The sequence below is a fragment of the Melanostigma gelatinosum genome (assembly GCF_949748355.1).
Source record: "Melanostigma gelatinosum genome assembly, chromosome: 21".
NCBI lineage: Eukaryota > Metazoa > Chordata > Actinopteri > Perciformes > Zoarcidae > Melanostigma > Melanostigma gelatinosum.
In genome coordinates this window covers 11,482,708-11,746,389 of record NC_136654.1, presented here as the reverse complement: position 1 = coordinate 11,746,389, position 263,682 = coordinate 11,482,708, and the positions used below count along the sequence as shown (strand labels likewise).

The 263,682-nt window shown below is 43.1% G+C and overlaps 1 protein-coding gene across 1 annotated transcript; it reads right to left on the bottom strand.

The window, feature by feature from the left end:
• Positions 1 to 39,422: 39,422 nt before the first annotated feature.
• Positions 39,423 to 222,685, bottom strand: dnah9 (dynein, axonemal, heavy chain 9; the record flags this gene model as incomplete). The annotated part of the gene is made up of 77 exons (XM_079292632.1): positions 39,423 to 39,650; positions 42,840 to 42,975; positions 43,058 to 43,311; positions 49,809 to 49,991; positions 64,950 to 65,120; positions 67,794 to 67,985; positions 68,109 to 68,300; positions 70,636 to 70,863; positions 78,830 to 78,957; positions 80,998 to 81,146; positions 82,112 to 82,305; positions 91,055 to 91,177; positions 91,348 to 91,518; positions 92,577 to 92,717; positions 94,261 to 94,425; positions 106,845 to 107,049; positions 109,518 to 109,640; positions 109,724 to 109,959; positions 111,060 to 111,248; positions 112,747 to 112,866; positions 113,857 to 114,051; positions 114,417 to 114,647; positions 123,392 to 123,571; positions 123,957 to 124,037; positions 139,312 to 139,545; positions 139,729 to 139,890; positions 141,623 to 141,765; positions 143,247 to 143,370; positions 143,667 to 143,829; positions 144,924 to 145,120; positions 145,997 to 146,158; positions 157,008 to 157,247; positions 159,579 to 159,681; positions 160,284 to 160,449; positions 163,768 to 163,975; positions 164,481 to 164,654; positions 165,471 to 165,645; positions 166,087 to 166,234; positions 166,542 to 166,650; positions 167,631 to 167,758; positions 167,837 to 168,047; positions 171,157 to 171,444; positions 172,930 to 173,068; positions 173,300 to 173,457; positions 178,477 to 178,581; positions 179,488 to 179,644; positions 184,923 to 185,083; positions 185,302 to 185,541; positions 187,910 to 188,035; positions 188,505 to 188,657; positions 190,341 to 190,467; positions 190,581 to 190,711; positions 191,045 to 191,322; positions 191,430 to 191,562; positions 194,573 to 194,728; positions 195,383 to 195,542; positions 195,708 to 195,851; positions 196,985 to 197,151; positions 197,389 to 197,611; positions 199,550 to 199,711; positions 199,931 to 200,187; positions 200,298 to 200,494; positions 201,075 to 201,210; positions 201,314 to 201,555; positions 206,711 to 206,819; positions 209,904 to 210,050; positions 210,245 to 210,371; positions 211,978 to 212,046; positions 212,250 to 212,364; positions 213,065 to 213,215; positions 213,308 to 213,424; positions 213,854 to 214,021; positions 214,196 to 214,429; positions 216,239 to 216,450; positions 216,618 to 216,748; positions 220,647 to 221,092; positions 222,338 to 222,685. The coding sequence occupies 77 exons, from the start codon at positions 222,683 to 222,685 to the stop codon at positions 39,423 to 39,425; spliced, it is 13,476 nt and encodes a 4,491-aa protein (XP_079148758.1).
• Between the last annotated feature and the right edge of the window lie 40,997 nt (positions 222,686 to 263,682).

Sequence of the window (263,682 nt, the reverse complement as noted above, 5' to 3'; positions counted from 1 at the left end):
TGGTAGAACATTGCACCCAGGGGTCCTTGGGGGATGTCCTGGGAACAGCAAAGGGTCCTTTTTTGGATCACTGCTACATAACACAATAAAGGACCCTTTCTCTGGTCCCCAGCCTGGTCTGCTGCTGTTTTAAAACTGAAGAACACAGAAAAGGGCCACTCATCCGAAATACCGCCCAGCTCATCAAAACAGCCCTGAGACAACTTGATGTTGAAACCTTTCTTACCAGAATAGAAAATGTGCATATGGCCGCCTCAGCATTCTTACAGGCCCTGCTCAGGGATCAATGTCATTGGTATGTATGGTCTGCCGTACTCACCCCCCGTTCTGTAAGCCCCCAGGCATCATCTTCAGCACTTTTCTATGTGGAATCATCAGAAAGAAAAGTAAAATCACCATGTATTTTATTCATTGTGCATGGGAGATGAGGATGAAGACATATTCCAGTCCATCAGTTTTATCTTACCTCTGTCACAGCTCTGCCCATACTATCTCGTTTTTTCCACCTCTCACTCATCTAAATCAGTTCATTCAGTGCACCTGCCAGTCACACTCACCTCATCAGCTGATTACTCTCACCTGCTCACTCTGCCTCCTCCACTATTTAAACCCCTGCCTCACACACACTCACTGCCAGATCGTTCTCCGCTTCCATGCAAGACTTTCCCGCATACAGTATCTATTGCGGTCTCAGAGCCCCGGGTGGGGGAGCCCGAACGTTACGCTGGGGATCCTGAGGGTTGCAACACATTCCTGACGAACTGCTCCATCCTGTTTGCATTGCAGTCCTGCACCTTCGCGTCAGAAGACGCATTTACCATCAACCACCTGACGGGGAGAGCTCGCCTGTGGGGAACGGCGGAATGGGCAGCCGCTTCCTCAGGAGAGTGAACCCATGCAAGTGGGACGTGCTGGGCTATCCACGGAGGAATGTGAGCAGCACAGACGAGGAAACCTGCATGTACTGTGGTCAGGCGGGTCATTATGCTCACAATTGCCCGTTAAAAGGCCGGGCTCGCCAGTAAGGAGGGAGGTACGGGTGAGACGAGTAGATTCCCGATCCTCCGACTGTCAACGACCACTTTTCCACGCCCAACTACTATTAACCGGGGGCTCCCATACTATTGCCACCTTCCTGGATTCTGGAACAGACGCGTCCATTATGGACGAGGACCTTGTTACCCAGTTGGGAATCGACCGGATACCTCTTCCCCAGGCTGTTTCAGCCAGCGCCCTGGACGGTCATCTTCTGGGAACGGTGATGCACCAAACCGTTCCGGTACACATGCTGTTATCCGGCAACCACCACAAGACCATCAGCTTCCCCATCCTGCAAACCCCTCGCATCCCCCTCATTCTGGGATACCCCTGGCTGCGTTGCCATAATCCGCATGTCGACTGGACTACGGGAGGTTTTCGGGGTTGGAGCCAGGCCTGTCACCTAGTCTGCCTGAAGCAAGCTGCCGTTCCACAAGGTGCCGCGCTCACCAAATCCACGCCTGAACTTACGGGGGTTCCTGCAGAATACTTGGACTTTAGGGAGGTTTTCAACAAGTCCAAGGCCATGTCTCTGCCTCCCCACCATCTGTATGATTGTGCCATCGACCTCTTTTCTGGTACGTTCCCACCGAAGGGGCGCCTTTATTCCCTGTCTGCTCCGGAAAGAGAAGCGATGGACAATTATATTAATGACTCCCTGGCTTCCGGTATCATACGCCCCTCGTCCTCTCCCGCAGGGGCTGGATTTTTCTTTGTGGCGAAGAAGGATAAGACTCTCAGACCCTGTATCGACTACCGGGGCTTAAATTAAATCACGATTAAGAACTGGTACCCTTTGCTATTGGAGGTTCATCAGGAATTACAGTGCGGTCGCTTCCCCACTCACCACCCTCACCTCCTCCAAGACCCCTTTCCGGTGGACTTCTGCAGCTGAAGAGGTCTTCCAGAACCTGAAGTCCAGGTTCACTTCCGATCCCATCCTCTGAGTCCCGGATCCGGACAGACAATTTGTGGTGAAGGTGGATTCCTCCAACATAGGAGTTGGGGGTGTCCTGTCCCAGTGCTCGGCCACTGAGCAAAAGCTCCATCCCTGCACCTTTTTCTCGCGACGGCTTTCCCCCGCCGAGAGAAACTATGACATTGGGAACCGAGAACTACTAGCAGTGAAGCTGGCCCTGGAGGAGTGCTGGTTTGGACCGACCATAAGAACCTTGAGTACATCTGCACCGCCAAGAGACTCAATTCCCGACAGGCCAGGTGGTCGTTCCACTTCACGCTCTCCTATCGCCCCGGTTCCCGCAATGTCAAGCCTAATGCCCTTTCCTGTCAGTTCCAGTGGGAGGAGGAATCCACCTCTGGCTCCTCGTCCATCCTCCCTACCTCCTGTCAAGTAGCCGTTCTCACCTGGGAGATTGAGGAATCGGTGAGGGTCTAGGGGTCAAGCCGGTCCCAGCGCGTGCCCTCCTAATCGCCTGTTCGTCCGTCAGGCCCTTCGGTCTGACGTCCTCCAGTGGGCACACTCCTCTCAACTTACTTGCCACCCGGGCATCCAGAGGACCCAGGACGTCCTGCGGCGGCGCTTCTGGTGGGTCTCACTCAACGAGGACACCAGGGAATTTGTTAACGCCCGCCCAGTGTGCAACCAACATAAACCTTCCCACCAGGCTCCGGCCGGCCTCCTGCAGCCTCTCCCAGTGCCTCATCGTCTGTGGTCTCACATCTCCCTGGACTTTGTCACCGGACTACCATCATCTGAGGGCCACACCGTCATTCTGACAGTGGTCGACAGATTCAGCAAGCTGGCCCATTTTATTCCTCTCCCCAAACTCCCATCTGCTAAGGAGATGGCAGAACTCATCTCCCTGCATATCTTCCGCCTGCATGGGATTCCGCCTCCTCAACTCATCGAGGGAGGTCCGGTTTACTCGGTTCATCGCCTGCTGCGCTCCCGCCGCTGGGGACGAGGGCTTCAATACCTAGTCGACTGGGAGGGATACGGTCCGGAGGAGAGGCAATGGGTTCCGGTTCGGAACATCTGCGACCCCCGACTCATCCCCAGATTTCATCGGCAGCACCCAGAACAACCTTCTAGGACCAAGACAACTGCAGGAACACCCAGCAGGTCCCCGGTGCGGACTATGAGGGACCTCCCTCCGGGCCCAAGAAACCCTACCACCTGAACCCCTCCACCCACCGGGCTGGGGATTCTGACTCTGTGGCCTCTGAGGAGTTTTACAGCGCAGATTAACTGCATCTTCCTTCCCAAATGATCCTGCTAAAAGCTCTGACGCAGGACTTGAAGGGGGATGCTTTTTTGTGGAGTTGAAATTGCCTTGGGTCTCTTGGCTACACACAAGCAGACTGAAGGAACTAAATTGGAAAACAAACTCACTGCAGAAAAGGGATTTGTTTCTCTCTATCTTCTGTGGCAGATACATTTCCATTCTCACATTTACAGGGTGAAAGATCTTGAGGGTTTGATGTCATTAAATGTAGATGTAAAGCTTGTGGGTTTGGGTTCAAGGGAACAGATATCAAATAGTATTTTGTTCTCATACGTTTAAAACAGTGAGCCACATTAAACACTAATGATGCAATCAGCTTAATCGTCGGTGGGTTTCTTGTTCAGGATTCTTGGATGATCATATGTCTTACAATGTTTCTATTGAGTCAGGGACTGCAAGTATCACACATTACATTACAGTCATTTAGCAGACGCTTTTATCCAAAGCGACTTACAATAAGTGTATTCAACATAGGTGTTCAAGATAACTACTGGTCACCAGAAGTGATAAGTGCATCTCCTTTTTTAAACAAGCATCTAAGAGCATAAACTGGAGCATAAACCAGAGTAAAAGTACAGTGCAGAAACAAACTAATACAAACAATAAGTGCAACAAACTAGTATGAATACAATAAGTGCAACAAATGAATATGAATACAATAAGTGAAACAAACTAGTATGAATACAATAAGTGCATGGTGGAAGGCTCAGGGTAGTACTTCTTGAAGAGGTGAGTTTTCAGCCTGATGAAAGATGGGCAGCAACTCTGCCGTGCTGATGTCAGTGGGGAGTTTATTCCACCACTGTGGGGCCAGGACAGAAAAAAGCCGTGACCGGGTCGATCGGCCGCAGGAACCTCTGAGCGACGGGGCCACCAGTCGCCCCGAGGCAGCAGAGCGAAGTGGTCGGGCGGGGGTGTAGGGCTTGACCATGGCCTGGAGATAGGAAGGAGCTGTTCCTTTCACTGACCTGTAGGCTAGCACCTCTGGTCTTAAACTGTATGCGAGCTCTTACAGGGAGCCAGTTTAGAGAGCGACGAATGGGAAGTTGTGTGGGAGAACTTGGGGCGATTGAACACCAGACGAGCTGCAGCTTTCTGGACAAGCTTTTAACAGTACTAAAGTTGTCTTCTTCTCTGAACATCATAACATATCGCTAGCTTCTAAGCTAATTTTAACATTACGGCCATTGGGGAAATGCTAACCGCGATTAGCATTAGCGAATATAATATATATTCGTACATCTTTTCATGCAGACATACTTACAGACTAAGGTCTCTCAAGGCTACCAAACGGAAGAAGTAAAACGAAGCAGCGTGTCTTCTCATTAGAATCTAAAAGCAACGAGGCAATAACTGTTGTTGCTCGTAGCTCGTAGCTTCTGAATACCGTAGCTGTTGTGCTAGCAGCTAGCAGAGCTACGAGCTACGAGCAACAACAGGACTCAGGACAGCAGAGTTATATTGCAAACCAAGATGATTTATTTCTCTCACTCAAAAACACGCACACAAAAACACGCAATAACTGTTGTTGCTCGTAGCTCGTAGCTCTGCTAGCTGCTCTGCACCCTCAGTGTCACTTTGCTCCCGAGGCAAATCCGCCCTTGAGCTTGCGTTGTCCTCCTCATTGCGCTGTCCTCTTCATCTCGTAGTAGTCCAGCCTTTCGGAACCCGTTGGTGGTGGTGGATTCTTTCACACTGCTCCGCGCTGTTAGGATCCACTGGCAGACTTGAGAAAAAGCTGCTCTTCTCATGCAGCATGTCTACGTTGCTCTTAGCTCTGAATATCATTTACGGCTAACTGGCTTGGCCAGTTGCTGCTAGCACAACAGCTATTCAGAGCTATGAGCAACAACAGTTATTGCCTCATTGCTTTTCGTTTGGTAGCCGTGAGAGACCTTAGTCTGTAATGCAAGTATGTCTGCATGAAAAGATGTACAAAGATATATTATATATTCGCTAATGCTAATCGCGGTTAGCATTTCCCCATTGGCGGTAATGTTAAAATTAGCTTAGAAGCTAGCGAGTCGGACATGTACTGTTAGAAGCATCTTGCCGTTCAACCTTTTTTGTTAACAGTCCTAGTGAGAGGTAGGTCAAAGGTACTTCATCCATATTGTAGTGACCCTGTCAGCTGGTAGCAACTGTTCTGTGTCGGGAGCTAGTAAATGTTGTGTTAGACCGGAACCGGAAGCTGCGGTTGTTGTTGTGGCGGAGAAAAGCTACGGAAAAATCCGTATATAAATTGCACCGGACTATAAGCCGACGCCTCAAAGCGTGGGGTAAAAAGTAGCGGCTTATAGTCCGAAAAGTACGGTATACAGAAAATATCAAATGCAACTCGAAAGAGGGCCTACTGTCAGCTGTGGGATTTTATTTTCTAAAAGAGGGTAAAGTACAGCAGTTACACACAATTGCAATCGCACATCCCAGTAAGCAGAATAAAAAGTCTATACTGAAAGCTATCACATTTTTTTTGAATGTTTAAAGTATAACAGAGTAAGCCTGTACATATGGACACTGCTAAACTGCAGCATTTCATCAGTAATCCTCTTCCCAGTTTAATTGAATCTATAGTTACAGTTGTAGAGCCCAAATACAGCTCACACACATGGAGGTGGTGGACAGCCGATTGCAGGGTGATGGTGTGGTGATGGTGTAGTCCTCCTCTTTGAATGCCACCCTATCACTGAGCAGAGATTGGCTGCAGTGGCTTGATAACAGGATGAATCCATTTCATATTTTTTCATGATCCTCTAATTGGTGTTTCCATTGCTGTCATTCTTAAATTATATTGTTGCTGTACAAGGGTGAAGGAAACAAAATGTATATATTCCCTTTTCTACTTTCTAAACTTTGTAAGATAAAGACAAGTGTGCCTGCAAAAAGAGAATAGTTGCCTGTGCTTCTGACAGAACGTGAATGCAGTGTTTTAGCCTCACTAATACCTTCATCTCTTCAGCTCACTACATATATATTGTCTGTTTAATCAGATGACAAACAGAAATATAAAAAAATATGTGGTAGTATTCATATTTTTTCTTGGCAAACAAAATGTGTTAATTAGTTAATTAGTGAGTTTTAGAGGTGTTAGTAGTATTTGAAAGCTGTTAACTGTTTGTCCTTGTATCAATGCTACGCTAGGCTAAGCACGTCCTGACTTCAGCACCATAAGGCAGAGGCATGAGAGTGGTATCAATCATTCCATCTCATGTCTCAAAAAGAAAGCAAGTAAATTCCCTAAAATGTGGACATAAGCTTTAAGTTTCATTTGGTACCTCCTATGCACAGAGATTTCACAGCGACAAGAATATTAAAACTGAAACTTCCCCACAGTTACCATTTTAGCAAGTACAAATCATACCATTATCTAAACATTATCATGATAATTTGTTAAATTCCATGATTGTCATCAAAATTCAATAGCTGTTAACATTATGCCTAGGTTACATTTACATGATACAAAACATATTACTAACATTAGCATGCTAATGCTAATTTCATTCACCACTTGTCATTCAGTAGCTCTTTATTTATTTCTACTGTAAATATTGAAAGGATTCTGTTTCTGTTCTCTTTCTATTTTCAGCGATAGTGTTTGTACAAAAAACATACTTCCACCAAAATGTAAGATCAACAGACCACGTTGCCATCCATAAAGTTACAGCGCTAGTGTAGCCAAAGCTGGGCCACAAAAGCTGCTGTATCTCATCTACTTACAGTGTAGACCTTTATCATGTGAGGGTGAGTGGCATATTGACACTGACGAGAGACCCACTCAGAAACATCACATGGACAAGGTGAGCTTAGACAGCAGCCAACTGCTTCCCCCAAGCATCAAAAAACATTTTGCACATATCCTCCTGTGCCAGCTGAGGAACGACTTTGTTGCAACAGCGAGACAGTGATAAATAGAAGTGCCCAGGTGACTGATAGGGAAGCCTCTAACAGCTTAGAGCAGGGTGGAAGTGCAGCACAACCACTTTAAAGAGCCTTTCTTTTTGCCGGTCTGAGTTTGTACTGTCTCTGGGGCCTTTGTGGTTGTTTCCGAGTCATTCCAATGTGGAACAAAGCTAACAGATAAGTGCATGAGTTAACGTACTGGTCTCCAAGAAATATATTTTTGTTGTGTCTTGTGAAGTCAAAATTTGGCAATGTTCAGCAGTAATCATTTTCACCAAGTTCTTAGTTGACTGGTTATCATCTTATATATTATTTAGTAATGCTAACTTATATTTGTTCAAACTGTCACTATATGATAGTAGTATATGACACAGATAATGTGTGGAGAGTATCGGGTTCCTCTGCCTCCTTTTAGGCATCAAGTTTCCACTGCGCCCGAAGTAGAACAACTAATCAGAGGCGAGGAGTCTCTCACGCTGCTCCTGAAGCTTGTGAACTCTTGTTAAGGCTAGACACCTGTCAGATGCAATGAAGCACATGGACAGTAGGAGCATTTGGTCGGGATGTAAAGTGGGGTCAGCAGCAGACTCAAACGCAAGACAAAAACCACACTGGCAGAAGCTCATGGATAAAACCCTGACTTAGAATCTACACTGGCACAGCTGGTGCTTTTACTGCTACAATCTCAACATCAACAGTATAGTGGCACCATGTGTAGTTTACTTTGGGTGCTATAGGAAAGAAATTACATGTTGCCATTTACTCCTATTCTGAGCAACCTTGTCTCCTAGAAATTACAGTTTAAATGCAACTCATTTGTAAAAACAGCTGCTTGTAGTGACTGCCACATTTGTATGGTTATGTTTAATCACGTGGTTAAGGATTGGTAAAGATCATGGTCTAACTGAACTAGTCAACCTTGACTAGAAACACAATATGTTTATTAACATTTAACCAGAACCATGATCTTTCCCGCAGCCTAAACCTGAATACAGATGGAGTCTGTATGTCAAAGAACCCCAGTCTCCGGTGTACTTTGTAGTCCAGAGATACAGATAAATGTAGCGCTTCTTTCACCCCAAAAAACATCGTCCCTGAAGATAATCGATTACATATTAAATTCAATTCATTTTTGTATAGCCCAAAATCACAAATTTGCCTCAGAGGGCTTAACAATCTGTACACATGCAACATCCTCTTGTCCCGGAACCCTCACATCAGTACAGGAAAAACTCTCCCAAAAAACCCGATAACGGGGAGAAAAGAGGGAGAGACCTGTGGGAGAGCAACAGAGGGATCCCTCTCCCAGGATGGACAGAACTGCAATAGATGTCATGTGTACAGACTGAACAGCATAAAAGAGTTACAACACATTCAATGTATATGACAGAACCACGGCAGGAGGCAAAACCAGGGTCCACGTATCACCAGGATCCACGGGAACCTGTGAGGTGAGAAAGCACAGAGACTCTGGTGAAGAAGCAAAGTCAGTAATTTGCATTAATGGTATCGGTAATATAAAATAGTAATGTGAGTAATAATAAAAGTGATATTAGCAGTGGGAGTCAGCAGGGCCATGGCGGGAGGAAGGACCAGGGTCCAGATAAAACCACGATCATGGAACCTGTGAGGCGAGAAAGCACAAAGACTCCGGGGAAGAAGCAAAGTTAGTAATGTACATTAATGGGACATGAAGTCATGCAGAAAGAGATGAAGAAGAGGAGAGAGGGGCTCAGTGTATCCTTGGAAGTCCCCCGGTAGTCTAAACCTTTCAGCTAGGTCCTAGGGGCTGGTCCAAGGCAAACCTGAGCCAGCCCTAACTATAAGCACTATCAAAAAGGAAAGTCTTAAGCCTACTCTTAAATGTGGTGAGTGTGTCTGCCCCCCGGACTGAATCGGGAAGTTTGTTCCAAAAAAGAGGTGCTTGATAACTGAAGGCTCTGGCTCCCATCCTACTTTTGAAGACTCTAGGAACCACAAGTAACTCTAAATTTAGGGAGCGCAGCTCTCTAGCAGGGTAATATGGTACTATAAGCTCTTTAAGATATGATGGTGCCTGACCAATTTGGGCTTTGTAGGTAAGTAAAAGGATTTTTAATTGTATTCTAGATTGTACAGGGAGCCAGTGCAGAGAAGCTAATACAGGAGTAATATGATCTCTTCTCTTAGTTCTTGTTAGTACACGAGCTGCAGCATTCTGAATCAACTGGAGCGATTTAAGAGACTTATTAGAGCAGCCTGAAAATAAGGAATTGCAGTAATCTAGTCTAGAGGTAATAAATGCATGAAATAAATTCTCTGCCTCGCTTTGAGACAGGGTGTGCCTGATTTTTGAAATGTTACATCGGTGAATAAAGGCAGTCCTAGAAATTTCTTTTAATTGAGAGTTAAAGACAAATTCTGATCAAAGGTAACACCGAGAGTCTTTACGGTGCTGCTGGATGCCAGCGCAATACCATCTAGAGAAACTATATCATTAGATAATTGATTTCGGGGGTGTTCTGTGTATAATAGACTAACTTCAGTTTTGTCTGAACATCAGGAAGTTGCAGGTCATCCAGGTTTTCATGTCCTTAAGACATGTTTGCAGTTTAGCGAGCTGGTTGGTTTCATCTGGTTTGATCGATAGATATAATTGAGTATCATCTGGATGACAATGAAAGTTTATATTGTGTTTTCTGATAATATTGCCTAAAGGAAGCATATATAAGGTGAACAAGACTGGTCCAAGCACAGAACCTTGTGGAACTCCCTGACTTACGTTGGTCTTCATCGAGGCTTCATCGTTTACATATACAAACTGAGATCGATCTGATAAATGGATTTATACCAGTTTAGTGCGGTTCCTTTGATGCCAATATAATGTTCTAGTCTCTGCAGCAGGATGTAATGGTGTCGAACGCAGCACTAAGGTCTAACAGGATAAGAACAGACTAGTCCTTTGTCTGATGCAATTATAAGGGCATTAGTTATTTTTACCAGAGCTGTAGATTATATAAATTAAATTAAATTATCTGTGCTATGATGCTTTCTAAATCCTGACTGGAAATCCTCAAATAAACTATTGTTTTGTAGAAAGTCACACAACTGATTCACAACTGCTTTCTCAAGGATCTTAGAGAGCAAGGGAAGGTTAGAGGTCGGTCTTCGACTCTTGTCTTCACATGACGTACGACAGACGCTCTCTAACTCAGCAGACGCTCCATCCCTACACCCCTCTACCCCCACATCCAGATGAGCAACGCTCTCTGACTCAGCTTTCATACAACTCAAGACAGATGAGCAACGCTCCCTGACTCAGCTTTCATACAACTCAAGACAGATGAGCAACGCTCTCTGACTCAGCTTTCATATGACTCAAGACAGACGAGCAACGCTCTCTGAATCAGCTTTCATACGTCTCAAGACAGACGAGCAACGCTCTCTGACTCAGCTTTCATACGTCTCAAGACAGACGAGCAACGCTCTCTGACTCAGCTTTCATACGACTCAAGACAGCTCCCTCTTTTTCTCACCACGCTCGTCGCTAGCAACTTCGGCTGCGTTTAGCCATCCACATTCCCCGCAGCCCTCAATAACCATCCTCCATCAACTCCGAAGCCGTCCGCCCCGCCATCCAACGCAACAGTCCTTTTTCATCAGTCCGTTGTAAAGCGCAACTTTCTAAACTTTTCAAGCACCTGTAGCCCAACACCCCTCTCGCTCTCCGAGCCTCCAGAGCACTTCCAGGTTCCCGGCACCACATCAGGTGCGCGCCGATGACGTCATGACGCAGCACACGCCGGAAGAAGCCCATCCATCTACATCAGTCCCTCCAGAGGGCCAAGTTGTATACTCTGATTGTGAATCTTTAATCTGATTTTAATACCGCCAATAAGTACCCTATTAGGGTAATGAGACCGGTACCAAGGCTATGAATCGATCCTCTTCAAGACGAGCCACGTTTAAATATCTGTCAAACCGCATACGGGAGTCAGATATACGGCGTTCAGGAGAGGTGTTTTAGTGTAGCTGCTGCTTCCAGTCTGCTGTTGGCCTCAACTTAGATGTGTTTAGAGAAGGGCAGTCGACTGCGTCCTGCCTTAAGTCGTCCCATGCCATACTGACTCTGGCCGTCAAGCTCCCCCCGCGCCAGAGACATCTCGCAATGTTTTTCCCCTTAACTTCCCGATTAACCCAGGCACATCCCTCCCCCCCCATCCTGGCATCCTTTCATGTTCTGTTACTTCTACCTTCCAGGTTCCACCCATCTCGGTCAACTTCGGCTAACTCCTCCCACCTCTAGCGGCTACCCCAGCTGCACAGACCGCTCCAACAACAGAACAGGTAGGTATATGGCACAGCTAAGGGTGCAGCTCGGGGTTGGTTTTCCTGACAGGAATGCAACAGTTTTTTCTTTTTGGCTATGCCACCCCCCCCCCCCCCCCCGTTTTCCTCCAACCCTACCCCCACTAGCGTTGCCATCCTATCTTAAACGCGCCTCATTTCCACAGCTCCGCCAGCAGACAATTCCAGCGTTCTCTGACTTATTACCCCCCCACCAGTTTCACTTTTACCCACAGCTAAGCCTATCCTCGGACAATTCTGAAGTTGTCGGTTCTTTGCCTTCCAACAACCCCAAGAGGAGATCCCCGAGGGATATCGTCCCTCCACAACGCCGCGCTTCCACCCCCTCGAGATCCAGCCGCTCGAGCAACGGCCAAAACCACAGCGACCCTTCTCCCCCACGCCAACTCTCCGATGGCCCCATACATCCCGCATTTCAGAGTGGACAGTCTCTCGACTGAAGTATGCACTCACCCAGCTCAACATCCATTTCCACCAGTCCGACAGAAAAGCAAACTCTTCAAACTGCTCACGACCGCTCACCACTACACCTCCCTCGATTGCCGAGCCACCAGCGCCAGGCGCTACATCGACGCCCAGACAAGCCCGGTCACTCATACCAGCCCCACTAGAGGGCCAGTTCGTATCGTACCCCGTCCTTACTCTCTCTGCATCAGGGATATCGCACCCTGCAGCCTCTTTTCCCCAATCTGCATTTCCAGCCCACGCACATGCATCCTTTCATCCCAGCATCTTTTCCTCTTCCCTCGCTCCTGCCTTTTCCATTCAACACAACAGGCTATCGACCACCGGTAACCACATGAACCTCGCCCAATTATCACACCTCTGGATCGAGAGTGGGCTTCTTAAGATCGTTCTCTAAAATCTTCCTCTATAAAATCTTCCTCTATAAACTCAAACAGACAGTTTTAGAAGTTTTATTTTTCAGACTTAGTTACAATGCTGCGGGTCTTGCTCTGTCACATCAAATTTACTTTAATATTAACACTTGCACATTATGGTTTACTAAATTAAGGGTCCATAAATGTGGTCCACACACGTCTCTCACTTGTTTTGTGTCCGTCGTCCTCCTCAAAGCCGCAAACCGGGACTTATCACCGCTCCGTAGGGCTGATAACGCCACTGGGCACGCCGCTCACTAATCGCTCCATACAGCTGCTTCCTCCACAGAAATGCAGAATTTAACTGAACAGCTGCTTGTAAAGACAACAAGGTCAGCGCCACCTGTAATTAGTTGTCCATGTTGAATTAACCTGGTAGTTGATCCGTAATCAAGGCTGTTATTGTTGGTTTTCTTCTGGAAAAGGGTCACGCGATAGGGTTGTGACAAATCAGGGAAGGACTCGTCGTGACTGCTAAGAACCAATCAAGTCGCTAATTCGGGTGTCTACGTCATCGTTTCTAAACTTATGCGTTTACAATCGTCCAAATAAAGAGGTAACCCCGGAGTTTTCAAACGTATCCGTCCTCGGGAGCGTTTTTAAACGTATCCGTTTTCGGTGCTCTGAAACTCCAGCGTAGTGTGGACGCTCAGTGTAAACGTAGCAAAACATGTGTTTTCTAATGGATACGGAATAGTGCGGACTTGGCCTCAGTGATGGCAGGGCTGCAGCACAGGGAGCCCCCTGTGGGCCCTGTGGCCGTCGTCCAATGAGACCACAGTATTGAGTTTGGACCAAAAATCACACGTAGTTGAGATTTAACGTCTCACAGGTTTGGTGTGTTTTAACCCAAATCAGGCTGTTGATGCAGGCTCATGTAGGCCCAACTCCCTTTTTTCCAACCACATGTTGAAGTCCCAACAGTTATGAGCTATCCGTCTCAGTGATTTCTGGCTTCACCCCAACACAAGAGAGGTGAATGAAACTTAGTTAAGAGATTTGAATGGAACTACTTTCTATAAAATAAATAGTTTCTATTTGAAAATCTGTCCAAATGAAACAAGTATCTGCATGAAGATACCACCAGAGGTAAGCAAGGCAACATGTTTTATTTGGTCATTTGAGTTGAGGGTGTTCAAACCCTTTAAGGAAAAAGAAGCTCATAGATTAAAAAGGCATGACAGCAGAAACACTGTCAGTCTGAATAAAGTCATGCAGTGTTCAATGTGCATTACTTGTAACCCTCACTGGATGACCTGTCCCATATTTCACCAGTTAGCAGGTGGCCTCACCAAGATAGGAATAACGGCTGCAGTCTGCTGACACTGTGTGGGCTGCACAGCATTTGATTTTGTGCAACACATCTGATCATTCAGTGTTGCTTGTGTTGATCTGATAAGCCGACGACACATTCTGTTAAAATGTCTTCCGATGGGGAAATCTATTTTCTGACAGTGATGCCCTCCTCTACGCTGTGCTTTTAGGGAAGCAGGGTCTGACCGGCTACCATAGTAACTAACACCGACTCGCATCGAGCCTGACCTCCAACCTCTTTCCCCCCACTGAGTGTGCCTGTGTGCTGTGGGGGATGGGATGGGCATGGTGGTGAATGTATGCCTACGTCTGTGCATGCATGTGGGTTGTATGCATCACGGCAGGGGTTTCTGAGGGGTTTTCACTGTAGAAGCTGCAGGGTACAAAACGTGCTAATGGATCCTAACAAAACCCTTTTTTAGAGCAGACTGTCAAACAATAACGTCTGAGGCTGGAAAAGCACTTGGTGGCCTTTTTGCAGCACAAAAATGGGCTGCAAACTTTTCACTCCCAAGCATCATGCTGGCATACCCACAGTATAAATATATAAGGAGCACTGAAAATACAGAAAATGGATGAATTATTGATGCAACCTACGCTGGACAGGAGGGCAGTTTCAAAGAAACAAACCCATATGTATTATGATGATGTATAAAGTGCTCCATAGCACATATCTGTACTGTATGCCCCACTGATTGTTCCCTGCATTGTGTGTGTGTTCCTAATGGCATTCTTAAGATGCTTGTGACTGCACTGTATATGAGGATGTGAAGAACGGCCGCACATTTTAGCACAGATAATGTCTCATCAAAGAGAGGTTTCTCTAGCAGCTCTTATACATAACATACGGTGAAATGCAGCAATGAAAGAGCAAAGATTACAGCTTTTCTGCTTTGATTTCTGTTTAAAGGAGCTCCTGAGGTGGCAGGCATATATTGATTTTATTGGTATCAGTGACGGCTGATTCATATTTTAGTCTGCTTTTCCACCTGGCGTCCAGGGTCATGCTGAAGGTCCACTTCCCAAAAACTTCGCATTTTCTCCAGCTGACTGCTTTAGCACTGCTATGTGGCACCCCACGCTGAGAGCCTCCTGACCTGGTTGATGAAGGAGTTCTGGGGAGAAGGAGGTGACATCATCAGACAAGGACAGACTCCAGGCTTGTTTCAACAGCTTTAAAGTTAAACTGAAATGAAAATATAATTTTGCTAACAAATGTGTACACACTATATATCCTTGGTGTATGTTATGACTTGTGTTCTTATTGTATAACAATTTACCAGAAGAAGAAATGAAAATGTTATTATGTTTCTGCAGTGATAGAGCACCCTTCATCAGTTTGTTCCAGGAGGATCGAACCAGAATGTATTCTGGGAAAAAGATCACAAAAGCAGTTAACCAGCAAGCTAGAAAGATAGTTTTCACTTTTAATAACCTAACAGCAGAGTCCTCCGATAGGACATACAATTTTACAATGCTGGCTTAGAGCTGTTGATTTCCCCAATTACTGTCACACAATTGTGTCCTAAAATGGTTCAGTTCAGTTTGGAAAACATATACAAATTATGTACAATAGCTGTTGAATCAATAGAGTTCACCAAAGTTCATCTTTAAATTTAAAGAGTTTTGTGCGGAAAAACAGAAATCCTTCAAACAGTTTCCTCTGATATCACTGTGGAACAAGATTGTTGAACAGCATCAAATTTGAATCATAAAATCAACAGCTGTGTTTCAGTTACATTCAGCAGTTATTTTTACACTGAAAACCGAAAATCCATTTGTACAAGCTCCTGCTTTTTTGGCAACCGGTTTGTTTTGTGAACTCAACTTTGCTTTCTGTCTCCTATGTGGCCATTAGTGTAGCTGTTTGCTACTCACCATACAGCATGTCACTGTGTGTGTGTTTGTGTATGCTAATAGACTGCTCTGTAGTTCTACAGGTGGGATTGGGGTTTGCTATGATTCTACGGTTTATTCTACAGTGCTCTACATTCGACAGTCACATTATGAACAGCAGGGGCACAGTGAACCGATCTACACAGAGCTTCACCGAGTAAACTACGGAAAAACTACGATCGTTAATGTGCCTGATTGCATTTTCACAAATACATCATCGCTCGACATGGAAAAAAATTTCCCCCTGGGGATGAATAAAGTATACATCTATTGTCAAGAAGAGTTGAGCCCACAGAGCTGCCTTGGTAACATGCTTGCACATTCAAGGGAGAGTCAGGATATAAAAGCACAAAGTATATACTCAGAATAAAGTGTAATCAAGAGATAAAGTGTATGATCATTATATAACAAAATGTTTAATGCATAGAGTGATTTAACAAATGTAAAAAGTGATTAACAAATGTTCTGTGTGACCGGAGCTGCGATGTAAGAAAAGTGTTTTGTCAGGATGAGTTGGCAAAAAGAGTAAGGATAGGAACAGATGTTATTGGGTGGGGTTAGGAAAAGACTGTCGCAAGAGATGAGTCATAGAGGCATAATATAGGATAAAGCCTGGACTTGTCCGGACATGTTCAGGACCCAACGCCCACTCAAGTGGGTGGGGAGATGAGATCATGTATTGAACAGGAGGGGGCCGACAGAGCCCAAATGATGTTTAAAAGGAGACGTTTGCAGGCAACACACTGGGATTTCGACACGGGCGCCGTCCAAGTGCGCCGATGAGGAGATACTGACCATCGTAACTGATGTATTGAGGACTTCGTCTCTGTTCACGGAAAGAAGACCGCTGTTCGTGGACAATAAGATTTAAAAGACGGTGGTTTTCCTCTCCCCACTGCTCGATTCTTAACAACTGGACAACGGAGAAGACGCAGCAGCCCTAGAAAGACTTTGTACTGAGTTTTGAGGACTGTTGAACGGACTTCGCTGCGAGAGCAGGAGGACTGAGGGTCCGGCCGGACCTTCGCTCCTAACAACTCCAAAAGAACCTTTTCATCTCACCATTGAACATCCAGCTCCAACCGAGCCGTCTCGGCATCTAAATCTAATGAGGATAATCGAAGAAGAAAATTAAAGTAAGGAATCAAGTGTAGTAACTTTTTATGTGAGCTGTAGCTTAACCCTTGCAAACTAACTAAATATAACCTGCAATAAATATCCAATCTGCATTTAAAGTAAATTTCTCAAGTGCATTCATTTGCTCAGGTAGTAAAAAGTTCCTCGTGGCAGTAAAAAGTTAAAGCCATTGTATGTCTAACAACTGAGTTCTGAAAGGTTATCCTAGAGACCGAATCCACTTAACAACCCCTTACGGTTTTAGAAAGAAGTAATCCTAGCCGTTAAAACCTAACCTGGCATTTACCAAGAGCACGGATCCAGAAGAGGGAAGCTGCCATAACCGACGCGACTGGTGGGAGCGCCCGGGGCCAGGACTGGTCTCTCGGCCGAGTGCACTCAGACCGGAGGAAGCAGGGTAGATGTTGGGAGTAACGGCAGTTAGCGGAGCCAGGCGAGTTCCCTCGCCAGAACACCAGCTCGACAATCTTTTAATAGAGAGCTGAGTCAGTAAGTAGCCCCGTATCGGGCCAGAAGTATCCCAGGATCTAACACTATCCATCCATCCATAACAAGGTAAGACTGTGGTATTTGTTATAAATGTATGTTGATACATAGATGGTTATAAGGAGCTGTACGTGTAGGGACTTAGGACCCAGGGGAATGTAAGTAAAGCATGGCAAGCTAGGAGCTGTACAATGACAGGAAGGTGCATGTGGAGTTAGACAAATTGTCAGGATCCCTGTCTGACCCACTGTGTGGTTACCTCTGTTTCCCCTCCAATCTCCTCTCCTCATGTGTCTGTCATTCCCCTGTGTGTGTTTTGTTATGCCATGTGCTTGGTGTTTTCTCGGACCTGCCTCCAGACTCCTCCCACTGCTACCGCTCTGATGGATGCCAGCTGCGGACAATCTGGCTCGTTACCCGGCAGCATATAAGCCCTGGTCCTGCAGGCTTGGGGCGTCAGTCTGTATTGTCTTCTGCCTCGGTAGCGTCCGCCGTGTCGTGAGTAAACCCCATGGTATCTTCCTGTGCTAATCTCTCTCCTCTCTGCTACGGGTGGAAAGTACTGGGCGATCTACGAACTCTCCGGTGTCGAGCCACGGGACATCACACCGTCGATCTGTCAACTCTTCAGTGTCGAGCCACGGGACATCACACCGTCGAGCTACCAGCCCCCGGTGTCGAGCCACGGGACTCACACCAGCCACCCACCTGTCTACCAAATAAACCTGTTTCATTGGACTTTGTCTCCTGTGGTCTGCATTTGGGTCCTACCCGTGAACTCCCGTGACAGAACAGACTGACCATAAAATGGACGCAGCGACCACAGGAGCAGCTACGCTGGCCGGACATAGCACGCAGCTGGAGGCACACCAGCAGATGCTCATGGAGATGCGTCAAGCCCTGCAATCCATGGCAGGTGAGGTCTCTGAGGTTGGCCGCATCTTGCAGGGACTGGTTCGGACAGGCCAGCTTCAGCCGGCTCCAGCCCCGGACCCATCACCTGCACTCCCCTCTCCAGTCCTCGCCCCGCCGGTTCGGGAGTCCCCCGTGCCACCTCCGGAGCCCTATGACGGAACGCTGGGGAGATGCCGGGGCTTCCTGTTTCAATGCGGGCAGGTGTTTGACCGACAGCCCCAGATTTTCGCCTCAGACAGGTCCAGGGTTTCTTACGTGGTCGGCTTACTGCGGGGAAGGGCTTTGGACTGGGCCACGAACACACTGAGCATCGACCAGCCTAATCTTGTGGATTATGTCGACTTTGTGGAGGATCTGAGGAGGGTTTTCGACCACCCAGTGGACTCCGAGGATGCAGCTCAACGCCTCCTCCGCTTGCGACAGGGTCAAGCGAGTGTAGCGGAACACTCAGTGGACTTCCGCATTCTCGCCGCCGAGTCCGGGTGGGGAGAGACGGCGCTCAGGGGAGTGTTCCTTCACGGACTATCCGAAGCCATGAAGGATGAACTGGCAACCTGTAATAAGGCCGGTTCGTTGGAGGAGCTGATTAAGCTCTCGATCGGGCTGGATAATCGGATGCGGCAGAGGCGACGTGAGAGGAACTACAGGTCCCTAGGGGCATCACCCGTGACATCGCCCTCTTCCAGCTTCCGCCTGCGTGCTCCGGCGTCAGCCTATCCGGAGGAGCGGAGAGGGCCTCAGGCTTGGGATTCGGTCACCTTTCCCACGCCGGAGGAGGAGCCTATGCAGCTCGGGCGTGCCCACCTTTCGCCACGGGAGAAAGATAGGCGGATCAGAGCAGGCGAGTGCCTGTACTGTGGCCGCCTGGGACATTCCCTTTCCTCCTGTCCGGTTCGGTCAAACGGGGGCGCTCGCCAGTAAGGGTTGGGATACTGGTGAGCGGACCCGAGCCTTCTCGAGACTCCCTACCAAGACTGTTGTTGCCGGCATCTCTCTCGCTGCACTCTCGCTCGGCTCTGGTGGACTCTGGAGCAGAACAGAATTTCATGGACACGGAGTTTATCGCCAGAGTCCAGATTCCCTTGGAGAGACTAGAGCGTCCGCTAGTGGTCAATGCCCTAGACGGCAGCTTCCTAGCCCGAGTCACTCACCGGACCCGGCCGCTGCAGCTCATCCTGTCCGGTAATCACAGAGAGAGACTTCAGTTTTACGTTTTTCCTTCTCCGCAGAACCCCCTAGTTCTGGGCCACCCTTGGCTCACCACCCATAACCCTCGGATTGACTGGGCGGCAGGGAGGATTGCCGCATGGAGCCCCGACTGTCATGCTAACTGCCTAAGATCGGCGCAACCCCCTGGAGGACCTCCCCAGGACTATCACGAGCCTTTGCCAGATCTCGCCTCCGTGCCCACCGCCTACCATGACATCGGGGAAGTGTTTAGCAAGAGTCGGGCCCTCTCCTTACCACCTCACCGTCCCTACGACTGCGCTATTGACCTCCACCCGGGCGCTCCGCTCCCTTCCAGTCGGTTATATAACCTGTCTAGGCCGGAGAAGGCATCCATGGAGGAATACATCTCACAGTCGTTGAGGGCTGGAATCATCCGCCCGTCCTCATCACCACTCGGAGCTGGATTCTTCTTTGTCTCTAAGAAGGATAAGAGCCTCCGGCCCTGCATCGACTATCGGGGTCTGAACAGCATCACTACCCGGAACAAGTACCCTCTGCCACTGATTAATTCTGCGTTTGAACCCTTGTCTGGAGCCACAATCTTCACCAAGCTCGACCTTCGCAATGCATACCACCTGGTGCGGATCCGAGCAGGAGATGAGTGGAAGACGGGGTTCAACACCCCCCTCGGTCACTTCGAGTACTTGGTCATGCCGTTTGGACTATCCAATGCCCCAGCAGTTTTCCAGGCGTTGGTAAACGACGTACTCCGGGACTTCCTGAACCGTTTTGTGTTCGTGTACATCGATGATATCCTCATCTACTCTGCGGACCTTCTGGAGCATCAGCGCCACGTTCGGTTGGTCCTCCAGCGCCTACTGGAGAACAAACTGTTTGTGAAGGCGGAGAAATGTGAGTTCCATGTGACCTCAGTTCAGTTCCTGGGATTCATCATTGAGAGGGGTCAAGTAAGAACGGATCCAGAGAAGGTCAAGGCGGTAACTGAATGGCCGACTCCCTCCTCCCGGAAACAGCTCCAACAGTTTCTGGGGTTTGCCAACTTCTACCGCCGATTCATCAGGAACTACAGTAACCTCGCAGCCCCGCTCACTGGGCTCACCTCTTCCAAGACCATATTTGTATGGACACCGGAGGCCGGTCGGGCATTCAAGCTCCTCAAGGAACGGTTCTCCTCCGCCCCCATCCTGATTCAGCCCGACGACACCCGTCAGTTCGTTGTTGAGGTGGACGCCTCGGACACAGGGGTGGGGGCCATCCTGTCTCAACATTCGGACTCGGACTCGAAGTTGCGCCCTTGCGCCTACTATTCCCGCCGGTTGAACCCAGCAGAGAGGAACTACGATGTGGGAAACCGGGAACTGCTGGCAATTAAGCTGGCTCTCGAGGAGTGGAGACACTGGCTAGAGGGGGCTGTTCATCCGTTCGTGGTCTGGACAGACCATAGGAACCTAGAGTACATTCGGACGGCCAAGCGGTTAAACTCTCGCCAGGCTCGGTGGTCATTATTCTTCGGACGGTTTGACTTCACCATCTCCTACCGCCCAGGCCACAAGAATACCAAGCCTGATGCTCTCTCTCGCCAGTTCTCTCCCGAGGGTCGCTCCTCCAGTCCTGGGCCCATCCTCCCTACAACCTGTGTGGCAGCCGCTCTCACCTGGGAGATCGAATCAGTGGTGCAGGACGCTCTCCGAACCCAGCCAGATCCCGGAGGCGGGCCTCCCGGCCGCCTCTTTGTTCCCCTGTCCGCACGCTCCCAAGTGCTCCAGTGGGCGCACACCTCTCGGTTCTCCTGTCACCCTGGCGTCAGACGCACCATTGATCTGCTTCGGAGAACCTTTTGGTGGACATCGCTGGAGGCCGATACTAGAGCCTTTGTCCTCGCCTGCTCAACCTGTGCCCGCAATAAGGCGTCACACCGACCTCCCGCCGGCTTGCTGCAACCCCTCCCAGCGCCTCATCGTCCCTGGTCCCATATCGCCCTGGACTTCGTCACAGGCCTGCCACCCTCTCATGGAAACACGGTCATCGTTACGGTGGTTGACCGCTTCTCCAAGGCGGCTCACTTCCTCGCTCTGCCCAAGCTTCCCTCAGCTCAGGAGGCGGCGGATATCATGGTCAGCCAGGTGTTCCGTCTGCATGGGATCCCGGTGGACATTGTGTCGGACCGAGGCCCGCAGTTCATATCCCAGGTCTGGAGAGCCTTCGGCCGGGCCCTCGGCGCAACCATCAGTCTGTCCTCGGGGTTCCACCCCCAGTCCAACGGGCAGACGGAGAGGCTTAATCAGGAGCTCGAGGCCTCCCTCCGCTGCGTGGCAGCATCGAATCCCTCCAGCTGGAGTACTCACCTGCCTTGGGTGGAATATGCCCACAACTCCCATACATCATCGGCTACGGGCCACACTCCATTCGAGGCCTCCCTGGGTTACCAGCCACCTCTGTTCCCCGCCCAGGAGGTGGAGATAGCTGTTCCCTCAGTGCAGCGCCACCTTCGTCGCTGTAGGAAGGTGTGGAGGGAGACCCGGGCCGCCCTTCTCCGCACGGCGGAACAGAATAAGCGTTTTGCGGATCGCCGCCGCATCCCTGCTCCACATTACCAAGTCGGTCAAATGGTGTGGCTCTCCGCCAGGGACATCCCATTACGGACCGAATCCCGGAAGTTGTCTCCCCGGTTCATCGGTCCGTTTGAGGTCCAGGCAATTATCAACCCGTCCGCAGTTCGTCTGAAGCTTCCCTCATCCATGAGGATCCACCCGACGTTCCACGTGTCGCTGATCAAACCGGTGTCCACCTGTGCCCTGTGCCCTCCGGCCAGACCCCCACCACCCGCCCGACTCATCGACGGAGGTCCAGCGCATACGGTCAACAGACTGTTGGATGTTCGCCCTCGGGGTCGGGGTTTCCAATACCTCGTGGACTGGGAGGGTTACGGTCCTGAGGAACGCTCATGGGTGCCCCGGTCTAGGATCCTCGACCCCACTCTAGTTCGGGAGTTTCATCGACGGCACCCGGACAAGACTGGCAGACCGCCTGGAGGCTCCCGTTGAGGGGGGGGTACTGTCAGGATCCCTGTCTGACCCACTGTGTGGTTACCTCTGTTTCCCCTCCAATCTCCTCTCCTCATGTGTCTGTCATTCCCCTGTGTGTGTTTTGTTATGCCATGTGCTTGGTGTTTTCTCGGACCTGCCTCCAGACTCCTCCCACTGCTACCGCTCTGATGGATGCCAGCTGCGGACAATCTGGCTCGTTACCCGGCAGCATATAAGCCCTGGTCCTGCAGGCTTGGGGCGTCAGTCTGTATTGTCTTCTGCCTCGGTAGCGTCCGCCGTGTCGTGAGTAAACCCCATGGTATCTTCCTGTGCTAATCTCTCTCCTCTCTGCTACGGGTGGAAAGTACTGGGCGATCTACGAACTCTCCGGTGTCGAGCCACGGGACATCACACCGTCGATCTGTCAACTCTTCAGTGTCGAGCCACGGGACATCACACCGTCGAGCTACCAGCCCCCGGTGTCGAGCCACGGGACTCACACCAGCCACCCACCTGTCTACCAAATAAACCTGTTTCATTGGACTTTGTCTCCTGTGGTCTGCATTTGGGTCCTACCCGTGAACTCCCGTGACACAAATAAAGAGTTCCAATTAAGAGCAGTTTGTTCTCACCTGCTTATATGTTTATTTAAAAAAACACGACAAAGACAATGAAATTCCCAACAGTTATTGGTCATTATATCTTAAAGGTAACATTGTTCAACAGTTGTATTTGGACCATAAGCTCTTGAAATACAAAACTGTATAGTGCATCTGAATGCATATAGTTTATAGATTTAATTAAAAGATGATCTGCAAACTGTAAAGTGTCCGATTTTAAACATGTAGTTTTTGAAGTGTTGATGTGTAAAAGACGCCTTGTTAGGGCCCGAGCGCCGACATAGTCTGAGTGGAGGACCTATTGTTCTTCAAATGTTTATTATTAGGGCCCGAGCACCGACATAGTTGGAGTGGAGGACCTATTGTTCTTCTAATTAGACCCCGAGCACCGACGTAGTCGGAGCAGAGGACCTATTGTTATTTTAATGCTTATTATTATTATTCCTCCATGTGTTTCATTGCAAAAAGAAGGTGCTTGGGATACTGGGAATTTTTGGAAATTTGGCACGCAAGCCAGAATTTGCGAAAATTGCAGTCTGATTGGGGTGTCCAGCTTCGACTGTAGCTTTCATGTTTTGCAGGACCCACATTAGTGCGGTTTCCATTGGAACAGAACCTTTAAGGCTTTCGTAATATGGAAGCGGCCGTGGTCACATCCAAACTCGGGTGGAGCGGTACAGACATTTGCAGAAGTGTAACAAAAATGATGTGTAAGACAATGGAGAGGGGTCACTGAGTTGTTTCTAGCTCTTCAACAAAATACTTTGAACCATTAATATCTATGCATACGCATTTACAGATTTGTCTACATATTACAGTTCTATGTGCATTTACTGATTCTTCGAAACATTTCCACATCTATGTACGAATTTAGAGATTTATGTATGCATTTACAGATCTATTTATGCATTTTATACATTTACAAATCTCATGCACTTGCAAATCTAAAGACAGATTTGGAGATTTTTTAAACATTTACAAATCGGATTACACACCGATTCGGAATACACAGTTGGCAATTCATGTACACATTCAAAAATCAGTTTTACAAATCTGATTTTACACACCTGGATTGATACAGTCATAACTCTTAACACTCAGTTCTTTTTAGATAATACCGCCGACAGTTTTCACTTCTGGCCTGCAAACTCAAGAAGGTTGAAAAGGGTTTCAGGTCCAAAACCCAATTCTTGTCAAATGAACTCTGAGATGAAAAACGAGGGGATTGATTAGTATTGAGCAGACATACAAACAACCACATTATGTGAATCTGCATAATTTCTCCAGTCTCTTGAACCAGGATTTCAAGTGCTTGGTACCTGCTACACTTCAGCATGGCTGGCAGAAAAACTGCTTCTTTTTAGTGCACATGCTGACCCCGGGCCTTAGTTTTCACTGGTCTTGAACTAATTCTTTAAACACATCTAAAATCTAAACAGTTTTTTTGATTACTGGCTTTAAACCTCCTAAAATGAACAGCTTAACAGATTGAAAGTTCAAAATGATGAATGAAATATGATGATAACTGCAACTCTACTCGTCACAAAAGATGTCAGTGTGTTGAGTAGCAGCTTGAATGTGGATGGAGATAATCATTGGCATTATGAGTCATAGTAAGCTCCTGCCATGCACACAGTAGGTGCTGTTGCTGTGACTAGTTCCTGCCTGACAGCTGTCCTCTCTCCGACCCGCTTATCTCCCTGCATGCAGGACCCAACCCCACTTATTTGTGATAATCCACAGATTGTAGGCAGCTAACAGGCATTTGTTTTACGACAGATGCCATATTCAGATAAACATTTAATTAGCAACTCATCAGCTCTGTCAAAAGCTAATTACCCCAGTCTCCAGCCCTAGCCAAAAACTCCTGCTCTCACAGTTGGTCTGCACAGCAGCCGACTCTGCTGGCTGCAGCGCTACACGAGGAGCCGGCTGCACAGAGCAGAGGCCCTACTGTCCCAGAATAGAGAGTAGCTAATCCAGCCATTTTGCCAAAATTGACTCTTGTGGGTCAGAGCAGTGAATGTGTTAGATATAATTACAAGCTGAGACAACATTGTGCTATTTATCAGCATTTCACATCTGTTGTGAAAATTACTGCGAGGTGTCTCTGCAGCACTTTTGGTTGTCACAACAGCACATTTCTCAGTGCTTAGAGGGAGTGTCATGTGGATTTTAGGAGGCTTGGAGGACAGATTGTTTGGCTGACAAGTGATCTCTGGGAAGTGGAGTGAAAAAACAGCAAAGAAATGACTGCCTAGTAGGAAAGATTCAGCTGGGAGGAAGAAAAAAGTGACAGCAAGTGGTTATAGCAGTCTTCCACCTCATGAAGGCAGCCATATTGAGACTCCCTTCAGGTACATGATCACTGTGTAGGTTGATGAGTTTGTAGAACATGTGAATAATGATGTGGTGGATCGCATATGTAGTCAGAAAACGAAGGTGGGATTTCCAGGCATTATCTCCATGGTTATTAGTTATTGTTGAGCTCTGCAATCACATTATTGCATCTCGCTGAAATTAGATCTCTGCATGCTTAAATATTATACACATCAAGGCATCTCTACAGCATTCACATGAGAAGCTTCTCTGCACTGACCTGTAACCTAGCAACCGCCTGACGTCTCACCAAAGTAGATGATTAAAAGTACCTTCTTTTCCATTCCGAGCATGAACCCTTTGATAGATTTCACCCACCCCTTCGACTCCAGTATTCTCTGCTCAGTTGCATGCCAAGAACACTTGTATTATCTACAAATATGAGCTAGGAATCGCCACACTGGTTTTTACCTTTTGAGACCAGGCTCCGTCTCTGCAGCAATCTGCAATGCCCCGTCATTAAGTGCTCTGAAGAGCTCTTATGGATCTGGCTTTTCATGTTACACCAGGACAGTGGTTGGTCTGCAGGGGCGGTTGGAGGAGTCTTTGGTCCAAAAGAGGCTCATATTCTGGTCCTGCAGCTCTCCATGACTTTTCATTTACCTCCACAATCAGGTCAAAGTTTTAAGTTTTCTAAGATTGAGAGTACATTCCTGCAAAACTAATGACAATCCCATCAGCCCTAGCTGTACTTTGTGTTTAGGCCTGTTAGCAAAAGTAGCATGCTAACACACTAAACTAAGATGATGAACATGGTAAACGTTTTACCTGCTAAACATCCACATGTTGACATGCTGTGATTACGTATGTTAGCATTCATCTCAAACCACCTACAGTCTAGGGTTCTGAATGATGAAATAACAAATCTTCCAGCGATCTCTTGCATCCTGGAGCCCATAGACCAGCCCTTGGTCTAGCCTCATTCTCATTCACATGAAATGAGGAAGGAAAATAACTCTAGAATTAGCTATTAATGTATTTTACAGTTTTTAAGACCTAATGATTTAAATAAGGGCTCCTCAGGAGTTCCTACTGGGGAGTTGATTTACCTAAACTAATGTATCCGCTCAATAACAGACGTCTCTTGCCCAATATAGCTATCTGTAGGGGAAAAAAGTTTTGGGCCCAATGGCATCTCCTGATGACCCAGACAGTTGTAATTCCCTGCTTAGTGTTGCCCTACAGTAAGCATCCAAACAGAGCTAGGTTATAACAAACAGCATTACATGTATAACACAGGGCTAACCAGTGGCGGGCCGTGCATTTTATACCTGGGCCTTCACTGCTGTCCTGCAGCTGAAACACAGCTACGGTTATTATTTGTTTTGTGTAAAAATGAAGCCAACACCTATAGAGTGGTCTCGCCGACGTCACGATCTCCTTAGATATGAGGTCTGTCCGCCATGTTGGAGTACATACAGATCCTACATGGCGGCGAGTAAACAAGGAAGTGCGGCGAAAATACCATACTTTGAATCACTGGATAGTGCATCAAAGGTTCGCTACCTGGCCAAATTGAAGGTTATTGGTAACTTGGATCCCTATACGATGGGTGCAGATCGTTTCAGTGCCGATCCTACTTATCTTCCATCGGTAAACTACGCCAACATCTACACGTATCTCGTGAACACCCCCAGTCCTTACACAAAAGACGAGTTGGAGTGCTACAAAGGGCTCAACGCTTATAATCAGTTTGTCAGTGGATGGGTCTGAGACGTCAAAGCAACGGTCGTCGAGAATTCTCATCTCGTCATTGGAAGGGTAAATATATACAGATCTGGTCAGATATTTAGCAATATTCAATGTTTACTCAGTGCAAACAGACACGTGTGTTTGTGTACATTGTACATGCATGTCATTGTGTGCGTGTGTGTAGGAATTAACTTTAAACTAACTCCTAACTTCATCCCCCCCCCCCCCACACACACACACATATATCTCACCTTTTCATCATTATTTTCGAAAAATTCTGAATCAAACATGGATCGTTCATCGGAAACTTCCTTTTTCAAATTCAGATTTTCCGAGAGTGGGCGCTGCATCTCAGTTTGCATTGCTGCAATCGTGGCCCCACCGAGGTCTGTCTGGTTGGCTTGGTTATTCTTATCCTCGTCCTCATCCTCTGCTGCTGGTGGGCTGTCATATGCATGATCCGACGTTAAACTCATATCAAGCAATGCTGAGGCTGCATCTATGTGTTTCGCCTGTTGTACGCGCTCGACACGTCTCTGGTACCGACTGCTGTCACGGGCCGATGAAGCTTCGGTAACCTTCTCATGTACAAGTTTTAGAGACGGAGACCAGTCTGGATTATCGGCATCTTGGAGAGTAGAGGGTTTACCTGAAACAGTTTGTAATAAACATTGAAATACAAGTTTACCGAAGTAGTCTTATCGGATTAATTTATATTTCCTTTATTAAATACTGTTCACAACCGAATTTGTAAATAAAATCACTTACCACTTATAAAGTGATCCGCACATACTCTAGTGTACGCCAAATTCCATTCCTTTATATCTCGAGAGATGCGTGACAGCCATTTCTCGCGACGTCGCTTGGATAGCGCCTTCGTGTCATTTCCTTGATGTGTAATGACCGCTGGCAAACGAAATAATGATTTCTTGTCTCTATCAGCTCTGCTGCCACAACCAAAGACAGCACAAAAGTTCACCATGATCGATAGGTTATGCGACTCAGTCGTGCATGCCAGTGGCTTTGTGTGTACTCCAACATGGCCGACAGCTAAAACTGTGACGTCACACGAGACCACTCTATTGATACACTATCTGCCGAGAGTGCATCTCCTCTCTGCTCTGACTGCAGCGGGAGGCTTTTGTGGGCCGCGGGGGAGGGGCTCACGGCAGCTCCCGCTGCTCGTTCACGACAGTGCAGAACGTACGTGCTTTAACGTCAAAACACCACACAATTCTCCAATAACACCAGAACAAGTCGCTAGACTTGTCACGAGTAGCTTTTGACAAAAAAAAGTCTCCATGAGGGTTTGGAAAGTCGCCAGATTTAGTGAGAAAGTCGCCAAGTTGCCAGCACTGCCACCTGCTAAATATGTCCCCAGTGAAACACTGGATGTAACAATGGTTCCTATCACATATAAAACCAAAAACAAAAATCTTCATAAAAACAAGTTGTACAAATAATAATATATAAACAAGCCTATTAAAGCTACTGCAGATGTAAAAACAAACGCATTTAACTTACTTAGAGCTGCTGTTCACGTTTTAAAGACAAAGTGCATCCTCCTTTCTTTGTTAACAAAGAGTTTAATCTCACGGTTGTTCAGTAATCCGTGCGTTTTAGCTCCAGTAAGAAGTCCTTCTCGATTCATGGATGCCAGTGAAGACAGTCGAGCCTCCCTAGTTGTATTTCTTGAATATGTTTTAATGTGTTTGAGGGCTAAAAATGTCCGCTCCACAGAGGCAGCAGATTTTGGGATTGTCACCACCCAACATGTCAGGCTAGCCCACTGACCAATCACGTACTTGTAGGCCAGCAAGCAGGTTCTGACATGTCAAAGAATACGCCCAACATGTTAAACTAAAGATCTGATTGGTTGAAGAATATGACAATCAACAATATTGTCCCCATTCACTTAAACTGCAAAGGAATTCACTTGTGAGTCTGCAGGCCTGGGGCCTCTGTTCTTACCTAGAGACACAGACAGGGGCGGACTGGGGGAAAAAAGTGGCCCGGGAGTTACTGTCAGACCGGCCCACTCAATACACGGCGCGCTGCCCACTCAATAGTCTATATCTATTAGATATAGTTTATATCTCAAAGACCTCAGAGTTTCTTTTAATACTGGAGTAAAGGAAGCTATAACTGCTTATTTTGCCAACCTAATCTCTTCTTCAAAGAGAAATCCCAAGATTCTGTTTGACACAATTAAGAGAATTGTTTCACCGTCTGTCTCCACTTTACCATGCTATTCTGTTGACGATTGCAACAAATTCCTTATCTATTTTATTGATAAGGTAACAGGTATTAGGTCTGGCATTCAGCCTGGGATCTGTTCATCTACTTGTAGCTCCTCGCAATCCCCTGCTGTTCTGGACTCTTTCCAGCCTATCAGCCTTCAAGACCTGATGGACTTAATTACCAAAACAAAGCCATCATCTTGCCATCTGGATATAATTCCATCCTCTCTATTTAAGAACGTTCTGCTAACTATTGACCCTGCAGTAACATCTATTGTCAATTCCTCATTGTCTACAGGAATTGTCCCTTCCTATTTCAAACATGCCACTATCCAGCCCTTATTAAAGAAAACTTAGATCCAGCTTTTCCCATGAACTACAGGCCCATATCAAAACTGCCTTTCTTGTCCAAAATTTTAGAGAAAGTGGTGGCCAAACAACTTACTGCTGCACTGGAGAGGCACAACATGTATGACAAGTTCCAGTCTGGGTTTCGTAAGCAACACTCTACTGAAACCGCTCTCCTGAGGGTTTTGTGTAAAAGTAAACCCATGTCCTAGACCTGCTCTTAAAATATGTTTTACGTTTTTATTTTAGTTTTTATTATTTTTTATTTTCTCTTTTAATTTTTTTATTTTCTCTGTGTAGATAATTTATTGATCCTTGGGTCACATTGTGTTTTTTATGCTTTTAAATGTCTGCTCTGTTAAGCACTTTGTGATACTACTGTCTGTGAAAAGCGCTATAGAAATTCATTCTTTCATTCAATACATGGCATGTATTTCGCCGGTCTACGGCGGCCATTCGCACCTCCGCCGGCCCCGCCCCGACCGGTGCCCGGCACGACCGCACGGCGCAGACCGCGGTTATGGAGAAAAGTTTTTAAAAGCACCGTAGTGTCCAGCCGTGCTATGGCGTCCTCGGATCGCGAGGAGTAGTATAATGTCAGTTTATACTGTTGAAACAGTTTTCACTGATTATTGACTTTCGGTATCAGAGTAAATTGAACGTGTTCTGTGAAGCATATAATATAGTCGGGGCCGGCGATGTCAGAGACCGGCCCAAACCCCGTCGGCCTACCGGGGATTCCCCCGGTATCCCCGATGGCCAGTCCGCCCCTGGACACAGAGGTGAAATCTGATTGGATAAAAGCTCTACTTAAAACAAGCTGCACTGGAAGCAGAGCAACTGAGGAAGACAGTAGCTGTGCAATGAGAAAATAAGATAATGGGAAAATATTTTTATAAATTATAATACATGTAGTGTATTTAAGAAAAAATATTAAATTATAAAATATATATAGCTTTGTGATTCTGTTTAGGCCAGCAGAGAAGGCCTTGCAGGCCCTGACGGCCCGCCACTGGGGCTAACTGACTGTATTCTGCAACACAAGAGCAAGGCTGCTGCTTTATTTCCATGCCCTAATATGGTTCATTAACTGGTGATGGTGCTGACTTTTTTCCTGCTGGGACATGCAGCTTCACACTTTTGACATGATGTTTGCAGCTGTGCATATATGTGCTTTAGATCTTGAAACCTGGAAACAATAAAAACAATTGTTGCAGAAGGTGTGAGACAAATAGCTAACGCGCGATGGCCTTCGGCTGCATTTTAAAAGCTGCTTTTGTTAACTTCTGTGGGAAATCTCAGACTCATTGTTTGAGAGGTAAATCTGCCACCATTATCATTGTAAACTACAGGTGCCGTGCTATAACGGGAAGCTTGACAGGCATAGCAACAGTGACTCAGGGAGTCAGAGCTTAGCAAGGGTCAATTGGATGAGTTTGTAATACTTTAACACATTTGAACATTTTGCAGCACCTCTGCTGCACTGCAGGCAAGAATACATTACATTTCCTGTCCAAAGCTACACTACGGTTGCATGGTTGATGCATATGTGTACACAAGCAGAATCTATTTCTACATAAATGCCTCACTCTGAATTATTCATTTCCTCCTTCTACTTCCCATCACCATGCATTCTTAAGGCTCTCTAATAAGCAGATAAAGGAGACGCTGGGGAACCTGGGCTGAGACAGAGAGAGAACAAGGAAGAAAGAAAGAGCTAGCTTAGTGTGGGTGTTTGCATCTACTGTACAACTGATGGGGATAAATCTGAGGCTCCCCACTTTGGAGAGGGTGTTTAATCTTAAATGGTAAGGAGGGAAGAACAAAGGAGTGAAGGAGAAGGAGAAGGAGAGAGTTGCAGTTTTAGAGGAGAGGAGGCAGGACTGGGAGACTGGAAACGGGAGATAGGAGACTGACTGCATGTTGGCGCTAAAATGGGATGTATTATAGAGTATGTGAAAATAAAACCAAATGCACAATCTGCAAAGACAAGATAAAGCCTCTTTACTCTCCAGGTTTTTGGAAAAAATGTGGAAATGAATGTTAAATACGTTGTTTATAAAAATACTGCATTTCATCAATTGAGAAATTGTTATATTATTGTTGGAATGCTTAACAGCATTCCAACAGTAATATAACAATCAAATCTTTATTGTTGGAATGCTGTTAAATGTAAATCACATCACGTGATGCAGCTCAGCCAATCAAATATGAGTATTCTGACAAGTTTCCTGACTCGAGTGAGATGTACACACACAGGGGAGAGACGAGGATATAGATAGCAGAGCAGGACAATTATAATGTTAGGTGTGGAAGTCAAAATGACAGAACTTCCTCCAGAAGAGAAAAATGGCCAGAGAGGTCTATGTCCAAGACTGGACAGACTAGTATCAGTGAATTCATTCCACGGGCGGCTTAAATTATGTCTCATATGGAGCATATGTACCCATTCACATCTGAAATAAAGACACAGAAAATAAACTCAAGAGCCCAGTATAATCTAAATCTTAACATATTAATTCACTGTTCCATAATGCTGTTAACAGAGAGAATATAGCTGAAACAAGTGGTTTAATAACCACAGTTAAAGTCCATGCTCACTAATTCCTCTTTTTAGAAGATGAGAAAACTATAGTATCATGGCTTTTTTTATTGACATCATTTCACACCTGAATGAACTGAAGTTAAAGCTGCAGGGCACATTTTTCAAAAGCTTTCTTTATGTAATTTATTCTATGATCCAGCCATTATTTTACTTGAAATGAGAAGAACATATATTTATGTATTTCTATGTATTATTTATAATCCATCCAGTTAAATTTGAAAACTAATAATAATTGTTGAAATATAATTGATGTGTACTTTCTTTATTGTTGGAATGCTGTTAAGCATTCCAACAATAAAGATTCTACTGTTCTTCGAATCTTTATTCAACTTCTATTTCTTCCGTCCCACGTCTTCTTCTCCTTCATATTTTAAGCTACAGAAACCGTTCAACTATTAAAATGCACCAGATGGGTGCTATAACTTTTCATATTTCTAACCTTTAAACTTTTTGAATGATTAAGCTTTTTATTTTCAATGGAATCTCTATGGAGAATATTTTCAAATCCTCTTAAACTTCTTCAACTTTCAAATCCTTCAACTTCCTCATACTTTCAGCGACAGACCCCATTTCAACTTTACAATGTTGAGAAAACCCTTAACTATTGCCACATGATTCAGCTTTTTGATATATTTTAAACTTTTTGAACTGCAGCAATTTAACTTTCATGATTTTTCAGCCCTTTTCTGACTTTATAATGGGTGTGTATTGCGCAGCTTATGCTGCGTTCACACCGGTCGCGTTGATTTTTTGACGCACTGCAAAAAAGCGTCCAACGCACTGCAAAAAAGCGTCCAACGCGCCGCCGGTCGTGTTCACACCAGACGCCGCAAAATCTCGTAGCGCCGGAGAGGGGGCGTGGTTTATCATCCTGGAAGCCTCGATCTGGCCGCCATTGTTTTCCGCCGTCAACAATGACAGGAATAAGGACAATTGCTGCTTTGTACGTGTTGTGGAAGTCCCTCAAACATCGGAATGCCAAACGCCGTCATGTCTGGTTCATAATATTGTTCAGAGGAGCTCCGTGGATTGTATCGAGCTGTATTCACTGTGTCTAGCAAGCCACCGGTCGCTGTTTACTACAGCTGTAGGAACACAAAATAAACTGATTTGGCTGTGATTCAACGGCAATAAACCGACAAAAAGGGACTCCGAAATAACTACGTAATGATGCCGATTTGTACTTGTCTTCTCCGACAAAAAGGGACTCCGAAATAACTACGTAATGATACCGATTTGTAGGTTACTGGTCTTCTCAATGGAGCTCTGATGGATCGGTGCTAGGCTATGCTAACATCGTAGCAGCTCCACCAGCACTCAATAACGTCACGTAGACGTAAATACGGCAGCGTCTATTTATTGTTTGTACCGTATGGTTTACACACACACATGCATACACATAGTTTGGTCCGGTCTCTATTGATATGAGGTATCGTAGCGCTCTGGGTGAACACAGACGGCGACAGGATTTATTTCCTGATTCAACAACGGCAGGAAGCCAGTGACGACAGGGGGAGCAACTCAACGCTGATAGGCTATCGCGCCACAGCGTCACGCGATTATGTCGCTGAAGTTGAAAAATTTCAACTCGCGCGTTGGCGATTTTGCGGCATCCAACGCGTCCACCGCGTCCACCGCACTGCAATAACGCGTCCAACGCGCCGCGGGATCGCAAAATCGAGGCGCGCCAGTCTCATCGCGTCTGTGCATAGACTTTGTATGTAATCTCGACGCGCGTCAAAAAATCAACGCGACCGGTGTGAACGCAGCATTAGAGTGCGTGATGTCACCGCTCGAGTGAAGAGCAGCTTGAAATTCTTGTGAAAAAAACATTTGTATTTTGCCACTGTGTCCACAATCTTCACTCTTCATGCATAATTTCTGGATGTAGAAGTAGCTAATCTAGAAAAATTACTGTGGAATCCCACAGATTTCCACATTTGACACAGAAGCCGTTAATTGAGAGGGAAACCAACTTTCTGCTCCATAGAGACCAATGTTAAATTTTGCTTCAAAAACATATTCCACAGAACACGGTACCCCATTTCTAGATCGCCAGTTAAGCCACATTTTTTACACTACAGACACAATTTTTACAAGATCTGTTTCTCAAGTTATCACTTATCAATATCGGAGCAATAGGAGCTACGGTTATGGGAGTTTTGATGATTTGTTTGAGAGGCGTTTCCCTGTTTTATCTCCATGAAATGGCTTCAGGCACACAGGTGTTCGCAATTGAGCCAATTAGTGATGTTGATAAACACACAGACTCTCATACAGTCATTCAGGTCTTGGCGACTGGGGGGACCCCCCCCCCCACACACACCCCATTTTAAAATAAAAGCCGCACACACATGATTTGTTGCAGCTGTTACGTGTTGCAGCTCGGCCAATCAAATATGGGTATTCTGATAAGTTTCCTGATTCGAGTGACATTTACACACACAAGAGGGAGAGGCGAGGAAAGACATGGCAGAGCAGGACAATAGTCATGTAAGCTGCAAAAGATAAAACAGTACAATCTCCAAATGAGAAAGTTTGCTAGCGATATTAGTCTCTCTCTCTCTCACAAATTCTTTCTTCTCTCTCTCTCTCTCTCCCTGTCTGTGTCTCTCTCTCATACAGTCTTTCAGGTCTTCAAGACTTTTAGAGGACCCCCCCCCCCCCCACACACACACCCCATTTCAAAATAAAAGCCCCAAAGAGTGAATTCTAATTGAAATGCTTGTGATGAAGCCAGGCATTTAATAATCTCTGTTTGTGTGTCAGACATTATGATTATGTCTCCTCTCCCGCCCTCCCCCCACCCAGCACCACCCTTTCAAAATAAAAGCCCCATGGATTAACTGTATTTAAACGCGCTCAAAATTAGGCTTTTTTGTTAAAAAATGAATGCTCTTACTTATACTGCGACAACTACTACTGCTGCTGCTAATGTAGTATTACTACTACTGCTACTACTACTTCTACTACAACTTTTGCTGTTGCTACTATTACTACTACTGCTACTGCTATTACTGCTACCATCAATATTATTACTACCACTACTACTATTACTTATACGACAACTGCTACTACTACTACTGCTATTCATGCTACTAAAAGTAGTAATACTACTACAGCTATTAGTAAGACTGCTACGAGTACTACTACTACTGCTACATCTTCTAATCTTCTACTGCCATTACTACTACTACTACTACTACTCCTGTGATATTAAATACTACGACCAATACCACAGCTATTACTATGACTACTGATACTACGTCTTCTACTACTTCTTCTAATTACTAATACTTATACTACAACTAATACTACTACTACAAATATCACTACTACTACTACTCGTAGTTATTCTAATGCTACTAATACTTCTACTACAACTTCTACTACTACAAATATCACTACTGATGAATTTTTTTAAGCCACAGAAACTGTTCAAATATCAAAATGTTCAGCTCTTTCAGGAGAGGTGTGATATGACTTTTCATATTTGTAATCTTTAAACATTTTGAATTATTAAGATTTTTGCAATTTGTTTTTGAATTGGATATCTATTTTCAGCAATGTTTTTGCGATTCATTTCAGTTTTCAGCATTCCAAAGCATTTTCAGCAGGAAATGCTTTTTCTAGTTAGATAAGGTGTTCATAGTGGAGGTGGTTTTAGTGGTTTGGATAAAATGTGTGAAATAGTTACATTTATTCTGTGATATTCCCCAACCTGCTGTAGCTTTACACACCTCCTCATAAAGTGAAACATTTCTGCTTAAACACAGATAATCATCATTTTAAAAACATAGTAGCTCAAAGTCTACAAACGTGCAGACAGTTTCACTTCATGACAACTTTACATTAGAATCGCTGTATGGCAACACCAGAAAGCAAGTACCTCATGAGGGAGGCACAATATCTTATGCTGGTACTTTCTCTTTCTGAGACTCCTTGGAAATGGTGACACATCTCACAGGTAAAAAACCTGTGAGATGTGTCACCATTTCCTGAGGTTTCGATGGAGAGAGATTCCCTGCCATGACACGATAAAGATACAGATAAATAGGTTTTTATTGTCATTGTAGTGATATGACATTCCGTTTGGTAGCCCTCAGCCAACAGTAGCAGACAACAACAACGATAACAAAAGAATAAAAACGTTACTAAAGTAATAATAAAATAACGTTTGTGCAAACAGTGCAGTGTAAACATTTGTTTTGACAGTGTAAACGGAGTATACGGGGGGGGGGGGTTGCTAGCTGTTTAGTACTGAGTTGCAGCTACAGTGGTGTGTGTGTGTGTGTGTGTGCGTGTGTGTGTGGGGGGGTGATGGAGGCTACAGCTCTGGGGAAGAAGCTGTTCCTCAGTCTGTTTGTGCGTGTCTGTATTGTTCTGTACCTTCTCCCCGATGGCAGGGGGACAACGGACTGTGACCTGGGTGGGTTGGGTCCTTGCTGATGTTGCTAACCTTCTTGTGTAGTCGGCTAGCAAACACCATGTCCAGAGTCGGGTGCTTGGTTCCTACGATCCTCTGCGCTGTTTTACCCGGGCCAGGTCGCTCCGGTTCTCTGCTGGGCAGCTGGTGTACCACACAGTGGCGCAGTGGCAGAGAATTGTATATGGTGCTCCTGTAGAAGTTGGTGTAGGAGCTGAGAGGGGAGTTTGGCTTTTTTGAGTTTTCTCAAGAAGAAGAGCATCTGTTGGGCTTTTTTCACCAGGTGGGAGGTGTTAAGGGCCCATGTCAGATCCTTTGTGATGTGGATTCCCAGGAATTTGATGTCACTTACACTCTCCACCTCCTCACTGTTTATGTGGAGAGGGGGAGGTGTGGTCTTCCTGGTTCTTGCGTAAATCCACGATGATCTCTTTGGTTTTCATAGTGTTCAGGACCAGGTTATTGTCAGTACACCACTCAACCAGATGTTGTACCTTCTCTCTGTAATGCGCCTCCTCATTGTTTGATATCAGTCCTACTATAGTGGTGTCATCAGCGAACTTCACTATAGTGTTAGAGTGGATGGGTGTGCAGTCATGGGTGTAAAGGGTGAAAATATCTGATGAATATCTGATGAATATCATCAGTTAATATGGGCAAACAATCTACAAGATCGTAAACTACAAGTGAGGCGTATAGTTTCAACAGAATTTTGCTCAGTGTGGCTTTAAGTGATATTGTGCAACTTTATTTTGGGGGGGGGGGGGGCGTAATTACAGGAAATGGCACGTTCAATTTCCAATTATCTCTGCCAGGTGTGTGTGTGTGTGTGTGTGTGTAGGGGGGTCATGTGTTTTTCTGTGTGCGAATCTTGCATGCTACTTTTTTTGTTGCTCATTTGGGACAATATGCAGACTCTTCTGGTTGTGGTGATTCACTATTTCTTTGAAAAAACAATTCTGTACGATATGCAGTCTATGGCTATAACTTATCTATGAAATAATTTCTACAAATGATAAATTGATTAAAGTCAAGGTTGCTTGGATTGTTAATTGCTGCTGTGAGTTAAACATTTCATGTAATGGTTTATTTTACCCAACAATGCAGCAGTGTGTTTGACGAAATGCTAGAATGCTATAAGTCCACAAGTACCGTTAGCTAGTATTTAACCAATGTTTTGGCTCCCGTTAATTGTTTTAACCCCTACTTCACTTTCATTATTATCCAAATCTCTCAACAATGCCCAACACACTTTTGAAACCAGTGTTACCAGATTGGGCTTCTATTGATGATGTTGGGAGGGATAGCCTTTGGCTGCTTTTCTCAACATTTGGCAGGTTTTTGAAGATATTAAGAAAACAATATTACCAAACAAGCTATCATTTTATGGTCAAAAATAAAAATACAAAATTGAGTTAACTTCATTGTGTCTACTCACTCATATTGTTGTCATAGTATTGAGAAATACTAGATTGCCACGAGTTGTATTCAATCATTTTATGGAAAAGGGAGGCCCTACTTACCTTGACATCATCATCGACATTGAAATTGGTTCTATTTACATGTTGCACCCTTCGCTGTTGGTTAATCCCCTTCGAGGCTCTGCGCAAATCATCAAATGCTTCAGTTTGGAATCTTGTATCCACCAGGGATTAGGAATTGTTTCTGTCCGGATTTACATGGTATGACAATTGTGTTTTTTATTAATTCAATTAAACATTACAGCAGTGGTCCTTTAAAACATGGCTCGAGACTAATGGTGTCTCGTTGTCCCGGGATAAGAGAAAATGTGTTTGGTAGAAATCGTCAGTGTCAGCATTTTGCCGAATTTCTCTGAGATTAAAGTCGCAGTTAACTCAGATATATTATTATTAACATATATTAGTATTAACATTTGAATGGTGTTTTTATTCAGTCACTAATAGATGATAACAACAAAGTAAACACTGATTTTGGGACAGTTCCCATTCTTTGAGAGGGATAAAATTGTTGTATTTTTCAAACACAACAAGCTAAGCAGCAATACTGTCTGCTTTCTGAGGTTTGCCTCCAGATTGCCTGTCTACTCTGGTTACACCTTGATGTTGTCACCTGCACATTGTCTCCTCTTCATTCCACTACAGGACACACATCCTGCCATGCTCTCCCTGTTGCACCCACATGTGGATCTGCACTCTACTGAGCGCACTTTTCTAGTTTCCAAAGGTTTTCTGGAGTCAGGTGGTTTAAAGATAATAACCAGGTGAATGGAGAGACTCTCCAGGGACCACCACAGTGTGGCACTGAGCGGTGCCCTCTTCACTATATCCTTTTCTTCTGTCTGATTATTTCGATGCTAGGATTGCATGAAAGGTATAATGTCATATTGTGGAGAAAGAAATGTAGTCTTTATATTTGAAAACGTTTTGCACAGAAACATGTCTCCTTGATATACAAAGTTACAGAGATTACGTCTTGTTAGATTTTGTTGACATGCTAAAACTTAGAGTAACAATTGCACAAGTAAACACGAGTGTTTAAAGTCAGTAAACTGACTTAGTAATCCATTACTAAATAAGACTGTAGTTGACTATTGAATTGAGTAAGGATGCATCTCTATTTCTTATGAACTCAACTTTTCATTTGCAGAGGAAGACTGCACTATTTCATCTTTCAAAAGTTACCTAAAAAATTAGATCCAAAGTCAATTGAACCCTCGACCCTGTTGGCACCATAACCAGCACAATCAACTCCTGCTAGATCTGCAGAAGCAAAGCCACTCCAGCTAAAGCCCACTTGGAGGGATTTTCTTTGGACTTCAGGTTGAAGGTCCATACGTAGGTGGGTCCCCTCTGGCGGGTCTTATAGACAGGACACTGGTAAACATTCCTGCTGTCCTGTTTGTCCACAGGAATGGCCCTGATGAAGATGACCGGCACGGTCGGAGTGAGCTCTTTCAGGCGGGCTTCTACAATCATGCCAATCTGAAAGAGTAAGGAAGTTTGGAGAAGACAGGAGAGGGAAGAGGGGAGGGAGGGGGATGTGGGGAGATGACAAGCCAGTCAACCACAGAAAAAATAAGAAATTAGTTGGAGGAGCAGTGAGATCCTCGTCCCGACTGTACTTGCCATTGAGGCAGTATTTAATATTGTTCTTTGGTTGAAGAAAAAGACGTTTGACTAATCTTTATTGGCACAAATAGTGTTAGACATCCAGTTTGCATATGTAGCAGAAGGGAGCATTACCATTCGCAGGGCCTCTGTGTCCCTTTAATTACCAGGCCAATCGCAGTGGGCGGGCATCGCATAAATGCGCCAGGGATCCCCTCTGCTCCCTCCTGACGTCAAACGCGTGTCCCGCTTCCGGTTTGCCGGACATCCGCCGCTGTACAGGTATGCAGGAATGCAGCAGCATTGTTTCTCCCGGTCATACTGGTCTGGCGTTATATTGGCTTTCATTCTTTTTTTTAGACTATCTCTGGGGCTCCCCTCGTCCTGCACAGGTGATTCACCTGCGGAGCTGTCGGTGAGTCTCGATTGGGTCCTGATTTAAATATACTCTAGTGTTCTGTTAGTGACCGTGTCTTGCTTGTCTAGCTGACGGTAGCTACGCTACATGCCCTCCTCCCCCCTTCTGGAGCAGACGCACATTGCCTGATCGGTAAGGTGATTTTATTCTGTTAGTTTATATACTTTGTGTTAATTATCCTTTTATTAATTCTATGCTATCCCGTATTACAGGGGACTTTTGGTTGGGTTCAAGCGGAACGCCGCCAGAGCTGCGGCTACAGCTAACTCGGCGTAAATTAAGGACGCTGCTGTTTTGTGTACTGGTGTTTTGTCTACGGGATTCGTATACTTTGACCGGCGCTGTGTCGCCTACAGAGTCTGACGCTGCTGTTATCAGCACTGCGCCCTGTCTTGTGCTGTTGTTAGCAGCACCCTTGTTTTAATGAAAACCACCTCTTTTTAGCCTGAGCCATTCACTTTGTGTATTCTGACCAACGGATGTGAAGGCCCACTCTGGCCTTTAGTGTGTATAGATTGGGTTACTGATCACCCCCCGTGGCTGATCAGCCAACCCGAACTATTGTTGTGTTTTTCCCTTTTGCTTATTTTTTCCTTTTGTTTGATTTTGTTTTATTTCCTTTCCTGAGAACCAGAGCCTTTTTATAATTGTGTGATTTGTCCCTGTAGGAGCTGCTAAGCCAAGGTGGTGGGGTTGGTGCTTGCAGGTGGTGGTGTCTCCCTTTGTGTGCTGTGTCGTTTGGTGTGCCCCGGGTTGAGACCCTCACATGTGGTTGTGTGTGCGAGTGTTGTATACACGGGTGATCGGGGTGCCTCCTCTTTCGGGATCCTCACCTGCACTGGTCCACCTCACCACTGGTAAGCCGCAGTCCTCCTCGTTTTAAATGTATAACGGCTCTCTTAGATTTCGTGTATAAACTGTAAACAGTGCATTGTTTCGTAGAATAAAGATAATTTTGTATTGGAACCACATCTCCTGCTCATTTGTATAATGAACCTGAGTGTCTTTGGGAACCTGATACAGATCAGGGGAAAAGTGAATCTTTAGGTGCAACTCCTAGGGTGGCGTTGTTGTGCGCTCTAAGACAGTTCGTCCGCCTCTTGCCACATTTAGCGCTGTTGGCAGGGTCTACTTTTTGAAAGCAGAGACGTGGGTTCCATTTCTTTCTTTGTTTCCTTGAGTAAATGTTATTTGGTGTATTGTGTGTTTAATTGTGTACTTTTTATTTATTGTCGAAAGCAAAACAGCAGCTGGTTCTTTGGGTTTCTGAATGTAGCGGGTTCTGGTAAGGTGTTTGGCGAGCCTATTTTAGTTTTTTTCCTTCCCTTCAGTGATATTCCACCCAAGTATAGAGTTCTCCTTCCCTGACCAATCTGTAGTGATGGCGGAAGATCTGCAAGAGTTGAGGGACTTAATTGCCCAGTTGACAGCAGATAATGTGAGACTACGCCAGGAACAGGCTTCCACCCTTCCTAACACCAAGTTTCACCATGCATGCACAGTGACTCTCAGGAATGAATGTAAATCCGGATGACTTTGGAAAGCACAAAGGACAGCGCCCTAATTGCCTCTACATTCACTACAACACTTTAAAGAGCTCTTAAACACCAATAACTTTTTGTCTGTTAGGGTAAATATAATTGATGGGTATGGTAAAGCAGCCATGTGGGCTCACTATGGTTCATTGTAAATTAGATTAACACTGTTAATATGGTAACGTGTCTATTTTCATTGTATAATCTCACAATATACTGAGAGAATAACAATTTATTACAAAGATAGATTATTCATCGCCGTTCATTGGTGTCATTTCATAAACACACAAGTGTCCCCTGTGTAATGTCTGCATTTCTACCATATCCATTCAGCACACAATGTGTTTATCACATAAAGTATCTAGCTGTCTTTGGTGTGTGAAACCCCTCTGAATGCTAGCTTCAATAACATAGATGAGGAGGTTTATCATAAATCTTTGACTTTTATTGCTGCTCAGAGCTGTGTCCTGAAGGAGTGCTGCTTCCTCTCCTTTTCACTCTCTGCTACTCTCCACAAGTGGCACAGAACTGGCCTTGGGGCTGAGAGGAGGACGTGAAGAGAGAAGGCGAAGAGGCAGACTAGAGGAGTTGTCGGGAGACGCCATCTGTCCGCCTGTCTTTTTGTCTGCGTCTCCAACTTTAATCAAGAAAAAAGGAGACACTCCGCTAAAGTGTTCAAGTGCACACTCTGCACATTCCCTAATTAAGAAGTCTACAGGGATGCTCCTTGAAAGCTGGGTGCATATACAGTAGCTGTATGTTTGTAGATAGAGCCCTGGGAAGCTGCACTGCGTTCTGAGAGCTGAACTCATGCAGGATGCAAATTAGAAAATGAAGCCACAAAGGGAATGTGGAGGCCCCTCAGTGGTCACATATCTAAGTTACTTTACTTGACTCAGTTTGAAGATGCATTTTGCTGTTAGCTCACCTTATGTTCATGTGTCATCCATCTTCGCAATAAGTGTGTAAAGGAAGCTTTCTGTATAAGGTAAGTATGCTGTTGTTTTTTTTAGTTTCGTCACCTTCCCTAGAGACTAGATGTCACAATCAACTATTCTTCACCGCTGTGACAGTCAGCCGAACAAATCAATCAGTTAAAAACTCATGTACCTGTGTGTCCCAGCGTGCACCGTCCATGCACAGCCCGTGTACGTAGGCCCCTTCACGGGGTGGTAAAGAGAAGTCCTCGCGGTTTTTCTTGGTGACATCACACTGCAGACACATCCTGTCCAGAGGCCACTCGTTCCTGTCATTCAAACACAGGCTGTGTCACACCAAGTGGCTTCTATCACATTTACACTTGATGTCCTCATGTAAAACAACCCGACCTTCTAGCCATAGCCTGCATGATGGCTGTGAGGAAAGACTGTGGGTTGAAGAAGCCAGCAAGCCACACCACAGAGGGTAAGACGAAGTCCATTGACCAGGCCTCCAGCTCCTTGATCCGGGCCAGCAGGTCAATGAACCACAGGGCCAGGCCAGACATGGAGGGGTAAGCCCGCTTTGTCCAACTGTCCGGCACCATGTCCAGGAAGATAGCATTCTGAAGGCTCTCCATGTCACTGGTCATGGTTAACTCTCCCTGAAGGGTTGGGGCCACAGGAAAGGGGGACATTCAACAACCAACTGAAACAATCCATTTTGCATTCAAACATCACTGTCCGAACAATAAAAAGGTTTATTGATCATATTTTTTACAGCTGAAAGGAAGAAAAACAAGATCCATCAGCTCCATCACGAAGCTCCATCACGAAGATGGCTCAGCGAATAAGGCTCACGAAGAAGGCTCAGCAGAGGATGTACTTCCTGAGGCAGCTGAAGAAATTCAACCTGCCAAAGACAATGATGGTGCATTTCTACAGAGCCATCATTGAGTCCATCCTCTGCTCCTCCATCACGGTCTGGTACGCTGCAGCCACAGCCAAGGACAAGGCCAGACTGCAGCGCACCCTCTTGGCGCATGCCGAGAGGGTGATTGGCTGCAATCTGCCGTCCCTCCAGGACTTGTTCGCTTCAAGGACCCTGAGGCGAGCAAGAAGGATTGTAGCTGACCCCTCTCACCCTGGACAAAAACAGTTTGTGCCCCTTCCATCTGGTAGGAGGCTGAGGTCCATCAGGACCAAGACCTCACGACACATGAACAGTTTCTTCCCGTCGGCAATCGGGATCATTAACAGAGCCCGGGACCCCCACTGACTCTGTCATCCCCAGGACAAATTCCCACCGGTCACTCCCCTGCACATCCCTTCTATTACACTCGACACTTTCACACTACACTTACATCTCACTGGTTTATAGTCCTGTTATCTGTTCGTTTGTGCACTTTACTTTATTTTATATTTAAATTTATCTTATATTCCACTTTATTTTATATTTTACTTTATCTTATATTTTCTGTAAATTGAATTTGTTTCTACTTTGCACTGTTGATTGTTGTTAAATATTACGCACTTCCCGTCATGTCAAATTCCTTGTATGTTGAACATACAATGGCAATAAACGGTTCTGATTCTGATGCTCCTTTAGGCCATGGTCACTCCAGAAAGTGATACAATGAATTCCATCCATGTGTCCTCTGCGATAAAGACTGTGTTAGCAGCTTAGCAAAGTTGTGACTACCCGTACAGGGCAAATGGATGAGCTAACTGCTAGGCTAGGCATTGGCAAGCCTAGCAGCCTGGAACAAGCAAGCACAAGGCTAAGCTAATGGTAGCACAAGGCTAAGCTACAACAGTTCAAACTCTCCCGCATTTTGTTCCATCAAACTGTCAACAAAGTTCAAAGATTTTCATGGATATGAACACTAACCAAACAAAATCTATCTGCAAACAGCATTTTATTAGCATTGGTGCTGAGTAATAAGGAACACACCATTCAACATCCATTTAGCATCTAAAATAATTCACCTTGACATACAGTATGAGCTACCGTATGTTTTTATTATTTTTATTACTCATGGCTGATTGGCTAATTAGATATTGTGTATATTTCCCTTTTATCTGGAAGTTTGGGGTGGATGTGGTCCAGTGGATAGAGTGGGTTGTCCTTTAACGTAGAGACGCCGAATACGGCTCTTTTCACGTTAGTGACCTGTCAATCACAAGGTAGCCCTGCCCTAAATCATTCCCTCCTTTATGGTCTGTTTGACTCTAACATCATTTACTAAATGAACATCATGCTGTATTGAAGAAGACTTGAAACTCATTTTCTCATTGACTTTAATACAACCAGAGGAGTTTCCCCTCGATGGTCAGTAGAGAGAATACAAGTTTAAAGCACTTCCTCATTGGCTCCTTTTTTCAGAACCGGCAGTTGCAGCCTGGTGCTGACAGATGCTGCCTCTTTTTGTAATATAATTCGTCATTGGTTTGTAAATTTCATTTCAGGAAGGAACCATAAGTGCAATGAGGTCAATTCCCGTTTGTCTTAACAGATAAACATTGGAGGTGGTACCACCAGCCACATCAGGTGTGGAACGGTACCAAGCCCTACTGATGTACACACAAACACTGAGACTAGGATGCCATGCCAGATAAGGAAACACGCTGTAAGATAGCCAAGACAAGAGTAATGAGATAACACTGGTGTCCTTCACCCACTGATACTGGAGCTGATGTATTGCTGATGTATAGATACTCATATGTGACAGTCATAACAGTTCTTTATGCTGCTGATAAGATCCTGTACATGTATCTACATCTGTTACAGTGAACCTTTCACCTTCACAACACCTGATCCTGATCTCAGTACAGCATACTCTGACACACTTTGGCAGTATGAAGCTGCACCGTCTCACCAAGGCTAACATTCTGATAGCTCCTATTTATTACACTATGAAAACCAAATATGATTCCATTTGCTGGAACAATAGTCTACATGGCTTTTAAATCACTGAGCCGATTTATTGCCGCTTGTAGTGTCAGGAGATCGAAGCCTCATAACTCCTGACGTACACTCTTACACATACCACCCCCCCCCCTTCTCGTTCCGTTTGTTGTTAAGACATGACTCAGTCAGGCCTGACACACAGAGCGCAGACATCTCATTCCTCTCTGCTCCTGTGTAAGACAAATCTCTGAGTCATTCTGACGACTGAGCAGTGGCGGCTGGTCAATAGAGAGCATATAGAGGGAATTCAATATTAAATATTCAATGCGCTCATCTGTTTTTTAAATCAATTTCCAAGTGGCAATTTAACCACCGTGGAACTACGGCATACGGTCTGCAATACAAGTGGACATTCAGCAGAACAAAGACAAAAGAGAAAGCCAGAAGCATTCTGAAGGGGAAGAGATACTGCAGGCAGTGAATTTCAGTCAAAAATCATACTCCTTCTCTGACACTAAACACATATGGATATCATTCAGTGTGACTTAGACCTCTTGGCATAACCTCTGATGTCCATTACAAATTAACATTCAGATATCATAATCGTAAATCTTGGAAATCATAGAAATAGACTTTCAAAACTTGCCTGAGAACCATGTTTTATCATTTCCTCACTATCAAAGTAATCCACTGATTGTTTTTAGTAGATCCGTGGGTACAATGCAAACAAGAAATAATAAGTTATTCAGCATACTTTCAATGGAGACAATTTTGCCACAATGTTAACAAATATAGGCTAAGAATACATCTGCTACTACTAGTACTTATTCTAATGCTACTAATACTTCTCCTAATAATACTTCTACTACAACTTCTACTACTACAAATTTTTTAAGCCACAGAAACTGTTGGAATATCAAAATGTTCAGCTCTTTCAGGAGTGGGGTGATATGACTTTTCATAGTTGTAATCTTTAAACTTTGAGAATTATTAAGCTTTTTGCAATTTAAAAAAAATTGGATATCTATTTTCAGCAATGTTTTTGCAATTAATTTTAAATTTCAGGATTCCAACGCATTTTCAGGAGGAAATGCATTTTCTAGTTCATATTCATAGACATTCATGCAAGGTGCCACCTGCTCATCAGGACTCTAACAAATCATTCATACTACATTCATGCACTGCAGACACAGCTACAGCAGCAATTTGGGGTTAAGTGTTTTGCTCAAGGACACATCGACATGGACCAGCGGAACCGGGGATCGGACCGCCGATCCTTTGATTGAAGGATGACCCTGGTCTCATTTGGTCACAAATAGCTCAGATCATTCTGCAGACTGTTGCACTCACAAACAGCTTGCCAGATGTGCTCATCAAGAGCAGTAACCAGGTATCAGCTGGCCGGAATGGTCTGGCACCTTTGATTGTTAGTATATAAATGTAATTGACAGTTTCTCGACACACACTGGTTCATATGTAACATGCCGGTGATCAACTTGGGCATCAGAGATCTGTGTATGGCTGGCGGAGGATACAGAACAATGAGTTTCGGAGTCGGTTTGACACTTTATATTAAGGGGAACAAACAGGCATATTTTAATATTTTATCTTTTGGTGGATCTGATGATTTGACCAAATATGAGAAGGGTACACATTTCTAGATTTCATATATTAGGAGACGTGAACCCCTCGTGGCCCCGAGGCAATTTCATGCTTGAACAGAGCTAAAAGAGTGATTATTGGAAATAACATCTGTCCAGTGGCCAGCACGACTCCAGATGTTGCTGGATGTGTAAATAGGCAGCTGCCACCAAATGGCCATGAATGAAATGAACAACAAAAGGCTGTACATATTTTAAAATAAAATTAGTTTTACTCAATTGAGAATAATTATTAAGAGTTACTGAGAAGGATCAAGCTTTTCCTTTTGAAGTAAAAACTGTAGAACGATCGTAGAACAATATGAAAGCATAAAAGTACAACTATTATAACCTGTAACCCTTTTGAGTTCAAAGTATAACCAGAACAACTTATAGCTTGTTTACACTTTTTATAACCATCATAATATAACTTGTTTTATTTTATAATTGAAGTGATTAGGCATATAAACTGCTTAGACCAGGGGTGTCAAACTCATTTTCACTCTGGGGCCACATCAGCATCACGGTCGCCCTCAAAGGGCCGGTTGTAAATGTAAGACGGTGTAAATGTAACTACGGTACTCCTAACATAGTTAGTTTAGTTTCCCGGGATATCTGTGACTTCCACAACACGTACTTCCAGTTGTGTGATTTCTCCTCCGCCATTGTTTCCTGTTGCTGGTGCAAAATGCATTCTGGGATATTTGGCTGTCCCAAGTACAGACAAGTCACCTCCGATGCATCCCGGGTAAAATGGGCAGAGCGAGCCACATCCGGGCATTAGGGCCGTGCTTGGCTCGATGTGAACTTTGAATTGGAACAGTACTTGGGCTGAGACTGATGACGTTTCAGTACAGAGAAGTACGCATGTTGAGAAACTTGTTGGAAATCCTCTTTATGGGCTGTTGCATCTCCTGTCCACCTGTTGTGATAGTTTTAATGTCGGCACACAGACAACATGCCATCTCATCACTTCGACTTTCTATCTCATAATTTCGACCATGGGGATATTTTTATTTTCACATCTAACTTTAAATTTTTGTAAAAAAAAAAAAAAAAAAAATTATTATTATTTTTTTTTTGCTGGCGGATTCGTGGGCCACATAAAATGACGTGGTGGGCCGGGTCCGGCCCGCGGGCCGTATGTTTGACACCCCTGGCTTAGACGCTTTGTGTAACATAGTCACTTGAGCCTTACACAGTGCTTCTGGTTCTAACAGGATCAAACCAGTTACATTCTGTGTCAGCTCTAAGAAAGAGGAGGACTCATGTGTGAGTGACACAGGAAACGAAGGAGGTGCCAACCTTAGATCAGCAGAAAAACTGAGATTTGGCTTCTCCCCCAACTAGAGAATGGGATAGACTGCTTACCCACTCTAAAGGGAAGACCCTTTAGGGGTCTTACATTATTCCTCATAGCAAATCAGTGAAAGCTGATTAAGAGGAAAACCCCATCACAGTAGGAGTGTTAAAATGAGTTATTGTAGCACAGTGACTGTTTCATTGAATTTAAATTGTTTTATGTGATTGTTGTGTGGAAAACTTAACTAAAAAAACAGCCTTACATTTTGTAAGTGTCTGAAGCCAAACAAAGTATTCTGGTCCTTTAAAACAATTCAACCCTCTTCCCCTGTCCGTTAATGGTGCGATAAGATGTGATGACTGAAACATGCAGAGGAGCTGAAGGTAAGTTCCCTGGGTGAAGACTCGGCAGTGTTAGTCATAAAATGGTGAGAATGTTCACAATAGGCAATAGTAAAGTATAGACGATGTACATAACTATTACATACAGGGTGTTAGGGTTACATCCCATTGAGAGCGCCTATAGGGCATTAGCCGTAAAAGACTTACAAAAAGACAATTCATTCCGAAATCCTAACGATTTAGCTACGGTGAGATAAAAGGCCGAACGTATTGTTCCGACACCTCCAAGAGGAACGTATATCCTCGTAGGTGGGACAGCCGACGGAGTAACCACCGTGTTAGGTGCGAAAGACTTCCCCACCTAAAAACGGGGCAGGAGCCGCTTCACGCTACAAAACAAAAACAAGTCTAGTAAGGTTGAAGAACCTCACCATGATTATGCCTGTTAGAAACAGGCGTTGATAGTTTGCTGGTCCAAAAGTTATGAACTTGGTTAAATTGTTGGCTGTCACAACGTATGATAGCTTATCATATCATCTTATCATCAAAACTAAAATTGATATTTTCAGCTGTATGCAAGTGGTGGAAGGAATACTCAGAGCCTTTACTTAAGTAGAACAATATAAAAACAATCCATTACAAATAAAAGTCCTACGTAAGTTCAAGCGCAGAAGTAGTATCATCTAATGTTACTTCAGTGTGTGAGGTGTGTGAGGAGCATTTTACAGTCATAGCTGCTGGAAACGGAACTAGTTTTAACGACTGGATTTACAGTTGGTGGATTTACAGTTGGTATATTCCAGTGCTTATCTTGCTACGGGTCAGGGTCCCTCACAAAGGGTCACAAGAAAAATCAGAGGTGTCATGAGATGATGAATGGGGAAAAAACACAGTTAAACGACATAAAATTGAATTCATTTTTAAGACCTTTCTCTGGGGGAGTAGTAGTGGACCCTCAGTCCCTCACCTTGAGTCCCAGGCTGAGCTCGCAGAGGGAGCGTCTGATCTCCTGTGTGAGGAGGTTCATGCGCTCACACTCCTGCAGCGCCACCACCTGGTAGGGAGTCCTCTCCTCTGCCTTTCCCAGCAGCTCGGCCATGTTGAACTCCTCCGGGAGCTTCTCCATGATCTCCTCTAGCACGGCACGCACCTGATAATGTGTCAGTGAGTGAGTGAGTGTATTGTCAGTACAAAATGCAGTTTGGTCCATCTTACAGTTACAATTAAAGACACTGAGGAAAATACTGAAGTAAAAGCGATCAGAGGGTTAGGGTTATCTGTGTCAGATAAACTCAGTATAGTGCAAATGCTGACAGCCTGAGAAAGTGTTACAGTTTGAAATAGACAGTTCCATAAATATTCATGGAGATGTATTTTGCAAGGCAGCTCTTTGTTTTCAATAACAGTCTAATCCCTCCATACAATCAATGCTCAGATCATATTTTTGAGGGTAAGTGATGAAAGCCAATATCCGTGTCAACACTTTCCCAAGACAACCAGCATTAGCGATCAATCAACGGATTAGGTGCCGAACAAAGGAGAGGAGGTCATCATATCTATGGATTTTTCAGTTGAAATATCTGATCTGGCTTTGGCAGCTACTGAGCATGCTGAATACTAAGTGAACCTCATTGTAAGCTGTGCATGGCTGTCATCGGTTAAGACAAGAGTATCCAGACTTCTGAGCCAGACACACAGACACACACTGGAGCAGTGTAACTAAGCTTAGTGAATCAGGCTTATGTTCAGGAAGTTCCATAAAGGACTTTTACGTCTGACCTAACCTACCATGGAAACGTATTGTAAAAAACCTGTCTTGAGTAAGCCTAACTCACTGAACCAGGATTAAGTTTAAATCTGACTCGCAGCTAATTAGTAGTATACCATAGTATGTTTTAAAACACAGTCGAAACTGGAACATTCACAGCCAGACAGCAGCTCATATTAAACATATTATATACATTGATGAAAAAAGAAGTAAAGAATAAGAGAATCGAGCCTAACTCTGTAAGGCTCTTCTGTAATCTGTAAGATTACGAGCTCAGATTGAACTGCAACCGGTCAGAATGTCATCAATTGAACTGATGTTGTCAGTGCAGCCGTATAGAGGAACTTTGGGGAGTGTTTGCCTCTGTTGGGTTGATTGTAACATTGGTTAAGCCTGAGGTAGCTATAGCTTGACCAGGACCAGGCTAGTCTGGTGGGATACAAACAATAATTTAGGCCAGGCGTATTCAAACCTCCTTTATGAAACAGATGTTCCTGACAATAAGCCTGACGTAAAGCTGGTATGGGTAATCTTGCTGTATGAAGCAGCCCTCTGGTCAGGCTAGTGTCAGGCTTAGCTTCACCTCACATTCAACCAGTTACAGTCATCTGTCAGTTCCTCTTTACTGCTGCACACAGCTGGAGTGCATTTCTCTATCAGAGAAACAGATGATTACCTCTGTGACCAAACTGCAGCGTAACCTAAATATATGTAACCTTATAACTAGTTATTTACAGCTTTTTATTTACACTGAACAAAACGCAATCATTAGGATGTTGCAGAGTTGCTTACAGTAAAGAGCCACCTCAGCTTTAATGAGCATCAAAGTAGCCATGCAGTCATTAATTTCAGAGGAGAGATCCGACTGATGGTGATCAAAGTAAACAAAAATCTGTAACATAACTCACAATTTGCTGCTTGTTTAAAGCCACAGTAAATATAAATAACTTTTTGGCAAAACGAACACTCAGACAACCACGACCCTTATTTGTGATATTAAAAAGAGACACTTGCTCAATTGAGGGAGTGCGCGAGGCTGCACTCTCTCTGACAGAATATTTGTTTGAGCTTTTACCCTCAAATAAGCTTTATTTCAGAGCAGTAGTGAACCATAAAATGCCATCCCTGTAAAAAGTCGTCAGAGGCCCCAAACAGTTGGTCTTCAATTTTCTTTTCGATTCAGTGTGCAGCTGCTGCAGAGAATGTCACCTGTTGTCACCATGCATCTAGGATGTGGCGCTCTAGCCCAGAGTTTAGTGAGACAGTGGGCTTTGTGAAAGGCTTTGGTTTACGTATCCGGGTATCTGCCATGTCTGAATGAGGGTTTGGCTTTTCAAGACTGAATGTCACATCAGAATCATAACTTTAGTTCAAATGCCACCAGCTTACTGACCTGCTAGTGGGTCTGTCATAACAGATGTCATGCTGTGCAGCCAAACATTGTTCAAACCTACAGTACTGAACTTTAAATCCTGCCACCCCAAAGTTATATAAGGTAGAAACATGTTAGACTGAAAAAACAACAAGGATGCACACGACATCTACAATGTTTCTAGTTGTCGTTATTGTTTTGTTTTGACAAAATTAAATATGTCAATAACACATGTCATATTTGATTAATTATATACAAATATGTGATATTTCACTTTACACTTTAAGGAGCCTGCTCTCTTTTCTTCCATGCACACTTTTAATGCAATTAATGCAAATAACAACTTTAGTTACTTTGTTACCATTTCTAAATAGTTCTAATCAGCATTTAGATCCCAGAGCAATATGAAGGAAATAATTCAAAGGTAAGCAAAATTGAATCTAATTAAAGCTGCGAGCAGCGATGAACGGGCCCTCGCCATGCGAGCGTCGGCGTGCCGGCGGGACTCTGGCCTGCGCGTCCGCGAGCGAAACGTGTTTAATCCCGCGTGGACCGCCTGGTGCCGGAATTGACGCTTTGCAAATAGTCCGACGCTTCCTGCGTCCTCTGCCTGGCGCTAAAGTCACGTATATCGGATGCAGTTGTTTTCGTCGAAGGAGCTCAAAAGACCAAGTATTTGATGAATAAAGAAATAAATATCCTCTGATGTAATCTTTAATCTTGAATGTGACAGGCTGAACACCCATGTGCCGTTGACTTTATGTTTTTACATCTCCATGCTTCCATGTATGCGAGTGTGGGGATTGGGATTGGTCTATGTCACACAGGATAATATGAGAAATGGTTCCTTTGTTCAGAAAAGGGTGGGTGGCCATTTGTCAACTTAAATCAAAATTCAACAAACAATCAAACGCCACTGATGCACCGTGGTCGGTATTTTTACGCAGCCAGAAGAGAGTGAAATGTCCAAGCAGGATTCCAATTTTTGTATTTATTAAATAAAGCAAAGAAAACAAACTAACTTAAAAGACTCTCCTGTCATGTGCTATACTGCTGTTGTGCTGGTAAAAACTATATGCCCACCCTGCTGCATGCAGGTCCTATCCTTCTACTCATCTATATATAGGAACAGGTGGCCACAGTAATGACCCAAAAAGCAATATAACTAAACAAATGACTATTAAAGAGAAAAATAATCTTAATATATAAAACAATACTACTTCTAAATGAAATAACAAAATACAATATCAAATTAAAGCTGCGAGCAGCGATGACCGGGCCCTCGCAATATGCACGTCGGGGTGCCGGCGGGACTCCGGCCTGCGCGGCCGAGAACATCCGCGACCGTCGGACGGCGCGAGGACTCTGGTTGATGCTGCCATTCAGTTCTGTGATCGTCAGACACTGCATGCAGGTTTAGAGCATGGCCCCAAAATACTTTTATTTCAGTCCATATGTGATACATGTTCCTACCAAATTTCATACATCTAGGTGAAACGTACTGCGAGGGCTGCTTCGTTGAAATTTTGTAGGGGGCGCTATTGAGCCGATTTGCCACTCTGAACCAATAAAATCATATTATATAACTACATTTTGGGCTTTAAATGTGTATGCCAAGTTTGCTTATGTTTTGAGCATTTATAGCCCCTCAAAACACCTTTATATTTCATGGTAAAGAATGCGTCGCCACGGCAACAGCTTTTCACGAAACAACAAGCTTTGAGTAAATTTTCATCACAAAGGTCTTTAGACTGTACCGACCAACTTTGAAGTTGATCTGATTAATTCCCTAGGAGGAGTTCGTTAAAGTGCAGCGCCTGGAAATGACAGAAACGACACTAGAAATTCATAAAAAATTTAAAATGGCTGACTTCCGGTTGGGTTTAGAGCATGACGCCAAGAGACCTTTATTTACGTCCATATGTGATACATGTTCCTACCAAATTTCATACATCTAGGTGAAACGTACTGCGAGGGCTGCTTTGTTGAAATTTTGTAGGGGGCGCTATTGAGCCGATTTGCCACTCTGAACCAATAAAATCTTATTATGTAACTACATTTTGGGCTTTAAATGTGTATGCCAAGTTTGCTTATGTTTTGAGCATTTTTAGCCCCTCAAAACACCTTAATATTTCATGGTGAAGAATGCGTCGGCACGGCAACAGCTTTTGACGTTGTCGGCGGCTCGGGCCCTAATTATTAGGGCCCGAGCCACTGACAACGTCGGGCCTGCGAAGGCCCTATTGAAATTGTATGGGGTATTATTATTAGGGCCCGAGCCGCCGACAACGTTGGCCTGGCGAAGGCCCTCTTGAAATTGTAAGGTGTATTATTAGGGCCCGAGCCACCGACAACATCGGGCCGCGAAGGCCCTATTGAAATTGTATGGGGTATTCTTTTTTGTGATTCTTATTTTTCCACTTTGGGACTGCTTGGGGGGGACTTGCTGTACTCCAAAACTCACCAAATTTTGGGGACTTGTCAGGTCTGGGTGAACTTAGAGTTTGAAAGGGATGCATCTTTGTGTGTAAAAAAATGGCTCTCTAGCGCCCCCTACAAATCGGTACGGCGACGCCCCTCGGCCAGTATGTCCGATTGACATACTGTTGACATACCGATGAAATTTGACTGACTAGATCTAAAAAAAGCCTCTCAGACCCCTAAGCTCCGCCCACTTAGATTTTCCGCCATTTTGAATTTAGTGTGAAACCCAATTTTGCTATCGCATGGCGAGGGCCCGTTCATCGCTGCTCGCAGCTTTAATTAGGGCCCGAGCCGCCGACAACGTCGGCCTGGCGAAGGCCCTATTGAAATTGTAGGAATCCGTTATTATTCTGATCTATATTTGTATGGGGATGGAGCTTGTAGGGGTACTTGGAATTTATGAAAACTCACCATTTTTGCACCCCTCTCTCATCTGGTGGAGAAACTCTGCTGCCCAAATTTGCATATGTGTGTGGAAAAAAATGGCTCTCTAGCGCCCCCTACAAGTCGGACCGGCCACGCCCCTCGGCCAGTATGTCCGATTTACTTGAAATTTGACCCACATGTCCCAATCCGCTCGATCTAAAAAAAAAGTGTAAAACCCATTTTTGCTATCTCCTCCTAGATGCTGGGTCAGATTACTACCACATTTGTTGTGGATCATTATTAGAGCTACGTCATCAAAATTTATTAAAAGCTTTTTGATACCTCTTAGCGTTTACAAGATATGGACCAATAAACTTCTTAGGGGCGTGGCTTAATATCAATACACATAACTTCTCAACCCTTTGCCCTAAAATCCCAAAAATTGCAGCATATGTGCACATCGCATGCTGTAACATACCCTGATAATTGTTTTGCATTAAACCACTAGGGGGCGCTACAGGAGACCCGCGAAGTTGTCATTTTTGCCACTTTTTGCCGATTTCAGCCTTCGTATTTTAACGAACTCCTCCTAGATAATTTATGCGACCAACTTCTCCTTTGGTCAGGATGTTCTTAAGATCTTTGTGATTAAAAGTTATCAAAATCTCGCGCTTTCATCAAAGAACCTTGACGTGGCGTGGCGGCCATTTTGCCTCACTGTTTTTGAAAAAATGAATTCGTATAAGTTGTTATAACTCCAAGGTACATTATCCAATCCGCACAAAACTTCTTATGCATGATAATCATTCAAGCTTGAACATATTTCAATTGAAAAAAAATGCAATAACTCATAGCGCCGCCTACTGGCTAAAGGAAATGTCATATTTTATACTTTTCTTTATACCTCCTAGCCAGGTGACCTGATGAGTCTCAAATTTGGTACGGATAGCCTTAAGACATTGATGATGAACGATCATGAATATTGTGCGCTTTCATTGAACGCTGTTGCCATGGCAATGCATCGTTCGCCATGAAACAGGAAGCTGATGGTTTAGTGTGCTGGGATACTCAGAAACTCATGAAACTTTGTACATGTATCGTAGGTCATAGGAAGACATAGTGTATAAGGTTTTTAGGCTTGTCCGTTTTAAATTGCCTCTATAGCGCCCCCTACAAGATTTCAAAAGAGCAGCGCCAGCGCTACGTGTCAGCTACATGTATGAAAGTTGGTAGGCAGATGTATTCTATGGAGACTTAAATATAAGTCTCTTGGGACCATGCTCTAAACCCGACCCGAAGTCGGAAATTTCGATTTATGTGTCATTTTTCGATTTAGATTTCGGCCTATTTCTTGTCGCTATACTTTAACGCCTCCTAGGGACTTCATCAGATCCACTTTAAATTTTGCCAGTACCATGTGAAGACCGTTGTGATTAAAAGTTACTCAAAGCTTTACATTTGACAGAATCGTTTAGCCGTAGCGGGCGGCTACTTTATGTGATTCCCCCATGAAAAAAGCTGACTCAGCTGCACTTGTTCCAAACAGTCTCAAACTTCACATGCTTGATAAAACTCATGGCCTGAGGATGTCTACAAGCTTATTTTCACTAGTACTCACAGCGCCACCTGCTGGCGAAAGGAAATCTGGGTTTTCTGACAAACTGCATCCGATTTATGTGACTTTTACACTACGCGGTTCACACTTGACACAGAGGAACACGACGCACGCGTTCCGTAGCGCCAGGCAGAGGAAGCAGGAAGCGTCGGACTATTTGCAAAGCGTCAATTCCGGCACCAGGCGGTCCACGCGGCATTAAACACGTCTCGCTCGCGGACGCGCCTCCGACGGTCGCGGACGTTCTCAGACGCGCAGGCCGGAGTCCCGCCGGCACCCCGACGCACACATGGCGAGGGCCCGTTCATCGCTGCTCGCAGCTTTAATATTGTAATTGAAATCAGGTCAAGCCTTTCCCTATAGAAGGGTTGTTCAATTCAACTTCAGCGAGGTCCAGTTAGAGAGAGTTTCCTCATTAATGGTCCAGATCATCACAATAATGTCGAACTTGCACTATGATTTAGTATCATATATATTGAATTAGCCAACAGTTGTATTAACATCTGTATATAGTCAACAACTGACGTCAAATAAAATAAAGAAAGTAATGTCTCAACAATATTTATTGTCAGTTTTCAAAATGAACTGGATGAATTATAAATAATACATACTCATAATAAAGACATGTTCTTCTCTCGCTTCAAGTAAAATCAGGGCTGGATTAAAGAATAAATTAAATTACAAAAAGCTTTTGAATGTGCATCTTAAAATAAAGAACTACATTTGAGAAAAATGAATTTAGCTGAACTGCCGTTCACCTTTAAATTCAGTTAATTCAGGTGTGAAGTGTGTAAATAAAATATATTCATTCATTCACGTTCCAGAGAAGGCAGGTTTCGGACGTGAGCCAGTGTGGATGAAGCTGTCCAGAGCTCCATCAGGCCATTTGAATGCTAGAAACAAATCCGCCTCTGCTTTGATTTTGACCAATGGCTCCACAAGGAGAACCAGATGGACACGCCTGCGCACTCTGCTATAAGCGCTCTTTGGTTTCACTTTTGGGACTCTTTGCTTTTGCTAGGGTCCGTGCACTTTTAACTGCTGGACATAATACTTCTGTCACAAATAAATGTTATTGCTTGAATTGAGCTAAACGCCTCGATCTCAGTCTGTTAACTCGATCTTCATTCTTAACATGGTAGCAGAGAATGGTTATAACGATCCAAGACTATTTTTTCATCGAGTAACAGACTTTCTTCTGTCGACAGAAAGAAAAAATCAGGGCGTTTTCCCCAGAGGCTGGGAAGGCCAGAGGCCTACTGGCGCCATTCTGCTCAACTCTGAGAAACTGATCAAACAGCGCGCTGAATCAAAAGGTAAAGCAGAGCCTATTTAAATGAATTCTGCAGATTGTATATAGAAAAAAACTAAATTGAATTGATCGGAAGTACTGGAGTGTGAGTATAAATTGCCTTGACTAAATTGTTAAAGATAAATTGCCGAGCATTGTGACAGAATTGTTATGACAGCAGTGGGGGTTTTTACTATAGCATGTACATGTGTGTGAGTGGATCTAACAGAAATTGATGGTTGTTAACATTGTATAAGCTGCCATTGTGTTCACCGCGTAAGCTTTGATTGACTGTTCAGAGGTTACACAGCCGTGGCGAAAGCTTCGGTTCGCTGACCAATGACGGTCTGAAAGACTGAATTCCGGGCCACACTGTTGATTTATGCGAAGTTGCAAGCTGAGATTTGGATCAAGTATATAGAAAGTGTTGTTGAAATACGCTGATTTGAAAGTAGTGTGTCTGGAGACTGCACAGCGCCATTTCCTAAAGGGACCACGTTCATGCATGTTGTACACTGTAAAACGAAGATCCATCCAGAGAATTTTAATTGAGAAAAATAAATTGATGAGGTTAAATAGGAGGTCGAATTGATGGTTTGTGTACCAGTATTGCAGAAGTGGCAGTGTATGGTTTTGCATGCAGCATAGATGTGCTCAGGGAGACATCGATTCAATTGTAGCACAAGATATCGCCACTTTCTTCGGAACCGTGTTCACACAAGGCGTACACTGTAAACAATAAGGTCAATAGATCTTCCCTGACGAGGTCTGTGTGCGATTATTTGTGGAATCACAGCAGTGTATGGTCGTTTGAGTGTTGAGTAATGCCTCAGGGAGGTATCCATTTCCTTCGGGGACCGGGCTCGTGAAAACGCTATAAGAACAAATCCATATGTGATTTGTGCGTATTTCAGTGACGGCAGTGTATGGTTTCAATTTGGTAAGGATGAGAGTGACTGCGTGAAGCGTACATGTGTGAGACACAGCTGAGATTTGAAGTGTGCAGAGGCTCGTGTGTGTTTGCCAGTGATTGACGGTCAGTGGAGCAGAGCACACTCATGAGACACAAACACAGGCACACGAACACGAGGATAGAAGAGGAAAGCTGAGGGTTAATATACGTGTCAGTTTTACTGGTGTAGTTACAAAGATTACAGATTTATTGGAAATTGTGTTCCATAGGGACCGTCAACAAATTTAGAAGCGAAGACAGAGCAGGCATTCATTCAGTCAGAGAGACACTGGGGAAAAAAAGGGAGTGAAAAGTTCAGATAAGAACCAGGTGCAGGGAGTGTAGGATCTAGGCCAAGGTCAGAGGGCACAAGAAAATTTGGGAGAAGCTTTGGCTCCCTCTGGTGGCACTACAGGAACTGCACAAGAAAATTTGGGAGAAGCTTTGGCTCCCTCTGTTGGTACTTCAGAAACTGCAAGAAGAACATTTGACAGGAGTTTTGGCTCCCTCTGTGGGTACTTCAGGAACTGCAAGAAGAACATTCAACAGGAGCTTTGGCTCCATCTGGTGGACATTCGGGAGTACTGCATCCAAACATTTTATATTGAAAAATTTGAAATTTGAAATTTGAAAAAAAAAAACTTGATTTGAGAAAAAAAAAAAAAAGAGAGAAAGAAGACGAAGAACACAAGAAGACATGGCTGGAGCTGTGGCTCCATCTGGTGGCTACTCAGAAGTACTGCGTGCAAAACTGAAAAAAACAGTAACAGAGACTGGAGGCAGGACTGCATGGAAAAGAGACAAGACACATTGGGATAAATGCATGAAACGATGGCAAGAGGAGGGATGGTGGAAGGCGGCCAGTCCACTACCTCCATCAGTCAACAACCTTCGGCTCTTCACCAACGATTTGACAAAACGAGTGGCTCAAGCACAGACTGCAGAGAGAAATCAAATGACAAATCAAACCAAGCGATGGGGGTTCGCTAACCCACTGAAGCAAGCCCGCAAAGACAGAGAAGAGGAACAGCGAGTGGCAATGATGGCACTAGGGATGGCCATGACAGATCGGATGCAGGTGGACATGCCAACCGGAAAAGAAAAAACCTGGTCCCGTCTGTCACTCAACATCAACCCCCTGGACGTCACCCCTACCACTCAAGCCCCGGTAGGTCTGGAAAAGGCTGCACAGGAAATGAGCCAAACATCTCTGGCCCCGGTTCCTCCCCCACCCTCAACTAGCCTGTATCCAGCACTTCCTCCGGTTCCTCCCCCACCCTCAACTAGCCTGTATCCAGCACTTCCTCCGGTTCCTCCCCCACCCTCAACTAGCCTGTATCCAGCATTTCCTCCGGTTCCTCCCCCATACTCCCATAATAATCCATTCATACAAGCACCGGTGAGAACAGTAAAGGGAGGACTGCTCTCAGGAGCATTCCAGATGTCCCTGGATGAAGGGTGCACCATCGACACAAGCTCCACCTCAACAGAGCGAGCGATGAGAAACATGATGGAGAGGGTGAGAACATTGGAAAGAGCTATAACAGGAGTCCCCATAGACAAAAAAGATCCTGCGACAACAGAGAGAGGCCAGCAGCCCGAAGAGAATGAAACAGAGGCCCAGCAACAGAGACAATTCGATCAGGGCTGCATTCAGCGACTTGACGACGACCTCGCTGCCACAACACTTTTCCCCATGCACTCAGAAGAGACCTATGTGACAAGCAACCTGTACCATGATCCTGAAGCTGGAAGACAGCCATCACAAAGGAACCCAAGCGGACCAACCACATTGGAGAAGCTCTCTGTCCTGCTAACAGAGGCGGAAGTGCTACAACAGACTCTGAACTCAGTTCTAGCCCACACCAGCCACTGTGACAGACCGGTGGCAGTGCCAATGTATGCGGTGTCAGGCACTCTACAAGGAGAAGTTTTCCCCTTCAAGACAGGGACTGGAGTTCCACTCTCCCAACATGCCATGCAACTTCGGTCTCAGGGCCAGCACCAACGAGAAGAAACAGAGCAGAGTGTTCGTGGTGCATATCCCCTGAGAGCAGCCCCCACTCTAGCCCAACCACAGCGTGTTCAATTTGTGCCTTTTGGGTTTGCAGATCTGACCAGCATGATACAACAGCTTCCATCCCTCCATGCAGGAGCTGATCCGTGGATTGAGCTCACGGAAGCTTTGACTGCTGGCCGCCAGCTAGCAGTGGGCGACCTGAGAGCACTTCTCTCCCGCTGTCTGGACCCATCCCAGTGTACTGCCCTACTACACATGGCAGGCGCTGGTGCGGCACCAGATGCTGACCCCTTTGATCAACATCGTACAGCGTTGTGGCAGCAGCTCAGAACTAAGTTCCCCACTCCAGTGAACCAAGGCGCGGTGGCAGCATTCATCTGGACCCCGGGAGAGTCTCCACCCCTGTATCTGGCCAGAGCAGAACGGGTGTGGCGCCAGGCCTTCAGAGAGCCACATGATGGAAGCGTTACCACAGTGGCACTATGGCGTGCAATGATTAAACGAGGCCTCCCTGATGGACCTCGCCAGTGCATGGACGCAGTGGTTGGCCTAGAAGCAATGACACAAGACATGTGGAACGCCCAGCTCCGACATTACCTCTCCAAGCACATTCAAACGGAGGCGGGTAGTGACACAGAAATTAAGACCTTGCAGAAGGCCCTACTCAAGAAACAACTCAAAGAACACAGGACGCGATCTGATGACTCGCCTCAATCTGATCATCTGGATGAACCAAGAGGGTGTACATGTCTCGTCCAACCCACCAACTAGTACGTTGTCCATGCCAGTACGCATTCTCTCCCTTGCTCCCGTTACAGAGACAGTGTCCCCCACAGTCGAATAGGTTTTCTGGCTACGCTGTCTTCAAACTGGCCCCCAGACCCCTGCCATCCAATATTGGTTCAGCATTCTCAAACCAAAAATCACTTAGCTTTTCCCGTACAAAACTCCCCTGGACCACATCCACTGCAATCATGTCCCCAGACTACTCCCTACCGTTCCACCTTGATGTTTCCGAAAGAGACAGCCTACTCAATGCTGTACTCTTCCAGAAAAGGGACCTACACACGAGGGAAAGAAACGGACATTGGACAATTTAAAACAACTATGGTGGCATCCGCACATGGAAGCGATATCTTTCCTCTTCTGCGATGAATGTCAAATTTGTGGAAAATACAACCCAAGAAAACCATTCAAGACACCGATGGGATCTTATCCCGTGCCCTCTGCCTGTTTCCAAGACATCAGCATAGATTATACAGATATGGGACCAGAGAACAGAGTGCAGGGAAAGAGGTATATCTTGGTAATGGTAGACAGATTTTCAAGATGGGTGGAAGCAATTCCCACCAAGAGAGAAGACGCGCAGACAGTTGTAAAGTGGCTGCAGACAGAACTGATTCCCCGTTACGGAGTGCCGAGATGCATCCGCTCTGATAACGGATCACACTTTAGCAACACCATGCTCGCACAGGTAGAGCAATTTCTGGGAATCACACACCGATTCGGGTCAGTCTATCACCCGCAATCTCAGGGCCTGGTGGAACGAGCGAATCAGACCCTTAAGGCCAAAATTGCCAAAGTTTGCGCGGGCTCCAAATTAACATGGGTTGAGGCCCTGCCCCTGGCCCTTATGGCCATGAGGTCCGGAAAAGGGGGAGAAACACATCTCTCCCCACACAAGATCATGACTGGCCGGCCGATGCCAGGTCCACCCAGAGATGGAGGTCATATGCCAACTCTGGATGTACAGCAGATTGAAATGTCTGACTATATGAGTGCCCTAACTTCTCTTACTGAAGCTATCTTCAAACAGATCGAGAGGACTCGAGCAGTACCTGAAGCAGCGGCAGCTGGAAAGCAGATACAAGTAGGTGATTGGGTCAGGGTCAAGGTTCACAAGCGCAAGTGGACTGACCCCAGGTGGACTGGGCCGTACGAGGTGAAGGAGGTTACTTCACACTCGGTCCAGGTCAAGGGCAAATCAGGCGCCCCTTGGCACCACCTGACACATTGTGTCCCAGCACCGGTACCAACCAGAACACTGGGAGAAATTCGCACTAATTTGGAAAATGCATCGGGAACTTAGACGCTGTCTAGGGGACCCTCATGCAAACCCCGCCGACCGAGGTCGGCAGCGCTTCACCTGGAAAGGGGTGGGATGTGGGAAGAAAACTATAATGGGGGTGGGTATGGGCATACTAGTTGCCTTACTGATCTGGGGATTAGAAACCAAGTATCAGACACACCAGCACCCATCTAATTCAACTGCCCCTCTTCCCTCTCCATCCCCGAATCAGACACACACCCGAACTAGACATAGCACCCCACCAACTTCTGATCCAGACGATTCAGATGATAGGGACCTAAACCTCGAGTTACAGCCATTGAATGAGTAGTTCCAAAACATAGAAGTTCACACCCAGCAGGTGTGAAAAGGGGGATTTGTAAATAAAATATATTCATTCACTGTTAAATAATATGCGCTATACTTGTAAAGCTTATATTGCGGAGTTGTGAGGTCACTGTAAGTAGGTCAAAACGCCGAATGGGGCATTCCGTCACCCATTCGTACGATAGGAACAGATACAGTGGCCCTGAAAGTAACGCTTGCTTAAACCACCAGATTAGGGCAGAAACTGCCATCGAAATGAGTAAGAGAAGAGCTCTTTTTATCTATTCACACAGAGACTTCGAAATAGTTTAGAACTGCACTCCTTTCATTTTATTCACCTTAAGTGTTAACAATATGCTGTAGATCAACATTTCACACACACTGACGTTCCAGAGAAGGCAGGTTTCGGACGTGAGCCAGTGTGGATGAAGCTGTCCAGAGCTCCATCAGGCCATTTGAATGCTAGAAACAAATCCGCCTCTGCTTTGATTTTGACCAATGGATCCACAAGGAGAACCAGATGGACACGCCTGCGCACTCTGCTATAAGCGCTCTTTGGTTTCACTTTTGGGACTCTTTGCTTTTGCTAGGGTCCGTGCACGTTTAACTGCTGGACATAATACTTCTGTCACAAATAAATGTTATTGCTTGAATTGAGCTAAACGCCTCGATCTCAGTCTGTTAACTCGATCTTCATTCTTAACAAGTGATGTCAACCAAAAAAACATTATATTTTTCTCATCTTCTAAAAGGAGAAATGTGTGAGCAGGAACTTTATCTGTGGTAATCAAACCACTTGTTTCAGCTCTATCCTCTCTGTTAACATCATTGTTGGTCAGTGAATTAACGTGTCAGGATTCTGATCATATTGGGCTCTAAGGTTTATTTTCTGTGACTTCATTGTGGGTACGTTTGCTGTGCTTTGTCTCGTAGTGGCGCTTCACATTAACGTTTTTACTAATCGTCACGGTCTCTGAACATGTGAGACACACTGGTTTTAAACTGTCCGTGTGAAGAATTAACCTGAGTCTGTTAATTTTTGGTTAAAGACTCTGGTCTCGCTGACCACTTTTCTCTTTTTGGAGAACGTCATGTGAAATAACTTCACTGACTCTCTTAATGCTCCTGCTCTTCCTTCTCTTTCCTCGTCTCTCCTCTGTGTGTGTACACATCTCACTCGAGTCAGGAAAGTTGTCAGAATACACATATTTGATTGGCTGAGCTGCATCACGTGAGATGATTTACAACGCATTTAATTGGTCGGTGTGTTTCCTGGACTGCTGAACGATTGCCGTAAAGGCTGGAAAAGCTGTTTAAAATAGAAGCTCCATCAAAATTTTATAATTCTAAATTATCGGTTTTAAGTCCATGGTCCAGATACCAAGGCATCTGGGTCCGGATCCGGACAGTGGTCCGCCTATTATTGACCCCTGGCCTAGAGCATTGATCAAACATATTTCATACGGCCAAAAGTGTTTTACTGTTTGGGCTGAAACATAAATGTATTAGTTCATTGACAGAAAATGAGCATTAACAGCTTTTCTTTGTCTTATCTCTGGGCTGTGGACTGTTGGTTGAATAAAACAAGACATCTTTATGCATCACTTAGGGCTGTGGGATATTGAAATGGGAATGTTTTCTGAAATGAATAGACGGATGAGGAATCTATTGATTGACAAAAATATTGGTCGATTAACAAGATGATGAATATTGTCATGTTGTTCCTTGGTTTGCTCGGCCTCACAGACTCAACTAAGTGAAATCTTAATGTGTTCACAATCACTTCTAGTGGAAATGTTTGGCTGGTCACATACTTTTGGTCATGTAGTATATAATAATACTGACCTTTTCCTCACGTGTGGTGCCATCACCCTCACCCACTCCTCCGTCCCTGGGCTGCATCTCCAGCACAGTGCGAAAGAGCTTCTCAGAGGTCTGTGTGAGGAAGCCGATCTCAGCATTGGGATGAAGGCCGTACAGGTAGGGCGACTCGGCAGGTAGTGTTTGGTCAATGTACTGGGACGGAAGAAATCCATGTCAGAACTGTGTAAAACTTTTGTGTCATCAGCAATCTTAACCCATTTACCTCACAATTTATGGAATTTTGCCCGAACCTCAAATGCAGGACTTTAAAGATGTCAGTTTTAACTTATCAATATAGAGTCAAGTAAGTAAAGTCTTTATTTTGTTCTTGAAAATAAAGACTTATAAATCCCTGTTTTTCACTTGAACAAGACAACATTTAAACATTTGGCCTAGAATATTTCCTATTAACAGCATACACATTGGCAATTACTCCTGAAAAGAAAAGTAAAGCCTTTGTATTTCTCATGTTTCTTCTAATGTTCTGCTGACAAAGGACAAGAAGAGGAAATATTTTTGGGTGAGATTCAAACACACAGGATCAATTGACAGACTGTTAATGAGCATAACAAGAAGGCATTTTCCATCTGCTGGTCCATAATGAATATCAATATGCTTTTAAGTTAGTGCAGATGAAAGTGGAAGCCCAAGTGAAAAAAGGCTCCTTTTTGAGGGGGACTAACATATAAAAAAGCTCTTCTAATCATAACGTCCTGATGGAAAACATATTGGCCTTTATTACAGAAACACTTTGTAGTCAGCTTGTTTGATCTCCTCTGTATTTGCTGCTTAACTTTTGCTGATTGCATACACCTGAATGTTGTTGAAAGAGGATTAAAACTGCTGAGTCACCTTCCTACCCTGCGCCTCCCCCACAACTCTCCCCTCCTAAATATACTGTAAGTTTGCTCAGATGGTTTTGAGGGAGGCGGCGGCCTAGCAGACCCCCGGGGACCCACATGCCTCTACAACCCTGTTCTTAGGCCAAATCTCAACCACCGCGCCCTCGGCCCAACTGTGTGGTGACAGTCAAATGCAAAAGGCTCCAGTCCTTACCACCGGAGCCACTATGGCAGCCTGCATTTGCCTGTTGAGCATCACTCAGACTGGGGCAAAATGAAATACAAGTGGCACAGCCCGCTCCCTCTGCCTCCCCAGGGACCACGTGGGAGAAATCTGGACTGTCACATTTTCTGAACCACTGTTATTCATATTCTTATTCATATTCATGCTGGTTCCAGCTATCAGAGAATGAAGCTTTACAAAACTGAAATGGCCACAATATGCTTGGCCTTGCTTATTTATACATCTTTGAGAATGATACATAATATCTAAATGGTGCACTGCAGCCGTTGACACAACAACCTACCACATTTCTGATTTCATCCTGTCAATCAAGCTTCAATGATAACTAAAAATAGACAACAGCACGGTGGGGTGAAGCAGTGGAAGGTCAGGCTGGAACATGTCAACAATATTAATGGTGATCACACTGGATAAAGCTGATACATGTGCTATGTTCATTCTAAGCTTTCAAATGTTTAGCTACCAGGGCAGCTCCTGGAGTCTGACACACCAGAGAGAGGCAAAGCTAAATGCATTTGTGCATCTTCATTAAATAGCTGGTGACATAGTGACTTAACCCAGGATCCCAGGAATGACGTATATATTGGAGGATTTCACCTTTGACCTTCAAATTCTTGCATTATATGGCAATGTTTTGTAATGTATAGAGCCACGATAGACTACAAGACATTGTCATTGCTGTCACTAACTTTTTCAGGAGATTTTCAATATGTGGTATATAAATGGTCTTCATCAAGGGGTAGCTCAGTTGTCATGGAGATGGCTCCAGATCTGAAGTACAGATTATTCACAGTAACTACAGTTAGCATTGCTTCTTGTTTGGCAGAGTAGGGTTATAGAAAATGTCATTAAAGCAACACAACTAATATGATAACTTCCTCCAATTTAAAGTTGACTCTGTTCACACAAAGCGCTGTAAATTTGCATGTCAAGTTTAACTATAGGCAAATGCACAGCTAGGTAGTATTGATGATACTGAAAAGAATGGATTTAGACTTGTATGTTCTTCCCGTCTTTATTCATCCAAGGATGTTATGTTCAGAGGAATCGGGGACTTAAAAGTAATCTGCTGTTTAGTGCGGTGCAGGTAGTGTGCACTGGGTTCATCAGAGTGATGCAAACAGCTGACAGGTGTGGCTCTAGACAGGGTTTATAAGAGAAGTGAGATGCAGCTTAAACATTAAAGTGGGACTGCTGATGGCAACATTTTGTGGTGCGTATGAATATATGTCTTGTGTTGTGGGTTATACTTGGAGATTTTCAGAGTCAGAGCTCAGAGCTGACTCCGATGCTGCTCTGCGGACAGAACCCCAGGGGGGAAACACTTTACTAACTTTCACTGTTTTGGACGGTCTGTTTGGCAACTAACAGCTAACGGAACGACACACACTGCAGCTGCTCTGTGGAAAGTTATTTCATGTCTTGTTATTGGGCATCAACCTTACTTTTACACACATATTGTCAAATGAAACACTCAAGTTGCACTCCCGTGAGATGAAGCTGAGACGCACACCTGCACAGAGCCGGTGCAGACGTCTGCATATATCAAAATGGGAGCTTATCTGTTGTGTGAGACGTGAGAGGGAAAAACACATCTAATACACTTGCAGTCAAGCTGTAACCAATACAGCTGTAGTGGTTGCAGACTCACCTGGTAAAGATCTGCAGTCTGCTTGTCTTAAATTTGAATTTACTTTTCATGTAATGGAAAGGCTATGAATTGGTGTGAGTCTGCCTCACCTGGTGGTAGCCGTTGTAGTCCATGTTTCCAGGTAAGGGGAAGCCAGGTGCTAGGTGCAGCTCTCCCTCCATCATCTCGGGCTTGATAAATTCCTCAAGGTAGGTCCGACACAGACGGCGGTCCCAGTCGTCCGTGATGTGACCACCATACATGATCTCGCCGAACAAGTAGCGCAGGTCATCATATGGCACCTGGTAATTAGAGTGGGGTTGCTGCTTTGCTAGAGAGTGGCTTGTGGTGTTTAGATTTCCATTTAAGATTACAAATAGGGGTCTTTGTAATCTATTGCCCAGAAATAAAATAAAAACATCTACCTTAGGATTGGCCTCCAAGTAGTTGTAGAGGACATTGATAGAAATGGTGAGGTCTCCAGTGTTAAAGGGGTAAGATCTGTTCCAGCCCTGAGGACCAAACTTTCTCCTCTCTGCCACCACTGCATGGAAGTAGCACAGGGCGAACAAAATGCTCTTAAACTCATTCTCCCGCGCACACATCTCCAGCGTGTCCTGGAACACAAAAAAACAAAGAGCATCCTAAACTGTACCGCTGCATTAACTGAGCCGCCGTGGCATGTTACAGGTAAACAGTAGTGGCAGGCAGCCCTGTAATCGTTTGTATTTCGTCAAATCCCCAGTGTTTCCCCACACTGACAGACAGAAAATGAGATGACTCGATGGCTATAAACTATGAGATTCCCTTTTAATTGTCACAAGTTGTCACGCACTTTCAGCCTCCAACCCTCTCCTGGGCTCATTATTCCAGACAAGCAAAAAAAGCATAGCTGTCAATGGCACTGTAATCTCTGGGGGGGAGACGGTTAAATGAGAATGCCAAAAACAACCATGTGATTAGAAAGGCTAAATTCTCTTTATTCCAGCATGTGTCATGGTGAGTGCCACGGTGAAGACCCTCTCAGTGCCCTGGGGCAGCTGACTCCTATTCATGACCTGTGGACTGGAGAGAAAAGGCATCCAGTGAGACTGCAGAGAGGACACACACATGCACATACGCTGAAAAACACACTTCAATATCTCTGAACTGACAGATGTGAAAGATTAGCATGAGGATACGCATGAGTATGAATTACCAGAAAAAATATGATTAACTGAACGATTAGCTTCAGCAAACAGGGAATTGAAAATCCTTTACAGCTTATTTCACATAGCTATTGTACAAATGTTTTCTTAGTAGAAACCTAAACCATTGTCCCAGACTTTAACTGTAGCCCTCCCAGACTCTATTGTGGATCAGCAGTAGAAAAGTGAAAAGGTCAAGAGGGAGGGAAGAAACTGTCATTTCTCTGGCTTAGTGCTGGCTTTAGCCACGTGGGTGGGCTATTACAGAGAGTTAGCCTAACATTGATTAGCTTTCACTGAGGACTGTCACAACCCGGCTCTGAGGCCAAATATGCACGAGACACAAGAGATGGTGGTAAAGTAAAGTATTTATTTTTAACTAAATAAAGAAGTAATTACCTTTGTGAAGTGTGTCAGTCAATAACATCAGTAATGTGAATGCGTGTGTGATGAAGTGTGGGGTGTCAGCGAAACCAAAGAACACCACAGCCAAAATATAACCGGCAGCTACTGGCAGAGCTCACTCCACGTAAGCCGGAGAAAGACCCAGGAGCAGCGCAACACTGGAGCAGGGCTTTATGCTCCAGGACCAGGTGCTCTGCATCAGGCAATCAGCCACGCCTGTGTACTGTGAGGGCCGTCACAGTACACATGACTGGAATATTGCCCCGTCCTTACCTCAATGGACCTCGCCGTGGGTCTGCATAAGGTAGGGCTCACAAGCACGTAGCGCTTATCAGGCAGATAGACATCGGAAAACTAAGGATCGCAGAAATGGACCGGGAGGAAGCTGAGCGCTCGGGTAATGGTGCAGAGGAAGATGCATTGGCAGCAAAGCACTGAGGTAATTGTAGGGCTGAGATGGAGAGGAGAAGTGATAAGGTGGAGAAAAAGGAGAGGCCACTGCAGCACACTGATCCATTCTAAATGTAGAAGCTGTAGAACGGCCAGGAACACATTGTCTGGACTCTCGTCAATAACAAACAAAAAGTGTCCGACAGACTTCATTGTGATCTCAGTCCTCATGTAACGTATCAATACCTCCCTGCAGAATGTAGCCACACACAGGTTTGATGACCTTCACATCTGTCCTCCCTGGGTCGGAGGCAATTCCACAGTGAGTGAAAGGTGACTCCCCCCCATCTGCTCGCTCCTACATTTCTGCAAATTGGCAACTTGATGAGAAATCTGGAGTGAAAATTGCCACATGTTGCCTCAGCTGCCACTCATGGCAAACATGAAAATAAGTTCTTCAAGTATCTGTAGCCCTTTCATTCTAAAGATTCATGAAATGGGCACTTTAAGTGCTAATCGATCACTTCTTAGAAAACAATGCATCTTCAGTTGTGACCTTGTGCTACATAGTGGGTGTAACTTAAGAGTCCAATGAATAAAACAATCACTGATTTTGCAACTATCCTTCCACAGAGGTCTATTAAATCAAGCTGGTTTATGACTAAGACTGAACAGATTTCAAAAGGAAATAGTCATGTTCAGGAAGTAATGCTATCTTTTGATGGGACCTTTACAATCAAAAAGCCACTTTCAGAGTGGTATGTAAATACATACTTCATATAATTTAGACTTGGAATGTTATTACGAATGACTTGTTGGCAGCATGTTACAGTTGTATCTGTCTGAGGTGAGGCTAGTTTTAAAGCTGCTTTAATAGATTGTTTTGGCCAGTTGGTAAATGGTTCTAGTTATTTACTTTATCATTGTCAGATGACATCCAGGAGTGACATCCAACCTCGAGGTGTATTACCTGCGTGAAGTTGTCCAGGGCCTTGTGTAGGTTGGCTTGCATACCAGTAGGCGGTTCATTGGTGATCTTGATGGAGTTCTCCAGAATGCCCTGTGGGATGATGTGGCCCTCAGGCGTGGAGGAGGGCTCTGCACTGACAAACACCCTGAAGTTATTGTGGCTTCCTTCTGCGTGCTGCTCCAGATGTTTCTCTAAAGAACCCAGCCAGCGAGCCACCAAGTGGATATTCTACAGGAAACAGGATCAGCAAGTAAAGGGTTAAGAAGGAAAATGGTATGTTATCGGCAGGCAACAGGCTAGTTGTGAGGCAAAATTAATTCTCCTCTGAGAGGCTAGAGAGCCTAATCTACACCCGGATAATGTTTTCTGTTGGATATCTGTGAAAGTCTGGGCTTTAATGGATAACACATAATAGCTTAATACGGTAGTTGATGCTGGAATTGGCCATATCATTTTTGTTTGTAATGACAACTAACAAAAAGGAGCAATTCAAATGTTGCATATTCTTCTCTCTTCACTGTGACTTTGATGTGGCACCAAATTAAATGGTACATAGCACTTGAAACCCATTTCTAGGTTGCTGACATTAAGCATCCATTCTCCGGCATAACTTCAGCCTGACTTTTCTGCACATTCATCTCTCAGTGCGGTGCGGGCAGTGGAGCTGACTTGTACTATCACACAAGCATGGATGAGCTCAATTTTCCATCTCAACTGTCCTGACACTTACAGGATATCCTGTGAATGATAAGGAGTCAGCCAACCCCCCCACATCTTACCATGCAGCACTGCCCATTCCCTAAATCTAATTACAGCACTAATAACTCCAGTCATTAATTCATAAGCCTCTTTACTTTCTCATTTCCCTTTGCTCTCCATATTTAATCTTTAAGCTAGCCTTCTTTGCAAGCGACGGGACATGTCAGGGAGAGGAACGTCAATTTTTAGGAGTCGTTGAAAAAAAAAAAAAAGAGAGAAAAGATTTACACTCTGTGCCGGAAGGAGCTCGAAGCTGAGAAGGGGATAAGTTAGTTTGCCTCTTAATACCTTAGAGAATAATGAATGGTATACAAATTAAAAGTCTCAATTCAAGTGCTTTTTCATCGAGTCAGTACAAGCCTTCCTCTTGGCATGTAAATAGTTTGGCAATAAAGAGAGCCAGCAGAGGAAGTCAGAGACTGCCTCAGAACTTGTCACTGTAATGAAACCATTCATCCTGTGGCTGCAGGGGGAGGAATGGAGAGAGAGAGAGACAGACCGGCCCACAGACAAACAAACAAGATAAAGCATCAGACACTATGTTATGGCTTTTTAATTAACTTTCAGGTGCAACATCGCTGTTTCCTCAATGTCTTCTTGACAAGGGCCTTCCAGCCCCTGTGATGACTGTATTGATACTACATCAAAGAGTCACCTATTTACATAATAATATAAAAGTTGAATCTAAAACCCATTAGATGACACCACTGGCAAGGTATCTGATGCATTGCTATCAAACACAACCTGAGGGAAAGGACAATGGCACATGGAGGTGCCTGTCATGCACGCACACACGCACACACACACTGGCTCGAGCAAATATAAACACACGCAGGTGCACGCACACAATTCTTTCTCACAAGCAGAAACACATTCGTCAAGGAGCAGCGCCGAAGACAGCTGCACAGCTGGGCTCCCGCTCTGAGGAGGCGGCCCTGCAGAGGAGAAGCAGTCAGACTCCAGACTGACGCAGGAACAAGGCCAACAGGACTGAGGGACAAACAGACTGCCAACACTCTGTAGGCTCTGACAGCAAGACACACTGCTGAATGAGTCCAGATTTGAAAATATATTCAAAAATACGCAGGACACAGTTTGTCATAAAAAATGGGAAAAAGCTTGCTGTGGTCTTACAATTCAAGTTATTTGCAATGTGTACAGCAAACGACATCTTCTGTCCCAGAACCCTCACATCGGAACACTCCCCCCAAACAAAACCTTTAATGGGAAATCGGTCATTATATAATGGCTGAAATTACGGCGGCCATAAGAGCTCAACACACTGCAAATTAGGGAAACACATTCAAAGTGAAAAAACACAAACACATGAAGGCAAGGCAAGGCAAGTATATTTGTATTGCACATTTCAACAACAAGGTAATTCAAAGTGCTTCACATAAAACCATTAAAAGCATCAAAACATAAGGCAAAAGAAAAGGAGATTTAAAAACAATTAAGAACATTCATTAAAACATTAAAAAACAGTACAAGAAATAAAATGCAGTAGTAAAATGCAGAAATGCAGGAAATTGATTAATATATTAATTGAATGCGGTTTAATTAAAGGCAGCAGCAAACAGAAAAGTCTTCAATCTTGATTTAAATGAGCTGAGGGTCTCAGCAGACCTGCAGCTTTCTGGGACTTTGTTCCAGATATGTGGAGCAGAAAAACTGAACGCTGCTTCTCCATGTTTAGTTCTGACTCTGGGAACAGAAAGTAGACCGGTCCCAGACGACCTGAGGGGTCGGGATGGTTCATAAGGTAGCAGCAGATCAGAGATGTATTTTGGCCCTAAACCATTCAGTGCTTTGTAAACCAACAGCAGGATTTTAAAGTCAATTCTTTGTTGGACAGGAAGCCAGTGCAAAGACCTCAGAACTGGAGTGATATGATCCACCCTCCTGGTCTTAGTGAGGACTCGAGCTGCAGCGTTCTGAATCAGCTGCAGCTTTCTGACGGACTTTTTACAGAGACCTGTAAACACACCATTACAGTAGTCCAGTCTGCTGAAGATAAATGCGTGGACAAGTTTTTCCAAATCCTGTTGAGACATAAGTCCTCTAATCCTTGATATATTCTTCAGGTGATAGTAGGCTGATTTTGTAATTGTCTTGATATGGCTGTTCAGGTTGAGATCTTTGGTACCAAAAACAATTACTTCTGTTTTATCTTTGTTTAATTGAAGAAAATTCTGGCACATCCAGTTGTTGATTTGTTCAATGCAGTTACCCAGCCCTTGTATGGGATTATAGTCCCCTGGTGACATAGTTATGTAGATTTGTGTGTCGAGAACACCTTCACCAATGGACAACACATGCACAGCATTTAGAAACAACACAACAGCACATAACAGAAACTGTTTCCAGGGGACACTTTAAAGTAATGCACACAGCTGAAATCAACCTTCTGTTAGCCTTTTGCTTCTTATTAGCCTGCACAGATACAATAAGAGTAGTGAAACTGCTTTAAGGAATAGCCCAATGCTCTGTGTGAGTGTAGCAGAGAGACAGAGACAGAGAGAGAGACATAGAGAGGGACAGAAAGAGAGACAGATAGAGAGAGAGAGAGAGAGAGAGAAGGAGAGAGCAGACAGTTGTTGGCGATGTGAGCAGAGTTGAAATTAGAAACTCCAAGGGTTTATTTTGGTAAGAGATGTCCCATCACTGACCTTAAAATGATGCTACGTGTCCCAAAAACACGAATCCTTACAAACAAAGTTGAAATAGTTGAAGCACAGTGTAGGCTCAGGCAGATTGGCCTGGTCTTTTTCATTCATGCTGCATGACTACTGACTCATTTACCAGCTGTGTGGCTGGTAGCTGACACTCATGCCAATGGTGTTATGCTGCTGCAGCTCTCTGTCACTACTCCAACCGACTTCTATTCATTCTCTTGTCCGCTCTCGTTTTTTTTTTGGCTGGCTTATACCAACTGTCCTGTCATTGTAACCCATGTCCTGTCTTTCCCTCCATCCCTGCCCACCTGCTTACTGGTTCCCATCATCAGCCCTGCAGTACATCTACCAGCTCATTTTCACTCATTCTCTGCCACATTGTCGATTGTGCTTTGGCCTTACCACTATTCTTTTCCTGTCTGCCTGACCTAGCTTGCATGATCCTAGCCTGACCCTTGGACTCCAGCCTGACCTCTTTTCAGAAAGGTTCACCTGATTTTTTACCACAAGTAAAGGAGATCTTATAAAGTACTTGCTTGTCTCTAAGTCATGCATATGGATTCAAACTTGGTTTTCTACTGAGCCTCTAAACTCCCTCCATCATCCTGACCTTTTTATGGGATATACATTTGTACAATTCCTTGACATATGTGTCTCTGACTTAACATAACGTTTTTGTGTTGATGAACATTGAGGATACCAGCAGAAGAAAACTATAAAACTGGAATTTAAATAGTGGAAAAATAATTCTGGAACCAGCGGCTTCTCCCATTTTATATATGCCATTATAATGACGATCAAATGTAGCTTAATAGGATTTACTCACTCTCTGCAAGACAATTTACTTCACGCTAATTTCTTAAAGGCAGAATGAGTGTGTTTTGTTCGACTGCGGTTTGTAAACACAATATTCAAAGTTGTCCCCAGCTCAAGAAGCATCCCCCCCCGCCATGGGTGCCAGAGTGGAGCAAAAGTTTGAGCCAACACCAGATTTTGTCTCGTTTTAGAACAAACTTTGTCCGCTTGGCTTTTCGCCTATAGCTATATTTGAATTTTTTTGGTACTATCTTCTATTTTTGTTGCTTTCTCTTGGATGTGTGCTTACGTTTTAGGGGTTAATGGCCAGAAAATCACCTGAAATCAGTAGAATAAGAAAATCCAAGCAGAAGGCGGGGTCTCTGCAGATACAGACACCACCACACACGTTTAGTGTTGTTCAATTTAAACCTTGCCATCCCCGTCGTCTAAGAAAGGGTCATCGATAAGTAAATGGAAAATGGACTTGTACTTGTATAGATTCTGAGCACTCAAAGCGCCATAACACGACATGTCTCTCACCCATTCATACACTGATGTCATGGGCCACCATGCAAGGAGCCACCGGCCCATCAGGAATCTAACTAATCATTCATACCACATTCATACACCATAGGCACACCCAAGGACACATCAACATGGACTAGCGGAGCCAGGGATCGAACCGTCGATCCTCTGATTGAAGGACGACCCGCTCTACTACTGAGCCATATATGTAAAATCTAAACAAATGCAGTTCTTGCTCAAGTTCCAAAAGAATACCAAAGCTAACTAGTTCTTTCCTCTGCCGGGTTCAGACTACACTACTATTTTGTCTGGTAAAATAGTCACAGCATCAGGCAATAATAGAGGAATACATTTTTGCCGTGACTCAGAGACATGACAATCTACATGTTGCTCCCTGACCAATCATAGTTCCCCATCTTTCACGACCATCATGATGTCATCGGGAAGGAGATGCTACTGTACTTTTGGGAACAAGAATGTAAACTAACAAAGTTGGGCGAAGCGATGTGTAAGATATTGACTGTCTTATGCTGCGTTCACACCGGTCGCGTTGATTTTTTGACGCGCGTCGAGATTACATACAAAGTCTATGCACAGACGCGATGAGACTGGCGCGCCGCGATTTTGCGATGGCGCTGCACGTTGGACGCGTTATTGCAGTGCGGTGGACGCGGTGGAGGCGTTGGACGCCGCAAAATCGCCAACGCGCGAGTTGAAATTTTTCAACTTCAGCGACATAATCGCGTGACGCTGTGGCGCGATAGCCTATCAGCGTTGAGTTGCTCCCCCTGTCGTCACTGGCTTCCTGCCGTTGTTGAATCAGGAAATAAATCCTGTCGCCGTCTGTGTTCACCCAGAGCGCTACGATACCTCATATCAATAGAGACCGGACCAAACTATGTGTATGCATGTGTGTGTGTAAACCATACGGTACAAACAATGAATAGACGCTGCCGTATTTACGTCTACGTGACGTTATTGAGTGCTGGTGGAGCTGCTACGATGTTGGCATAGCCTAGCACCGATCCATCAGAGCTCCATTGAGAAGACCAGTAACCTACAAATCGGCATCATTACGTAGTTATTTCCGGGTCCCTTTTTGTCGGAGAAGACAAGTACAAATCGGCATCATTACGTAGTTATTTCGGAGTCCCTTTTTGTCGGAGAAGACAAGTACAAATCGGCATCATTACGTAGTTATTTCGGAGTCCCTTTTTGTCGGAGAAGACAAGTACAAATCGGCATCATTACGTAGTTATTTCCGAGTCCCTTTTTGTCGGCGAAGACAAGTACAAATCGGCATCATTATGTAGTTATTTCGGAGTCCCTTTTTGTCGGTTTATTGCCGTTGAATCACAGCCAAATCAGTTTATTTTGTGTTCCTACAGCTGTAGTAAACAGCGACCGGTGGCTTGCTAGACACAGTGAATACAGCTCGATACAATCCACGGAGCTCCTCTGAACAATATTATGAACCAGACATGACGGCGTTTGGCATTCCGATGTTTGAGGGACTTCCACAACACGTACAAAGCAGCAATTGTCCTTATTCCTTTCACGGTTGACAGCGGAAATAAATGGCGGCCAGATGGAGGCTTCCAGGATGATAAACCACGCCCCCTCTCCGGCGCTACGAGATTTTGCGGCGTCTGGTGTGAACACGACCGGCGGCGCGTTGGACGCGATTGTGCAGTGCGTTGGACGCTTTTTTGCAGTGCGTCAAAAAATCAACGCGACCGGTGTGAACACGGCATTAAGCTGGTAAATCTCCAAAACAGGAAAAGGAGCTCCTCGGTAGGCGAATGGTTACAGCACCTGCCACATAACCGCAACATTCCCAGTTCCTGATATCATTCCGAAGTAAAGTCACATTGTCTCTCTTGATTTCTCTGCTATTTGCACTTCTTTCTGCCAGCGGATACAAATGGGGAGGCTTTAGCAGTAAATGTGCAAAGAGGCTGGTGAGTCTAGGCCACGCGATTCCCACTGCCTGGCCCATGTGGGATATTCAACTCCAATCTGCCCGATTGATTGCCTCTCCACCCCCTCCTCCCTCCCAATGTGCTGCTGCTGCTTTCAAAGTTTCTGCATCTCTGTCTCCGAGGTCCATCTGAGCAGGAGCTACTGTTCTGCAGTGTAATTACCCGTCAGTGAGGGGGAACCTGCTATTGACCCAGCGCTCCGCTGATCGAGCCGGGCCTGGCAGCGGAGAGTAAAGGTAGACTGAGAGACGAGGGCGGAGGGGCGTGTATGTGTGTGGATTGGTAGGTGGATAGCTGCAACGAGAAGGTGAGGAAGGGAGGGAGAAATAGCAGGTTAGCAAGAAAGGTGGGAGGACGTGACAATGTGTTATGAAGAACTGAGACTTACGTATGAAAGTGATGTCGAAATGAGAGGGTGGGAAGAGGAATAGAAGCCAGTAGATAGAGCATTATATGAGAAGGAGATACGAGACACGAGAATATGACACCTCCCCTCCCCCCGTTTTCCTCTCCCTCCCTGGCAAACAGACAGCTGATGATAAAGCGAGTGGGAGGTTGGTTGCCAGGGGGACAAGGCCTTTTTAAGCCGATCGATTGAGATTCCTATGCAAAGGTAATTAAGCAACTGCTTGTCTTTGCTATCCTGGATCTGGAGCAGAGAGTGATGGCATCCCAATCGTTTTTTTGGTGGGGAATTTCTACCAGCCGTGGGAATTAGATGAAAAGGGTGTTCCGCAGTGGCCGGTGTGCGGTTCATATCTGTCGATACATCCCATTAGAATTCCACGAAGGTTTTCACTTAAAATGTAAACGCTGGCTTTGCCCTCCAGATAGGAGGAGAACAGACACCACATAGATATTGTACTGTATAATGCCCTTTCAGTTCGGAAATTTCCGCAGAAAATTAAATTCACTTTTCCATGCAGACAAACCTGGGAGGAAAGTAATCATCCCATGGAGTGTGCCATGAAAAACAATGTGATTCTATACCGCATTCACAACATGACCAGATAAAACAAATGCCATCTAAAACCACTGCTTGAATGGAAAATCCTCGACACAAAATGAACCCTGTATTCATTCTGCTAACTGTGTTTTTTTTTTGTCAATGTCTGTATAACAAATTTCCATTGCAACCTTACCATATTTAAAAATTGGCACCTTTTGCCCGAGGTGTATGGGACAATGGACACTGAATGGACAATTCAGTGAGAGCCAGAACGTTTAACAATCATACACATCACAAATTCCTGTTAGTGTTCAAATAACTATAATTGGATCTACTCAATATGAATGTTCTCCTGAAAACAAATTAGGTAGTGTTATAGGGCTCTTTGTGGATGGTGGATTTATGTGAGGAGAGTAAAATACACAGCAATATTTATTGTGCATTATACTTCATGTGAGCAATTTCTGACTGTGTTTGTATGGTGTATGTGTATGGTTATACTGTACCTGTAATATCACCCAGTGGCCGTTTCTAGCTGCCAAATCGAGGGCTTGTTCTGCTATAACCTCCTGACCCTGACCCAAAGAAACATTGTGGAAGTTCTTGTTGTCAAATGTGAAACCCAGCCTCTTCCCTGAAAGAAAACACAAAAGTAACATTTCAAACAAAAATACTTCTGACGCATTGTTGAACTCATAGTCTTCTAATTGTGGTCTGACATTTTAGAAAATGTGCTTATTTTAGATGAGCGATGAGAATAAGATGAGAAGATCAATGTAATTATTTTGTTAGCAGCACTCACATGAAAAATCGGGGTGGGACAAAATATCGAGACGGGAATATAATTAAATCCACTTGCAATCCGTTGTCGATACACTGGCTCCAAATATCGTTATTTGAATAAAAAGTGAAGGTGCCCCTAACGGCCGTGTTGGGACGGATGAAAATAAAGCTAGTTAGCTACAATAGCATCTTTAGCACAGAGGTTGAGTGGCTACTCCAAGCCTAGAACCTTTTGAATCGAGGAGAGTCCAACTCTTGGTCCACACACCACACTAAACCAGGCGGCCTCGCACATTGTTTGTTTGAATTGAAAACCTTATGAAGGAGATGCTAATTTAGATTAGAAAGAGTTTGGTGAGGCATAGCGGTACCCTTCCTTAAACATGTGAACTCCAGAACTGTTCGGCCTTATGACAGTTTGTGGTTATTTTACATTAGAGTGATGGCACATATGGACGTAGACAGGTTGCAGTCAGTCTGAGTGTGTTCAAGAGGCACTTAGCTAATGTTCTATGCACTTTGTTGTATATTGTTTCATCTCAGTTGTCAATTTCTGTGAAACCGACATTTCTCTAAAAGTCACAGTCTGCGTTTATCATCATAAACAGCAGATGGTCAATGACTTGAGATTTAAGTCAAACAACACAATTATTTTGGACAGTTTCATTAAAACTGCAACCTGGAACCTGGTAGTTAGGGAGGTTTGGTCTCAGGGATATTGGTCCCCTGTAGAGCATACAAAACCACATCATATATCTAATGAAAATCCAATTGTAGCCTATTACCCATGAGAAACCCAATAGTCACAGCTATAATAGAAAAGCCCCTCTTTGTGGTTCAGTGTAGTGGGGCTGCTGCTACCCATCATCAGCATGCAGCACTGATTGGTTCATTTTAGCTTTGATGTGATTGACTCCACTTAAAGTGAGAGTGTTCATAATCCATAATCACACACCTTACAGGCAGTTCCAGTAGGACTGCTCCTTATTATCCCATTATGAGAGGATCGTAGATTTCACTTGGGCCAAAAGTCCGGCGATGGCTCATTTAACCACCTGCTGCTGCCTGAGATCCAAGTCTTTGTAAACTTGCGGCATCTAAAATTTGCAATGACTGCATTTGACAGTCATGCTGAAATAAATATGTGGTATGTATTAATTTGGTTAAAAGCGACGATTGAGCAGAAACAGAAACCCAAGAAAGTCAATCGAAACCGTGAATTAATAACAAATGCAAAAACACTGAAATTTGAAAATGTATGGGGACTCCCTTATAGTAGAAACACTGTTGAAATCTCTTTGTTCCAGTAAACTGATATAATCCCTGCAATCTGAATATTTCATGGAGCTGACTTCAAATACCCACTGACTGAATTATTTGGCAGCAGATTCAGAAGTGCCAGGCGGTGATGGTGCCCTGTTCCAGGTCAGTAAAAAAGCTTCAACTTTTGGCATATTTGTGGTCAAAAACAAAAACAGCGTGTCCTGCTGCTTCCCGCATTATTCATACATAACCCTAACCCTAAACCAACGACATTTATTTTCTGCTGCCCCTAATACACCAGTGGTGTCGTCTCATATATTTGTGACCTTTAGTATAATCCCTTCAATCTATCCAGAGCCTGTTGTGCATTGGCAGTGATGGCTAATATCACAGAAGAGACACAACAGATGTGTTGGGATGACTGCTGTTCTGACTGCAGTAGGAAATCAAGTGGAAATCATGCATGCAGGTCTGCCTTCACTTCACTTCAATAGGCTATTCCACGAAAAGCCTGCATGTTCCCACGACATGAAGAAAGTACAGATAAATTGGCGATATGTATGCTCTGATAAAAGTCCAGAGGCTGAATTTGACGGCTTATTAAACATAAAACAAGCGAGAGCATTACCATGTTTCTCCACATCCTTCAAAGGGTCAACTCCAGGAGAGAGGATGAAGAACATGGGTGTGGCTGGACCCGACTCTTCAAAGGAGACTGCGAAGTCCAGTGATCTGCCAATCACGTACTTGCTTCCCAGTTTCTCCTCTACAAAGTCTCTGCGGGGAGAATATGACTCAGTTCTCCTCAACACTTTTTTATTAGCTTTGAGCGACAAGCTCAATGAGTTGAAGAGTGGGAATCTTCTGTAGTGCATTGCATTAGATAGACAGCTGCTTACAGAACTGAACATGAACTCTTGTCACGACTGGGTTGTCAGTGGGTCATTTCAACCTCTCTGGAAGAAATCCTCAAGCCTTTAAAACATTATGGCTTTCTTACTGTTGTTCCTGCTGCATCTGCCTGTAAATCCATTTGTATAAACTAGTTAATTTCCAGCAGTCTACTATGTTCAACAGCTAGCCTCTAACTTAATCTGTTGTTTGGTGCTGAGCAGGTAGTGTGCAGAGGGTTCATCAGAGCGTTTTGGTTGAACAGCTTCCTGTCGTGGGTCTGTACAGGGATAATGAGAGCCATGAGAGTGAACCAAAACGGTAAAGTTGGGAGTCGTAAAACTAAAATAATGTGCTGAAAGATTCCAAATGCTCTGAAGAGCTGAGGAAGATGTAGAGTGTGGTTATTACTCACGTCGTTATTATATCAGCTATTCTATATAAACATTTTGATTAGTGTAACTTCAATATTAGTTCTCCAACAGTTAAAAGTATGAAGTGAAATGTTTTGCTCCCATTGCTTTATTTATCTCTTTTGGTTCCATATTCAAATAAGATATCAAAGTAGAGATTGCATGTTAATACCAGGTGAAAATGGGATCTATGTTTGGGATGATGACGAGTCTAGACATCAGGTTGAGGGCTAATGATAAGGCTCATCAATTGTGATTTTTAGCTCTGTAATTTAGCTTTACTCAGCAATGGACAAACATACAGTAGCAGCAGTGAGCACAGGTGCCCTGTCAATGCAAACTATAAGCCAAAGGTTAAGATGTTTAACCGTTACCCTTTCACCAAGCAGCACAGGTCCTTTCACAGATTACAGAGCGAGCTATGCCTCCACCTCTCACCTGACAGCGTACGTCATGCGGTCAGGCCTCAGGGCCCTCATCATGCACAGTCTCTGGAGAGAGGTTTTGTTCTTCCAATCCTGTGGAAATTTCTCTTTTTCTGGACACTCAGACTCCACAAACTTCTTCCAGCGTTTGGCTGAGCCCTCAATTTCTCGGTCCAGGTTCCTGAACTCTTCCATGGAGCACAGGGACTGGTGGTTGGGGAAAGAAAGATGATTCAGAAAAACATCTGTATTTTTAAAAGCGCTGCTCCTCTGTGATCAGTGAGGCACATTTAACAGTTTGACCACTTCAGTAATGTTTCACAATACACAGCAAAATGACAAACTTTGTTTGCAAAACTCTGTAGAAAGACAAAAAGGAATTATTGTCTTTCCTTACGCCAATATAAATACTATTTATTCAAACACAAATGCTGAGTAAACACGATCCCTGTCATAACGGGACGGGGGGACGGCGGGGGACTGAATATGCATCCATTGCAGAACCAATAGGGGCTTCATTGTGATGCCCGAGCTGACAGACACCTTATCTCATCTGTGGAGAACGGCAGACTCACGCAGTGCAGCCTCCAGCAGGTGCACACACTGACAAGTATAGACACACACTGTGTGTGCACACTGTCTACCTGTACGGTATATACTAGGAGCAGGGTCCTGAAACCCTCCAACACAGAGTACAAGTAGTCCTGGAATCCATAAAATCTGCTTTTCTGCAAATGCTCACCACTGGGCATGAGGTGATGAGTTAGAGTGAGACGAAGTGGCACAGCACACAGTCCATCACTTCAACTCAGTTTGTGTAATTACCACAGGAGGTTGGCAAACTCTGAGCCCCAGTGAGAGGAGAATACACTGGGTCTCATGGGATTCATGCTCTGCTACTATCAAGAGGGCCAAACAATCAGGATCTGACCCGCCTTTAAAGCTTTCCAACTGATTATGTTTCCAATTGCGATCAGAAAATCAGGTGACAGAATTTGATTAGCAGGGCCTTAAACATCCACAGTGGGTTGAGTGCAGTTGGAGAAAGCCGTCTCCAAACCCTCAGAGGGGTTTACGTTAAGTTAATATTCTAGGCTGTACGGACTGAAAAATTCATGAGCATGGGCAACTAAAAAACCATGCTGCCGTTAGGGTTTAGTTATCCGCTAAACTGATCTGACAAGAGAAGGAACCTCTGCTGCTTGACGTCCACAGGGCTGCACGGCCAGACGTCTATTCTTGAAGATGAAATACTGTTATGCAGAGTTCTTCTGGTGCCCTTTCAATGTTAAAAGGCATGGGGTCACAGAGCAAAGCCGAGCTCAGAGAATCACATGCTGACACAGTAGAGATATGTGTGAAACAGAAAACTTTAGGTTGCTTGTGTAACCCCGGTTCTCTGAGTAGAACGATTGAGTGTCTCACATTGGGAACGCCTACGGCGTGACCTCAACCGGAGCTCCTATCTCATTCTGCCAGCCAGGATTGGCTAGAACAGTGGTTCTCAACTGGTCTCGCTGCGGGACCCACCATCACCCCTTAATGACAAGCCGCGACCCATATTTTCAACTTCAAATTTCCTACTACTACGACAATCAGTCATAGTGTAGGGAGCTCTCTTGTGCAGAGAAATTGTTCCTGTCAGTCCCCTGTCCCATACATGTTTCACGTAAACGAGTAAAACTCCTTTGTTTGTTATGTCTGTAGATTCGTCCATTTGTAATGCTAAATGACCACTTGCCTAAATTCGAGCTGTGGTCTGTTGTTTGATGTCATCCGACATGTCTTTTTTTCGCCTACTTATAGTGTCATTTGACAGAGGTATAGTTTTCAGTTTATCTGCTGCGGATTGATCCAACAAATTCCGCTTTTAACGGCTTCATGCTTTCTTATACCAGAACCTCGCTGCACAAAACACACTGAGGTTTTTGCCCTCTTTTGTCCTCAATGTAAGAAAATCCATATCTCATGGAGTCGTTGTTGTACTTGCATTTTACCATGCTTAATTAGCATATGACAACAAACTTTGTGGGTGTTCTTCAATAGGTACCAGGGGTATTCAAGTAAATTTCCAAAAGGTCCAGATTGAGAAAATCTCCTCGTGCAAAGATCCGGAACATTACAGTAATATCTAACTTGCACTATTTAGTGCCATTTATATATATATATATATATATATATAAATATATATATAAGTCTAGTCTAGTAAACAACTGTCAAATCAAACTCGAGAAAGCATTTCCTGCTGAAAATGCGTTGGAATGCTGAAAACTGAAATTAATCGCAAAAACATTGCTGAAAATAGATATCCAATTCAAAAACAAATTGCAAAAAGTTTAACAAAAAAGCCTAATTTTGAGCTTCTACAATACAGTTAATCCATGGGGCTTTTATTTTGAAAGGGTGGTGCTGGGTGGGGGAGAGGGGGAGAGGAGACATAATCATAATGTCTGACACACATAAACAGAGGTTATTAAATGACAGGCTTCATCACAAGCATTTCAATTATAATTCACTCTCTGGGGCTTTTATTTTGAAATGGGATGTGGGGTGTGGGGGAGAAGGGGAGAGGAGACAGAATCATAATGTTAGATAAACACAAACCGGTTATTAAATGACAGGCTCATCGCAAGCATTTCAGTTAGGATTCATTCTGTGGGGCTTTTATTTTAAAATGCCGTGTGTGTGTGTGTGTGTATGGGGGGGCGGGGGGGGGGGGGTGGAGGAGGGGGGAAAGACCTCTAAAGATCCCTAAGACCTGAATGACTATGAGAGAGAGACACACAGAGAGAGAGAGGGAGAGGAGTGTGTGTGCGCGTGTGTCTGTGAGTCTGTGTGTTTATTAACATCACTAATTGGCTCAATCGCGAACACCTGTGTGCCTGAAGCCATTTCATGGAGATAAAACAGGGAAACACCTCTCAAACAAATCATCAAAACTCCCATAACCGTAGCTCCTATTGCTCCGATATTAATAATTGAGAGGAAGGATGACTTGAGAAACAGATCTTGTAAAAATTGTGTCTGTAGTGTAAAAAATGTGGCTTAACTGGCGATCTAGAAATGGGGTACCGTGTTCTGTGGAAGATGTTTTTGAAGCAAAATTTAACATTGGTCTTTATGGAGCAGAAAGTTGGTTTTCCTCTCAATTAACGGCTTCTGTGTCAAATGTGGAAATCTGTGGGATTCCACAGTAATTTTTCTACGACAAGGATAAGATTAGCTACTTCTACATCCAGAAATTATGCGTGAAGATTGTGGACACAGTGGCAAAATACAAATTTTTTTTTCACAAGAATCTCAAGCTGCTCTTCACTCTAGCGGTGACATCACGCACTCTAAGCTGCGCAATACACACCCATTATAAAGTCAGAAAAGGGCTGAAAAATCATAAAAGTTAAATTGCTGCAGTTCAAAAAGTTTAAAAGACATCAAAAAGCTGAATCACGTGGCAATAGCTAAGGGTTTTCTCAACATTGTAAAGTTGAAATGGTGTCTGTAGCTGAAAGTATGAGGAAGTTGAAGGATTTGAAAGTTGAAGAAGTTTAAGAGGATTTGAAAATATTCTCCATAGAGATCCCATTGAAAATAAAAAGCTTAATAATTCAAAAAGTTTAAAGGTTAGAAATATGAGAAGTCATAGCACCCCTCTGGTGAAAGAGCTGAACATTTTAATAGTTGAACGGTTTCTGCAGCTTAAAATATGAAGGCGAAGAAGAGGTGGGACGGAAGAAATAGAAGTTGAATAAAGATTCGAAGAACAATAGTTGGAATGCTTAACAGCATTCCAACAATTACAAGTAAAAGCCATGACCTAAAAAGTAACTTGCATTTAATTTTAGTGGGAACAGTGTTGTTGGTTGACAGCATTCCAACAATAAAGAAAGTACACATCAATTCTATTTTAACAATTATTATTCTCAGTTTTCAAATTTAACTGGATGGATTATAAATAATACATAGAAATCCATAAATATAAGTTCTTCTCATTTCAAGTAAAATAATGGCTGGATTATAGAATAAATTACATAAAGAAAGCTTTTCAAAAATGTGCATCTTAGAATACTTAGATACTATATTTTTCTCATCTTCTAAAAAGAGGAATTAGTGAGTATGGACTTTAACTGTGGTTATTAAACCACTTGTTTCAGCTCTATTCTCTCTGTTAACATCATTGTGGAACAGTGAATTAATATGTTGAGATTCTGATTATACTGGGCTCTTGAGTTTATTTTCTGTGTCTTCATTTCAGATGTGAATGGGTACATATGCTCCATATGAGACATAATTTAAGCCGCCCGTGGAATGAATTCACTTATACAAGTCTGTCCAGTCTTGGACATAGACCTCTCTGGCCATTTTTCTCTTCTGGAGGAAGTTCTGTCATTTTGACTTCCATTCCACAACATTATAATTGTCCTGCTCTGCTATCTATATCCTCGTCTCTCCCCAGTGTGTGTACATCTTACTCGAGTCAGGAAACTTGTCAGAATACTCATATTTGATTGGCTGAGCTGCGTCACGTGATGTGATTTACAACACATTTGTTCAGCACCGCTGAACAAGTGCCGTAAATGCTGTATAAGCTGCGCCGGTTAAAATAGAAGCGCTACATCAAAATTTAATAATTCTCAATTATTGATCGGTTTTAGGTCCTGGGTCCGGAAACAACTGCGGTCCGTCAGTTAGTGACCCCTGTTCTATACTGTGAAATGGCGGGTGTCTATTAGCATTACAAGGCATTAATGCCAAATACTGTTAAGGAGTGTGAATAACTCCGCTGCATAAAAAATCCCCTTCAAAATAATAGCACAAGATTTTTTATTTTTTTCAGGCAAAGGCCCGCGACCCACTGAAAACTGGTCTGCGACCCACTTGTTGAGAATCACTGGGCTTGAACCAAGAGCATCAGTGTCAAGGAGGGTGAAGACCCTCCCTCTATAAAGGGCTTGACACTACGCTGCCAGTTATCCAAAAACCTCTTCTCGCTACGAGCAGAAGTCCCAAACTTTCTCTCTAGAACTAACTGTCTTTCCGGAATCTAGCTACACTGTCCATTGACACTACACTGCCAGTCATTCAAAAAACACTCACCTTGTCCTCACTACCAATGAGCAGGGTGGGTGGTCTGGTGAGACACTCATTCAAGATTTCTTAAGAACAATCACTACGGTAATGTGTCACTAGAAGCCTGTCAGTCCAACGAGGGGATACACAGCACCAGTATGTTACAGTGGGAACATCCTCCATGCTGTGCAGCCAATGCAGCAGTCCATCACCCATGCTGGGTGAGCAGATATATTATATATATCCCACAATTTAGTTCGGCCATAGGCAGTTGTATAGCAGCTAAAAAGGCTTTTCAAATTTGTATGATATAACTTGTGCTCATTCAAAGACAGTGTGACAAAATGCTGAATGTATTGTTATTTTTTTCTTTACACACTCCTCTCCCCACTCCTCAACGGTACCACAATTGATATCTTCTGGGTCCAGGCTACAAGGCTAATGACACCAATGACTCTCTCCAGGAAAAGTCGGGGCCCTGTATGCAGCTAGCCGTTTCAATTCCTGTCCTGCAAGTTTATAGAAATAGAAAGGTGAGGCTGCGAAGAAACAATAGTAAACATGCTAACTTATCAAACTTAGCATACATTCCTCGTCAGCCTGTCCAAATAAATTGGGCAAAGAAAGCTTTAACCACATTAAACCTAGCTTTATTAAATGTCAGGTCTCTGTCAGGAAAAACATTTTTAATCAATGATTTTATTGTTAGGCACAAACTGGACATTTTGTTTTTAACTGAAACTTGGTTAAATCAAGATAACAGTGCAGCTGTTCTTATTGAATCAACACCTCCCAACTTCAGTTTCATGAGCGAAACAAGAGCACATAAGAAAGGAGGTGGAGTTGCTCTTAATTCCTCTCAAGCTTTATTCCTAAACATTTACAGACCGCCTAAATACTGTGCAACCTTCTTTGATGAGTTTACTGAACTGCTGTCTGTAATCTGTATTGATTTTGACTGTGTTGTTATTGTTGGTGATTTTAATATCCATGTTGATAATCCCCAGGACAGAGAGTCTATAGAACTATGTGGTGTCCTTGATAACTATGATCTGACTCAGCATGTGACAGGACCCACCCACAACAGGGGGTACACTCTGAACCTAATCATCACCAAAGGTGTAAACATTTCCAAGGTTGCTGTGACTGATGTTGCACTCTCTGATCATTTCTGTGTTTTCTTTGAGAGTGCAATCTCCTTGCACACAAATGTCCAAACCAAGGTTGTGACAAAGCGTTACATCTCTGAAAACACCAGTGAAGTATTTATTCAGAAGTTCTCCTCCACACCAGCCCTCTCTTGCCTCTCAGTCAATGAGCTTGTAGATGGCTTCAATTTTAAAGTTAAAAATATTATTGATGCCATTGCACCCACTAAAGTGAAGGTCGTCTTGGGTAAGCAAAGATCTCCTTGGAGAAATGCTACGTTGGTCAAAATGGAGAAACGAGAGTGTCGGAAAGCTGAGCGCAGGTGGCTAAAAACGAATCTCCAGGTTCACTGTGACATCTATAAAGAGAGACTTCGCAAATATAATTTGGAACTTAGAAATGCAAGGCAGTCATTCTTCTCTGACATCATAACCAAAAACAAGAACAATACACGCGCCTTATTTGCTACTGTCGACAGGCTAACAAACCCTCCAGTGTCGGTAGCTGCTGAACTCCAATCCACCTGGGCATGCAATCAATTTACCTCCTTTTTTACTGACAAAATTCAGAAAATTAGACGAGCAGTCAGTGCCTCCACATCAACCACAGGATATGTGTTGTCCCGATCTCTGAATAACATCCATTCAAATATCATGACACAATTTCATTCAATCGACCGTAGAAGCCTAGAAGACATTATACAACATCTGAAGTCATCCTCCTGCTGCTTGGATATTCTACCAACACACTTTTTCAAAAATATTTCAAACTGCATGACCACTGATCTTTTACAAATTGTAAACACATCCCTTCTCTCAGGTGTCTTCCCACAAGCCATAAAAACTGCAGTCATTAAACCACTCCTAAAGAAGGTTAGTTTAGACTCCGCAACGATGAAAATTTATAGGCCAATATCAAACCTCCCATTTTTGAGTAAAATAATTGAAAAAGCGGTTTTCCAACAGCTGACCAACTTCTTGACCGTAAATAACTGCTTTGATGTTTTCTAGTCAGGCTTTCGACAGCACCACAGCACTGAAACTGCTCTTGTTAAGGTTTTCAACGACATCCACTTAAACATAGACAATGGCAGAAGTTCAGTCTTAGTCTTACTAGATCTCAGTGCTGCATTCGACACGGTCGACCATGCCATACTCCTAGAAAGACTAAAAATCTGGGTGGGACTCTCTGGCACAGGACTTAACTGGTTTGAATCCTACTTGAAGGGCCGAGAATACTTTGTGTCTGTGGCTCATTACACATCGGAGCTGACTAAAATGACATGTGGTGTTCCCCAAGGTTCAATACTGGGTCCTCTTCTGTTCAACATCTACATGCTTCCACTAGCTCAGATTATGGAAAACAACAAAGTGTGTTATCATAATTATGCAGACGACACACAAATCTACATAACTATGTCACCAGGGAACCATAATCCCATACAAGGGCTGGGTAACTGCATTGAACAAATCAACAACTGGATGTGCCAGAATTTTCTTCAATTAAACAAAGATAAAACTGAAGTAATTGTTTTTGGTACCAAGGACGAACAATTGAAAATCATCGCTCAGCTTCAATCACTGATGTTAAAACCCACAAACCAAGCCAGAAATCTAGGTGTAGTTATGGATTCAGACCTCAACCTGAACAGCCATATCAAGACAATTACAAAATCAGCCTACTATCACCTGAAGAATATATCAAGGATTAGAGGACTTATGTCTCAACAGGATTTGGAAAAACTTGTCCACGCATTTATCTTCAGCAGACTGGACTACTGTAACGGTGTGTTTACAGGTCTCTGTAAAAAGTCCATCAGAAAGCTGCAGCTGATTCAGAACGCTGCAGCTCGAGTCCTCACTAAGACCAGGAGGGTGGATCACATCACTCCAGTTCTGAGGTCTTTGCACTGGCTTCCTGTCCAACAAAGAATTGACTTTAAAATCCTGCTGTCGGTTTACAAAGCACTGAATGGTTTCGGGCCAAAATACATCTCTGATCTGCTGCTACCTTATGAACCATCCCGACCCCTCAGGTCGTCTGGGACCGGTCTACTTTCTGTTCCCAGAGTCAGAACTAAACATGGAGAAGCAGCGTTCAGTTTTTCTGCTCCACATATCTGGAACAAAGTCCCAGAAAGCTGCAGGTCTGCTGAGACCCTCAGCTCATTTAAATCAAGATTGAAGACTTTTCTGTTTGCTGCTGCCTTTAATTGAACCACATTCAATTCATATATTAATCAATTTCCTGCATTTCTGCATTTTACTACTGCATTTTATTTCTTGCACTGTTTTTTTAATGTTTTAATGAATGTTCTTAATTGTTTTTAAATCTCCTTTTCTTTTGCCTTATGTTTTGATGCTTTTAATGGTTTTATGTGAAGCACTTTGAATTACCTTGTTGTTGAAATGTGCTATACAAATAAACTTGCCTTGCCTTGCCTTTACAATAAAGGTGTCTTTGTACCCATTGCACAAAATGGGAATAAATAACAACAACATTGGTATTGGCCAAATTGTTTTAAAAAATGTTCTTGGCCCTGAATTTCACAATTGATGCATCCCTATCTAAAGCGTAACCAAAGAAAACAAGATGTAGTTGACTAAATATGATAAAAAACTAACAAGGACATTTGACACTAAGACTAAATAGCTAACAAGTCTGGTGGTTCCCCTTTCAATTTCACATCAATACATTTCAGTAGTGGTAAGAACACATCTAGCTCTGCCTCTCTCTGTACCTTGATCCCTCCCCAGGAGTGGTTGGATAAGAAATCCACTGGTGACATTACACCTGGTTGGACTGGGTATCTCAGGAGGAAGTCCAGCTCTGCAGGATTTATTTCTTTATTCATCAGTAGGATCTGGAGACACAACAAACAGGAATGACTTGTTGTATTTTCAGCACAAACAGCATTTCCTTTCCACTTGATTAGATCCAAACAGGGCCGGTGGTCTCAGGAGCACCTGATTCAATGGCAAGCTTGTTCTCAAAACAAACCATGCAGAAGATGAAACCGGCCTCCCTCCCTACCTGGAAGGCAAGCTGAGCGATGTACGTGAGCTTGTCACATTCAAACAGGCCTCTGGTGGTGTACTGGAAGACCAAGGAAGTGATGCTGTCAATTAGGTTGGACACCTGCTGCTTCAGAGCCTCGTCCGGCTCGGCCTTCAGAACCGCTTTCTGGAAGACCACACTGAACGCCTGGGGACCAGAAGAGCGGGTCCAAACACTCAAAACTGGCTCAGTATCTGACACCAAAGTGTTACCATGAAACAATGTTGTTGAATAAACATTAACTACAAACCTACGATCAAACAATATTCATCAATAACTGGCTCATATTGGCCTTTAATAACGAATCAGATATCATCATGTAATGCACCAATGACATGATTATGTGGTTTGGTCAAAAATATGTACCAATCAATACTACTTATAGAAAGCCCTTCACTGTAAAGCAAGTCTCCATGAACGTGTTATTATGCTCTGAGATTGTTGCATTTAAACATAAGCAGTGTCTTGGGCCCCTTTCACTGTCTGTTGGACAGTCGCAGAGCACCCTGCTGAGAGGTTCTCTCACTGTGTCAGCAGGTTGTGCACACAGGATTGACACAGCCACTTAACCTGCTTATAATATACCACTTTGACCTTGGTTATGAGACAACCCACTTTCTTTTCACAACTCCTTTTTTGATTATTTTGAAGATCAAACCTTGTTTTAAAAAGACAACAAAAAACAACATGAAATTGTCTTATTTGAATATATACTGAAAATGTAACTGCATCCTAATAATAATTTATCTTCTATTCTGGTGTCATTTCTGTCAAACTTTGCTCCAACACTGTGTGAAGAACACGTGCTTAATTTCATTCTCAAGGTCAAAGGTATACATGCATATATATATATATATATACATATATATATATATATATATATATATATATTCTGAATGTGTTTTCATTTGATTATATCGGGAAATATCTTGGGCCAGGGCAGCTACCTGCGGAGCCGGGAGTGATTGCGAACCATATCTCAAGCAGCCTCCTCTCAGCGCTCGCTGGCTGACAATATGGAAGACATTACGCTCTACATAACCACATTCGGGAGCCACAAACACAATAAAAGCAGGGCAAAGAGCATAAAACACAGTGAGCAAATGGAAGAACGAGAGGAGGAACAGAGACGTGAGTGTAAAAAGGGGTCTCAGTGGGGGCCCGGGAGACGGGGAGGAAACACGGCATGTCAGTAGACAAGCTACCTTGAGAGAGAACTGGTACATGGGGTGGATTTTATTGAGGTCGTTCATTATGAAGTACAATAAGGAAGCCCGTGCTGCTGCTGGTCGGTAGTGCTCCCGAGCCTCATTGATTTTGGCCTCTGTCACCTTAGCTTCTTTTACCTACAGTAAAGACAGTGCACAGACAAACAGAATGACACTCATACTGGCACAAGCATACATCTGCACAGATATGCATACACTCAGGGTTCATCAATCAGCTAAAGAATAAATTGTGCACCATTCAAAATAACTCCCTCAGTGAAGAGCAGAGCTATTCCAATTTCACGGTTCCGGCCAAAATGCTCTCACACTGCGTGGAACACGTCAATCATGTGCCGTTTTTTTTTACCAGACAAAATGCAGGCTTAAGAATGAACATCTGCAAAGGAAGCGCTCATCTCCTCATTGACAGAATGCCCAGTCTCACAGCATCGTACGCTACTTCATCACACGTATCAGGAAGTAATCAGGGAGAGAGAAAGGATTACAGTCTAAATATGTTGTACATATGATTTACCAAAAAATACCTACTGGCTACCTGCAAGTAGGTTCAAGGGAAGAAGTGCAGAGGATAAGGGGTTAACACATCTGCCTTTAGAAGGAACCTAAAAATAATTGACATAATAAATAATTACAGGCTAGAGACAGGAGACCAGCCTCCTGTCTTCTGACCATATACCTATATGAAAAACTACTGTATGTGTAACACTTTAACTGAGTCAAAATAATGATAAAAACGTTAATATAAAACATGACGAATGGGAAAATACAATAGCAACCGAAATATTGTAAATAATATCAATACCTCTCAAAATACCTGATAATAATGACATGGTATATGGTAGATCAGGGAGAGCCTCAATGACCTGTTGCCTTGTGGCTATTAGGATGCTTTGAATGTTGTTGGTCCTGATGTCATTGGCCCCAAAAAACATGTTCCCATAGACTTACGTTAGGAAAGAGACGTCTGTAACTCATTGTTTATTTTAAGGTAAATTAACTTCCCAATATGAAAACTTAAATATACTTTATTAAATCATTAGGTTCTAAAAGTTGTAAAAAGCACTAACAGCTGAATAGCTGAAAGCTACTTTCCTTCCTCCGTTCATGTGAAGAACAAGGCTGGGAGGCGGGGCTAAAGGAAACTCTAGTACGCTTACTCTATGGGCCCCACAATGTGGAAGATCACTGGAAGACCTGGGTCATTTTATACTCTGAAGTCAAACTCTTTTTGCTTCATGCACCACTGAGCAACTTTTCATAAGACTGAAGGGGGCACCGCCTCCAACACTGTATCCAGTTCTCTTTAAACATCCATGGCCTTGGCTAGCAAATCTCTGCCATGCATGTACATCTGAGTGAGAAGGAGTGGTAGAGTTTCAGGACTGATATTTTGTGTGTTCAGGAATTGGCCCATTAGAACAGGTTTAAGATCAAGAAAACCTGCACTGTAAGTACAGTAAAAAAACCTATGAACAAAGGGCCGCTAAATGTATTTCTAAATCCCTCCTAAACACAGTTGTTACTCCCGAAAGCATTCTGACATGCCCCTGTACTTATATATTTGTTCATGTATAGGTGCTTTTATTGATATCTGAGGGCTGTAATCTAAAGAGTAGAGTAGGAGTAGAGTAAAGAGCTGTAAAGATTTTTTAAAAATGACCTTCTCTTCGATCTCAGCTGCAGTGCGTTTGGTCGTCTCCAGGTTTTCCACCACCTCTGTGTCCCCCAGGAAGTTTCCTGAAGCTGAGGACAAACGGGACAGCAGGTTGTCCTCCAGCGTCTTCAGAGTGATCTTGAAACCATTCTGCTGCTTCGTCAGGTCTGACTAATGAACACAGAAACACACACACAAACTGTAATTTGACTGAATGCACATGTCAGAGGGTTTCTCAGATATACACTTGTTGTCAGGTTCCTTTCTGGCCTCATCATGATAATCGGAGGCGGTGGGAGATGTTCAAGGTGTGGGACAATACGGGGACATGAATACTGAAGGGCCTCTCAAAGGCAGAATTAATCAATATGCTCTGCATTGGCTATCCGGACCCATGAAGGGAGCGCTCTGGGCGGGATTAGCCAGCTTCCGTCTGGTTGCCAACATCAAACCTCTGCCGGGCGTCCTAACCCTGGATGTGATGAGACCGTCGATCCAGCAAGAGGGGAAGCAGCTTTGATGGTGAACCACACACGCACACACACACACACACACACACACACACACACACACACACACACACACACACACACACACACACTCATCATCATCTTTATGAATCAACTGCTACGAAATATCAAGTCTTCAATTTTGAACCAATACAAACCCCAGCAGAACATTCAGCCATACACACAACTGATTCATAATGGGCCTATCTGACGCCTCACCACATGGATTAGTGCACCCGTCCTCTAATACAACTCCACCTCAAACACTTTGTTTCTGTCTTTGTTCTGGCTGCAAAAACAGAAGTGCGTGACAGAAACTTTCACTTTTTCAAAGCCTGCCGCTGGAGAAGCGTCAGGAGAACAAAGTGGACAGGAACGGTTACTTCTCTTTATGGCTTCACCCTGCTTTGTCCTTCATTTAGTCTGTTGCAGCTCCTTGTTTCTGCGCGATATTGACTCTGCTTTATTGAAGTTTCCCTTAATACAAGCCTCTATGACCTTTGAATTGTTGTAATTACGGGAGGGTGGGCTGTTGTGAGAGCTAATGTTGTCGGTGACTCATGATAGCGGAAGGTTTTTGAGTGGCATGATCCCCGACAGACGGTGCTAATACGTTTCTGGCGGTGCTGGGGGAGTGGGGGTGGAGCTGGTCCTCCTCCTTGTGGCATAATGTTCCTATGACAAAAGACATACTTAGCTCAGATCGCACCAGGGGAGCAGATAGTTGAGGAGATCACACTGCTAAATTGCTCTCCTTATGACAGTATTTCCCATTGCGGTTTTGAGAAGTATTTTACACCATTGTTAAAACCAATTGATCCTCTGCCTTTCACGTTCTGTGGATGAAAAGGTCTCCTGTGCCAAAACTGCTGAAATTTGTGGCATTTTGAGGAAAGACCTGACATGCGTCATTGAGCAGAGAGAAAAATCACAGAATGGTGGACATTTAACCGGGGACATTTGCCTATGTGAGTCAACTGTGACCTTCTACTTGCCCATACTCAGTGCTCCTGAGGGGAAAAGCTATCTGCTCTAGAACATTCCCAACTGGACCCAGTAATGAGTTTGTTTTTAACGATTAGCTTTCCTCTGGCATATTGTACTTGTAATTACCCTTGCTTGGGAAAAACAAACAATTAACCAGTCAGCAGAACACTCTAATTGGGATTAAAATGAGATATTACAGCTATCATTTTTTAGGCAAATGATTACAGAGTTCCACAGAGCAGTCCTGTTAAGGTAATTTGGGAAGTGGAGCATTTTAGTTCTCATTAACACGGAAGGTCGGGTAAGCAAAGAAGACTGTGGTGGAAAATTTCTAGGTTAATCGGGAGGAGAGAGTTTTTGTTCTCAAATCAATAATGAAATCATCAGAAGATTCAAAGTAGTCTTTTTTCCCGTTTAGTCTCTTGCAAGAGGGAAGAAAGCACAGCAATACGTATTCAGTAGACTGCGTGAATGCTTCTTCGACGAAATGCAATATCCAACATTATTTATGCACACAAAGGTTCACGCCTTTACAACTTCAGATAATGCGTCAAAAGGGGAGTAAAAGTATTTCAGACACAGGCCGTTTGTCTCTGCGGACATCCAGTTCCAGGAGTCAAGGTCTCTGTCTTACCAACAAAGAAACAGTGTCTCTTCACTTCTCACCCTTGTGGGAAAAGATAACAAGACACCTTGATACAAAACTAATTCAAATCTTCTGCAAGACTACTGTCTGTGTTCCACACTTTCAGTTGTACATTCTCTAACATTTCACATGATACTATAACATAATTTTCCCATTACAAGACACACAAGGATCTAGACATGCACACTCATATGTGCACAGGGAGGACCCGAGCAGGCCGTTATTGTGGTAAAAGGTTGTGGACTGATCCCCCTGTGCTCTCTCCAAAAAGGGAAGTTCCTGAGCCCGGGTTTGGCTCGGTTAAATGAGAGCTCTTTCACCCAGCCGTCATCTTACGGCTGAGTAGCAACGCTAACCTCATTATATAATGGCAGGGAGTCACTCTAAGAATATAAACAGGTACAGACAATTTACACTCCGCTATCAGTCTGCTGATCTTATCAGTGTGGGTTGTTTAGGCAACAAAGAGCCATTCAGCACTCCATTCTACAGGCCATGTTTTGATAGAAAGGTGCTTGGAGTGAACACAGTAAACCCCCCACCACCCACCTTCGACTTTCAGTGTTAATTCAAATGATAAGTGAGTTCCAGATCTTGTTTTTTTCTCCTCCTCCAGATCGGTGAAATGCTAATTAAACAAGCTTCCTTAAATCACATTTCCCTTTTTGCTGAGGGGACATGAGGTTTAAAATAACTCCCGCTCTCTCTTCATTAATAATGCAGATTTTTCCATGGATGAAAGCCTACAGGTCTGAATAAAGCAGTGCCTACAGAGGCCAGACGCAAACAAGGACAACTCCAGAAAACCATCAAAATGCAAATAGCATTGTCTGAGAGTAAATCTGCCTGACCTGTTAACAGAATGCCCACATTATCCTCCACCGTCATCAGCTAGAACAGTTCTGAGCGGAGAGGGATTTCTGATTTTCCTTTCCCCTCGACTAACAAGAGACGCATTTAAGGAACAGTGGAAGTGTGTCAATGTGTTGTCTAATTGATGTGGTACAGTAGCACCACTGGCACCATTTCAAACAGCTGACATGAAAAGCACAGATTGTCGACGAGACAAGAGCGAGGCATCATTAGACGCTGGAGCTTTGATCCAAGTGAATTTTCACAGAATTACATTTACATCTACATTCACATTCACAGCATACTGTGGTTCTCCTAACTATGTACTACTCATTACTGCTAGACAGTCTGCTGTACTGTACACAGTGTACTGGCCATAAACTGACCAGCAATGACAGCTTACAGCTATAGTTGGTGACCGGTCATCAACAGAGTGAAACAACAGCTCCTCCTCCTCACAGTTGAGGGTCCTCACAACAAAGACAGCCATTTACATTAAAAAGGAAAATACACCTCAAAGAGTCTCCTTTCTGCCTCTCCTTTGATTGTGGAAATGTGGACGTGTGAAAAAAGAAGATGAAACTCCTTTTGAGGACAGCATCTAGACACAATTACACAGTCCTGGAGCTTGATGATGAATGGAAGAGTGCAACAGGAACCGTATGCAGGGTGACTGTGACATAATGGTGAATTGTTCGTGTTTCGAAAGCTCATACTTTATCTTTTGATATTGTCAATCATTGTCTGAGATGTTGACACTTCAAAGTAACCAGATTTGGAACATTTAGCAGCTAAAGAGACCGAGATAAAGATTCAAATATATACAGAGAAAGCCGCTCAGGGCTTCACAAAGTTGAGCAAAGTCACTTCAGCTGGTTTTATTCAGCCTAAACTGAGTGAGGAGTAATTACACACATAAAGTCCCGCCATTCTTATTTCTTGGGGAAACGTTTCATGTCGACCAATTTTGGTGATGTTTGGACAAACTGTCATTGATTTAAGGTCAGAATTAAACCAAAAAGATGTATAAAACCAATAACTTTGAGCAATTTAAAAATAGTTTCACATGCATGGTTCAACATTGTTATGAAACATGTCCTGTGAGTTTTGTAATGACTGATCAAACAGTTTCTGATTAATAGTCTGATTTGTGTTATGCCATAAACTTATTTTTGGGGGGATTTGTAGCGCCCCCTAGAGGTTGATTTCAATGAAACTTGAATTTTTCATGCTTCAGGTACTCTTGTGGACATATCCTGCAAGTTTTGTGATGACATCGACATTTTCGTCCATGTCGAGGAGGTTATAGCTGGCATCAACCTCTGCGTCCTCACAACCCGGCTCTACTTCGCGGAACTCCTCGAAAAGTGGAGGCATTTCCGGTCCTTCAGCAGCCATCATGTCCGCCCAGCTCGAAGAGGCTCGCAGCTGATGTGTGTTCACACCAAACGCGAAGAAAAATTTTGCGTTGGACCCACGGGTCCATTTGTGGTTATTCCCTTCATTCGCGCTAGACGCGCCGGAGAGGATAAGTGGCTTATCTCCATCGAAACCGTTATCAATTAAGCCATTTATGTCCGCCATCAACCATGAAAGAAATAACCACTATTTCTGCTTAGTACTTGTTGTGGAAAACCCAGATATAACGGGAAACTAAATGTTGTCTTGTCTGGGTTCATAACATCATCCGGAGGAGCTCCTTGGATTTCATCGAGGTGTAGTCACTGTGTCTAGCAAGCCACACGTCGGCTGTTTACTACAGCTGTATGAACACAAAATAAACAGATTTTATGTTTATGGCCATTTTTTTCCTGATTCAACAACGGCAGGACGTCAGTGATGACAGGAGGAGCATCTCAATGCTAATAGGCTTTCGTGACACAGCGCCACGCAAAAAATGAGGCAAATTCACGTATTTTGTGTTATTTGCATCATTGGTTATTGGCGTCTATTCGCGTCTGTGCATTGACTTTGTATGTAATCTACTCGTGCAAAAAACTTGTGACACCTTTGGTGTGAACACGCCATTAGCCTCCTTTCCAGGATCTTTTTTCGCATGGACGCACAGTACTAACATGACTGATGGTCAGCCAACAATGCCTAAGCGTGTTTAGCACCAATGCTAGCTATGCACATTGGATGAGGGTCCCTGCCTGGGTGGATGCCCCGCATGACGCAGAACACAGGCGGGATGCAGCCTCTTTGGCCTTCAGTTCCAACCCTTTAATAGCGGCCGAAGACATGGCGACTGGAAAGGAAGGGAAATGCATAAACAATTAGCAATTTTACCTGTCGGTAAATTGCGCAAGCAAATGTTAATTGAATAAGTCCAGCGACAACTGTACACGTTTCAGACTTTCTTTAATACGTATCCACGAACAATAGTTACACGTCTTCCGTTCCTCTAGAACTAACTGCGTCACACGCATGCGCACTAGTTAACTCCGTACTTAACAAACTCCCCTTTCTCTTTAAAGAAAAACATAGTCACAAAAACAAACGTTTGTTTTTTAGAACCGTAAACATATAAACACAGGTTTAAACTTGCAACTTCAATGACTAGAGTTTGAGGGTAGTAAGGCTTTTGTTGATTAGCTCGTTTAGCCTTTAAGTTGCCATACACCTTCGCTGAGAGCCCTCAGCAGAACAAGTGCAGATGTCCCCTTCTTAGTCAAGCAGTCAGCGAGCTGTTCCTTGGAGGCTGACCACATAATCTGCTGGATGGTCCCAGAGTGGACGAGCTCCTTGACGCTGCTGATTTCGAGGCGGAGTCTCTTTTCAGTGACTGTTTTGGTGGACTTGACAGCATCAAGAAGAGAGTGATTGTCCGTTACACACACAATGGGCAAATTGTTCCGTGTGCAATCACCTGTGGTAAGTTCTGAGTAGAGTGTAGCCAAAAAGACTGCACTGTCAATGCCATCTGCAAGTGCCAAAGTCTCTCCTGCTAAGGTGCTTCGGACAACTCTCCTAATCCTCTTTGACTGCCAGAATATGGGTGAAAATCTTCCATTCTCTCCCATAATCATGACCAGGTGTCCGCCTTGAGTGCCTCCGTCTGGAAGGTTTCCCATCGAGGAATCACTGAACACCACTAGTTTCAGCGAACTGTCTCTTCCCAAGTACTGAAACCTCAAGATCACCTCTTCTGATCTCAGTTTCCTGACAAGTTTGTTTGCAGAGTGCAGAGTCTGAACAGTAGCATGCTTCACACTTGATGCTAGGATGGATATGTCACACATTATGTCGGGTCTACTCTGCCTTGCTACCCACAATATTTGGCCAATCTTCGACTTTAAAATGTCAGTCTCAGTGTCTGTTAGAGGAGCCTCTCGCTGTGTGGCTCTGTTGGGGTCCACAGGAATGGGTTGTAGATTCTTTATGTAGATACTTTGTTGCACTTGTATCTCATCCTCTAAAGAGTGAACCTCCATTCCAATGTAGCTGAAGCTGTTGTGCTCTTCACGTCCAACTTGAAAAGCAACTTTCAAGTGAGGGATGACTGTTGTGGAAAATGTTTCTGAACCACCCCAGATGAAATCATCCACGTGACAAGCAAGGAGTCCCATCACATTGCAGGAGTCATCCAGCCAGTAGAACACTGCTGGATCAACTTGTGACACAGTAGCTCCCAACTGCTGCATAGTGTCTTTCACTCTGTTGTACCAATACAGAGAAGCAACACTTTTTTAACTTCCATAAAATTCCCTTGCTCTGAGCTTCTTGGGGAGGACGGATATAGACATTTCGGGTTAACTCTTTGCCTTGTAAAAAGGCTGCTTTAATGTCCATAGAGTTTAGCTGCCATTTCTTTTGACATATCACTGCCATAATCATTTTTAGAGACTCCGAGGCACATGTAGGTGAGTCTTTAGGGAGCTCCTGAGTGTTCATTTCATCAAAGCCTCTTGCAACTAATCTCGCTTTAGGTACAACACCATCAGGTGTCTCCTTGAGTGTGCACACCCACCTCGTAGAGATGCCTTTCTGGCCTTCATCTTTCACCTCTTCAAACACATCATTATTTTTCCAGTTGCTGAGTTCACTGTGTTTGGCAGACATGAAGGCATCATCATTCACAATAAGTATGTCTTCTTCAGGATGGCTAGCACTTAACTCAACATGCTCAGATGGGACCACTTGAAGATTGTGTACTCGTCCTAAGTCAACAGAACCGGTAGTGCCAGAAATTTCCTCAGGCTCAATGTACTCCAAATTATACCAGTATTTGTATGTCCCAGTGGCTTTTCCTGCCCTGCTGAGGATTTTTCCAGTGTGTGCTTGGCCACTCTCACTGTCTGTGTATGTAACTACCTGTCCAGTTTTCAGACTAAGGCCCTCACAAGTTGTGGTTGAGTTGTTCTGTGATGTGTCCAATTGACCATGGCTACCTCCTTCTGGCTGTCTTGGTGTGTGAGGGGGTTCACTGTTCTCCTCACCATTTGTAGGCGTCTCTTCCTCACTTTCATTTTCAGTGTCATAGTTATTCTCATTGAAGCCAGGTTCTGGTAATGTTGTATGATGTTCAGTCCCTTCCAGCTGAATGTCCCTTTCTCCGAGCACTGCATGTGGGCTCTCTACTTTTCGAAGCCTGGAGTGATGTACGCGAACGTAAGTGCCACCATGCCTCACAAATATCACCGCACCATCTTGGCCGATGACCACTGTCAAGAAGAGTTGAGCTCACAGAGAAAGCCGCCTTGGATACATGCATACACGTTCAGGGGAAAGACAGGATATAAAAGCACGAAGCATATACTCAGAAATCAATAGTTAAAGTATAATCGAAAGATAAGGTTTATGATCATTATATAACGAATGTTTAATGCATAGAGTGATTTAACAAATGTAAAAACTGATTATAATAATGTTCTGTGTACCGGAGCTGAGATGTGGAAAAAGTGTTTGTCATGGTGTGTCAGCAGACCGAGTGAGTCAGGAACAGATGTTTTTGGGTGTGGGTCGGAAAAACAGACCCGCGGCAGCAAAGTCTGTTGCAAGAGATGACTCACACAGGCCAGAAGCAAGTCCGGTACTTTCCAGAAACAAACGCACACACAAGAGGGTGGGGGAAAGGATCATGAGTTCAGAACAGGAGGGAGGGGAACAAATAGCCCAAATCAAGGATAAAAGGAGACGCTTGCAAGCCCCAAAACGGGATTTCTACACAAGCCGTCCAGACGCTCTGAGAAGAAGATACGGACGATCGCAACTGAAGTATTCGAGGACTTCGTCTCTGTTCACGGAAAGAAGGCCGCTGTTCGTGGACAAAGAATTGAAAGACGGAGATTTTCCTCTCCCCACTGCTCGACTTAAACAACTGAACAACGGAGGAACACCGCAGCCCTAGAAATACTTTGTACTGAGCCTTGAGGACTGTTGGCCGAACTCCGCTGCGAGAGCAGGAGGAATCCGAGGGTCCGGCCGGACCTTCGCTCCTAACAACTCCAAAATAACTTTTTGACCGAACCATTGAAGATCCAGCTCCAACCGAGTCGTCTCGGCACCTAAAACCAATGAGTATAATCTAAGAAGAAAATTAAAGTAAAGAATCAAGTGTAGTAACATTTTATGTGAGCTGTAGCTTAACCCTTGCAAACTAACTAAATATAACCTGCAATAAATATCTAATCTGCATTTAAAGTAAAATTCTCAAGTGCATTTATTTGCTCAGGTAGTAAAAGTTCCTCGTGGCAGTAAAAAGCTAAATCCATTGTATGTCTAACAACTGAGTTCTGTAAGGTTATCCTAGAGACCGAATCCACTTAACAATCCCTTACGGTTTTAGAAGTAATCCTAGCCGCTAAAACCTAACCTGGCATTTACCAAGAGCACGGATCCAGAAGAGGGAAGCTGCCATAACCGACGCGACTGGTAGGAGCGCCCGGGGCGAGGCTGGCCCCTCAGCCGAGCGCACTCAGACCGGAGGAAGCAGGGTAGACGTCGGGAGTAACGGCAGTTAGCAGAGCCAGGCGAGTTCCCTCGCAAGAACACCAGCTCGACAATCTTTTAATAGAGAGCTGAGTCAGTAAGTAGCCCCGTATCGGGCCAGAAGTACCCCCAGGATCTAACACCACACCTGGACCTTTCCATTCTGTACAATCCACCCGTTTGTAGTAGACTTTGTCCCCTGTTTCGTATCGGTCATCAATGGGCCGCAGTTGTTTACGAAGGGCTCTTTGGATCCTTTCAGAGGACTCAGCTTCTGTAAATGCTCTCCTTGCAGCATGTAATGTTGTGATATGCTGGGCTATCCAAGTACTCATATTAGTACCTTCCAGAGCTGGCGGCTTATTAGTGAGAACTGAAGGCATATTTGGGTTTTGTCCAAATACCAGCTGGGAGGGACTGTAGCCATGCACATTGTGCATGGAGTTCTTTGCCATCAGGGCCCAGTCTAGGGCCATCCTCCAGTCACATCCATTGTCCTTCACTTTCATCAGGATTTCAGTGAGGGTTTGATTATGCCTTTCCAAAAGCCCATTGCTCCATGGGCTGTAAGCTGCAGTTGTTTTCACTTCAATGTTGAAGCTTTCAGCCATGTTCCTCATATCTTCGTTGTTGAATTCACCCCCATTGTCACTGAACAGTCTGCGTGGAGGACCATGAACACTTATCCAGCAATGTCTAAAGTGCTTCACAATCTCTTTGGGTTTCTTGGTGGTGACGATGCTCCCTGCACTGAATCGTGTGAAGTGGTCAATTGCATGCAGATACCACACTCCCGGCTCTAGCTCATGCAAATCCACAGCTACAGTTTCATTGTAGGTTGAGGCCATGGGCAAACCCACCGCAGGCGTTACTTTGGTTTGCTATATCTGATGCATGTCTCACAATTCTTTACAATGTCCTTCAGGATTGTGGTGCATTCATCATCAGCATTACCTGAGCAGGCCAGTAGTTTTTTCAGTCTGTCAACAGAGGCGTGTCCAAATTGCTTGTGTAGTTTCAACAGAACTTTCTCTTTTCTTTTGTTATCATGTTTTCTGTCACAGTGAGAATGTCATCCTCATTCTGGAGCTCATGTTCATCTGGGTTACTCACATCTCTGATGTTCACACAGTAATGTCCTGAAGATGTTAGTTCAAGTTTCACTGGCTGTTTAAACATTGTGGCTTTGTCATTTTCAATGTCTAAAACAGCACCTGCTCTTTTCAGTGAAGTTTTGCTTAAAAGCAATGGGATATTTACTGGGACCACTTCTGTTTCAATGTGACATCTAGTCTGTCCTATCATGGCTGGGATTTTCAATTTCTTTGTAGAATGAACAACTCTCCCATCACCAAACTTGAATGCTCTTACACTCTTTTTGTCCCCCATTTTCAGTAACTCACGTTGTGTTAGTCCACTCATGTAATGATCAAGCCATTTTTCTCCACACACAGTTCTAGTGTAAGCTGTGTCAATGACTGCTGATCCTAGAGACTCCACCATGAATATCTTTGTGTCAGACAACAATTCTTTTGACAACAAAGTAATGTTGCATTCTTCAACATCTGTAACTTAATCATCCTCTGTTAATTTAGCATGTTCATTTTTGTGAGGAAAATCTTTTGCCCAGTGATATGTGCTTTGGCAGACTGCACATCTTGATCTTCTCCCGTATCTGTCCAGTGGATTCGTCCCTTGGACAGCCGTATGGATCTGTGGGCTTGACCTGACATTACTTTCACGTTTGCCAGTAAACCGTGTGTAGTAGGCACAGTCAGCAGCACCCTCACACACACGGAGGTCAACAGCTCCCTCTTGTGGAGAATTATCGCCAAAGACTCTTTTCAAGGCTGACTTCATGTTTACAAACGAAAGGTTTGGACACGCGGTAAGTGCTAATTGTTTGTCTTTAACATTAAGTCCTGCAGTATCAAGTAGCTTGAAAGCTAACACAGCATCTGGAAGCTCCATCTTGAACTTACGTATTTTGTTGTACCGGCGCTCAAACTCGACAATGTAATCGACCATGGAGACTCCATTTTCTCTTGTGATCCGGTCAAACTCTGTGTACGCCTCGTACTGGCGATCCGTTTCCTCTTTCAAAAACACAGCGTCCAATTTCGTGAGAAGTACATTCATTCCTTCATTGTCGTTCAAATCCACTGCGGCAATTTCTAGTGCACTGTCCCTCGCTCTTCCCGTCAGCGATAAAGCGACCGCCAAGGCCTGCTTCTTCTCCTCGAGGTCCGTCACCAGCCTCCAAATTTCAACCTCATTTTTCCAGCTCTCGTAGGACTTCTTCTCGTCAAACGGCGGCGGAACTTTGTAATTGCCAGCAACCATCCTCTGCTACCATGTTAATTGAATAAGTCCAGCGACAACTGTACACGTTTCAGACTTTCTTTAACACGTATCCACGAACAATAGTTACACGTCTTCCGTTCCTCTAGAACTAACTGCGTCACACGCATGCGCACTAGTTAACTCCGTACTTAACAGCAAACGGGGTTTAGCCCGGGCTAACGACGTACCGTAGGGGTTCGCACTGAACTCCGGGTACTCAGCTCGGCTAACAAATTAATGCTAACCGAAACCTGGGCTTGCCGTAACACGTTAGCCAGAAGGAATAATGTCACACAGTCACCGACAAAACCAGTAAACAGGGTAGTCGGGGGAGCAGCTCTCCTAGACGCGGTCACTGCATGAATATTCTGTGTAACGTCTAAAATATGCTTCTTCCGAAGTACTTACTCCGCAAATCTAGACTGAAACATCCAACGACGTTAGAAAAAGAACCGTTGTGCTGTTATTCCACCTTGCTGTCCTGCATAAAAGATAAGGACAGGGAGTGGTGGGTGCAGAGTAGTTCCGCCACTAATCTGTTAGGGGAGGTAGTGACAGAGTCAAAACGATGTCGGTATAAAACGGACAGCCGCCACGGCGGACTATACACATATACACACACATATAGACGTCAACACTGTCGCGTTACACATCACACTTCTTTTGCTGCGGGAATACCAGCATGCCATCTAAAATCACACACAGAGGCGGTAATATGCCGCCATAGTTTGGTTGAGTGTAAGATAGCAAAGCAGGCTTAAAGGCTGATCGTCTTTGCAGCAGTGTTGCAGAATCTCCGCGTAAAAAGGGCTAGACACACATGCACACACAGCCTTGCAGTGTCCCAATCTTCCTAAGTGAGGGACCCAAAGCCCCATAATTATCACACATCCACTTAGTTTGCCATTAATCAAAGGCACCAGCTGATTGTTTTGGAATCGAAGAGCCCGGACCTGCAGTCTCTTGTGATGTTTTAGACGAACGATGTTTTCTTGCAGACGTGTAGACTTGAAGATGGGTAATGAGAGAGCTACGCCCGGCTGCTGGAGGCTCCAGACTCCTCTTACTGTTTCTTTTAATTACACCTGCACAGAGGAGATGTTAGGAGTGGAACTCAAAAGAGTGCAGCGTGGAATGGTTGTTTGTTCTCTGGTAGCACCTAAAGAGTGTGACAGATACTTCTTTCATGTCTGCTCAGGTTCACTTTTACATTCCTGCGACATCAGATCAAATGAGATCATATGAAAAATGCCTCTTTGTTGTTATATATATGTATCAGGTAGTGTATCTCTCTGCCTCCACTGATACTCTCACTCCCTCACCTTCAGCTGTTCCAGGTCAGGTCTCTCCATGCTGACCACCGCAGCCAGCAGCTGATCCTCCAGGCCGTCTCTGGTCACTGTGAAATTTATTAAGGTGCACTGGGCCTGCAGCTCCGGCTGGTAATGAGGGCTGGCGAGCTTGGTGTGTAGGATGAGACGGAAATTAGGATTGTACTCGCACTCCTTGTCTCCGATCTTTATGTACCTGGTAACAAGAGCCAGAAAACTTCTGATCATTAAGAGCCACTAAATGGAGGTAGAGATTCTAAAATAGGAAAGTGTTGTCAAAGCAGACACCAGATAAGGGGATTCATCAATAACTGCAATGCTTTATACTGCAAGTCCAAGGTCTTATGTCAAACTCTTTCCTTATTAAGAATGTCAGGTCACTATCAATTGAACTATTATGCTGGTGTTATTCTGTTTCTTGTTGTCAACAAATCCCACAAAAACACAAATCTAATCCCTCAATACTTTCTGAAGTCCCTATTCTGTCTGTGACACTCAGCTCCAAGATCATTGGTTCCTACTAAGACTTTCAATACAGATAACAAAGACATTGTTTCATTTTTTAACAGAACTTTCATAATCAAACCAATTCTCTCTCACCCTGACCTGGAAAAAGTCATTCATGCATTCATCTTTTCAAGACTCGACTACTGTAACTCCCTTCTCTCTGGCATCAAGCAGAAGTCACTCTCTCTCCTCCAACTAGCTCAGAACGCAGCAGCTCGTCTTTTCACTGGTTTTAACAAACGACATCACATTACCCCAATCCTGGCTTCTCTTCACTGGCTCCCTGTTTGTTTTAGAATTGGTTTTAACATTTTACTCATCACTTTTAAAGCACTTATGGGTCTGGCCCCAAAATATAAATAGGAAATGTTGACCCCCCTATGAGCCAGTTGGCAGCCTCAGATCCTCAGGTGGGGCCCTCCTGGCTGTTCCAAGGTCGAGGCTAAAAACGAAAGGTGAACGACCTGCCTGAGGAGATAAGGCTCGCAGAATCAGTAAATCTTAAAACTTATTTTTACAGACTGGCTTTTATGTGATGTCATCGCTATACTGCTTTATTTTTATTTGTTGATTTTATGAATTTATTTTACGAAATTCATTTGATCATATCGACTGTTTTCTGTTTCATCTGTTGTAATGTGTTATCCAGGTTTAACTCTTAGTTAAATAGTTCTCGTGCTTTATTGGGCCTCACTGTTGAGTTTTCTCTTATTGTTATTATTGCCTTGCTTTTGCTGCTTTGTGTTTTTAAAGGTGCTATATAAATAAAGTTATTATTATTATTGTTATTGGTGTTGATTTTGGTAGTCCCTGTGGACAAAAGCGATTGGGTTTCCAAACAACAGAATTCCTTAAGAAAACCTCTCCTGGTCCTGGTTCTCCCATGCCTCCCCTCCCACTAGTAAACAAAGGAGTTTATGCTGATCCTGCGTGGAGTCAATCGTTTGAAGATTTCGGAGGGACTTGGACCTGATGACAGGCATTAAGAATAACCATATAGAAATAGCCAGTATTCTGGCTGATGGACTAGTTTACTTATGTAGCTCATATAGAGGGATCAGTGTTAAACTTAGTGTTTCACAACCAGCTACAAGTTCCTCGAAGGGACTTTAAAAAGGCTCAGTAATTTGCTGAAACAGCTGGCTGCTGTAATGTTCTGGAAACGTCACTCAAATGGTGCATTTGTTGGGGACTATTTTCAGTGGCAGATTTATACACATGTGCTGCTCTAGTGAGTATCTATGGCAGCAGGAGGGTGCTTTCTCCTTTCATTTGGTTGCTCTCATGGAAGTACTCCAATGCAATACTGTCTGTTATTATTTTCTATCACTTCATACTGTCTCTTTTATAAAAATTGTTAATTTTCATGGTCATTACCTGAAGGGGAACGTTCAGTGTTTCCACTGTATGTGTTTACTGACTTTGTAAAGCTTGCAGTAGTATTTATCTGATACATACAATATGCGTATATTACAGATGTTGAAAGTGTTAAAACTACAGTATGACAGTTTTGCTTTATGGAAGGTTGATAATAGTTATACTATTTTTAATTGAAGCTGTCATCATCTGATGGTTTGTGTCAATGTGATAATTTCACTCTAATGGTGATAAAGTAACAGTTTATTGACAATGTTATCTTACTGTATGTACAAGTGGAAAGTCCTTAGTATAAAACAAGAGTGTTTTCACTCCAACTAAAAACAGTAAGAAAATTTTCTGATTTATAATCCATCATGTCAGAGGTGGAACACCGACGAGATGACATGCTTGCCAAAGAAAGGGCCAATATGAAACACATATAATGTGTCAAACAGGCCGGCAGTGCTAGTGCTGCTACAATACTTGTTTATTGTGAAAGAAGTATATTATACACATTGAACCCAGTGTGCTGAGGGTTTATGTAGACATGCATTAGTTGCTCTGCTCTAAAAACTTGAGTTCCTAACTATACAGCTGCCTCCAGGGAAGTCTTAAAATAATGTATTTGTAAATCTACATTTCCATGAGAAATGTTCAAACTCCATGTGCTGATCAAGAACAAGTGACTGGATTGAAAGCTACTAAAGAAACCTTGAGGTGAGATTGTCTTGTTGGCAGGTAAGGTTTAATTCTTAGCCCTGGCTCACAATGTTTTTAAAAGGTTGAAGTCTTCTTTACCTGCCCTTCTTAATGGTTTCTCTGCCCAGCAGAGGACCAAGAACAGGATCCAATGTTTCCTCCAAGTTCTCGATCAGAACCACATCGCCTGCTGCCAGTGCTCTCTCTACGGCATTCAGGAACCTGAGGACAAAACAGCAGAATCCCTCTGTCAAGATCTTCTTCCAAAGATGACCATGAGCGCATCTCACCACAAAGCCTCTTACCCTCTCTGTCCCATGCGGATGACACGTAGGTTTTCACCATATTTGGCTTTGATCCACTTGATGCCTTGCAGCTGGGGGTCCACCATGAGGGGCCAGCGCTGGCAGGAAGTGAGGATTGTGGCATTTTCAGTGGACATCCTGTCAGCGGGCAGCCCCTCATTCTGCCATGCTGCGATGTCGGCGTCATCTGTCAGCATGGTCAGAGGGTCTAGGTCAGGGGTCACTGGGATGGAAACCTTACAGAAGATAGCGGCGAGTACATATTCAGCTTGCATCATTTAATAGTACTACTACTACTAATAATAATAATACATGAGTATATAGCAAATAAGTTCATGACCTTTTTTTTGTTACAGATATAAAAAGGAGTATTGTGGACACATGTAGTTAAGATGGTGATTTTATATGTGGGTTTGGATATAATGTTCAGCATCTGATTTCCATCATCATCCATAAATTGCAGGAGAAAACATAAGCAGTTCATGTTGACCAACCACAGTCCCTTCACAGTGAGAAAGTCAGACAGGTTGTAAAGCTGCATAACAAAATCCTGAGTGCTCATAACTACATCATGGGGATGTAAGCTGATAGTTGTATGAAGACAGCTGGATACCAAATCCCCTGCAGCCCCAAAGGTATTTTCACCATAGATCACCATTTTAAAAGAGATGCCTTGAAAACTGTTGACAGGATGCCTCAAACTTCAAACAAGGTAAATTATATGTCTTTGTAAAAAAATAAAATGTAATCTATAAAAGCATTATATTTGTAAAACTTTCTCATATTAAAATGTGACATAATCCCAATATAATGTCTGTGAGTTGAGAAGGAGAAACACTACTGAGCATGTGCAGCGAGCTATCAAAAACATTCTTGGCTTATGCGCTTGGCCAGCAGTGAACTTTCAAGTGACTGGGTGCCATTTAGAAGTCCAGTACCCCGTTGTTAGAATGAATCCCCGCGTAAGCTGTGCTGCATGTTAACATGGACAGTCTGAGTGGTGGTTTCCTTCCAGATACTGTCAACTTGTCTGATCATCCGACTGCTTGTGCTTGTTGCCCGGTCTGATTTTTAGCAATGTCGGTGCATTCCAAGAATTCAGTAATTACTTTCGTAAGTGCAGTGTTATAGTAACCCACAGAAATTAAGTTAAAAATGTGTTTTCTTGAATGTTGTCTTCACGCTCAGTGATCCCCACCAGCATCCTGAGCTGACAGATAGTTCTTGAGAGCTCCATGTGGTATCTCCATAGCTGCTGTAATCCTGACATGTAGTTACATTTTTGAGTGAGAGCACGTCAGCCATCCACCCTTAATGCACCAGTGAAGACACCCACCTCCAGCTGACTGAGATAGGGCCTCCAGATGTTGTCCATGAGCTGGAGCCGGTAGCGTTTGGTGAAGTATCCCAGGTAGGAGATGAAGGCGGTGATGAGGAGGACGTCCCCACATAGAGTCCTCCTCTGTTTCTTGAAGTTTTCTACAGCCTCTGCCCAGCGAACGTTCTCTGATTCTAGACCTCCCACCTGAAACACAGGGACAGACCGAGAGCACATTGATCTATTTCCCTCCATTACTGTAACATATTCTCCACAGGCAGCCTGAAAAATCTAATCGAAATTTGTCTACAGCTGGCGTTGTTGATGCTCAGCCTCATAAACACCAGGAAATCTCCAGAACAACAGCATCTTGCACCCTTCAAGTCCTTTTTATTAGGTTTTCATATTGTTTATCGTGTACCCTCTCCTCTACTTTACTGCAGCAATGATCCAACTCGCCTTCAGGGATCACCTTAATAACTTGTCTCTTCCAAACTCTGATACTGACTGTAACGTCTCCGCATACATCCCAGAGACACTGTACTCTTCAGCAAGCTGTGACTGATGAGCAGAGCACAACCTCTCATGCTTTTGTTGCTCCTGTCAGGCCTTTTGAAATCTTCTTCTGCATAATTTACATTATCATACTAACAGTGTCAACACTCCTCTTTTTGTTGTGCTGCTATCAGCAGCACATTTACACCCTGCCAGCTAATGGTGGGATTTATATATGTGTGCGTGTGTGTATCTGTGTAAACATATGTACTGTGCACCTAAGAAAAAGACAGCTGCACTAACAAGCAGATGTAAAAATAGCTTTCAGGTGTACGTGTGTAAAAATACAAGTTGGTGCACTCGTGGTGTCATGCAAAAGCTACAATCTTTTTCTGTTTGTTTTTATTTTTCTATTCACATTTAGACTTTGTTAGAAAACATCTATAATGTGATGCTTGAACTTCGATAGATTTAACTGTTTCCGACTGTCATTTATACTCCTATATATTTGTAGAAGTCAAGCTGATGATATGTATGACATCAGAATTTAACCATGTATGTACATAAACCAGATGACTTGCAGGTTTGAATGTCAGCCAAACTTTATCGTGGAGTGCACAACAAATGGTGAGGATTGATGAAAAGTCGAATGGCCGCATGTTTTATGGATATTGTTGTTTACATTTTTGACGAATCGTTGCTTCGAGTGTGAGCAGCTCCTGTTTGTACTCAGATTACTCTGGTAATGAAGAAGATGTTCTCAAGTTATTAAGAGTGCCTTTTTTCTTCTGACTACGTCTTTGGACGTCTATCGTGTCCTCCGTGGACACCACCAGTAGAGTGTGGGTTCAGTTGACTGTTGCAAGGTGCAAATTATGTGTGTGTGTTTGGATTTTAGTGAGTTATGACTCTATGAAGAAGTTGTGTAATGTTTGTAAATTGTGTCACAACTGCAGACATATTACGGTCATTTATCAAATTGCATAATCAGTTCATAATAATGTTTCGTATTGGTTTTCGTCCATACTAAATATGTATATGTGCATTTAGGACAAGCACAGCGAAAAGTAGTTTGTGGGTATACGTGTCTATCAATACAAGTTTGTATCGATCTGTATCTTTCTGAGGGAAAGAGCAAGTGGGACAGATGGGAGAGTGTGTGTGTGTGTGTGTGTGGTGCTCTGTGTGACCCCGGTGTTGCCCTCCTCACCAGGCGGTTGGCCAGGGAAATGGTGCGCGCCGTTGACTCTGCTTCCTGTTGGCACTTAAGCTTGTCTGCAGTGGCTTTCTGAAACTTGGCTGTCAGCTTGGCCAGGTTCTCATTAAGGTGCTGATAGGCCACAAACACACAGACAGACACACATAGGAATAGAGACAGATTGGCTGTTCAAATACAGTGCGGTCCTAAAGAAACATCAGAGACAAAGAACAGTGAAAGCTAAAGTCTGTCCATGAAAGAAACTTGGGAGTGTGTGAACAGTTGTGTAAAAGTTGTCATTCCTTCTGCTATGGATTTATTTGGCATATGGAAGTAATTAGCACAAGGACAAACAGGATTAATCGGAGGAGAGGCACACAGGTTCAGTAGATTAGTCTGAGCATTCCTAATTCCCCTTGGCTCCGAACCCACTCTCCACTCAAGCGATCTGAATGAGGGCTGAGAAATGATAGCGAGAAGTCATGCTGGATCTTATTACGAGTCGTCACTCGGCATGGTTTGATGTAAGCAGCCGTCGCAGCGTCCCGAGCACTGCGGTCTGCTGGGGCTGATGGGCTGAATGTCAAATGCCACGGAGAAACAATTATTTACAGTTGCTTTTATCAATAGGGTTTTAGGTTGATGGATGTGGTTTTAGATTAATGAACAGTAAAAGCCTTTAACAGCACTCACGCCAGCTTTGTATCGATGAAATGCTAGTGGTATATCACTTCTGGCAGAGCTCTCAACTGTCACTCAAGCCTTGATAAAATAAATCATATCCTGAATTTTTGCTCCTTCTTATAGCCTCTGGTTGTTTTGATTCTATTTATGTGGCATTCAATTCTTATTGTATTGCATATCTTCTGGGTTTGATGGAGCTGAGATTTCAGGCTTTCACAAATATTGCTCAGCCCACAATCTGTTTTGTACAAACGTCAGCCCACCAACTTAAGTTTAAAGACACCCCTTAGTGTTTCTGTCAGTGACTTCATGTCCTTTCTTTCATAATGTATCCTCAGGATTTTAGATATTGGAATTGCCTGCTTTTGAAACAGATACTTGGCATGTAGCAAATCAACTTTTCATTTCCTGTAACCTCATTCTGACGTGATGGCTTACATTGATCTTGCTCTTGATGGCGGCGAGCTTCTCCTGTGCAGTAGCCAGCTCTGCATTGGCCTTGCTCAGAGCCTGCCTCTTGGGCTCCACCTCGCAGTAAACCTCGTAGAACTTGACAACGTTTAAAACCCAGGAGCACAGGCCGGCTGCCGCGTTCGACTTGGAGGCCACCAGATCTGGCTGGAAATCTTGATCCTGAGATCGAGAAGATGAACAAATGCTGTGTAAAATAAATAAGCAATAATGATGAACATGATTGAACATTTGTATTTGACCACCACTATTGAAAATATTAAAGCTCTTTTAGCAGACGTATAAAAACATGTCACATACACTGTCTAAATGAAATCAGTGTGGTGCACATAGTATAATTGAACTGGTTTATTTTCTCCATCCGTCATCGAGACGCTCAGCAGCCATAATGGGCCGCTGTCATCTTAGTCTTTTTAGTCTCTGCTAAATGTAGGACTCATTAGTGCATTTTTAACAAGCAGCAGACACTGCACACTGTGCGCCGTTAGCTTGGACTTTAATGAATGAGGGCTAATTGAGATGCTCACCTGCAGGTAAGGCTGAATAGCTTTGAGGCAAGCCTCTGGGATCTTCTCCTTGTTGAAGTTTATCAGAGAGTCCAGGAACGCATCCACTTTGGCCATCATCACCTTTGCGGCCTTCCAGCTGCGATCTTTTGGGACTTTGCCGCCAGGCGCTGTCAGGACCATGACTGCCGCTGTGACGTTGGTCACGGCCGCCACCGGAGAGCCGAATGACTTCAACTCTGTCAGGTTGTTCTGAGGTAGGCCAGATAGTGGGAATAACGAATGGGAAATGAAAGAGCTATGATTGAATTGAACAACTGCATATCTCTGCTGTCTGCTGGGGGAAAAGAGGGAGAAAATGGTTAGGATTAGACTAAAGAAAGAAGAACCTGTGCTGACTTTAGGAAGACAACAGAGAATTCTAATTAGGGCATCTTTAGAGAGCTCTGAGCAGTGATTGAAACTGTCTGTTTTGCTTGTTTGAACAGGGAGCACCTTTAAACACAGAGGGTGAAATCCCAGAGGCTGCTCATAAACCTACATGGGATGAGAGGATGAAGTACAATGCCTGCAGAACAGAGACAAGACATTATTTTAACAAAGACCCACACTGAAAAAAAAGACTTTTTGGCCCTGTAGTTATTACCTCGATTATTTTTGTAAATTGTACAAGAAATTATCATTCCAGTGCTTTTACTTTAAAAACCTTTTATTTAATGTGTTACTTGGTGTTTGTTTGTAATTATGTATCCTTATTTTTACAAGTACATTGTAATCATTCACACTAAGTAATATCTACTAAACTACTGTATTGAATGCACTACCTGTGTCAAGAAGATTTGAGCCCACAGAGCTGCCTCTGGTACATGCTTGCACATTCAAGGGAAAGTCAGGATATAAAAGCACAAAGTATATACTCAGAATAAAGTGTATGATCATTATATAACAAAATGTTTAATCAATATGTAACGAATGTTTAATGCATAGAGTGATTTAACAAATGTAAAAACTGATGAACAAATGTTCTGTGTGACCGGAGCTGAGATGTAGGAAAAGTGTTTTGTCAGGATGAGTTAGCAAAAAGAGTGAAGTTAGGAACAGATGTTATTGGGTGTGGTTAGGAAAAGACTGTTGCAAGAGATGAGTCATCGAGGCATAATATATATGATATAGGATAAGCCTGGACTTGCCTGGACTTGTCTGGACATGTCCAGGACCAAACGCCCACTCAAGTGGGTGGGGAGATGAGATCATGTGTTGGACAGGAGGGGGCAGACAGCCCAAATGATGGATAAAAGGAGACGTTTGTAGGCAGCAAACTGGGATTTCTACACGGGTGACATCCAAGTGCGCTGATGAGGAGATACGGACGATTGCAACTGATGTATTGAGGACTTCGTCTCTGTTCACGGAAAGAAGACCGCTGTTCGTGGACAATAAGATTTAAAGACTGAGGTTTTCCTCTCCCCACTGCTCGATTCTTAACAACTGGACAACGGAGAATACGCAGCAGCCCTAGAAAGACTTTGTACTGAGTTTTGAGGACTGTTGAACGGACTTCGCTGCGAGAGCAGGAGGAGTCCGAGGGTCCGGCCGGACCTTAGCTCCTAACAACTCCAAAAGAACCTTTTCATCACACCATTGAAAATCCAGCTCCAACCGAGCCGTCTCGGCATCTAAATCTAATGAGTATAATCGTAGAAGAAAATTAAAGAATCAAGTGTAGTGACATTATATGTGAGCTGTAGCTTAACCCTTGCAAACTAACTAAATATAACCTGCAATAAATATCTAATCTGCATTTAAAGTAAAATTCTCAAGTGCATTCATTTGCTCAAGTGGTAAAAAGTTCCTCGTGGCGGTAAAAAGTTAAAGTCATTGTATGTCTAACAACTGAGTTCTGTAAGGTTATCCTAGCGACCGAATCCACTTAACAACCCCTTACGGTTTTAGAAAGAAGTAATCCTAGCCGTTAAAACCTAACCTGGCATTTACCAAGAGCACGGATCCATAAGAGGGAAGCTGCCATAACCGACGCGACTGGTGGGAGCGCCCGGGGCCAGGACTGGTCTCTCGGCCGAGCGCGCTCAGACCGGAGGAAGCAGGGTAGACGTCGGGAGTAACGGCAGTTAGCGGAGCCAGGCGAGTTCCCTCGCCAGAACACCAGCCCGACAATCTTTTAATAGAGAGCTGAGTCACTAAGTAGCCCCGTATCGGGCCAGAAGTACCCCAGGATCTAACACCTGACACAACAAAGTAAATTGTACTTGGGTAATACAAGTGAAACCTGGCAACATATAGCGTGTACTCAGGGAGTGACGTCAGAGGAGAGTTCGCGCTTTTTTCTACAGCGAAACAACGGAACAGCAGAAACAAGTACGGCAGCTGAGGAGAGGAATTTCATGGACGGGAGCTATTAGGGTAGGTTGTTTAATTAACACTCTACGTTGCTGTTGAGCCTTCGGTCAAGTCTGTGTTTGAGTTGTGAACACTGAAGTGAACACTAGCGAACTGGTCAGTTTAGCATGCTAGCTAGTTAGGCTATCATGCTAGCTAACGTGGGACAGCATTACAAACATGGCTCACGGCGCTACATTTTGTAGACATGTTTTTGGTGGTTTTGGTCACGACTTTACAGGGTTCTCCCTTGAAAAGTTGTTGGCCTGGGGACACGGTGCTGGACCAGCTGCGGTCCGTCGACGAGGGGGAGGGGGAATTACTTCGGTTTTGTGAAGCCCACTTCTGCCACACAGGTGCTTTGCTGTGCTGAGTCACACACACGCTCTCTCTCGGACATCCTCAAGTCCAGCCGAGGTCAAATGAGGGAAATGTGACAAGACAGGGAATCATAGCTGAGCAGCAACAAGCTCTGGTCATGTGCTAAAATATATCCCATACGTGGTGGAATTAGTGACTTTAGAGCGAGTCTAATACACTTAACATTATTTTGTCACCATCATATTCTGATATATTTTTACAGTAACTTATATTTCTGTCATCAGTTTTAAACTTGTCTCTTATGTCTCTATCCAATGCGGTGTCCTTGATGATGAAGGCTGTGGGCATAAAACAAGGTTCCAGTACTGTGTTGAGTTAGTGCCACATATCAACATGACCAGGCCTGCTGTGTATCTCAGTATTAACGTCATGGTGACTTGTTTATGTGGGGATAAAACATGCTATCGATATGAAGATTTAAGCCAAATTCAGATTTAATGTTGTGTGTTCATGTTTTAACATAATTTCTCTATATATTTCACAGAATATTAAAGGACGTTCACTCTCAGCAAGTTGACATCAACAGTTGACGCAAGGTAAAATCAACTAAGTTAGTACTGTTATAGTTTAACTTGACATATACATTTGAAGTCGTAGTTTGTGTTGCTGCTCAATAGTACATTATACTGGCAGGACTACTGCATTAATTGTTTTAGCAAGGTACCTCATCTTGATCTTGTTGTTTTTTAATGTCTTTTGTTTCAGATCAATGAGGAGTTCAGAAGAATAACCACAGTTCATCTGGAGCGAACCTTTTTGTCGAAATTGGACAATTGCACCACCAACTTTCTGGAGATACTTGGGACAAAAGGCGGAGTTGCAGGAACCAAAGACCCATGCTGGATTCACCCAGCCTGGTAAAGTTTAGATATCATATATTAATATTTTATAAAATTATGTTGGGCTCATATACACTGAGACTAGATACATAATGACGCATTTGAACACATTCAATATTTTTGTTAGTTTCCCCCACTATTGTCCTTTTTTGAGAACGCATCAGACTCGAAGGCATAAAAATGAACATTAGTAAATTTGAATTTCAAAGATGTCATTGAAGAGGACTATGCTCAACATGTCATGAAGATCCTTGTCATCCATGGAAATGCAACACAGAAAGGCTTCACTCCTGACAATGTGTTCGTCGTCATCGAGGGAAAAGAGGTTCTTGATGACTGTCAAAGTGTGGCAAAGGCTTGCCTTCTGCTCATGGGCTTCATCTGTGTATCTAAGTGTTGTAAAGCAATACACATCGGTTCTAATTAAAAGTGTTTGTTAAATGACTAAGTGTTTGTGTCCTTAAATTTGTTATTGGCAGCACTGATTTAGAAATGTTTTGTCTGGCAACGCCAACCAGATTATATATGTTGGTGTTGGTGTGTGTCGGTCAGCAGTGACCTCTTTCACAGTTCACAAGTAAAGCTGCTGCAGTTTAAAAGAAGATGTTTCATGTTTTGTAGAAACCTTATGTTAAGACAATTTTATTAAATAACAGTAGCGCAGTTTAGAAAATGCAACAGTCATATTTGAATAGTTGTGTAGAGAAGTAGTAGATAAAAGATATATTGTGTAAATATTACTTAATATTTCTCAACAGAAAAAGTAAAGAAAAGCTAGTTAACTATACATGAAACACCTAATTGATTTTTACTCGGGTTTTGTAATTAGATCCAAAGGTAGCCTGAGTAAAGATTACTATAAAAGGCTCAGTACATTTTATGTCTAAGGGAGAAATTTGCAAGTAAAAGATACTTGTGTAGGTGTGTGGAAACAAACAAGGAGTCGAGTATTCCCTTTGGCTGCACCATGTGGCTGTTTATTTCCATCCATACAAACATTTTACACATTCACTTCCTGTCACCCTTTAACCTCCTCTGTCACCAGGGTTACGCCCCTTTCCTTAAAGGGGCCCCGTGAATTCGGTCGTCCCCTACATGCCTCCCCCCAGAATTCACCAACTCCCGAGATTAGTCCCAACCATTAATGTTTGGGGGCCCGGATCAACCGACCAGCCCGACTCCGTGTCTCTGGGGCCGGAGGCAGAACCACCGTTGAAGGCCCCCTCCGGGTCCTGTCGTGCTGAGGTGGGAGGGCACGAGGCCGCCCCCGCCGTGGGGGTTCAGCCAACCGTACAGGTTGGTCCAGGTCCAGATGTGCTGGTTTAAGGCGGTCAACCGACACGTACTCCAGCTTGCCGCCCATGTCGACCTTGCAGGTTTTGTCTCCGGTCTCCAGCACCCGAAACGGCCCGACGTAGGGGGGTTGAAAGGGTCCACGGTGGCCGTCCTGGCAAACAAACACATACTCCGCTGACCTGAGGCTGGACGGGACATATGACTGCGGAAGGCCGTGCTACGACGTGGGCACTGGTTTAAACAGCCTGGCTTTTTCCAGGAGCGTTTCCCGCTGCTGGGTTGCAGACCAAGGGTCTGTGACTTTGGGGATAAACTCCCCCGGGACCCGCAGTGGCTCTCCATAGACCAGCTCAGCCGATGAAGCTTGCAGATCATCTTTGGGGGCTGTCCTGAGCCCCAACATGACCCACGGGAGCCTGTCCACCCAACTGCTGTCTTTGAGGCTGGCACGGAGAGCAGCTTTCATCGACCGGTGGAACCGCTCGCATAAGCCATTAGCCTGCGGGTGGTAGGCGGTAGTGCGATGGCGCTTCACCCCTAGGCTTCCTGCAACTGCATTCCACAGCTCTGATGTAAACTGTGGGCCTCGGTCCGAGGAAACGTCAGCTGGGGCTCCAAACCTGGCGACCCAAGCCTGAATAAATGCCCGAGCCACCTCATCCGCCGTTGTTGATGACAACGGGACAGCTTCTGGCCAACGAGTGGTTCGGTCTACCATCGTGAGATGTGTGAACCCACGGGATGGGGGCAAAGGTCCTACCAAGTCCACATTCACATGATCGAACCTCCTTTCTGGCACCGAGAACTGTGCTAACGGGCCTTTATGTGACGGTGCACCTTGGAGAGCTGGCACACCACACAAGTCCCGGCCCACTTCCGTATATCCTTTTTCAGCCCGTGCCAGACAAATTTTGCTGAGATCAACTTCTGAGACGCCCTCTTGCCCGGGTGGGACAGACCATGAATAGCATTGAAAACCTGCTGTCTCCATTCGTCGGGAACAACTGGCCTGTGGAGACGTCGCACAGGAGCGTAACGCCAGTTTCGCCAAACGGGACCTCCTCCAACCGCAGTCCCGTGACTATCGTCCTCAACTCCTGGACGCCCGGGTCTGTAACTTGATCCTCTGCCATCTTGTTATAGTCCAAGCCTAACTGGACAGCCCCGGTGACAGCCCTGGAGAGACAGTCTGCGACCAGGTTTTCCTTGCCCACTACATGCTGCAGATCCGTGGTAAACTCTGATATGAAGGAGAGCTGGCGCTGCTGGCGCTGCTGTGCAGACCATGGTTCGGTGCTCTTACGCATGGCAAACGTCAGTGGTTTGTGATCCACAAACGCAGTGAACGGCCGAGCCTCCAGCAGGAACCGGAAATGCCGAATGGCCAGAAAGAGGCCGAGGAGCTCCCGATCGAACGTGCTGTATTTCCGCTCATTAGGCCGCAACTCTCGACTGAAGAAGGCCAGCGGTTGCCACGCCCCTTTCACCCACTGCTCGTGCACCGCGCCCACCGCGTAGTCCGAAGCATCCGTGGTGATGGCAATCGGGAGCCTTAGGTGACGGGTGTGCCAGCATTGTTGCGTTTGCCAGAGCTGTTTTCGCATCAACAAACGCAAGTTCCCTCTCTTCAGTCCAATCCACCAGCTGTTTGATGGCCTTGCCTTTCAGGGCTTCGTACAGGGGCCGCATCACTTGCGCTGCTCGGGGAATAAAGCGATGGTAAAAGTTCACCATGCCTAAAAACTCCTGCAGGGCCCTCACCGTCAGTGGGCGTGTAAAGTTAGTCACTGCCTCCACCTTTGCCGGGAGGGGGAGCACCCCGTCCTTTGTGATGCGGTGACCCAGAAAGTCAATGGTGGTCAACCCAAACTGGCACTTAGCCGGGTTGATGATCAACCCGTGCTGGCTGAGTCGCTCGATTAGAGTCTGGAGGTGAGACCTGTGCTCCGCTCTTGATGAACTGGCCACCAGGATATCATCCAGGTAGACGAACAGGAAAGGCAGGTCCCTCAGCACCGTGTACATTAGACGCTGGAACGTCTGCGCTGCATTTTTTTAGGCCAAACGGCATCCTCAAGAACTCAAACAGGCCGAACGGAGTGATCAGCGCAGTCTTGGGAATGTCCAGCGGGTGAACGGGCACTTGATGGTAACCTCGTACCAGGTCCACTTTCGAAAACACCACGCTCTCCGACAAGTGGGTAGAAAAGTCTTGGATATGTGGAACCGGATAGCGGTCCGGGATTGTTGCCTCGTTGAGCCGGCGATAATCTCCACACGGGCGCCACCCGCCCCCAGGCTTCGGGGCCATGTGCAGGGGTGAAGCCCATGGACTGTCGGAGCGGCGAATGATGCCCAGGCGCTCTATGTTTTCAAACTCTATCTTGGCGATGGTGAGGTTTGCCGGATCTAGGAGCCGGGCCCGGGCATGTACCGGTGGGCCGGTGGTAGAGATGTGATGCTCCACCCCATGCTTGACCGTGGAGGAGGAGAAGGTGGGCTGCGAGAGGTCTGGGAACTCGGCCAGCAGACGCAGAAACTCATCAGCCGCTGCAAGCATGTTAGTCAACCTGGTAGAGCCCGCTCCACTTAGTGTACATGGGTAAGAGCAAAAAGTCACAGCATTTATCAGGCGGCGGCCCTTGACGTCCACCAATAGCCCATAAGCGCATAGGAAATCCGCGCCGAGCAGGGGAATGGCAATTTTGGCAGTCACAAAGTCCCAGCTGAAACGCTGCCCCATAAAACACAGCTCCAGGCACCGTGTCCCAAAAGTCCGTATGGGGGTACCATTCGCGGCTTCCAGCGGGGGGCCCTGCCCGTTCATCAGCATCTCCACCCGCGATGCAGGCACAACGCTCCTCTGGGCCCCCGTGTCACAGAGAAAGCTTCGCCCGGAAACGTCGTCCCTGATGAACAGCAGCCTGCCTTCCCAACCGACGCCCATGGCAGTCACTGAGCACCGTTGGCTCGCTGCTGCTGCGGCGACGATCGTTGTCTCCCCCGGCCACGCCGTGGCTTGGGCCGGCCTCAACGCGGCCGTGTAGCTTTGTTGGCCCGCCAGAAAAAACTTATCGGCCTCCTCGGCCAACTCACGACAATCGGTAATCCTGGTGTTGGCCAAAGCGGCCCGCACCTGCAGCGGGAGCTGCTGCAGAAAAAGTTCCGTAAACAGAAACTCCGGCTCGTGTTCACCTAGCAGCGCTAACATTTTGTCCATTAGCTCCGACGGCTTGCTGTCGCCGAGGCCATTCAGAGCAAGCAACCGGCGAGCCCGCTCAGAGTCCGAAAGCCCGAAAATGTTCAACAGCCGGTCTTTCAGGGTATTGTACTTATCCCTCTCTGGCGGATTTTCCAGAATGCTCACCACTCTGCCTGCTGTCGAACTGCCGAGAGCCGCCACGACATAATAATATCTTGTCGCGTCCGCTGTAATGTCTCTGAGGGCAAACTGTGCCTCAGTTTGAGCGAACCACACCGCCGCTTGCGTCTCCCAAAACTCCGGCAGTTTCAGCGAAACTGCGTGCGTCGTCATTCTTTCTTCTGGAAACGTCCAGGAGTGTCAGGGTCACCAATGTAGGTGTGTGGAAACAAACAAGGAGTCGAGTATTCCCTTTGGCTGCACCATGTGGCCGTTTATTTCCATCCATACAAACATTTTACACATTCACTTCCTGTCACCCTTTAACCCCCTCTGTCACCAGGGTTACGCCCCTTTCCTTAAAGGGGCCCCGTGAATTCGGTCGTCCCCTACACTTGCATATTTTGGATAAAAACCAATTCTTACTAGTAAGTAAACTTAACTTGAGAATATCTGAGTAAAAATGACTCACAGTTTCTACGTGCAAATTGTTACCTAGCTTTTTTCAAGTAAATGTTACTTTTTTTTTTTTCAGTGCAGCTAAAGCCTGTGATTCAATACTCTTCTCCACAGTTCAAGGCCTGTGTGGACATAACTTATTCCACTGAAGCTGGAAAAACGAAATCTAACAAAGACAAAAGAACACAACCCCTCTTTAAAAAGACGAAAACAAAGAGTAAAGGGAGTGATGGAGACATGACGGGGATATGAGAGTAATTTACCTTGTTGAGAGTGTTAAGGGCATCCTGAGCAGCAAGGAGAGCTGGTTCTGCCTTGGCCAAGTCCTCCTCACAGTCTCTCTGTTTGCCACTGACCACCACAGCAATGGCCGCCACATTTTGCTCTTCCTCATCAGCAACTGCCTTCTCCCTGGACACCTTCTCAGTTTCTATCCCAACCACCTGGGGGAAGCACACAGGATTTATTGCTGGGCTAATGGTGGTTTAGCTATCGCAGCATGGATACAATGCAGGGAATAACAAACAAGTTTTCTATTTTTATATTGAAGAAGAGAAAAAAGTGGAATTATATGTGACTTATTATGCAAATTGTAATAATTTGCACTGGGCAACTTGCTGACAAACTTCAAGCGGCAGTAACAAAAGTTCCACATGCAGAAAACACCATGAAACCTCAACAGATATCTCAAAACTAGGGCACATAAAGGCCCAACTATCTGCACAGCTAGATAGCACTTGAGGTCCTGTACTGTACGCGAGAAAATACCAACACTCTAAAATTGGTATTCTTTTTTCTGTGTTTCTAATAAATAACACATGTTCATGCCTGGATCAGCTGGTCAGCATCCTCGTTCTTTTGCTTGAGTTCCACTTCCTGAGCAGCCAGCTTGGCCTTGAGGTCATCCACCTAACAGAGGATGAGACAGGGACACCGAGAGGTCAGTAAGATGTGACTGGATGATACTACAGCCAAGACTGAATCATGTTTACTAGACCAGAATGAAATAATCTCTCTTTCTCTCTCTCTCTCTCTTTTTATATATATATATATATAGATATAATATCACCGTTGTTTGTAGGCTTGTCAATAAACCCTTAATTCAAACTGAAAGGTAACATAGTAAACATTACATTTCAGCTTTAGGAACAAGTACAAATGCTTTACCTCAGCATTTTTACTTTACCTTTTTCGTAAACGATGTTCATTTGTGTTTGTGCATGCGCAGCTGCTTCAATGTGAGAAGAAAATAACTCTTTAACTTAATTAGAGTCGTCATTGTAAATTGTTTACATATACCGGTACATCAATTTGACTTCTGCATTTAACCCATATCTAGCATATTGGGAGCAATGGGCTGCTGAGAAGGTTCAGTGTCTTGCTCAGGGACACTTCAGCACAGGACTCGTAGGATCGAACTACCGACCTTGCAGTTGCCAGACGACCATCTCTACCCAATGAGCCACGGCCGCCCCTATTCACATACACTGACATGAGTTGAGTAGTCGATAGAGCACAGGGGTGAACTGCTGACAACAATCTATTTTTGTCTCATTATATGATGGAAGCAAAAATCAGTGTGTATATCATGGGCACAAATTAATCTATCGCTCTCATCTAATTTAATCTCCCAGGCGGGTTTGAAGGGCCGATCATTTGTTTAGTTGCTTGTATCCTCATTGGATCTTATTAGTAATACAATCGCTGATCGAGCCTATGGCATTGCTATTGAAACCAAAACTCTTCAAAGCATAAAGAGGACTCTGTGCTTCAGGACAGTTGAACAAATAAGCTTCACAAACGTTGCGGATACTGCTGGATTGTGCAATAAACCATGAATTTGACCTTTAATCCATTACTAGAAAACAAAATGTAGTCTGTCCAAGTATATAAAGGGCCAGAAAAAAAAGAATGGCATGCACATCTGGAAAGAAAATAAAAGCTTTAAGATCAAGAGCTGCTATCAGCACACACATAAACACACACATAAATGCACAGACCAAGGTCGGTCGTAAAGAGAAATTAAAGCTGTTATAAACTCCTCATAACTCCCCGACAAATAGGGCTCTACATTACCGTCCGACTCCATCAGAATGTTGCACTGGGGAAATAAAAACATGCTCGTCTTTCAGCTAATTAGCAAACAGGAAATCAGGCCAGAGAGAAGACAGCCCTTTCGGGTTGCAACGATTCTGTGCAAAAGATTCGGTCGAACATTAGACGAGCACCAAGTGAGCCATCAACATGATGAATAGGCAGAGGGAAGACGGGGGGGGGGGGACAGACTAATTGGTGGGAGACATGGGTGATATTCAATACATCTGAGCGGCTTCTGTGTTAATCCACTGCAGATGGAACTCTATGTAGATTAGAGCCATTGTAGAATGTTATACCAACGCAAGTGGCTATCGCTGTTAATCCACATGTGTGGACAAAGACACATGTGGCTGTGTATGTGTTTGAAAGGGAGAAAGTCAAATGTTGCCATTTATTACCCTTTTCAGGGAAACCTGATATGTTTCTTGTTCCCAATGCCAAGAGCTGTCAGGGTGCAACTGATTATGATTAGAGATTCTATTTAAACACCACTCTGGTGACTGCTAGGAGTTACTAACTGCTACTACCATTCATGCTATCATTACTACTTACACTTAGACTGGTATTACCAGCACTACTTATTTTACTGATGTTATCACAAGACTGGGAAGGACACAGCCTCCACAAAATTAAGCAGACAAAAACATGGCACTAATGTGTCCTCTGGGGAGCAGATGACTCATACACTGATACACAGCATCTCCTACAACCCCAGCCCCACCACACACACACACACCTTCCATCCTTTTGTTTATCATGACCACAGCAGCCCCTGGTGAGCCATGGATCCTCTTGCACAGAATGTTAAATAACAGTACTTATAGTAGCGTGGCTATCAGTGTGGATGCACTAACAAACACAGGCAGCATTAATGGTGGCTGGCTGCTGTAAATGGTGTGCTCTCTAATGAAAAGGCTTCTCTATTACCATACAGCCCTATATGTGTGTGTCGGCTCACTCCTAGGAAACACAGGACACTCTGTGGCTTTCAACACATTCATGTCACTTATGTGGAAGGAATGTGTATGCATGTGTGTGATCTTGTGCGGGTGGGTATATGTGGGCATGTTTATGCAAAACAATGGAGATGCACGGGTAGGGGTGAAATTATGTATGTGTGTGTGTGTGTGATATTTTACATTCACTTGCACTGTGGTAGAGCCACTATAATTAGAGTTGCTTCACACACAAATCCTGTGTTGCATTATTTATATATCTCTTTTCTCCAAAGGTGTGGAGATGGCAAACATTTGGACAAATGGATCCAGGTGTAGATATTAAAGATGGAAACATGACATGCTTCAAATAAACATTTCTCGTGACAAAATAAAGAAAAGGACAAATAGGCAAGGTATTTTTCTACTCTTCGTATAGCGTAGTATGGTGAGTGCTGCGTGTGGCATTAAGTATGCAGAGGGACGAATTTCCAGCAAGTTACATGTTCTCTGTTAAATAAATTTGTCACAGCTCTGCCACTTCTCTCCTGTCACTCTATCGCTCACTCACCTCATCAGCTCATTCAGTGCAGCTGTTAGTCACACCCACCTCATCAGCTCATCACTCTCACCTGCTCACTCTGCTGCACCTACTATTTAGACCCCAGTCTCACACACACACTCACTGCCAGATCGGTCTCCGCATTCATGACAGACCTTCCCGCGTTTACCCGCCGATGGCTTTCCTGTCGCTGACCCTGCCTGTTTGGACTTCTCCGCCTGGCCTCTGCCCCGGTAAACCACTCAGCCTTCTGTCCCCGACCACGAGATCCTGCCTCTGTTTGCTCAGAGTTCTGTCTGCCTTCTCCCCTGACAGCTTGGCGGTCCACAGAGTGGGATTCTACACCTGTGCTTATCAAAGACTGTTACCTGTTGTGTGTTCATTTGAGAATAGACCTTTGATTCCAACTATTCAGTGTGTCTGTCCTACTGCTTCTGGGTCCTTACCACACCTGCTACAATTTAACTTATCAGAGTAGTTTTATTGCAAAATACTACTTATACATACTTGAGTCATTACTTTTATTTTGTTACATTTGGATACATTCATCCCATTATTCGTTAGGAGGCAGGTGGTCTGCTGGAATTGCAAGGATGTAACACGTTTTCATTGTCAATCATACCATTCTTGAATAATGTTAAACAAGCATCGAGCATTAGGGACAACTTTATAATAAGTAACATCCTAAGCACATGGATAAAGGTAACGAAGGCATTCTCCAACAATAGGAGTTTTTTTTTTTTTCCTTTTATTTTTTTTATGCACAGATTGTTAATAACCCCGATTTTACGCCTCCTTGCATGGACTCTGGTTTTAAAGAATGGAACACATATGGGATTAAGGTAAGAAATGATCTCTATAAAGGTGGCACGATGAAATCATTCAATCAACTTCAGGAAGAGTACGGGCTACCCAAGACTCACTTCTTCCGATGTATACAAATACACAGTTTCTTAAACTCCATAGCCCAATATAAGGAAGGTCATGGACCAGAGCAGATAGAGACAATCATCCACCAGGTCTGTCAGCTGAAGAGGAAAAAACTATTTTCTTGAAGCAATATAAGTACTCACAGCTGCAGGCAATCATGGGAACGAGATCTTAAAACTGCAATCACAGATCGCCAATGGAAAACAATCATGTTAAATCGCAGAAGAATATATAGCAACTAGAAGATGCATTTCCTGCTGAAAATGTGTTGGAAAGCTGAAATGAATCTTAAAAACATTGCTGAAAATAGATATCCAATTTTTAAAAAATTGCAAAAAGCTTAATAATTCAAAAAGTTGAAAGATTACAAATATGAAGTCATATCACCCCTCTCCTGAAAGAGCTGAACATTTTGATATTCGAACGGTTTCTGTAGCTTAAAAGAATTCCAGTGGTAGTGATATTTATTGTAGTAGAAGTTGTAGAAGTATTATTAGCAGTATAAATATTAGTAGCATTTGAGTAAGTACTAGCTGTAGCAGTAGTGATATTTGTAGTAACAGTCGTAGTAGAAGTTGTCGAAGTATTAGTAAGTAGTAGAAGTAGTACTATCAGTAGTCGTAGTAATAGCTGTAGTAGTGGTCGTAGTATTTTATATAACATTAGTAGTAGTAGTAGTATAATAAGTAGTAGTAATAGTAAAGTCAGTTTTTGAAGAAGCAGTAGCAGTCATACTAATAGCTGTATTAGTACTGGTAGTAGCAGGAACAGCAGTATTAGCAGTTGTGGAAAAGTAATAATAGTAGTGGTAGTAATAGCAGTAGTGGTAGTAATAATATTTATGGTAATAGCAGTAGTAATAGTAGCAACAGCAAAAGTTGAAGTAGTAATACTAGAAATATTAGCAGTCGTAGTAGTTGTCGCAGTATTAGTAAGAGCATTCATTTTTTCAACAAAAAAGCCTAATTTTGAGTTTAATGTTTAAATACAGTTAATCCATGAGGCTTTTATTTTGAAAGGGAGGGGGAGAGGAGACATAATCATAATGTCTGACACACATAAACAGGTTATTAAATGACAGGCTTCATCACAAGCAGTTCAGTTAGAATTCACTCTTTGGGGCTTTTATTTTGAAATGGGGTGTGTGCGCGTGTGTGTGGGGGGGGGGTCGTCTAAAAGTCTCTAAGACCTGAATGATTGTATGAGCGAGAGACACAGACAGACAGAGAGAGAGAAGAAAGAATTAGTGAGAGAGAGAAGAAAGAATTAGTGAGTGAGAGAAGAAAGAATTAGTGAGAGACAGAGAGAGACTCTGATATCTCTGGCAAACTTTCTCATTTGGAGATTGTACTGTTTTATCTTTTACAGCTTACATGACTGTTGTCCTGCTCTGCCATGTCTTTCCTCGTCTCTCCCTCTTGTGTCGCGGTGTGTGTGTAAATGTCACTCGAATCAGGAAACTTATCAGAATCCTCATATCTGATTGGCCGAGCTGCAACAAATCATGTGTGCGGCTTTTATTTTAAAATGGTGTGGAGGAGGGGGGAAAGACCTCTAAAGATCCCTAAGACCTGAATGACTGTATGAGAGAGAGACGCACACAGAGGGAGAGGAGTGTGTGTGTCTGAGTCTGTGTGTTTATCAACATCACTAATTGGCTCAATCGCGAACACCTGTGTCCCTGAAGCCATTTGAAAATATTCTCCATAGAGATCCCATTGAAAATAAAAAGCTTAATAATTCAAAAAGTTTAAAGGTTAGAAATATGAAAAGTCATAGCACCCCTCTGGTGAAAGAGCTGAACATTTTAATAGTTGAACGGTTTCTGTAGCTTAAAATATGAAGGAGAAGAGGTGCGACGGAAGAAATAGAAGTTTAATAAAGAAACAGGATAAGAATAGTTGGAATGCTTAACAGCATAAAAAATATTCTTTTGGAAAATAAATGATTCAAAAATAATTATGGATTAATGTGCATATATACTGTAACAAAACTGGAATAACGTATCCTCACACGGGGCACCATTATGTTTCTTACCACTTAAGAAACTGAATTCTTGACAATAGAATTATTAATGTATGTAACATTATTAATAACAACGGGGCACCACCCTGCAAACAGGGAACAATAACCAAACGATAAAACTAAGTCTCATAATTAGTAGTTACTCATAATGTCAATAGTCTGCGTATGACTATACATTCAGTGAAGGTTTTTAGGTTTGAGCACAGGCTACTACATACAGTTTTATTACATACACATGCACAAGTAATCACAGACGACTGCTCCTTAAAGTATAACAGAGTTTATTAAATCAAAATAGTAAATGATCAAATCAATTAATATTGCAACCAATAAACACTATCATACAATTTTATATGCCTAATACCTAAAGAAAAGAATAAAATGGATGAGGGTGTATATCAGTATGTGTGGGTCTGTGGGTGAAAAGGAAGGGGGGTCTTACAGCTACTGCTAAAGACTACAAAGATGGCGGCGTCGAGTGACTCGGACAAAAGGGGAGGGGCCTTAAGATACTACAGCTAAACTACCACCAGATGGCGGAGTCGAGTGACTCGGACAAAATGGCGGTGAGACTGCTGTATGTAATCATGTGTGCCGATACACACATGTGTTGTGAGGAGAGCGTTTGAACGGGGTTTCCCCAGGGGCAGAGATAGGAGCTGTCTGTGTGCGTGTTACGTGAGAGGAGGAAGAAAAGGAAAAAGGAGCGAGAACTCAATGTGAATCACACTTCGGCGTGCGACGTTGTAGGGAGCCTGAGTTTGCTGGTTCTATCACGCATAAGTATACCGCTGTTTTCTTTGAACTGCCGGTAACTTATGCCGTGATAAGCCACAACCCTCAGCTCACTCACAGAGTCGAGTTAATGAAGAGCGAAATCCCACACGGAGTGGAATACAATGAATGAAAAATAATCCCCAAATAAACAGTCATAGCAGTTAATACACAAATACAGCGGAGCTTCTCTGGTCCGTAATGATTGCGTAAATACCTCCGTATAATGCGACAGTAACTTAAACACACAAAACACGGCAATATCAACATATAAATGAATGGCCTGAATTAAATTTAAGTTAATTTAAGCTAAGCTATGCCCAGATACCATGAACCTTACTTGTCGATGCTTCGTTGCAACGGAAAAGTGTTCGTGGGGAAGTTGTCCTTTTTCCTCGTCAAGAAGGGAGGGGCTGCTTGCAGCGCGGCCTTGCAGCGGGCGCTGTGTCTCGCACGGCTTTTGCTGGTGCGGCTTCGGTCCATTGGCATGGCTCTGGAGCAAACGCAGGTCCGATCTGTACTCTCTGCAGGGAGGACAGTTAACTTAGGATGAGACGGCGTGGTCCGTCCGTCTTTCCGGTAGTCACAAGAGGAGCGAGGCTTCGTCGGGCTCCTCTGTGCCGGTTTGTGCACAAAAAGAAAAAGAAGCGAAGACTGGTCGTGGGAGGGATTCGTCTCGGCGGGGTAAGGGGCCTTAACTCAGAAAAAGAAAACACGGCTGTTTCGACCAGCGAAATGGCTTTGTGACCTGACAGGGTTTGATGAGGGTTTGAGGGCGCGGCTCCCTCGTGGCCTTCGGTTGCCCAGCGTCGTGCTGGAGGTAGGAGGCTGGTGTGTCTTCATATGTCCAAGGACTGGTCCCAGGGCGACGAGAGCGTTGTGTGCTCCCTGTTCGACGGAGGTCGAAGGGGAAAAAGCAAGGAGGTGTGATCTGCAGGCAGTTTTGTTGGACAGTGGTTGAACCACAGGGGTCCTGGGGTCTCTTGGCCTTCGGCCAATGAGATTGCAGCGGCGCATTCAGGTGACTTCAGGAACCATAGTTTTTTTGGGGGGGGGGGGAATTCACACCCTAGTGTGAAATTCCTTCAGAGGAGGTTTGCTCTCATAAAACTACAAATCAGGATGAAACCTTTGCTTGAAAAAGGAAAGGCCTGATTCTCTTTGTCCACAGCACATGTTGAAGCCATATGGTCAGACCCCAACACTGCTATTCATGCTACTAAAAGTAGTAATACTACTACAGCTATTGATACGACTGCTACTAGTACTACTGCTACATCTTCTACTGCCATTACTATTACTACTATATTAAATACTACAGATATTACTATGACTACTGATACTACATATTCTACTACTTCTTCTAATTACTAATACTTCTACTAATAATACTACAACTTCTACTACTACTACAAATATCACTAATACTACTACTAGTAGTTATTCTAATGCCAATAATACTTCTATTAATAATACTTCTACTACAACTTATACTACTACAAATATCACCACTGATGAATTTTTTTTAAGCCACAGAAACTGTTCAAATATCAAAATGTTCAGCTCTTTCTGGAGAGGTGTGATATGACTTTTCATATTTGTAATCTTTAAAATTTTTGAATTATTAAGCTTTTTGCAATTTGATTTTGAATTGGCTATCTATTTTCAGCAATGTTTTTGCGATTAATTTCAGTTTTCAGCATTCCAACGCATTTTCAGCAAGAAATGCTTTTTCTAGTTCCACTATTTCTTCCGTCCCCCCTTTTTTTTTAAACTCTTCTTCATTTTTATAAGCTACAGAAACCGTTCAGCAATCAAAATGTTCAGGTCCTTCAGCTCATCTCTGCTATGTCTTTTTCTATTTCTAACCTTTAAACTTTTGAATTATTGAGCTTTCTGCAACTTTTTTTTGAATGGGTTTCTATGGAAAAGATTTTCAAATCCTCTTAAACTTCAACTTTCAAATCCTTCAACTTCCTCATACTTTCAGCTACAGACACCATTTCAACTTAAAAATGTTGCCGCGTAATTCAGCTTTCCGATATCTTTTAAATTTTTGAACTGCAGCAATTTAACTTTTATGATTTTTCAGCCCTTTTCTGACTTTATAATGGGTGTGTATTGCGCAGCTTAGCGTGCGTGATGTCACCGCTAGAGTGAAGAGCAGCTTGAGATTCTTGTGAAAAAAACATTTGTGTTTTGCCACTGTGTCCACAATCTTCACTCTTCATGCATAATTTCTGGATGTAGAAGTAGCTAATATTGTCCTTGTCGTAGAAAGATTACTGTGGAATCCCACAGATTTCCACATTTGACACAGAAGCCGTTAATTGAGAGGAAAACCAACTTTCTGCTCCATAGAGACCAATGTTAAATTTTGCTTCAAATACATCTTCCACAGAACACGGTACCCCATTTCTATATCTTTCACCCCCCCCACCCCCCCCCCCCCCACACACACCATTTTAAAATAAAAGCCCCACAGAATGAATCCCAACTGAAATGCTTGTGATGAAGCCTGTCATTTAATAACCTCCGTTTATGTGTGTCAAACATGATGATTATGTCTCCTCTCCCCCGCCCACCCAGTCCCACCCTTTCAAAAATAAAAGCCTCATGGATTAACTGTATTTAAAAGTTTAGCTCAAAATTAGGCTTTTTTGTTGAAATAATGAATGCTCTTACTAATACTGCGACAACTACTACTGCTGCTAATATTTCTAGTACTACTACTACAATTTTTGCTATTACTGCTACCATAAATATTATTACTACCACTACTGCTATTACTACCACTACTATTATTACTTATACTGCTATTCCTGCTACTATCAGTACTAATAACCAGTACTAATACTACGACTGCTACTAGTACTACTGCTACTTCAAAAACTGACTTTACTGTTACTACTACTACTACTTATTATACTACTACTACGGTTATATAAAATACTACGACCACTACTACAGCTATTACTAAGACTACTGATACTACTACTTCTACTACTTCTAATTACTAGTACTTCGACTAAAACTTCTACGACTACTGCTACTACAAATATCACTACTGCTACAGCTAGTACTTATTCAAATGCTACTGATACTTATACTGCTAATAATACTTCTACTCCAACTTCTACTACAACAAATATCACTACCGCTGGAATTCTTTTAAGCTACAGAAACCGTTCGAATGTCAAAATGTTCAGCTCTTTCAGGAGAGCGGTGATATGACTTCATATTTGTAATCTTTCAACTTTTTGAATTAAGCTTTTTGCAATTTGTTTTGAAAATTTGATATCTATTTTCAGCAATGTTTTTGAGATTCATTTCAGCTTTCAGCATTCCAACGCATTTTCAGCAGGAAATGCATTTTCTAGTTTTTGTTTTGTTTGTTGTTTTTTGTGTGTCAGGGATTGGTGGTTGGCAGGTATGTTACGTGCTGTTCTGTTTGTGAGTGGCATGTCGTACGCCTGTGTAAACTCAAAATAAAGATTGAAAGAAAAAAAAAATAAAGAAACAATGGTTGGATATCATGAAAACGATTTGATTTGGCTGCAACATATTTACTCAAATGTAGATTTTCTTTTTTTTTCTTTTTTTTTAAGGCTTCCTGTTTATAAAGCTTCTAACGGCGATTTGACCTTCTTACAACAGCGAGTATAAAGTAAGCTTCATCCTGCTGCAGCCACGCCTCCACATGACTGTTCAAGGCATCAGGGCTGAAGCCACAGCAGGAGTAACGTTAACATTATGGCTTTCAAATGGCACTAACAGCTAATGGTCACCAATACTCTACCCACCACTGAGAAGGGTGGACATCACGAACCAACTACTACTAACGTGACTATTAGTACTGTACGTCTCTGACCAGTAATATTACATTCTACTATTAATATTTCTACTTGTACTACTATTTTAGCTGGTTTACCTTCTATTACCACTACTATATTATTAATGCTACTACTAGTACTACGTCAGCTACAATTACATTTACTACTGTTACCACCGCTACTACTACTTTGACCAGTGGTTGGGTTAGACGTTCTCGTTCCCCATCATTTTGACGGACAGTGTTGCAAAAATTCTGTCATCTATTATTAACAGTCAATTAAATTTCTTTATTATATTAGGACATAGGCTGAAGGCGTATGTAAAGGTGGAGTCTGATTGTAATCGAATACACTTTTTGTCGTATTCAATAAATTTCTCTTCATGGTCTGCTAGCTGTCCGTTCTGTGTGTGGTGTTCATAGAAAGCCCTGACTCCGTCAATGTGAAACAAACAAAGTGGATTGGACGGACGGTGCCAATCAGCCCTAGTGGCTTTACATTACATTTAGTACAACTACTAGGGCTAATGTCTATGTTCTATTGAGGTTTTTGAATGAAGTTTGTGATGGGAAAATATGTCATCGTCTTGTGCTTTAGGATTGAAGAATGTAAATCTTTAGAAGTGCAGGCACTAAACCTTGTTTATCTTGTTATCTGTTTTCCTGTGCATTGTTTGTCTTCAAAGACGGCGACACACAGAGGTCTAGATTACGGTACTTCCTGATGAGCATCAGCTGAAGAGCATGACCCTCTTTAGGTATTTATGATGGGTGATGGTTCACAGGCTTATTCCGTCTCTGCATACTGTGACTTAACTCTTTGACCAGGTCACAGTGACATCAAAGGACGCATCTGACTGGGTGTATCCATGGTTTATTGTGGGGCAAACTGATAACAAAGGGATTTGTAAACAGGCCGTAAAAGCGCCTTCAGGGTATCGGAAAGACAGGACACTATGCTTCAAAGAAAAACATCTGCCTTGACATCTTTTATTATCTTCTGTCTTCTTTTGTTTATTCTTGTTTGCAAACCAAGGTAACAGCATGCTAGCTTAGTATAAATGTCCGTGCATTTAACTGTGTCGTTAGAGCACCTCTAACAGATGACGGTGATGTATCTGTGAGTGTTCTCTTTGCAAGCAAATAAATTGACTACTACAACTTTGATCGTTCATCCAGACTCTGTTTCATTTGACATTGATTTGTTAACACTTTGACACTCTTCTCCCGACTATTCATAGAAATATTCCACAACAAGTTACAAATTTCTTTGAATTTTAGACTGAAGACAGACAGCAGCACACATGGTGGCAGCGCTCTTGGTACTGTAGATGTATGTTATAATAATTGCTACCGTACTTTTCGGACTATAAGCCGCTACTTTTTACCCCACGCTTTGAGGCGTCGGCTTATAGTCCGGTGCGCTTTATATACGGATATTTCCGTAGCTTTTCTCCGCCACAACAACAACCGCAACTTCCGGTTCCGGTCTAACAGCAGCAAGCCAGTTAGCCGTAAATTCTATTCAGAGCTATGAGCAGAGAAGATCAGCTTTTTCTCAAGTCTGCCAGTGGAGCCTAACAGCTCGGAACAGTGTGACAGAATCCACCTTCACCAACGGGTTCTGAAAGTCTGGGATAGTACGAGATTAAGGGGACAGCGTAATGAGGACGACAACGCAAGCTCAGGGGCGGATTTGCCCCGGTTCGTGATGTGGTGTGTTCAAGGACCCAAATGCAGACTTTTTTTTTTTTTTTTACAGTTCTACAAAACTTGTTCTACAAAACTTGTTCAAGAGTTTTTTTGTGTGCATGTTTTTGAGTGAGAGAAATAAATGTTTTGTATGATCTTAGTTCATGTACAATTGTGTTTACAATGGCTGGTATGATGATGTTGCGCGGACTTTTTTTTCGGACTTTTATTTTAATATGTCTGGACTATATCCGGTGATCATATCTAGAAGATTTGCCACAATTGTGGCCAACAATCGACAAACTATGATCGCTGTATGGCGCCGTCTCACCACGGAGCATATGGCGGATGAATACATAACACACCTGTATGCGTGCGGAGCCGATCGCACACGGCGGATGAATGCATGCTCGTGATTTGACCCCGGACGGATAAAAGCGTATCCGGCCACTGAGTTTCAGTCATTCCACGCATCTCTCCTCGCTCGCCATGGAGAAAACGGTACACTAAGAAATGCGTATGATGCTGCTTTTAAGTTAAAAGCGATCCGCCTGGCTGTCGAAGAAGGAAATAGAGCTTCTGCACATTCGCTCGGCGTCAATGAATCGATGGTGAGACACTGGAGACGCCAGGCCGAAGAACTGAGCTGCTGCAAAAAGACGACAAAAGCCTTCAGAGGCAGGAAAAGCAGGTGGCCTGATCTTGAAAACACTCTTGAGGATTGGGTGAACACAGAGAGCAGATGGTCGAGGTGTTTCCACCGTGCAAATCCAACTGAAGGCTAAAGCACTCGCCACCGAAAAGAACATTGGCGATTTCAGAGGTGGACAGTCTTGGTGTTTCAGATTCATGCAACGAAAGGGCCTGTCGATTAGAACACGGATGACCGCTGGTCAGCAACTCCCTCCCGACTTCAAGGAAAAAATGACAAACTTCAGCGAATACACGCAAAGACATATAACCGAAAATTCCATTGGACCAGACGACATCATAAATATGGACGAAGTACCTTTGACGTTTGACCTCCCTCTCACTAGGACTGTTAACAGAAAGGGTGAGTCTTCCATCACGCTCAAAACAACTGGCCATGAGAGAATGCATTTCACGTGTGTTCTGGGCTGCACAGCATCCGGACAAAAGCTTCCACCCATGGTGATTTTTAAGCGGATGACAATGCCGAAAGAAAAATTCCCGAAAGGAATCTCCGTGAAAGTGAACAAGAAAGGGTGGCTGACGGAATGCTACGCGAAGCGAACAGGGGGATTTTGTCACAGAAAAACTGCATTGCTAGTTTTGGAAAGCATGAGAGCCCACATAACGGATTCTGTTAAAGCAGCCATCAAGACGACAAACTCTATTCTAGCTGTGATTCCTGGGGGCACAACAAAGTATTTGCAGCCCCTTGACATTAGTGTGAACCGTTCATTTAAGGTGGCACTCAGAGTTCAGTGGGAGGCTTGGATGACTGACTGAGAGAAATCCTTCACAAAAACTGGCCGCATGCGAAGAGCAACTTTCTCGCAAGTCTGCCAGTGGATCCTAACAGCGTGGAGCAGTGTGAAATAATCCACTATCACCAACGGCTTCCGAAAGGCTGGACTACTGCGAGATGATGACAGCGCAAGGGCGGATTTGCCTCGGGAGCAAAATGACACTGACGAAAGATTGACTGAAAGCACGAACGAAGCAATTCTGAGGCTGTTCAATTCCGACACTGAAGAAGATGACTTTGATGGTTTTAGTGCACAGGAGGACAAAGGAGACAGCGATCAATAGCGATCCTGTGTCTATCCAGCCACTTTCCGGCTCGGATCAGAGGGATTACCGTAAACCACTTCCCGGCTTGGACCTGTGCAGAGCACGTGGAGACGCCTCCAAGTTGACTGACGGTATTACCGGTTTTCCTTTTTTTTTTTCCCCAAGTTCTACAAAACTTGTTCAGAGTTTTTTTGTGTGTGTGTTTTTGAGTGAGAAATAAATAATTTAATCATCAATAAATGCATTTGGGTCCTTCAACACACCACATCATGAAACTGTAGGTACCGTACAGGTCCGACTTGCTAGCTTCTAAGCTAATTTTAACATTACGGCCAATGGGGAAATGCTAACCGCGATTAGCATTAGCGAATATAATATATCTTCGTACATCTTTTCATGCAGACATACTTACAGACTAAGGTCTCTCAAGGCTACCAAACAGAAGAAGTGAAACGAAGCAGCGTGTCTTCTCATTCGAATCTAAAAGCAACGAGGCAATAACTTGTTGCTCGTAGCAGTCTGCAGTTAGCCGTAAATGCTATTCAGAGCTATGAGCGACGTAGACACGTCAGAAGATCAGCGTTTTCTCAAATCTGCCAGTGGATCCTAACAGCGCGGAACAGTGTGACAGAATCCACAATCACCAAGGGCTTCCGAAAGTCTGGGATAGTACTAGATTAAGGGGACAGCGTAATGAGTGTTTTTGTGTTCGTGTTTTTGAGGTTTGCAATATAACTCTGCTGTCCGGAGTCTGCATTTGGGTCCTAGTTCGTTGATTGTTGGCCACAATTGTGGCAAATCTAGATATCTTCCCGATATGATCTTAGTTAATGTATAATTGTGTTTACAATGGCTGGTATGATGATAGTCTGCTTTATCTCAGCCATTCGTTGTTATTCAGGCATGAAGGTACCGTACATGATGTGGTGTGTTCAAGGACCCAAATGCAGACAAAGATATATTATATATTCGCTAATGCTAATCGCGGTTAGCATTTCCCCATTGGCCGTAATGTTAAAATTAGCTTAGAAGCTAGCGACATGTTATGATGTTCATAGAAGAAGACAACTTTAGTACGGTACTGTTAAAAGCATCTTGCTGTTCAACGGGGACACCTGCGGCTTATAGACCAGTGCGGCTTATCTATGTACACATTCTTTATTCTGTTAATAATCCGCTGGTGCGGCCTATATACCGGTGCGTTCTATAGTCCGGAAAGTACGGTGTATATACTGAACAAGATTATAGATTGTTTATAAGGGCAAATATGAAGAGACGCAGATGAATGAATTTTTTTCTTTGTATTTCCCTCGGACAGACGACTTCTCATGAACAAAAGACAAAATGTTTCAAATTCCATAAGATCAAGGGATAGGAACAAAAGCTCCTGAGTTGCTACTAAATGGACTGCGTGGTGAGATTATTTTGTCAACTGCTCATCTTTTAAGATCAGCTGCTCAACTGCTGAAGTCATGGGAATTTTGGGATGTAAACTTTGAAAGAAACAATAAATAGATCTGCAAAATGAAATCGGACATTACCGATGTGGCCTATTTCATGGCAGCTTGTTGACTGTACCTGAGCGGAGGTGCTGTTAAGCTTCAGCAGGCCGTTCTCCAGCCGCTCCATCTTGGTGGTGAGCTCATTGCGCTTCTTGCCCAGCAGGCTCCGATACAGCTTGATCTGCTCCAGGAAGGACTTGGGCGTGGTATAATTGTAGCGCCGCTCGTTGGCCAGGTACTCCCTTGATGTCTGATTGACACTCATGTGGACGTATGCCATGAACTTACTGACCGAGTCCTTCACTTTGAGCTGTAAGAGTGACAAATGACATAACTGGTTACGTCACAACAAAAGATCACTGCAAAGCAATATTTCCTGAATTAAATTTTTGGAGCCTCTGGTCTGCTTTTGAACACTGCCTGACATTTTAATATTTTTGGAGTGTAAACATAATTTGTGGGTGGCTTCATTCCATTCCTGAGCTGTTCTCACATCAATATTCTGCACCTCCTGGAGGAACTTGAAGCTGACAGACTCCAGCGCCTCCTGTGGCCACTCGTGAAACCAGTCGATCGCTGTACAGTTCACCACTGCAGGGAACTTCCTGCTGCGAACCCTCAGTTTACTACCAACTGGAGAGAAACACAGAGCCACCTGCAATACAATCACACACAGACACACTCTCCAAGGTCAAACAGAGTTGATACAGCAGTGAGATCATACTATTTCTCTCAGAGTACAACTGGAGTCACCGTCACACTGAGAAAAGAAAGGCAGGCAGGGGAATCCTGCACTTTGTGGTCAAGAGTGGGAATGGAGAACTGAATTAATTATTTGCAGCTCAGTCTTTAAGCAAATAAAGCCTCCAGCAAGCATGTTAATTAAAAGAGTGTGTTGAGCTGTGGGCGGAACAGCTGGCTTGTTGAGAAGCTCAGCCAGATGCTCGATACCATTAGAAACCAACATGCAGAAGGCACACCCAAAGACACTCCTGATCATAATCAAGTCTGGAGAAGGAAGTAGCCTCATACTTTACATTTCCTGTGATGATGGCTTACACACTGAAACTTTAACGAGCTGCTTTCACTACATTGAAGTGCCATTACAGAAACATATCTAACCCAGTTTATTTTGCCAATAACCCTTTATGTATAGCCATACATAAAGACGTCACATATAATGTGACGTCTTGTCATAGGTTCTTTGCACTCTAATATGACTATCCATCAAGTGCAATTCTCACAATACACACTCTTTACATGTTCCTCACTCTACTGCTATTCCTGGCTGTATATTTGAAAAAAGGCACATTTATTTGGGAACGATGAAATACCAACTGAGGTCATTAAGGTCTTGAAACCAGATGTTTACATAAATAGATATTTGGCTCCTCAGCAAGAAAGTTACCCCAGATAATGCAGAACCCAACTTGACAATTATGCAACCAAATAAGTTTCAAAATAATGAAATCATCACAAACTAACACACACATGGAGCATTGTCAGGATCCCTGAAGCTGACTAATCGGGAGCAGTTCATTCAATGATTGATTTTCACTTTTTATTAGAGTGAATGGTTAGAATAGGAAGTATTTCACAAGGAAAATAAATACATATCATTTTGGTTGGTCGATTTTGTTTGGACTTTACGCAGTAAGCATCTTGCAACCCCATTAGAGTCATCTAATACAGCCAGGTTGGGATCCACTGGTCCAAACCAATCTGCTCCGAGGTCCGATTGTAACAATGATTTATATGTCTGGCTCAGGATTTAAACTGGTGCTCATCATGCAGAGTTAGCTCTGAATCATATTACCCTTTCCATCCAGACAGCCAAACAGTTAGATATCCACTCTTTGCCCATGGTATTGCCTGTCAATTTTATTCACTCTCCAACACAGGCAACTTGAGCTGGGAGCGAGGCAGTGGTGGTGGATACTGTAATAATGACAGCATAAGCAACGCCCTGCGATCCCTCTCTCCCCAGGGGGAACAAAGAGGCTACACGTTGGTGGAATTATCTGCAGCTAAACGGAGGCTTTTCTGCTCATGTCTGTGATTTATAAGGACGTCCAAAAGCATTCAAGTTCTTCTCAGAATGTCAGGACAGAAAATCGTCTCTGGAAAGGCTTTTATATTATAAAGCCAGATGCTTTTGAAGTACGAGGTTTTTTTAAATTTAGAATTAGAGTGTGAGGCGGCATGCTATCACTATATTAAGAGACGGTGGAGATCATATACAGATACAGTTCTATGGGAGAGATTAATGGCAAACTTTTCCTCTGAGGGAAGCCTCTGAGGACAACTTAATCTGGATGATTAGTAGTGAAATGCAGAACACACACAGCTTTTTGACCTGCACTTGTCTGACTATCTGACTGGTTCACCTTGAGCTGTCTGCGAACCCGGTCGATGAAGAACTTCCAACAGTTTTCCCTCGTATCCATCAATCCCGAGCCGCGGACCTCTGGCCTTACGCTGCCAATGATGTTCTCCATCTCGTCGTCCGGGAACAGGTCAGGAATCTCTCCTTGAATGAGTAAAATCGGCCACATTACCACTGGGAAGGAAAGACCACCAAGACTGTGGGAAGCAGACATTGGGATTTCATTCTGCTAAAGAACTAAAGTTGTGCAAGAACTCTCCAGAACTTTCTTATCTTAAGATCTGAACTGACACTGAGACTCTTATCAAACGTAGCTGTGTTAATAGAGGTGGTGGCAGCAGGAGTTCATACAGAGGGCTTATGCTAATGCAGCGAGCTGCTTTAAGTCACAGCCTCAGGGAGCAGAACACGGACTGTTGACATATAGGGACTACACACCACCTACAAATTGAATACAGATGTGCTCTTTTTTGAAACCAGGCACTTGCAGTCGCTTGACTTTTGCCCTCTGGTTAGCTCATGGCCTGTTCCGGTGTGTATCAGACTAGTACAGAAATGATCAGGGTTTATCTTTTAGCATAATGATGCTAAAAGATAAACCCTGATCACTTCTGTACTAGTCTGATAACCTGATTGATTGATTAAATATGATGTGTTGATGTTAGCTCATTTTTGTTTGAGAAGGGGTGCCACCACCTTCATTTGCAGTTCCTAGGAGCAGTGAACTTAACATTTTCCATGACAATCAAGGAAAGGATTTAATGGATGATATTTCTGTAAGTAAAATCACAACAACCTCGGGCACAGTGGAATGATGACCCCATTCCTAATCCGGCCAATAATATTATGTGAGGTTGGTTGTCTGTTCAAACAGTCACCAGAAAAAATAATAGACATAAGCAGCAATGCTAGTGTTACATGACCGCTGGGGATAGCTTAGCTAGTTCTGCTGACCACAAGCAGGAAACGACAAACATGCCCACTGGTGAAACACGCCTCTTGTTTTACTTGTGTGATTACTGTGTAAAATATACAGTAGCATGTAGTGTAATAGCAAGTAAACTCAGTAATGTTAGTTACAGCAACACCTATCCATCTAAAGTTTGCCAACATTAGCCACTATAAGCTACTGGGCTTATCAGACCAAGTGCCGCAAAACCCCTGAGAGTACTGAACTGAGCAAGTGTGCCTTTTATTCCATAGCATTTAAGTATTTATTTTTAAGGAGAAGATTGAATACATTTTCTTTTTGGAAGTTCATGGTCTTGCTTTATGTCTTCAAATTTGAAATAGATGTTCTAATGTTGTCGTTGTATTGTGGTCCTGGCATCGGTTGGTATATGCCATCCCTTCCAAATGATATACGACATTCATTTTTGCATACTAACTGCCAAATTATTGCACTGCAAACATTAGCATTTTGAGAATGAATCTAAATTCATATTTCATATTGCACTCTGACAAATATAAATCCAGATGTGAATCCAACCTGCAATTCTTCAGTGATGTATTGTAGTTAAGTAATGCTGCACAAATGGCAGCCCATGATTTGCTGCTGCGGTAAAGCAGCGGCATTTCTGTCTTGCAAAACGTGACACACAGTACTTAGTGAAGCCTGCAGTTACCCGATGCCAACAGATCGTTGAGCAGAAGAAGGAACTTCTCGTCTGCCAATTGGGCGTCAGTCATTAGGAACACAGTGCCAATATTCTTCACGCCAGCTTTCATGTAGAGGGACCCCAGATCGCTCTGGGTGACAGAGAGCGAGAAAGACATGGAGTAAGAGAGTGACGCACTTGATGAGATTGGGCAGTGAGAGGGTTATTTTGCAGTGAAACATATGTGTCTCAGACCTGAATCACTGTGAGAATACTGTGGGGATTACCAGTACTGTGTCTATATTTCACCCAGATACACCGCCGTGTATAATTCAAACATCACCTGGCTGTAAGAAACCATTCAATACAAAATATGTGACTATTGGGGTGTTCAAATGGATGTTTTTTGCAGTGTAGTATGTTTTTACGTTGTAATCCTCATCAAACCTTAAGGTCTGCGATACTGTATCCTTTTCTCAGGGTGATCTGGAAAACCTCCAGATTGGAGATGAAGGCAGCCAGTCGGGTCAGACTCTGCTTGCCGCTGCCGCCCACTCCGACCAGCAGAGCGTTCCCCCGCGGAGACTCCAGGATTCGGTTTATACGGCATCTACATGTGGAGGTGAAGATAGTCGGGGGAGGGAAAGGTGAGACGGAGGAATCGGTGGAAGGGTTAGATACCGTAAAAGGTAGGAGGAGGCGAGCCGGATAAAGACAATCTATGACTCATAGGACAAACTGCAAAAGAAAAACAAACACAGGTAGAGTCTGTCTCCTCTGCTTCTATACTGCCTGTAACCACCATCTTCACCACTCTGTTTCAGATGTACCAGAATGTAAAACAATTTGAATGGTCCTCTTGTGTCCATGTTTAAAATGAATTGACTTCATTGTCATTGTTGTTGCTTCATTTGAGGTTGTTGCCAAAAGCAATACAACACACTTTAACTGCTGTCAGTATTTACGTACCGACTGACACTGTACATTGAACGCACCTCAACTTTCTATTTCAAATGATATTTCAATTACCACCATCTTTTACTGTTCAACTCATCATGTTTCTGCAAAATGGGTACTTTTATTACTATTGTTTGTCATCCAATGACCTCATTTTCTGTTTGTCAGTTCAGTGAACGAGTGCTCTGAAGTCAGGTTGAATGTGTGAGGTGAGATGTGAAGGACAGCTGACAGGTGATCATCAGTGAGAGCGGGCCTGGATCTGGATTGTTAAACTTCATCACGGAGAATGTTTGTTCACATATGTAGGTCGATCCAAAGAGAACCAACATCTTCTGAGCACGTTGCTTTGGCAGCTTAGCTAGCAACGCAACGTTTGTAGGTATTCACGAACGTACTAACATACGTACATTTTTGAAAAAAAACAAGCAACAGTCTCCTTCAAAATAAATGCAATGCAACTGTATTCCGTGCATGATGTACTTTTATTTACGTTTCATTCCTAATTAACAATTGATGTCCCGTACAATGTCCAGGTCTGCGTTAAGGGGTTAAGAGTGTTTTAGACTGAAGCAAAATCGAATCTGTTCTTTGCATTTTTGTTCGCCGTCATGCTGTATGCTGGATTACTTAGATTTCCCTGTCGCTGCTTCTGACAGTCTGTAAAATCGAAATGTAAAGCCTAAAGTATCTGGGCCGCTAGTTCAATTCCTTGACAGTCTCCAGGTTTTCAAAATGTCCACTCACATGTGAGCCATGGCGTCCTCAAACAGCACCAGGTTTAGTGTGGCGTTGACCTCATTGTAGCTGTCCAGCACCTCCAGCAGGGTTTTATTGAGGCAGCTCCAGGACTCAGCAGCCATGTACCTGGCCTCCCCCAGCCCACGGGCAAAGTGGCAGTACAGGTTCATCTCCCTGGTCTGCTCTAGAGTCTTCTCCGTGTCCTTGGGGAGGATGTGCACACACACACATATTGCAGCGGTAAACCACACATACCCCTGTCAGCATAACATTAGTGATAAGATTCAACAGTCTGAACAGGGAGGCAGCGGAATATCACAGCTGTGCAGAGGGTGACCGAGTTCATTTTCAGCTTGGCAACTTTTGGGCCCCGAATATTTCTCTGGAGATTGTTTGTGCCTCTTAGGGATGCTTGTTTTCTCTGCTAACTTTCACTGGCATATAGCTGAAGTAGGCGGAAGTTTTGTTATTTTACAAATTCAGATCTTTATTATGTTCTGCTGCAGTCTTCATTGTCATGGTATCAAGTGGACTTTCTTACAGTGCATCAGTCTCTAAAGACTTTAGTGTTTGCATGTAAAAATAGCAATAAAACATTCTGCATATTGCTGCTGTGTGGCACGGCGGCAAAGTGCCCTAAGTTTACAGAAGGTGCCCACTCTGAACAATATATTCTAGAGTGGTTAGTGTTATTCTTTCTCCTTCTCTTTCTGTTGGTGTGTGTACACGTATACTTGTCAGGTTCTTCATTGTGGCATGACTAGTGTGCATCCGATAGAGCCAGAGAGGGTAGTGAGGGGAGCAGTGGACAGAAAACCATTAAAATGTTTTCCAATTTACCGGGCTGACAGCGCAGACCCTGACAGCCAGACCCCATACCACACTGATTAATATTCCTCTCTTGCTCCCCCCTCCCCCCTCCCCCGACGCATTCCTTTTTCCTCCTCTCCTCTTTCTCCTCGCTGTGTTGGCCACTGATGTCCAGACACAGAGCAGGCAGCCTAAGGATTTCCCCCTCCTCCCCCATCCTCCAACCTGCCGTTCTTGTCTTCCTCTGCTGAACTTTGTAAAACTCTCACCTCGTAGAACTTTTTCATTGTGTCCGCCTGCAGCTTATCAAAAGCCTGGAAGTCCTGCTCCTCCACCAGCTTGTCTCTGTAGACCCGGTTGGACTCGTGCAGATAGATTTTCAGCAGGTCCGGAGGGGCTTTCAGACACTCTGCGGTACAGAAGAGAATGCCCTGGGCAGAGAGGGGAGAGAAGAAGACGAGTTTCATTCCATCGGCTTTGCCCATTTACAAAACAAGGAGGGAAATATAGCACAGTCACTGTGGGTAAATCAATGGATATTGAGTGGGTTAGTAGGTGTGTCAGAGAAACTCGGCAAATAATGGCAAGATGTTTCTTTCATCTCACTGTCTCAGACGTATTGCTGCATGTGTAGATTAGTTATGTGGGCAGATGTTGGATGGAAGAATTAGTAAAAATCAATCTGTGTGTGACTGTATTGCTTCCAGTGTTTATTTTTAAACAAAGGTAAGGCTCTGTCTGAAATCCCTTCCGTTAAATTAAACCGTACGCCATACTTGCTGTCGGCCATGTTATTTGAGTGTCCCTTTTCTGGGTTGAAATGTACATCCTAAATAGTGCCCTGGAGAATTCCCACATGGAATGAAAAAGTGTTGTTCACTACTTTCTGCTAACAATCTCAATGTGTTGCATTTCATGAACGTGAAAACCACCACACGACTCTAGATATCAGTGATCACCAAAAATGATAAATTCACAAGTGTCTGAAATCTCAATTTCTGTTCACTATAGAGTAAACTGTGGCGGGTTTATGCCTTTATGGGGGGGGGGGACATGCAGGTGCTGCAGCAGCACAAGGACAGAATAACAGAGTAAACTAGAAAATGCATTTCCTGCTGAAAATGCGTTGGAATGCTGAAAGCTGAAATTAATCTCAAAAACATTGCTGAAAATAGATATCCAATTTTAAAAAAAAATTGCAAAAAGCTGAATAATTCAAAAAGTTGAAAGATTACAAATATGAAGTTATATCACCCCTCTCCTGAAAGAGCTGAACATTTTGATATTTGATAACGGTTTCTGTAGCCTAAAAGAATTCCAGCAGCAGTGATATTTGTTGTAGTAGTAGTAGAAGTATTATTCGCAGTATAAGTATGAGTAGCATTTGAATAAGTACTAGTTGTAGCAGTAGTTATATTTGTAGACGCAGTAGTAGTAGAAGTTGTCGTCGAAGTATTTGTGATTAGAATAAGTAGTAGAAGTAGTAGTATCAGCAGTCGTACTAATAGCTGTAGTAGTATTAGTACTGGTTATTAGTACTGGTAGTAGCAGGAATAGCAGTATTAGCAGTTGTGGTATCAGTAATAATAGTAGTGGTAGTGGTAGTAAAAGCAGTAGTGGTAGAAATAATATTTATGGGAGCAGTAATAGCAGTAGTAGTAATAGTAGCAACAGCAAAAGTTGTAGTTGTAGTGGTAATACTAGAAATATTAGCAGTAGTAGTAGTTGTCGCAGTATTAGTAAGAGCATTCATTATTTCAACAAAATGCCTAATTTTGAGCGAAACGTTTAAATACAGTTAATCCATGAGGCTTTTATTTTGAAAGGGTGGGACTGGGTGGGGGAGGGAGAGGGAGAGGAGACATAATCATCATGTTTGACACATAAACAGAGGTTATTAAATGACAGGCTTCATCACAAGCAGTTCAGTTAGAATTCACTCTCTGGGGCTTTTATTTTGAAATGGGGTGTGGGGGAGATGGGGAGAGGAGACAGAATCATAATGTCAGATAAACACAAACCGGTTATTAAATGACAGGCTCATCACAAGCATTTCAGTTAGGATTCATTCTGTGGGGCTTTTATTTTAAAATGGTGTGTATGTGTGTGTGTGTGGGGGGTGTGGGGGGTGGGGGTGGAGGAGGGGGGAAAGACCTCTAAAGATCCCTAAGACCTGAATGACTGTATGAGAGACACAGAGAGAGAGAGGGAGAGGAGTGTATGTGCGCCTGTGCGCCTGTGAGTCTGTGTGTTTGTCTGTGTGTTTGTCAACATCACAAATTGGCTCAATCGCAAACACCTGTGTGCCTGAAGCCATTTCATGGAGACAAAACAGGAAAACACCTCTCAAACAAATCCTCAAAACTCCCATAACCGTAGCTCCTATTGCTCCGATATTAATAATTGAGGGGAAGAATGAGTTGAAGAACAGATCCTGTAAAAATTGTGTCTGTAGTGTAAAAAATGTGGCTTAACTGGCGATCTAGAAATGGGGTACCGTGTTCTGTGGAAGATGTTTTTGAAGCAAAATTTAACATTGGTCTCTATGGAGCAGAAAGTTGGTTTTCCTCTCAATTAACGGCTTCTGTGTCAAATGTGGAAATCTGTGGGATTCTACAGTAATTTTTCTACAAGGACAATATTAGCTACTTCTACATCCAGAAATTATGCATGAAGAGTGAAGATTGTGGACACAGTGGCAAAACACAAATGTTTTTTTCACAAGAATCTCAAGCTGCTCTTCACTCTAGCGGTGACATCACGCACTCTAAGCTGCGCAATACACACCCATTATAAAGTCAGAAAAGGGCTGAAAAATCATAAAAGTTTAATTGCTGCAGTTCAAAAAGTTTAAAAGATATAAAAAAGCTGAATCATGTTGGCAATAGTTGAGGGTTTTCTCAACATTTGAAAGTTGAAATGGTGTCTGTAGCTGAAAGTATGAGGAAGTTGAAGGATTTGAAAGTTGAAGAAGTTTAAGAGGATTTGAAAATCTTCTCCATAGAAACCCATTCAAAAAAAAGTTGCTAAAAGCTTAATAATTCAAAAAGTTTAAAGGTTAGAAATAGAAAAAGTCATAGCAGAGATGAGCTGAAGGAGCTGAACATTTTGATAGTTGAACGGTTTCTGTAGCTTAAAAAATGAAGAAGAAGAAGCGTTGCGATGAAACGGGGGACGGAAGAAATAGAGGAACTAGAAAATGCATTTCCTGCTGAAAATGTGTTGGAATGCTGAAAGCTGAAATGAATCTCAAAAACATTGCTGAAAATAGATATCCAATTTAAAAAAAATTGCAAAAAGCTGAATAATCCAAAAAGATTACAAATATGAAGTTATATCACCCCTCTCCTGAAAGAGCTGAACATTTTGATATTCGAACGGTTTCTGTAGCTTAAAAGAATTCCAGCAGTAGTGATATTTGTTGTAGTAGTAGTAGAAGTATTATTCGCAGTATAAGTATGAGTAGCATTTGAATAAGTACTAGTTGTAGCAGTAGTGATATTTGTAGTAGCAGTAGTAGTAGAAGTTGTCGTCTAAGTATTTGTAATTAGAAGAAGCAGTAGAAGTAGTAGTATCAGCAGTCGTACTAATAGCTGTAGTAGTATTAGTACTGGTTATTAGTACTGGTAGTAGCAGGAATAGCAGTATTAGCAGTTGTGGTATCAGTAATAATAGTAGTGGTAGTGGTAGTAATAGCAGTAGTGGTAGTAATAATATTTATGGTAGCAGTAATAGCAGTAGCAGTAGTAGTAATAGTAGCAACAGCAAAAGTTGTAGTAGTAGTGGTAATACTAGAAATATTAGCAGTAGTAGTAGTTGTCGCAGTATTAGTAAGAGCATTCATTATTTCAACAAAAAAAGCCTAATTTTGAGCGAAATGTTTAAATACAGTTAATCCATGAGGCTTTTATTTTGAAAAGGTGGGGGGGGGGAGGGGGAGAGGAGACATAATCATCATGTTTGACACACATAAACGGAGGTTATTAAATGACAGGCTTCATCACAAGCATTTCAGTTAGGATTCACTCTCTGGGGCTTTTATTTTGAAATGGGGTGTGGGGAGAAGGGGAGAGGAGACAGAATCATAATGTTAGATAAACACAAACCGGTTATTAAATGACAGGCTCATCACAAGCATTTCAGTTAGGATTCATTCTGTGGGGCTTTTATTTTAAAATGGCGTGTGTGTGTATGGGGGAGGAGGGGGGAAAGACCTCTAAAGATCCCCAAGACCTGAATGACTGTATGAGAGACACAGAGAGATAGAGGGAGAGGAGTGAAAAGTCATTTCAACAAAAAAGCCAAATTTTGAGCTTGTTTAAATACAGTTAATCCATGGGGCTTTTATTTTGAATGGGTGGTGCTGGGTGGGGGGGAGAGGAGACATAATCATCATGTTTGACACACAAACAGAGGTTATTAAATGCCTGGCTTCATCACAAGCATTTCAATTAGAATTCACATTTCGGGGCTTTTATTTTGAAATGGGGTGTGTGTGTGGGGGGGGGGGGGGGTCCTCTAAAAGTCTCTAAGACCTGAATGACTGTATGAGAGAGAGACAGAGAGAGAGAGAAGAAAGAATTTGTGAGAGAGAGAGCGAGAGAGAGAGAGAGAGAAGAAAGAATTTGTGAGAGAGAGAGAGAGAGAGAGAGAGAGGGAGGCAGAGAGAGAGCGAGAGAGAGGCTCTGATATCTCTGGCAAACTTTCTCATTTGGAGATTGTCCAACGTTTTATCTTTTACAGCTTACATGACTGTTGTCCTGCTCTGCCATGTCTTTCCTCGTCTCTCCCTCTTGTGTCGCAGTGTGTGTAAATGTCACTCGAATCAGGTAACTTATCAGAATACTCATGTCTGATTGGCCGAGATGCAACACGTAACAGCTGCAACAAATCATGTGTGTGCGGCTTTTATTTTAAAGTGGGGTGTGTGTGTGTTTGGGGGGGGGGGGGTGGAGGAGGGGGGAAAGACCTCTGAAGATCCCTAAGACGAGAGAGAGACACAGAGAGATAGAGGGAGAGGAGTGTATGTGCGCGTGTGTCTGTGAGTCTGTGTGTTTATCAACATCACTAATTGGCTCAATCGCGAACACCTGTGTGCCTGAAGCCATTTGAAAATATTCTCCATAGAGATCCCATTGAAAATAAAAAGCTTAATAATTCAAAAAGTTTAAAGGTTAGAAATATGAAAAGTCATAGCAGACCTCTGGTGAAAGAGCTGAACATTTTAATAGTTGAACGGTTTCTGTAGCTTAAAAAATGAAGGAGGAGAAGCGGTGCGACGGAAGAAATAGAAGAAGTTGAATAAAGATTCGAAGAACAATAGTTGGAATGCTTAACAGCATTCCAACAATAAATAGAGTTGAATAAGAAGAGAATTCATATAGAAACTATAAAAGAACAATTCTACTCAAAGTAACAATGTAAGCAGTGAACAAACAGTCCCAAGGACCAGACTGTGAAATGTGTTGATAAAGTATAACATAATGTATAGTATCCAGCAATATAGCACAGAATAATAAAAATAATAATAATAGTATACAGTACCATGAGCATAGTATACTATAATATATAATACATATAAATGTACAATGTATAAATGTACTACTACTAAAACTACCACTATTTATAAGCACAGTATAATGTATAATAAAATATTTGCTGTGCAATTTTTGCAAATCAGGTCCGACAGAGACATCTTCAAAGTGACACAAACCGAGTGCTGGATCTTTCTATCGCAACCAAACAGAGCAACGTCTGCACTTTGTCAGCTGAGGTATTGATTAAAATCCGGGTTGAGTACGAATTGAGGTCGCTCTTGATGGTAGTTTGGCTATATAAAATGGCGGGTGCACGCAAGTGACGATGGTCTCTGACCAATGAGTGGTTTGAAGTGTTTTAACTCTGGAACCTTGACCGAGGTGATATCCAAAAAATATTATCCCCAACTTTAGGGAATAGAAAACCAAAAAGAACGTCTCCAAGCGAGTGGAGAAGAGCCGTGCAGTATAAGAGGCTAAGCTAATGCTAATGTCAACATGCTAACATGCTGATGTTCACCAGGTCTTATCAATCAACCAATTGGCACTGCACACAAAGTACAGCTGAGGCTGATGGAACAGTCATTGGCTTATCAGGTATAATGGTATACATATGGTGATAAACCAAAGCACTGGACAAACTGGTCACCAACATTATTACAGTGCATCCTGTGGGGATCTGAATAAATACTTGAGACATTTCACCAAAAAACAACAAGGTTAAGTCAGGGTGGTCAGTCGGCTACATTTTCACCATTATGTGTGTACCAAAATGTGTGCAAATCCATACAGTCAATGTGGAGATATTTCACTGGATGAGTGAAACGTCATGTTGGAGGTGCTCTAATAGAAAGTCAATGTGATCGCCAAAGTCACGATGATACATCTTCTGGGGGCCGTGAATATCTTTACCATATTTTATATCATCTATCCAATATTTGTCAAGTTATTTCACCACAAAACAAAAATGTCAACCTCACTGGTGGAGCTAGAGAAATACTCTGGGGGTCATCAAATTTATTACATTACATCCTGGGGGAACGTGAATGTCGGAACCAAATATCATGGCAATCCATCCAGTAGTTGTGGAGATATATTGTGGTGAATCAAAGTGGTGATCTGACTGACATTAGCATCCATAGAGCCACACAGCTAGCATGGCTTGAAATAGATGTTTTCCTGCTTGTATTTCACTCTTCTCTTCATCCTCCGTTTGAAAAAAACTAAATAAAAACAGAAAATTATGACAATGAGCAGATGAGTGTTTAGTGGATGATGGATGATTAATTTGTCTCTAGAGGAGGCCCGTGTGACGTGTTTGCTTTCCCACAGGGCCGTTCATTGTGCAGTCAGGCAGAACTTTATGCAATCTAGGTGCCACATAACAGGTGCTGTATAGGATGAGGGAGAGGACAAAGAAGAGCCCAGGCACTGTTTGTTCTCCTCTGCGCACTGTCACCCAGGAGGCAGAGGCAGAGCAAGCAGATGTTGTGTGTTTCCAGCCCCAGAAGTTATTCCAATCAACAGAGCCACCTCTGGGGGTGAAGTCAGCTGAATCTGATCTGCCTTCATATCTGAGCCTGCTGAATGTGACAATTGGCTGCTCAATCCACTGTGTAATTGTGCAGATGGGTGGTGTGCCTGTGTGTGAATATTTGCATGGATGTGTGTACTGAAGATTCAAACTGCGCCAGAATAATCGCTGCTACTCTAGATCTACAAAAGTCAAGATATTTTCCAGAGCATGTGTGAACGCTGTAATCCTTCGACTTTTAATAGATCTGTCTTTTTCTACTCCATTTCATTGCTTAATTGTGTCAATCATTACACTCCACATTTATTGTGTAAAAGTGTGCCTGAGCAAAGCAAAACACCATATGGCGAGTCTATATAACAGTCATACTCGTAGACTTAGCTGTTCGTTGTACCAATCAAACAAACGGCACTCTGCTAACAAACCGAGAAGGAGACAAAACTTTGTTTTCCTTTCATCCAGCCGACTTTGGCAGACTATCTCCTTCTCTCTTTCCCTGATCTCTCATTGCTTTGTTTGGCTCAGATGAGAGGGATTAGAGAGTTCTGGGTGTCGGTGTGTATCGGTCTATCTGTGGGGCTGTCTGCAGCCGGCACGCTTTCCTGGTAGCCTGACAGATGCTCTGAGCCCCAAACAATGCTTCCCTGCTAACAAATGCACCCAGCTGACTATCCACCGAACATCATACAGATATATTGTGCAGTCAGTACAGTTCGGCTTCAGAGTCTCTCAGCACCATGGGTCTCATGTACTCTTTCATTCTTTCTCTTTCCCTTGCATCTGTCCTCCTCTTTCACATGTCCATCTCCTCCCTCGCCTCTTGAGCTCCGAGGAGCTCATTTAGGCTGATGTGGGGAAGACAGGCCCTCGGATATGCCCGCTGGTCATTGCAGAGAACGCACATTGGCAAACAGAGCTCTTGACAATGCTCCCAGTGGATGCCAAACTGTTTGTCTTACCCGATAAGTGGAATTTGGCTCTGATTTTATATTCATGGAGACAGAGAGTGTGAAGGAGAAAGACGGAGTACTGCAACAAAGTAAGCGATGAGGGATAAATTGGAGAAAGCTCCTACTTATTATTCAACAACAACATAGAACAGAGATTTTTGTCAGCAAATAACAGCAACAGTACTCTCATGAAGATGCAACCTTGAGCTCCTTTTGTCAAATATCAAAACACCTTTGGAAGGGGTGTTCCAAGCTCACCCAGAGTCTCTGAGCTATTTTCTGGCTCATTAAAGTTGTTCATAATGAGATGGTTGCCTTTGGCTTTATCTCCAAGTTCCAAAGTTTTAAAAAACAAAGTAGATCAATTATTTCAGCTGATGCTATGTATATATGTATATATATTAGTGCTGGGCAACAATTAAAATATTTAATCGCGATTAATCGCATGAATTTTCTGTGATTAATCGCGATTAATCGTATTGTTATGGCAAAGTTCAATAACTTTAAAATAATCACTTTTATTTTAAAAGTACTGCTATATGAAGAAAAGGGCAATAACATTTGGTTCACGAGATGCAGGTAGCATGTTTTATACTTAATGTGAATATAATTCATACTTTGTTGGCATCTTATTCTGAAAACCGGATGTTCGTCATTCATGAATTAACGCCGACAATTATTTAACGCATTTTTTTATTTTGATAGTCGCTTACTGGCAGCAGTGGAGGAAGTCTTCACCAGACTAAGTTGATGCAGCGTGTGGGAGAAGTATAGTTAGATAAACAAAAGCAAGACAAGCTAACAAAAGCCACAGAGAAGTGGAGACAAACTGCAGCTGATTAGTATTGATTAGTATTCGCATCGCGTTTGGTGTGAACGCACCTTTAGGATCGCAACGAATGACTGCATGTATGAGCCTCAAGAATGAGCTAAGAAAGTTAGCGGAAAGATTAATGTGAGACAACATCCGGTTTCTTCAGACGAACATCCGGTTTTCAGAATAAGATATTTCAGAATAAGATAACAAAGTATGAATTATATTCACATGAGTATACACAAGTATAAAACATGCTACCTACATACACCTAAATTGTGCGTAAAGTGTCTTTATTCTTTGATCGCTGGGTCACCATCATCACCTCTGAGTTACAGCATTATAGTGATGAACAGTAGAGCTGCATTCACATGCTCTGACTGTCACGAAGACAGACATTTTTGCTGAAATGTGCTGAAACATGTTATTCCTGTTGCACAGCAGTGGATCGTTTCACATACAGTCACACACTGAGCACAGATATAGAAGAGATAGAACTGGTGCTGTGTAAAGAGAATACTGCTGTTAAAAAGCACCTAATTTGTTTTAATAAGTGTTTGCAAACCAAATGTTATTGCCCTGTTGTTCAATGCGATTAATCGCGATTAAAATTGTAATCGTTGCCCAGCACTAATATATATATTCTGTTTTTGTTGTATATTTAGAGCGTGTACCAACCACCTAACTCTTAGACACAGTGAAATGGCATCATGACGGCCTCTATGAGTCTGATGGTTTGACAGTGTCTGAATACTTTGAGATTCTTATGTACTGGTTGGTAAGGTGTGTTGAGGCTCTCTTTTTTCATTCTTTCAATTTGCGTAATGAACAATTAATTATGAACTATGAGTGTTAACCTCGTAGGGGCATTAAAGGAAAAGACATGATTCTGATTCACTCTATGGGAACTAATCCCTTTGACCGCATTTGAGACAACTTTGAGGATTTGGCTTAAATATATGTAATGCGTTAATAATAGATATAGAATGATCCGCTGACCATCCACTTCCATCATGCCAATATTAGAAGTTGGCACATCAAGAAAAGGTTGCAAGAGAAGAGGACACAACGAGCTGTCTTGATTTAAAGAGCGCTAGTCAAATGATGTGGATGACAGGGAGGAAATATTGAATGTACCAATATTAGGAAAGTTTCAGTCTCCTCATCTGATGTTTTTGTCTGCCACCATTTTTTGATTCTCCAGTGGAGTGGACGTTTAAGTCACATGCTTCTTGGCTGTCATGATTTCCTTTGTACTTAATTGCACTTTTTAAAAATTCATACATCAACATTTGTACCTCGACCAAGCAAAACAACTTGATATTTGCTTTGATATTTCACAACTGTGATACTTTTTCATCAAATCTTCGGGGTTCCCATTAATGTACAATGTGAAAATGTGCATACAAAGTGTATTCACTGCAACTTCACTGCTTTATTATTCAGTCAATACTTTATGATCCAATACTTTCAAAATGTATGACATTTCCATCAGCCTCAGCTGTACTTTGTGTTTAATGCAAATTAGCAAGTCTTAGCATGCTAACGCGCTAAACTAAGAGATGAGAATGGTGTTAAACATCAGCTCGGCCCGATTGTCATTGTGAGCATGCTAGCATGTTGACATTAGCATTTACCTCACAGTGCTCACAGAGCTGCTATTTAAGCTTTAGCCTATAAGGCCCAATCCCCACACATCATACATCTTCACACTCACGGACCTTGAGGCGCACTCCTGCAAAGGTTCAGGGGGCTCTCTCGCAGACATTTTGAGCCCTTAAGGCACACTTTCCCTCAGTCCACATTTCTGCAAACTTTGCTTGAGGTAGTTACCCACAATTCATAGCATTGTGACGTTGAACACAGGGTTTCCAAGGAAAGCCCGGAGGCATAAAAAAAGGTTAACAAGGACGGCACATGTTTTCAGCCAGCATATGCATATTAAATTTTAACGTAAAAATCAGAAAGTTCCTATTGCTCAGTGGCTTAAAGCATTAATTATACAATGGAGTGAGTTAAATGAGAGAGCCTGCCCTCCATGATACCGTGGAGGATTTAGACAGAAATATTGCCCCCGAAGAGTCTCCCTTGACAGCCTCTGCATTCTGATAGTCATTCTAATACATTAAATCACCCGTGGAAGTGCAAATCCATTCTATTTTCTGTTACACTTATTTCAGACTTATTTCTAGCTATCAGACCCATCTCCTAAATCAATAATAATTTCGATGAGAAATGAGTGGCAGAAGCCTGGCTCTTTCCACCTGGGAAGCAGAGCCGTAGAAATAGAGAATCAAGGCAAATGAAATGGAAACGGGAATGATATGAAAAACTTTCTTAAGATAACTTCTGACATTTAATTGTGAAAAGATTAACCCGAGGTTGTCCTTCTAAATGAATATCGGTGTAGATAAATCCTTCTTGCATATTTTCTATCTGTGTCACCTGGAATATGTTGGAGAGGTCTCGCAGGTTGAAAATGTAGTGGAACTTGACTGCAGTGGGGAGGAAGGTGGAGGAGATGCCCTGGTGCAGGGCCAAGGCTAACTGGACCAGGGTGGGGCAGCTCTTCTGCAGGCCGCTGGTGAAGCCCTCTCCTCTCAGGTGCTGAGACAGGATGGAGGTGTAGATGGTGCTCAAGGCCTCGGCTCCAGGAAAGGACAGGGCGAAGACAGAGAAGTGGCGCTATAGAGGGAGATGCAGCATAAACAAGGCAACAGTGAACATGTTGTTCTACACTTGTAGGTGACCATCAGTGAAAGAAGAAGGACTGTGCATTTTCATTCCAAATAAGACCATATTGAAGTTTGGTCTGTAATCATAAAGTCAAGTAATTATGTGTGCTGAATATCCCAGGTAGAAGATCATGTACTGTATACTTCATTATAATCGCTTTCCAGTTTCTGATCAAACTCTACTGTCTGTTTACACAAATCTGAGGACAGTGTTAGGATGAGCCTTATTTTCCTTTTGGCCGAGGCTAGAAAATCAATGGGGCTGCAGGGTCATATGCAAAACACTTTATGTGTCAGTCGATACAGACGCAGACAAGGTCCCTGACCTGTGGAAAACATCTTGGATTGTGCCAGCACCTAAAAGTAATTCAAATGAACAATTACCCCCTTGTGGCTTTAACGTCAGTCCCGAAGAAATCTCAGTGTCAATATCAATCTAGTTGAGGATAAAATGTTTTGCTGTAAAACAGGTGAAAATGAATTCTATGTAGTCATTTCTTAGAGTTAGTACAGGAGCACCTCGAAACCGCTTCTCTTCGTCGTTTTGGTACACTTTGCACACAAACAACAAAGTTCTGGGTTTTGAAAATGTTATCAGAAGATGCAAAGATAACTATTACGGGTTGATGTTAAAAAAAGAGGATGTGGTGATTAAAGTTAAATGTAACTCTGACATTTGTTGGGAGCGTGCAGCATAGCCCAGGGACCCGAATGACGGGGCGGATACACGCATTATGTTTCACTTATGGACACAGCTTTGATGGAGGTCGCCTCCTAGTTTTAAATAAGTCACAGTTTGAGCTGAGCCATCGAGGCCGAATATTAGAACGTAAGATCAAAGCTACATGATTTAAGCATTTCTTTGTTCCTGCTGCTTTCACATCATTCAATCTCTGTTTATTCTAACTCCAGTCTCCTTCCTCTCCATGTCTAACACTCAGGTTCACTAGTTCAGCTGTAACACAGCGTTTAATGGACATCGTCATCTGTGCAATCTATCATCAGCTACATCTACTGCTTCACTGTTTGTAAATGTCACATTTTTGTCCCCCAGTTTTAAAGGTGAACTTAATACATCTTATGTTTATGTGTGCCTCTGTGTGAGTGTTTGTGTGTGAGTAGATCAGAGTGCAGTAGGTATGGAGAGAGAACAGTGAATACAGCAGTGTACCTCTGTACGATCATCTTGTGATGTTTTAACCTGTGAGCACCACTGACCCTAATGAATTTGGATAATAAAGTTACATATAATTTCAACCATGAATCCAAAAATCATGTTTGAGAGCCCTAAAGTCAATATCCATCTCTTTTCACTTCATGTAACGTTTAGTTATGACCCAGCGCCAACTGTGGATTAATCTGTCACTGAAAATAGTCCCTAACAAATGCAAATGTACCTCCTGTTTGAGCAGCATTTTCTGAAAACTATGTTGACCAGCTGGTCTAAATGAAAGAACATATTTGTGATTTATTTCTAAAGATTTAGATCTTCAGTATGAACTTGTGACGAAGTGTCAATTTCAGTGTAATTTTTGTCAATATAATAAACTGATTTAATGGTCGACCTCCGAAATAGGAGTGAGCGCCACCAACCAGTCGCTGCAGCAAGGCAGCTGGACGCAGAAAGAAACAGCAGGGGAAACAACGTGAATGGCCATATTTTCACATCTTACTCTGTGAACTGAGGAAATATTTCGACCAAACCGAGTTGCTGATTATTAGAACAGTGAAAAGACGAATCAAGACGTGTTTAGTGAGTTCTGTTTAGTTTCTGTCCAGTTAGAATGAAGTGTGACAGCCCTGTCTTAATTTGGTTTTGAGAGAAACTTGGCTGTATGTTTCTGTTCAGGTGTAAGAATATTTCCTTCATTGACATTTTGTGAGTTTATTTTGTTTATTTCGCAAACAGAATGAACTCGCCCCGCTTGTGCGCACTGTATCCTGGTACATATATGCACAGCTGACACAGCTGAGCAGCAGCTGAGAAAAGATTTTCTTTTCTCTTTCTTGTGCTCAAAAGTTTTGTGAGATTAGATCAGTCTGAGATATTGCACAAACACATAAACAAACAAATGAACAAGCAAATCTTGTAATTTCCTAAATGCTGAACTTCTGTCTTAGTCCCATCAACTGTGCATGAATGGCATAAATGAATGAACAACTCAGAAACAAATACATATATATAAAGAATTTTTTTTTGTGATTAGTGCACATGCTCTGCAGTGTGTTGCATAACCAGTGTGGTACACAAAGTGCTGTGTGTGTGTGTGTGTTTGTGTACCTGCAGCCGTGGATTGATGGTGAAGCTGCCGGCTGTGGGGTTCATGCAGGACACGTATTGAACGTTGTGTATTTCCTTCAAAAGCAGCTTATTACGATCATACCTGGGAGTACACACACACACATAAACATGGAGAACATATATTATTATTTAAGTTCCCACTTAAGCTGGCATGGCTTAGTAGCATCTTCCTTCCTCTCAATTTCATACCTGAAATCCTCCCAGCATATCTGTAATGGGCTCACCGTGTCCAGGCCAGTCATCCTGCGTCTGACACAGTGGAACCATGTTCAGAATGGCCTCACTGTGTCAGAGAGATGAGCAAAGGAATCCCTTTAAGGGGAATCATACAACCCTGCCTTTAGATTTGCCTTTTGACTCATTAAAGTTGTACCATATTAATACTGAGGCAGGGGTCTCACTGAATATTGAAGACATTTTCACTAGAATTATTGCACCGATCAGCTGTTGGCACCCCATTATCTGAATGATTCTTTTCTATGTAAATACATTGAGAAAATCTCTGAAACTGTCCATCATTGAAACAATCAAAGTGAGGAACAATTCCACTGCTGATGTGGTATTTCCTGACAATCACAGAGAAAGACACCCTCTTTAAACAGCACAGACATGTTCTCATGTTTGCTCATACATATATATAACATATAGCTCATACGTAGCAACATGTAATTGACTCAGGCCTACCAGTGGTTGTAGTCCATGTGTTGGCGTATGAGTGTGTGAGGTTGCACCGTTCCATATGAATCTACCTCGGGCATATTCATGTCATCTATGAAGTAGATCAGTCTTCTGCTGCCTGGAGGACCGTAGTTGCGCCCAGCTTTTTTTTCAAGGGGTTTTTCCAGCACAGCTGTGTGGGAGAGGAACAGAACAGCAGAGGCAAGGCAAGGCAAGTTTATTTGTATAGCACATTTCAACAACAAGGTAATTCAAAGTGCTTCACATAAAACCATGAACAGCATCAAAACATAAGGCAAAAGAAAAGGAGATTTAAAAACAATCAAGAACATTGATTGAAACATTAAACACAGTCATTGAAACACTAAAAAGCAGTGTAAGAAATAAAATACAGTAGTAAAATGCAGAAATGCAGGAAATTGATTAATATCCTTGAATCTGGTTCAATTAAAGGCAGCAGCAAACAGAAAAGTCTTCAATCTTGATTTAAAGGAGCTGAGGCAGAACAACTGAACGCTGCTTCTCCATGTTTAGTTCTGACTCTGGGAACAGGAAGTAGACCGGTCCCAGACGACCTGAGGGGTCGGGATGGTTCATAAGGTAGCAGCAGATCAGCAATGTATTTTGGCTCTAAACCATTCAGTGCTTTGTAAACCAACAGCAGGATTTTAGAGTCACTTCTTTGTTGGACAGGAAGCCAGTGCAAAGACATCAGAACTGGAGTGATGTGATCCACCCTCCTGGTCTTGGTGAGGACTCGAGCTGCAGCGTTCTGAATCAGCTGCAGCTTTCTGACGGACTTTTTACAGAGACCTGTAAACACACCGTTACAGTAGTCCAGTCTGCTGAAGATAAATGCGTGGACAAGTTTTTCCAAATCCTGTTGAGACATAAGTCCTCTAATCCTTGATATATTCTTCAGGTGATAGTAGGCTGATTTTGTAATTGTCTTGATATGGCTGTTCAGGTTGAGGTCTGAATCCATAACTACACCTAGATTTCTGGCTTGGTTCTGGCATAAATAGTCCTCACTTTAGATGAGCTCACATAAAACACTTTACTAACGAGTAGTAACTAACTTAATAAATCATGAATTAATCATGAATTACAGTATTAATATGCGTTTATAAAGCATATATTAACATAGTCCCTAACCATTATATATATATAACTGCATGAATAATGTACATCTAAATAAGTTATTAATCATTTACTAACACTTTATAAATGATCGTATTAATCATCTACAACTACTTAATAATTGGTTTGTAAAATATATAATACTTAATTTACAAATGGGGAATCCATCATTTATAAAGTATGAAAACACAATAATGAAACACATAATAGACGGGCTTATTAATCAAGAATGAAACATTTATAACTGTTGTTATGAACTGCATACTAATGAATTATTAATGTAAGAACAATGCTTTATAAATGATGAATTAAGTGTTTACTCATACTTAACTAATGCTTCATAGTGTGTAGTTATTATAAAGTGCTACCGCTAAGTTTAATGTGTTTAAAGCTTTATTTGCCCAATTTATTTGGACAGGCTGACGAGGCATAAATGTTAAGTTCGATAAGTTTGCAGAATCACTATTCTTTCTTCACAGCCTCACCTTTCCTTTTCTATAAACTATCAGGACAGGAATTGAGAAGGCTAGCTGCATACAGGGCCCAACTTTTCCTGGAGAGAATCATTGGTGTCATTAGCCTTGTAGCCTGGACCCAGAAGATATCAACTATTGCCTTTATGGTTGTGGAGCCGTGGTAGAAGTGGGGCAGGGGCACGGCACTCTAACTTCGCCGATTGTATCTAAACTGGGTGAGGACTGAGGTGAGGCTGGATGCGGAGGTGGAACTGCACGTCGAGGAGGGGTTATAGGAGAACAAATGGAAGTGTGGCGGGGAGTGAGTTTGGTTCCAGCAGTGACCAGCTCTTTCATGTGGTCAGTGAACTCCAGGTGGGGTGAGGATGGGGAGAGTGTGAGTATAGAGGAGGGGGACCAGGATGGAGTCTGAGGGGTGGAAGTAGGTGCTGGTGAGGGAGGTAAAGACTCCTCATCTTGGAGGGGGGGGGGGAGAAAGTGGGTGATCAGAGGCGGTCCCTGATGATGAGGTTGGTGACTCTTCCTCTTGGCTCTCCCTAGGCGGGGGCATCCTTCCCGTAAGGTCTCTACGGCGATGCTGTGTGGTTATCTCTTGTTTAGACTCCTCTTGTCTCTTGTCCTTGGCAGTGGGAACAGACGGGTGACGCAAGAAGTAAAATAGGTTAGAGGTAAACAATTTTACCCCTGACTTGTTCAGGCAAACTCCATGTGCCTTAAAAAGATGTCTGCGCTCCCAGAAAAGGTAGAAATTGTTGATAAAATGTACTGAATGGTCAGTACATGCAGTTGACAGCCATTCGTTCAGTGCAAACAGCCTGCTGAATCCTTCATCTCCTCCTCTGACTGGTGGAAGAGGGCCACTGATGAACACCTCAGCCTTGACAGAGCTGACTGTGTTTAACAGATCAATAAAGTCTCGCTTCAGAACTTCAGACTGTTGTTTCACAATATCACAGCTTCCTGTATGCACCATGATGTTTTTCGCTGTGGGATAGTCAGCCACGAAGTCCAGGAATTTGTCTCTCATGTTGGAGACCATATCTTTCGGAAAGCAGAGTATTTTGGTGTTCTTGCTGCACAATATTCTGACATCTTTTACAGCATAGTCACCAACAATCAGAGTCTCAGGCCCAGTCATTAGCTTTGCCTGCAGCCTTTTACTCTCACATTAACTCTCAGTTCTTACCCTGCTTTGAGGAGATAGCTGCTTATCCAGGTCATCAGATGATTTAGGATCCTGCGACAATGGAGCAAACCTGTTTAGAAGTTGTAGGCTTGGTTGTTGTGGAGGTGTTTTGCTGGTTTTACTTTCCTCAGCTGTCCATGGCTTTGTCCGTCTGGGTGCAGGGGTTGAGGAGGAGTTCTGCTTGTGTGCTAGTGCAGGCCAGCCAGTCACATCACAAATCTCAGGGAGCTGAGTATGATTTCCTCTTCGGCTTTGTAGCGAGAGCGTTCCAGGGAGGACTACCATTTGAAGATTCATTATCTGTTTCTTGGTAGGCCTGGTTGTGCTAGTTAGCTGTGTCTTAGCTTGCGTTTGTCCAATGTTTTGAGTCCATGGTAGAGTGGTATCATTCCCACACAGTCCATTTACCTCCACGTTTACTTCTAGTCGGTGGATTTTTGTTTCCAAGGCTTCAATCTTCTGCAGGAGTTTGTAGTAGTCGTCCGTGGAGAAGGGAGGCATCTTGCTGCTACTTAGCTTTAACTTAGCTGCTAATTAGCATCAACTAACAACCCAAATAGCTTAGAGTTAGAGAGTCATGAGTCAGTGTGTTAATTTGATTTAACTGGAAGAGTACATCAGCCAAGACACAATTTTAACACTCCTGCAAGCCAATCAGAAACACATCTTCTCCATGCACGGTTCCTACCTTGGAGCATAGCAGATGTGGTGTAATAGTTAAAATGGACATTTTTAATCATGTATTTCTCTGCATCCAACGATCCCAGTTTGTCCCCGACCACAACAGACTTCCCTGTCCCAGCGTTCCCAACCAGCATGACTGGCCGACGATGTTCCAGGAGGCGGTCCATGAAGTAACGAACTCGAATGGTCTCTGTAGTGTGGACCAGACACGCCTGCACATACATATATATATATATATATATATATATATATATATATATACACACACACACACATAAAACATGCAGTATGGGCCCAATACTGCAGAGTTATAGGGCTGCAACTATTGATTATCTTGATTATCAATTCATATGCCAAATATGTATTTCATAATAATCAATGAATAGCTTTGTCTAGTCGTGAAAATGTCAGAAGTTCCCAGATCTGACAACTTTTAAAGTACAATGACATAAAATAGAAAAGCAGAAATGTTTTAGTCTTCACCAACTCTTGAGGGACATATTGGGTCTTACTGCTCCAGCTAGTCACTAACTTTGTTACTGCAAGCAACTCCACAGTATAATGTATGTATCGTGATTGATTAATACGAAAATAGTGGTTAGAGCAGCTTTAAACTATTAATGGAATTTAAATTGTTATTTAATTGAAGAATAAGTCCAGTGGACGAAATTGGCATTATTGCCTGAAGCTTGAATCCTGTTTAACAACCTGCTGTACCTGAAGAGGTGTATCTGTATCCATCTCAAACTTGGGCACCATCTTGGACCATGGTTCAAACTTCTTGCTCTCTGGGTCGATGTAGTAATCAAACACGGTGCCCTGGGATGGGAACTTGATGGCTTTGAACTCGGCCACCCACCACTTGCTGAACTCCACTCTGTAGTCGACCAGCTACACTCACACAGGGCAGACACGCAGAGACACAGACGGAAGGCGAGCGGTCAATACTTTAAAATAACTTCCTCTTTGCTCTCTCTCCCCAATACAGTATCTATGGATCTGTGCGTTTGATTTACACTTTGTGTGATTTGTGTGAATACAAACCAGAGGACAAATAAATGGCAACAACATAGAGATATAGCCACAGCAGTTGAAGGGTAAAAAATGAGAGATGGCAGGCCTATCTATCCATCTGTCTGATTCAGACGGTGAAGGAGCCTCATCACCTGCTGGTTGGCAGTTCCTCGCCTTCTTCCCTGCCTCCCACCCTTGGTACCTGTCTCCTCTATTCACTACCAACTCCAGTCAATAAAACCACTTAGCATTTAAATGCATCTGTGATGGGAAAATAAAGTGGAGTACATTTGTACCAAGGGGAGAGCAGTTTTATCCCATAACTTAATGGACGCACTTACTGTACCGCATTAACGGGATTGCTTAGCAACTGCTTGCCATGGCTCTCCTACTGATTTAAATTCAGCCATCTTGTGTGTTGTTGAGCGGGAATTGAGTCCACTTCATTTTCAGATGGAGATATCTGCCATTTTGTCAACTGACAATGACTTTCAAATGACTTTTCATGAAGAGACACATCAGGGTTTGAATTATAGCAAAGAATACCCATAATGCAAGTGCAAAAAAGTCTTTCAGGAAGGAGTTATGATAAGAGGGAAAAAAATCATTCAGCTGTTCAGTTGTGTCCTATTTCTTTCCCCTTAATGCAACCACTTAGTAAGTGTCTCACATGCCTAGAGGCCTACATAGTACCTGGTCCTGGAACATGGCTCCCCCAAAGGCCCAGACCGCAGCAAAGACAAAATAGAGCTCATAAAGTTCCTTGGCACAGTCCGGCGGGGTGTTTTCTGGAGTCAGCAGACATTCCAGCAAGTAGCAGAGCATCTGGGCCATGCTCTGCTCAGGGATAGGGATGATCTTCTTAAACCTGAGCAAAGACAGACATATTACATCACTGGATTCAAGCATTACTGCTGACTTGGTTTTCTTAATTAGCACGTAAAATAAATGATCAAATTTAATTTTACAGAATAAATAGAGCTTCTTTCAACAACGTTTGTTATTGATTGCATTTTCTGGATTTGTTGCCTCACATTGAGGACAAAATATTCCTCCTCTCTGTCTTCCTGTTTTTGTTGTCTGCTCTTATAGCAGTGGTGATGAAGGTGTTGGAGGAGGCGAGTGATCCTGTACAATAGAATGCAGAATGGCATCCAGTTCTTCAGAGTCAGTCCCTGTTTGCTTTGGCACAACACGCCCACTTTAGCACAGTCCCTCCCGATGTTATGTTACATGCGATCATGCGTCAGCGGGACATGACTGTGAGAATGTAATTTCATAGTGACAGCGCTGCTGAGAGCTGCGTTACCTTGATCTGAGGACATCCAGGCAAAAGGGGAGGTACTTGTCGAACAGTATGGTCAGGTTGGCCTTCTCTGATTGGACCTCCCTCCTGTCAATCCAGCTGGACACTGGCGGGTTCCAGCCGAGGTCCGCTGGGTTTATGTACAGGATGCCTGGACAGAGACACAAGAAATATAACACATTTGGTGGCTACAGTACCCTGGGGCTAAAATGTGAGCCCCCTTTGACCCCCGACACCAAGTAGAATGCAGAAAGCAGCCTATACATGGCTGCTCCATTATGTTGGAATACTATTTGTGTAAACAAATTGTCAATTAGCAATTCGTCACTAAGCTCACTTTGCCCGGTTGGCAACTCTGGCTTGCTGCAAAAACATTGGAAAATATATCCAAAATACAACAACATTGTCATAAAAGCCTAAGTAAAAGGACTAGACAAAGAAAGGAGATTGAGGACTACCTGCTCTAGATACTGTAGCAGGGGTCGCAGTGCGAAGGTGGCTGATCTCAAACACCAGCCTCATGGTGGGGTTCAGAGGGATCCGCTCATTACTGGCCAGAGTCAGCACCTTATAGAAGCAGTAAGCATATTTATACACAGTGTACTAGTGGTTCAGACCCGGCTGTTCTGTTAACATTGAGTGATCATTGACTTTATTTTTATATTTAACATTGCTGGGCTAGTACAGAAGGCTGGCACCAGCAACCTCTGACTGCTCACAGAACACAGAGTCTGTCTCGGCTTAATCGAATGACTTTGAAAATGTCAGATTATTTGCTTTAACAAATTTCTTTGAACAAATTACCAAATATCCCTTCCATGAGTCAGTAGACAGGATCACAGGGAACAAACTTGGCATTTCATATTCCTCACAGCTATAGTGGCGTTCAACATGCATGCAACGTTTATGTTACGTTGATTCTAAAATTGATTAACATAAATGGCGTTCTTTTGCCTTGGCAGTTATTAATACCACCACATAATGCAAAAAAGCTGTCAGGTAGGCTTATGCATATTTCACCTCTTTGCATTTGGTGTTGCTTTAAATACGGCCAATAAGTTTTGACAGTAGCTGAAGTTATACCTTAAAAACAAAATCAATTCCCCTGGATGGTGTGCTACTGCTTTCTCAACAGAAAATGTCAAATTTTCTTGTAAATATGAATCCCTACAGTGAGTATACGTAGATATGACTGAACACGAGTGTGTATTTTGTGCCTTTTACACAGTCTTAGCCTGGATTATGTCACCTGCTACCCTCAGCTTTTCCCCCTGTTCTCAGCATTACATGCACACACTGTCATTTATTCTCTCATCCACTGAGAACAAATAGTTTACAAATAGTTTACTACTCTCAACCATATCTTTTTGTTCAAATCCGAATGCTAATTCAGTAACAGACAGTGAAAATGTGTAACCTTTGTCATTTTGATACTGAATAAGACGTATTTACACACACACACACACACACACACACACACACACACACACACACACACACACACACACACACACACACACACACACACATAAGCAACTGTCTCACACCTTGTTGTCATCCATGACTGTGTTGAGTGACTCAATCCACATTGGGTCAATGTCTCCATCCAAAACAATCCACTTAGGTCCGTTGTGACTGACATTGGCCAGCTCACGCATTATGTTGGAGAACAGGCCTGAATGAAGAATTCACATTTTCACATAATTGACTCAGGTCAGAAGTGATCAAACATTTTGCAGGATTCTGTTATCACCATCTTTCCACTCTCTGGTTGCCGGGTTGATGATGCCAAAAAGCTCGTCATTGGACACTGCCTTTGGATTAAGGTCCGCCCACACAGGTCTGCGCTTCTTGTTCTGATAGGTCCGTTGGAGTGACCTCATCACTTGACTCTTTCCCGTGCCTGCGTTCCCGATCACAAACACAGAGTGACGCACCGCCAGCAGCTCCTCCAGCTGCACCACCTAACACACACATACAGAATGAAAATATAATATGCTTTATTTACACAAGGTAAAGGGCACTGATGACATGGTATGCATGTGAACACTGACCCTGTTCATTGGTCACTACACTGGAATACTACTGCATGTCTTTCTCAATGTTGTGGTTTATGGTGAATATAAAGCGATGCAGATTGACAAGGTAGTTTGATGCACTGCAGCTTCGTACACTGTTCACAGTCTACAATAAATGACAGCAGTGGTCTTCTGGAGGGACAGATATCTGCACCCTCATCATTCAGTGTTTGCACACTTAAGTTCCACCTATTTTACACAACAAAGATCAGTCTATTTGTCATGGTGACAAGTCATCAGTGGTTGTTTAATGTCTTTTAATGTCTCCTAATGTTTTTATGCAGACCATTTAAATATGTAAAGAAATGGAATAATAATAAAAAATGTATTTGATTTTTCAAACTCTTTTTCAAGCTCTATATCATGAAATGTTACTTTGGTTTTTTTCAATTTCAATGATGTCGCTTTTCCTCACAAAGTCCTGATCTCCGTCATTTAGGCCAGAGACTGATTTGCTGTAGCTTTTGTCTGAATGAACAGACGGCCAATCACATGAAGCCATGTTTGCCATGACTGACAGATACATTTTAATAAGTGTGATGTTTACATCAATAGTTTACTGTTGTATTAATCAGTGCAACGTTTACATTAATAGATTACTATTTTGTAAATCCGTGACGTTTACATAAAAAGTTCTTTCTATTAATAATTGGCTGACGAGTACATTTACAGTTCACTGTATTATTAATCAGTGCAACGTTTACTTAAATAGTTATCAATTTTATTAATAAGTGTGACGTTTACATTAATAGTTAACTAATTTATTAATAAGTTCAACGTTGACAGTAATAGTTCAGTTCAGTTATTATCAGTATGATCACAATAATAGTTGCCTGATGAAGAAAATCTGGTCTCTATAGACAATTTTGATAAGCAACATTTCGTCAATGGCGGGGCGTGCATTTTATACCTGGGCCTTCACTGCTGGTCCTGCAGCTGAAATGCCACCTTATAGCCACGTCGTGGCGCCACAGCTCATTTTTAAGGCTGTAACTATGTACGTCTTCGTATTAAACCATTCGGTATGAGTCGTTTTGAATAACGCTCGAGCGTTTAGAGAATGCAAAAGCCTAAATTCAGGAAAATATAATGTCCTCAGCTGGTCTGGCTGTGGGATCCACTGTCATTCCTTAATGACAAGCCGCAACCCAAAGAGATTATCATAGGATTTTACTTCCACAACTTGAATGTTGAACGTACTGCTCTGCAGTGTCTTTCCTCCTCTCAGCACTTTCTGTCATGTTGCAACTCACTTGGTCAGAATGCTCATATGTGATTGGCTGAGCTGCATCACGTGATGTGATTCACTACCCATCAGCCTCTGCTGGCTGTTAAGTTTCGTTTCACGATAGTCACGTACTCGCCCACTGACCAATCACAGCACACTCTGCACCTAGCTGGAAAGCTACAGATGAACACTGAGCGGCATGTAATGCTGACGTCATTATAGGCCGGCTAGCAGGCGCTGACACGTCAAAGAATACGCCCAACATGTCAAACTAAAGATCTGATTGGTTGAACACTATGACAATCAACAATATCGTCCCCATTTACTTGAATCTGCACTGGCTGCAGGTGAGAGTCTGCAGGCCTCTGGCTCTGTTCTTACCTAGAGACACAGAGGTGAGATCTGATTGGATAAAAGCTCTACTTAAAACAAGCTGCACTGGAAGCAGAGCAACTGAGGAAGACAGTAGCTGTGCAATGAGAAAATAAGATAATGGGAAAAATATTTTTATGAATTATAATACATGTGTGTATTTAAGAAAAATTATTAAATTATAAAATATTTTATTTTTATTTTTTTTATATATATAGCTTTGTGATTCTGTTTAGGCCAGCAGAGAAGGCCTTGCAGGCCCTGACCGCCCGCCACTGCATTTCGTATTAGGAGCTTGCTTTCCTTACACCACAGTTCATGAATGATGTATTTCTCCCCTTCATTTGCACTAGTTTGGGTTTGTCGGGGTAATCCCTCAAAAGTCGAATTAACAAACTCACATTTTTTCTTGACATTTTCTGACAATCCATGTATGCTAGGTGACATTACAGACTGTGTAACAGACAGAAAGAGGGAGAAAGAGTGATTTCCACTCAAACATACAGATGGCGAGCTCAATCAATGCCATCGACCGGGCTCCTTGGGGTTCCTACTACTCATCCATTCAGCCAGAGCCAAGGCGGCTTTACACTCTCAAAGGCCCCGGCTGATTACTGCTTTGATGTGGGGAGGACTAATGCTAGCACAGGCTAAAGGCTTAAGGTATGCAGTCTCTCACACCTCCCCTGCTCCCCCCTTGATGTCTGAAATCAAAAGGTTGGCCGCACAAACAAAGACAGTAAAAGTTCAGACTCTGGGGGTGGATGGTTGTTATTGACCGCTCTGCCATTCTCACTCTCTCGCTCACAATGTTTCTCCTCCTCTTTGTATATTTCTGTCTCTCACAATGTCAGGGTTAAGTGGCATGGTGCAGCACAAGCCTCCATTGATGGACTGTTATTATGTGGTTCCCGTGTCTATTTGACCTGAGGCAGATTGCACTTATTTCCCCTGCTCTTGCATTCATCTGTCTCTGGCATGTAACGCCTTCTATTGTGCATGTGTGTGTCTATCTGTACGTATATAATGACTTGAATTAGGTCAGCAGCTTGGGCACCTGAACTCTCATCGCAGCCAACCATTTCCTTTTCGCTATATTTGCCCGATTCATCCAGATCCTGCAGACTTGTTTGACACTAATATGTATTTCCCAGCGGAACATTATGACGTGAGGTAAATAGCTTTTGGAAAGAACTACGATAAATCTAAATGAAAGTGCTACAACTGTAATATCTGTCTCCATGGTTAAAGATGAAACCCCATTTGGGGACTTAGCTTCTGCCTCACAGACAACGTGTGATTGCGTTTGCTTCGTCCTTGGCAACACTTGTGAATCCGATAAACTGCAGCAGACAAGCATATCAGGAGGCTATCGAGGATTCATGTTTATCTTACCTTAAGGACAAAATTGTCCTCAGCCTGTAACTTCAAGTCCAAAATGGACTCCTTAACATGCTTTTCAAAGTCCAGGTCTCTCTTCCTAGGGACGTCCAGAGCAGGAAACAGGTCTCCTATCAGCCCCACGAACACAGGCATGTCATCCGTCACAATCTTGGGAATGTTGAAGTCTCTCAAAGCTCGCATCAGCACCTGGTCTTCTGCTCGGCCGGGGTCTCCTCTCTTCAGAGAGCCGGCCACCACCAGGACTGACTTGATGGCTCGGAGGCCCCAGTCATAGTGGTCCTTTGGGAAAGACCAGAGAGACTGTGAGCAGACTGTGATACACAGGCTTCTTCTTTTACAGCAGGGCGTGCATCTATGGCATTTTAGTATCTCATTTCATTAGCATGTTAGCATTGTTATTATGAGGTATTAGCAGTGATGTTAGCCTGTAGCTCAAAGCTGTAGCTATGTATAGCCTCAGAGAGCTGCTGGCATAGGTGTGGACTCTTAGTCTGTGGGACTGAGAATCTTTGCGTCCCAACCAATTGCTTTCCAGGAATCAGAGTTTACAAATAACACACATACATACACACACAAACACAACCTGATAGATGATCGGAGAACTAACTGACTTAATGAGTTTAAGTCCTGTATAATATTTTTCATATATCCATGTCTGGACGGAGGGCTTATCGGCAGGATTTAGTGATTTTACAGTAAATTTAATCTATTCTAGATTCTTGGATGGGAGATAAATGGATGGACTGATAGATGGATTGATGGATGGACGGATAGATGGATGGAGATATCTTTCCATGTATCTATCTGTCTATCATGTACAAAATATAGCTATTTCTATAAGTAGCTAACTATTTAACATGACGTTTTTCCTCATACGATATTACTTGTATCGGGACTGTCAGAGTGTATGTCCTGTTCAGAGGCTTTGTAGATCGGATGTCTCTGCCACAACATATCACTGCCATGAAACTAGAGGTCACATACTCATATTTGAGCATTAGTTCAGCATATTTTCACTGTATTCTCCCAGCATGCTCTGATGTATACAGCCTAGTGGTGCTGCACAGGACCAGCTTATGTAATATTAAATCCACAATTATGAACCACTTGTTCAACTCAAGAAAGTAGTTAACTGAATCTGTACTTTCTATTGATTTGCACCTTCAGCGCTTGTGAATATAGCTTAGAGAAGCAGTCTGTTCATTATCATTTGATGTCATTAACACTGAGTTGCTAATGCTGGACAACCTGCAATGAAAGAAGTTTGGAGCAGCCAAAATGTGTAATGACTGTGATATTTAATATTGTCAGAATAACTATCTACAGCTTCATAAAACCGACATAAAATGGTGGAAGTATGCTATGACACTTAAATGGGTCTGTGGTCATGGGAAATTCATCCAGAACTGAGGGCTCATAAAATCGCTTACCAAAGTCAAGGAGCTCCACTGCATCTATTAGTCAGCACTGTGAGTCATCTAATTGCTTTTGTAAATGATTCAAATAATGGCATGACATGTAAAACAGAACCTGACTAAAAATAGGATTAAAGAAAATTTGAGATGAATTAACATCCAAACCCCTTTGGCGTCTTATTCATGTGTATGTAGCACTTTACTTCAGCTCAGTCAAAAAGCTCTTGTGTGGTGTCTCTGACTCTTTCTTTACAAAATGTTTGTTTTTTACAAAATTTAAAAACAACACAGCTTTCACGTCTTTTTCTAACCATATCAGATGTGTAACATTGAAGACAGCAGATATTACCTGTTTGGACAACAGCTCTTTACACAGCGTGTAGAGGGTGATAAACTTTCTCGCAAGGATCCGGGCGTTTAGAAAGCCCTCAGCCACCAGCATGATTTCACAGATCAGCTCGAAGTCTGGCACCACCATGGCACATGGTCTTTGGAAAAATGGACAGCACTCAAAGGAGCTCATTTGTAGTTCATAATAACTATCCTGAATCAATAAATGTTTTGTCATCTGCCCTTTATTCCAACAATGTTTTCAGCCATCTTCCGATAAGGTAGTTCAACCTTTTCAGAGTGTAACTACTCTGGATCTAAATATTTGAGGAATAAAGCATGATATATTGAATTATAGCAGTGTGACTTCTGATGGTCCCTTGACCTACCTGAACAGAGCCTTGAGGTTCTCAGGAAGCTCAGTCCTGCCAGCGTAGCCTGGATTCATCGTGATGAAGATGCCAACAGAGCGGCAAAGATTCACTTCCTCTCCCATGAAGTTAAACCTCTGCTTCTTATCTCGAATGGCGTCCTGGATGCTTTTAACCTGCATGTACAGAGAACAAAATACAGGGTACGATGAAATGGTATCCGATCTTAATACTTTTTTGGTACCAACCCACAATAACACCGCAGATCAAAAAGCTGTTTGTTAAATTGTTTGTTAAACAGCGATACTGAGGCTGCACTTGCATAGCATAGCTGTGCTTTGATCTAAATGCTAACATGCTAACATGCTCACAGTAACAACACTAACATGCTAAGACTAAGTTTACCATCTATTTTTACCAGTGGTGGGCCGTCAGGGCCAGCTAAGCCTTCTCTGCTGGCCTAAACAGAATCACAAAGTTATAATTATTTTATAATTTTACACAAATACACTACATGTATTCTCATTTTTTTTCCCATTAGCTTATTTTCTCATTGCACAGCTCCTGTCTTCCTCTGTTGCTCTGCTTCCAGCCTGCAGCGCTGCTTCCAGCATAGCTTGTTTTAAGGAGAGCTCTTATCCAATCAGATTCAGCTCTATGTCTCTGTGAGGAGAGAGGCCCGAGGTCCTCAAGGTAGACTTTTCAGTTCAAGTGAATAGGGACATTATTGTTGATTGTCATAGTCTTCAACCAATCAGATCTTTTGACGGGCCGGCCGACTGTCACCGATCGCGCCGGCCGGCTTTCGCCGATCGAGCCGGCCAGTTTTTGCTTGTTTAAACCCGCCACCTACATTACCAACACTGCAACTAAACCACCATCTGTTTGGTCTGAGATGCAGGTGTGTTATGCTAGTAGCGGCTAGTGTAGCTTGTAGTGTAGTGTAGGCACAAGGGAGAAGTTTGCTCTCAAGGCTTTCTGCTAAAAAGCTTGTGTGGGTACAGCTTGATGCTAGCATGCCAGCAGTAGAAATGCAGAGGAGGTCTGGAAAAATTAGTTCTCTGACTCCACACCTCAGGATTTTAAATCTGTAACTCGCAGTCTTCAAACCCAACCTATGCAGACCCAAGTGGCATCCATTGAGGCAATTTATCCCTCTGGAGACACTTAAGGATTTATACATTTTTTTACATATGCCGTCGTACTCCCCAACACCTGGAAACATACTTTGATGTGCAAAATCCGTGGAGTTGCCCTTAAAGGGACCACCAAAGTCAATACAATTCATCCTGGGGGACCATAAATGTCTGCACAAGTAGCTGTAGAGCTATTTCACACGATAAGTAAAAAATCTGAACTGTTAATGGCATTGAAGAACAAGTCAGATGATCATCAAGTCATCAAGATTAATACTCTGGAGACCATAAATGTAAATACAAAGTTTCATGGCGATCCATCCAATATTTGTTTTCGTATTTCACTCCGGAGCAGTCATTGAACCTACCAACATGGTCGTCCCTAGAGCTGCACCACTAGCATGACTAAAAGTGGCACTGTCTTGTCACCGCATCACAAAAGTTACAAAACATCAGTCCCAGTTACTGTCAATTAACCGTCCGAAAAGACGCTTCCAACTAGTGCAACCCTCACACCTGAGAAAGTTTTGTTTTACTCATTAGCATTTCAACAACATCACTAAGCACACACCACAGTCAATGTGTAACAGCCTGTCTCATTGGTATGCACTGTGCACCTTTTTTTCAGGGACACAATTTCATCAATAATGTGAGCATGCCAGGGTTTACTGGCTCCACTTGTCTGCATTATGATTGAATGAGATATCAGAAAAGAAATCTGTGTGTGTCTTGGCCTAAAACTCTGAATCCCAGACTGTAAGAGGCTTTATGAATTTCACATGCATGTGGTAAAAGAGCGTAGCGAGTCGACAGCTGGAAAGAGGAACATCTCTTCATGGATGAGTACTCGGCTACAGATCACTCAGTCATACTAACACAACAGGGAGAGGAAAGCAGAGGGAAAATGCAAAAAAAAAAGCAGTGCAGCTGCAGCACACACAAAAGGTTTCCATGAGAACATCAGTGGGGCTTGTTTGTTATGTGAAACGACAGTGGCCAACCTCTGTTATCCTTCAGGGGAGGGGAAACGGCAAAATAATTTAAAAAAAGTTCAAGAACAGACAGTGTTCTAAAAGGAGTGATCCAGTGGGGTCTGGCTCCACTATTTGCTGTCTCTTTGAATGTACAGCCTGAACCCAGCAACTTCAATATGTTCACATTCCAGGCTTGAGTTGGCTCTAACAGAGGCAGAACCTCACCAATTCATCTCCATGTTGTTATGTTTGGTGGCCTTCTGTTTGTCCCTGCTTTATCTAATGTAGAACTGGTCCCGCCACCTGTGTTAGCAGAGTATGTCGCCAAGGGATGCTAGCTGCTCCCACTTTAAGAGGATGCATTGGTTGTGTGTGCTATGGTGAGATATGGCTCGGCGTTGGCTCGTCAGAAGGAAGCTGAGCACTGGAGCGGGCTGCCAGCTGTCACAGCGGGAGTTTGACGCTCCTTTGTTCTCAAGGTCTACTTCTTCACGTATAAGCCACCGTGATTTATTATTCATTACGGCATCCAACACCTATTCATTCTTCTAAGTATCATTGGCTTCCAGAGATTATGGAAGAAGACTTTCATCGCTGCTTAAGAGAGAAGGAAGGAAGGGCAGGGAAGTGAGTGTTTAGTCTAGCAATGAATAATGATCCTTTGAGGAGCTCCATCTCCATCATCATTATGGTCATGATCAGCATCTTCATCAACGAAATGCATTTTGCAATGACAGTATTGCACATGCATGAAGACAGTGACTGGGGCAGCGGCATGCAAGGTTTTAATACACCAGAGAGACTTATGAGACCACAGGGAGAGGATCTGTTTGATCTGGGACAACAGAATGCAAGATAGCAAAAAAGCAAGCATCAGCAGAAACACACAGGATATGGCTGAGTCCTGTAATCAAAGGGCTAGCTGCTGTAGGTCACTCAGAGTATACACCTTTCAGTTTGTAGAGAATAAGTCAACTTTATGTGACATGAAGATAGAGGAGGAGAATGGGAGGCAAAGCCATAAGGATCAATTCAGTTCAGCCAAAGAGCTCCTAGATGTAAAAAAAAAAAGAGTCAGGTAATGATGTAACCTGTAGAGCCCTAGCCCTATTTTTAGGCCTCTGCTCGAAAATTGCATACCCATACTAAAAAGAGTGTCTTTCTCTAACTACAAGGTATATTTTAACAATTGTGATGCTATAATACAGGTAACACTTGTGAGATTTGTTCAGATGTGTAAATATCAGTGTATATGTTAGTGGTTAAGAGTAAATGAAGATGGCAAACAGCTCAAATTGAAAAGTTTCATGTTCGTCTGAAAAAAAAGCACTTTTATTGTATTTATTTCTTGAAATGAGGCAGTGGTTACCCTGAAACATCTCCAAAATCATAGCACAACATGTGAACAGTCTCTGTGCAAATTCTGACTGTGATAAAGTGAAGCAGAAAAAAGTTAGAGAGGTTTTAGTACAGAGAGGTCAGCGAGGTCAAGCAAAATTATCATTTTTGTTCCAGCTGTTCCATTTTGTTCCATTGTAATTTTATATGCTATATAACTATATATGTCACTTGTTTTTCACTATTAGTGTTCAATCTATCAAAATACAGCAGTTTGGCATCATTTTGAGAGCCTGAATCCTCTCTGAGCCTGTGAACCATGGATCCATCCTCGTCTGACTACAGTTTTCCTGTGTGTATGTGGGGCTATCTCAGCCTATGATTGGTCGATTTGAGTGAATGAGCCCTCCTTCGACGCGTCATAGTCCATAGAAATGAGTAGGGGTAACGTGGGCTTAATTGACAAAATCATTAGCCAGTAAAACTTAAAACTACGCCGTGCCTCGCCGAGCTTAAAAAACGACACCCCGGAAGTGAAATCCCTTCCCCCCCGGTCCCCCATGCTTGGTTGGCCCCCCTTTCTTCAGGAAACAGTTCAGAAACACACAGGATATACGTCAAACACATATTTTAATCGAAATAAGCGATTTATCGATTCTCTTCAACAAAATCAGCTCAAGGTATGAAGCATTTATGATATTTTGCGGTGGAGCGGTGTGTTCTTCTGGTGCTTGTTGGCTGTATCTCTATAATGGTTTCACGGAGAGACATTCTGAAGATATCTCTGGAATCTGTGTCGAATTCTCTTGCTTTCTGATATATTGGTTGTCCATGTTAGCTTTTAGCTTTGTGTTCATAGGTTAGTCCAGAGTGCGTAGTAATATATATATTGAATTAGCAGAAAAAAAATGCTATATCCGGATGTATATCGTTCTCAAGACCTGAAATGATCTATGTCGTGATATCCCCCAGTCAAATATCTTCATTATTAGTAGCATTGATAATGAGAGTATTGAGTCGACAAACAATATCCTGTTAAACGTCCGTTCAGATCATGGCTCTGAAATCAGTATTGATAATTGTTATTAAGGCACACTGTTGACTGTTTCAAAAACTAAAATGTTTATTCTTCAATATATATTCATATGGAGAGGACAAAAAAACTCTATTATTGAAAAAATAAGAACTTGACAAAAGTCAAACTGACATCACTGGTTAGTTCACAAAGATGATCGATTTGAAAAAAATAACAAAAAATTACAAATGTGTTATTTGTACATGTGTAAATCAAGATTGTACGAGCATTGAGCAAATACCATATTATCGTAGCACGTCCTTTGAGAGTTTAGAGTTTGTCCATTCAGAGTTGCTGCTATTAGTGTTGAAAGATGTGAGCAAAGGAGGCGGTTTTCCATCCTTCAATCTCAAATCAGATCAGAGAAGAATCCAATTATGAAGAAGCTCTTGGGTGCAAAGGTGCCAGCCTGGGTGGATTAGTCTTATAGCTGAAGCAATTCACGCTTGCAATCGGTGATAAAGAGGCTATTTACTTTTGCAGAGCTGTTTTTCAGGGCTTGTTTTAACCACAGCTTGATTTGGATAGACCACTTTGTAAATAAGATGACATCTCACACATTTAGCTCTATCACCTGGGGTTAAAATACACACAAGTTGCGTTCACAATGACGTCAACACCTGAATGGGATTTGTGGAGTACCTGAGGCAGAGGAACTGGACTTGTTCTTACCTGTACAGCCACCACAGACAACACCTCCACTGAGATCCTGTTGAATTCGTCAAAGCAGCCCCATGCCCCCGTCTGAGCCAGCCCTTTGTAGATGTTCCCACAGGACTTGTGGACGGAGACAGGGAGAGACAAATTTTCAGATGGTTACTGCAGGACAGGCATGTGGTGAAACAGACATGCAAGCACACAGAAAATATATGGAAAAACCTCCATTGCAGTTAGCAGAGTGCAGCACCACAGCAAGCTGAAGGTCTCATACTAATAAAACAGGCAGAAAGAGAAAGGCTAAAATGTCATCAATCCACATTTTAGTTTTCCCAACATCAACTTGAGAGCAGGTGAACAGCTGGACCAGGATGACTTCTCTGTCCAACTACAGAGCCGAGGAAACCTTCTCTGACACAAACCGGAGCTGACTGGTGGATTGATTCAGCTTGTGTGTATGTATACATAACTGAATATGAGTAACAGTGTGGGGCTCTGAAGCCAGCTTCTAGTACCAGTGTTCCTCCTGGAGTATATTAGCACTTCTCTCTGCCACCTTTCTGCAGTGTGTATAGCCGGGGGTGCTGCACGTTGCTATACTGTAATGATGCCCCCTGTCTGGGGGAAGCCGGAGCGAGTCGGATCACAAGATTATGTTTACGTCTCCCTTGAGCACTCACGATCCAGAAAGTATGCGTGTAAGAGTATACAAAATGGCATAATAAAGCAAGGTGGAGGCTGGGTACAGAGAGGGCATTTTGACAAAGTGTAATTAAAAAACAATCAGGGTTTATCTAATCAGCTCTACTTTCAAGAAGGAAGCAGTGAAACAAAAGATGAAAAGAAAAAAATATGAAAGAGGAAAAGAGAAGGGCATTAAGGTGGGTTGACAACTTAATGACAAATGCATACCATTTTGCTGACAAAGGCGAAGATGAAAAGAAATGGGCATAATATGGGCGGCTGCCTATGCACATTAGCTACGTGAACAGGCTCAAATGCAGATACCCATGCGTGCTTACTCACCTTGTAGTCCATCTGCTCAGAGCAGTTAAATACATAGACCATGATGCCAAGGGCTCTACCTAAGTCTTTGGTAGTCTCAGTCTTCCCTGTGCCTGCAGGCCCTGCCGGAGCTCCACTCATGGTCAGGTGAAGGGACTGAGTCAAGGTGATGTAGCATCTAAATATAGTGGAGATATACACACATGCATCACTGATGAGGAATGGAACCTGATAGGTAGCAATGAAAGATTTTGACTGATTCAACCGTCTGCTCTTTCATCTATAAAGAATGACAAAAGACCACTTTTATTCATTCACAGTGGCACATTTCAGATATAATTTACGCATCTATGGCAACAAGTTAGCGCAGGGGTTATCGTTGTCTCCTCACAGAGAAAACTGCAGTTCCTGGAACTGACATTTTTTTCTGTGGAGTTTGACCTTTTCCATGGAGTGTAAAATGATTTGTTCTATAAATAAAACATTTTAAAATTTGAACCTCATATTAAATTAAAGTTGCAAGCAGCGATGTACGGGCCCTCGCACCTTCCCACGTCTCGGGGGTACTGGCGTGACGCCAACAGACGCGGCCGTGAATGTCTTTGACCATCGGACAACGTACCGCGGAGTTTAACGTATTTGTCCCGCTGGACTCTGTGATGCTGGAAATGATGTCGTGCAAATATTCCACCAGTTCCTGTATCCACTATGTGGCGGTAGATAACATGCAAAAACATACACTATGTTTGGGACAGTTTGGGACAGATTTGAGCAAGTACAGTGGACTTACATCAGCTTGTTGTTTAATGGCGAATCACGTAAAATGGCCGCCACGTCACGGCTACGCCATTCCATCAAACGTAAACCTTTGATTAACTTTCATTGTAAAGGTCTTTAGATTGTACTGACCAAATTTGAAGTGGATCTGACAAAGTTCCTAGGAGGAGTTCGTTAAAGTATAGCGACTAGAAATCAAGGGAAATTCACACAAAAATCAAAATGGCCGATCCTGTTAATTTTAGAGCATGGTCTAAAAAAATAGTTTTAAGTCTCCACATGTGCTTACCAAATGTCATACATGTAAATCAAACGTGGCACTGGGGCAGCATTTTTCAATATTTGTAGGGGGCGCTATCAAGGCAAAAATGTGTTTTTCACTAAATTCACAATGGTGGAAAATGTTGGAACGCGGAGCTGAGGGCTCCAAGAGGCTTTTTTTTGTATACCTCATTCGGTTGCATGTGTGTGTAAAATTTCAAGTTAATCGGACCTACGGGATGAGGGGGCTAAATTCTAGGGGGCGCGGGCGAGCAATTTTCTCATACTCGAGCATGGGACCCATAAAATATCAAATTTTCCCGCAATCCTGATGGGCATACCAACTTTGTTAAGTTTTCAGATATGATAAAGCCCCCAAAAAGGCGATTCATTGGTGAGAAAAATTATAATAATTCCTGCAGTTTCAATAGGGTCCTCACGGCCCGACGTTGACGGTACCCGGGCCCGAATTAAGCTTTCTAACTAAATCACTTGTGACAATCAAAATACAGTGCAAGAAAAAGAACAAACAAAACTAAAAGCTGAACTTCTTGTCTAGTCCTCACACGTGTATAACATTCCTTAGACTCAGAAAACAGAACAAACTAACGGGATGGAAATAAAGGTTAATTTAATTTTGATTTAATTTATTAATTTAATTTAATTTATTATACTATATTATATTGATCCCGGAAGGGGAAATGACTAAACCACAAAGATATTGGCTTGGATTTGCCGCTGCCAGAGGCCTTCCCACTGCTGCTCAAGGTGCTGCCAGTAGCAGGATCAGCACCTTGGAGAGCCCCTCGGCACTCAGACCTGACACTAAAAGCAGACTGGCCGACGCCAACAATGAACAAACAATGTCAAAGAAATAGACAGGAGCGCAAATAAATAATAAAAAGCGAAGGGACAAACGTATCATACAATGGCGTTTAGAGTGGTGATATTTTGTCACGATATTGTTGTCAAAGAAACAATGCACAGCAGCAGTGCTTTCTTTCTGCCAGAGAAAGACGCTATGGACACACCTGGAGGGTTGTACTTTGACCAAACCAGGGAAGCTATCTTATCCTCACCCTTGAGAGAAAGTGAAAATAGTATAAAAGTAGTTCAAAATGTTGAATTTTGATAGATGAAGGGAACAGTTATTCCTAGCAAATGTAAATATTGATTTATTCTGCTTTTCAGTTTTAATTCATTAATGCATCATTTAAATGCAAGTTTAACAAATGCAAGTTTAATAAATCATTTTATAATTGAACTGAGCGCTCCTGGTAATTCTCACAAATATCCAAGACAAAATAGCTGCAGGAAAGCAGGATGTTTACCATGCCTGTGTTAGCACCATATACACAAAGACACCTGATTTTGTTCCTCCGCTCAAAGACAAGTGCACTTCCAACATTCCAATTATTGTTCTATTACAAGACCACCACATAATATGATATATATGTGAAGAGCAAACACCAATCCGTGATTCGTTAACTACAGTTCTGTGTTTAAACTCAAACGTATTTTGTGGCGAGAAATCCCTGTTCTTCAAACCAAAGTGATATATTCCCAGAAAGGACTGGTTTTAAAATTCAATACAAACTGAGAACAGCTGGATGCTGAGCTGCCCCTTTAAATGATCCAGACTGACTTTCAATAAATGCTTCTCCAGCCAGCATAACTAAAACTGCACACCGTACAAATGACAAATCCTGAATTGACACTGTCATAACCAGCACTGACAGTGTCTTGGTGTCGGCTCATACATAACCTCATTATATGATAATATAATCTGCTCCTGTGCTTTCATTATCACACAGGCTGATTAGCGCCACCAGTGATTGCTTCTCCTGCAGAACATGTCAAGACTAACAAACACTCTGCCCATCAAGTATCAATAAAAACCAGCAGCATCATGGGCATGAACTGATGGAGACAATCAGGACGTTATTGATCAGGACAATAAACACAATGAATATTGCCATGAATGATTTTAATGAGCTGCTGGTTAATAGATGATGTATGGAAGTGCAAAATATTGGAAAGCAAAGCAAGATACAGGAGCTCAGAGAAGACAAATGATCCCATCTGTATACAGTGTATCATCCGGATACCAGAGCCAACAACCTTCATGGCTGTCCCCTGAAATACGGCCAAAAGTCTCAACAACCAGTCGTCTCGGAGGCTGGATGAGAATGTCCTGCATGGAATAACTAAAGCCAGAAGACGAGAGTGTGAAGTAAACTGGGTGAAAGAAATGGCTATATATCAGTCTGTCTGTCTGTCTGTCTGTCTCCCCCCCCCCCCGTCCCCCCGTCCTCTCTCTGTTGGCCTGTGGGTGTGGTATTGCCTGTATTCATTAAACATATTTTCACAGCAACTGCACATGTATGGTTTGACATTTGCTCTATGACCGCTATCATTAATATCTGTTGAGATGATTTTTACGTTTCAATTTGAACAATGAAATGGTTCAAGTTCGTGTTTTCTGTGTATCAAAGAACTGATTTAAAAATTGTCTTATAAAGCATAGCATGGTTCTAAGCAAAAAATACATTTTGAATCTCCTGCTACAGGACGTTATGAACTGTCCCGACCTCTCAGGTCATCTGAACTCTCCGTTCTTTTTAAATACAAATCTCTGCCTTATATTTAGTTACAGTTCGGGCTCATATTTCATAAAGCTTTGTTTATTGATTATTTATAACTTTGATGTGTTTTTTTATCTATTCAAGTCACCTTTGTGTCTTTTTATACTGCCTCATGTTTCCTTTCTATCTTGTTTGATTGCATTTTTATCTCTAAAGAAAAGCACGTTTTTTCAAATAAACTTGCCTTGTCCAAAGGTTAGTCAACAATGTTGTTTTTTTCAACTACTGTGGTGATTGGTGACATCCGGTATTTTTACTTCACAGCATCTTCTCTGTTGCTAGCTCTGTTACAACGAAAGTTGTGTTACAATATCATGAAGCAAACATGCTTTTAGCTGTTCTCTCAAGTCCTGGATTAAAGGATTTGACACCCAGCACCCTGGTCTGTGGGCCATTGTTGAAATGAAAGAGTGGCAAACTGTGTGAGTCGCAGCGAGCCACAGCGAGGGCCTGCACCATATGGTGAAGTCCTGCTACATGGCCGCTGATCAGGCCATCAAAGCCCATTGTTTCTGATTGTTCAGGCTTCAAAGGGAATACTGGTCAGTCTAATAGAGCGCACAGTCAGACGCTGCAGTTTGCCAAAGGGCTCTGGGAGGCAGGTATTCATCTCTGTGGAGTTAAAACTTTATCAGGGATGCTGCAGAAAAATGTGCACGTGAGCAAACAAAGTGCCTTGTTCTAAAGCCGTTTGTGGTGGGTGTACATAATGATTCAAATGAGGATCCTTAGAACGCATCACATTATCATTTCTCACTATTAGACGAGGAGCTCGTCAGTTTTTCAATTAAAGGAAAAAAAAATCATCAACACAGATTTTTGAGAATGTACTTGCAATGATTTTTGATTGGGCTTAATGTAAACTGGCATGTTTGATGAGCCTGTACAGGACTTAATACTAAATATCCTTCTTTCCAAGAGCGAACCTTTCCCAAAACAGAGATTTAACATAGGTTAGCAACTGTAACTAGGCACAGCAGGCCTGTAGAGCGTTGGATTCCTCCACATGATGATATTCTGTGCGTGGGGCTGTAGTTAGACAGATACTCAGAATATACGGAGTTTGTAGAATGATGTATTTTTGTCTAAACCAAAAGCACAAGACCAAAAGGAGGAATCACCAAGACCAAAGATCAAGAAAACTACACTTTGTCTGCTAAAATAACACCAAACCACAAATAGCAAATCTGCTGTGTAGTATTTTCTCACTGTGTGGAAGCCGGTCCCAGGTGCTGCTATATTGGAGTTTATGTCCTGCTTAGTTTTAAGTTTGCAATCCAGCCGAGCTTGTTCTCACCACACACATCAGTAGTCCTAATTCTACAAGAACAGGAGAAAGTCAAAATATGCTGTAGGCCAGATGATAGAATGAAATACGTTTTTTTCCCACCATATTTGTTTCCATGTCGTCAACATCGATCAGGTGGTAAGGAACGTTTTCCTGGGACATGTAGCTTCATGCCATATCATGTGTGCAACCATCAAATGCATATTTAAGACCACACTTTCAGGGATCTGTTTTTAAAAACATTTAGCTAGAAACATTAAAAAGTCAGCCATGTTTTCAACCAACTAATGAAGCCAACATTTGCTTAGTTAGCTAACTGTAGCTGATACAATCTGCCAGTGACAGTTGTCATTACAGTAAAATCGAGGGTTGGCTGGTAGAAATGAGAAGCCTGCTAAAGCTTTACTCATCAGTCAGTTGACAAGCAATCATGATGTTTCCTTGCCTGTCAGTCTGAACAAAGACACCAAGAATGACATCCGTACCTGTCTGTTAGAGGAGTGATGACTAATCGTGGCGTGTTGCCCAGGTATTCGTAAGAGTAGAGAAACTGGGCATCGCAAATGTTGGCAAAACAATGATTCTCCTTCTCATCCCAACGGTGCCTCAGCTGGGAGAGCCACACGAAGGCCTGAGAGTTCTCCACCTAAAAAAAAGAGAGAGTGCCAAGCTGTGAAACAAAGCCAGAAATAATCGAAGCTTTCCCACCCTCTCCTTATGGTAATGACATGCCTTGCTTGAATATCTTGAGTGCATTACTCACTGGTAATAGCCTCTCAAAAATACAGCGGCAATCATGGTGTCTGCATGAGCATTTATACAGCTCAGGGTCTTGTCCAGACTTATCCAGCATGCCCTCCTCACCTTCTGAGCGATCATCTTGGCCACCACGTCCCTGGCGTGGACGTCGGTGGTGCAGATGGTCATGACCTTCTGCCGATCGCCTGGTGTAAGCTGCCCAATCAGCATGGAGATGAGGGTGTTGAGCTGGGACACCTGCTTCTTGTAGTACTCTTTCATGGCATTGTCATAACCCTCCTCTAGACGAACGAACGCCATGCAGACGTCAGACGTCCACCAGATCTGAGTGCAGGTCAACGCTACCTGAATCAGAAGTAATAAATGAAATCACAGGCAGATTCTGTAGAAAGGTACAGTTGACAGGATTTATGTCTATGGATTTCTCGTATTTAATGTTTACTTGAATCCAACATATTTGGGAACTGAGCCAGTAAAGACACATGAAACATATGTCCATATGTATGTCCAGATATTTGCAAGCATAAAACTGACAACCCTTTGTTGTATAAACTAGAATTCTCTCTTCATCAGTGGGAAAAGTTGGACTGAGATGCAGAGTTTATATTCATCTGCCATGGCTATTTTTGCTGAGCAGTGTGGAATGTCAGCTACAAAGAACACGAGATGGGCTGAGCAGGTTTTGTGTGGTGTGTCATGGCATGTCATTTGAAAATAACTGCTGATAGGCACATCTTGTTTTTTCTCCTCCAACCAAATATTGAAATTCCTTTTCGATAATACTCTGTTCTTTAAAAAGATAGTTTGTGTGTTTAGTATGCCCCCAGTTTGGAGAAAAGGGCAGGAGTACTGACACGAGAGCAACACAATATACTGCTATGGACACCTGAAAAAAAAGCCCACCTAATAAAACCAATATCCGTTTAAGTGAGCACTTTTTTTGATGACCATCAATGTGTTTATTTGTGCCTATTAAATCAACAATTAGATATATGCTAAAGGTAATATTGTTATTAATAATATGTTCAATTAGTATTTGAGTAACAACATTTTCTCAGGTAGAGTTGGTCAAAGTAAATATTCTATAATCAAAATGAAATCCCACCCCTGAGCTCTCCTTCACTTCACTGGAGGGAGCAGTCAGGAGCTCAGTGCGTAATGAGCTGCTGCTTTCGTAAATCACAGGCTGGAAACACCTTTCTTACTTCATCTGGCCCTCAGCGGCAAACTGCTAACACTGTTGAATTCTAAGTGACTTTAGTGGTACGTTGTTAATGTACAGAAAAGGAAAAGAAAAGGAGATTTTAAAACAATTAAGAACATTCATTGCATTAAAACATTTTTAAAAAATAAATAAATTTAAAAAAAGTGTAAGAAATAAAATACAGTAGTAAAATGCAGAAATGCAGGAAATTGATGAATATATTAATTGAATGTGGTTCAATTAAAGGCAGCAGCAAACAGAAAAGTCTTCAATCTTGATTTAAATGAGCTGAGGGTCTCAGCAGACCTGCAGCTTTCTGGGACTTTGTTCCAGATATGTGGAGCAGAACAACTGAACGCTGCTTCTCCATGTTTAGTTCTGACTCTGGGAACAGAAAGTAGACCGGTCCCAGATGACCTGAGGGGTCGGGATGGTTCATAAGGTAGCAGCAGATCACAGATGTATTTTGGCCCTAAACCATTCAGTGCTTTGTAAACCAACAGCAGGATTTTAAAGTCAATTCTTTGTTGGACAGGAAGCCAGTGCAAAGACCTCAGAACTGGAGTGATGTGATCCACCCTCCTGGTCTTAGTGAGGACTCGAGCTGCAGCGTTCTGAATCAGCTGCAGCTTTCTGACGGACTTTTTACAGAGACCTGTAAACACACCGTTACAGTAGTCCAGTCTGCTGAAGATAAATGCGTGGACAAGTTTTTCCAAATCCTGTTGAGACATAAGTCCTCTAATCCTTGATATATTCTTCAGGTGATAGGAGGCTGATTTTGTAATTGTCTTGATATGGCTGTTCAGGTTGAGGTCTGAACCATTTTTACCATTTAGAGCAAAGGTCTTCAACAGGGGGTCCGCGGAGGTACTGTAGGGGGTCCGCGGAATTTTTGGCTGATTAGCCAATTTTTTATTTTCTTTATTTTTTTATTTTTTTCCAAACATGAATCTGTCCATTGTTTTAATAGTTCAGTATTGTATGCAAGATAACAGCATGTTGATGCATGGCAGTGGCACTAAAAGGCCATCACTCATTTTCATTTCCACATTTTGTTTAAAATGAAAACATCAGTGTGAATAGCTTGTGTGCATGATTATCATATAATTGACAGACAATGTTGATATTGGCATTGGTATCAGCTGACAAAGTATGTTTATAAATGTCAGTGGCACGGCCTCCATACTCCTTGCACATGTTTAAAATAAAAACATGAATATATGACCCTGTGTATAATTTGAATAGCTTAGTATTGAATGCACAATAAAGAGGTATGTTTATATATGGCACTAGGCCCAGTTTAATATAAAACACAATTATATACAATATATATAGTCGGGGGTCCCTGCTCCATCTCTCTATCAGTTTGGGGGTCCTTGGCCTGAAAAATGTTGAAGACCCCTGATCTAGAGTATTAAATACTTTAAAAAAAACATTGTGACTAACGGGAAAAATCCCCAGTGTTGTCAGTTAAATCTATACATGCAGCCCACTGAGCATGTTTACCTGAGCCGGGTAGTCAAACAGCCACTGCTCTCTGGGTTTGTCCTCATAGGCCATCACTGCCTCGGTCATCTCATGTCGAACCGTGGAGCGCATGCTGTCCAGAACCCGGTTCAGCCACACCTCCACCTGACACAAAACACAAAAACCAAAAGCCCGTAGATACACATTAAGAAAAACATTGCAATGTGTGTCACATGAGCACCGACGGGCTTTCTTATCAATGGACTCTAATGAGGTCATTAATAATCATTAGAGTGGAAGTGGAGTCAGGCAAATACTATAGGATATAATGGAAAAGTAATGGATTTATGGCTTTGATATGCAAAACCCCAGGGGCAACGACAGACTCAATTTCATTTGTCTACTTTACTGTAGGTTGTGATATCTATATTTGATCGATATTTTCTTCCATTACAGAACAGGATAGGTAAGTGAATTTCCTCATCTATTACATTCATCTACAGACAACCGTACTGCCACTGTCAGCAGTAAGTCCAATAAAGATGATAAACGTCTTTAGCATTTAGCTCAACCTACAGAAGTTATGGTACTACAATTTTGGAGACATGAATAAATGATTGCAGGTGTATTTTACCTGTCCAGTGCAGTCACAGGGTTGATTGAAGGGGACATACTCCTCCTCTTTGCTGTACATGCCCAGACCAGTCTTAGAAGGATTCCCCTCTCCATCTGTTTCAAATCGCATCTTAGCCATGTTGTCAAACAGCTTAGACAGATGCTTCTGGACCTGAGCAAACAGATTCAAACACATTCAGCTCGGGCTCAATTTACACTCAGCTCACTGTCTGACTGGTGGTTTCTGTTATGGGAAAATATGTCATAGTCTTATGCTTTAGGGTTAAAGAATGTAACTCTTTAGAAGTGCAGGCTCCAAACCTTGTTTATCTTGTTATCTGTTTGTTCCTGTGTATTGTTTCTGTCTTTAAAGACGGGGACACACACAGGGGTCATGATTGCGGTATTTCCCTTGATGGGCATCAGCTGAAGGCCATGACCCTCTTTAGGCATATATGATGTGTGATGGTAAAACAGGCTTATTCCGTCTCTGCAATACTGTGACTTAACTCTTTGACCAGGTCACAGTGACATCAAAGGACGCATCTGGCTGGGTGTATCCATGGTTTATTGTGGGGCAAACTGATAACAAAGGGATTTGTAAACAGGCCTTAAAAGCGCCTTCAGGTTATCGTAAAGACAGGACACTATGCTTCAAAGAAAAACATCTGCCTTGACATCTTTTATTATCTTCTGTCTTCTTTTGTTTATTCTTGTTTGCAAACCAAGGTAACAGCATGCTGGCTGAGTATAAATGTCCGTGCATTTAACTGTGTCGTTAGAGCACCTCTTGCAGATGACGGTGATGTATCTGTGAGACTGTGTTCTCTTTGCTTGCAAGCAAATAAATTGACTATTACAACTTTGATCGTTCATCCAGACTCTGTTTCATTTGACATTGATAAGAAACACTTTAACTCTTCTCCCGACTTTTCATAGAAATATTCCACAAAGATCCAGCACGGACAGTTACGGGAGTGAGGGATGAGGAGGTAAGGAAACATGAGAACACCAGGGTAGGGAGTGAGGGATGAGGAGGTAAGGAAACATGAGAACACCGGGACACACATGGAGAACTCTGTCAAGCTACATGTTAGACAAAGTGAACATCTTTTCTTCTACATATAGTTGTCCTCAGTCTCATCTGCTTAACTTGGTCATCATTTAATTGAGATGTTAAATTAACAGTGAAAACTCATCATAGCTTAATTTAACATCAGTATTCATAATTACACTTCATGTTTACTTTTCCTGATCTTTACCTCCTATAACAAGGTCCATAGGGGCATCTCAATAAATAAACATGTTATATTATATTATATAAGTGTTATTTACAGATTTTTTTCGTGTTGGAATAAATGTTAAATATTTAACCTCTGCAAAGTAGTAATGCGTGTTTGATACTTAAATTTTTTTTGTATTAAATCATACTGGGATGTTTGCTGAAATTGATAGGATGGCCCTACCTAGAAATTTTTCCACCAGCCGCCACTGGTTTCATTTCCGTTATTCTGAATCATTCATTGCCGGACAGGACATGTTCTGCAGCATGCCTGCTAACTTCCTCTTTAGAGCGATTTGGAAGCAAGTTGTGCTGAACAGTGATTTATTTATCCATGCTGCTAATGCATGAGAATATGTCCTTATGATGGGGTTGGAGCAGGCGGCAAAACTGTAAGCAGCATTGCCCCTGTGTGGACACTACGGGTACTACAATAGTCAACAGCACTCATCAAAAGAGATAAATGGTGCAATCGAACATTGTTGACTAAGCAAAAATTTGTTTTTGCTGACAGGGAACAGACTGCAGCATTAAATGCATTGCGACCCCTCTAGCAAAAATGAGTGGAGCCACCTGGTGTGGGTTGGTCCCATTAGACAGGATGTCCAGCAGATCAGCTGAAGAGATGAAGTAAAATCTCGGGAAGGCCAGATGCTTGGTGTCCAGGTATTCTGCCAGAGCTTTTTCACATAGAGACAGCCTGCAGAGAAATACACAGAGTGAGTCAGTGTGTGCATCCAAGTGAAAGATGTATAATCCCTGTACAAGAGTGCTCCTGGTACCATAAAGAGTAGGAAAAGAGAGATCTCTCACCTGCTCTGGATATCCTCCAGTTTACCAAACAGGTCCGGTTTATTGGTGGCCTCCACTACATTTGGCGTTTGATACACGCCGTTTGCCAGCTCTTTGAAATCAGCATCAATACATTGGAAGCGTCTGGAGTCCTGCAGAGGATTTCACGAGGGAGCACAGCCAAGAGATTTAGGTTCCCAGAAGAAAAAGGGTGGAATCAGAGGTTTAATAGCAAACATCTGGGTTTAAGCACAACTCGAACATCGCGGGAGCAATTAAATAGTTGTGTAATCTCAGTTTCTAAACTATGTATGAGCCAATTAACGCATTCTTAATTAACAGCTCTTAGAGCCGTGCTATCTGGGTTAATATGGCAATGACAAGAGCGCAGGTCAAGGCCTGCATTAATATGAGCTTGTCAGTGATGTATTGTATACCTAGAGAGCTGTAATTATTGTATACATGTGATTTTATTAGTGTGTAACCTCAGGCAGCTGGGAGCGGATGTCTTCTGAGCCAATGAAGATGCTTTCCAGGTGGGTCCATGTCCGCTGCACCTCAAACCAGAGGGAGATCACAGAGTCGGCCACGGACAGCTTGCTCTGCCATGACGACACTTCATCCAAGAAGTGGGCGATGTACTTGGATGACATGAGGTTCTGTAGCTGCACCTGGTTGTCTTCCAGCGTCTCGATCAGCTCCTCGTCTGTGCGCAGCAGAGGCACCTGGGTCCGGTGGTGGGCCTCATACTGGAACTGCATACCTGGATGGGATCAATACACTTTGTCAATCGGGCATGAACTCTGGATAGCAGAATGAAAAACTCTCATGTTCACCACAGACCAAAGGACAGTTTAGTACTTCCTGTACCTGTCCATGTAGAGTTGAGCTCAGAGAGGACTTTTTCCATTCCCATCTCTTTCACAGCCTTGTCCACAATCCCCCTCACCTCCTCCTCAAAGCAGTGCAGGTTCAGCTGCAGCAGGTCAGCAAGAGTGGTCTCCTGCTCAGATAAACACACTTCATCTCAGCCACATTAGCTGATTACTGTGATTGTTTGTCTCAGTTTAGGACGCACAGTAGGGAGGGTTCACACCTGCAGTCTCCGTCCAACTTGCATCTCCTATAAGCAAAGACAATTACTGCAGCAGCAACATATACCGCCTGCAGGTGGAAGTGTTAACCTCCTACAGCGACCACAGGATGCTAGCTAGGGGTTCTAGGAGAAATTTGTCTGACCATTATTAGGGCCCGAGCACAGACGAAGTCGGGCGAAGGCCCTATTGAAATCCAAATTATTATTATTAGGGCCCAAGCAACCGACAACGTTGGGCCGCGAAGACCCTATTGAAATCCGAATACACATGGTACATCGGGTGCATATTTGGGGGACTTGCCATACTCGAAAACTCAACAAATTCTTGTCAGGCCTGTTGAATATAGCCATCTGATATAGGTTGCTTGTTAGTGTTTTAAAAAATGGCTCTCTAGCGCCCCCTAGAAATTGGATCGGCTACGCCCCTTGGCCAGTCTGTCCATTTTACTTGAAATTAGACACACATGTCCAGCTCCGCTAACTCTAATAAAAAGCTTCTCAGACCCCTAAACTCCACCTTCTTAGATTTTCCACCATTTTGAATGTTGGGAAAAACACATTTTTGCAAACTCCTCTTACACGCTTAGTCTGACTGCTACCAAATTTGCTCTGGGTCATTATTGGTTCTACATCATCAAAATGTATTAAAGACTTTTTGATATCTCTTTGCGTTTACAAGATATGGACCAATAAACTTGTTAGGGGCATTGCTTATATCAATACACATAACTTCTCAACCATTTGTCTTAAAATCGCTAGATTTATGTGCATATTGCATCCTGTAACATACCCTGATATTTTCATTTCATTCAACCACGAGGGGGCGCTACAGTAAACCCGCCATGTTGTGCTTTTTTGTCACTTTTCGGATTTTTCACCTTTTGTACTTTAACAAACTCCTCCTACAGAATGAATGGGATCAACCTCAAATTTGGTCAGGATACTCTTCAGACCTTTGTGATGAAAAGTAATCAAATCCGTGAGTTTTCATGGAAGAACCATGACGTGGTGTGGCGGCCATTTTGCCTCATTCAGCATGAACAATAAAGTTGTTATAACTCCAAGGTACATTATTCAATCTGTAAAAAAAGTACATATGCATCATGCTACTTCAAGTATGAGCATATACCAATGCCACGATTTTCAATAACTCATAGCGCCACCTACTGGCAAAAGGAAATTTTATACTTTGATGTACTCCTCCTAGGCAGTTGACTTGATCAGTCACAAACTTGGTAAGAATATCCTTAAGACATTGAAGATGCTTCATCATGACTGTTGTGAGTTTTAGTTAAACACTGTTGCCGTGGTAACGCATCATCCTCCATGAAAAAGTAGGCTGATGCTCGTCGGTGCTCGTGCCCTAATAAACATTAGAATAACAAAAGGTCCTCTGCTCCGACTACGTCGGTGCTCGGGCCCAAATAAACATTAGAATAACAATAGGTCCTCTGCTCCAACTACGTCGGTGCTCGGGCCCTAATGGAATGCAGTTGATAATACGACTGAGCAGTGTAGCATCTTAAGCTTCGTTAGCTTCCCAGACTGACAGGATGAGCTGCGTCACAATCCCACATCCTGAGGTCTCAGCTCAGAGCTTTCAAGCTGATCTGCTTAAAACAACGGTATGATGAGAAGTTTTGTTTGGCAAACTCAAGGAATTAAAATCATTAGCTACAACTAAGTACATATTTGTAGGCACTGAAATTTAATCAACTGCCATTAGCTTAAACTTTCACTTGCCACAGCTTCTGTAACCAAGACAGTGTTAATTACAGTATGTGAGTTAGATTCATCGTTCAGTTACATGATTATGAACATGTAACATATGAATCAATATCACCGGGGAGCTATTCAAAAGGAATGCCTGTTGTAAAAATAAGCCAGGCACAAAACATGGCAGAAGAACCTTTTGTCATATGGTGTCTCCCAGGGGTGTCGTTAGGCCTATTTGAGGGGGGCTTTCTATGTTTCTATGTATGTCCCAGGATTTGGGAGTGACGCGGCTATTCTTTATTTGAGAAAAGTTCATATTTGTGCTGTCAAATTTCACTATGACCCTCAAATTCTGTCTCTTGTGTTATCATATACTGAATGCAAGCAAAACTACAGGGCAAAATCACACTCTTTCTGATTGAACCAATCTATGAACTGTCTGAAACAATGGATATCCGCGGCCCCAAATGGGCCCCAAAAAGAATTGCCGCTCCCCTTGCGGCTAAGCCCCCCCTTTCTTTGAATCCTAGAAACGCCCCTGGTGTCTCCTCTTTTACTGTCTTTCCCTCCAGGTAGCTCCATCTGCTGCTCTTACTTTGGAGAATCTGCAACTTGCTAAATGTCAATCAGTGGGTTTGTGGGTATATTGTAAGACAAGTTCTATAAAGCCTATATAGTCTCTGTAATACACTTTTGTTCAAACTAAAATGCTGGATCAGTACAAACAGTACAAACAACCCTCATCTGATCTTCCTTCTGCAGAACAAACAAGCCCAGTCAGGATGGGGACCGGATGGGGACTGGAAGGTCAACGGTTCGATCCCCGACTGGGACGTGTCATGTGTCGAAGTGTACCTGAGCAATACACTGAACCCCCCGGCTCCCCGGGTGCCGATCAATGGCAGCCCACTGCTCCCTATATCCAGGGATGGGTCAAATGCAGAAGTCAAATTTCGTGTATGTGTAAAAATGTATTTGACAATAAAATCCTAACTTCCTTCCTTAAACTTCCTTTTCATCATGTTGATAGAGCGGGGAGAGAAAACTGCTTTGTGTGTATCCCAGCCCTTAAATAACCAGCATGTTATCAACACTGGTTGTTTGAGATATTAAAAACAGAAATTGTAGCAAATGTACAGCTCATGAATACTGAAAAATAGGTGCAGTATGTTGTTGCTTATCTCTAAAATAAATAGGAAACCTGGTCCATGGTGAAGTGGACTCCCGTCGCAGCCATCAGCTGATGCCAGTGTCGGGCTCGTATGGCTGGGTTCTGGAGCTCTGCCACGACCCGCAGGGAGGTGAGCAGGTTCTTGACCCTGCAGTCCAAACCTGTGAAGGTCTCCCACGCTCGAACCTATCAGACACAAAGGCCAGAAATCTGTACATGGGCTTTTGACAGAGACAAGGGAGCTTGAAGGTGCAGCTCAGGATTTATTTATTCCAGTGAAGTTGTTCATGCATTTGCACACATTTAGTCCCAACTTGCTCAAGGGCCTGTAACTCCCATTTGAGATTAAATAAGGAAGTTATCCTTTCTCCCACAAACTATTTGCCTTTGAGCAAGGCACTTAACTCCCAATTGGCTGTTTGCTAGGCCCAAACCTTCTAGTTTACTGTTGCTACACAAGCTTTATGTGTTTGCGGAGCACAAAATGCAGTTCACAGTGATTATGGGGGCAGATTTTTTACCTGAAATTATCAATCTTGTTTCAAACAATTGGTCCTTGATTTCAGAAGGAGGAGGAAAAAAACATTTTCTAATTTCTAGCCAGCAACTGTTAACTTTTAATGGCTGACATAACTGTCGGAAACAATAAGCTGTTAGCCATGAATGCTAACAGTTGCAGGTTACGCGAGAGCAGATGAACTTAGTACAATCCACTGCACACCTCTTCAACATGTGGAGAAAGCCAAAACTTGGTGGGCCTGCTGTCCCTAAGTTAAGATTCATTTTTCCTATCAACCTTTTTAAGCTAGTTAGATATCCTGATCTATCCTCTTGTCTCACCTCTTTGTCTAGCCCCCGTATATCTTTAGAGAAGCACTTGCACTCTAGCTCCATGTCTTCCACATGGATCTCTCTCCAGGGGGTCATCCTCCATGCTGCCATGCTGTATTCCACCACGGTGACCATGTCCCACAGCTCCTTCAGCAGGCCCACCTCACGCCTTGGGAATAGAGAAAAGTGGACAGAATGAATTACACCAGCATGAAAATTGGAACTCTTCAGATACTGACTGTGAATGTAAAAGAGCATCTCAGCTTTAACGGCTCATTAGTTACGGATTTGGCACAGACTTGTGGTATTTTCTCCTTCCAGCTTTGGGCTTTACCGGCATTGTCGGAGCTGTTTGTACTCGGAGACGGTGACCTCGAATAGGCTGGCAGACTCCACCAGGGAGGCCATCACTGCCTCCCGCTCCTGGATCTGCCGGTGGAAGGCGTCCAACATCTGGTGGGGGCTCTCGCTGTCAAACCTGGACCAATGCATGATCACACACACACACGCACACACATTTGCAGAAGCTTAGTATAAGTCAGGCTGTGTTTAGGGAATGAAAGGCTGCAGTTTGCCAAGCCTGACTTGGCTGCATAACCAGACCAGAGTCTGCAGTGCTAACTGCACAATGTGTCAATTAACAATGATTTACATGGCATTAATGGGAAAATAATCACCAGGTTATTAAGAGACCAATTACACACATAACGAATCTGACAATTAGACATTATGATGAAGCATCTCTACCTATGAATACATTTTCATCAAGTTAAGATTCAATTAGCCTTGTCGGATGTGAGAGCCTCGAGATAACACTTCTCTATTATCAGGTGAGAAAGCAGAAGGGTACATATACATATATATATATATATATATATATATATATATATATATATATATATATATATATATATATATATATATATATATATACACACATGTATATGCTGTATATGTAGAAGCCATCAGGCTTCAACCCGAAAGCCCGTGCATTTAAACAGCAGTGAGAGGGGTGACAAACTGTCATACTTTCCTCAAACTTTTACCTCATTATTTACTTACATTGTACTTTACTTTGTTATTATTGTCAAATTCAAGGTGGGGAAAAAATAGCCCATCAAAAATGATTTTGATAGGTCTATAAACAAATGACTAAATAGATAGACTGTGGCCCATGCAAACATATAGTCCTCACATAAAATACCTGGCTTTGTTGAGACTGTCTGTCTCAGAATAACTGTAGAATAATTAACATAGATGCATAATGAATCATATGGTAAAAATACTTATTTTCTAGTCTTTCCGCCCACTCAAAGCGCTTTAACACAACATGTCATCATTCACCCATTCACACACTGATGGAAGGGGCAGCAATGTGGGGTTAAGTGCCTTGCCCAAGGACACATCGACATGGACTAGCGGAGCCGGGGATCAAACCCTCAATCCTTTGATTGAAGGACGACCCTGCTCTCCACTGAACCACAGTCACCCGGGATAACTATTCCTTATGAATATATGTATATATTATACATTAATAAACACTTAAATCTGTGAAAGTAAAGCGTTCCCAGACCAACTCTCAGGAGGAATAGAAGCCAATATTGATTCTACCTGAAGGGCCCGCTCTTGTGAAAGTGCTCCCTGAAGGTGTGTTGCTCCACATCGAATGAAGCACACTTTCGACGCAGGCTGGCCACCTCGATGGCCTGCAAAGGCGCCACCAGCTGTTTAACTAACAGAGCCTGCTTCTTCACATTGTTCCACTTTTCTGGCAACTCCTGCAGATCAACAGATAGATGAGAGAGGGAGATAAAGAGTAGGAGATAAAAGCAAGGGGACAGGAGTGACAGATGACGAATTGCCAGGAAGAAGAGCACAGAACAGGGATGGGCAATTGGAAGACACAAAGAAAAAGTAAGAGAAATGGCTCAGCCTCAGACAAAATAAACAGAAGAAAGAATGTGTGCTAGTAAAAATAAATGTCAAGTGACTGAACATCAGTCCTCAGTCCTTACCTCCAACTGATTGTACACCACGTCAGGCAGCTCTTGTTCATAGACCTTCAGTAGAGCGATGGTTTGCTGAAGGGGCTCAAACATGGCATCAGTGGAGTTTTGTCTTTCCTTAACAGCCAGCAGGTGACCCAGGACCCCCACCAGGCCACCGTAGTTAAACTCCTCCACCTGCTGGCCCAGGCCAGCCTCAGCCACACCGATGAACTTCTCCAGATCCGACAGACTGGGGATAGGTGACAATGATCATGAAAAGACATTTGATGTGTAAAATTGGCACGATTAAGATCATTTTTGCATCATGGGGAGAAACCAGATATATAATGTCCATCTGAGGTCTGAGTCACTTAAGCTGGCAAACTTTTAGCTAACACTCTAGTCCCGGAAACATACATCTATTCATTTTCCTCCGCTTATCTGGGTTGGCAGCAGGCCAAGCAGGCTGACCCAGACTACCCTCTCATTCTGTTCTAGCTCATTCTGGGGGATCCCGAGGCATTCCGAGGCCAGCTGGGAGATGTAATCCCTCCAGCGTGTCCTGGGTCTTCCCCGAGGTCTCCTACCAGTTGGGCGTGCCCGGAAAACCTCCAGCATCCTGATTAGATGCCCGAACCACCTCAGCTGACTCCTTTCGACGCGAAGGAGTAGCGGCTCAACACCAAGTTCCCTCCTGATGTCCGAGCTCCTTACGCCATCTCTAAGGTTGAGCCCGGCCACCCTACGGAGGAAACTCATTTCGGCCGCTTGTATCCGTGACCTTGTTCTTTCGGTCACGACCCAGAGTTCGTGACCATAGGTGAGGGTCAGAACGTAGACCGACCAGTAAATTGAGAGCTTCGCCTTCCGGCTCAGCTCCCTCTTCACCAAGTCGGTCCGGTGCAGCGCCTGCTTTACTGCTGCAGCCGCACCGATCCGCCTGCCGATCTCCCGCTCCATCTTACCTTCACTCGTGAACAAGACCCCAAGAACTCCTTCGCTTACGGTAGGCACTCCGTCCCCACCTGGAGGTAGCAATCCACTGGTTTCCGGCAGAGCACCATGGCCTCAGATTTGGAGGTGCTAACGTTCATCCCCGCCGCTTCACACTCGGCTGCAAACCGCTCAAGTGAATGTTGGGAGGTCACGCTCCGAGGAGGCAAACAGGACCACATCATCTGCAAACAGCAGATAGGCGACCCCGAGACCTCTGAACCTGATGTTCTCCACCCCCCGGTTGGGCCTAGATATCCTGACCTTGAAAGTCACGAACAGGACCGGGGACAAAGGGCAGCCCTGGCGGACACCAACACCCACCAGGAACATGTCTGACTTTTTGCAGAGAATACAGACACAGCTCCTACTGCAGTTGTACAGAGACCAGATGGCCCGCTGCACCGCCCAACGATGTCCCCCGTCCAGGTCAGCAGTCGCCCCAGCAGAGAACAGCCTGGGGTAGGCCCCGCTCTCCATTCCTGAGCCGTCGGATGGTTTGCCATAACCTCCTTGAGGCCAACCAAAAGTCCTTCTCCATGGCCTCCCCGAACTCCTCCCATGTCCGAGTTTTAGCATCCACGACCACTGCAGCTGCAGCCCTCCTGGCCTGCCAGTATCTCTCAGCTGCTTCAAGAGACCCCTGAGCCAACCAGGCCTGAAAGGCCTCCTTCTTCAGCTTGGCGGCTTCCCTCACTACCCGTGTCCACCACTGGGTTCTCGGGTTGCCGCCACGACAGGCACCTATGACCTTCCGACCGCAACTCCTAGCGGCCACAATAGAGGCTTTGAACATGGTCCACTCGGATTCCATGTCCCCAACCTCCCTCGGGATGTGTGAGAAGTTCTAAGACCTAAGCACTGAGCTATTCCTTAAAGCAGCTGCATTACTCTGATTACATCTGTTTCACAATTTATTTAGTGTATTTTCTCAGATTATTAGAATTGGCAGGGTAACAAGAAGCAAAAAGCTAACGACAGGTGAATTTCAGTTGTGTGCATCACTTTTCAGTTGCTATTTTAGTGGCTATTTTAAATGCGGGTGTCTGGGCTTTACCAGTAGCACAAGTACAGAAGAGATACACAACCAAATCCATTCAAAGTTTGCTAACATTCACCACAATGAGCTACTGCTCATACGTCTGGTATAAAATTGTGGCGTCAAAACCCTTGACTTTTTAAAATTGTACTTCACCTGTTGGTTACAAGGTCAATGAGGTGCTGTTTGAACATGAAGCTCCACTTTTTGATGATGTTAAGCATGATGCTCTTCATGCTACGGCCATCCACCCTCATCCACCCGAGAAAAACATGCACCGGCTCCAGACCCTGCACCTCCTTGTAGATCTTCTCATACCTGCAGTATGATGACAAAAATACTTCAGCCGTGTAAGGGGTAGTTCAACCTAACCCTAATGTTTATTTTTATGGTTCTTCAACCTAAACTCAATCTTCACTCAAAAACAAAATGACTGATTCTAAAACCTAATCCAACTCTTTATAGAGGGATTACCAGAAACATGACTACGGAAACACACAAGCACACACACACACTTTCCACTTGACCAATACCCACCTGTCCACCTGCTCCCTGAAGTTATCCAGTGTTGGTGGGCTCTCTGAGACGCTGTCATCAGCATAAACCTCCTGGCTGCTGACCATGTGGCCGTACAGAAGGAACTGACGTATGAACTCCTTCCTGTCATCCATATACAGGTAGCTGTAGTGCTCCAGAGAGTTGCGAAACTTGCAGCAAGTTTCCATGACGAGCTGCACGCGTTCCATAAGGAGATGACGCATGTCTGCCAGGTCAGCCATGTCCTCCATGTCAGCCTGAGGGGAACATTTGATCATTTTCTTGAACATGTGCCATGTTGATGGTAGTGATCTGCATTTCAGACAGGGAAGTTCTAGATGTTGAGGCTGCATCAGAGCACCAGTACCTGGTAGTGGGGGAAAGGACTGTGCTGTGCGATGCGTGGCACCAGTGAGGAGATTCTAAACACATCATTGATGAGGCTCTCCACCAGCTCAAAGAAACCATCTCCTGCCCCAAACTCCAGAGATGGAGCAAACACCATGTCAGGAACCTTCAGATCCAGCTGAGACTCAAAAAGTGGGGGCAAAACCGCTCTCTGATCTGGATCAAAGGAAGGAATTGAAAACAGTTGAAGCTGCGGTGGAAACACTACTACAGTAAAACATATGGATTTCTCATAATGACTGAAATGTCTATGAGAATTCTGCAAAATATGGTATGATACAGCAGTAGGGGTGTAACGATACGCGTATTCGTATTGAACCGTTCGGTACGAGGCTCACGGATCGGTACGCATGACGAACCGAATACGTTTGAATAAAGAAAATGAAAAATAAAATTTTTTAAAACCTTTATTTAACCAGGTAGTCCCATTCAGATTAAAAATCTCTTTTGCAAGATGTAAGTAACAATATAAGATGTAAGCAAGATGTAAGTAACAATACTACATGAAGATGAAGGAGCAGTTTTAGTTTTTTATGCTTATGTGTTGCTAAGAAGACACCCCAGAAGATGGGTCACTCAGGTATAGTTCCATCATTGTTCAAAGTCAAAGAATAACTTGATGATGTTAGTTGTAATGATTAAATATATTTTAAAATCAAGTACAACACTAACATCACTACAAATAGTACTTTTGGGATTTGACTATGTATTGTTTGTTCATTACACTCCTTCCTACCCGTGTTATCCAGGAAGAACTTGAGAGAGCACTCGATGCTGTTGAAGAATCCATCTATGACCATGTCGTCGATGTAGACGACGTAGGCCTTCCACTCCTCAGAGGTCTGCTCGGATCTGAACAGCTGCAGATTGCTCTAAGACATGCCAAAACCTGACAGTCATCATCTCAACCCTGTTATATAATGACTGTAAAGACAGAGTCGAAGCAAATCTACGAGGAAACCTTTTTTAAATCACCTTCAGCAGGAAGTGGATCTGTTCTCCAGAGGACCGTATCAGACTATAAAACCTGTCAAGCCTCTCTGCCCTGTCCTCCAGACTGAGCAGTGCGTCTTTTTTGCCCTCCTTCCTGTCAAACATGGGGCTGGCCCAGGACCTCATGTAGCTCTGGATCTGCTCCACGTTATCTTTGGTCCTCTGAAGTCGGCTCTCCAGGTCACAGATGGAGTCTCGCACCTCCTGAATATACTGCCAAACACCTAGAGGGTAATAGATGATGGAGATGGTGGATCAGAGGTCAAAAGAAACAACAATATTTAACAGACGAATATAAAATGGGAGTGTGTTAGAGTGTGTGTCTAAAACAAGACTCATAAAGCAATTTACATACAGTATTGTAGTGAATGTCGACGGAAAGATGATAAAAACTAAAATGTGGTAAATACAAACAGACTGAGCCTTCATGGTTTTATGATCCCACCTTCTTATTTTACAAGTATCTATTGACTCTTTTCACTGTTAATACATTTTGTTCTAGTCTTTGTTCCACATTAGGTAACTGACTAACTAAATTCAGTGTGCCTCTATACATGAAGTGTGCAAGCTTGATGTTTACCAACTCTCTAACAGTGAAAACATCTGACTTTATAATTAATAAGTATAGTTACATCCATGATAACCAACTCTGTTTACAATTATTTTAGTTTCCTGCCATATAAATTGCTTGCATGTTTTCTTTCAACCGTAGCACAGACCACCAGCCTGTCTGTCCCCTCCCGATGTCCTTCTTGTCTCTACACAGGACACTGATTTGTGCTGAAATATTGAGTTTTATCTTATCCATTCATTTATTATGCATATTGTCAAAAAGAGTTGAGATCCCAGGAGAGCTGCCTTAAATGGGGAATATATGGTCGGCCTGTAAATTAGGCTAAAGGGACACAAAGCGTAAAATTAAGAGTTAAAAGATGAAATCTAATAATAATTTTAAAGCAAGCATGTATTACATAACAAATGTAAAGTGATTTTAACAAATGTCAACCTGATAATAATAATAATAATAATAGGTGTAGCTGAGTAGAGTGCAGTCTGTGTGTGTTCGAAAGTACGGAGATAGAGGAAGTAAGCAGGGTGTGGGCCTGAAGGGATGGGGAAATAACAGAGGTTGAGAAGGAGCTCATGCAGGGTAGCGGTTGAGTAGAAAAGACACAAAGCATAATAGAGTTAAAGGATGAGATCAATAATCATTTGATAAGCAAGTGTGTACTAAGTAAAGTGATTAACAACTGTAACTGTGATTATGATAACTAATCTGTGTTAGAACTGTGTGAGTGTGGGAAAAGGGGAAGTGAAGAATTCAGAGACATTAGGATTGCAAGATCAGGCCTACGGAAGGCAAGGTGATTTCCACACATCCACAGCATAAGCACACACACACACATAATGATGAAGAATGAATCATGTGCCGAGTGAGGAGGGGGGGGGTCCAGACAGCCCAAAAGTGTTATAAAAGAAGTAACTTGCAAACAGCAAGACGGGAATTCACGACGGGATGCCGACTGAGCCATCCATGGAGAAACACGGGACCTCGTTCGACAGCCGCGTCGGAGGACTTCGTCTCTGTTCACGGAAAGAAGACCGCCTGCTCAACTTTAACAACTGGACAACGAAAGAACCACAGCCGCCCTAGAGACTTTGTACTGAGCCTCGAGGATCGCTGAACGGACTTCGTTTGCCGCGCAGGAAGGAGCGAGGAGGGTCTGGCCAGACCCTCGCCCCTGACAATTCAAAAAAATAACTTTTCATCGCACCTTTGAAATCCAGCTCCAATCGATCCAACTCGGCATCGAAACTAATGAGTATAATCTAAGAAGAAAATGAAAGTAATGAATCAAGTGGAGTACTATTTTTATGTGAGCTGTAGCTTTGCCCTTGCTAAATGTAGCTCAAGCTCAAGTTCAATCAGGAAGACACTTACTAGTAATCGCTGTCTTTCCTCTCCTTGTAAGTACTCTATCAGCTGATTGGGGGCGTGCACTTTTAAGTAACCAACCAGATTTAGCACACCGGGTCCTCAAGCCAATCATATCGTTGCTGTCAATCTTTAAATAATGTTCTCCTCTCTGCTGCTGTCAGGTGTCATTTCAGCTAAGCAGATGCAAAGCGATACTCTTTCCCTTACATTTTAAACAACTAGTTGTGCGTAACTGAGACAATGACGGATTCCGACTTTGATCGTTTCAGGAAGAGTCGGGTCTCAACGTCGGGTTTAGCCGGAGCCGGCATTCAGCTCACCAGGTGGCCGGCGCAGGAGCACTCGCCCAGCGCGGCGCAGCGGCTCCCCTCAGACGAGCAAGAAGCCTCTTGGCTCAGCTAGTAGTTTGCGGTGGTATCCTAGTGAGTCTAACAGTTACTCGCGATCAGGCGATCCATCGCTGGGCTCATCCGAGCTCCGCAGGCGGCGTCCCGTACTCTCTCCACCAGCACTCCTGGCCTCCATTGCAGACAAAGCCGTCATTTCCACCGGGTAGCTCCACCCGCTCCATCGATACTGGTCTTCAATCTCTGGTAAACGATGCAGCTTCTGTTATACTGTTACTGTTGGCGCCACCAGCCGCCATGGTGAATCAGCTCCACGGGACAGTTCAAGGCAACGCAAGGCAAGTTTATTTGTATAGCACATAACAAGGTAATTCAAAGTGCTTCACATAAAACCATTAAAAGCATCAAAACGCAAGGCAAAAGAAAAGGAGATTTCAAAAACAATTAAAAAAAAAAAAAAAAAAAAAACTGTGTGAAATAAAATGCAGTAGTAAAATGCAGAAATGCAGGAAATTGATGAATATATTAATTGAATGTGGTTTAATTACAGGCAGCAGCAAACAGAAAAGTCTTCAATCTTGATTTAAATGAGCTGAGGGTCTCAGCAGACCTGCAGCTTTCTGGGACTTTGTTCCAGATATGTGGAGCAGAAAAACTGAACGCTGCTTCTCCATGTTTAGTTCTGACTCTGGGAACAGAAAGTAGACCGGTCCCAGACGACCTGAGGGGTCGGGATGGTTCATAAGGTAGCAGCAGATCAGAGATGTATTTTGGCCCTAAACCATTCAGTGCTTTGTAAACCAACAGCAGGATTTTAAAGTCAATTCTTTGTTGGACAGGAAGCCAGTGCAAAGACCTCAGAACTGGAGTGATGTGATCCACCCTCCTGGTCTTAGTGAGGGCACCTCGCTGTTGAAACGGAGACTTTGTTTCCGCTCCTGGTCATTTTCCAACAAATGAGGAAGTCATGGGGCTGACACACGTCGGGAGCTCCGGAGCATCGCTCTCATTTAATTAGTATGAAAGCACCTGTCCCAGTAGTGGAAGTGGAGCGCATTCATGAGACTACAAATCATTATGAGCCGAAATAAACATAACTAAGCAGCAGTTAGTTAGCAGTGAGTTTATCCTCGTCGTAGTGATGGGCGGCGCGATGGGTACTCGCGGCAAGTATTCACGGCAGGTTGTATATCACAAATAGTGCACTGATAGAACACTATTGTAATGTCTGGGGAGTATAGGAGATGGGCCAATTATTTTAAGAGGCTTTAGAACAGCAGGGTTTTCATTTTGAGTAAATGGTTGGCAGCCACATCCAGTAGTTTACAGGATATTTAACCTGTGTTTTGTATGATACATTTAATACTTTATTTTTCCCTTACAGGGCTTGGCTAAGGCGAGCAGTAGTTTATGAATATGAGGTTACAGATGACTACAATCCCTCCTCGGCATTGGGGAGGTAGGTCATGGCTTGTGTCAGCTATGCCAACGTTCTATGAGTAACACGCCTCTGTTATTCTTCACAGCCATGTTGTTGGTACGCCTCTGGTGTTTCAGAAATGACAACGCATAGAGCAGGGTGTTCAAATGAACTTCAACAAGCCCAGTTTGAGAGAGGTTCCTCATGCAAAGGTCCGGAACATCATGGTCGGTCTAACGTGCGGGATGATTTAGTCCCATATAAATTGAAGCTGCCTAACAGTTGTATCAACGTTGGTTGGTGCGTAGTCAACAGCTGATGATTAAATCAAGAAGTTGAAGGAATATGTCGTGTAAAGTAAGGGATGCATTCATAGATTAAATTACAGAACATAAGCTTTTAGGAACTTTCATCTTAAAAAGATAAAGTACCTAATTTGAGTAAATTAAGGCAACTGGATCGTCATGCAGCTTTAAATTCAGTACAGTCAGGGTGAAGCGATGTAAATGGAAGTATTACATCGTACGTTGAAGAAGATTGTGGGCAGCAACATTATTTGTTGTTATTAAACATTTGGTTCAGCTCTATTCCTCTTGTGACATCATAGTTGGGCAGTGAAATCAAGTGATAGGATTCTGATTATTGGGCTCATATCGCTTCCCTCTTTTGGATCCGGGCTCTTGGTAAATTTCCAGGTTTGGTTTTAACGGCTAGGATTACATCTGAAACCGTAAGGGATTGTTAAGTGAACAATCCCTTTAGGCCGGTCCTAGGAGAAATTCAACTACCACTATGAAACGATCTCAAGTAAGAGGCTTTTGTCTGGGCAGAGAGCGGTCATAGTGTGTTTGTAACGTCGTTTGTTTTGTTTTGAGTTTAACTCTACTATTAACGTGTTATTGTGTATGATTGTGTACTACATGCTACAGCAACAGTATTTTGATTTGGTAGCAGGAGCAGTGACAGCCACTCAAACTTTATCAAAAGATTAAAGAAAAGAAATTCACAGAGCTGGATTAACTGTTTAACTGGCGCCTTGGCATTAAAGATGTCAACAAAGATAACAAAAAATAACCCATGGTGTCGATTACCACTTCAAGGAATAGTTCAGCATTTTGAATTCTCTTATGCTCATATTCTGTAGATTGACATGCTGGTAACCGTATGTATTAATGCTGGACAGAGCCCGGCTAGCTGTTTACCTTGTTAAGAAGTCTTTATGCTAAGCTAAGCTAGGGGTCTGTATTTGACTCACAGACAAGATTGATATTGATTGTCTAATCTTAAATATTCACTAAAATACTGAACTATTTATTTTAAGGATGAACACTTATATCTAAGGCTGTAAAGATTTGTGTTTTCATGCTGAACCATCACAGTCCAGCAATCACTGGCTGGTGCACGCAGCTGCATGCAGAAAACATGGTATGTAGATTGATGCATGTAACGCGGCATCAAAGTTCAACATGTTGCACAAGAAGCTGAGTGGCGTGCTAGTCAGTCACGCTATGTGCGCACAAATGAGCATTGGAGCTGTGTATAAGATGAGGCTGGTGTGTCAGTGTTGCACATAGGTGTTGCTATTGTAGGGAATTGTAAGTACCGTTACACCCATACTGTAGTATACTTATTTTGATTGATCCAGAGTATCTCATAATGCTCAATGTTCCAACCTTGGCCGTTCCAGGTCAGACACTCTTCTGCCTTTTTGAGCTGAGCGTCGATGTCCCTGAGCTGGCCCTGAACCAGAGGATGCTCCACGTCAAGCACAGAGTGCATCACCTGCAGCCAAACAGTAGGAGAGAGAAACATAGAAAGATGTGATGAGATCTTCAGCTCCTATACTTAAGCACGAGCGCCCCCTTTTTGGGGGCTGTGGAGACATTTTAGTATATACCGTCGGATATAATGCACTTATCACGAACGAATATAATGATGTTGCACATCAGATTAATCAACAGAACCTGGGCTACAAGAATAAGTAAGCCATTTGTACATGCTCCAAACACAACTCAAACACCAACTAAATTAATTACCAAATCCATATCGCACCACCTAGTCAATCCACTCGCCACATTTCTGGCTCTACCGCTGTGGTATTTTATGCAATACGCAGACATGATACCTCAAAAGAAAGCAGACACTCCACATATTCTGGACAAATACATCAAATCTAGCTACAACAAAGCATCAGCGAGATATGAGCCAAAGAACACCAACAACAGAAATCACTTCATCAAACGATATCACACTGAAATACGTTACAACTACGTCCTTTGTTACACTAAAATCATTCTGGGCGTTTCTAGGTGGCTGTGGGTCCAAGCAGGAAGTCTGAGCATTGCCTTGCGTCATAGCCAGCACGTCTCACAGGACGGCGCCCTGCTGATTCTGATTAGCTAACAGTGCTGTCAATCTCATTTTGGTCAGTATAGCTGAGATAGAGCCCCGCGTACTCACAGGAGGCTGACATCGAGAAAAACTCCAGTAAGCAGAGAGAGACAGAGAGAGGACTCAGAGAGGATTCTGGCTTTCAAAATCAAGCTAAAGCTGCTGTATTTGGATGTATTGAACACCATTAGTGATATTCAAGTGGAATATATAGTTTGGTACATGAGAAAATTCAAATGGCACAGATGGTGCCAAATAATGGTGCAAAATGTTGGTGACCTCGCCTGAACTCTCTGTACTAAAACCTCTCTAATGTTGTTCTGCTTCACTTTAACAAAGTCAAACTTTGCAGAGAGACTGTTCACATATTGTGCTATGGTTTGGGAGAGGTTTAGACCTGCAGCTGCATCATTCCAAAGAAATAATAATCCTGTAAGTGCTTTTCTTTTAAGGCGAACCTGAAACTTTTCAATTTGTGCTGTGTCCCATCTTCATTTGCTCTTAACCAGTAACATATACACTGATATTTACACATCTGTACAAATCTCACAAGTGTTCCCTTTATTATAACACCAGAATTATTCAAATATACCTTGTGGTTGCAGAGATACTCTTTTTAGTATGGGTATGCAATTTTCAAGAGGAGGCCTAACAAATAGGTCCGTTTTGCATTTACAGAAATATCATTTTAATACAACTTCTGTGTAGCGTTTCAAGCCCCGAGCATCAAGACAGGATGTCATCCTCATTAAAGTCATTGTTTCCGTATCTTTCCATGTTGTCATACTTAACTGGACTTGAACTTTAAGCTACGTGAAGCAATGAAGTGCTGCAGACCAGCCCCTTAACAGGGTCACACCTCCAGCACACTAGTGCATCATAGAACCAGTCAAAAGAGCAGAATTAGCAGCCGGGCTGTCACATCCAAACTGTAAAAGCAAATGTGATGACCGACTGGCTGCAGCACAGATATCACTCTCAGATACCCCTTTAAACACAGCCATTGATGTTGCCATGCCCCTCGAATGCACCCTCACACCGTGAGGCAATGAAAACGCTTTATTGAATGCAGGGGAGATAGCTTCCACAATCCAGTGAAAACCGCTGGTTAGACAAAAAATGGTTCCATAAAGGTACACTCTGAGTGTGGTCTTTGTACATGCGTAGCACATCAGGAGCTCAAAGTCCATGGAGCTTTAGACTGCACGGATAGTCTTTGGTAAATACCGTACATCAGGGTAAATGTAACCTTGGAGTCATCACAAAAGGAATTGGGTATAACAGGGATGCACAGACAAAGCATGTCACCCTCCCGCCCTGCGGAGGTCAAAGTGAGAAGTAGTGCAGTCTTGTATGAAAACAAATCTTGTATCTACAGACTTAATGGGCTCAAATGGGGGACCACAAAGAGCCTCACGCACCAACACTGAATCCCATGAGGGTAGCTGGACTCTTTCGGTCCACTGCTACAATGCCAATAGTCCAATAAATGGCATATAGGCCTCCAGTGGATGATGCCCTCGAATTCTGGGTCGTTGCCACCACACTTTGGGGCAGACCCATGGCAATTCAATTTGATCTCTCAACAGGTAGGCAGCTGCCACAGTTCTGGGTGTGGATGAATCACCTCCACTGCCACATGAGAGAGAAGGTCCCTGCACAGAGGAAGCTGTTTAGCTCTTTAATCACTTCCTCCCTCCAAGGCTATATAATATTACTTTGAAATTTGGAAAAGTATAGTTATTTTGAATACCAGTGCGCCACCCGTACTTTTTCTTTGACTGTAATAGCTACAACGGCCTCCTCTCGGCTGTGCTAAAGAGGAACAGACAGTGTTGTTTGTCAGTTGAGTAAGTTAGTGGCACAGCCAGTGTGATTTGGAGTGGTGTCAGTCACTGTAACACAAGCCATTGAATGTGTTAATATGACCCGCACCAAACACTTGGGCAGACCATCAATGTATTGAGAAGAAGGGTTAGGAACGCAGGGTGTACCACCTTAGTCTTAGCTGGTGCTAGAATGCTATTGGCTCACTCTCTGTGTGCAGCAGTCAATGAGCTGACATGGTTGATTCAGACCACCCCAGACTGAATTATGGCCGATCTCCCCAACGCATATTTTATTGAATATTGGCCGTTAACAATCGGCAATCAAACCTAATTTCACACTGTGACAGCTAAACTGTCAAATTCTCAGGTTCACATGCATATCGGACTGTGAGGGGGATCTGTACGGATCATGGGTCAACTACCTTCAATTTTACCACTATCAGGGCCGCTCTAAGAAGTAATGCGAACACACCCTCAACAAAGCATTTTTTTATCAGTTGGATCATTTTGACAGGGTTATTGCACAAACGAAATCCAAGCGCAGAGGATAATTCTGAGAGTAAACCTTTCACGAGCACACAGAAGCAGCCTTAATATGAGGAGATGGGCTGAATACCATACTGCTTTCAGCCTAACCTAAGCCAACCTTGTTGTATCGGCCCACGGTGAGCTCCAGGTTGGCAACGTACTGCCACAGCTGCCCCCTGGTGGTGTAGATCTGCACCGCAGTTTCAGGTATGGCCTCTGTCTGTCTGGCCTCCAAGTACTTCACTTCCCTCAACACAGACGCCAGCTAGGAGTAGGTGGAAATTAGAAGCACTGGCAGACATATCAAGACATTTACAACAAATTGGGGTTTTAAATTTGATCAGCCAAGGCTGCCGATAGTGTTTGCCAAAATTCAACATTTTTACTTTGAAGCAAATCCTGTCCACAGTATTTGAAATGATTACAAGCCTGTCGTGGATCAGTTTATATTCTTCAGACCTGCGGGTTGAAGTTGACTGAGATCAGCTGAGTGTCTGGGTCCCTGCTGATTAATGGAAGGTTGAGGTTGTATTGAGAACTCTCGGCCACGGACTCTGTCCATGCCTCATAGAGGCTGGTGGAGTATCTGGAATAACAAACACAGGGAACACAATTTGTGATCACAATCAAACAAAATATCATCTATTATCATAGGAGAAATATTTGTACCTTTTCCGCCAGGGTATAACATGAATTCATATTCCCATTAAATGGCTGGTACTTCTATTTCACTAGGCCACAGGCGTGAAAACGGTTCACATCGTGGACGTTAAAATAAGTTTAAAAAAAACAAGCAGCTAAAAGGCATATGATTGAGACATTTTCCCAATCCCCTGAGGTTGTAAACAGAATGAGAGGTGTGATTGGCTCGTCCATATCACACGGACAATAAGGCAGTGAAGGAGCGTTAGATAGATTAATATGAGGATAAACGGGAACTGGGAACTGAGAGAGACTGGGAACAGAGAATATGTCAGCGCTCCGTACAGCTATATCAATCTGTAAATACTGTAGCCACGATTATGATGAGAACTTCAGTGCGCGCTGTGTGCTCCTTATTGGATTTCTGCTGTGAGCTTCATTTCCTGATAGTGGCACCGCAGACGCAGAGGCAATCAAATGCCATGGTCATGGTCATAAATCACACTGCATTTTGTCTGTGGGGGTAATGAGTGAGCATGCCCGTCCTGTTCCTGCCTGGAATATGTACAATAATGAAGGCATTCATCGGAGGCAGCAGCGATGATTATTACAGCATAACAAGGGCTCTAATTTCTGATGGGAGTAAATTGAGGGAAAATAACTGGTGTTGTTCATCATTCCATTACTCTGGCTGAGGGCACATGAAGGGAAGGAGTGATATTAAGCACGCAAAGTATAAAGAATGGATGTTTGTCTGGGTGTGTGTAGGTGCATCTGTGTGTGCACGCATCTCATCTCATTCATAAAATACTTCTGGCCACCTATGTTAGCATACTTATAAGGACTTATACTTGATTGATTCCCTAACCTTTAACCTTCCTCAATTTTAACAATGACTGTAATACTAATAATCATCTAAGCAACAAATTCCCATTATGAGAATTTAAAAGTGGTGGCCATGGCATATGCATTATTTTCTGCTGCCAATCCTACAATGTAATGCATCACAGCAAAATAGGCAGAACACGCTCATGTTGTGGGATTGTTCTCGTCTTTTCTTGGAAAGTATAGAAATGGAATATCTCTGTCTCTTTGTCTCTCTGACTCCATAAAAAGAGTGGGACGCTTCCTCTAGCAGGTTTTGATGTTGGATGTGGTCTAAAAGGCATCAGTGAGCAGCACAGAGCATATGGGATTATAGGAGTCCTGTGAAATAATCTGCAGAGCAGCGCCACAGTAATGAGAACATAAATCATGCCTACAGCCGCATGTCGACATGCTAGTCCACAGGGGCAGCTTCATAAATGTCATACACTCAACAAACAAAATCACAATAGTTCGGTATAAAAACAGCCCTGATGTAAATTAACCGAGGAAGATGGGTCAGAAAGCTCATATTTGATTCATGTTGGCTTTTATGATATTTACAGTCCTCTTCTGTCACTGTCTATTCTGTTTAATCTTCCTTTTTGTTCTTTTTTATTCCCAAACACATACATCTAAGGATGATGACATACAGTGTAATACACTGAGATAAGACCCACACACACCTGTCCAGCAGTTGCATCATCTCCTCATACTTCTGGGTGACCCTGGCTCCCTCTGCAGACTCCAGGAACCTGCAGAGAAGATGAAATTGTACAGCCCATGCAAAGGTTATATCCAATATCTTTTCAGTGTCAATATTCCATAACATTGTTTTTATGAGACCTTTACAAAAGCTCACAGAGCGACTCATTCACACAGAGACCACTGGAAATGCATGACCACACCAAAACTCTTGTTTTAATCTGCTGTGGTGGAGCCCAGAGAGGAGACTCACGGGTGGGACAGGAGTCTGAATTTGGAGAAGGGGATCTGGACGCGCTGCTGTAGCTCCTGGGCCCATCTCAGCCCTCCAGCTACTGCTGGCATATTCTTATTCACTGGGGTCCAGCCTGAGGAGGTCAACAATCAGTAGTTACTGTCAGTAACCACACAGTCCGTGACCTTGAGTGAAGTTGAAGATTGGGGGAGCTATGCTGGATGTTTGTGCATCAGACAAGTCAATGTACAGATAAGATTCAACCAAAGTAAAAGGACATCGAGGGACTTCAACTACCCTCTCATACAGTCCTGTCTATGGGTGTGTTTAATCTTTAAAGTGTCCTTAAAGCGTTCTTATGGATCTTACTGTTGATTTCACAGTAGAGCTGTGAAAGGAAATGTGGGGAGATGGATATGGCATGGAACAATACTGGACCCAAAACCTGGACAATGTGGTTCAAGTTCGGAATCTTAAACCTCTGGGGCACCACAATGCCCCGCCCCCCGTCACTCAAACCAAAAAGGGTTGGTTCATTAAATCACAAAAACATATTACCGCTAGTGCTATCAATTCATGCAGGTAGTTTAGATTATATTTCCCCACGTTTTAAGATTTTTGTGCCTCCATCTGACAACAATGGAGGTGAATGGAAAAAATTGAAATGCAACAGACAACGTTGTTTCATCTTCATACCTAAACCAAAACAATCTAAAGGTTGATGTATGCCTACAGAGGTTTGACCTCCCAACCACAGTCTGCAGACACTTTGCTGTCTCATGCGTCTCTCTGTGAAGTATCGTGTAAAATGCAACCGTTGTTATGGCTCTCACCCAGCTCCTCTGCAGTTTGGAAGTATTTGTTGTAGAGGCATTTACAGCAGTCCAGCTCTTTCTCAAACATGGAGACAAGGAGAGGGTATCTGTCCAGAGCATCTGTGGCCACTAAGGGTCGCTCCAGCAAGCTACCAAACATATCCAGAACCTGCAGAAGTCAGATAAGTGAAAGGGCTTTCAATAAATATGTGTGGATGTATGTGTGTGAGAGAGGAGCAGTGAGAGATTAAGTTCTTAGACCTTGAAGGCGTGCTCCAGTCCGGAGGCATCCTCAAAGGCCTGACAGAAGACAGCTCCTAGTCGTCGGTCTGTGTCATCCACCTTAAGTTTGAACTCCCTCACATCGTCTTCATACTCCTGCAGGGCAGATAGTTCAGCTCGACCGACAGCCAAAACAGCACACAGCAGTGTGCACTAACACAGAGCCAGCACAGCAAATTCCTTTTCACATCTCACTGACTGAAAGCCATCCAGCGGGGAGCACTGACTGGGTCTTACAAGCAGAGTAAATTGCTTTTCTTGCTGTAACTCAGCAACATCTTGCAACTAGCACTGAAAAAGCTTCATTTCACTTGGGCAGAGACACAGTTTGCTCCACAAACGCTGGCGTGACCAGGCGAAGGGTAAAAAAAAGAGCATGTAGTAGTATTCAGCTTGTAGCCTGTATCTCGTACTTCATAAAACCTTTGTAAAAATTAACTGACCGTCAAAGTTGCTCTACAAAATGAAAGCCTAATTTATCCAGCAGGCAAGTGAACAAAACCCAGTGACCCTAATCCTTCATACCCTGTTCTTGACGTCCAAGCAGTCGTAGGTCTTCTCTGTGAACAGTTTGTAAGTTTCCACAAACTCTTGGTGGAGCAACCGGACCTGCTGGCTGAGGGCTCGGCCTCGGACGCCTCCAATCTCCAATTTCTCGAGCTTCAGCAGGTCTACAGCCGTCAACAGGATGTCCTTTAGGGGAAATGGAGGCTAATCAAGCTAAACTGCAGTATCAATGAAAAGAAAGGTCTGATCTGTTACAGATGCTAGTTTAACTTTGGCATCTCAATCCTCACACTGAACCAAATACAACACACCTCAATAATTCCCCACCTTTTGAGTAATGCATAATGTTTCCATACTCACCTTAATGGTCCTGATTCTTTCAATAAAACGGTCAAGTCTAGAGAAGGCCAACAGTGGGGAAAAGTCCCAAGGCCTCACAGAGCTTCCGTTCCTCTGGTACTGGCTCATATTGGCCCTCTGGTCCTCATAAGTACTCCTGAAGAGCTGCAGGATCTCCAGGCTCGTCTGCACCTTCTGGAGACTCTCTAAAACCTCTCCTCTCAGAAGATCTTCTTGGATTACATACACCCGGGCCTTGTGTTGAAGAGCAGTGAAGGTAGTTAGTGGTATAGTAACAGATACATGTTTATAATCAATAATAATAATCAAGAAAGCCTAACTGTCCTCGGGCACCACACCTCCAACCACCTAGTGACGTACTGGTCTGTATTCTGAATAGGAGACTGCAGCTGTTAGCTACATCTGCTCCTCACCACCTGTACCTGCTACCCTCCTTCTGTAGTCTCTTCTTCTTTCTTTGTATCGTGACAGAGAATTTTCCCTGTGCTAGTACAGTTCTACTGTGATTTAGTTTATGTGCCTTACTCACCAACAAAACGATATATGTGACATATGATTGTGTACCTAGGAGAGTGGTAACAGGGCCATATGGGTTATCTCTGCCTTTGCTTTGATAAGAGGGAGTGACTCAATGGGGGTGCAGTTTAAGCAGAGAATGTTCCCAGGGGTAATCAAGGGTAATAAAGACAGATGTCTTTGGGTGACAAGGCTCAGAAGAGGAATGGGGTGACTGGAGGGGTCAATTGGGAGCTTGAAACTGCTTTGTATTGTTATAATGTAACTACCCGATGTTCCCCCCCACCCTGTGTGCTGAGATGCTTATTCCTCTGCTGATTGCTGATTCCTCTGCAGACTGCGCTGCAGTCTGTATGACGATGAAGGCCTTCTCTGGCCAGAGAATAAATACTTTAAAGACAAACTTCTTTCCTCAATGTTTCTTGTTTCAGTATTATAGGACTCACTCGGTACTATTGAATCATTTTTTCCACCACAGTATTTATACATCTTCGACAAGGATCTTCAACTGATGTGGATGTTATCTTCCTGCCTGGGCGATGTAACTTAGCCTCTGTTTGTTGTTTGACATTATGTATGAAACTATCAATTGCATATTTAGAACCCATTTACATGGTTCTCTTTTCAAAAACTAGTAAGATGAAAACAGTGTTTTCCTCCATCTTACAGAATTAGCATTAACTAGCTAAGAAAAGCTGATTAAATGTGATAGTGACGGTTGCCATTTCAGCCAGCTCGAAAACCTACAGTTTGAAAATTCTATTTGATCATCATCTTCGAACCCCAGCAGCAAAGCAAGAGCTTTCCTCTCACTCCTCACCTCTTCTGCCGTGTTTACATTGGAACCACGGAGGAACCACAGAGGAACTACAGGTATTCTCAAGATGGATAGCATGTACTCAAGTCACCAGCTTAGCTTAGTATAAAAACTGGACTTAAAAAGCTAGCCTTCTTTCACCAAAACCTTTAAAGCTCACAAATGAACATGTTTTATTTTGTTAGTTTGAAACATACACAAACTGAAATGTAAAAGTGCTGAGTTGTGACTGGAACTATTTCTTGGCCGGGCACAGCGATCACCTGGAGTGTGTGCCTGAATTGTCTCCTGGCTCTATAGACATATTGCTATGTCTAGTCTGTTATGTGCACTGTGGGTACTAAACCTCCGCAGGATACGTTCACACCTCAGAGAGAGTGGCAAGGTTGGCGGTTCGATCCTCAGTTACTACATGTGCTGTGCCAAAGTGTCCCTGAGCAAGACACTGAACCTCTAACTGCTTCTCAGGGGCAGCCTTCGCTGGAGCGCGCCTTAAAGTCCGTGAGTCCGTAAGGGTGGAGTTTGGGATTTGGCCAATGGCCGAGAATAAACATAAATCCACCCACAGAAAGAACCTCAGTACCACCCACTCTGTGGTGACAGCTCTTCAGAAACCCCACAGTAATGACTAATTAGCAACAAAGATGCAACCACAAAACATAAAACTAAAGGGAAACAAGGTCTTGGAATTGATTGAGACTGCAGTTGACCTGCTGTATGAGGAGGTTGGAGGTCTCCTGCAGCAGAACCAGGAGGCGAGCTGGGGTGTTGTAGTATCTGGAGCTGGCCCACACCAGGCAGACTGTGTGCATCAGAGGGCCGATATGACACCTCACATCAGGAAACTCTGCACTCTCTATGTCCTCAAACAGACGCTGCAGGGGCCTCAGGTAGGTGCAGATGTCCTTTGCCTCCTCCAAGGCTGGAGAGTGAAGATGTGATCACAATACAACTGCAAAATACTACTTGTGAAAAAGTAAATGGTAGATCATGAATCACACTTTAGCCCTCAACCAAGCATGTGCTACACCTCAGAAAGCAGGCTTCATTTCATTTCTTTATATTGTCAGGTGCATAGATTGTCATTACCTGCTAGCACATCCTGTTTCATGTCAGTAAAAGCAGGGGAATAGCTGCTCTCCACAGCCTCCAACAGCATCGCCATCTTCTTGACCTTAGAGGCTTCGAGCTGGGAGTGGATGCACTCCAGGTCTGTATGTCTTCAAGGGGGAAAAAAGATTTCTGTCACATTTGCAGAAGGCCACTGGTTTGTGTGTCAGCACTCGAAGGACCATCACTATGTTTGTGTAAAGTCCTTCCTATGTTATCAACCACAAGCTGTTTTCAGGGTTGCCAACTGTCATGTCATCCACTCTCAGGCTGTCTCTCACCATGCATGAGCAAATCTCACGTCAAGTCTCAAATCAAATATAGTTTTATAGGTTACATAGACTGTCTCTGCACACAGGACAAAGTCTCCACATCAGGCTCTTTTCCACATTTGAGCACCGATATAGGTCCATAAACATTACAGACTGGAGAAAACGGTTGGCTTCAGTTGTGGGGCTTTAGTTGACAGTAGTGCGCACACACAGACCTCTTCAAAGCCACTAAACACCTTCATGTATGTTGAGTTTGGCCTACAAATTCACATATATTACAAATTGTAATACAACTTTCAGTGCCATTTAGAGAGAGTTTCTAACAGGTTAGATTAATGTCTTTTACGACTAAATGTTATCTGGGTTTTGCCAAATCGTTAATCGGCCCACTTGTTGCAGCTGTTTTTAGGATCCGTCCTGTGAGTATAATATATATGTAGCTATCAAGCAGCAGCAGGGTCCCCATAGTGGCACCACAGCAGCAACCTCGTTTCTTATTTATAATTACGTATTATTCCCGACATGTGGACAGGATCAGTCAGGATCTAACAAAAAATGTAATTCTATATTTTTCCACACTTTAGACAGATAAGTTGTCACACATGTTCACAGCTAAGTATTATATTACTTACTGTATAGGCTACAGTCAAATCCTCTGGCACACAGTGGAGATTTCTATTTGACTGTTCATAAAAGTCTTATCTGTTTACTCTGGACAGTCAAAAATACTTTTTCCATGTCACAGTTATTATCATGGGGAAGTTCCACAGTATCACCAGTATCACCCTCCTCCTATCATACCCGAGGTGCCCGGTTGTGTTTCATCTGTTACCGATTGGAGGCTCGTCAGCAGGATGAGCCACACCTGTGCCGGTGTGGCTCTGCCTTAAAATACCCTTTCCAGTTGACAGCGGCGCTCGCTGAAAGGAAGATCTTTGTTGACTGGCTCACCACAGTTGTTGCTGTGTTTGTGTAAAGTAACGTTAACCTTCGGTTACCGGTACTTGTTTTTGGCGAGAACAAATAAATTGCTTCTTTTGGCCGCCAGCTTGTTGTGTCCCTGTTTTTGTTCCAGTCTCTGAGCCGGGCTGTGACATATGGGGGCTCGTCCATTTCTGGTTGACCCGGTGTCTGCATTGATGTCAGAGTTTAGCTTTAATATCAGTAGCAGCTGTAGCATGGTAGGCTGTGTGCCTTGTGTTGAATTGGTTGCACAATCTGCTTGATTGGGAGACATTTGAGTCTGGTATATAGGCTGATTTATTTTGTTTGTGTCGCCGAGCTGTTAGGCTGGTGATTTTGTGTCAGAGTCTGGGTGGTCCACTCTACACGGTGAGTAAATTGCTGTTGTTCTGTCCCTGTTAGGCTTAAGAGCAGACTCCCTTTGGAGGTTGTTGGGGGATGTTTCTATAGTGTGGTGATGAAAAGTGGTTAGAGCAGTTGTCTCTGCGGCACGTCCGAGGCTGCAGGTGGGTTGCCAGTTATGGCTGCTTTACCGAGCCTGCGGGTTTTAGTGCGTAAGTACCCACCACAGGTAGCCCCTGAAGACTAGGGGGAGTTTAGTTTGTCTCTGGTTAGGCAGTCCGAGGGACAGGACTACGGTAATGTTTGGCTGTGTATGGCCCATTGGATCTCTGGCTGTGGTGTAGCGTAAAGGGTTCTTCCTTCTGTACTTATCGTTTTGTGTGTATTCGGGCAGGTTAAAAATAAGCTATGGCTTCTGTTGAGGACTTTTTAAGAGCTCCATCAGAGGAGTTATTGGAACGTTGTTCATGAGAGTGGTTGGTGAAAATTGCTGAGCATTTTAAGATGGATGTGGGGATAAGTGTTTGAAGCAGAACATGAAAAACATCTTAAAAGAAAATCTGGTTGAAGTGGGTGTTCTCCAGTCTAAGTTGCAGGCTGTTGGTCCCGCCTCAGACACGTTTGCTGCATCTGCCTCTAGTGGAGCTGGGGTAAGTAATGGTACAGAGTTAACTTTTGAGCAGCGTAAAGAGTTGCTGTTGTTGCAAGTGGAAATTAAAAGACTTTAATTGGAAGAGCGCAGGTTGCATTTGAGTGATGGTGGCATGGGGCAGGTCTCTGTGGGTTTTTCTGGGCCCTCACGTGCTTTTGATGTTGCTAATAATCTGAGGTTGGTGCATTGCGTTCTCACAGGTAAGGCGCAGCAAGCGTACGCTGCCCTTAGTGTGGCTGCTAGTAAAGTGTATTTGTCGGTCAAGGCTGCAGTGTTAAGAGCCTATGGGTTGGTGCCTGAGGCATACCGCCAGAGGTTCAGGTTTTGGAAGATGTCTGGTAGGCAGACACACGTGGAGTTAACCACTCAATTCAGTCGTTTGTGTACTTCATTGGGGATTCATTCTTATGATGCAATGTGTGATTTGATTGTCCTGGAGCAGTTTAAAAATTCTGTTCCCGGTCATATTGTTACTTACTTAAATGAACACAAAGTGAGGACGGCGTCGGAAGCTGCTGCTCTAGCTGATGAGTATGTGTTGACGCACTGTGGTGGCCGTGAGTGCGGGTCTTGGAATGAGGCTGGCTACAGGCAGGATGGAGGTAACATTCGCCCAGCAAGTAAGTGGTGGGGTGAGGGACACAGTCCTCGCCGTGATGAACCAGAATGGGCTGCATGAAGTCAGCAGCAGGTTGAGGCGAGTGACCTATGCCATTACTGTATGGCGTCATTGGAAGGCTGACTGCCCTGTAAAGTCCAGTGCCAACAGGTTGTCACACTGGCTGTTGCTGTCCAAAAAAATCTGTCCTCCCTGTGTTTTTGCTCCCAGTGAGGAGGTGGAACCGGGAGTGGATTGCAGTCCGATTTTTCAGCTTTTGTGTCTGAAGGCCATGTGTCGCTGGCGGGGAGTGCTGTCAAGGTACCAGTGAAAATATTGAGAGATACGGGGGCCTTTGATTTGTTCATTGTTAGTTCTGTGATGGGTTTAAATGTGTTGCCTGTTCCGGTGCATACATTGAAACTTAACTGTGGTTTGGTTCAGGGTGAGGTCGCTATGGGCGTGCGTCCTGCATTGCTAATTCGAGGCATGTTCAACGTTGGTTTATACATGAATGAAAAAAATGTGTGATGCTCACAGCATTTTAGGAGAGCATTTCAAATGCAACTTCTCCTTTGATAATCTGTGCCCAATACAATTAATCTGAATCGAAAATCGGTCTACTATTTTCATGGGAACATTGTTTTCTGATAAAACGATCCACTTTGAGAGCTGTTGAAATTTGCATCTCCATTACATTGGGAGAAATCTCTGGGTGTAATATATTTACCACTTGGCACTTTAATTCAGTGTTTAAACATGAGTAAATCTCTGCTTGGTAAGAAATGACTACATAGCTTTGCTGAATTATCAGTTTGTGTAACCGGAGTGGATGCATAACTACATAATATGTTAAAGTAGGAAACAGATGGAGAAAACACGTTATCACATTAGTGCAGAGGAAAAACAACGATAAAAGTAGAGGATATTGGCCTCATAAGACATAATTCTGCTTTGTAAGTACAACAGAAAAATGAAAAGGAAGCACTGGGCTCCAAATTACAGTCTTCACTTGATAGCACTGGTGTTCTGGATCTCAAATAATTAGTTTCACCAGCAAAAACGTTTAAAACGTCTCAACTTTGAGGTCCTGTAGGGACGTGTTATTTTCATACAATCGCTGCACTGGAACAGAAGTTGCCAGTGAGTGTGTGTGTGTGTGTAATAACAGAGGCGCTGACCTGTTCTTCCAGAAGAGCAGCTCGGTGTGTGGTGTGGGGTTCCTGCCCTCTAACAGAGCCTCAGAGGAGTCTTTCTTCAGGACGGCGCGGATCTGATGGCTCCACTCAATCACTGCTGACTCCAAGGAGTGGATGATGCTTTTATCCACTACTTCCACCCTGTGAAGTTCCACAAGGGAACAGTTTACTTTCAACGTGGGAAAGAATGATGCATTGACATGAACCTTTATGTCTCCTGTGTTTGTTTGCCTTTTATCTGTCTCCAGGGCAGCCTGCTCTACTCTCTCTGAGCCTGCAGGGAGAGGCAGCAGCGTCTTGCCCTGGACTTGGCCTGACACCACAAACACATTGGTCTTGAGGGAGTCGACGTGGCGTCTGATGTCCTGAGACATGACCTGGGGCCATTCAGAGTGGTTCATACTGTTGGACAGTAGCGGGGCCACAACCTGGAGGAGTAAAAGGAAAAGGAGTTCTCTCAACATGGAAAAACGTTTGCTTTGGACGCTTACAGTGGTGGAAGAAGTGTGCACATCGTTCACTTCAGTGAAGGTGGTCCAAGTAAATCTTCTGCTTTCAGAATTTTTGTATGTTTAAAAAAAATTAAAGTTCCCATTATGCAGCAGAATGATCCATGTCAGTGGTATGTAAGAAAATATCATATTATATTATTAGTAAAAGAAAGTGTGTGTGACAAACAGGTCGCCTGGCTTGATTCCTTGCTAGGCATAGCACTGCCACAAGCTGTAACTGTAACCACCAGATACACACCTCACCCGAACTCACCCACTACACGACATGCACTACATCATACAGAACAGTCTCTACACAGGTGGAAGCTAACTGCAGACACCCTTAAGTAGGCCTAATTAGCATAGCCAACAGTAGTAACATGAAAAGAATTAGCATTAAGAATTTACTTTAAAAGGGATGAATACACATGAAACTCTATTAGTGACTTACTTACACTTCAATTGACGAACACAAAAGTCAAATACATGAGTTACATATGTTGTAGCATTACGTTTATTGTATTATTACTCTATAATTATTGTTTATTTATTCATGTATATCACTTTGCATTTCATATATCTGTGCTTAATATGAACTAAAAATAGTTCATACTAATACAATTTAAGTCACCCAATGAGTTACTACAAACCAGTGGTAAGGTAAACAGTAATACCACAATGTAAAATACAGATCTACAGAAATTATATCAGCCAAATATAGCCTGTTTAATGTATCACATGGCCTATTTCCAAGTGTTATATTACTGTACATGTGTCAGTAATATAACGCTGAATCTCATTGTCTTGCTCGTAACCACAACTACAGGCCTAACCACTCCAGGCCTATCACAAACTGTTTGCAAATGAGAAAGCGATGCATACAATGAACAGAGGGGGATCAGGTCACCAGGGTCTAATGCAGCTCTGGGTAAGAGGAGAATAGAGTTCAGTAATAGACAAAGTATAAGTAACATTAACTATTTGAATAAAGTCCATGTTGAGTACATAAGCATGCCTACAATTATTCAGTGTAAATTACATTCAATACTTGGCCTTGTGACCAAAGTGAAAGTCCTTCATCTCAGTCTAAACCTCACTCACAACAGGATGAGAGACACGTGAACATTGAACCAGTCCTTCATGCATCCAGCAATAATTAACCCATTGTGTCCTGCTGCTTACCTCAACTAGAGCAGAAAAGTGATCCAGTGGAGCGTAAGACAAGTCCCCGTAGACCAGGTTCTCCTTCATGGAGTCCGGCCGCAGCGCTGTCCTGCTGTGTTTCACAAAGTACACCACCTTGTTCCTGGAGCTGGCCGTGAAGGCGGCGGCAGGCTGCAGCAGTCCGGACGTGGTCACAGACACCACCAGAGTCCTCTGCTCGGCTCTGTCCAGGAACTCCTGCAGCACCTGCCAGTTGTCCTCGCTGGACAAGCACTTCTGCCATTTGTCCTGTTTCAGTTTCAGAGTCCTCAGCACATAACCCGCTATGAAGTCCAGTCTTCTGTCCTCGGCAGGTGACTCCTCCATGTCCGCAAGTCGCTCTGCTGTCCCGGGTCAGTGTGTGAGCTGCACTGATTGTGTCTCGGCCTCCATAGTAACGCAGTGTTTGCATTAATCAGGCCGTTGCTTAGGGGACATGAGCGACCGGGCTGACCCGGGACTAGGGCATCCCCCTGTGTCCTACACGGACTGACACACATTGTTCCGCTGCAGTCCTTTGTTTGACTTTCGGGGGGAAGATGTTGTCAAAGTGTGGCCACTAAGCGACACAGTTAAGGATAATCATACGTTCAAACTACAGTGGCATGTAAAGCTGCATCTTCATACTGTTCATCTTGTCTTATCTTATGACATTGCAGTGATAGCTCATATTCTTTCGAATAAATAAATGACCCACAGGAAATTACAAGGACACTGCTGGGTTAGAGGAGAAAAGAGAAGTGAAATAAGAATGTCGTTTTTTTTTAAAGAAGGAAAGTAGAAGAGCAAATGGATTTCAGTTTAACTGATTGTAGTGTTTTGGAAGCTGCAGCTATGGACCTGAATGACACCCTGAGACATCTTACATCAGAACCTTCTGCACGTACAGAAGTAGGGACAGACTCCTGCATAACCAGGCCAGGAGCACACTGACAAAGGAGATCAGAGTAGCAAAGAGGAGCTACACTAAAACAGGTTTCAGACCTCGACCCTGCATCATGTGGCGAGGCCTACAGGACATCACCAGCAACAGGAGACAGGAGGTCAGGAGGTCTGCACAACGACTGTGGCTCAGTGGAGGAGCGGGTCGTCCTTCAATCAGAAGATCCGATGTCGATGTGTCATTAGGCAAGTCACTTAACCTCAAATTGCTCCTGTAGGCTGTGCCTGCTGTGCATGAAGAGAATTGTTAGAGAATGGTTAGATGGTCCTGATGGGCACCTTGCATGCAGCCCCTACAGCACCCTCAGTGGTCGGAAGACCATCGATATGCATGTACAAGTCCATCTACCATCTTCAAGAGATCACTGGAGCGGTGGAGTCCCCTCCTTCAAACAAAAACCATCAAGAATGCATACAAGAGCATCCAAAAACGTGATTATTTTATAGACAATTTATTTAGTGAACTACCAGCAAACATGCTATATTGTGAAATATAAAGTTAAGGAAAAAAATGACATATATTTGAATAGAAGTATTGCCCGGCGAACTAAAGCTGATTTGGATTCTAAAAAGTGGGTATTAGAAGTGTGTTTTTAAACCAATTCTGTAATATCATTTTACTGTAGGAAAGTTGATGAGGACATATTTCAATGAAAAAAAATCACTTTAGTAAGACTTAGACCTATTATCAGCTAATGAAGTCAGTATGGGTTTGACACCACCAGGCTGTTGGCACATTCACCTCCTGAAGAGGGAACGTTCACCTCTAAAATCAACATTTACCTTCATAACCAGCTCAATGGGCACGAGGATGAGACCAAGACATTGTTTAAGTAACTTAGCCTATATTGTTGTTACTATATATAAAATATTTTATCTGAATGACTTGATGAGACAATTTTGTACATTACAGTCATTTATCAGACGCTGTTATCCAAAGCGACTTACAGTTCAGTGTCTGTCTATACACCGGAGGCACAGCTACGGGAGCAATTTGGGGTTAAGTGTCTTGCTCAAGGACACATCGACATGCGACTAGCGGAGCCGGAGCCGGGGATTGAACCGCCGATCATCTGATTGAAGGACAGCCCTGCTCTCCACTTAGGCACAGTCATCCATGTATCCATTTGTAATCCATCTATAAATGACCACAAGGTAGCACTATTCTACTGAAAACATGTGGCCTGAGCAGGAGTTACTTTGTAGAACAGGTTATTTTACATCAGTACATGTTTTACATTTGAGGGTTTTTTTCTCAACAAAGATATCCAGAAGCTCAGTGAACCTGCTTCATGTCTGATCTGAAACATCTGAGGCCTCTGAACAATGATAAGTCAACTTCACACTTAGTGTTGACTCAGTCTCAAAGCTGTAAGTACGACCACCAGCACCCACTCAACTTACAAAACAGTGCAAAATACAAGGTTAAGAGCATTCTGAGTTCTCACCTGGAAGGACTCACCTGTGTCCCTGTGAGGACGGATCAAACCACAGTCACAAAGTCTGCATCAAAACAGGTTTCCCCATTGCAATAAGAACTCTGAACACTGCACTTAAACAATCTTAAAGATCTTAAAGAATCTGTCAATCTTGTAAACACGGTCTGTGACTTTTGTCTTGTGGTAATGTGCTTGCATTCATGTAGCACCGTTCTAGTCTTCCAACTACTCAACGAGTCGTGCACTACATGTCAACATTCATTCAGCTATATGGGGTTTAGTATCTTGCCCAAGGTACACTTCGACATGCGGAGACAGGGATCTAACCATCGACCTGATCTGTGCTCTACCTCTGAGCCACAGCCATGTAAATAATCTCTGTTGTGTTGGTTATGTGTCGAATGCGATGGTGATATCTGTCTACATTTACTGACACTGTTTTATTGAGCTTACCCACCGTGCTGCACCAAAAGCACATTCCACCCACTTGGCCTGTGGTCATTAATAAATGACAGGCCAAAGAGAATCATTGCAAGCAGACTTTCCATTTCAGGCTCAAACAAGCTGCCTGGTCACTGATATGAAGGAGAGGCTGGACACTGGAATACATGAAGCAGGAATGTCTGCCTCACCCTGATCTTTTGATCAGCTGCAGGATTAAAGAAAGACTGCTAGAAAAGACAGCAAGGATTAACAAAGCCCCAGTACACTGGGCATGCAATTCACTTCCTGTTCCTTGAAGCAAGTTTAAAATGTCACCTGACTTGTAACCAGAGCAAGAAGTTTAATCAGAGTTAGATACATTGCAACATGACATTCTATGCTTATCCTATTATAGAGATTTATTTTTACCAGTTGATCAGTAGTTGCACATTTATTGTTATCACCGTGTATGAAATCTGCTGAACCGTTTACTCAAATACAGATTTGGTTTACTTTAATACATGAACATCAATACATTTAACACATATGGTTACTTTTTAATGACACATCCATTTAAAGTATGATTGTGTTCATTGACTTCCCTGGAGTTGTGTCCTTCACTTGCAATGTGTAGATCTTAACTTGACAGAGACCAAACTCTTTGTCCAAGTTAAAGTAGAATGATTACAATACCCTCAGTTGCAAATGTATCAGGTCCACCTAGCTAAACTAATTCAGTCTAATACAACAGCCCTGCAATAAACATTCATGAAGGGAGTTCTCTAAACTATTTCAGCTGATTCTTCTTTATGCCACTGAGGGGGTTTTCTAATATTGTAATCACCACTTTTATATCAATGGGAGGTGGACAAAGTATTAGATATATGATATTTAACTTAACCAGAGTCAGAACATGAGATTCTTGCTATTGTATTTCCTTGTCCTCACCAGCAGAGGTCAGTAAAGTTCTTATATTATTTCATGCTTCTGTGAGACTTCAGACAAATAGTATCATGATCGCACGGATTAGGAGAAAGTCTAATTAATATATTGTTAAAAGTGAAAACCCCATTTTCCTTTATTACGTTTTAAATGTTCTTCACAAAAGACAAGAAGTGTGACTGAACCTGTGACACACTGTGACACAACTGTCTGAATAAAACAGACACAGTCCTCATGTCGTCATGTCCTCAGGCACACGTCCATGTCATCTGTGTCCAGGTGAGCTCAAACCCAAAGCATGAATATAGATAGAAACAGAGTATACATTAGTATATCACATGAAAGAAGTACAATTGTCCCTGGAGGTATCACAATGCTTTCTTTTTTGTGCTGCATCAGTTCATGGAGTAGAGTTTAATTCAGCTTCACATAAAACCTTGTAAACTGGTTCATTATAAAAAGGTGTTTACTAACTTGTTCAAATTCTTTATTCACAATTTTAAATATGCCTGTCCCTCTCTTTTCCTTGTTTTATTGCTTTCAGATGTGTAACAGCACCAGTATGAGGCAAGAGAAAAAACTGTGTTGGTATTTGCCCTAAACTATCCATCGACACATCCTCATTCGTCTAAAATAAAGCTAAGCTGAGTTCACAGGTTGGAACACGGCCAGGCATCAAAAGAGTCAACATGAAGAAAATGTGAGTCACTTATGTATTACCACAAGTTAGCTTACTCATACAATATCAACAATCTGGTACTTCAGACATTCCTCCGTGTCTAACTAAAGTTTCCAAATGATGCATGTTCAAATCTCTCCTCCCGTGTCCCTTTATTATTTCAGGTATACAAGACAACAGCTCTTCACAGTTCCTAGATGACCTATGAACATGGAGGCCTGTATGCTGGATATTAAACATGTTAAAAGATCATTCTGTTTTATTCCAACATTTGTATCTGGCCATCATTCCTAGTGTGGTGTTGTCACTCTGAAGGTTTGGTACATTCCTGTTTCTGTTCATGTGTTTTAAAGACATCCTATTTCACATATAGATGCGCCTCTAGGTATTACAAACGTCACTTGTTGATGTGCTAATTATTACACTTAAAGCTAGGGTTGGTCATCTTGAGAAACTAGCAACAGTACACCAAAATAAAAAACATGATCCAACCGAAGAACCCAGCCCAGTGTTGCCAACTCTTTTCCAATGACAGTATCTAGCAGCACGAGGTCCAAAGTCCCTAAGTCTGGCAAGAAAGTCTCCGAGTCATCAACACTGACAGTCCGTCCCTTCAGGCCTCCCTCCAAAGCCCCTCCCCCTAAATGATCATACGGAACATGAACAACAAACATGGCTGTTGTGAGTCCTCACAGAGACACGCTAGCAGCTTGTGTAAGACTCCGATGACGAGCAATGATTGTAAAGACACAATATGCAGAGGCAGGCAGGTAAACAGGTAGGTAGCTAGACAGGTAGGAGCTACAGTGTGCAGACCTTTACTACATCGGCTTCTTTTGGTCCAGCAACTGCTAAATCACTTCACATTGCTTGTTGTCTCCCCGGGTCTAAGGGGCATCATTATGAGCAAAACATAACCATAACCAAGTTATTATGCAGTATTGTCCTTTAAGTTTGATCCGTCTGGGCTCACTTATTTGTCAGATCAGGGTTCTACTCTGGATCTATATACTTTTCTAAGACCATCTTTCATTCATGTGCACATTGTCACTCTGCATGTGAACCATCAGCTCCACAGTGAACACAGTCACACACACATCCACATGGGTGCAGTGCCAGTACTCAGGGTTGAAACGCTTTTTCGGTGTCAGTTTCAGAACCATTACACCCCTAACCAGTACTGATGTGTAAGCCACACTACTGGTAATGTCAGTTACAACAGGAGGGGGCTGCTGCATAACACACTGACAGCTTCTGTTGACACACACACCTGTGAGATAAACAGAAGGTTCATGTTTGTGTGTGACGGTGAAATCTCAAGCAAAACCATCTTTCTCTAGATGATTCTTAGACACGCAGCGCACGCAGAGCCAATTCAATATCAGAGACAGACATTTCAACGACCAGCCACCGAACGCTCCAAAACACCAAACTCGTACGGAGACCACAAGTTGACGTAGAAAATGTAATTCATTTTTCATCCGTTTTCCATCTGCAATGCACATCTGCATGATTTGTGTGGCAGTATAGCTTTCATACAGCACTTCCACGTCAAGTTCAAGTCATGGCAAGGCTGGCCGACTGAGAAATGTCACGCAAAGTCTGGTACTGAGGATAAGTCACAATTCATGAAGGCAAGCATCTGTTTCAGTAAAGCCTGCTCCCTGGTGCGGTGCCAGTTGCCGCTTCAAGCCGGACGTTCTTAATGATCCTAACCTGACACTGGCAGGACTGAGAGCAGCACCTGACACCTAACGCTGTTTGTGCATGAATGTATTTGAGGAATCTGGCAAATACCTCGGCCTCGCGGGAATGCCAGTAATCCCGCCTGCTTCTGAATGATGCCCTTCCTTCTTGGTTTGGATGGAGCTTGATTCATTTCATGTCAACAGCAGCAGCATTACTCATACTGGACTCAGTCTATCAAGAACTAAAGAACTACTCATAACTTTAGCTGTTTTTCTCGTATTTGTCAGTTGTGAGGCAATGCTGCTTCTCTTGAAAGCCTCTCTGAACTTCGGTGACAACCTATTATTATGCAGCACTCGAAGCACAAGTGGTCCTCCCGTGCCTGTCTGAGTTTACACATTTGGAAGCCACTAATGATAGAAATGCATAGTAGCAGCATACTAGTCACATCCTAATAAAATGAGAGGGAGAGCACACCCAGAGACTACATGTCAAGATATTTCTGGGTCCAACACTCAGAGGGATGTGACATGTTGAGCGAGGCGAGAGTAGAACTCAGGCCAGCGAGCGTATGAGACGGCTGATAACAAGCCGGGAGGAAGCCGATGCTGTTTATCTGGTCTCTCCGCAGAGATATAATCGCCAGGCCTCATGGTCGATGAATTATGTGGCCTTACAAATGGTTTGAAATGACCCTGCTTACTTGGCTTGGGGGGGGGGGCTTTGTGGTCGGCGGGCAGAGTTGTGTTCTGCCAGTCAGGTCTGGCCTCTGAGCCGTGTGGAGGTTTGTCAAAAGGAACGCTGATGGCTTTTAAAGAGCTGCAGGCCATGACTGGATGGGTCATTTTCATACTTTCGGGATTTGGTGGGGGGCCAAATGCAACATGTTGGAGGCTCACTCTCTCTGAAACAGGATATTAGGTTAGTGATGGCTGTCAGGAGACCAGCAGGATGACATAAATGAAAGGCTTTTTTCACACATATATTGAGAGCTAACAGACGTCATGTATGAAATTGGACGGTTAGTGTGGTATTGAACACATTGATCCCATTTGACCCTGCAGCATAAAACTGCTTGTTTCCCAAAATGGAGTTTAAAAAGTATTTCAAATTTCTATTTAATTTTTAACCAAATTTCCAAAAAACAGCAACAGAAAATGTGAATTAATGTGCATCTCCATCCACTACTGTTATGAAAATATTCGGAGTTGAGATTAGAAGTATAAGGCACTAATTCTCCAGTCAGGCACCATAAACCATTGCAGAAGAACACAGCACAAGGAGGTGATGTAATTAAAAGATCACCAGTCACATCTCAAACAATAGAAAACACGATGGAAATATGGCATTTTTGTTTATTTCATGAAGGAACATTACAGTCTTTATCGCTCAATAAAGAGTTAAGCATTACAACTATTGTTATCCTGTTTCTTTATTCCACTATTTCTTCCGTCCCCCCCCATTTTTCATTGCAACTGTTCTTCATTTTTTAAGCTACACAAACCGTTCAACTATCAAAATGTTCAGCTCCTTCAGCTCATCTCTGCTATGACTTTTTCTATTTCTAACCTTTAAACTATTTGAATTATTAAGCTTTTAGCAACTTTATTTTTGAATGGGATGTCTATGGAGAATATTTTCAAATCCTCTTAAACTTCTTCAACTTTCAAATCCTTCAACTTCCTCATACTTTCAGCTACAGACACCATTTCAACTTTCAAATGTTGAGAAACCCTGAACTATTGCCGCATAATTCAGTTTCCTGATATCTTTTAAACTTTTAGAACTGCAGCAATTTAACTTTTATGATTTTTCAGCCATTTTCTGACTTTATAATGGGTGTGTATTGTGCAGCTTAGAGTGCGTGATGTCACCGCTAGAGTGAAGAGCAGCTTGAGATTCTTGTGAAAAAAACATTTGTATTTTGCCACTGTGTCCACAATCTTCACTCTTCATGTATAATTTCTGGATGTCGAAGTAGCTAATATTGTCCTTGTCATAGAAAAATTACTGTGGAATCCCACAGATTTCCACATTTGACACGGAAGCCGTTAATTGAGAGGAAAACCAACTTTCTGCTCCATAGAGACCAATGTTAAATTTTGCTTCAAAAACATCTTCCACAGAACACGGTACCCCATTTCTAGATCGCCAATTAAGCCACATTGTTTACACGACAGACACAATTTTTACAGGATCTGTTCTTCAACTCATCCTTCCTCGCACTTATTAATATCGGAGCAATAGGAGCTACGGTTATGGGAGTTTTGAGGATTTGTTTGAGAGGTGTTTCCCTGTTTTATCTCCATGAAATGGCTTCAGGCACACAGGTGTTTGCGATTGAGCCAATTAGTGATGTTGATAAACACACAGACTCACAGACACACGCGCACATACACTCCTCTCCCTCTCTCTCTCTGTGTCTCTCATACAGTCATTCAGGTCTTAGGGATCTTTAGAGGTCTTTCCCCCCTCCTCCACCCCCCCCCCCCACACACACACACGCCATTTTAAAATAAAAGCCCCACAGAATGAATCCTAACTGAAATGCTTGTGATGAGCCTGTCATTTAATAACTGGTTTGTGTTTATCTAACATTATGATTCTGTCTCCTCTCCCCTTCTCCCCCACACCCCACACCCCATTTCAAAATAAAAGCCCCAGAGAGTGAATTCTAACTGAACTGCTTGTGATGAAGCCTGACATTTAATAACCTCTGTTTATGTGTGTCAAACATGATGATTATGTCTCCTCTCCCCCTCCCTCCCCCACCCAGTCCCACCCTTTCAAAATAAAAGCCTCATGAATTAACTGTATTTAAACGTTTCGCTCAAAATTAGGCTTTTTTGTTGAAATAATGAATGCTCTTACTAATACTGCGACAACTACTACTATTCTTAATATTTCTAGTATTACCACAACCACTACAACTTTTGTTGTTGCTACTATTACTACTACTGCTACTGCTATTACTCCTACCATAAATATTATTACTACCACTACTGCTATTACTACCACTACCACTACTATTATTACTGATACCACAACTGCTAATACTGCTACTACCAGTCCTAATAACCAGTACTAATACTACTACAGCTATTAGTACGACTGCTGATACTACTACTTCTACTACTTCTTCTAATTACAAATACTTAGACGACAACTTCTACTACTACTGCTACTACAAATATCACTACTGCTACAACTAGTACTTATTCAAATGCTACTCATACTTATACTGCGAATAATACTTCTACTACTACTATAACACATATCACTACTGCTGGAATTCTTTTAAGCTACAGAAACCATTCGAATATCAAAATGTTCAGCTCTTTCAGGAGAGGGGTGATATAACTTCATATTTGTAATCTTTCAACTTTTTTGAATTATTCAGCTTTTTGCAATTTCTTTTTAATTGGATATCTATTTTCAGCAATGTTTTTGAGATTCATTTCAGCGTTCAGCATTCCAACGCATTTTCAGCAGGAAATGCATTTTCTTGTTATCTTTGTGATTTTCTTGAATAGTTTGATCTTTGATAGAGTAATGTGGGTTTCTTAACCCTCAATTAAAATGATTTATGTTATAATAGCAGAAATGTGTTTAAATATCATTTTTCATTTATATAACTGCATGTACAATATTTGTATACTTGAATAAACAATAATCAAATGCAGAGAGTTATTTAACAATATGTTAGGGAGAAGTTAGTTATACAGTTACAACCGGCACTTTGAGGGCGACCGTGATGCTGATGTGGCCCAGAGTGAAAATGAGTTTGACACCCCTGCTCAAGTGGATCTACAACTCAATGAACACGTTCGCAGGGAAACAGCTCCAGAACCGCGGCCCGGTGTGCGGTCTGCGCCGGCCAGCGGGCCCCCCCGGTGGAGGTGGGATCCCGGCCTCGCTGCGAACCTGCCGCAGCAGACCGGCGAAATACAACTGGGGGGGCTCGACTGTCATCACTGGCGTCCAAGAATCGAGAAGGACTTCTTACCGGGACTAAACTCTTTAAGTTTCGGTAAGTGACAAACTGCGTTTTTTTTTTTTACATAGCAACGTTTCTACTGTTCATTTGTCTATCGTGTCGTTTTTATGAATAATATTTGAATGGCTCGTGCTCTTGTGTGGTGGAATGCGTGGATCCGCTGCAGGTTTGCTGGATTGATGTGTCATAATGAGGTTATTAGGAGGTAATTCAACTGTAGTAGGACAGCACTGAAGGCCCAGGTATTCAATGCACGGCCCGCTACTGCTTCTGAGTAACCACTCTGTAATCCCTTAAGAACATTATTTATTGAGTGATTATTACTCTTTGTCTGTATTTGAATTGCATACAATTGCACTCATGAATAGCAGTAATGTAATAGCCTTAATTTCAGCTCTAACTGTGGGCCCACTGGGTTTTAGCCCTGCAGTGACACCTTACCTGGGCTTCATAACAGTGTCTGGCAACAGTGTTCAGGCTCGGCCTGGTCGGGTTCAGAGAATTCTTCCTAATAGCCGTGTAATCAAGTCCAATTAGGAGACGTTTTCACCTATGAGGTCAGCTTCTACATCGGTCCTATGTTTAACAGATTATGGTTCTATAACTCATTTCTGGGCTTAGAATATATATATAGTGAAAATGATTTTCAACTTTTTTTTCTCCAGTTGAACTGAAGCACGGTGTAGCTGGCAAAACAAGAGTGGTGGAAAATGATGATACAATATGTCCTATAGTGCTCTTTGAGGCACAGATGTGTTATAAATCAGACTTTGTCCTGACAGTTTGGGTTTCTTGGTATGTCATGCAATGTCCACAAATCAGCTCAGAAGCCACAAAGGCATACAGTATTAAGATGTTCTATGAGGCTAACAGGAAGGTTCCTGCTGTTGATGAAAGGACATGACATGACATTAAAAGATACTGTCTCTGGCATGGCTGGTGAGTGTCCTTTACCTCACAGATTCCTGTGATACTGCTAAAGTAAATGTGTGCCTTGTTGTATATGCCTAACAGACGTATACTGTTTATTTAACATCTCCAGTGTGCTGAATTATGACGAGTAATGATTACTCAAATGCCCAGTGTTTGGGCTATTGTACCACGAGTGCCTCCAAACAGGCCCACTGGTGTTTATTTGAATTTTCCATTTTATATTGCCATGTGTCATTAGGCTGTTTAGAGTTTACTCTGAGTGATGAATCATTTCCTTCAGCCCTCTCCACTCACTAAAAACCTGCTGGATGGCGCATGCTCTTCCTTAAGGTGCATGTGTGTGTTGGGTATCCATGGCTAGAGATAATGGCACCCACATAGCATGACAGATGTTTTATTTCATTACAACACAGACAACACCTATACAATCAGTGCTGCCAATGTCTGGTTTGAAATGTGTTGGGATGAGCAGCAGCAAGAGATACTCATATCATGTTCATGAATTCTGCTGCTCAGACCATGCATCATCAGATATAGGATGGAGCGAAAAGTGTAATAGAGTACATACATGTCATAAGTTAAGCACAAGTTCATATTGAACTTTTAATTCAGCCCCAAGAAATCAGTAAAAGAACACCAACTGTAAGGACCTGCAGGCTGAGACATCAGGGGCTTTGCTGTTTCTCTTCAGGCCTGACGCTACGAGTCAGACCAGAAACACATCATAAAGTAGTTTCCCTGTAATCTCTACACCTTGGCTGGCTATCCCAAGATGTCCTAGATTTAAAAGCAACAGCGTAATGTTTATGTTGGCTGAAAAAGAATATGCATCAAACTTCATTTGATGTATTAAAGGCACTGCTGGATTGTTTACACACGCAGGTGAAAGCTTGGTGAATAAAATCAGATTTTCTCCCGGTTTGATGTCAACGCTTTGAAAGCAAAAATCAATCTGAAATAAAGATAAGAGTTTTGTGGAATCTCTCAATATCATATTTTTGATATTTCTATGGAAAATGTCTGATAGAGTTCATAACATTTTGTCCTTTGATTTCCCATGGACCTCTGTGTCTACTCTGCATTCATTTTCTAACAGAAGGTCAAACCAATGTTGTAAAACAGAACGACGCACTGTATCTTTTGAATGCTCAGCCAAAACAAGGCTTAATTTATTGGTAATTCAATCATTTTCTACGACTTTGTCATGTTATCAGGGACATTCAGATGAGTAATCATTTGGCCGGCAGTGCTGCTGTTAACTCCGTCGAAACCCTTTCACAGCACTGTGTTTGAGCTGTTCAAGCCCCAAAACTCCAGTTTCATGGGGAATGGGAGCGTGCTTATTTTGAAAGTCATGCCTGATATGAGTAGCACACTGTGCCTACTCTGTTTCAAGTGCGGCTCAAGTCAAGAAGTGTGATGAAATCTGTTGTGAATGTTCATTATACAAGTTAGGTCATGAAATATTCATGTCATTTGTGCAACGTGTGAACGATATGTTTGCTGTTGTTCTAAAAATAAAAGATTTGACTCTCCTGACATGAAACAGCCTCAACTGTGCACATCATAGAAAAAGAAGTATTCCTTACATAAACATGGCGTCGCTGTACGTGTTAACATTGAATTCTTTCATGCTGTTTAAAGTGTGAACGTGTGCAGTAAACGTGATAGAGATGAACCATGAAACAACAGTATGTCTGACAGAACAAGACCTCATATGTTGAATGTGGTAGATGTTGACAATGCATGGATTACCACACTCATTAATCTCATTTCATGCCTTGCAGAATGACACTGGCTATAACCTGGAACATGATTGATTGGATACACCTCCTGTGAGGATGAAAGGCATTTTCTTTGAGCTGGTTGAACACACAGTGAGCTACTTACTATGCAGCCTCATCACAGTATAAGGACACTCTGATGGGGAACGTCGCTGCAGCGTTAACAGAACTTCAGCAAAGACAAGTCAATGCAGTATTTGGAATTCAAGTTATTCGATGAGGGTAGGGACAAATCAAACCGAGGCCTATGAAAAAGGTCAGAGCGTAACACTTCAGATAATGTTGCCTTCCTTCTTTGATGCATGCTCTCCTTGCTTCTGTCATTCGAGCCGCCCTCAATGTACAAGTGCTGGTTTTCGGTCCCTGCTGAAGGTATTACTACCACTCTGTGGAGAGACTCTGGCATCTGTATTTAGTTAGTGGGGTTAGGTTGAGTTTGTGGGAGGCAGCGAGGTTCAGTCAGTGTAAGGAGGAACATCAGGGGTCCAAATTCACACGGTCAAAGGATAATTCAGATTTATTACAACTTTGGTCTTATTTAAATAATTATGGCCATTTTTTCTATGGTGATAGCGCTGTACTGACTGTACTGTACTGACTGTACTGACTGTACTGTACTGACTGTACTGTACTGTACTGTAGTGACTGTACTGTACTGACTAAAGTAACTGCTGAGTTCTGGAAATTCCAACAGGGCAAATATCATGAGAAGTCAGACCTGTAAATGAGCTAACTATTTATTTTCATTGCACACAAAAAATATACGCGCAACAACCTGTTATGGGAAAATATGTCATGGTCTTATGCTTTAGGATTGAAGAATGTAAGTCTTTAAAAGTGCAGGCACAAAACCTATTTGAGTAGATGATTCTATCAGTTTTGCATCCAGGTGTTTTGTTATCTGTTATCTTGTTATCTGTTCTCCTGTGCATTGTTTCTGTCTTCAAAGATGGCGACACACAGGTCTAGATTACGGTACTTCCTGATGAGCATCAGCTGAAGAGCATGACCCTCTGTATGTATATGTGATGTGTGATGGTAAAACAGGCTTATTCAGAATCTGTATTTCTTGTATCTGAACTCTTTGATTGGGTCACAGTGACCCAATCAAAGGAAGCAGTATAAAGGTCCATGTATCTGACTATGTTGTCAGAGCACCTCTAACAGATGACGGCGATGTGTCTGTGAGACTGTGCTCTCTTTGCTTGCAAGACATGCATCTGACTGTGTTATTCAGAGCACCTCCTGCAGATGACGTGATGTGTCTGTGGGACAGTGTTCTCTTTGCTTGCAAGCAAATAAATTGACTATTACAACCTTGATCGTTCATCCAGACTCTGTTTCATTTGACATTGATTTGATAACACTTTGACACTCTTATCCCGACTTTTCATAGAAATATTCCACAACAATTTGGCGTTGTCGGCAGGATTCGCTGTCTGTCTGTCGGAGCTCCAGAGGGACTGACCGGAGGAGAGGCCTCTCCCAGGAATCCACAACTGTGGTTTCCTGTCTTATACCTCATTGGCCGAGAGAGAGAGAACCGGCAGACCTGAGGGAGTTTCTGATTGACGGCACGCGAATCCAACGAAAAAGAATTAATTTCTACAATATCGGGTAAGAAAGTTAAAATTCCAATTGTAAAAGTAATGGTAAAATTATACTAAGGTCATATGATTTAACAGACACAGATGAATGGTCAAGTAGTCATTTTTATTTTTTTATTTGGGTAAAACAATTGTTTTTGACGTTCGTGGTTTCGTTTTACGAATGTGGTTCATGTAAACTCCCTTTTTCATTTTCTGGCATCTCACTATTTGCACGCTTTTACGTAGAAGACAGGATTGTGTTATACGGTGATCGTAGACACAGATCGCTTGACTACAGATATAGGTTTGTTGTAAGACCGTTGTTATGCGCTAAATACGTGAATTCTACTAAAGCAATTGATAGAATAAGATTCGTGCGCCAATACGTGAATTCTATACTGATAGAATAAGATCGTGATAAATAACTAACGTGAACTTCAAATAACATTTGAAATAAGAATCGTGATTTTCCACAACATAACGTGAGTTTCAAACAAGTTTGACATAAGAATCGTGATTTTCCACAACATAACGTGAGTTTCAAACGAGGTTTTTTGCAAAAAGTTTTCCTTCGAGAGAATAAACATACGCTGTATGGTGACGACTGTACTGTAAAGGTAACGTTAACGTATCCACGCCTGAAAGATGGGTGGAAAAAGTAGTAAAAGCGCAGCGCCCTCGGGCCCAATAATTGATATGATGCGACAGAAATATGGAAGCGGGTGTTTAGAATGCCTCACGTACTGGTCAAAGGAGTTTGGTTTTCCTGAAAACGGCTGATTGAGCGCCGCGAAGCTCAAAATGTAAAGAGGGGATTTAGAAGGAAATTGAAACAGATTAAATGTATGAAGAAAGACCGAGTCAAAGACTTAGAAATAAAAAGGTGAAGCAGATACAAATAAGTTGATGTCCGAGAGGAATGCAGGGGTGACACACACACACACACACACACACACACACACACACACACACACGCACACCCACAGAGGCACGCACACACAGAAACACAGAGATCTAAGAATTGTATCTCTGCATGAGACAACGTCTAACATTTACTGCTGAACTTTCGGCAGCTGTTTTGTTTTGTTTGTTTTGTTGATTTTTAGTCCTTGGTCCTGGTCTGGGGATTCCGCTTCCTGCTGTATGCTCCCCAGCCACAAACAACTTGAACGACACCCACCACTCAACACGTCGAGGATGAAGAAGACGAACGAGACTCGTCAAAATCTACAGAAGGCTTTCCGCCATCCATAAGCCTGGAGAACATCACACAAGAGAGTTGTGTGACATGCAGCATGCTGAACATGAGGATCAGTTCAACAACGGACAACAGAGAAGTTTCGTCAGCACAGATGCAAGCATGCCCAGCTGATAATGTATCAGGGCATGAGAGGAAGCTGAAAGAGACTTTGAGACTTTGACACACACCAACTGAAGACTTTGTGTGCCATACATGTGGCAGCTTGAACATTGAGGAACAGATGCTCACGCTCCATGAACAAGGAGTGGTGGGAGGGCTCGACAATCAGCCATCAGGGGGGTGCATCAGGGACCGGAGTGAGACCAGAGCTGGACCAACGACCCGCACACAAATACAACACAGAGGTTTGTAAAGGGGGAGGATTCCACATGTTTCCACATGTTTCCACATGGTACAAGCCCAGGACGGGTGTGAAGGACATGTCTGACTGGCAGCAAGTCAGACTCAATTCACTGACTTCAGCAATATAGAGGATCCTGGTAATGTACAGTAACAAAGATGAAGAGCCCCTCTCGACACGTGTTTATGCCAACAAACACAAGAAAAGGAGAACGCACAACAAAGATGAAGAGCAACCACGACCAGCGCAACAACACGACTTTTGACTCAGACAATGACAACTCAACGACGCATAACTGTACCAGACGCACCGCAAAAAAAAAAAAAAACTTGAAACATGATCTCTCAGCTATTCACCAAACAGCTGACTGTGTATTGTCATGTGGCAACTAACGACCAACAACTTGACCTGTTTCCTATTACTGACTATGCGGACGACTTTGACAGCGACACTGATTCCTTTGATGATTTTGATGCGCAGGTCTAAAAAACAGTTTTTGATTTCTGTCTTTTTATTCTTTTGTGTTAATTGAATTATATTGCCTGCTACATTTATGGGATCTTTTATCTCACAAGAACTGTTTTTCTTCAGATATTTCAAGTGATGTATTTTCAAATCATACTTTTGGGTAATACTACTGTTGTTATTGAAATGTCCTTATAACATATTTTTACTATATTGTGTGATTACTATGTAATCAAAGAGTGGAATGTTATGGGAAAATATGTCATGGTCTTATGCTTTAGGATTGAAGAATGTAAGTCTTTAAAAGTGCAGGCACAAAACCTATTTGAGTAGATGATTCTATCAGTTTTGCATCCAGGTGTTTTGTTATCTGTTATCTTGTTATCTGTTCTCCTGTGCATTGTTTCTGTCTTCAAAGATGGCGACACACAGGTCTAGATTACGGTACTTCCTGATGAGCATCAGCTGAAGAGCATGACCCTCTGTATGTATATGTGATGTGTGATGGTAAAACAGGCTTATTCAGAATCTGTATTTCTTGTATCTGAACTCTTTGATTGGGTCACAGTGACCCAATCAAAGGAAGCAGTATAAAGGTCCATGTATCTGACTATGTTGTCAGAGCACCTCTAACAGATGACGGCGATGTGTCTGTGAGACTGTGCTCTCTTTGCTTGCAAGACATGCATCTGACTGTGTTATTCAGAGCACCTCCTGCAGATGACGTGATGTGTCTGTGGGACAGTGTTCTCTTTGCTTGCAAGCAAATAAATTGACTATTACAACCTTGATCGTTCATCCAGACTCTGTTTCATTTGACATTGATTTGATAACACTTTGACACTCTTATCCCGACTTTTCATAGAAATATTCCACAACAAACCACAGTAAGTACGGTAGGTCAAAACTGAAGCATGAAGATGGCGGGTAACTAGAATTATCTGTTAATTAACCAGCAATAGTAGAGTTCTTTGGCCACCTGAGGGCTGCATGGCAAGCTAACAGTTACTTATTTACAGATGTAGCAGACATAGAGCAACATATCATTCATTTGGAGACACCTGGTCAATATAGTCCAATATTCACTCCAGTCTCCACCTCCTGACAAAAATATATTTTAGCTGCTCAACATGGATTACAGCAGCTTTAGGCAGCCTCGTGCGTTTAATTAAGATATGTAAAAGGCTTTTTCTTCCTTGGTGCAGAACAGAAGTTGTCATGTGACAAACTGATATTTAGTATTTGTATTCACTGCACACCCATTGATTTTTTTCCATACGCAACAACTGCTCCTGACATTTGAACATATGTTCGTATCCTTTTAACTCCAATGAAGTTGAAATCAAACCCCAGGCCCAATAAAGGTGTATGTCATCATCTCTCCTTTCTTTCTTCACTTACATAAACCTCCAGCTCATAATGTGGGCTTGATGCACTCTTTATTCCCAACTACAGGAACATTTGTCAAAATGCAAATTAAGAAATATGAGTGCAAGAAGCTTTGTGAAAACGCAGACCACCTGGCTCCTCTGGCCCTCTTTACCTCCCTGCGTGAACAGGCACTAACATGAGCATGTTTTCAGTTTGTAGCAGCAGGACAAATATATGAACAACTGTGCTTGTTCTGACGTTACACTCCAGGCTGAGCTCAGTTCAACATACCAATTGGTTGCTATTTTGACTGGATGACAGCAGCCTCTCTGCCCAGTCTTCAAGCACACCGCACTCACTCTGAGCTCCGCGGCTGAGGTAATGCCTGGGTCGCAGGCCAACAGGGATACCAGATCACATCTAAATTTAGAGGATTGTTAAGTAGACTCTGTAACAATTCCATCAATCAAACTGTCTGAATTCTCCCTTTTCATGTTTTACAAAAGTGGATTTTCTACATTTTACAGCTATGTATCATGGATTACGTCACGGCCGAGACTCAAAGGCAAACAGTTCTGTGGTGTCATCATTTAGATGCCTAGCTTCAACGTCATGTTAGGCATCCAGGTGTTCTCTTTATGCTCCACACGACCAGCGACTGAACCCTCTTTGATAAGTAAAGGAGCCTTATCCTCAGAAGAGAGCTGATGAGCTGCTTCAGTGCTCATCCTCAGAATGTTTTGATACTTTGCTCTTGATCTGAGGTGAACGATATGAGCTTCTGGTAAATACCAAGCTGACTGTAAAATGTTAGCCCCTCTCTTACAGGGTATCACATGAGCCTGCCTCGGGGCGTCACTGAAAGCTCTTAATGCCTTCCACATTGCTGCAATGCCACTTTTCCCAGGAGCTGGACTGTCTGTCAAACTGTTTTTTTTAAAGAAAAATAGTTGCATAAGAGTCCAGGTTTTACATTATATAAAATGAGATGTAGTTACACATTCATCCAAAACAAGTGAATACAAAGAAATAGACAGACATATACATAGAATATGAAATGAATCGCAAAGAGACATTGTATTGTTCAAACAACCAAGTCTCAAGGACAGTCTAGGAGGTAAGCAGGGCATGTCTTCTATGACATTTGCAGGTTTTTAGCAATCTTGAGGCAGTTTTTCTACTGTTAAAAACGTAAAAATGTATATTAGGATTCCAGTCAAAATACACAATCTAGAAACTAGGACTGTACTCAAATTGTAATGTGTTTTGGATATACACTGTACATGACATGTCCAAGTCAACATAGCAAGATGGACAAAATGGATCAAATATTTGTCAGAACAAGGACCTTGGCAGGTGACTTGCCCTCCCTGACCTCTACAGGTTTGTTGACTCTGTTTAGTGTTGATGCTCATTATGTCTTAGTAAGACAGGTACTCTCTTCAAACAGGCTACTTCATCCGTGTGAATCTAGATCCAAGTATACATAATGCTGTGTATAGAACCCTTCCAATATATCTTTTGAGCAGCTAAATAGTCAGATGTTTCTAAAACAACACTAACAGGAGAGTCAATGTTGGACTGACATGCATCAGTAATGATAATGCTGCTCTTTGTCTGCTGGATGTGTAAACCATTATATATGAAACTGAGGAATGTTTAGCTTGTTGATGTTCTCTTTATTCTGTCCCGCAAGGCGCTGAAGAGAACTGATGAATGCAGCTTAATTTTATGATCAGTCATGTCAGTAAATGTACAGTAAATGTAAATGTGAACATATCTTCTGAAATGTATTATCTTCATGTTACAGATTAGGGAAACATCTTGAAATGTTAAAAGTTACACCATGAATTCCTTAAATGTTAATAACAGAGTTTTATAAGGAGAGCAAACATCTTCATGAGTCCAATACAGTGGATGAGTGAGATCAAGGCAGATCAAATGAAGGAGTGGTGAAGCCTGTCTGCATGATTACCGAGCCACTGAGCCACTGGAACTCATCAATTCTCAGTTGCTGCACACTGGTTTTGTAGAAGTCACTCTTATCCAATGTCCTCACTACTCTATCAAATAACTCAGAGATAAGCAGTGGAGGTAACAACCCAGTCTGCAAACAAAAAGCTTGATTATAAATAGCCTTAAAAACTGCTTCAGACTGCTGGGAGGAGAGAACACACACACACACACACACTCACTCAGGGAGAGTTGTCCATGTAGCAGGGTTCGGTGAGGACACCCCCCTCTCTGGATCAGGATTACCCCGCAGCCGAATCAAGCTTCCACCTACGGGTCCGTGTGAGTTATGCAATATATCTTCTCTCATCTTCCCTATCATGAGCAGACTGAGGCTAATTCACAACAGAATTACAATACTTTGTGTATTTGGCTTCTTTGTATTCACAGCTTCAGTTATTTAAAGTGAAGCCATCTGGAATAGCAAAGGTAAAACATAAATAACAGTGAAATAATATTGTGCTGTGTCATTCATAAAGGATTGCAAAGCTGGCCTGTCCTCTGCTTTACTTGTCCAATTCAAGTTCTTGTAACAGTTTTTGTGCGACACTCCTACTTGGTGATCAAAGTGAGGCAGAAAGAGATGAAGATACTCCACTTAAGTATGCATTGTGATACCGGCTTCAAAGGCATGCGCCATTAAGATTCATATCTGCAGGCTTTGGAACTGAAGGAGACGATAACAGCCTGAGCAGATGTTTGGGGTGATATTACAAAGGTGAACTTGTTTTTCTAACACAAAGGGAGAGGTGGCGATTAGTCGATGTGTAGAGGAGAGAAAGGTAACAGTAGAAACCAAAGAATCAGGAGAAATAAAGAAAAAATTGTGTTTTAAGACAGTAAATGAGTGAAAATAAGTAAGAAGGGACAGGGGGAGGGTGAGAGTGAGGGGAAGAGGCTAGTGGCAGAGTGAGATAACATATGGCAGCACCAGCCTGTTATGATGCAGCATTTCTGCATTCAACCTCAAAAACACTGCATGCTGCTAATATCTGCTGAATTGGGTCATTTTGTCAAGGAAAACTATGACAAGAATATTCATTGTCACCTTTTTTTTTCACGGTCGAAGACTTTAAATGGAACCATGACAAAATATATATATAAACTAAACATTCAAAAGTAAGATGGACAAACCAAATAATAACTGCATGTTACATTATAATGCAAAATCTTTCAGTTAGTTCAATTTGTAAAACAGCATCTGCTCGTTAGAAGGTGTCGCTTCTTGACCTGTTGCATTTATTACTAAACCTCACGTTTAAGTAACGTGTGTCTGGCAGCAATGATATCTATTGTTCTTTGATGAAAAAAAATGATTTATGGGCTATGATGTTCTATAATTCTACTGAAACATCGACAAGAAGCAGAAAACAAACTGAGCTGTGGATGTGGAAGTAACGGTAACTATCCTTTGTGTTGCTATTAGCAGCCGAACTCAGACGGAGAAAAGTATTTTAGTGAACAGCGCTCTGAATGATCGCTGCAGTGAAGAGCACATTGCTGTGGTAATGCTAGGTACAACTTACAAAAATCAAAAGACTAAAATATGATTAGTCTAAGCCAAAATCAGTGGCCAGAATGAACACTGATCTGTTAAGGTTAACAGAATTGTTACTGTATGACATCAACAAATATGATTAGTATTAGTCCAAAGAGCAGCAAGCAGCAAGGCCGTGTAGACTCATTGGCGTAGGCGAGCGTTGGGGGCCAGTTCTGAGGCCCAGCCAGCTCAAGAACCGGAGGAGGGTTGTTTATTGAAGCAGAGACGTTCAGGAGGAACGTATCTTCTGGGCTGATCCCAGGAGCCAGACCTAATTAGAAACAACTGGTTGAAATTCACTTCAATGGCTACACAGATCTCTCTTTTTATGTTGCTTGGCCAGTCCTGCGCGTTCATCAGCTGCACCTCGAGGCTCATCTCCATCTCTTAAGACTCCCCTGGCTGCGCCGTGTTTGTGGATTTCATGGATGGTAAAAAGAAATTTGAGGCCCGCCACCTAACTCCCCAGCGTTATCTCTCCTCTCTCACACACACGCGCACACACACAGGTCTGCTCTTGAAACAACAGGCCACAACCACACTTGTCAGGTCAAATCTGTTTCCATTTGGCCCATGGACTTTCATGTGTTTAGACCCCACCCTGTTGCTTTTGAGAGAAATTACATCATGGACCTGGTTTACTTAGCTGCACTGAAAGTGCCTCGTTGCGGTTTAATCTCTCAACCTGCTCGTGTTTGGAGTTGAGTCAGTTATCATGTATGGTAACATTATGTAACATCCATACAGTGATTACATGTCTGGCAACATGAAGTCAGACATGAACCTCTCCAAGCTTTCAAGTCAATCTAGACTACTACAATCTAGATACTTTCATACGTAAAATGACCAGAACCTCTTAACATTGCATTATGTGGAGGTTAAATGTGTTAAAAGTATGTGTGGCCACAACGGAAACATTGAGGTTCAGGCAACAAAACTATTTGGTTAGGTTTAGGGGCGACCGTGGCGCATCGGGTAGCGAGGGTTGTCCCGTAACCGCGAGGTCACCGGTTTGATCCTTCGCTGCGACGTGTGCTATGCCGAAGTGTACCTGAGCAAGACACTGAACCTCTACCTGCTCCCTGGGCGCCTGTCATTGGCAGCCCACTGCTCCCTACATAGGCATGGGTCTTCTTCTTAGGTGAGAAAAGATCATAGTTTGTGTTAAAATAAATACCTTTAAGTAAATGAACTTACCTAGCTTACGTAATTTAAAATAAGTTACATTCTTTCCTTGGCGGTGATTACTTGCCACCACCACATAATGCGTTTTTAAGAGATTGTGGTCATGTCACGTGTTTCTATGAGATCAGGCTGATCTAATCCTGTCATCAGGCGAAGTTCCTCATTCAATCGGCATCTTAATATTGTCTTTCAGACGAGCACTGGCAGAGGCAGTCGCTCATATTTGAACCAGGTGATGGAGTTTCACATCAATATTTCTCATAATATAAACTAAATAATCACTTATCGCTGCTTTTTTGGCACAAATTCTACACACGGATGGTGTGACAGCCATAACAGCTTATTTTCTCACCTGACAATTTTTTAATGAAGAAATGTTTGTGGAAATATATTGAGAATTTGAGAAAGGGCTGTTGTGAAATTGATGAGGAGATGTACTGCCCATGTGAAGGATGAGATTGCATAAGACACATATACAGTACTTAACAGAGCAGGCCTGTGCAGATCCTTAAGCTAGACACTTGCTGGTTATTTGACTCACTAAAAGAAAACAAATTAAGCCTCAGAAAATAAACTCCTCACTATTGACTACTGAACTTGTTTGAAATAGTTGTAACCACAATAAATATTTTACTCTGTAAATTGCTGCTGCTACAAACGAATTTCCCCCTGGGGATAAATAAAGTTTACATCTATCTATCTATCTATCTATCTATCTATCTATCTATCTATCTATCTATCTATCTATCTATCTATCTATCTATCTATCTATCTATCTATCTATCTATCCCTGGAATGCACACCATATTCTAACCCTCCTACACATTTATATACTGTAATAATAATTTCCTTCAAGGGAATTGTCTTGCTGCCTGGATTAGCTTCATAGGCCACGGTTTGGCCAGTCAATGAAGTATGACGTCTGTCATAGGTTGTGGTAGATGGTGGGAATGTAAATCACAGGACTCTGACTTGTTGTTACATTTAGGCTACTGAAACACTTGGTTAATATTTCACTGCTCAATATTTTTCATCAAATTGTGATGTGTTGTGTCAAAGGTGCTAAAGAATTCACTCAGAAACTTTAGAAAGAGCGTCAGCAAATTGAATAAATGTAAATGTTATATCAATTAGAGAGTATTTTCCTGTTAGCCCAACCCCAGGTATCCAGCTGACATAACACACACACTTACAAACAAACACATATTATCCTGCAAATTACACACCGAGAGTTAATTACATAACATTCTATAAAAATGCAAAGAACAAAAGACATAACAAAGAAGAAGAAATATATTTTCAGCTGTGGCTCCTTGGCTAGCTGTTCTAAAACCAATCAAGTTTAAAAAAACATGTTTAAGAATCTGTGGTGGTCCGTCAGGGCCTGCAAGGCCTTCTCTGCTGGCCTAGACAGAATCACAAAGTTATAGCTTTTTATAATTGAATAATTTTTCATAAATACACTACATGTATTATAATTTATTAAAATATTTTTCCCATTATCTTATTTTCTCATTGCACAGCTACTGTCTTCCTCAGTTGCTCTGCTTCCAGTGCAGCTTGTTTTAAGTAGAGCTTTTATCCAATCAGATCTCACCTCTGTGTCTCTAGGTAAGAACAGAGGCCCGAGGCTCTCTAGGTAGACTTTGCAGATTAAAGTAAATGGGGACGATATTGTTGATTGTCATAGTCTTCAACCAATCAGATCTTTAGTTTGACATGTTGGGCGTGTTCTTTGACGTGTCAGAGCCTTCTAGCTGGCCTACAAGTACGTGATTGGTCAGTGGGCTTGCGTGACATGTTGGCCGGTGACAATCCCAACATCTGCTGCCTCTGTCGAGCGGACATTTTTAGCCCTCAAACGCATTAAAACGTATTCAAGAAATACAACTGGGGAGGCTCCACTGTCTTCACTGGTGTCCATGAATCGAGAAGGACTTCTTACTGGAACTAAAACGCACGGATTACTGAACAACCGTGGGATTAAACTCTTTGTTAACAAAGAAAGGAGGATGCACTTTGTCTTTAAAACGTGCTCTGGTAAGTGAACTGCTTTTGTTTTTACATCTGCAGTAGCTTTAATATGCTTGTTTATATATTATTATTTGTACAACTTGTTTTTATGAAGATGGATTTTTGTTTGGTTTAATATGTGATAGGAACTATTGTTACGTCCAATGTTGCTCAATGTAGGCGCCAGTGTTGCCACCTTGCTGATTTTCTCGCTAAATCTGGCGACTTTCCAAACCCTCATGGGGTACTTTTCAAGTCTCTTAATTGCATCCCCGTTTCCCTCACTTGCATCCTTTCCTTGCGTCTTAGCCAATCCAAGGGCTGCATGGAGGAATCCATGCGAGGAGCGAGGAAACGACAAATAAGAGTCACCCATGGTGACTTTTTTTGTCAAAAGCTACTAGCGACAAATCTAGTGACTTGTTCTGGTGTTGTTGGAGACTTTTCTGGTGTTTTGACTCTGACGTTAAAGCACGCACTGTTCTGCACTGTCGTGAACGAGCAGCGGGTGCTGCCGTGAGCCCCTCCGCCGCCCCAAAGCACTCACAGGCGGTCACTCTCACAGTAGCCTCGCGCAGCAGTCCCAGCTGCACTCAGAGAAGAGAGGAGACACTCTTGGTGTATTCTCTGCAGTTAGTGTATTTATAGGTGTTGGCTTCATTTTTATGCGAAACAAATAATAACCGTAACTGTGTTTCAGCTGCAGGACAGCAGTGAAGGCCCAGATATAAAATGCACGGCCCGCCGCTGTTAAAAATACAAACAAAATACATTAAGCTGTCATATGACAACAAAGGCGACATGTTAAATGAATTGTTTTCAGCGTGTTTTGCTGCCCCCAAGTGGACAAAAAAACCAAGCAGTGCATTCAAGATTGTGATGCGTCAAATCAGAATTGACTTTTCAACCATTCACATGGTGCAGTTGGAAACATAGTTTGGATCTGAACTCCACAGTTCAGCCAAGCTCATCTTTGCCACATGCACTTCTGTTGTTGTACTGCCCATACACACACGTCACAGTCAGCCTGTGTTGGGCTGATATCCTGCATGGTGGATTTAGTCTGTTTTTGTAAAACACACATTCCTCCGTCTGTTTGGGACAGAAAAAGGCTCTAGGAAGTTGTTATAGCTGTGAGGCTTTTAAAGGCAAGTCAACCTAAACAGGGGTTCTTTAAAGCACAGTACATCAGCTGCATGTGGACCAGAGAGGGGTGGTGGTGGGGGGCTGAAGAGGCTACACTTGTCAGTTTAAGAAGAATGAGTAATATATTCTCATTGCAATGATTCATACTGCAGCCCTCCACCTCCAACTGGACTGCACAAAAAGAATCACAATGAAAAATGATATAATTCTTGATCGTCATTGTAATCACGTAACACACCGAGAGCTTAGCTGTAAGCTTAAACCTGCTGTTCCAGGCCGAGGGGAGCTTTCCCAGACAGTTGGTATCAATTTTCTCCCAGTCATTAGAGCACATTGTTGACTGTGATGACATGCTGTAGAGCCAAGCTTGCTGGAACCCCAGTCTTAAATCAAAGGACCAGCTTTCCCACAAAAGGATCTATTCTGTGTTTGCCACTGGAAGGAAAGACTCATGTCAGACTGGGAGTTTAATGGTTTAGACAACGTTACTAGTTTTCAGGGATGATTGAAAAGGTTTCGGCCTTCTTTTTTTGCCAGATCTCCCCTCTTTTAAGGGGGAAAGAAAGAAAAACAAAACATTCTCTCCCTTCCTCCCACTTACATGCACACCCGTAAAGAGAGCGCACCAGAGGCGTCCAACAGAAACACCAAACAGAAATAGAGCTGCTATTTTGGTCCGAACAGGCTATTATTTTTAGAAAAAGTGACATGCTCTACGTTGAATTACAACATCATAAGGTCACTCCATACCCCTTTTTTCAGCCCTCTACCCTCCAGCCTATGACTCACCACAAAGTATGTAGTGACGTTATCCCATACTATCCACCCCCATGTTCTCATCAAAAATCTGATCTGCGGCTCATTGACCTGATTCAATCAAAGGGGGGGGGGGGGGGGGGGACTCTTAACATCCACATAAATCTGCTTCTTGTTTAAACAGATGGTTTGATATTACCGTCCTACAGGTGAAGCTGAGCAGTCTGATCAGAATCCCTCCTAGTTCAGATGTCTTTGTTTTACATTTGCCCATCATGGACCAGCTCCATGGCTTTCCCCAGCTTTTGATTGCACATCTTTAACCACTGTTTGCATGTGAGTGAAATGCAGCGCGTACATATAACAGGATAATGTGGCTGTTGGTATGCCAGGCTGAGACATAATGAAACATGCAGAAAACACATGTTTCCAATTTCTTACTCACTTCAAGTGTTTGGTCCAACCAGTGATGTAGTTTGAAATGAAGTAGTGGGTAATCTCACAGCCTTGGTCGGTGATCTCCATGAGGCAAAGCAATGCTAATAAACAGGATTACCAAAGAATCATGACAATGTTCATTTAATAGGGAATTTTATTTATGTAATATATCTCTAAAGTCCTAGTTTACTAAATGTTTTAAGAGGAAATCGTAAAACTCTACAAATAATGAAAGATGGATACAAAAGGGGGGATTACAAGGAGATTTAAAATATATAATTACGTAAAATAAAATGAGGTAAAAAGATAATCAAAGGCAAGACTATAAAATGTGTTTGAAGATGTGGCTATAAAAGATGATAATGAATTCCCCACTTGAAGCTCATATGGCAGCAACTTCTACCGTCTGCAGGCCTTCATCCATATGTCTGTAAAGTAAACAGAGAATGAGGAGAATCACCAATATCTTCCTTTTTGAAGTGTGGTGCCAGAACAAACTTTATAACTGCTATACCCTTGGTCCTGTGCGTAATGAACACTCCCATCTCATTTCTTAGTAAGTCTTCCACAGCACTGATGGCAAAAAACGTAGATTGCAATACAAAGTTCAAAACGTTTCGTCTGCAGATCAGGACGAGGCCGCCGCACCGCACTAGGTTTTCAGGTTCCGAATGGCGGGAGCCGCACGCGCGCCGCGAGCGCGCCGCGAGCGCGCCGCGAGCGCACCCAGTCGTCAGGTCTGTAAATCCTCGGAACAGGCCGCGATGGTAGAGGCGAGGCAACGCAATCCGACCGAAAAGGCCCAGACTAGAGGTTTGACCGCGGGCGCCGAAGACGCTCACGCGCCTCGGAGGGTTGGCTCCCCCGCTCGGCAATAGACGAGACTTTTTACGAGTTTCTTGGTGGAGAAAAAGGTTCTGTTGGAAAAGCTGGTGTCGGTGACAACAGACGGGGCTCCCGCCATGACGGGCCGGCATGCAGGCTTCATTGCGCAATGCAAAGGTGACCCAGACTTCACAACATTTCTACATTACCACTGCATCATTCACCAGCAGGCGCTGTGTGCAACAGTAACCGGCTTTGATCACGTGATGATACAAACATATCAGATGTGATACCTCTGACTTTCACATGTTGAAACAGATTAACAGAAATAAAAGTTGCATGTTTAAATATGTATGTGTAGCTATACCATCATTGTTGTGGAAATCATTATTAATAATTATTGTGAGGAATAATTAACTGACATGTGATCAAACAGTCTCTTCACATATATTATTATTATTAAGGTGATCTGTGCAACTTTGTTATTCAGGAAGTTTGTATCAAACAAGTAGCTCTTCGTACTACTCTGTACCCTTGAAGTAGCTCTCAGTTCAAAAAAGCTTGGTGACCCCTGGTGTAGAGTCTAACAGACCATAAAGCAGGGGATGCTTTAGGGCGGTCTTACTGTGATTGACAGGTCGCTGCCATTACCAGAGCTGTATACGGTGTCTCCACAGTCCTAATATGGAACTTCCGCTAACCGGTTTCAAAAAGTCAAGATGACGGCGGCTAAATCGCAGAACTCAAGGCTTCATAACGGCAGTCCACAAACCAATGAGTGACGTCACGATGACTACGGCCACTTCTTATATCTAATGTTGAGAAAATCAGGCCAAATTTTATCTACCAGCCTGTAACGACGCACCGCCGTTACTTAGACCACGGATCGTGTGTGAGATGGGGTGTGATGGAGTCAAGGAGAACACAAGTTATTGTATGTATTTATTGTTGGACTGTGGATGCTGGGAGCACAGCGAGGACACAGAGCTGGTCCTTTTGTTCTCCCTGCCAACAAACAGACAACTGCAGTCAGTGACAAAGTCAATAGATTTGACTGTGGTAAATGTCTATGTGGCAGAACATTATTGTATATATATTGCAACAACTTACCTCTGCCTGTTTCCTCTTCCCAGGGTGTTCAGGCAAAATACTTCCCCGGGGGCTCGAGCACCCATTTATAGTTCCGGGAAATACCAACTACAGGAAGCGGGTAGGGGGAAGTGAAAATATGTGTTCCTGTGTTTATTTAGATAAATGATGGTGTTGATCATTTACTTTATTTATAGGCATGATAATTAGATGTTAATTATTCTAGATACTTTCTACATTGAAAGAAGAGAAGAGACACTGAAAGCTTTTCTAGATGGAAAACAGGTTTTCTCTCTTCTCACGACTGGCCTCAGTCAGAGTTTGATTGACTGATGGTTCATCCAATCACCTGTCACATATTTTTCGAAACAATGCCTGCCCTTTTACAAACGGTTTCTGATGATCATTCGGTCAGGTTAGGAACTAAACTATTTAACTAATCTCTAAATCTGTTAAATTACCCCCTCACCCCCCAGCCTCACCCACACTGAGAGAGCGAGAGAGAGAGAGACCGACGGATTCAGTTTTCACAGCTCTGTCATGCAGAGAATATGATGTATGACTTATTTCGGTATATATTTTATGTAGCATGCAAGTTTATCTTTTCAGTCAGTATCACAACAAATATTTAAACATCAGGGGACATTGTGAGCTGACCTCGTCCTCATATAATGATATAGATAGCTAGATAGATAGCTAGATAGATAGCTAGCTAGATAGATAGATAGATAGATAGCTAGATAGATAGATAGATAGATAGATAGCTAGCTAGCTAGCTAGATAGATAGATAGATAGATAGATAGATAGATAGATAGATAGATAGCTAGCTAGATAGATAGCTAGCTAGATAGATAGATAGATAGATAGATAGATAGATAGATAGATAGATAGATAGATAGATACTTTATTCATCCCCAGGGGGAAATTTGTATGGTACAGCAGCAAGACACACCAAAAAGCAAAGTAACAGAGTAACCAAAATATTAAGTGTTAAAAAATGCACAATATATACAATAGAATAACAGAGTATGACAAATTAAATGATGCCAATGATGAAGCCGGCCATCTTAACCAGTTTGTTAAGTCTGTTGGTGTCTCCGGCTCCAATGCTGCTCCTCCAGCAGACTACAGAAGTACAGTGCACTGGCCACAACAGACTGGTAGAACATCTCCAGCATCTTGCTGCACACGTTGAAGGATCGAAGTTTCCTCAAGAAAAAGAGTCGACTCATCCCCTTCTTGTACACAGCGTTGATGTTGTTCTGCCAGTTCAGTCTGCTGTCGATGGAGACACCCAGGTACTTGTACTCCTCCACCATGTCCACATCCTCTCCCAGAACTCTCAGCGGTTGTGGAGTCGTCGTCTTCCTCCTGAAGTCGACCACCATCTCTCTGGTCTTGGCCACGTTCAGAAGCAGGTGATTTATACCGGCCCACTCCACAAAGTCATCCACTACTGCCCTGTACTCCTCCTCCCGTCCGTCCCTTATACACCCGACCACTGCAGAGTCATCAGAGAACTTCTGCAGATGCATGACACCGAGTTGTACTGGAAGTCAGTGGTGTACAAGGTGAACAGGAAGGGAGACAGAACAGTTCCCTGTGGGGCTCCAGTATCACTGACCACCGTATCAGACAGCACACGGCCCAGTGGGACAAACTGTGCTCTGCCTGTGAGGTAGTCAGTGATCCAGGAGACGATGGACGCGTTAACCCGCAGCTTCTCACTCAGCAGCACTGGTTGGATGGTGTTAAATGCACTGGAGAAATCAAAGAAAGTGATCTCACAGAGCCACCGGTTCATCCAGGTGCAACTGAGCTCGTTGCAGCAGGTAGATGATGGCGTCGTCCACCCCCACATGAGACTGGTATGCAAACTGCAGAGGGTCCAGTGAGAATTTCACCTGCGGCCGGAGGTGGGCCAAGACCAGCACCTTCATCACATGAGATGTGAGGGCAACTGGTCAGTAGTCGTTGAGGCCAGATGTTGTCGTCTTCTTCGGTACAGGAACCAGGCATGACGTCTTCCACAGCACCGGGACTTCCTCCTGCTTCAGGCTCAGGTTGAAGAGGTGTTGCATGACAACAGACAGCTGGATGGCGCAGGTCTTCAGGACCCTGGGGCTGATGCCAGGTCCAGCAGCCTTGCCTTGATGGAGTCGCTCCAGCTGTCTTCTCACCTGGCCAGTCTTCACAGAGAGGGGGGGAGGGAGGTCATAGTCTCGGTGGTGGCAGAGCCCTTATAAGTGGAGGGCTCTGAGTCCATGCAGCTCACCAGGGGGGAGTGTCTAATAATGACGTGGATGTTTACATTGCAGCTACTTGAAAGCCGAGTGTGTCTTGTGGGTCGATATCAGACACTAAGGGGCATGACAGTTTTTCATTTCATTATCATTATTATTTGGACTGCATGTCGTTTTTATTTATTTTGTTGAAGTAGTTTCATTGTAGTTTCACATGAGGTCAGTAGTTGATGTCCTTTTGTGGGTGAAGTATTCCTTTAAATTGTATGGTTTTAGTTTGGGAAGTAGTGAGCATGCGACTTGATAAATGAGATCTGGATTATATTACACGAGTTGTGTGAGTTTGTAAACGGATGTTTTGATATAGTTGTCAAACCTGGCCTCCATTTACTTCAATTCATCAAGACTTATCTCTGTTTTTTGATTCTCCATTCACTGTGGAGGCATGCAACAAAAAAAAGCCTACATCATTTTACACTACATATTTAATAACTTGGCGGCTAGCGGCCTTTTCCCTTACTCATAGCTCGTCTACTTTTTCTTTCTAACAGAACACTGGTTGAATTTCAACCTGCATGCACTTTTTTCACTCCAACATTGTTGAAACAAAGCAGCTAATACTGGTGGCAAGAGCAACAAGCTATCAGACTGCTGAGTGTTTGGAGTCTCTTTTTCCAATGAAAATACAGCATTCTAGCTCCAAAAGCCGCTAAGAGTTACCATGTGATGTAAGGTATACATTTGTGTTTTGGTGACGTCATCGTGCATTCATTTGTATTGGTTGTGTTGGGGAGAGATAACCCCACATTGACAATAACACAAATGTTGATAATGTTTCTGACAAAACTTAAAGGCAACATGTATGGCCTCTCATTTCAGTGGAAGTATGTGTTTTCCAATGAAACCACTCGTCACTTAGGTCAACAATAGCAACAGAAATGATTCACAGTGAACCTGCTCATGAAATGAGCAACCCACATCAGCTGAAATGGCTCCAAAGTCATTTGATAACATTCATGTGGTGAAGGCTAATTCATTCTCCAAGTATCCTCCTTATGGAACCCCAGCCCTTTGTCTTGTATACATTCTGCTCTAATTTCTTTTATACAGGTTTCTGATCACTGCCAGGGGCTTCTAAAGATAGAAAAACAGAAAATGTGGAAGTCACTTACAATAAGGAAGCTCATTGTAAGTGAATGACCATGTTACTGCACGTCCATGTAAAAGTCATAACCCAAATATGATCAAAACCAGTATAAGACTTTCTCAATGATAAACTTGCTGCCACATTATTATGTCAGCTAGCAATATTCCAAGAGACATTTAGCTGTGACTCCAGTAACAGGGAGGAAGTCCATGTCAGATCTGCATTATGCAAACCCATGAGGAGGCAGGCTGAGTGCTTTGCATGCTGTACAGTTGTTGGACATGGGAGCAGCAGCAGCCGGTGTGAGGACTCTGCTCTGAGGAATTACTGTACAGGAAATTGGACGTAAAATGTTAGAATAATCACGTATCTGAGGTGAGTTATGGACGGAGCCTACAGTAGTGCAGTAAATTAAAACAAGTGAATCCACTTACTGTTTATGGAAAGCAGCTGCCCGAGCAGCATATGTTGGGTAGAACCATGAGGCCAATGTTGAGGTCTGTAGAACACAATAGTTATTTGAGTCATTTGTGCACAAATACAGATTGACAAGCCAGAAGACAGAAAACCTCATGGCATGTGTTATGTTTGGTAGAAATAGTGACATTAAAGGCCTTTTTTGTCTTGGTTAACTCATGCTCCATGAGGGTATTCTGATGTCATAACAACACGATAACTCGCCTCTGTGGATTCACAGAAAAACAAGGTTAGTGTTTGCTTGCAGTCGCGAACAAACCCTGTTATCCGTGTGTTTATTTACAGACACTGAATCAATTCATCTGTCATACAGCCAACGGTCATGTACTGGATAAGCTTTCGTTTCAAAACATTTGGATTTAATTATCATGGGGATATGATATCCAAACAATCTGGTTTCTTCCATTAATAACATGGCAGTGCGAGCTAAGGCCGCAGCGTATTCATATATTTTAGTGGATTTGGAACTTGTTTACTTACTATTATGGGCATGAGGCAAACCCCAATTTAGAGTAATGATACAGTTTACGTTTTGGAGTTTTAAAAGATCTGTGAGGAAGTGTCCTGGTTCCACAGCCTGCTGTATCCCAACTGAAAACAAACGTTACCCGTGTGATTTTTCCAGAATATAAGAATTCTCAATTTCTTCGGCCATTTGCAGGTCAGTGCAGTCGACGTGAGGAAAAGGAAACCGGCCAAAGCTTTTGTGTTGCTGATAACTGCAGCACTATGTCTTGAGGAAACGTAAGCAGTGTGTTACTTTACAGATAAAGCACTTCAGTGCATGATGTTCTATTTATAGACATTAACTACAGTGCAAAGTTTTAGTACAGACTCTTGAGAAGTGTCTTTCTCCTCCTCCACATCACTGTGTTGGACACCAGGGCTGCAGTGTTGAGAGCAGTGTTACATTTGGGACCTACTTTTCATTTGTCTTTTAAATTAAAATGAACATTAACATAGTTTGTATGTCACATTTTAATCATCTAACTATTGTTGAAGTGTAGATGTTTTCAACAAAAACTAATTCTCCTCAAAGACATTTTAATCCCAAGCATTCTGAGGCTACAACTGTTTTTGTCTTTAAAGGTTTTTTTTGTAGAACCTTGTACAGCAGGCGCCATTTAAAATATGCGTGTGCCTGTTGGCACTGGTATAAAACTGGTACCAGCATTAAAAATGACTGGTCTCATGTTCTGTTGTCAGAATCGATATTCCAACAGCGGACTCAAGTTCTACACAGTTCCGACAGGATCGAGACAGCTTCAGAGCAACAGGTGTTTCACTGTAACGAGTGGCCGTGTTAACTGGTGACGTTCAGCTGAATGCGTCTGTGGTTGCTCGTAGCAATTTGCGTAAATGGTTGGTAGATAATAAACACAGATGAGTCTGCATTTGAAATTGATAGTCTTTTACGAGGACACCTACCTGTTCCTTTGGTGTTTTCAACAGCTACCGTCACTACGAGTAGTCTCAGTTAACATGGTCACTAATGGCTTATTACCACTTAGAGTTTATTCTCACAGCTTTGGCCACAGGTTCCATCAGAAATACAGCTTCACGGTCAGGCATTACTGTAAACAGCACGGGCACACTCAGTCAGTTCTGTTCTGTTTTTAAATGGTATTTTGCATGAATTTATTCCAGAAATACTTTGTTCCTTTCCAGTAGGGGTAGCGAACATTGCTGGCAGAGAAATTGTACAGTTTTTAGTGAGGCTTGAATATGGATCGAATGATGCCTTTTGGCGTCAATAAGCCTGTTCCTTTCCAGAAAAACGATCTATCACGCTTGGCTGTAAACCCTCCTATTGTTATGGCAATCCAAGGGACATGTGTCCTATCTGTCCATTCATCTTCAACACTTAATTCATCATTCATAAAGCATTGTTCCTACATCATCTAAATTGAGGGCTATCTATGCCTTACAAAACTGTTGCTATGAATTGCATACTAATGAGTGTTAATGTAGGAACAATGCTTTGTTCCCTCATTAGTATGACCTCATCACTTTAGATGAGGTCACACAAAATACTTAATAAATGACTAGTAATACCTGAATTAATCATGAATTGCAGTATTAATACGCATTTATAAAGCATATATTAACATAGTCCCTAACCATCTTAATCATTTACTTACACTTTATAAAGGATGTTATTAATCATCTACAACTCCTTAATAATTGTTTTGTAATATATATAATACTTCATTTACAAATGGGGAATCCATCATTTATAAAGTATGAAAACACAATCATGAAACACATAATAGACGAGCTTATTAATCAAGAATAAAACATTTATAACTGTTGTTATGAGTGTTAATGTAGTGTTAATGTAGGAACAATGCTTTATAAATTATGAATTAAGTGTTTACTCATACTTAACTAATGCTTGATAGCATGTAGTTATTATAAAGTGTTATCTATTTTTTTCCTGTTGTGTCATTATTTATTGTTAGTGTGTCCTGGCTTTATAGTATGTGTGTGTATCAGTGTGCTTGCATGTTCAGGAGGACTCCTAATGGCCGGACCGCTCTCTAGGGGCTTGTCTTCTTGATTTAGTGTGCATTCCTCTGAGTTGAAGTAACAATAATGTTATGCTTCATGTTTCTCTTCTGAAATCATCCAGAGGAGACCTGTGAGACACTTGATTTAGCTCTATTGTCTTTCAGTTAATTCATGAGAAGTTTTTATATTGAAGATATATCTGAGAAACAGCCTCTAGCTGTGTGAGGGTCTTCTCTCCTCTCATGTTGAGACCTACTGTAGATAAAAGCAGGCAGCAGTCACAGTGTCCAGTTTCACTAGGAGCCAGATCATTCAAATGGCAAGACACAAATCATTTAAATAGACTGGTTATATTGTCAGTCGTTAGGGCTTAGGTTGAGTGCTGTGCTCGTATTTCAAAGAGCTCAGCTCTCTTCTCTGAACTGGTTTTCATGATCACTGTCTATTGGATGACCTGGCATTAAAGGGCTGTACCACGTGCGTCGACAGCCTGTCGGTCAGCTCAACCTGCTAATTATGGCGTCTTCTTTATTTCACTGTTGATTTTGATCAGTGCCCTTACATTAAGGATTGTATTTTGACCTACGATGTAGTGAATCAGCTGCTCTAGTGTGTCCTGTTAACTCCCTCTGATAACACTCTCTTTGGTTTCCCTCAAGACACACTCATATTCACTTAACACTCACATGTGTTGATGTCCTGTGCATTAGTCTGTCGTGTGGGCTTCACTGTAGGCTGTATATTGAATGAGCACAACCTGACTGCTGTTTCAGTATGTTTAGGGACATGCAGACAACGTGGCATTGATATATGGGTAATGGACTGTAGTCAGTATTGTGATGACTGTGTCGTGATACAAAATAATATATCGCATGCAAAAACTATATGTGAATTTTATGTTGGTCCAAATCATTTGATCAGAAAAATATCATGAAGCCAAACAGTGTGACATAAAAAGTGTACAAACTGGTATGCACATAGTTAACACACAAATAATATTTAAAAAAAGGTAAATGTAGTTTCTCACTTACCTAGTTGACAGAAAAAAATGTTTTCTCACTAAATTCCATTCACTATCAAAGAGACAAGTATGTCTAAACGTAGAGAAATAAAACCAAACGCATGTGCATGGTTAGAAAGCACCAGAGGTAAGCTTAAAGACGAACTACATGAAGGAGCATAATCAATATTAGGTAGCCTGTGGTTATGTTGGGCCCTTTATTTCACCTTTCATTGACTGTTCATTCAGCTGAATGCCACCCAGACCGGCTGCATGTTACTAGTTTGCACATGAATTAGCACTTGGAACCATCTTACACATGTGTCCAATTAGAGCTCCAGTAAACTGAATTGGCAGACGCATGCTACATAATTTGGGTTGCTGAAAAGCAGCCTATGGGTTTCCTATGATGTCTAATTGCATAGTAAGACGAGTAATTGCAATAATAAGTAATGTGTTTAGATTATGCAGAAGTCCGTCCAGATGTAAAACATCTGTTTTGATCCTGCAGTTGTGCTTTTGTTACTTTACATGGTATTATGAGAGCTGCTGTCACGTTCGTTCATCTGTTATGTAAAGTCCAGGCTGTACGAGTATATGCATGTGCTAATAGCCACATCTCTCTTCTACCTTCTGTACATATTGTAAATTCAAAGTGAAATGAATTGCATTGTCTCATGTAAAGCAGGGAGTGCTTTTGGCATGTTGGCAGAATGGAGTCACACAGTAGCATTACTGTGCTGTGTAATAGCCACAAGGCTTTTGAAAGAGAGGAGGCCTTTAGATCTCTTACTGAGTCAGCACGTTTGCTGTGGTACAAACCAACACATGGAGCATATAGACAAGAGAATGCCACCTGCCCAGTCAAGTAAAAACATCAGGATGATCCCCATGATGAACAGCAGGGCAGCTAAAGAAAAGAAACAAGAAGACTGCAGACTGGACCGACATCTAGGGAATCGTCAACAGGAAAGTGAGGGACAGTAATGATATCAAACTAGAGGTAATCCGCACAGATTTGAGCTAAACGTCTGCAACAACACAGGTATGTCTTCAGTTTTTTCAGGTTATCCTACACGCTACACATGTTTTTGTTTCTACTCTTTTCTCTGTCAAAGCATGTAATTAAAGCTCAAATTACACCCAGGATGAGCAATAGTTCCTAATATGGGCACTAGCCTTCAATAGAAAAGGTCAGATTTGGATGTACCGAGTAAAGAAATTGGAACGAGGCATCAAAAAGATCGGAGATAGAGTTTGCCACAGATCTGGCAGGTTAACACCTTTGCAATGTTGAATGAGTTTATTCTGTGCACAAATGGTTTTAAGATGTCATTATGAATTCTTGAGGCGGAATCTGTCTGTGGTCCAAAGGGATTGACTTCATGAGACGTAATCCATTTTCAGACCGAGCTTTCTAGTCTCTTTAACCTTACATTGAGTGCCCATCCTTCCATGACCTTCTCATTCATACCTGTGCAAAGCATCTGCTGCTGGTTCGCTTGGACTTCAAAGGCTCAGATGTGAATAATGTTGCGCACTAGATGACAGGGTCCTGTTTGCTTTAGGAAGGTGAGCCTGCAGTTTGTATGGAAAGATCAATACGGTCCACTACATTTATTACTCCCAATCAATCACAATAACAAAGAACAGACACTATTCGTCTCAAGACTTCATTCGTCTTTATTTTCTATTTTTGTTGTCAGAACATAAAATATCAAGCTGACACAGTGTAAAGAAGCCTGTGCTGCTGGTGAGCAGGGACATGAAAATGGTGTTGGATGATCGATCAGTCAACACATCCTACACATAGTTATTCCAACTATTCGGAATATTTCAATGACGTTGCAAGATGAAACATTGTGAGCTGGGGATATGTACACATTTTTCTCCTTCTTGCCTTGAAGTCATAATCCTTAAGATTGTTATTATATCAAACCCCATGTTTGACACTATTTATTGTTGGCTTTTTTGGTATGTTTTAGCAATAGCCATTTACTGTATATGCATACAGTGTTGGAATGACTAGCACTGTCACTTCAGGAGGAGGGTCCCGGGTTCCCTTCTGGGTGGAGCTTGCATGTTCTCCCCCAGGTTAATTGACTCTAAATTGGCGGTGAATGGTTGTCTGTCTCTATGTGTCAGTCTAGAGACCTGTTCAGGGTGATCCCTGCCTGCACTGGGATCGGTTCCAGCCCCAGAATGGATTCATCTTTTTGATCCAACAATGTTTCCTTCTTTAAACGTGTCTGTTATCCCTTTGCCGGGTCTTTGAATTAACCAGACTGTGAGTCTGCTTTAACAGTCTCTAAAAGCATATTTGGCATAATGATTAAATGGCTATGACTTGCTTTAACATGAGAGTAGATCAATATGATGATATTGGCTTTCCAACCTAATGCACTTGTACTTGTAATTCTTTAAAATTGACCATCATAGGAATGTGCCCAGCCATCTGGCCACAGTTAAAGGACTCCATGGACCACTATCACATAGGCTGCAAATATATATACATGTTTACAATGCAGTATTCATGGAATGGCTTTTAATTGGATAGTGAGTGAAGCTGAGTTTAGACATCACTGATCTCATTAATCAGATTCAGAGTTTCTCTGAAAAGACAGTGACAAGCTAATATTTTCTGAATCTGTTTTTTTCGTTGTGACTTGGCAGAACATCGCTTACTGTGCCTGATTAGACTTTGGGTGTTGTAATGCAACCTTTCCCCAAGAATGTAATGATCTCACACATCAAGCAGATGTTCTCAATCAATATTTGTTGATGTGAAATCCCATTAGTTTGCTAATTACATTTGCATAAACATTTCACCATTTTATATTTACTCTGCTGACCTGGTTTTCATACAGAGTTTACATACAGTGGCCCTCAAGTGCTTACACATGTTTGCTGTAAAAACTGTTTGGCCCGAGTAACAATGTATACACATACATATGCAGCCAATCACATACTGCTCGTGTTCGTATCATGGTCACACACACATACGCAAACATATCACATGTGCATGTCACATAAACACATATCAGCAGTAGCATCTTGCACTAAACAGCTTGCATTCCACACCAATGACCTGCTCAGAGTAAACAAACATGTATCTGCTTCTCTAGCAAACCAACAGTGTGCTGGTGCTGTTTGATTGGTGGACCGCAGCCTCCTGCCAGATGGAAGGGGCACAAACAGATCATGTCCAGGGTGAGAGGGGTCGGATACAATCTTTTGTGCTCGCTTCAGGGTCCTTGAAGCGAACAGGTCCTGGAGGGATGACAGATTGCAACCAATCACCCCCTCAGCACAGCGAATGATGCGCTGCAGCCTGCCCTTGTCCGTGGCTGCCAAGGACAAGACCGTGATCATCAAGACCGCCAGACCGTGATGGAGGAGCAGAGGATGGACTCAATGATGGCTGTGTAGAAATGCACCATCATTGACTTCGGCAGGATGAATTTATTCAGCTGCCTCAGGAAGTACATCCTCTGCTGAGCCTTCTTGGTGATGGAGCTGATGTTGAGCTCCCACTTGAGGTCCTGGGATATGATGGAGCCCAGGAAACGGAAGGACTCCACCACGTCAACGGGGGAGTCACACAGGGTGATAGGGGCTGGTGGGGCTGTGTTCTTCCTGAAATCCACAACCATCTCCACTGTCTTTAGAGCATTGAGCACGTGCTGCTTCCTGTCAGACAGGAAGTCTGTGATCCACTTGCAGGTGGAGTCGGGCACCTGCAGCTGGGAGAGCTTGTCATGCAGCAGAGACGGGATGATAGTGTTGAAGGCAGAGCTGAAGTCCACAAACAGGATCCTGGCGTAGGTTCCTGGGGAGTCCAGATGCTGGAGGATGAAGTGATCATCTACAGATCTGTAGGCGATCTGCAGGGGGTCCAGGAGTGGGTCGGTGAGGGTTTTTAGGTGGGACAGGACAAGGCGTTCAAAAGACTTCATGTGTGATACAGAGGCATGGGCCCCTGCTGAGCTGGGGGAGGAGGGGCTAGTGGTTTGGGGCTGGTTGATGGGGCTGTGGGGGATGGAGTCAGGACTGTCCCATTGTCTTTCGAATCTGCAGTAGAACTCATTCAGCTCGTCTGCCAGGCAGAGGTCGTTCATGGAGTGGGGGGTTTTGGGCTTGTAGTTGGTGATCTGTCTGAGGCCTCTCCAGACAGAAGCAGAGTCATTGGCTGAGAGCTGATGTTGCAGTTTCTCAGAGTACAGTCGTTTAGCATCTCTCACCGCCTTGCTAAACCTGTACTTTGACTCTTTGTACAAGTCCTTGTCCCCACTCTTAAAGGCCTGATCTTTCTGCAGCCTTAGCTGTATGAGTTCTGCTGTAAACCAGGGTTTGTCGTTGTTGTAACTCACCCTGGTGCTTGATGGAACACAGCTGTCCTCACAGAAGCTAATGTATGAAGTCACAGCCTCTGTGTACTCATCCAGACTGTTGGTAGCAGTCCTGAATACATCCCAGTCCTGTACAGTCCAAACACGCCCAAATGAATGCGTTCTCTTAGTCATAAAAGTGGTGTTTGACAAATTTGACAAAACATGAACGTTTCTTTGACACAGAGCTTGCAATAATCCAAAATGCAATGGAAAATTCCATTTGGCTTTTTGTTAAGTGCGATGCTACCTTTCTGTGTTGGCATACAGAATGTAGATGTCCTCTCTATATCACTCGATTGAAAAATCAGTTTCCAGCAGGATTTGGTTGAATGCAGGTAAACAGTTCATGTGGACAGCAGAAGAGGCAGAAGGCATTGGCCAAAATGCAAACTGGGAGCCCCCCAGCTGTTGTTTAACAATGATTTAGCTTTTTATCATCTTAAAATGAGCTTGTAAACTGCCTACTTGTAAAACAATCTGGTTGTACACATCTTCAACTCCAGTCTCGCATCTCTAATCGGACTGTAAACGACGAGAAGTGCATGGAAACCCCCCCCCCCCCCACCCCCCCCTTTTACAGGCTAAGCAGGACTGTGAGGTAGTATAGGCCCAGTGGTGTTGCTGCGAAGATTCAAGGGTTCAAGGGTAATTTATCGTCATCATGCAACACAGGGATGTGCAACGAAATGCAGTTG